Source organism: Ovis aries, chromosome 8, assembly GCF_016772045.2.
Source record: "Ovis aries strain OAR_USU_Benz2616 breed Rambouillet chromosome 8, ARS-UI_Ramb_v3.0, whole genome shotgun sequence".
Lineage (NCBI taxonomy): Eukaryota > Metazoa > Chordata > Mammalia > Artiodactyla > Bovidae > Ovis > Ovis aries.
Window position 1 is genome coordinate 59,278,453 of NC_056061.1, and position 288,358 is coordinate 59,566,810.

Sequence of the window (288,358 nt, forward strand, 5' to 3'; positions counted from 1 at the left end):
AGTTTTGCCAAGAAAATGAACTGGTCATAGCAAACACCCTCTTCCAACAACACAAGAGAAGATTCTACACATGGACATCACCAGATGGTCAACACCAAAATCAGATCGATTATATTCTCTGCAGCCAAAGATGGAGAAGCTCTATATAGTCAACAAAAACAAGGAGCTGACTGTGGCTCAGATCATGAACTCCTTATTGCCAAATTCAGACTGAAATTGAAGAAAGTCGGGAAAACCACTAGACCATTCAGGTATGACCTAAATCAAATCCTTTGATTATACAGTGGAAGTGAGAAATATATTTCAGGGCCTAGATCTGATAGAGTGCCTGATGAACTATGGAATGAGGTTCGTGACATTGTATAGGAGACAGGGATCAAGACCATCCCCATGGAAAAGAAATGCAAAAAAGCAAAATGGCTGTTGGGGGAAAACTTACAAATAGCTGTGAAAAGAGGAGAGGGGAAAGCCAAGGAGAAAAGGAAAGATATAAGCATCTGAATGCAGAGTTCCAAAGAATAGCAAGAAGTGATAAGAAAGCCTTCTTCAGCAATCAATGCAAAGAAATAGAGGAAAACAACAGAATGGGAAAGACTAGAGATCTCTTCAAGAAAATTAGAGTTACCAAGGGAACATTTCATGCAAAGATGGGCTTGATAAAGGACAGAAATGGTATGGACCTAACAGAAGCAGAAGATATTAAGAAGAGGTGGCAAGAATACACGGAAGAACTGTACAAAAAAGATCTTTACGACCCAGATAATCATGATGATGTGATCACTCATCTAGAGCCAGACATCCTGGAATGTGAAGTCAAGTGGGCCTTAGAAAGCATCACTACAAACAAAGCTAGTGGAGGTAATGGAATTCCAGTAGAGCTATTTCAAATCCTGAAAGATAATGCTGTGAAAGTGCTGCCCTCAATATACCAGCAAATTTGGAAAACTCAGCCACAGGACTGGAAAAGGTCAGTTTTCATTCTAATCCCAAAGAAAGGCAATGCCAAAGAATGCTCAAACTACCGCACAATTGCACTCATCTCACATGCTAGTAAAGTAATGCTCAAAATTCTCCAAGCCAGGCTTCAGCAATACATGAACCGTGAACTCCCTGATGTTCAAGCTGGTTTTAGAAAAGGCAGAGGAACCAGAGATCAAATTGCCAACATTTGCTGGATCATGGAAAAAGCAAGAGCGTTCCAGAAAAACATCTATTTCTGCTTTCTTGACTATGCCAAAGCCTTTGACTGTGGAAAATTCTGAAAGAGATGGGAATACAGACCACCTGACCTGCCTCTTGAGAAATCTGTATGCAGGTCAGGAAGCAACAGTTAGAACTGGACATGGAACAACAGACTGGTTCCAAATAGGAAAAGGAGTACATCAAGGCTGTATATTGTCACCCTGCTTATTTAACTTCTGTGCAGAGTACATCATGAGAAACGTTGGACTGGAAGAAGCACAAGCTGGAATCAAGATTGCCGGGAGAAATATCAATCACCTCAGATATGCAGATGACACCACCCTTATGGCAGAAAGTGAAGTGGAGCTAAAAAGCCTCTTGATGAAAGTGAAAGAGGAGAGTGAAAAAGTTGGCTTAAAGCTCAACATTCAGAAAACGAAGATTATGGCATCCAGTCCCATCACTTCATGGGAAACATGTGGGGAAACAGTGGAAACAGTGTCAGACTTTATTTTTCTGGGCTCCAAAATCCCTGCAGATGGTGACTGCAGCCATGAAATTAAAAGATGCTTACTCCTTGGAAGAAAAGTTATGACCAACCTAGATAGTATATTCAAAAGCAGAGACATTACTTTGCTGACTAAGGTCTGTCTAGTCAAGGCTATGGTTTTTCCAGTGGTCATGTATGGATGTGAGAGTTGAACTGTGAAGAAGGCTGAGCACTGAAGAATTGATGCTTTTGAACTGTGGTGTTGGAGAAGACTCTTGAGAGTCCCTTGGACTGCAAGGAGATCCAACCAGTCCATTCTGAAGGAGGTCAACCCTGGGATTTCTTTGGAAGGAATGATGCTAAACCTGAAATGCCAGTACTTTGGCCTCCTCATGGAAAGAGTTGGTTGACTCATTGGAAAAGACTCTGATGCTGGGAGGGATTGGGAGCAGGAGGAGAAGGGGACAACCGAGGATGAGATGGCTGAATGGCATTACTGACTCGATGGAGGTGAGTCTGAGTGAACTCAGGGAGTTGGTGATGGACAGGGAGGCCTGGCATGCTGCGATTCATGGGGTCGCAAAGAGTCAGACATGACTGAGCGACTGAACTGAACTGAACTGAACTGAAGACAGTAGGACAATAACTACATCTAATGGGCTTCCCTTGTGGCTCAGTTGGTAAGAATCCTCCTGCCATGTGGGAGACCTTAATTCCATCCCTCGGTTGGGAAGATCCCCTGGAGATGGGAAAGGCTACCCACTCCAGTTTTCTGGCCTGGAGAATTCCACGGAATGTATAGACCATGGGATCGCAGAGTCCGACATGACTGACCAACTTTCCCTTTCACTTTCTTTAAGAATAAAACCCATTTTTAAATTTCAGAAGTGACTTTAAATTTCTTGTGATTATTTTTTCACATAAGTTCATTGATTCCTACGAACTTGTTCAAAGCCTTCAAAATCTACTTGTTGCCCTAGTGTTTTAAAGTTAACTTTTATTTCTATAATTTGTACAAAGCAGGACTCTCTCCAGAGTTTAAGATGAACAGCAGATTCACCTTTTCTGGTCATCAAGTACCACTTGTCTCTATTTCTGATACTCGAAACATAAAAATTAGTAATTGCAATGTTATCAGCCAATGTCTTAAAAAATACCATTAATTCAGTGGATGACACTGAGAGGAATTATACTCTAAGATAATAAATTATAGAAGGAGGCATTAAGCCAAATACTGAACAAATAATCAGCCTTTCACTACCTAATGTATATGGGAGTTTCAACAAATGATTAGGTCATCTTTGATAGAAACCCATCTCAATTAAATAATATCCAGTAAACCCCTTCCTTCAATTTGGCTTTGTAAACTTTTATTTTGTAAAACTCTGAAGTAAGCCAAATAACAAGAATATACAATGGATTAAAAACCATTTCTTCAATAAATGGTATTGAGAAAACTGGACAGCTACATGCAAAAGAATGCAACTGGATCCTTTTCTTACTTGTATACAAAAATTAACTTAAAATGGGTTAAAGATTTAAATGCAAGACCTGAAACCATAAAACTCCTAGAAGATAACAGCAGATAAGTTCTTTGACACCAGCCTTAACAATAGTTTCTCAGATATATCTCCTCAGGTGAGGGAAACAAAGGCAAATATAAACAAATGGGACTTCAGTTCAGTTCAGTCACTCAGTCGTGTCCAACTCTTTGCGACCCCATGAACTGCAGCACGCCAGGCCTCCCTGTCCATCACCAACTCCCTGAGTTCACTCAGACTCACCTCCATCGAGTCAGTAATGCCATCCAGCCACCTCATTCTCGGTTGTCCCCTTCTCCTCCTGCCCTCAATCCCTCCCAGCATCAGAGTCTTTTCCAATGAGTCAACACTTCGCATGAGATGGCCAAAGTACTGGAGTTTCAGCTTTAGCATCATTCCTTCCAAAGAAATCCCAGGGTTGACCTCCTTCAGAATGGACTGGTTGGATCTCCTTGCAGTCCAAGGGACTCTCAAGAGTCTTCTCCAACACCACAGTTCAAAAGCATCGATTCTTCAGTGCTCAGCCTTCTTCACAGTCCAACTCTCACATCCATACATGACCACTGGAAAAATCACAGCCTTGACTAGACGGACCTTAGTCACCAAAGTAATGTCTCTGCTTTTGAATATACTATCTAGGTTGGTCATAACTTTTCTTCCAAGGAGTAGGCGTCTTTTAATTTCATGGCTGCTATCACCATCTGCAGGGATTTTGGAGCCCAAAAAAATAAAGTCTGACACTGTTTCCACTGTTTCCCCACATGTTTCCCATGAAGTGATGGGACTGGATGCCATAATCTTCGTTTTCTGAATGTTGAGCTTTAAGCCAACTTTTTCACTCTCCTCTTTCACTTTCATCAAGAGGCTTTTTAGCTCCACTTCACTTTCTGCCATAAGGGTGGTGTCATCTGCATATCTGAGGTGATTGATATTTCTCCCGGCAATCTTGATTCCAGCTTGTGCTTCTTCCAGTCCAACGTTTCTCATGATGTACTCTGCACAGAAGTTAAATAAGCAGGGTGACAATATACAGCCTTGATGTACTCCTTTTCCTATTTGGAACCAGTCTGTTGTTCCATGTCCAGTTCTAACTGTTGCTTCCTGACCTGCATACAGATTTCTCAAGAGGCAGGTCAGGTGGTCTGGTATTCCCATCTCTTTCAGAATTTTCCACAGTCAAAGGCTTTGGCATAGTCAAGAAAGCAGAAATAGATGTTTTTCTGGAACGCTCTTGCTTTTTCCATGATCCAGCAGATGTTGGCAATTTGATCTCTGGTTCCTCTGCCTTTTCTAAAACCAGCTTGAACATCAGGGAGTTCACGGTTCATGTATTGCTGAAGCCTGGCTTGGAGAATTTTGAGCATTACTTTACTAGCATGTGAGATGAGTGCAATTGTGCGGTAGTTTGAGCATTCTTTGGCATTGCCTTTCTTTGGGATTAGAATGAAAACTGACCTTTTCCAGTCTGGTGGCCACTGCTGAGTTTTCCAAATTTGCTGGCATGTTGAGTGCAGCACTTTCACAGCATCATCTTTCAGGATTTGAAACAGCTCTACTGGAATTCCATCACCTCCACTAGCTTTGTTTGTAGTGATGCTTTCTAAGGTCCACTTGACTTCATATTCCAGGATGTCTGGCTCTAGATGAGTGATCACATCATCATGATTATCTGGGTCGTGAAGATCTTTTTTGTACAGTTCTTCCGTGTATTCTTGCCACCTCTTCTTAACTTTTGCACAGGAAAAGAAACTATAAACAAAATGAAAATACAACTTAAAATGAAATGGAAAGGCAGCTAAAATTTCCATGGCTGGTCATTTCAATTATTCTCCTGAATATATCTTTTTTTTTTTAATTTTCCTTTTTTTTTAATTTTTATTTTTAATGTATTTTACTTTACAATACTGTATTGGTTTTGCCATACATCTCCTGAATATATTCTTAAACTTTCATCCTCCTTTGCTTTGTGAGATTTACTATGACAATTTCCAAACACAGTTACATATATCCCACTGCCAGCTGAACATAGATGGAGAAAAATACACAATTATGTCAAACTTTCAACAGCTCTTTGCCTATCCTCACAGTGGATGACCTTGGCTACTATTTTAAAGAGAAAAACAAAGTAACTTGAAGTTCAGTTGCTCAAGCTCTCACTCCAGCTATGTATTTCCATCTTTATCCACATACTTTTTTTCATCCTGTTTCTATAAAGGAACTGTATATGGTCCTATCAAAGATCAAAATCTCGTTTTGTGTACCATATCCCACCCCTTCTCACCTATTAAATGTCTCTCCAGCAATTCTCCCCTTCCTCTTCTGCCTCATCAATTGTTTCCCTTCTCTTTGGATTGTTTCCATCAGCATTTATGACCAACCTAGATAGCATATTCAAAAGCAGAGATATTACTCTGCCGACTAAGGTCCATCTAGTCAAGGCTATGGTTTTTCCAGCAGTCATGTATGGATGTGAGAGTTGGACTGTGAAGAAGGCTGAGCACTGAAGAATTGATGCTTTTGAACTGTGGTGTTGGAGAAGACTCTTGAGAGTCCCTTGGACTGCAAGGAGATCCAACCTGTCCATTCTGAAGGAGATCAGCCCTGGGATTTCTTTTGGAAGGAATGATGCTAAAGCTGAAGCTCCAGTACTTTGGCCACCTCATGGGAAGAGTTGACTCACTGGAAAAGACTCTGATGCTGGGAGGGATTGGGGGCAGGAGGAGAAGGGGACGATCCAGGATGAGATGGCTGGATGGCATCACTGACTCGATGGGCATGAGTCTGAGTGAACTCCGGGAATTGGTGATGGACAGGGAGGCCTGGCGTGCTGCAGTTCATGGGGTCACAAAGAGTTGGACACGACTGAGCGACTGAACTGAACTGAACCGAACCAATAATCTGTTATTTCACTCATCTTAACAAAAAAAGAAAACACACACACGCCAAAAAAGCAAACTGGTTTTTGACCCCCAATTCCTTTTTCAACTATTATTCCTTCTTATAGGAAAGCTCCCTAAAGGAATTTCCTACAATTGCTCACTTAATTTTCTCCCAGCATTCTCTCCTGAACCCATCTCATTTGAGTTTTCCTCCCCAGCAGAGCTGTGCCTGTCAGGATCATCAGTGACCTTATGATGCTGCTTCTCCAGGTCAATTCTCATTCCTCACCCTGCTTGATTTACAAGCGCTGTAGGACACAGATGATAATCCTTGAAGGACTTTTTTCACTTTGCTTCCAGGATCCCACACCTCCTGGCATTGCTGGTTGCTCCCTCGCAGTCCCCTACCATGGCACTCCCTCCTTTCCTTTCTTGCTTTATTTGTATATCAGTGTAATTTTTCATACATTTTTGTTTATTTTCTCTTTCATTCCATCAGAATATTCACTCCTTGACTGTATGAATTCTTGTCTATTTATTCATTACTGTAAGATGGTAGCATATAGAACAATGTCCAGATCAGTTAACACCCCAAAACACTTATTTATTTAATGAATAAATTAACGAGTGACACTAACCAAGAAAAGCTTTGAAGAATTCCAACTGGGGGACTGATGTAGTTTAAAGATGTAAATAAAAATATGGTAGACATTAATAAATATTGTTCAGTTACACACAATCAAGTGGTTTGCTGAGTTATCTGTCTTGAGTTAGAGAAGCTAAAAATAATATGAATGGGGAGATAAAATAAAGAAACACTAAAAGTGTTATTTCTAAAACTATTTTATTACCAATCAAGATGAAACAGTAAAGTTGCCTACTTGATTTACCATAATAATTTGGATTAATTACAAATAATTTTGGATTAATTAAATTCAATTTGAAAGTGTATATATTTTAATCCTTTATCTCTACCAAAGCAAAAAGGTAGTATACAATTTCATAAATAGCTGTACCACTCTTGGTAGAAATCAAAATTCACTTTACCTCTGACTCCAAATTAAAAGGAAAGTCTTTCAGCCAGACTAATTACCTGCTTTCCAGTCTAACACTGTCCTATATTAGAGTTTTTCAACCTTGGCACTATTCGCACTTGGGGATGAGTAATTCTTCGGTGTGGGAGGCTGAACTTTGCATTATAGGGTGTTGAGTAGTTGGCTTCAAGCCACCAGATGCCAGTAGCACCTCCCCAGTTGTGAAAACAAAAAATGACTCGAGACACTGCCAAATATCTCTAGGAGAAGAGGGGTGTGCATATCATTCCCAGTTGGGAATCATTGCCATAGAGCAGTGACAATGTCAATAACGTTAACATTCCTGTATAGCTTCAAGCTGTAACCCATGAAATGCATTGTGGGATTATTATGGAAAAATGCAACCAAAACAAGAAAGCTGATCACACATGTATGACTTAAGGGAATACTGAAAATATCTCCCTTGAAAAATAAAAAGCATCACTGATTTTTTTTTCCCATAACATTACTTTAGCATTTTAGAAAGATGTTACGTGGAAAGTAGAAGTTATCATTAAGTCGTTTGGGTTATAATGCTTTAATGATAGTCTGGGAACAGAGTTCAGGACCAAGAGAAAGACAAAAAGTTTTAACAGGGAGAAAAAAAGAAAAGTGCAGAACGTGAGAAGCCTCTGAATTAGGGAATTCTATTTATTTAAGGAACTACACAGGTTTTTGGTAATAATGAGAAATAGAGGATGTATCTCTGAAGGAAAATTCTATTTGTTGACTATTTAGAATGGTTCTGTATAGCAGCATCAACTGAGGAAAGAGTAAAACTGAAATAATCAATTTAAAATAATATGACAATTTTAAACAACATTAAATAATCCATTTTACTAATTTTATGATCTGTGCTAATAGTTTAAGTCTAAAATAGCTGAAAATGAAATTATTAAAAAGTAACTGGAACTTGGACATAAAAGCATCAGTCAAGTATTGAGAAATACTTTTTAAATCTATTTTTAAGTGAACTCCTCAGGTCTCAAAACTTTCTTTAAAAATTCCTTCTTAAGCCTTTTATGACGAAATTTTGTTTTCTTTTTTCTAGCAATTGTTAACTTCTCAGATTTAATTTTATTTTTTAAGTAGTAAGATAACTGATTATGCCAGAGAGAAACGCTTACCAAGGAAGCAGAACAACCAACAATGCTGGCTCACTTCTTTTGGAAACCAAAAACGAGAGTTTCTAGGCAGATATTTTACAGCATTTGGTGATTGTCAATACATAGAATTTTAACTACTTATAAACAATTATCAAATTGTTATGTTTTATATTTCTCTCCAAAAAAGTGTTCCAGCATTGAAGTACATGTGCTTTCTATGATAATCTGTTTTTAAATTATAAATAGTAATTACTGAAATTGGTATAAATCAATCTAAATGCACATTTCATTAGAAATTCTACTCCAGTTTGCAGAGTAATTTAAATCTTAACTTCATCTACTTTTCTAGGGAAGCTACATTCAAGGAGCAAAATTGATTCATTTGAGTTTCAGTTTCTATCTTTATCCTGAAACAAAAAGTACACAAATGACAACAGGATCCAAAGGCAGAAGTTAATGGAAATTTAAAAATATTCGTTAATCTCTCGGGTCCACAAATTGGATAACAATTCACAAAAATTATGTCCCAGTCACAATTATACATACTTTAAGATATGCTCAGGCTGACATTTAAATAGATATTGACAAACCAAAAGAAGATGCACCTTCATTTGTTTCAAAACTCTTGAAATATGCTTTTACTTAATATGTCAGTTTTACATCTTTACATTTTATACTATGGTTTTAAGAAATAATGTTTAATCAAAAAAAAAAGAAGAAGAAGAAGAAGCTCATCAGAAATCTGAATTGAGGCTTTGAGTTTAAGAAGCAAACTTGGGCTGTGAACACAGCCCAAGTGCTTCAAGTACCCGTTAATAGAGGATCTCCGTTCCTCTGCCAAAGCTAATGAGTAAAGAAACTGCGTTAAGAAATACAGCAAGAAGAAACATTCAAGAGCTTCTTGCCAAACTGCTTGCAATATGCATAGTCGTGAGTGAGTTTTAAAGTCTCAGCTTTTATTTAGCTATATTTCCAACTGTTTAGTTAATCTTTATTGACTTGTATATAATTCTCAGAAACAGGAATGTTTGTGACTTGAGAGAAGTTTCCTGGTGTGCTAAAATGGCCTGTTTACTTTCCTTTGCTAATTCTCATGCTTAGTTAGGGATCTGGACAGTTGCAAGGCCAAAAAGAGTCACCTGGAATACTGTCCCCAGGGGAGAGGGTTACATTTTCTCTATGTGTGTCCTGTTCAAATCATAGAAAGAGCTGTTTTTGTTTTGTTTGGGTTAGCACTGCTCAATTTTAATGCTTCTCACTAAAGTTAAAAACCAAAAGGTCTGAAGGCATGCTGTACCACAGGGGAAAAAGAGCCGGAGAAACCATGAGCTGCACAAAGCAAGTATAACTGTAAGTGAAGACACTGTGATGAGCTGAACACAGAGATAAACGGGTAAATGTGGTTTTGATTACACAGTGACCAAAATATTCAAACTAAAAATATCTCAATCTGAATTAGCAATCCATATATATATTCTTGCCAAACAAAAGCAAAACAAGCAGACCAAAGCAAAAACTTGTGCTGTATCACCATCTCAGTCCTGTCACAAACCCAAATCACATCATCTCCAATTTTAACCCCCCTAAACATATGAGCACCAGTCATCAAGTCTTGTTGATTATGCCTCATAATGTCCAATGAATCCTCTCCTCTTCGTTTTCATTGTTGCTGCCTTGCTTAAGGTTTTATCCCTTTTCCAGCCACATGTACCATGGCAGTCTCCACCCTCGAACTCACAGTCTTGCTTCAACAGGCTTTCCATGGCCTAGAAACACTACACATTCTTAGGCTGCTCCTTGAGTTGAAACTTCGTTACTTCTAATTCATTCTTCAAGGCCACCTGCATCCCATGCTTCCAGAAGAATTAGCATCTTTCCTAAGTAGTATACTAGTCTTGCTACCATAGTATTGCCACCTGCATTATACTTGAAAGTGAAAGTGAAAAAGTGAAGTCGCTCAGTCGTGTCTGACTCTTTGCGACCCCATGAACTGGAACTTATCAGGCTCATCTGTCCATGGGATTTTCCAGGCAATAGTACTAGAGTAGATTGCCATTTCCTTCTCCAGCGGATCTTCCCCACCCAGGGATCGAACCCAGGTCTCCCGCATTGTATATAGACACTTTACCGTCTGAGCCACCGGGGAAGTTGCTCTTACTAGACAACGCTTTCTTCTTGAGGATTTATTCAACTTTCTGAATCCAGTTGCTGTAACAGTGTTCAGCATCTGATTAGTGGCCATAATTTATTTTAGTTGAAATAACCACATGACCATAGAAAAACTGGTTCAACAACAAAGTATTAAAACTTAGCAACTTAAGATCAATGTATTCGTTGCCTGCAATGTGGGAGACCTGGGTTCAATCCCTGGGTTGGGAAGATCCCCTGGAGAAGGGAAAGGCTACCCACTTCAGCATTCTGACCTGGAGAATTCCATGGACTGTATAGTCTATGGGATCACAAAGAGTCGGACACGACTAAGCCACTTAAAAAAAAAAATTCATTGATAACTTATGTACCATTTAGTTTGGTTTCAGTGTTTTTCACAATCTTTGTCCAGGCTTTACAATGTCTATATTAGCTAGGGACCGATTCATGTTAGAAAAAACTCAAAGAAGAAAGAGATTTAGGGCTTCCCTGGTGGTCCAGTGGTTAAGAATCCACCTGTCAATGCAGGGGACACAGGTTTGATCCCGGATCCGGGAAGATCCCATATGCCAAGGAGCAACTAAGCCTGTGTGCCGCAACTACAGAGCCAGCGCTCTGGAGCCCAAGAGCCACGTCTACTGAAGCCACATCTCCTGAAGCGCATGTTCCACAACAAGAGAAGACACTGTAACCAGCAACCTGCGCACCACAACGAACAGCGGACCCACTCCTCCACTAGCTGCAACTAGAGAAAAGCCCACGTGTAGCAATGAAGACCCAAAGCAGCCAAAAGGTTAAATAAATAAATAAATCTTTTTTTAAAAAAGAAAGTGACTTAGAATGAAATCTTTACTCTCAGTAGATGTGCTTGATAAACGTCTGTTCCTCCATGCAGTTCTTGAGCATCGTGTTACCTTGTGCCTTATATTCTTGCAGCAGACAAATGAGAGCTATTCCAAGAAACAACTTTACTCAGCATTTCAGCAATGTCACAAAGAAAAGGTGATCATAGAAGACATTAATAGAATTCCTGAATGCTGAACCTGTTCTTATTTTACATTGACTTTTATTTCCTTAGATAAAAAAGCTTTCTGTATTCCATTTACATATTTCATCAGAACAAGAAATACCTGTTGGTTAGAACTATAATGATATTTTCTTTTCCTCAACATGATAAAAAATATTTGAGTACCTCTCTATGGGTTATTTTCTAAATACTGTACATGACAGGTTAAGAAAACACACAAAAAGTCTATTTACAGTGCCCATAAATAATACCAATATTTAACATTTAATACTATTGTAAATCTTATATATATTTACTCAAACATTACTAAAGCCCTTTGTATTAAGAATTATGTTTAGCTTCACTTTACAGTTGAGGAAAGGGAAACTTAAGAGTCAATAATTTGAAGGTACTAGGAAGTGTCATGGAGAAGGCAATGGCACCCCACTCCAGTACTCTTGCCTGGAAAATCCCATGGGTGGAGGAGCCTGGTAGGCTGCAGGCCATGGGATTGCTAAGAGTCGGACACGACTGAACGACTGCACTTTCAATTCTCACTTTTATGCATTGGAGAAGGAAATGGCAACCCACTCTACTGTTCTTGCCTGGAGAGTCCCAGGGACGGGGGTGCCTGGTGGGCTGCCGTCTATGGGGTCACACAGAGTTGGACACGACTGAAGTGACTTAGCAGCAGCAGTAGCAGCAGCAGGAAGTGTCAGACCCTGGAATCAAACACAGCCTGTGTGGTTCCAGAGCCCACGCACTTAATGGCTGCCTATGCTTTGGAGGGAGGGGAACAGGAAGAGGGGAAAAACGCTACCAAGTAATTCTGCCAAGTTACATTATTCAATAACCACATGAATACCTTTAAATGTCTTTGTACTTTCACTTTTAATCTATCTGGTGTATATTTGTGTGTGTGTGTGTATATGTTTTGTATATGCTTAATATATGTTTTACATATATTTTGGAAAAGGAAATGGCAACCCACTCCAGTATTCTTGCTTGGAAAATCCCATGGACAGAGGAACCTGGGGGGCTACAGTCCCTGGGGTCACCAAAGAGTATGACATGACTTAGCAACTAAACAAATATATGTTATACTTTGAATTATCTAGAATTTTTTTCTAGGATGGAAAAATATACAAATCGTATAAACACATTTTGAAGAGAAAGGGAGTAAAAAAAACTTTTAAACATTCTAGAAGTCTTAGATATGGTAAGTTTAGATATCATGAAATTAAAGAAAAATAACCACAGTGCTGAAAATTGTCCTAGGAACAAAAGAAGTGGAACTTCAATACACTAACATTTTAATTCTCATTCTGGGGGAAATTGCATTTTCATGAATGCTGTGAGACCTTTTCCATTAGCAATGAAGCTTGAACATCCTCAGCCTTCTCTTATGCCCTCAAGTGAGAACTGAGTTATGACTGGTCATCTTAAGAAGAAAAAGACTATTCCAGGACAGGAGATGGGGTATGGTAGGGGGGTGGCTAAGGAAAGGCCTGACATGTAGCTTGTAAATTGCAGCAGCTGTGGCCTGTTTTCACTAATATCTGACATGTTTCTTTGGCCACTCGCCAAATTGAGCTGTACCCAGCACTTCTCCCATCCTTCCTGTGCCTCCAAGATCCTTTGTAACTGCTACTTGAGACCTCAGTCCACTCAAAGCAATCCCCTCGGTTCCTTCCTCCCCTTAATGTGCAGGCATCCCACCCTAATTAATTAACCCAACACCAGCTTCATCCAGGACCTTCCCACACTCGGCCCCTTCGTGCAGCCCAGAAACATCAGCACATTCCTTACTTCATCACTTGTCAACTCCCTTTCTGTTAAAGACCAGTGTCCCCTTTCCCTGACCTGGCCTCTGATTTGATCTCACTTTAAAGTATCCCACTTTAAGAGACAGTAACAAATGCTGCCTTTTTCCTGTTTGGTTTGTTTATTCATGTTCACCCGACCTACTATAATTAAAGACCATGAGACTTAGAAGAGCTCAGGAAGACACTTTATGCATTTGATATGTGGATAAACTCCAATACTGGATTTGTAATGAAGCCTCACTTTGCCTAATACTAAACGTGTGACCTTGTGTGAGTGCCTTAAGCTCTTGTTGGTTGCTCAAATACTTATTGGGCACTCGTTACTACACTGGGTTCTGTTTTAAACGTTGGTGTTGCACTTCTTTAAAAAATACCAAAACTAAAAATATCTAAAGCTTATATTTTAGAGGGAGAGATGGCCATTACTAAGATGTTTATAATATAAATAGACAGTCAAGGAAAAAAATAAAGAATAAGGGAAGATGAATAGAGAGTGCCAATTGGGGGAAAAAGAAAAGGTGTTAAGTTGCCATGGCATAGTCAAGAATTACTGGACATGGCATTTAGTCAAATCTAAAGAAGTGAAAGAGTGAACCAAGTGGATATTTGGGAGAACTGCATTTCCAGCAGAGGAAGCAGCAAGTTCAAAGGCCCTGAGACAGGACGGCTTGCCTTGAGTGTTGAAGGACCAGTTGAGAGACAGCTGTTGCTAGTGGGGAACTGGCAAGCAGTAGGAGGTGAGGTCAGAATAACAGGGGACTGGAACACAAGGGGCTGTGGGTGTGACAGTAGGGACTCTGGCTGAAATGGGAAGTCACTGAAGGTATGTTTAGAAGAAGAATAATATAATTTGACTTACCTCTAAGAAAACCTCAACTAATTCCTAAAATGGGAAAAAAATAATGTGTGGTTAAAAGCAGATTGCCTGCTCAAATCTCAGTGCCACCACTTAACTAGCAATGCGACTTATAAACTAACCATTTGACCTTTCTAAGCTTCAACTTTCTCAGTTTAAGGTAGAAGTGATTGTAGTTCACATTTTCTAAGGTTGTTATGAAAAATAAATGTGATAGTATGGGTCATCAAGGCGCTGAGCACAGAGTCCAGCATACAGAAAGCGCCAGTACTTGCTATATTCTCAGGCTGGTGAGGATCAGATGATGTGGTGTGCATGGAGTACTCTGTATGCTGTCCAGCATAATGAGCACTTATCTGCCATCCTAGCATCATCAGTTACTAATCTATTGGCTGTTTTGAAATACTTTGTACATTTAAAAATTTTCTAATACCATCTTTATGAAGAGAGTCTTTATCTGTTAAGGAACCCAGCCCTGATTTTGGAGAACCAAAGGTGGAGCTCTAGAATCTCCCTTGCTGACTCTACTCTTAGTGGTGATCGACTGTTCTAAAAACCAGTTATACTCCATCGCTTTATTTTAATGGGAATGATCAAACCACCAAAGCAGCTAAACGCAGGGAGAAGTGACATCTAGATTTACAAAAGACAGAGATGCATGATTAGAATAATAAATTGCAAAACATGAAGAAATTGGGTGCTATTTTTTAAATGTTAACTTAGGGCACAATTTATGTCAACGTAAATAAATTATGTTAATTTCAGAAGTAGCTCACTCCTAGATATATTCTATTCTTTTTATGCAAAGGCTTGACCTGGTCTGCAGGGACAAGTGACTGGGGGGAGGGGGATGAAAACACGTAAGACAAGAGCCTCAGTTGCCTTGATCCTCACTTTAGAAGAAAATGTGGCCTCCTTAGATCCCTGATGACATCCATCCACTCCAATTTCCCTTATACACTTCCACTCTGGAAGTGAGGTGTGGGGTGGAGAGAGCCGGTATCGACTTTACCTTAACAGTTCACAGCTTCTCCACGCCTTCAAATTTAAGTCATCTCTTTTGCATTAATATTCATATGTGGTTTTTGCTTTGTCTCTTCCAGGTAACCTGGGTCTCTTCTAGTTCTACCCCTCCCTTCTTCTCCAGAGGGCACCATTTCGACGGGGACCTCACGGTAAGTTCCTGGATTTGGGGTTTGGGGTTTGTTATGGGTGGGGAAGGAGCTGTCTTGTATCTGTGTCAGCGCCTTTGCCCAGTCTCTGGTTCCCTGTTCCCTGGGAACCAGGGACACATCATCTGCTGAGTCAGGGCTAGATGATGGCACATGTGGTTCTCTCGCTCTCAGTGTGTTGAGATGCAGGGTGCTCCTCAAGGGTGCCTCTGCTGGGCTTAACCCACGACCAGCACTGCCCTCTGCACTCTCCTAAGGAGTCTAAGAGGCCTGGACCTGGAACTTCTACTCCAGGAGAGAAGCTGAGACATAGGTGCCCCATTCCCTTGCATCCTTTACCCTCTCCTCCTCCTATTACCCTCTGAGGGCAAAAGAGACTAACTTTCCTTCCCTCCCAGTAGCTTCAGTCAATCTCTTTTCTGGATCCACTAAGAAGGGCAAGGAGCTTGGAGGGGAAAACTGGCTAGCTAATAAGGAAACACTGATTGGGAAACAGGTCCAAAATATCACTTCTGTTGGCATGATACAGTAGTGATGGCCTCTATCATGAGGTCACTGCTTATAGGTCTTCCTCCAGCCCTGAGCTGGGAGCATCTTGAGAACAGAGCTGCTTCTATTCTATCTTTGAATCCCCAAAAGGTACTGCACACAACCTAGTATTTGGCACAGAGTGGAATGACTAATAATGATCTAGGCTGAGATTTCAGGTGAAAATGTTCATCTTTGTGTTCTGACTTTTGTTTGAATTCAACCCTAAAATTCAAAATGCAGAAGACAAACATTTACTATTTCATTGAATAGTTCTATTTCATAGCCCTATTAATATACCCCCAAAATATTAATTAAGACTATGCCAGCTAAAGCTTCTATTTCTTGTTATCAGTAACATGGTGCAGCATTTTTGCTTTCTAAAAACTTTAAAACATTCCAGAGAAAACTATCAAAGTAATTATTACAGCATCCTAAAATCCTTGTGTTGGGGGTGGGGTACTTAATACAGCAGAAATTCATTATCTTACAGTTCTGAAAGCTAGAAGTCTAAAATCAACATGTTGTCAGGGCCACGGTCTCTCAGAAGGGAGACCATAGGGAAGGATTCTTTCTTGTCATTAAAAGCTTCTGGTGATTGTCAGCAGTAGTCGACATTCCTCACCTTCTGGTCTCATAACTCCAACCTCTGCTTCCATCTTCACTTCCTCATCTTCCCTTTGTGTCTGTGTTCAAATTTCATTAGCCTTATAGGGACACCAGTCAATGGATAAGAGCCCATTCTAGTCCAGTATGCCCAATCTTAACTTGATTACACCTGTGAAGACCTTTAAATGAGGTCACATTCACAAATTCTGCATAGTCATGGATTTGAATAGCCAAGTATGGATGTGAGAGTTGGACCACAAAGAAGGCTGAGTGCTGTAGAATTGATGTTTTCTAACTGTGGTGCCAGAGAAGACTCTTGATCAAACCAGTCAATCCTAAAGAAAATCAACCCTGAATATTCATTGGAAGGACTGGGGCTGAAGCTGAAGCTCCAACACTTTGGCCACTTGATGTGAAGCCAGCTCATTGGAAAAGACCCTGATGCTGGTAAAGATTGAGGGCAGGAGGAGAAGGGGATGACAGAGGATGGGATGGTTGGATGGCATCACCGACTCAACGGACAGCATGTATGCTCTGTTGCTTCAGTTGTGTTCGACTCCTTGCAACCCCATGGACTATAGCCCATCAGGCCTCCCTCATCCGTGGGATTCTCCAAGCAAGAATACTGGAGTGGGTTGCCATGCCCTCCTCCGGGGGCTCTTCCTGACCCAGAGATCGAACATGGGTCTCCTGCAATGCAAATGGATTCTTTACCACTGAGCCACCGGGTAAGCCCAAAACACAGGATAAATAAACAGAGTTTACTAGAGAACCCCACAGATTGTAGCCTGCCAGGCCTCTGTGCTCATGGAATTCCCCAGGCAAGAATACTGGAATAGGTAGTTATTCCCTTCTCCAGGGGCTGTTCCTGACCTAGGGATCAAACCGGGTATCCTGCATTGCAGGCAGATTCTTTGCCCTCTGAGCCACCGAGGAAGTCCCAGAATGGACATGAATTTGAGCAAATCATGGCATGCTGCAATCCAAGGGGTCCCAAAGAGTCAGACCTGACTTAGGAACTGAGCAACAACAACCACCATTCAACCTAGTACACCAATTATGTCTGGGGATTTTAACATTCCAGCCTCGGTAATTGAGAGAATAAGTAAACAAAAACGTATGCATCAACCAACTTGCCCTAATTGACAATATCGGACCCCACAGCCAACAACGGCAGAACACTCAGTCTTCTCAAGTGCGCCTAAAACAGTCACCAAAATGAGTCATAAAAAAACAAAGTTACAGTCAATTCTAAAGGATTTTAATTATACACAGTGTTTTCTGATGAAAATGGAATTAAAATAGAAATCAATAACAAAATGCATATAAAATCCTCAAACGCCTGAAAATAATGAACATACTCTAAATAACACATTTCTAAGTAATTTTGGAATTACAAAACACACTTCTAAATTTTTTCTGTGTCCAAAGAAAGAATTATAAAGAATGTAAGAAATATTTTGAACTGAATGTTACTGAAGACACAAGGAAACTAACACTTTATTTTTACAGACTTATGTAGAAAAAGACCATCTTGCAATCAAAAACTTAAAGGGATGAGGGTAAGAAGATCTTTACCAGCTGCACTTAAGTAAATGACCTTTATACTACTTATTTTAGCATACTCTTTTAGCATTCTCTCTTATTTCATTAAAATATTGATTTTTATAAGTTAGCATCTCTACCTGAATCCTATGGGACTAAACATACCCTTAGACAGAAGTGACTAAGATTTCCAAATTTTTAGCTACCTGGAGAGTTAACTTTATAACTACTTAAAGGAAGTTTTTAAAAAAAAAAAAATTAGACATGTGTATAGCGTATACATACATAGTAAATCAGTTCACTTCAGTTCAGAATTGAAATTCAACTAAGAAAAGATAAAGAGGATAAAGAGAGGAATATTAGTTCAGTTCAGTTGCTTAGTCATGTCTGACTCTTTGTAAACCCATGGACTACAGCATGCCAAGCTTCACTGTCCATCACCAACTCCGGGAGCTTACTCAAACTCACGTCCATTGAGCTGGTAATGCCAGCCAACCATTTTATCCTCTGTGGTCACCTGCTCCTCCTGCCTTCAATCTCTCCCAGCATCAGGGTCTTTTCTATGAGTCAATTCTTTGCATCAGGTGGCCAAAGTATTGGAGCTTCAGCATTAGTCCTTCCAGTGAATATTCAGGACTGATTTCCTTTAGGATTAACTGGTTTGATCTCACTGTAGTCCAAGGAACTCTCAAGAGTCTTATCCAATATCACAGTTCAAAAGCATCAATTCTTTGGCACTCAGCTTTCTTAATGGCCCAATTCTCACATCCATATATGACTACTGGAAAAACCATAGCTTTGATTAGATGGACCTTTCTCAGCAAAGTAACGTCTCTGTTTTTTAACATGCTCTCTAGGTTTTTCATAGCTTTTTTCCTAAGGAGCAAGCGTCTTTTAATTTCATGGCTGCAGTCACCATCTGCAGTGACTTCTGTCACCATTTCCACTGTTCACCCATCCACTTGCCATGAAATGATGGGACTGGATACCATGATCTTAGCTTTTTTGAATGCTGAGCTTTAAGCCAGCTTTTTCACTCTCCTCTTTGATTTTCATCAAGAGGCTCTTTAGTTCTTCTTCACTCTCTGCCATAAGGGTGGTATCATCTGCATATCTGAGGTTATTGATATTTTTCCTGGCAATCTTGATTCCAGCTTTTGCTTCATCCAGCCTGGCATTTCACATGATGAGCTCTGCATATAAGTTAAATAAGCAAGGTGACAATATACAGCCTTGATGTACTCCTTTCCCAATTTGGAACTAGTCCATTGTTTCATGTCCAGTTCTAACTGTTGCTTCTTGACCTGCCTACAGGTTTTTCAGGAGGCAGGTCAGGTAGTCTGGTATTTGTTATTTTCATCTCTTTCAGAATTTTCCACAGTTTGTTGTAATCCACAGTCAAAGGCTTTAGTGTAGTCAATGAAGCAGAAGTAGATCTTTTCTGGAATTCTCTTGCTTTTTGCATGATCCAATAGGTGTTGGCAATTTGGTCTCTGCTTCCTCTGCTTTTTCTAAATTCAGCTTCAACATGTGGAAGTTCTCAGTTCAAGTACTGTTGAAGCCTAGCTTGGAGAATTTTGAGCTTTACTTTGATAGCATATGAGATGAGTTCAATTGTGCAGTATTTTGAGCATCCTTTGGAATTGCCTTGAGACTGGAATGAAAATTGACCTTTTCAAGTCCTATGGCCACTGCTGAGTTTTCCAAATTTGCTGTCATACTGAGTGCAGCACTTTCATAGCATCATCTTTTAGGATTTTAAATAGCTCAGCTGAAATTCCATCACTTCCACTAGCTTTGTTCATAGTGATGCTTCCTAAGGCCCACTTGACTTCGCATTCTATGATGTCTGGCTCTAGGCAAGTGATCACACCATCATAGTTATCTGGGTCATGAAGATCTTTTTTGTGTAGTTCCTCTGTGTATTCTTGCCACCTCTTCTTAATATCTTCTGCTTCTCTTAGGCCCATACCATTTCTTTCTTTTATTGTGCCCACCTTTGCATGAAATGCTCCCTTGGTATCCGTAATTTTCTTGAAGAGATCTCTAGTCTTTCCCATTCTATTGTTTTCCTCTATTTCTTTGCATTGATCACTTAAGAAGGCTTTCTTATGTCTCCTTACTATTCTTTGGAACTCTGCATTCAAATGGGTATATCTTTCATTTTCTCCTTTGCCTTTCACTTTTTTTACTTTTCTCAGGTATTTGTTAAGGGCTCCTTAGACAATCATTTTGCCTTTTTCTATTTCTTTTTCTTTGGGATGGTTTTGATCACGTCCTCCTGTACAGTGTTACAAACCTCCGTCCATAGTTCTTCAGGCACTCTGTCTATCAGATCTAATCCCTTGAATCTATTTGTCACTTTCACTGTATAATTGTAAGGGATTTGATTTAGGTCATACATGAATAGTCTAGCGGTTTTTCCTACTTTCTTCTATTTAAATCTGAATTTTGCAGTAAGGAGTTCATGATCTGAGCAAAAGTCAGCTACTTGTCTTGTTTTTGCTGACTGCACAGAGCTTCTCCATCTGCAGCTGCAAAGAATATAATCAGTCTGATTTCAGTATTGACCATCTGGCGATGCCCATGTGTAGAGTCATCTCTCGTGTTGTTGGAAGAGGGTATTTGCTATAACCAGTGTGTTTTCTTGGCAAAACTCTGTTAGTCTTTGTCCTGCTTCATTTTGTACTCCAAAGCCAAACTTGCCTGTTACTCCACATATCTCTTGACTTCCTACTTTTGCATTCCAGTCCCCTATGATGAAAATGACATCTTTTCGGAGTGTTAGTTCTAGAAGGTCTTGTAGGTCATCAGAGAACCATTCAGCTTCAGCTTCTTTGGCATTAGTAGTTGGGGCATAGACTTGAATTTCTGTTGGTTTGCTTTGTAAACGAACAGAGATCATTCTGTCATTTTGAGATTGCACTCAAGTACTGCATTTTGGACTCTTTTGTTAACTATGAGGGCTACTCCATCTCTTCTAAGGGATTCTTACCCACAGTAGCAGATATAATCATCATCTGAATTAAATTCACCCATTCCAGTCCATTTTAGTTCACTGATTCCTAAAATGTCGATGTTCACTCTTGCCGTCTCTTTGACCACTTCCAATTTACCTTGATTCATGGACCTAACAGTTTCCTGTGCAATATTGCTCTTTACAACATTGGACTTTACTTTCATTACCAGTCGCATACATAGTCTATATTGTATGTGAAAAATCACATATCAGTTTGTTGCATAGGCCTCCAACCTGTGGTCTACAAGTGCAAGTTCATGATGTGTCTCACTGAAAATTCATTTTGCAAATATATGTGTATTTTCTAGAGAGGGGTCTAGAGCTTTCATTAGATTTTTAGCAAAATCTATAAACCCAATTTTTTTTAAAGCAGTTTTTAGAGATTAAAGTGTATTTCAAAGCTATTCTTTACTCTCCATATTCTCTTCCCTCTAGTGACATACAGGGTCTTGGTCTGTTGTTGACATTTTGGATGTCCGAGTAGTGAACAATGCAAAACATTGAGAATAATCCTTTTAATGCAAAGAATGACCAGATGTGATAACATAACACAGCCTTGTTTGAGATTCTTGACTTGTTTAAAATTTAAGTAGCATTACATCTCTTTACAGAACTGGCTTAGAATAAGCATGGAAACAGCTCTTATGCGGTCTATGAGGCCAAAAAATAAATGCAATTCTGCACATTTTTTATTTAAAAGCATTCACAAGTGACATGTGAGGCATAAACGTTGGCCAAAAGCCACAGCTAAGCATTGTGTTAAAAAGGATACTATTGTTTTTAAGCCAGAAACTATTTAGCAATCAGTTCTCCATTTCCTAATTATTAAATTAGGAATAAAACCAGAAATATATATTTTATATATATATATATATATATATATAAAGGGCTGTGCTTTAAGTATTGTCTTTCAGTTTAATATCCATGACTACTCTTACAAATCCAAACAAAATTGATCAGTAGCCTACATAAGCAGTCATGTAGAATAGAAGAGGACTTTCCTATTTAGGCTAGGAGAAAGAATCATGCTAGACATGGCTTGGTGAGATTTTGGGAAGTAAAATTAATGAAATAGATATGTGCTAGGAGAAATGATTCTACACACATGTTCTGAATGCTTCTGCTTAGATTAATGTTTTCCTGCAAATAAAACTGGTTATTATCTATTTCAGGTCAAATAATGTAGCTATAAAGATGAATTTAGAGCTTCCCAGGTGGTGCAGTGGTAAAGAATCCACCTCCTAATGCAAGAGACTCAGGAGATGCAAGTTGAATCCCTGGGTCAGAAAGATCCCGTGGAGGAGGAAATGACAACCCACTCCATATTCTTGCCTGGGAAATTCCATAGAGAGAGAAGCCTGGCAGGCTATATTCCATGGGGTCGCAAAGAGTTGGATACGACTGAGCAACTGAGTACACATATACACAAAGACAAATCTACAGTAAGCAAGGTGTTTATTTGGTCATTCAAAGCCAAGAGATGAGAGTCATTCTAAGAAAAAAAATACTAAAATGAGCAAAACCACTTTGAAATCTCTAAATATAGCACATATAAAAGATTTAATCTATGTGATAACAGATAATGAAACCTCAAAACAAATCCAAATTTTCAACATCCTCAAGATATGTGTTAGTATTATAGACCTTGAAAGAAACATACCTTATTTGACATCACATTTAAATATATATGACTCTCCTCTACATCTGAGTGAAACGTTTTTGCTACTCACCCTTTATTATGCTGCTAACATATCAATCTCAGAATCCACTTCTGTCTTGGAAAGGTTTAGTAAGATGTACAAAAGTAAGCACTCTAACATTTTTTTTTTTTTTTTTGCCATGCCACACAGCTTGTGGGATTTTAATTCCTTGACCAGGGATTGAACCCAGGCCCTCCACAGTGAGAGCTCTGAGTCCTAGCCACTAGACTGCCAGGGAATTCCCACTAACAAATCTTAATAATTCACTTGCAAACGGAGATAGTCTGAAAATTATGTCACAAGGAAAACATCCTTTTTGAATCTAAAAGGCAAGACTTAGCAATGTGTTTTTCCCATTATGTACTTTGCTTCAGGGTTCCATCAGAGGTACACTTAAAATTAAGAACTGTATAAATGAACATGAGTGGAAAATTTATGAGTCTAGGGCAAAAGACACTTGGAAGGCAGCATCACCTTCTCCTCTGTGTAAAATTGGTCTCAGGAAAGTTCAATGGACAGCGTCATGGCCTCCTTTGTGTTCTCTTCCCCAACCATCCATGTGTCATAGAATTAACAAACCCACATTCTCAAGTCATGTTTCCTAACTTGGTCTGACTCTTAAGTACTTCAAGATGTGCATTAGGTCCATTTGCTTTTTTCATTTCCCATTTGGTGATTCCGAAAGGACATAGAAATACAAGGAGGTTGACTAAGGCATCCTGAGAACTGGTGTTTGGAAAACCTAATCATCAATAAGGAATAGCTTTCTCTCAATTTTATACTAGTTTTAACTTACATATCAAAGTTGCGAACTCAAAGGCCTGTAGGGCCAGGTGGTCCACTGGAAGTCAACAGAGAACAAAAGTTTGTGGCCTTCAGAAAATGGGCAGTTGCCAGTCCGACTCACCTGTTACCAAGGAAGGGAACTCTAAAGCTGGACACTCCAAGACAGCCCAGATATCTGAATTTTTATTTGAATACTCCAGATTACTAAATACAGTTACTAATTCCAAATTTCTTAACTACTGTTAAGAAAGAGTGAGGACCTAAAGACATGGCATGGCAACCCATGTTTCATGTGTCTGTGACCTCTGGAAGAAGTCTTCTCAAAACCAGTATTGGCCGTATGTCTGTGTGCGCTTGGAAAATGATCGCATCTGTAGGATGGATGCGAAGTCTGCCCTAGAAGCAGCCACCGAGGTCCATCTCAAGGTGAGACTCCATTGATTCTGAGTTATAATCATCTTCCCATGTCTAGTACTAGCTCTCAGACAAGGGCGTGGCTTCTGACCTAACTGTTGAACAAAGAATCATGTGTACCACAATCTGTCAAGACTCAATGAGACTGGCTTTTGGAATCAGTTCCACTATTCCAATTTTTTAAAATTTAACATAAAAGAAATTTGCAGTTCTAATTACAAAATCAAGTAAAATTCACCCAGAAAAATAACAAATACAGATAAACAAAGGGAAATCTCTTTAGAACATTCACATTCCCACTAAGTACCCACTAGATCCTTTTAGTCTCTTTCTAAGTGTTTATCTCTTTTAGAAAAATGACATCAAATCAAATGTATTTTGTAGTGCATATATATATAGTCAAGAAATACTGATTTTTAAAGGGGTATAAATGTAATTTTTATAAGATTAAATTTTATTCATTTCACTTAACATAAGCATAAATATGTCCATTTATCAAGAGTATGGTGTTGAAGATAAAAAATAAAGCCCAAAACAGGAAAAAAAAAAAAAAGCAAAGCAACTCTCCCCTTAAGAAAACAGTTTCCCTGTGTTAAATTGGGTTCCATTAGTGTTAAATCACCCACTAATTTAACAAAATTTTTCAAAATGTTAAGAAATCTAGGATTATTACTCTGTAATGATAAAGCCTAATAAATCTAAAGTGAAAATAGATCAAAATATATTCATTATATCACAAAGGATATTATTTAGATATAAGAACAAAGTATCAGAAAATATAAGTTGTTAATAGATTAAATAATGAATCTAGAGAGATTGGGAAGAAAAGATAAGGTCACTACAGGGAACTCTGAAAATTCTATAATGTATATGTAAATAGGACAAGAAAAAATAAATATTATTCATATATAGTAATATATAATAAATGTATTTATTATTAATATAATCAAATGTATCTTTAAAATATAATAAGTAAAATGCAAAAATATAAAATGTATATGTAAATATAGTAAGTCAAATACATATTTTGACCTCTACTAAAATCTCTTGCTAGTTAAAGCTAATATACCTTTTTTTTTAATTTATTTGGAATTCAGCAGTGGTGCAGATTTTTGTTCACCTTTTCCGTGAGAAGGCTAATTAGTGAAATAAATGACTAATTGATTATTAGTTATTAATAATGACTAATTAGTCAGATTATCAGATCAACTGATAACTGGGAAATTAAAAAATTAACATTTTGGAAGGTTATTTCTGTGTTGACTTTCTCTCCATTATTTGGCCTTCTCTTGATAAAAACCCTCTATGTTACAATAGTCAAGAATAGCCAAGAACAAATGAGTTAAAAGCAAATAAGAAAAACATTCTTATATAATACAACCAGACAGTGAAGTGCTTTTTTTAGAATAGAATTTTCTCCATTAGCAGTTCCAAATACTAATACAGTCTTGATTTCCAAACAAGTTTCTTTCTTAGATCTGTTTTAAATAAAGTCTGATCACTCTAAGAGCAAAACTTTGCATGAAAATATATATTAGTGGAATTGATATATCCAATCGTCTCACAGTTGCCTCTCAAAAGTCACATGCACCCCAATATTGGGTTCCATTGATCCAAAAACAAGACCTCCAAAATCTGTAAAAAATGCTGTATCACCTATCTTAAACTAATATTCAGAAATTATTAGGCCTATCCAGAACTGATGTAGCTTTCCATTTATTAATTTGCTTCACACATACAATCCAGTGATAAATCTCTTCCCTGCTAAGCATCCTGTTCTCCATTTCTGAGATTAAATAAATCAATTTTATGAAATCATCTTGCAATACAGATGCTCCCTTTTCCCAACCCACATATTCTCATAAAAATTTAACAGGAAAATTTTAAAACATCTCGTCAACATTGTTTTTGCAAAGCAACTGTTAGTTATAAACAGTCTTTTAGGTCTCAAGGAGATTTAAGATACTTCAAAGACTTGGTTTAAACCCTCTAAATCCAGGTTGCTCTTATGTATTTTCTAAGACATCATATGTTAAGTTTAATGCTTAAAATTTTTTTTAATGTTTTGTAACACACTGGAAAAATTTAAACTGATCTCATTCTAAGAAACAGACATTCCTGGAATTTCTATTTTTTGCTAGTTCTTTTCTTTTCAAAAGATAAAGAAACAAGTGCTTCTGCTCATTGTTTTTACATAAATGCCTTCGAACTTATTCAAAGAAATCATATATCTCATCTACCCAAAGTAATATATAGTAACATTTTAATTCATGTTTTACAAAAAAAAAAAAAGAGAGAAATTACCACTTAGTTCTTTCAGAATGGCCTTCTTGGTTACTCTTCTTATCAGAAAAGAGGCTGGTCTGTTTTCTTTTCGTATATCTTATGGGTCAGTGGCAAGAAAAAACAAATAAAGGCCATCTTGATAATTATTAGAAGTTTGTCCAAATATTAACCAAGGAGTCATGCTAATCTGAATTGCTCAGTTAATAGATACATGGTTCAATTTTTGAAATTCTGACTTAAATAAGTTATAAAAGCATACACAATGGTAAGTATTAATTTTAAACTGAAAATCATAGGGTATGTTTTCCCCTCTAAGCTTTAGGTAACCATTGTATTACCCTGGCAGGCTTGGGTTATTTGAATTTTTTTAAAAAAAAATCTCAATTTGAGAAAGCAGTTTTCTATTTCATAGCAAAGATTCAGTTGGGCCAATTAAATAATTCCTCAGCTTTCCACTGTTCTTTGCACTGGTAAGAAAGAACCATAAGCAACAATAATTTATTATGTCTTGTTTTAGTACATATTTTGAAATTTTTACAACTAAGAGGAACACAGTTTTTTAAAGGTCCATTTCCTCTAAAATAAAACAACATGTATCTCTTACCGCTGGCTGGACATATCCCCTTAGTTTCAAAATTAGAGAATAAAAGACTCAATTGTTTGTCTATTTGTTCTACATGTTGCAATGTCAGTTCTATCCTTGCAAAATAATAGATGCTTTAGGAGGAATTATTTACATGTCTATTTTGCCCAGTGTGATGTGTACTCTTTCTATCATATGTGGGGAATATACAGGAAGTGATAAGTCCTCAACCAGATGCTGAAAAGTCATCTGTAAAAAAGATAATCGTATTTTAAGATTAATTCACAATCAAATCATGGCTGTAATTACTATTTGCTTTGTGTTTTCTGCATTTTTAAATTTTTCCAAAGTGAGTGAAATGAGCCTACTAAAAAAAAGAAGAAAATCTGAATCCTGATTTCCCAAGGACTTGTGGCAGATTAAATACCATCAATTTCCTGGACTAGCTCTTGAACATATGGAGACATTAATAAAAACAAAAGTATGAGATCTCCCTCCCATCAAGGAAAAAAAAAAAATTAAGTGGTATTCAGGTGTAATGACTGCTGCTAAAAGAACACTGTATTTATAGTGAAAAGAGTTTATTCTCTCTCCCATTACAAAATTAATACCTTAACGCATTTCTTTGTTTAATTTTCTAACTCTAAAGAAGAAACTTTCTTTTGAGCACTTCTGTGTCTAGTATTGTTAATTACTAGAGAATAGCAAGTTTGGAATCTTTTATTTCTTCTTTTTCTCCTCCTTCTTTACTCCTCCTCTTCATCTTCCTCCCACCTCCTCCTCCTTCTCCTTCTTCTTTTCCCCCGACCATCACAAATGTGAACACACATACACACACACACACACACACACACACACACACACACACACACCCTAAGCACAGAGTTTGTGTCTGGCTATACAGTAATTATTTAAGCAATATTTGACACACTGTAATAATTTAAGCAATATTGGATAGTCATGATGTCAGTTAGGCAATGACAATCTACCCTAGAAACTTCAACTCATGAAGTCACAAAAATGATGCTTTTCATAGTTAATAAACACTCAGAACCCAGATTCCTACAGTGGAAAAAAAAATCAGTGTTAAATCCAGTTACCTTGCCATTTTTTCTATATTATCTTCAAGATCCACCCCCATCTATCAATAGAAAATCTTTAAAAGACTTACATAAACAGTTTGAAATTCTCAATGAGTATTCCCAATGAGATTCCCCATGAGTACATGCTTATTTTCCAATTTCTTATTCTTGATGACCTATATAGTAAAGTAGCCAAGCTTTTCAACTGTCCAGATGATAATAGTAATTAACATAGTATAAAGAGAGAGAGAGATGCCTTAGAATAAAATACAAATTACTTAATTATATTGCCAAGGATCATCCAAATTTCTCCTTCCCTCTTGTATAGACAACAGATACCTATATTTTATCCTGTGTTCATTACACCATTCATTCTCTTATTTATTCACTTTTGGGTCTTTTAAGTTTAATTGGAAGCCAGTGGACAGTCTATGGGGCTTTCCTGTTGACTCAGTCAGTAAAGAGTCTGCCTGCAATGCGGGAGCCCTGGGTTTGATCCCTGGGTTGGAATGATCCCCAGAGAAGGGAATGGCAACCCACTCCAGTATTCTTGCCCGGAAAATCAATGGACAGAGGAGAATGGTGGGCGACAGCCCATGGGGTTGTAAGAGTCGGACATGACTTAGCAACTAAACCACCACCAACACCAGACAGTCTATTCAGTGGTTTTAGACAGTGATTTGTATGGTACTCATGTCAATATTAAAAGACATTTACTCCTTGGAAGGAAAGTTATGACCAACCTAGATAGCATATTCAAAAGCAGAGACATTACTTTGCCAACAAAGGTCCATCTAGTCAAGGCTATGGTTTTTCCAGTAGTCCTGTATGGATGTGAGAGTTGGACCGTGAAGAAAGCTGAGCGCCGAAGAATTGATGCTTTTGAACTGTGGTGTTGGAAAAGACTCTTGAGAGTCCCTCGGACTGCAAGGAGATCCAACCAGTGCAAACTGCCTTATGACCCAGCAATCCCACTTCTGGGCATACACACTGAGGAAACCAGAATTGAAAGAGACATGTGTACCCCAATGTTCATCGAGGCACTGTTTATAATAGCCAGGACATGGAAGCAACCTAGATGTCCATCAGCAGATGAATGGATAAGAAAGCTGTGGTACATATACACAATGGAGTATTACTCAGCCATTAAAAAGAATACATTTGAATCAGTTCTAATGAGGTGGATGAAACTGGAGCCTGTTATACAGAGTGAAGTAAGCCAGAAAGAAAAACACCAATACAATATACTAACACATATATATGGAATTTAGAAAGATGCTAACAATAACCATGTAACAATGAGACAGCAGAAAAGACACAGATGTATAGAACAGTCTTTTAGACTCTGTGGGAGAGGGAGGAGGTGGGATGATTTAGGAGAATGGCATTGAAACATGTATAATATCATGTAGGAAACTAATTGCCAGTCCAAGTTTGATGCAGGATACAGGATGCTTGGGGCTGGTGCACTGGGATGACCCAGAGGGATGATACGGGGAGGCAGGAGGGAAGAGGGTTCAGGATGGGGAACACGTGTACACCCGTGGAAGATTCATGTTGATGTATGGCAAAACCAATACAATATTGTAAAGTAATTAGCCTTCAATTAAAATAAATAAATTTAAATTAAAAAATAATAATAATAAAGGAGATCAGTCCTGGGTGTCCATTGGAAGGATTGATGCTAAAGCTGAAACTCCAGTACTTTGGCTACCTCATGCGAAGAGTTGACTCATTGGAAAAGACCCTGATGCTGGGAGGGATTGGGGGCAGGAGGAGAAGGGGACGACAGAGAATGAGATGGCTGGATGGCATCACCGACACGATGGACATGAGTTTGAGTAAACTCCGGGGGTTGGTGATGGACAGGGAGGCTTGGCGTGTGGCAGTTCATGGAGTCGCAAAGAGTCAGACACGACAGAGTGACTGAACTGAACTGAACTGAACTGAATGTCAAAATCCTATAATAAGATTAATTACTGTATCCTATTCTGAAGACTTGTCAGGAGACCACCTATCCTGCAATAAGCAAATAACATGGAGTTATAAATCTCTGTATATTTAATAGATAAATATGTAAAACTACAAGAAAGACTAAGCTTGTGCATATCCATGAAAGGAAGTCAGGTCTCATTTCTTTTCTTGCAAAGAAAATTATCAGAGAATCATTCTGCAATGAAGACTCAATCCTATGCCTGGGATGTCCAGGCACATCAAATAGTAACATTTTTCACTGCACCTAAGCACCTTCCTACACTATTTAGCACTCAAAGATGTTTTGTCCTGGGCAGGAGTACCCTTGGAAACAAACTTTCCAAAAGCTCAGGGGGATGTTGGCTGTGCAAGATCTCTTTGAAGTGCTGGAGCAGGAAAAGAGAGTGAAAAGTTTTGACCAATTAGCAATCGACAGAATGGAGTGTCTGACTACAATACCCCAGGAGTTCATGATGCCATGTCTCAAACCCCATTCGCAGGCCACTCATCTCATCCAGTTCCAAAGCCACTTCTTTCCTATACATATTTTTAAAAAGATACTTTAAGCTAAAGGATACAACTTGTGTCTGTAATTTAAAACATAAATGTGTTTAATCAAAATGACACAGGAGAGAAAGGAGATTAGAAAGCCCTGAAGTCCTGTTGAATCTCACTGAATTAACACTAAACCTTATGTAGCTCAAGGAAATCCAGGTTTTCTTTCCAATAAAATATAATCCCAGATCAGGACTGCAGAGGTTATAAAAGAGTCAATGACATCTTTGGGGAGAATTATGATTTTAACCCTACTGCCACTACTGAGCTTCAATAACTAGAACCTATCTCTTTAAAATCCCTCTTGCAAATTGAATGAGATCTACTTTATCTCCCTTGAAACCACATGTATGTTGAGATTTTTACAAAAGTGACAAAAGTGTTGTACATGCTACTGAAAGAGATTTTCTTTTTCTGTATTCTCTACAATGATTAACTAATATTAACTATATAGTTACAACCACCAGCTCTATAACTGACTCTGCTGCTGCTGCTGCTAAGTTGCTTCAGTCGTGTCCGACTCTGTGCGATCCCATTGACGGCAGCCCATCAGGCTCCTCCGTCCCTGGGATTCTCCAGGCAAGAGTACTGGAGTAGGGTGCCATTGCCTTCTCCAATCCATGAAAGCGAAGAGTGAAAGTGAAGTCGCTCAGTCATGTCCGACTCTTCGCAACCCCATGAACTGCAGCCCACCAGTCTCTGCTGCCCATGGGATTTTCCAGGCAAGAGTACTGGAGTGGGGTGCCATTGCCTTCTACGATAACTGACTCTACGTGATGTAAACCTTAACTCAGTTGGAATTCGGTTAGTTACATGGTTTCTTAACAGAATCAAATGCGTTTCAAATCTAATAAACACTTGTGTGCTACAAACTCAAATCAGTTCAGTTCAGTTGTTCAGTCATGTCCAGCTCTTCGTGACCCCGTGAATCGCAGCACGCCAGGCCTCCCTGTCCATCACCAGCTCCCGGAGTTTACTCAGACTCATGTCCATCAAGTCAGTGATGCCATCCAGCCATCTCATCCTCGGTCGTCCCCTTCTCCTCCTGCCCCCAATCCCTCCCAGCATCAGGGTCTTTTCTAATGAGTCAACTCTTTGCATGAGGTCCAAAGTATTGGAGTTTCAGCTTCAGCATCAGCCTTTCCAATGAATACCCAGGACTGATCTCCTTTAGGATGGACTGGTTGGATCTCCTTGGAGTCCCAGGGACTCTCAAGAGTCTTCTCCAACACCACAGTTCAAAAGCATCAATTCTTTAGCGCTCAGCTTTCTTCACAGTCCAACACTCGCATCCATATATGACCACAGGAAAACCATAGCCTTGACTAGACGGACCTTTGTTGGCAAAATAATGTCTCTGCTTTTGAATACGCTATCTAGGTTGGTCATAACTTTCCTTCCAAGGAGTAAGCATCTTTTAATTTCATGGCTGCAATCACCATCTGCCGTGATTTTGGAGCCCAAAAGAATAAAGTCAGCCACGGTTTTGGCCACCTCATGCGAAGAGTTGACTCATTGGAAAAGACTCTGATGCTGGGAGGGATTCGGGGCAGGAGGAGAAGGGGACGACCGAGGATGAGATGGCTTGATGGCATCACGGACTCGATGGACGTGAGTCTGAGTGAACTCCAGGAGCTGGTGATGGACAGGGAGGCCTGGCGTGCTGTGGTTCATGGGGTCGCAAAGAGTCGGACATGACTGAGCGACTGAACTGAACTGAACTGAACTTTTCACTCTCCTCTTTCACGTCATCAAGAGGCTTTTTAGTTCTTCTTCACTTTCTGACATAAGGGTGGTGTCATCTGCATATCTGAGGTTATTGATATTTCTCCCCGCAATCTTGATTCCAGCTTGTGCTTCTTCCAGTCCAACATTTCTCATGATGTACTCTGCATAGAAGTTAAATAAGGAGGGTGACAATATACAGCTTTGACATACTCCTTTTCTTTTGGAACCAGTCTGTTGTTCCATGTCCAGTTCTAACTGTTGCTTCCTGACCTGCATCTAGGTTTCTCAAGAGGCTGGTCAGGTGGTCTGGTATTCCCATCTCTTTCAGAATTTTCCACAGTTTATTGTGATCCACACAGTAAAAGGCTTTGGCATAGTCAATAAAGCAGAATTAGATCCCATGAAATGTGTGAGTTCCAAAAAGTTCTCAGGTATTCCAGCAGGTGCTGGATTAACATATGTAATATATCCATGTAATAAATAATATCCTAAAACAAAAAGATTTTAATATCATGTTTGGAAGTTATAATTAAACATAGTCTCTTCCAACTGATGCCACAATCAAAAAGTGGCCCAGTCTTGGGCAGTACTTTATTTTAATGAGGAGAATGTAAATCCTTCAGTTCAGTTCAGTTCAGTTCAGTCGCTTAGTCGTGTCCGACTCTTTGTAACCCCATCAACCACAGCACACCAGGGCTCCCTGTCCATTACCAACTCCTGGAGTTTACCCAAACTCATGTCCATTGAGTCAGTGATGCCATCTACCCATCTCATCTACCCCTTCTCCTCCTGCCTTCAATCTTTCCCAACATCAGGGTCTTTTCAAATGAGTCAGCTCTTGGCATCAGGTGGCCAAAATAGAGCAAATAGAAGAAATTTGTTCATATCAACAATATCAGCACTGTGTTGACAGGCAATCAATAAGTATCTGTTGGATGACCCTTTTTTACAAAGAACATGTGTAAGTGCTAACCGCTCTCCATTCAATCTAATATCATAACGTCTGATAGAGTCCTTGGAGTTCTATCTTGCAAACCATGTTTTAAAACACATGTTGGAGCCAGATTCATCACAATTGCAAGGCAGAACATCATAAGGATTCTGCTCAACCCCTTAATATGCAAACAAGTCTGCAGTCATCAAACGCAAATGCTCACTGATGAAACCAAACCAAAAAAGGCTAAAGAGGCTCTCTTTACTCAGTGGGAGAGAAAACTATGTAAAATATAAAATGAATACTCTGTGAGAATATGGAAATTACCATAGCAAGTAAGCAAGCATATAGGAATTTAAGGTTAGCACAGTCAACAGCAACCAAATTATCTGCACCAGATGGAAAGCCCCCAGGAGATATAACTAGTTCCTGATCTTCCATATGGGGCTTCCCTGGTGGCTCAGATGGTAAAGCATCTGCCTGCAGTGCGGGAGACCCCGGTTCCATCCCTGGGTTGGGAAGATCCCCTGGAGAACGAAATGGCAACCCACTCCAATACTCTTGCCTGGAAAATTCCATGGACTGTTACAACTTCATGAATTTAACTACTTGCAAACAAAAACATTTTTTTCTGTTTTCCGGTTCCCTTTCTTCTACCTGGTTCAAATGAATAGACAAATTAAATAACTCTTTACTTCTACAGTGCTTCTTAGAGACAGATCGCATGAGTATCTCATGGAAAACAATTCACAATCTGGTAAATGGGCAGAAAGACTGGGATTAGATTTCTATTTCTTTCAAGGTGGAGAGCACATTTCCATGCTAGCACATGGACATACAGAGCATGCACTGTTTGACACTATATAAAATCAAAGAAGAGTGGGGCACAAAAACTTACACATGTGTCCATAGCAGTATTATTAACAACAGTCAAAAAATGAAACCAATCCTAATGCTCATTAGCTGATGAGTGGATAAGTAAAATGTGGTATATCCATTCGATGGCATATTATTCAACCATAAAAGGGGATGAAGTACTAAAACATGCTACAACATAAATTTCAAAAACATTATGCTAAGTGAAAGAATCTAGTCACCAAAAAAACCAAAAACATTTTTTAAGCTATGCCTTTGCCTTTAAAAAAAAATTTTTTTTAAACCATGATGCCTATGGGATCTTAGTTCTCTGACCAAGGATCAGACCTAAGTGCCCTTCATTGGAAGCTCAAAGTCTTAAACACTGAACCACCAAGGAAGTCCCAAGACCATATATATGATTCATTTGTATGAAATATCCAGAACAGGCAAATCTATAAAGTAAATTAGTCACTGCCTAGAGCTGGGTGGAAAGGAGGGAATGGAAGTGAGTACTAATTGGTGGAGGTTTCTCTGTAGTATAAGAGGTAACACTTTAGATTGTAGTAATGTTTGCACAATCCTGTGACTGTACTAGAAAACCTTGAATTGTATGCTTTGTTCAGTTCAGTCGCTCAGTCATGTCCGACTCTTTGCGAGCCCATGAATTGCAGCATGCCAGGCCTCCCTGTCCATCACCAGCTCCTGGACTTCACTCAGATTCACGTCCGTCCATCGAGTCAGTGATGCCATCCAGCCATCTCATCCTCTGTCGTCCCCTTCTCCTCCTGCCCCCAATCCCTCCCAGCATCAGGGTCTTTTCCAATGAGTCAACTCTTCGCATGAGGTGGACAAAGTACTGGAGTTTCAGCTTTAGCATCAGTCCTTCCAAAGAAATCCCAGGGTTGATCTCCTTCAGAATGGACTGGTTGGATCTCCTTGCAGTCCAAGGGACTCTCAAGAGTCTTCTCCAACACCGCAGTTCAAAAGCATCAATTCTTTGGCGCTCAGCCTTCTTCACAGTCCAAATCTCACATCCATACATGACCACTGGAAAAACCATAGCCTTGACTAGACGTACCTTTGTTGGCAAAGTAATGTCTCTGCTTTTCAATATGCTATCTAGGTTGGTCATAACTTTTCTTCCAAGGAGTAAGCGTCTTTTAATTTCATGGCTGCAGTCACCATCTGCAGTGATTTTGGAGCCTCCAAAAATAAAGTCTGATACTGCTTCCACTGTTTCCCCATCTATTTCCCGTGAAGTGATGGGACCAGATGCCATGATCTTCATTTTCTGAATGTTGAGCTTTAAGCCAACTTTTTCACTCTCCTCTTTCACTTTCATCAAGAGGCTTTTAGCTCCTCTTCACTTTCTGCCATAAGGATGGTGTCATCTGCATATCTGAGGTGATTGATATTTCTCCCGGCAATCTTGATTCCAGCTTGTGTTTCTTCCAGTCCAGCGTTTCTCATGATGTACTCTGCATAGAAGTTAAATAAGCAGGGTGACAATATACAGCCTTGATGTACTCCTTTTCCTGTTTGGAACCAGTCTGTTGTTCCATGTCCAGTTCTAACTGTTGCTTCCTGACCTGCATATAGATTTCTCAAGAGGTAGGTCAGGTGGTCTGGTATTCCCATCTCTTTCAGAATTTTCCACAGTTTGATTGTGATCCACACAGTCAAAGGCTTTGGCATAATCAATAAAGCAAAAATAGATGTTTTTTCTGGAACTCTCTTGTTTTTTCCATGATCCAGTGGATGTTGGCAATTTGATCTCTGGTTCCTCTGCCTTTTCTAAAACCAGCTTGAACATCAGGGAGTTCACGGTTCATGTATTGCTGAAGCCTGGCTTGGAGAATTTTGAGCATTACTTTACTAGCATGTGAGATGAGTGCAATTGTGCGGTAGTTTGAGCATTCTTTGGCATTGCCTTTCTTTGAGATTGGAATGAAAACTGACGTTTTCCAGTCTGGTGGCCACTGCTGAGTTTTGCAAATTTGCTGGCATATTGAGTGCAGCACTTTCACAGCATCATCTTTCAGGATTTGAAAGAGCTCAACTGGAATTCATCACCTCCACTAGCTTTGTTCATAGTGATGCTTTCTAAGGCCCACTTGACTTCACATTCCAGGATGTCTGGCTCTAGATGAGTGATCACACCATCTTGATTATCCGGGTCAGGAAGATCTTTTTTGTACAGTTCTTCTGTGTATTCTTGCCACCTCTTCTTAATATCTTCTGCTTCTGTTAGGTCCATACCATTTCTGTCCTTTATCAAACCCATCTTTGCATGAAATGTTCCCTTGGTATCTCTAATTTTCTTGAAGAGATCTCTAGTCTTTCCCATTCTGTTGTTTTCCTCTATTTCTTTGCATTGATCACTGAGGAAGGCTTTCTTATCTCTTCTTGCTATTCTTTGGAACTCTGCATTCAGATGCTTATATCTTTCCTTTTCTCCTTGGCTTTTCACCTCTCTTCTTTTCACAGCTATTTGTAAGGCCTCCCCAGACAGCCATTTTGCTTTTTGCATTTCTTTTCCATGGGGATGGTCTTGATCCCTGTCTCCTGTACAATGTCACGAACCTCATTCCATAGTTCATCAGGCACTCTATCTATCAGATCTAGGCCCTTAAATCTATTTCTCACTTCCACTGTATAATCATAAAGGATTTGATTTAGGTCATACCTGAATGGTCTAGTGGTTTTCCCTACTTTCTTCAACTTGAGTCTGAATTTGGTAATAAGTAGTTCATGATCTGAGCCACAGTCGGCTCCTGGTCTTGTTTTTGTTGACTGTATAGATCTTCTCCATCTTTGGCTGCAAAGAATATAATCAATCTGATTTTGGTGTTGACCATCTGGTGATGTTCATGTGTAGAGTCTTTTCTTGTGTTGTTGGAAGAGGGTGTTTGCTATGACCAGTGCATTTTCTTGGCAAAACTCTATTAGTCTTTGCCCTGCTTCATTTCACATTCCAAGGCCAAATTTGCCTGTTACTCCAGGTGTTTCCTGACTTCCTACTTTTGCATTCCAGTCCCCTATAATGAAAAAGACATCTCTTTTGGGTGTTAGTTCTAAAAGGTCTTGTAGGTCTTCATAGAACCATTCAACTTCAGCTTCTTCAGTGTTACTGGTTGGGGCATAGACTTGGATTACCGTGATATTGAATGGTTTGTCTTGGAGACGAATAGATCATTCTGTTGTTTTTGAGATTGCATCCAAGTACTGCATTTTGAACTCTTTTGTTGACCATGATGGCTACTCCATTTCTTCTAAGGGATTCCTGCCCGCAGTAGTAGATATAATGGTCATCTGAGTTAAATTCACCCATTCCAGTCCATTTTAGTTCACTGATTCTTAGAATGTTCACATTCACTCTTGCCATCTCTTGTTTGACCACTTTCAATTTGCCTTGATTCATGGACCTGACATTCCAGGTTCCTATGCAATATTGATCTTTACAGCATCGGACCTTGCTTCTATCACCAGTCACATCCACAGCTGGGTATTGTTTTTGCTTTGACTCCATCCCTTCATTCTTTCTAGAGTTATTTCTCCACTGATCTCCAGTAGCATATTGGGCACCTACTGACGTGGGGAGTTCCTCTTTCAATATCCTATCCTTTTGCCTTCTCATATATCAACTACATCTAAATAAAGTTGATTTTTTTTAAAAAACAGAGGGAAGATTTGAGTAATTATCTAGGCTTAGATTTGTCATTTGGAGGCACAATTGTCTACTTGCTTTTCTAAACAAATTCTATCAAATTCACCAGAAAATTACTGTCATCTCTATTTTCTTGATAATGTAATTCTTGTACTTTAAAACCATTTTTAAGGAGTTTTTTAAAATCTCCTTTTTATAAAAATCTAAGAAAGTTATAAAGTATGACAAACTTTTAAGGAAATTGTGTCAAAAGTGATACAATCACTATCATTATTTTTGTCCTTTTCCTTTATTTATTCCTTTGTTGTTGTTCTAATAGGACAATAATTTGCTTCAGCTTTACCCAAATGAGGCTTTGTTTTTATACGTGTCAGCATTAACCTAAAGCTAATCATTTACCCTGAGTGGTGTCAAAAAATGACTTATTTTCAGGATAAGTTAATAATATCTGAAATAACACTGTTATGCTCTGTCAGCCACCAACATACACTGGAGTGAGAAAAGAAAATGCAGTTGGTTAACTGACCTTGCACAGTCTAACTGTCAAATAAATTCCATAATGGACAGCTCAGAAATCTAATTTGGTAATCCTGAGAAACTCCCCTCCTCCTCTTTGTCCCTCCCTCATGCTCTCTCGATGGTTCAAGAAACAGCAGTTATAACATTGACATCTAGCTCTAATATGTGGAGTGTTTCATATAGCTGCCTTGATATTCATGACATCATCCTAACTTTCCTAGAACCTAGAAGATGCTGTCTTAAATTATAATTTTCATACGTTAATGTAGTCTTTCATTTCTTTTTGGCAGAGAAACTAGAAAACCTTATAAATGAGAAATACCTCAAGTAACAAAAATCATATGTCACATTTGGCTCCATGAAGAACTACAAATCTCTGAAAAATGGCAGATTTTTTTCCCACAGGAAGATCTTAATGAACTCCCAGTGTAGATCGGTACCTTATCTTTGACCACTGTTTAAACTCCATCTCTGACTAACAAATCAGGCAAGATCTCCAAAAGCGACTTATGGAACAGGAAAAATCTCTGCTCAACAGTGTTCCAGAAGTTATGATCATGGGAGTGATGCCACAGTAGAAAGTAAACTATGAAGAGTCACAGATCTTGACTGAAAATTGCACCCCACGACGGCTGAGCTAATCTCAGGCTGTTTTAGATGACAGGAAAATTAAAGTGAGGGCCTTTGCATTGGCTTTCTTCTTTAGCTACCAACCAAAACGAGTTCTGTGAACATTTATTCAAGACCTGGAGCCGTGTTCAGTGGCACAAAGGCAGAGCTAAGCAGAAAACAACCCTAGACCAAGACCTTTGAAAGCCAAGAATTTTCAAATGAATTTTCAAAAATATTACCTAAAAGTATCCGCTATCTCTTAAACAGACTGAAATGTTTAGCATTATAAACACAGAACATAGTTGTCTTCTTCAGTATTTTATAAAGCTCAAGAGCTCTACATAATAATCATAAGCATGCCAAATGATTCATAAAGGGTAAAATTTTGGGGAAAGGCGATATTAGAATTGAAAAATAGAATTTTATAACAGTCAAAACCATTTTATTATTGGACAGTTATGTTTTGCTTTTCTGAAAAGAAATATACAATAATGACTTTATTTGTTCAAATAAAACGCACCTGATGCTCTTGCACATGTTTGGGAAAAGGAAGTCTGTCTCCCCTTACATGTATAATTTCTTTCAATCTCCTGGTGGTAAACATTCACAAACAGGGAAATCATCAATGATTCACCTTACACATGAAATGTAAATAATATCTGGGAGTAAACCCACTGCAAAATTATGTTACTTAAATCTTTCTAGTAGTTTATCACCAAAATAAAAGGAGTGAAATTTTCTACTTTTCTCAGCAATTTTTTTTCCCAGTTACAGATTTGGAAGCAAACAGAATAGTTCACTTTTCCATTAGATATTTTTGAAGCTTTAAGTCTTGCTAGATCCCTTTATAAAAGCTACCTGTGGACCAATCCTAGGCCTCATGTTCATTTCACAGACGCCAAGATTCTAGGGCTGCACTGAACAGAGTCCTGAGTGAAACGTGTTAAATAGCAATCATCGAGTCTATTAAAGTGGTTCCAAATTGTCCAGCCCTGCACTCAGGATTCACAATAAGTCCCGGGGTTGGCCCTGGCTAAGCGACAAGTTGATGGGGCAGAAGGTGGGGAGGAAAATGACCCCGGAAGCAGAGTGTTGGTTTTACACCCGCTGAGTATCTGTTACAAGTGAATTTCCTCTGGCGCCAGCAGGTATTTTGAGCAGGCATCCAGAGGGATCCCAGAGGGGACGGAAGGGAGTGGGGGAGATGGAGCTGGACGTTTGGGGATCAAAGTTTTAAAGATCTCAGAGGAAAGCGGTAAGATCTGGATTGATTGGCTCAAAAGCTTCAAGTGAGATGTAGAAGGTATTTCAAATTTCTGCGGCTTAGAGCAGCGGAGGAAGCGGTAGAACGGTGGAGAGTAAAGAAGATCCCAGGGGATCTTCAGGGCCAAGGGAGTAAAATTCCAGACAAGTCCACAAGGACGAGGAGAGGCGCTACCGTCGCTTTCTACCCCGGGATCCCCAGAGGGAAGACCGTGCCAGCACGCTGGGGCTCGGCTGCCACCGCTCTCATGGGTCCCATGTCGCAAGAAGGGAAGCTGAGGCTCCCGGGGGGACCAGGGGCGCTGAGGTGCGGCCAGAGGCCGCGGCCAGTCTTCTCTGGAGGTCTGAAAGGCAGAGCCATTAAAGCCAGGCTGCCCGCTGAAGCGCTCAGGAAAAGTGACTGCGATTTATTTGGATTAGTCACTATACAGGTCTGGAGAGACAGCTATTTATCCGATGCAGGTCCTTGACAAATTGACCGGGCAGGGCTGCAGAGGACAATCCCTCTGACCCGGAGCGGTGCTGGGGCGGAAAGCAGGATCCTCCCACCTGCTCCGACCCACAGCGGCGCGCACAGCCTCGGAGACGCGCATCTCCACCTGCGGACGCGCGGCGGCCTGCTGGGGGCCCTCTCCGGGTTGGAGGGGCTCCGGCTCGGCAGCCGGTCCCTTTCAGGGGAGACTTCCATTCTCTCTCCGGCGGAACCTCCCTGGGTTCCGGGAAGGTCACCGAATCGCGATCCACCCTGCAGGTGATCCAGTTCTGAGCCCACATTGAGGGGATCCACCTTGGTAAAAATCATTTGGTCTGGCAGCATCCGGGTCATTTATCAGAGCTGTCGTTTGGGGGTTTTAGAGAACTATCACAGTGTGAACCCGAAATTTTGGCGACAGTAATGTTCTCACTGGTTCTTAAGTGAAGATAACTTAGCCCCTGGTATCACCGATTCTGCAGTTGGTCCATTCCAAAAGCCTACAACTTGTGCTTTTACAGTTCATACATCTAATGAGAAAAGAACAAATCCGTTCATTCTATATTTCTGATCTTTTCTGATCAATTTATTTCTTCGAATTTATTTCTATCGGTAATATATGAAGTGCTAGATTAAAATCTTTTCAAAACAAAGAAGTTTGTACTAAGTATCGACCGACAAGGATAAATGGGTAATTTTCCAACTTGAAATACAATCAAAAGGGTTTGTTTTTCCAACAGTATATGCTTTTCATGTAATTTCTTGTTACCTCAGCCTTAAGGCAAATGATGTATTATAGTAAGTAACGCGAAGATGTAAGACTAGACCTAAAATAACGGAATTTTGACCAGGAGCTCGAAATACTGAGGACAAGTGAACAGGATCTCTTTGCTTTCAGAATCTGAAACAGCATTTTTCGGACAATCTCTAAAAATCTCTGCATCAAGCCATGATGTTAATTCCTTTCATCTTTTGCCTTTATGTTAGTTAAAGACCTAAGCCTGTGAGAATCATTTGAATAAATTCTTTGTTATTCAATAAAAGAAATCGGATCCCTTCAGTTAAAAGGATGAAAGTTCAGTGCGGCCAGAAGATGAGGGTTTTCACCCTTTTGATGGAGACTATTTGAACTCGAAAATTTTGCGTGGCTATCTATCTTGCTAAAAGTCAGGGCGAGATAATGTGTAATCTGGCTCTGATTTCTTCTGGAAAGAAAACATTGAAATGACTGCTCATTTATCACTGTGCCCACCCTCCCCCTCTCCCACCTTGGTTTAATTGACTATGTAACTCGGAGCTGTTTGTGTCTTAGCTTGACTGTTGGAAATGAAACCAACTCCGTGAAGGGAGAGTTTTAAATTATCAGGTTTATTATGGAAAGAAATCATAAGAAAAACATACAGGAAACGGTTGAAAAACTCTACCATCAGCCAAAACTTTGAGGAACCACCCAAATTTTGCGACGACTCGTCAGGTTTTTCTTCTTGTATGACTGCTTGGTGAATCTGCAAATGTAGGTTCCCTGACTAATAGCAACTACTTAAGAGTTGAAATACTATTTGGGACATTATCCTTAAACAGATTGCAAGAATACCTACTCTAGTGATTATGGAAATTAAAATGATCAGATCATTTGTTTTTAGTCCAAGTAGCTATTTTAGCCAAACAGACACAACATTTATTTCCTCTAAGCAGATGCCTGAAATCACACACACACACAAACAAGTCATATAGACTAAAATTTAACCTCATTAGTAATCATTTATAGAACTTATATTTTTTATTATATATATATGTCAAGATTTTTTACAATGGTAATCCACAATTTTGACAAGAAATCAGTGAAACAACTACTCCCGAATACTGAGAATGCATAAATTAGAATAATCTAAAAATGTTCAAAAGTATTATTTAGAAGATTAAAATACATATGACGTTTAACCTAGCAATTCTATTTCAGGAAATTTACTTGACATAAAGAATTAATATCAAGGGATATTAATCATGGTATGTGACTAAAAATTATAATTTAAGGAATATTCACAATAACAAAACATTGGAAACTAATATAAAGAACAGGAAAAATGATTTTGCCATTTAAGTGTGTCATAGAACATTTGGTGACATCTAAACACATAACATATAAGATAAAATGAATTAAATGAATGTTTCATAAAAAATGAGTGTGTGTGAAAGTCTCTCAGTCATATCTGACTCTTTGTAACCCCAAGGACTGTAGCCTGCCAGGCTTCTCTGTCCATGGAATTCTCCAGGCAAGAATACTGGAGTGGGTAGCTCTTTCCTTCTCCAGGGATTTTCCCAACCCAGGGATAGAACCCAGGTCTCCCTCATTGCAGGCAGATTCTTTACCATCTGAGCCACCAGGGAAGCCCAAATTATATTCATAGAAAGTATTTGGGAAGACATATATATCACAGAGTAAGGATATTCTGTGTTTTTGTTCAAAAGTTTTATACTATATATATGAAATTTTAAAATACAGAAAAGCTATTGACAGCAAGCAAGTCTTCCCTTTCATGATTTTATCCATGTTGTTGTTGGAGTTGTTGGCTTTTTCCAACAAAGTTCTAATTGATTAAGGAAATAAATCTTCTATCATGTATTTCCAAATATTTTTCCTATCTGAAATCTGTTTTGATTTTCTTTATTTAAAATATGTATGTAAACACATTTATTGGTCTTTCCTGGCTTTCAGGTTTTGTGTTTGCTTGGAAAGCCACCTGCCCTATACACACACACTAAAATTACAGTGTTAAAAAGTGTATCACTTTTCTCCTACTAGTTTTATGGTTTTACTTTTTTACTTTTAAATCTTTAGTCCATTTAGAATTTATCTGAGTTCAAGCAGTGAAGTAGGGATACAGCCTCTTTGCACTAACATGATGAGGAATGCAATTTTCCATTGATCTGAAATATCACTATTTTCAAAAATTAAATTTTCATTTATATTTGGATGTCTAGACTCCTTATATTGTCCAAACAATGTGTCTTTTTACTCAGGTGCCAACACACAATTATTTAAATTAATGCAAGTTCATAATATATTTTAATATAGGACACCATTCCTCCCTTATTACTAAAAAAAAAAAAAAAAAGAATATATCTGGCAACATAAAATCCAATTTATCTAACAAAAATTTTCTTTGTATCTGTATTGATATTACATTAAATTTATTAACTAAATAGGGACACTTGATGTCTTCAAAATATTGAGTCTTCAGACCAAGAGCAATATAAATTTTCGTGATGAGCTTTCTTTTCCAATTTAAAAAAAAAAGTGTTCTTCAGTGAGTATTACACTGTCTGGGAGGAACTATATTCTATTAATTGAAACTACATGTTCTCAAGTTTATAAGATCTTGAGCAAGTTACATGAACACTTCATTCCTCCTTTTTTCTTGGGTTTTAATAATACAGAAATAATAATAGCACCTGCTTCAGAGAGTTGTAGTGAGAATTCAATGAAAACCTCTTCAAAGCACTTAAAACTGTGTGTGGCAACTGTAAGTGCTCAAAACATTTTTCCTTTCTTTGTTATTGTTATTACAAATGGAACCTTTTCCCCTTTTTTATTTTCTAGCAGATTGTTACTTGTATGAAGAAAACTGTTGATTTTATGAATCAATTTACAAACTACCATATTTATTAATTCTCTTATTATTTCTGTAGCTTTTCAATAGGTTCTCTTCAATTACCCAAGTATGTAATTTTATCATCTGAAAGCAATTGAAAACTGAATTTCCTCCTGAAAACAACCATAAATTTTCCTTCTCTTATGCAATTTTACTAACCCATTTCTTTCTCTTGTATAATTGCCTTGGCTAAGACTTCTAGAATGATAAAGAATAGTAGTAGAGATAATATAATTTTTTGTCCTTGACTTCAATGAGAATATGTCTAATTCTTCATCATATGTTTTTGTCACGTTACAGAAGTTTCTATTTAGTTATACCATAATATTTATTTTTTCAATGACTGCTTGTGTAGTTAATGCTGTTCCAGAGGAATGAGGTTCACATGCTCTGTGTCCATTGCTTGGGAACAGAGGTACCCATGGGAACAGGAGTATCTCAATTTCAAGACTCGTAAAAATATGAACATAATTATTAAGTCAATGTGCCTATCTATGCAGTTAATATAGGCATCTTCAGATATTAAAACTATCAAACCATGTCTCTGAAATAGTTCAAACAATTATAAAAAGAAGGATTCCCCAAGAATCCCCTTCTCAGAGAACACCATTTCATCTGATAAGGCATCTGGAAGTTACTCCACTGAAAAAGATTTCTATCAGAAAGGGGTAACTAAGCAGTAGAGAAATATCAGTCAGAAAAACCTGGATTCTATTAAATTCTCCCTGCTTCTGAATGAGTGAATTTGGGCAGATAATTGCTCTAAGTATTAGTTTCATGTCTGTAAAAGGAGATGATATCACATCCCTGGAAATGTTATGAGAATTAAACATGATGACACGTCAAGCACTCAGCCCTCCTGATATGAAGTAATTCTTTCCCTTCAAATCAAAGTCTTCCAAATTATTACTACATTTGCTTTTAATAAATGAGTAATTCCTAAGAGTGAATCAACTTGTCCTTCACACCTTAGTGCAAATTTACTGCCTTTTAAATACAAATATTACTTTTGGAGGCTAATGTTGCTGAAATGTTTGTAATCTTATAAAGTCTTAATAATGAATGCAGAAGGAATTGTTACAAAGAGGAAATAAACCTACATTTCTATCAAACTACCAAATGAATTGAAGGAATATAAAACATGATAGGGTCCCAGTGAAATTTAGTCTTTTAAAAGGCATAAGATATAGATTTTTCAAATGTAATTCTTTGCTTTGCACTTGTTTAAATGTCATATGGAAGAAAAGTGATTTATAATTATATATCATGGCTAATAGTTTCATCAAAATTATAACAATAATTCAGTTGTAATTATGTTAAAATTTTAAGAACTTAAGTATTTTAATTGTCCTGAAATTGGTGCTTATTAAAATGCATAAATTAAATGTATTTACATTTAATGCATTTACAGTCATTTTGTTTACAGAAATTTTCATGGTAAGTGGATCTGCCCAAACACATAGGATGGGGATTTCTAGCTTAAAATTGATAAAAGCTCACATTGCAGACTATAATGATTAATTTCTCTAGAAACTTTAGGTTAAGATATACATCTAAATTGTCAGAGAAGTAAAATATTTTACTTAGAGAAAGGGGAAGAAAAAGAACCATAACTTGGAGCATACAATAAACATAAGATAAAGTGCATGCATGCTATGCTAAGTCGCTTCAGTCATGTCTGACTCTGTGCGACCCCATAGACGGCAGCCCACCAGGGTCTTCCGTCCGCAGGATTCTCCAGGCAAGAATACTGGAGAGGGTTGCCATTTCATAAATAATAGCAAAAGGTCATGATCATAGAAAACTTAGGATGTACTAATCTGTGTGTGTGTGTGTGTTCTCACATCACCCTCATAACAATCCTATGAAGCTAAAAGAGGTTAATCATACAGTTAGAGAGAAGCAGAACTGGGAACCACCTAACCATCTAGATATGTGTATGCATGCTGAGTTGTGTCCAACTCTTTTGTGACCCCCATGGGCTGTAGCCCACTAGGCTCCTCTGTCCATGGAATACTGCAGGCAAGAATACTGGAGTGGGTTGCCATGCCCTCCCCCAGCAGATCTTCCCAACCCAGGGATCAAACCTGTATCCCCTATGTCTCCTGCATTGGTAGGCAAATTCTTTACCACTGAGCCACCTAGGAAGCCCCGTCCATTTGGATACAGACTAGCAAAGCCCATTGTATCCTTGGACTTTGCATGTGTAACAACCAATAAATTCTCTTTGCTTAAACCATGATGGGTCTTCTGTCACTTGACACAGAACCAGTACAAAGGCTCATTTTTATTTGGGAGTCTAAACAATGCAAGAAAGAGCATTCTAAAGTGAGCTTCACAAATAACAACAAAAAAATTAGCATGGCCATTAACTTCAACATCTTTCCTATAGCTCTTACCAGCACAGTTTGCTACCAACACTGAAATAACATTGAGTGGTTTGAATTTCACCTCCTCTACTCTCCTTTCCCTCCTGTCTAATGGAGCTGCTTAGTGAGCAGTGAAAAGTCCCAAAAGGTGAATGAGAAAGAGAATGGGATAATCAATTCCAAAGGAAGTAAATGTCTTTAGATCTAATGTCAAGTCCTATATAGATGGATGCAATAAATATCTCTGTGTGTCCTTTTGTTGTTATTTAGTCACTATCGTATCCAACTCCCTTGCTGCCTCAGGGACTGTAGCCCGCCAAGCTCCTCTGTCCTTGAGATTTCCCAACCAAGAATACTGGAGTGGTTTGCCATTTCCTTCTCCAGGAGAATCTTCCCAACCCAGGGATCAAACCCAAGACTCCTGCATTGGCAGGCAGATTCTTTACCACTGAACCACCTGGGAAGCCAAATATGTTTAGTAAAGGCAAATTTATAGTCATAGAAAACAAATCAATGTTTGCCTAGGGCTGAAGGCAGAAGTGAGGGAACTTCGCGGAGTGAGAGAAATGGCCTAAAGTTGGATTGGGATAATAGTGACGGCTGCATACCTCTACAAATTGACAACACCTTTTTTAATTTAAGGGTGAAGTTTCTGGTATATATATTATACTTCAAAAATCTGCTGAAAATTAAAATGCTGTCATAATAGCTCTGAAATACTAAATCTGATCATTGATTTCACTTAAGGCAATTAATAAATTATTTGGGCTTTTGAACATCCAGCTTCAGTACATTAAGTTTTGGCATTTACATAGATTGCTTAACTAGAGCATTTTAAAGTAAAGTGAAAATAGGAGAGGTCTGGCAGCTTGAAAAGACTTGCTATTGAAGATGGCAGCTGAGTAAGAACAAGCTGGATTATTTGCTAAGGGGCCTACAGTATAACACTGGAATGATAACTACCACTCCACATACTAGTAGAGAAATCTCAAAACAGCAGCCGATTTCCCAAGGGATCTTATGTCATGATGAGGAAGGATTACAGGAAACTTCTACTAACACTTTATTTTCCTTCCTGGAGCTCCGGGAGAGGTTTCAGTAACTCAGTAGACAGGTCAATGGCTACTTACCCTATAGAGTTACCCACAGCCTTCATGATAACTTATGCTTTGCCTACTCCTTTTAAAACCCTCTTTCCTTTTGTCAGAGGCATGTAAGTTTTGTGTTTCCACAAGTTTGTAACTCTCAGTTGAGTTTGGTTTGTGACCTGGTAGTTGTTAACTGAAATAGGACATCACACCAAACATGTCTTCAAAGGAAACCAACTACAAGAAAGCCAGGAATAAGACAGATTTGGCCAAATCAATCCCACTCTTCTGGATATAATTTAAGTGAAACAGAGCATTTTCTGTCACAAAATGGACAGACTTAAAGCTAAAATATGTGAAAAGAAAGCTAAAATATTCAATACTGTTTCAAATTACAATTATGTTTGTGGAGCAGATAAGGAAAGGAATTACTTAGATAATTTAGTCTCTTTCCTAAGATACCAGTTTTGTCTCAGTTATCTTGATATTTCAGGAAAAAAAAATTGTCATAGATTGTGCTAAAGCTGAAAATTCTTCTAATGGTTTTGCATATGCACAAACAGTGTAAGTGAAGTATGTTAGTGTAGAGTTTAACATACTAGAAACAAGCAGTTAAAAAAGGCACTATCACTCTTAACATTTTCCCTGTAGAGAAAATTATTAGATGACAGAGCTTGTGGCCACCTGACAGATAGCCATCAGCATAGTTTGTACTAGATTCTTTTTTATGTTATTTAAAAAGAACATTATTCCAGATATTTGGTATCTCAACAGGATTGAGTTTCTCTGGCACTGAATACTTTTTAAATAGATATCAGTCACTTCATTTAAAAATTCATGAGCATTTTAGGATGTGAGAAAGAATATTTTATTCCTGTGTCATTCTTTTCTATAGGTGAAAGATATAAGAATATCTACAGGGGCTTTATGACAACATTATTCTTTTAACTAGTTTCACGGTACGTGTCAATACCACAGCTAGTATAAAAAGTGGAAGTCTAATACAATGTGAGTTTTTTTATATGCCAATGTGGTTTATTGTCTTTATATGCCAATGTGTTTTATTATTTTTATATGCCATTATGTTTTATTTTAACACACATATACCTCTGAACTATCATTAAATAATTTAGTGCACTAAATTTAGCTACTAAAATAATAGCTCACCTAGAAAATCCCTCAGGGAGGTCACTCATTAGCATTACTCCCACTGATCCAGTGGATTTCTATGTTAGTATAAATTGCTATTTAAGATCTAATCAGTTCTCATATTTCACTGATGAACCCATAATAATATGGCCACCAGAAGCAGAAAGAAGCAATGAAGGACTCTTCTCTAAAATCTTTAGAGAAAGCACGACCCTGTGTACACCTTTATTTTGAACTTCTGGTCTTGATAACTGTGAGAGCGTACATTTCTGTTGCCTTAAGCCACCCAATTGTGTGGTAACTTCTTACAGCAGCCATAGCAAATTAATGCAAGTCTTGTCCTTTAAAATCCCTAAGTTCATTCTTTGGTCATTAAGTCAGTAGACAAGGGTTATTGGCCTTTCTTAATAAGAATGAAATTAGAGGGACTTCCTTGGTGGACCAGTGGTTGAGACTTCGCTTTCCAGAGAAGGGGGTATAGGTTCAATCCATGGTTGGGGAGCTAGGATCTCACATGCTTCGCAACCGAAAAGTCAAAACATAGAACAGAGGGGCTTCCCAGGTGGCGCTAGTGGCAAATAATTCACCTGCAATGCAGAAGCCGCAGGAGACACAGGTTTGATCCCTGGGTCAGGAAGATCCCCTGGAGGAGGAAATGGAAATCCACTCCACTATTCTTGCCTGGAAAATCTCATTCACAGAAGAGCCCAGCAGGGTACAGTCTATGGGGTTGTAGAGTCAGACACAACTAAGCAACTGAACATAAATACTGGACCAAATATAAAGACTTAAAAAGTGGTCCACATCAAAAAAAATCTTTAAAAGAATGAAGTTGGAGGCCACAATTATAAGATATGACCTTCTGGTTTTCAGTTGGAACAATTTTTTTTTAAACTGAAATCTAGTTTTCAAAGTTGGTAACAGCATTGCCAATGTATAGGCAGCAGATTGTCTTCATTATGAATAGTCTATTTTCTTTTCAAGAAATGCAAGCAATTAGCTAAAATTGGGTCCATATAGAGGCCAAAAAAGGTCATTTATTAATGGAATTCCATCACTTTTTAAAACCACAAAAAGTCAAAAGAGATGATAACCCAGCATCAAATTTAAAATAAATATCCCAAATAAATAGGACTATTATATATAAATATAAATGTGTCTGTTCAGTTCAGTTCAGTCACTCAGTCATGTCTGACTCTTTTCAACTCCATGGACTGCAGCACATCAGGATTCCCTGTCCATCACTAACTCTTGGAGCTTACTCAAACCAATGTCCATCAAGTGGGTGATGTCATCCAAGCATCTCATCCTTTATCTTCCCCTCCCCTCTCCCGCCTTCAATCTTTCCCAGCCTCAGGGTCTTTCCCAATGAGTTAGTTCTTCACATCAGGTGGCCAAATGCTTGTAGTTTCAGCTATTAATGTGTCTATAAATCTTTGGCAATAGCTTTTTAAATTAAAAATACAGCTACTTGAATGATAAAGAAATTTATGATTTTTACCTCTAGAGTCAAACTTAGTGATATCAGTAACTTACTATGAGGCCTTTACAAAACATGATATATCTTTATTCTACCACAGTCTAGACTTCAAAAATATAATTTTGGGGGAAAAGAAGAATGATTTCTAATAAAAAAAAAAAACACATTTAAATCACCAGAAAGTGAAGGGAAAAACTTATAGTAGTTATAGCTTAATACTGAATAGATTTTTAATTTTGTGACTGCCATCATAAGCTGTTTTTCAGGACAGAATTCTAGATATTGAAATTACTCCTGTCCTCCCCCATGTTTTCAGGGCTTAGTTGTTAGAAAGCAATTTCTGCCAAGGTCAATTGTTTTTCATATTTTTAAATTTATTTATTTTTATCATAATGCAGCACGCGGGATCTAGCTCCCTGACCAGGGATTGAACCCAGACCTCCTGCACTGGGAATTCAGAGTCTTAACCACTGGATCACCAGGAAAGTCTTGAAACTGATTTCTTTGTTGACATTGCTGTTGAAAGCCATATCCTTTATAATCTTCAGTTCAGTTCAGTCACTCAGTCATATCCAACTCTTTGCAACCCTATGAATCGCAGCATGCCAGGCCTCCCTGTACATCACCAACTCCTGGAGTTCACTCAGACTCACGTCCATCAAGTCCATGATGCCATCCAGCCATCTCATCCTCGGTCGTCCCCTTCTCCTCCTGCCCTCAATCCCTCCCAGCATCAGAGTCTTTTCCAGTGAGTCAACTCTTCCCATGAGGTGGCCAAAGTACTGGAGTTTCAGCTTTAGCATCATTCCCTCCAAAGAACACCCAGGGCTGATCTCCTTCAGAATGGACTGGTTGGTTCTCCTTGCAGTCCAAGGGACTCTCAAGAGTCTTCTCCAACACCACAGCTCAAAAGCATCAATTCTTCAGCACTCAGCTTTCTTCACAATCCAACTCTCACATCCGTACATGAGCACTGGAAAAAGCATAGCCTTGACTAGACGGACCTTAGTCAGCAAAGTAATGTCTCTGATTTTCAATATCCTACCTAGGTTGGTCATAACTTTTCTTCCAAGGAGTAAACATCTTTTAATTTCATGGCTGCAGTCACCATCTGCAGCGATTTTGGAGCCCAAATAAAGTCTGACACTGTTTCCACTGTTTCCCCACCTATTTGCCATGAAGTGATGGGACCAGATGCCATGATCTTCGTTTTCTGAATGTTGAGCTTTAAGCCAACTTTTTCACTCTCCTCTTTCATCAAGAGGCTTTTTAGCTCCTCTTCACTTTATAATCTTACCCCTAGCCTAAAGTGAGAATGTGTGGGAGGAAGTGAAATGCAATTACTGAAGAGGGCCATAAAGGTACCTGTCATAGCAACAACCTTCATCATCACAACAACCGCTGTCTGTGTTCGCCACATCCGAAGCACTGTGCTGTGCTGTGCTGTGCTGTGCTTAGTCACTCAGTTGTGTCCAGCTGTTTGCGACCCCATGGACTGTAGCCCACCAGGCTCCTCATCCATGGGAATTCTCCAGGCAAGGATACCGGAGAGGGTTGGCATTTCCTACTCCAGGGGATCTTCCCAACCCAGGGATCAAACCCAGGTCTCCCATGTTGCAGGCGGATTCTTTACCAGCTGAGCCAGCAGGGAAGCCCAAGAGTACTGGAGTGGGTAGTCTATCCCTTCTCTAGAGGATCTTCCCAACCCAAGAATCGAAGAGGGGTCTCCTGCATTGCAGGCAAATTCTTTACCAGCTGAGCTACCAAGGAAGCCATGTTAAACACTAAACTAAGTCATTTTACATGTATCATCTCTACAAACACACCCTAAACATTCTAGGACGTATGTCTGCTGTTATCAGATTAAATAGGAGGGCTCTGAGACCCAGCAAAGTTAAATGAAAGGACTTGTCCAAGATCACACAACACACTGGTTGTAAAAGCAGAACTTAGACCCAGTCCCTTAGTGTCCTACTTGCCACAATAATTTAAGAGAAAAACATAAGAACAAAAATCATAATTCTATTAAGAACATCCACATTTTATAATTTAATAGGATGTGAGCATTACATTATCCATCCAGCATTTAGTTCACCCTTCTGCCTAGATTCATTTGAGAAGTGTTATACTCTACCCTTCCTGGGTAGATTATCGCAGTGTGGTCAGTTCCTCAATTGAGGTAAAAGGGAAAGAACGTAATAGTTCATGTGAGGGGCAGTTTATCATTTGCCTAAAATTTTAGCTGAAAATAATACTGGTTTTATCTGAAATATGTCAGAGTGACCAGTTAAAAAGACCCCAGTACAGTCAATCAACTGTTTGTTTTGTCTATAGAGTAATCCCCAAAAAGACATTTATCAAATTTTATTACTGAATTGATCTAACCTATGTCTATTTCTGTGTGGGAACTGTGTGGAAAACTCAAATGCACGGGATGGAGAATTCCTAAATTCGTCTACTGATGGGCTCTTTAGAATTGATTTAACGCTTCTAACTAAAGAATGGTCCTCCTTTCTCTAGGCAGATTGCCCTCTTCAGATTTTAAGAATGAGTATCAGATGACCCTCCTCGTCATAGACCATGAATCTGGATTTAAAGCTCTTCATCCTAATGATCCCTCAGAAAAGGAAACCAAGACAAAGTCCGAGGTCTGTTGTTCTTATTGTTGTCATTGTGGTTGAAATAACAACATTGGAACACAGTAAACCCTCAGATGACAGTTCTAGGCATATCCTGACTGTATTGAAAGCTGGAAATAATAATAAATAAGGAAAACCTTTTTTTCCAGTTATAATTTCCAAAGACAAATGCCAGGGATTGATTTGTGTCCTTTCTGCCTCCAAATTCATGTCAAAACCCTAACCTCCAATGTAACTGTATTTAGAGATAGGGCTTTGGGGAGGCAGTTAAGGTTAAGTGAGGTCGTAAAGGTAGTGTCTGATAGCATTGCTGGCCTTATGAAGATGAGGAAGACACCATTCTATTTTTCTCTTTACTCAAAAGTACTCAGAAGGGAAATCATGTGAGGACAGAGCAAGAAGGTGACCATCTGCAAGCCAGGAGGCAAATTCCCACTAAAAAAAACCGTGCCGGTCCCTGATCTCCTATTTCTAGCATCCAGAACAGTAAGAAATAAATGCTTGTTGTTGAAGTCACCAGTCTATGGTATTTTCCTGACTAAGATAATAAACTATTAGAAAGCCTTAAAATATGTCAGAAAAGTGAATAAATTTTTTAAAGTTTTCTACTTGCTCTAAACCCATATAAATTTACCTGCTGCATGATCAGATTGATAGAAATTAAACAGGCAACAGAGAAGCTTTCAGTTAGGGCCAGTAGTCATAACAGCCTTAACAACCTACACATTTTTATTGATCATTTCTCAAATATGGTAACTCTAACAAGCCATTTCATAAGAGTAAGTTAATCACAGCATTAGCTGGAATGGCTCACTGGAAAGGCTGAATGAGTGTTCTCAGATGCATAATCAGAAGTAGGTTGTTAAATATTTTTCAACTAATTCTAAGCTCCAAATAAGTGAAGTCCACTGGTACTTAGAACAAATTATAAAATTCATAAAGAACTTATGATCTGCCTTTTCTATCAGAATCAAATAAAAAATTTTATCCTAGCTACAGTTAATTTGACCCTTTATGCTACAAATATACTGGCAGAAACTAAACTGACTCCCTTTCTTTCCACCAATGGGTCCCCTCAGCTCTGAGTTTAGCAGAACATATTCAGACACTATATTTCCAAACTTTCCTTGCAGCTAAAGAGGCTAATAGAATGGGAGCAGAAATGATATGCATAACTTCCAGCTCCGATTATTATAAGGAACCTGCTTGCCCCCCACCCTGGAACCTGCTTGCCCCCCACCCTCTTTTCCCTCCTTCCCGAGGGCTGGTGAGAGTAAGTTGACTTCACCTATGTATCTGAAGTCATCCTCCCAAAGGATGACAGAGTAATAAGACCGAAGAAACCTGGGTATCTTCACGAAGCAGAGTCAACCACTCACCCTGGACCTCCTGCCAAGGTCTGCACTATAAGAAAGAGAGAAGCAGAGTGTGATGTGTCTGAGACACTGTATACTGAACTTGTGTTTAGTCCTCTAAATAATGTGCATAACTTACAGTTCACGGTGTGCTTTCCACATGCTATGGCCTAACATCCACCCGTGTATTCAACAACTATCTTTTAAGTACAGATTTTGTGTTAGCCCTGCACTAGGCTCTGAGCACACAACTAAGCCACGCACACAAAGTCCCTGAACTCATGAAACTTTCATTACAGTAATGGAGGAGGACACTTTCATTACACTGATGAGAGAAAATAACCAACACAATAATTTCAAGACAGTAACAATAATTTAAAGTGAGGGTTCTAGACTCAGATTTGTCCTGTTTATATCCAGATTTTGCCATTTATGCCCTATAATGGCCAGCCTCCAAGAATGATCCCCACTCCCCTACACACACACACACTGAACCACCTCTCCTCATTTATAGACCTTTCCCTTGAATCTGGGCAGGCTCCATGACTTACTTTTGACCCACAGAAAGAGGCTGAAATGATGCTGTGTAACTTTTAAGTTGAGGTCATAAGAAGGCCTTCAGCTTCCACCTGAGTCTTACAGAAAGGAGACTCACTTTCTGCTCACCCAGAAAGGAGTTAACTACCATGTAAAAAGCTCAACTGCCTGAGACTGCCAGGCTGAGGAAGCCACGTGGAGAGGCTGCCTGGAGAGAGATGCCTGGCCAGACCCTGGCTGATGTAGCCATCCCAGTGTGTGAGTGAAGTCATCTTGAACATTCAGCCTAATGAAGCCTTCAGAGGACTCCAGAAACCTTCTGACTGAGAGATGCCAAGTGAGGACCAACCAGCTGAGCCCAGTCAACTCATGGAACCAAGAGAAATGACACAAACTTAAGTCACCAATAAGGATTATTACATAGCAGAAGCCAACTAGATCCCCAACTTCATGAATTAAACACATTTATTAATCTCCCTGTGCCTCTGATTTCTCATCTCTAAGGTTGCTATATCATAAGGTTGCTATTAGAACTGAGTTCATCTGGAAAGTACTTAAAACAATGCCTGGTTTATAATAAACATTTAGTCAATGTTGGCTACTATTAGTTATCATCAATAAATAAAATATTGATGATGGGACAGAAATATTCAGAGTAGATACTCAGGAAGATGACTTTGAGCTTAGACCTGAAAAGTAAGCATTCCACCATCCAGAGAGCCAGGGAGGAGCCTACAGACAGACAGGTGCAAGGATGAGGCACCTGGGGTGGCAACAACCCACTGTTTTTGAGAGACAGAGGAATGAGCAATGTGGTTGGAGGGTGGTGAGCAAAGTAGAGTCATGTAAGCCATGATGAGGAACTTGAATTTTATATTAAACACAATGTGAAGTTTTGAGGGATTTGGGAAAAGGAATGACTTGAATCAATCTGTTAGAAGATTTTAGAAAGGTGAGAATGGAGGCAAAAGGATCCCCTAGAAGACTTCTGCAGTCATCTTAGTAAAAGACTTTGGTGATCTGAACAAGTGTTTAGCAGGGGAGATAGGGAGAAGAGGGCAGATTTAAGGATGAGCTCCTTGAATAAGTGGCCCTTGGGCAGCCCATCAGGTTCCCATGGTAAACTGAGATTTATTTTAACAAGGTCACTTTGGAACTTACATTACTTTAACCCGTTAGACAGAAATCAAACCATTATACCCAAGGATGGCTCAAATCTATCTCATTTTGTATAGGACAGGCTTCAATTGCGATAGATTATTATTATGAAATACTGGATAACAAAATATAAGTTTTTCACTCATTTCCTATTATTCAAATAAGAAAAGTAATTCAAAGCAATATTTCTGAGTAGAGGAGCATTACAAGGTAAATCAGGTTGCAAGTGCAAGTGGCAAGGCTGTGGCTGGCCACTTATGTGAGCCTGCACAGAATTCATGACCATGGAGGGCCTCCTGGGTTCTTAGTCCCTTCCAGTTCTAAAAGGCTATTCGTTTGGGGCTCTGTTTTAAAATTCTACACTACCTGGAAATATTTTATGCTCATGAGGTCAAGAGTCAAACTCTGAGTACTTTTTTGATGGTCCAAGGAGCTAAACTATGTGACTCATGACTCTTGGCTCCTCAAGGTTAAAAGTACCTGCCACAGGATGTAATTACACACAGATAACCACCAGAAGGAAGGTTTGATTGTAATGCCCATATTCTCCTAATCTGACAGGCAGGGGGCTGACAGTGAGTTGGCCTCTTTGTTTTATCACCATCGATAAACCGTATTAATCCAAAAGAGAGGGCATACGTGCATACACATATGTATATTCACTTTGTTGTACAGCAGAAACTAGCATGATGTGGTGAAGCAACTACCCCCGCAAAGAAAAAACCATGTAATGCTTTATAGGTATCATTCATATAATACTTAAGATTTATTTCTTTTAGGAAAACTTGGGAGGTTTTGCTCAGGCTTTATATGAAGACATCGCTCAAGCAGGTTTTTCTAAAACTTCACTGTTATTTGTGGAAAGTCTCTGCCACACACTTCTATTAGGATTTCCATTTCACAGATTCACAGATATACTAGACAAACTTATGGTTACCAAAGGGGAAAGCAGGGGAGAGATAAATTGAGAACTGGGGATTAACAGATACACAGTACCACATATAAAGTAGATAAACAACAAGAACCCACTGTATAGCACAGGGTTCATATTTAATATCTGATAATAACCTTTAATGGACTTCCCTGGTGGCTCAGATAGTAAAGAATTCGCCTGCGATGCAGGAGATCTGGGTTTGATCCCCTGGGTCGGAAAGATCCCCTGGATAAGGGAATGGCTACTCACTTTAATATTCTTGCCTGGAGAATCCCATGGACAGAGGATCCTGGTGGGCTACAGTCCATGAGGTCACAAAGAGTCAGACATGACTGCGTGACTAACACACACACAAACAATAAACTTTAATGAAATAATCTGGAAAAGAATATATAACTGAATCACTTTATTGTATACCTGAAATACTGCAAATCAACTACACTTCAAATGTAACTTAAAAAAAGATTTTCATTTCAGAGAGCAGTTCTTCCTTTCATGATGACAACAGAAAGGAGAGATTCTGTTGATAAAATGGGAGAATGGAGGTTAAGAACCTCGTATGGCACCTGATAGGAGAGTTGCTCAGGTTTCCCTCTCTTCTTTCCTAATACTGAGCAGGTCTAATCAAATAAGTCAGCTTTAAATGGCAACCCACTCCAGTGTTCTTGCCTGGAGAATCCCAGGGACTGTGCCGTCTATGGGGTCGCACAGAGTCGGACACGACTGAAGCGATGCAGCAGCAGCAGCAGCAGAAGAAGACTTAGGAGGACAATAAACTTGATTTGTGAGAATTTTACCTCTCACTATTTACGTTTCCTTCAGCTCACTTGCTCCTTATGGTAGACTGTTCTTCACGTGCTCAGTCTTGGTTGCTCTCAGAGTTACATTATGGAGCACATGGAATATTAGATTAACTCTTGGGTCTAAAAGCCAGGATGAGTCTTTCTTTGGACTTTACTGTTGTTGTTTTCCAGCTTTAAATTTTAGTGGTATAGCACTGGATATACAATTCATCAAATTAAATGTGAAAAGGAGGGGGAGGGTAAGGTGAACACCAAGAGAACTTATGAATACTGATCATAAACATTGCTAGGTAGGAAAAAATATGAAAAAGAATGTATATACAGTATATGTATAACTGAACCACTTTGCTGTACAGTAGAAATTAACATAACACTATAAATTAACTATCCTTCAATAAACTAAAATTTTTTTTTGAACGATGCCAGGTAAAGATAATAGCATCACCATCACTGATGTCCTCCATAGCCACCAGTCTCACTCACTGCTGCAGGCACTTTGGCTGCCAAAATATAACAGGCCAGCATCAAATTATAAATTATAAATTCAGAACGAGTAAGGGGAGATAATGCTCACTTAACAAAATAAGTTAAAATTTAATAAAGTAGAGTCAAATTCCAATAGTCTTATAAGCTGAAGATGGAAAGTAATCAATCAATGGCACAAGATACAGTGGTAATGATGGTCAATGGAGAAAGAGGTGTCAATTTGCATGCAAAGTCAGCATATAGTTGAACTGGTGGTGGTTACCATCAAACAAAGAAAATAACACACCTGGAGGTGTTAATTATCAGTGAAGAAACAAAGAGAAAACTGGTACCTTTGCCAATTTGCCAGCCTGTATGTCTCTTGGACAAACAGTAGGGAGTATGAGAAAAGGATTAAAATTCAAATTTAAAGACATATTTTTCTACTCCCCTGGGAAAGACAATGTGATGGTAGATGAAGTCAGTTCAAAAGAAGCCTTGATGTTTTTCCTCTCATAAAAAAAAGGAAGCAAATTATCCCATCCAAGTGAGACTGAATCAAATTTGAACTTCCTGAAAATTTATCAGTTGATAAACCAGGATTTACGTTCAAGGATACATTCCATGTCTAATCTTCATTTTACTACTTTTAGAGATAAATTTTCCTTAGCATTGAAATCTTTCAAAGATAGCCTTTCTTGCAGAACAAATTGTTAGAAGTGTGCAACAAATTGGCCAGATGTCTTTGCGGACATAAATTCTCTCTTAAAAGTAAGGTAAGAACTTTTAGTTAACTACCTCATGTTCTCAAATCACTGGTTTTCTCTTTAGCTCTTCAAAACTTTATGTTGAAAAGACTTCTCTTGTTATTGAAAGAGTTAATACAGTTTCTCAAAAATGCTTCTCTTCTCACAGAATTATAGTTTATATTTTGGGAGAATCTGGCACAGTTTAAGTTACAGCTTAACTGATTTTCTTGGTAGAATCCAACAATAAGTCATTCCCCTAGCCCACCTGTCCCTAAGTGTTTATTAGCAGGGTAGACACAAAATGTCAAGGGGAAGAGGTATTATTCATATTAATCTATTGTCTTCAAGACGGCACCTCAAGGTACCTAAATAACAGCCTTCTTCATAGCTTGCTCCCAAACTGGTAGCTATCACTTAGAGAGTTTTTACAAATACCCCAAGTTCATTATCAATCCACTCATCCTTCCCAGTCTAAATGTGTCACTGTGGGATAATTGGACTTAATTCTTACTTATCTAAAAAAAAAATACTAATTACTAGGCGTGTGCATACATATGCACACATAAACACACACACATAAACTCAGTTTGTGGCATAAAGCTATTTTGATCCTTTCTAGAAATTGCTATTTTTAAGAAATTGATATTTATTGCACACTTTAAGACTTAGAAAATCAGACAGCGGAAATCTATTCAGTTGTATGTATCACTATGATTGTTATTATCCCACAGACAGTCTCAGTAGTTTACCAGCTGAAGTGAAGCAGAAAACCAGACCCTCTTCCTCCAGTAAGAAAAGGACTCCAAGTAAAATCTTCTGAGCTTGCTAGCCTTCTATGTGGTAAGTCCATAGTTCTGATTCCTAATTATCATCCCATTCCAGAGCCCAAATAAATAATCTGTGGTTATTTTGCATATATCTCAGTATCTACACACACATATACACATGTTTCACAAAGTATTGGTCAGTGCCCATGTAACATAGCTCTTTTAGTCTAAAAATAACTTTAACTTTCATGTCTTACCAAGACTGAGAAAAAGGAGGGTAAATCAAAGAAATCTAATTTGGGAATCAGAGGGGAAACATTTAACAGGCCCGTTGGGTGTTCTCTTAATGCTGTTTTGGATCTCAGATTAAATTATTATACTTTCTGTGTTGTAGGGCTGGGTCATTTGTGCATGAAGACAAAGGCAACTTCAACTTGATATTTCTATCATCTCTGCTGTGGGAAGAGTCCTTTTCCTAGTTTATAACATCAATCACTCTCGTAATAAATCTTGGTAGTGGATATGGTCATTTAAATCTCCACCTGCACAAACAACAGAAAATAAGAGAGCTCATAAATCTCTACACTGGTGATTAACAAATTTTGGATCCTGGGCAAAGATATTATGGGGGGGGGGGGTCTCCCTAATTCATTAATAAAGACTGATTTGCTGACAATCTGTTTAGTTTACAGCATAGGGGGAAAGCAAACAAGACCTTGCTAACAAAACAAAACGTTAGAGGTTAGTGAATTCCCAGCTGAGCCCAGGATTAGAGATAGGGTATCTCAGTTTAAGAGAGGGGTACAGATTCCCAGCCAAAAGCTCAGAATCCGCTCTTACATTCTGCTCCAGCCCCCTCAACCTCAGTGCCTAATTCCAGGGAAAGAAAACCTGGAGAAGAACTAGTAAGAGAGATCCATGCCTTCTGTATCTCTGGTTTCATTTCATCGATGTCGTTCAATCCCTTGATTTCTGGTCCCCTTGCTTTTCTACTTACTCCTTGAATTTTCTTCTTCTCCAGGAAAGATGGTTGGGGCTGGAGTTAGGGGTGGAAAAAAAAAAATCTTTCTGAACTGGATAATATTGCTCAATGTTTTGTAATGTCAGCCTTACAAGCAGAACCCCGGTAGCCAAAAGAAGGCAGCACAGGGAGGGAAGAAAGCAGAAGTCGGGGACCAGGTGGTACTTGAGGCAACTAACATTTTAAGACAATATTAAATGAATCTCTAGAAAGAAATTTAGGGGAAAGTTTTAATTTCATTAAAAAAAATTATCAACTAACAAAATACTTTCCACAAATCCATGTTACTCTATCTCATTTCCCCCCCACGCCAGCTTAAATGTGTGTGTTGTGTGTGGGTGTGCAATGATTATGTCTGGTGTGTACACACGGCCAATTCCTTGATATCTTTAAAGCGACCAGGGGCAAGTGGATTTTTTGGTACTTTCTGTCATCGCCCTAAAGATCCTATAAAGCACCTACTGTCTTAATTCATCGCAGTTAAGGTGAAAAGATATCTTGGAAAAGCCACAGTCTTATAGAGTTGGCAGGAGGTGGTGGATCCGTATCTAAATTTTCACTGGTGTTTTCTGTGAGGAAGTGGGGAGCCGGGGGATGAGATCTGTGGGCTTAAGGCCCAGAAAAAGCAGAGATGTGGTCGTTTTCCTAAAGTTCTCAGACAGAGTCAGCTATGACCTCTTAAGAAGGAAAGCCGGCCTTAAGAGATGGGCCCCGGGAAAGGAGCTTGGGTGGGCCCCGCTGCTCCCTGGTTCATCCCAAAGTGGGAGACGGTGACTGGTATTCGCGTCCTGCGGTGGAGTTGGTTTCCATTACAAGTTGGAAATCAGGGGCCGTGCGTGAGTTTCCCTCGGGTTGTGAAAGGGGTCTAAGCCTTTGCTGGGGCCTGGCAGGCCCCTCCCCTGGGCGGCAAGGATCCGCCTCTCTATTCCCCAGATAAATTCCTAGTGTCCACCGAATTCCTCCGCGCTCTCTCACAATCCTCTCCGGCCACGACTCCGGGGGTGGGGAAACAGCGCGTCGGTTTCCTGCCCGCAGAAGCCCTCGCGGCTTCTTCTCCCGACTCTGCGAAGGGGAGAGGGGTGTGAGACCCAACCAGACCCCCCACCTCCCGGCTCCCCAACCGAGGTGGCCGCCTCACACTCCACATTCGGGGGCTCATTGGTTTCGAGGTCTCTCTCTCCTCTTCCCTCTCTCCTCTCTCCCTTCCCTCTCTCTCTCATCCTCTCCCGCAAACATGTCCACCGGCTCCCTGAGCGATGTGGAGGATCTTCAAGAGGTGGAGATGCTGGACTGCGACGGGCTGAAAATGGACTCGAACAAGGAGTTTGTGACTTCCAACGAGAGCACCGAGGAGAGCTCCAACTGCGAGGCCGGGTCTCCCCAGAAGGGCCGCGGCGGCCTGGGCAAGAGGAGGAAGGCACCCACCAAGAAGAGCCCCTTGAGCGGTGTCAGCCAGGAGGGGAAACAGGTTCAACGCAATGCGGCCAACGCGCGCGAGCGAGCCCGGATGCGGGTGCTGAGCAAGGCCTTCTCCAGGCTCAAGACCACCCTGCCCTGGGTGCCCCCGGACACCAAACTCTCCAAGCTGGACACGCTCAGGCTGGCGTCCAGCTACATCGCCCACTTGAGGCAGATCCTGGCCAACGACAAGTACGAGAACGGTTATATTCACCCGGTCAACCTGGTAAGTTTTCGGGTGTGGCGGCGGCGTCTCGCCTCCCGCACTCCGGCCACAGCGCGCCCCCAGTGGGTCCCCCGTATGAGGGTGCGCGCCGGGCTGGGACCCGCGCATCTTGGTCACCGCCAGCCAGTGCCTCTAGGGGACCCTGCGGGCGATCCCCACAGGAGCCTCATTCTCTGCCTTCCAAGCTGCGGAACGCGGTGATTTATGCGAGTGTTTGACATGGCAGCCCAATTAAGAGTTTGCAAGCACGTTGAGCTGGCAAAGAGGAGGGATCCCCCGCACTCAGTGCCTTGAGGGCTGGTGCCGGACAGAGGACACCGAGGAGATGCTACGCGCTAAGGAGGCATTTTAGTAATCCTTTTATACTTCCTTTAGCCAAAGAGTAGAACTTGATCTTCCTCCTCCTCTACTTCTTGTAAATAAAAACATCCCACTCTGTTTCTTTCCCGAAGTTTTCCATACGTAGAACTTTACATATGAACACATCGTGCCCCCATAACTGTCACCTAAGTCCTCAACTATTTAAATATTCTGCACTCCTGTCGATGGATTAACACTTTTGAATCCCAGAAATTTTAGCAAATATCAGCATAATCAGTACATTCTCACGACTGGTAATGTAATAAATAATATTAAAATAGGTCACTCTCCTTCAAAATTTAAGAACATGTTATTTTTATCTTAATAAGTAATGCTCATTGAACCTAATATTTTTCTCAAAGGCATTTTACTGTTTAAGAAATATATTTTAATTCCCTCTTTGCATTTGATTTAATTTTAAGGGTTCCAGGCTCTAAAGAAAAACAAAAACTAACTAGCACCTTTGTTTATATATGATAAGAAGGAGACGTTTTCCTCTTAAAAGTCTTCTTATCAGTCAGCACTAGGGAGACAGGTTTGAAGGTTTGAGTGGTCTTCTCTCTGAACTGGTTTCAGGAATGGTGGAGGGGGTGGGTGGGAGGGGGTTGGAAAACCATATTTTGCTATAGAAAGTGTTTTTCCTTTCATTAAGAGTCAAATTTTCTTAAGTGAGTAAATAGCTTTTAAAAATCTGGACCTAAAATGAAAGCAGTGCCTTCATTTACAGCTGTTGCTGCCTTCATCCCTGATTAAGAAACCTTAAGTGAGCTTTATTATAAACATCAGGAAGAAGGGAAGAGAAAGCTGTGTTTGCTCAGCCCTGTAGGAACAGTCTGAAAATTCGCCGGTATATTCTTTTATTAACATTATTTGTTTTTAAGAGCTGGTGATTAATTTCGAAACGGTGATGAAAAGCCCGCCTTTGTGATGGAATGAAAGTTAGAAGTAGTGAAATCCCTGGGGGTGAAAGCGAGAGGGCTGGGAGCCTGACCAGGGCCTCAGAAGAGCCTGACCAGGGCCAGAAGGACGCTTCACCTTGAACCCGATGCCCAGCGGTTCGAGATCCTTCTCGGCTTCCCTGCTCAAGTCTCACCGCGGCATCTGCCGCCGGGCTGTGCTTTTTCTCTTGGGTTTTCACTTCGAACCTAGTGTGAGCCCCTCTTTGCTCTACCACCTCGAGCTGTGACTTGGCGCCAGGGCAGCTTTCTGCTTTATCCAGTCACAGGGCGCCTTAGGTCACAGAGTGAATTGCAGAGATAAACGGGCCTCTCCAACTTACCGCCCGCCGCCACCCGCGCCCTTTACTCTGGTCTCTGGCTCCGGCCTCCTCCCACCCCTCCTCCACGGCCGCTTACCTCCTCCACCCTCTTCTCTCCTGCAGACGTGGCCCTTTATGGTGGCCGGGAAACCCGAGAGTGACCTGAAAGAAGTGGTGACCGCCAGCCGCTTATGTGGAACCACGGCATCCTGACCTTGGAGGTGCGAGTCTGGGAAAGGCGCGCTCCCGGGGGGAGCGGGCCCCGGGGAAGGCGACCCTTGCCCTCCCCGCTCTCTGTCTCTGCTTCCCCCTCGCAGCTCTCCTCTCCCTGTCCCACCCTGCGAGAACACTTTACAGCGACGAGGAGATTCATTTCCAAACCAGAGAAACATCAACTGTACTTACAACGATTCCCATCTATTTAACTTTATTAACTTCTACCGTGAATGACTCTGCGAGCCTTGCTGGTCCAAGTGCAATATGTAATTATAAATATATAAATAGATAATAAGAGCCTATCAATGTGTATCTGTTGTACAATATGTTGTAAAATGTAGATCATAGAATAGCTGACTTTGACAGTCACATTTATAAAGTAATTCACTTAAAGATATATTTTTTTCAAACAAATTTTGCTACTTCCAAAAATAAATCTTTCTTTATATTGCTTAAAGCCCTGCCGTTTGGTGTGATTTCTGAAAAATATATTTGGAATAGAAAGGTGGGGAACCATGGGAGCAGGTCGATAATAAAATGGTCCTTTTGAATCTCAATCCAAACTTATTTGAGAGATAGAAAATGATTAAGTACGATTTCCACCATGAAGGTGCAAATCATATTTTGCACTGAAACCTCAAAAAGAAACGAGTCTCAAGTTTGCAGATTACTATTAAGACAAATAAAAGTATTGTAACTAAACAAAGAAAAGGAAGGATTAAAGTTAAGAACAGCCACACAATTCAAGAGAAAAGAAAAATCTGATTTTCAGGTATCCCACAGTGTAATTGCTAACACAAGCAGGAAGGTAAAACCCACATTCTATAACCTTCCAGGTGCATACATGAACCCAGGCAACCCCACGCAACTGCAAACGAGTGAAGCAATAAAGGGAGCGATGAAAAATGTAAATGCCATACCTCTGGAATGTGTTCTACGATTTTCGAGGGGCTGCAACGTGTATCATATAGTTTTCTTAATAATTAATGAATTACTTCTAACAACGCGCATGCCTGCCTTTCTGTTACGTTAGCCAGTGCATTCAGCGCCTTTCCACGACTTCCGGCGAACTGGGTTTTAATTTAAACATCTTCCAGGCTACGGAACAGCTCGTTGGGGAAGATTAAGTTGAGATAAACAGAGGCGAGTCCGAGGAGCCTGGGACCCGGTTCCCTCGCTGCCCCAGCGCAGCCCGCGGCGGCCGATGAGCCAGATGCCACCGGGGCTGTTTAATGTTCGGGGTTATGACCGCAGTGTTTACAAGACGTCTTCGGTTATTTATACTGTTATTCCTCGCAGAGGGCCTTGAAACTTCCGCTTCATTTGCTCTTTCTTTTCGATTTTTTTTCGCCCTTTTCTCAGCTCGATTTGGTACCTGGAGTAAGAGCTCCCTTGCTCCTGCACTTACCTCCAACCATCCCCCATGGCCGCTTAGGGGTGGAGCCCTCAACCCGGCCACAGAGGGGAAGGAGCCGGGGATGCTCTTGACCTGGGGAACCGCTCTACGGGAGGGACGTTCTCTCCCCAACAGAGTTAACAAGTTAGCATCTCCGTTCTCCGAGGACTGGGAACGCGGGTGGTTCCTCATCCGCGTGCCTGTCACTTGCGCTCTCAGGGTATCAGGCTTCCCTCCTCCTCGCTTCCCCTCTCCCTCTAGGAGACCTTCAAGAGATCATTTTAGGCTCTGACCATCTCCACCTTTCCCACATTTGCTTCTACCAGAGGCACAGTCGACTCTTGACCTGCGGATCCAGAGTTCAAGTCAGAGATGAGTCCCAAAGTGACTCAGTTGTTTGTGTTCCACTTCAGCAAATTTTCCGAGCTCCCACTGAAGATTTTACAAAGCGAATATTCAAAATTCTGAGCACTCCGATGTTATGTGGCAGCCTTGAGGGGAAGGGGCTTTGGGGGAGAATGGATACATGTACATGTATGGCTGAGTCCCCTTAGCTGTTCACCTGAAACCATCACAACACTGAACACTGGTATTAAGTTATATCGAAACACAAAGTTTAAAAAATTAAAAAAATACAGAACACTAAAAAAAAAAAAAATTCTCGACGCAGGTGGCCCCTGGAGAAATGTCAGCTTGCTCATTCTATAACAAGCCCAAACAGCAAATGAATTTGTGACAAAGTCCTCCTGCCTCCCACCAGCCTGTGCTTTCAACCGGAGGCCTGAAGCTGTGCACTGTGACACACTAATTAAACCCTAGTTTTACGTCCAGTTTTTCTCTGAAAGGGTGTAGATCTTTGGTTTTCTCCTCTAGAAAAGTGGCAATAAACGTGATTATAATGACAATGATAACGGTACTCATACTTTTCCTCTTTTGCCTCACAGAGCTTCAGTGGCGCTCAAATGAAATTATATTTTTTATTTTTTGCGATTGCTTTGTAAAGGAAAAACTCTGGGCAAATGCTGGTCAGTGGTACTAAGTGGTTGGGGGTGAGCTACCTATACTAGAGCCGTCCTGAAAGTACTGGAAAGGGTGTATTTATAAGGCACAAGCAAGGTCTTTTTGTTGCAGGAACCAAAACACCTCTTCAGTGCAATGTTGAAGGTTACATTCTCTCTCTCTCTCTCAAACACACACACACACACACACACACATCTTTACCCATACTCCTCAATGTTCTCCAATTTCATCCAGAAAAATTCAGAGAGCAAAGATAGGGACTGGGACAAACAAATAGAAGGACTACACTAGTGCCTGGCTACTGGGAAACGCTGAGCACAGAGGTCTCAGCCTTCGAGCCTGGGCACACTTGGGGACCCAAGGGTTGTTTCTTAAAATGAGCAAGAAATACACTGGAATGGCCAGGTTGTGGCTACCACTACCCCTGGCATGGGGCATCGTGACTGCTCCACCCCCTTCCACACACACACACACACATCCACAGTCTAAACATCTCTGCTTCCCAGGGGCCTTTCTCTTCTGCCTGGGTCATCAGCACTCCCACCCACCACGCCCTGCTTCCCAGGGTCTGGTGCTCTTCTGAAGCCTGTTGCTGCTGGCCTCGGGTTTAAAGGGGGCAAGCTGAAGAGTTTGAGAAGGCTAGGTGTTAACTCTTTTCTGTTTGATAGAATTTGCCTGTGAAGCCATCTGGTTCTGGACTTTTGTTTGTTGGAAGATTTTTAATCACAGTTTCAATTTCAGCACCTGTGATTGGTCTGTTCATATTTTCTATTTCTTCCTGGTTCAGTTTTGAAAGTACTTTTCTAAGAAAGTGTCCATTTCTTCCAGGTTGTCAATTTTATTGGCATATACTCTAGTAATTAATTATAGTAATCTCTTACCATCCTTCGTATTTCTGCAGTATCAGCTGTAAGTTTTCTTTCATTTTTAATTTTTTTGATTTGAGTCCTTTCCCTTTTTTTCTTAGTGAGTCTACCTAAAGATTTATCAACTTTATCTTTTCATTGATCTTTACTATTGTTTTCTTCATTTCTATTTCATTTATTTCTGCTCTGGTCTTTGTGATTTATTAGCACAGGGAACTTTACTCAAATAAGAGGGATATATGTATATGTACAGCTGGTTCACTTTGCTGTATAGTAGAAACAAATACAACATTGTAAAACAACTATACTCCAATAAAAATTAATTTTAAAAAATGAAGGAGGCAAACAGCGTCTGAAAGAATTGGGGGACCCTGTTTACCACAAGTCAGATAGTTAGGGGTGGGAGGGCAGGGAGTGTCCTGTCTGTGACCTCTTAGTTATAATAACTGTCTTAGAAGGTACTTTCAGAAAGAACCAGGAGAACAACCACAGCAGGTTGTAGAAGCCTGTAAGGAAAATGAAATGCTTCAAATAAGCGTGTCTGCTAGTTCTCAGCAAGAGACAGATACTGAAAGTGAACTGAAGATGGGGGAAGTCCCTTCTGCTCCTCTCTCTCCCTCTCTCTCTCTCTCTCTCTCTCTCTCTCTCTCTCTCTGGTTCTGATTGCTTCTGTGGATTCTTACAGGTAACTCCTTGTGCTTCCAACACCTTTGCACACTGTCACATCAGAGACTTCTCTCTAAACAGATAAGTGGTAAACAAAACAAGGTCAGTAGCTGACGTAGTGATCAGTGGGAAACACTGCCCAGACAGGCTTTTAAGCCAGCAGTTCCTGGTTCCTGGAATGTGTATGGGAATCACCTGAACAGCTCCTGTAACCAGATAGCTGGATTCCATCCACCCTAGTTCCAGATTCAAGAGGTCCGAAATGGGCCCCAGAATTCCTACTCCTAACAAGTTTCCAACGGAGAAGGCAATGGCACCCCACTCCAGTACTCCTGCCTGGAAAATCCCACGGAACAAGGAGCCTGGTAGGCTGCAGCCCATGGGGTCGCAAAGAGTCGGACATGATTGAGCGACTTCACTTTCATTTTTCACTTTCATTTTTCACTTTCACACACTGGAGAAGGAAATGGCAACCCACTCCAGTGTTCTTGCCTGGAGAGTCCCATTGACAGTGGAGCCTGGTGGGCTGCCGTCTATGAGGTCGCACAGAGTCGGACACGACTGAAGGGACGCAGCAGCAGCAGCAGCAGCAGCAGCAGCAGCAAGTTCCCCAAAGAGGCTGATGCTGCTAGTCCGGAAACCACACTCTGGGAAGCATTGTTTGGAGATCTATCTCATTAGAGAGACAAAGGACGTTAATGCACAGGGAAATAAAATATATAGGAATTACTTTTTCTTAAGAGTCTGCATGTTCTGAGCTCCAGTTTCACTTGCTTTTCTATTCGCTCCACGGTGGCATGCAGTGTATTCTTAAAGCTTAAACCCCGGCTGGGACATCGAACCACTCGTCCTCAGAAAATAACAGATTTGTGCGACCCTGGTGTACGGACGTGTGTGAGCGCTCGTTTTGGCTCTCAAATTTCAGGCATCAGGCATGGATTAAAGGTTTGGATGGATGAAGGACCGACTGCTGTTGGCTCCATTGCGACCCCTAAAGGAGAGAGAAATCTGGGCGGCCAGGACTCAGGCCCCCTACAACTTCTCGGTGGCCCAGAGGGTCCCTCGGTCAAAGCCAGGTCAGCAAAGATTCCCCCTTCACTCCAGCAGGAGTAGAGAAAAATTATTTATTGGTTTGCTCTGCACTGACGTCCAGTGCCCCCTGCAGGTGGGGAAGTCGGCCTGGGGCTGGGGTGCAGGGGACTCAGGGTGGTGGGGAGCGCAGGGCAAGTGCCCGGTGGAGCTCGCGGACTGGAAAGGGACCGGAGCCAAGACTTGGAGTAGAGAATGGATCCTCCGACGCTTTTCTACCGGGAAGAGAAGAATGGAGGCTCCGAGTTAGGAGCCCCAGCATACAAAGCCTCCTGGGTCTGCACGCCTCTCCGCCCGCCGTCGGAGACAGCCTGGTGCGCGTGTCCGTGCGGACCTGCGGAGCGCAGAGACACCGCCCGGGGGTAGGTTCTAGGGTAATGACCCCAGCTCAGCCAACGAGGAAAGGCGTGGACTCCAGCCAGCCGTCAGTCAAACCTCCTTTCTTAGCGTTGCATCCTGTTCTCCCAGTTCTGGCGTCGCCTTAGGAAACTCGAGAGGTGCCAGCGGCGTCATGAGAGCCTGGCTGGCTTCCTTCACGCATCTAGGTTCCAGGCGCCTTTGATCTTTCGATCTGGCAGACTCAGCTGGTCCACCTCCAGCCCCGTTCTTGGCAAGATTCACCACCCTGAAGACTAGGCTAGAGATCCCTTCCCAGGGCAGAGGGAGGAGACAGGGGAGGAAAGGGCCGGGAGAACAGTTTAGAATGTCCTCGAGTTAGGAGACCAGACTTTTCAAGGCAATGCCATGTCATACTTTGTGCCCAACTCCCAGCAAAGGGCATGACAGCTCAATAAATGTTGAACTGTGAGGGAATCATTAAGTATCTGAGGCTATGGTGAAGGAAGATAGGATGGAGAGCAGTTGGAGCAAAGAAATTGACAGTGGGGTTGTTGCCATGGTTAAACTGAAAGTCAACCTCTTAGTTGAAGTCTGGGTGTACATTTGAGAAAGGAATAACGCAAGCAGACATGTTTGGACCAGACGGCATCAACTGGGGCTGGGATATTTGAACTGCCCTCACCCCTGACATTCAGATGAAGTCTGCTCTTTCCTATCCCTGTAGAACATGGCATTACTAGTTTTGAATTTATAGGTGAGAATCATTAGTTTAAAAGATGGCTTGACGAGTGGCAATAATTTGAGAGACTTATAAGACTAAAATGTAAGCTATACGACTAAAAAGATCCATATTTTAAAATTAATCTGGGTGATAATAAGTAACTTGTTGCATTTTATGTAGGCTAGACCAACATCTAATGGAGGTATAGTGGGAAAAGCTTTTGACTGAATCCTTGGCAAGAAATATGACGTTTTGGGACCCTGACCCTTCCATCTGAAAAACCGGTATAATAATGACTGCTTTGCAAATGCCGCCCAAAAGGCAAAGATTTATAAAGCAACTTAAGTGTCCATTAACAGATGATTGGATAAAGCAGATGTGGTATGTATATATACAATGGAATACTGCTGCTGCTGCTAAGTCACTTCAGTCATGTCTGACTCTGTGTGACCCCACAGACAGCAGCCCACCAGGCTCCCCTGTCCCTGGGGTTCTCCAGGCAAGAACACTGAAGTGGGTTGCCATATCCTCCTCCAATGCATGAAAGTGAAAAGTGAAAGTGAAGTCACTCAGTTGTGTCCAACCCTCAGCGACCCCATGGGCTGCAGCCTTCCAGGCTCCTCTGTCCATGGGATTTTCCAGGCAGGAGTACTGGAGTGGGATGCCACTGCCTTCTCCAACAATGGAATACTACTCAGCCATAAAAAGAATAAAATTTGCAGCAAGATGGATGGGCTTAGAAGGCATTATGCTAAGTGAAATAAATCAGATGGAAAAGACAAATACTGGTTGACTTATCATTTATATGTGGAAACTAAAAAATACAACAAACTAGTGAACATAACCAAAAGGAAACAGACTCACAGATATAGAGAACCAACTAGTGATTACCAGTGGAGAGAGGGAGGAGGGAAGAAGCAATATAGGAGTAGGGGGTTAAGAGGTACAAACTGTTAGGTAGGAAGTAAGTTACAAGAATATATTGTACAATACAGGGAATAGAACCAACATTTTACAATAACTTTAAATGGAGTAATGTGTGTGCTTAGTTGCTCAGTCATGTCCAACTCTTTGCAACCCTTTGGACTGTAGCCTGCCAGGCTCCTCTGTCCATGGGATTCTCCAGGCAAGAATACTGGAGTGAGTTGCCATTTCCCCTTCCAAGGGATCTTCCGGACACAGGAACTGAACTTGTGTCTCCTGTGTCTCCTGCATTTGCAGGAGGATTCTTTACATCGAGGAAGCCTATTTTAAGTGGTGTACAAACTTTAAAATTGTGAATCACTATATTGTACACCTGAAACTCACATAATGTTTTACATCAGCTCTACTTCAATTTAAAAACTTTATTAAAAAGAAAAGATAATGACTGCTTTGGTAAGATAGGGTATGGGGACGATGTCTGCTACATGACGGGCACTAATTAATATTGGTTTTCTTCTTCTGGTCATTAAGTTATAAAAAGTGCCCAAAAGAATGACATGCAGCTTCCCTAAATAGTTATCTAGCCAATAGTAATTATGAGGAATTATTAAATTCTTATGATAATCCAACTGCTTCAGTTCATTCTGAATATTAAAACAGACCTCACCACCTTATCCATGGTGGATCTTGCTCCTAATTCTTTGCCTTTTCTTTTTGGCCACACCATGGGGCCCATGAGGTATGTGGTATCTTAGTTCTTCAGCCAGGGGACAAACCTGTGTCCCCTGCATTGGGAGCGCAGTCTTAACCACTGAACTGCCAGAGAAGTCCTCTGCCCGTAACTTTGTATTTCAGCACTCCTAACTATCAATAACAGGTCGTCACTATTTTCTTTCATTTCTCTTTCCTTACTTAGTTTCTGTTTGTCTTCACTAGCTCCATGAGGGCAGGGGCTGTGTCTGACTGGTTCACTTTGGTGTCCCAGCCCTTTGCACAGTGACAAGCCCATGGCATATGCTTGAAGGGGGTTGAATGTAGAAAGTTTAATAATAGGCTTCTTAGAAATACCTCTGTCTTGTAGATAAGTTCATATTGCCTTGCTATAACCAAGGGCTGGCTTAAATATATCATCTAATTTCAATTTTAGAATTTGGTAATGAATATTTATTCAAAAATAAAAATAAATCTCTAATGAAGAAAAAAAATCACCATCAATTCTTTTGAAGGGGAATTAACCTGAAACATTGGTCCTCACAACATGTGGATTCTCCTTTTAGCACTAAATCCCAAGAAAGGGTTGATAGTAAATACTGTATCTTTCAAAATAATGCATGTTTTCCTTCAGTATTCCTACTATCTCTGGGGATCAGTCACCTCTAAACTTTTCTGCTTGAGTTTTGAGATTATTCAGTAGTGAATCTTAGTAGAGTGTTTTTCTTCTTCTTTTGCACTTTATGTGAATACCACCATCTTCTGTTGCCCTCTAATCTCTTACTTTCAGGCATCTGTCACCCACTCAATAGCTCCTTCAATTATCTTCTTTTTTTTCTTCCCCCCCCCCCCCTTAACAAGCATTTTTTCTCTCTCCACCAAGGACTAAAAAGCAACCCAAGACATCTCTAAACCCAGGGGAAATTTTTAAGCCAATAGGGGTCATTTGGTTACAAGGAACAAAAATCCCTTCAAACTGGCCCAAATAAAAAGGGGAATGAGGCATTGTAAAGATAGTCCAAGGACTCTGGCTGACATCTCCAGGCAAAAAATAAACAGTAGGGAAATATCTATTGGGAAACTGAAAATCAAGAGTAAAACTCCCTTTCTGTCTCTCTCTGGAGCTCTCTGGGCTCTTATCTCTGCTTTCTCTGCCAGTCTTCTGCATTTTCTCCTCTGATTTTTCTGGCTCACTTACTTTCTACTTCTCCTGAATTTTTTATTTCAGATGGGATTGGTTTGTTAGATTGCTGATTATGGCTCCAGTTCTATAGGAACATTCAGTTGCTGGATCCAATATCTAAAACTTTAGTCTCAGCACCTCTTAACTTGAATTCTTAAGATAAGGAATATGCATATAAACTACTATAGACATGTTCTAAGAGGTTCTGATTAAATTCCCCATGTCACTTGTATGCCTCTTGTCCCCATCGACTGTGGTAGACTAGGGATGGGTGAATAGGCTGGCTGATGGCTGGGGTAGATTCTTTGAGATGTAGGCTCTGAGTGAGACAAGAATCCCAAATCTGTTTGCTACAAATGTAATCTAATGAAACCAGCATTGAGGTGTCTGTATATGGACTACCTTATTTTATTCTGAAACACCAATGGCCAGCAATGTGTGTTTGGGAAAAAGTCATGCCCACAGAATATACTGTATTTGTACTGGGTAGAAGGGTAGAGATACCAACATCAAGAAAACATGTAGTCATATAACCAAATGATCTACTTCACGGAATAGAAGAATTGTATTGAGAAAATCAGCGCCACTGGTATGCCAATACTATTGGACATACTGAGGAAAATGCTAATCACATCCACCTACATTTCACAGAGACCATGCATATGAACTATCATATTTCACCTTCAAAGCAACCCTAACCAGGAGTTATTCATCCTCACTTTACATATAAGGCAACTGAAACTTACAGAAGGGAAGTAAATCACCAGAAGTTATATGGCAGGTAAGTGGCAGAAAGCTGAGTATAGAATTTTTCTATTTAATTAAACTGAAATGGGCTCCAACCTTGAACAAAGGAGAGTCCCTAGGATAAAAGAAATTAAGGATGGCTATAACCCTAAGGAAAAAAAAAAAAAGAAATCCTTATGGTAAGCACAAGAAGACACGTTTTTTAAGATCAGAATTTTTGTTTTACACTCATTTAAAGATCTCTTTTAGACTTATTTATTAGTATATTTTTATTCTCTATCACCATTGAAGATTCAAAAAAGGGAACTGTAAGCAAAATAAATTAGTTAAAATAGTCTAAAAATCTTTTTTGTATTCACAATCCAATTTATTCTGAATTATTTATTCACTGTCATTAAAATCTAATGAATTTCCACCCATATATATCAGTTTTTGTCATATAATAAACCACCCCCAAACCCGATGGCTTAATACTGTAAGTATTTGTTATTGCTCATGCGTCTGCGAGTCAGTTGGGCAGTTCTGAGGATCTGGACAGAGCTCTGCTGTTCTCCCTCAACTTACTCATGTGTCTATGGTTGGGTGGCAGTTTGTCTGAGGGCTGACTGGTCAAGGATGGCCCCACTAACATGTCTGATGGCAGGCTGGCTACTGGCCAAGGCGGTGAAGGTGACAGAGCTGTGTGTCTCTCATCATCCAGTAGCCAGCTTGGACTTGCTTTCATGGTGACTGGGGAGGGAACAGAAGTTCACACACTTCTTGGACTTGGGTTCCTAACTTGCTAGTGTCACATTCAGTTCATTTCAGTCACTCAGTCGTGTCCAACTCTTTGCGACCCCATGGACTGTGCTCCACACCAGGCTTCCTTGTCCATCACCAACTCCCAGAGCTCACTCAAACTCATGTCCGTTGAGTCAGTGATGCCATCCTACCATCTCACCCTCTGTCATCCCCTTCTCCTCTCGCCTTCAATCTTTCCCAGCATCAAGGTCTTTTCAAATGAGTCAGTTCTTTGCATCAGGTGGACTAAGTATTAGAATTTCAGTTTCAGCATCTGTCCTTCCAAAGAATATTCAGGGCTGATTTCCATTAGGATGGACTAATTGGATCTCCTTGCTGTCCGTGTTCTATTGGCTAGTGGCAAGCACAGAGCACCTTATGTTCAAGGGATAGGGGAATAAAGGCTACCTCTTGATGGGAAAAGTTACAGACACATTGCATAGAGCAAGGGTACAGAGAAGGGTAAGATTTTGAACCACTTTTATAGTTAATCTGCCATATTAAAGTTTTCCTAAAAGCTTTATTCAGAGTCTATTCCTTCTAAAAACTATATTCAGAGTCTAGCCTTCTGAATTATTTCCCATTGTGAATTGCCAGTATCTAATGATGTACCACCCAATTGTGTCCTCTGGGTCTAAGAAGAATATTTCTTAGAAGATATTTCCTCTATCATTACTGTGATTTTCTTCCAAGCCATTGATACCCATTATGAAAATTTCAGTGCTTATACTTTCTTGATTTTGTCAGAAGGGAGAATAAAGAAAATACAGACAAAAGCTAATCAATCTTTCTTTTACCTGTTCCTAGAAATTTGGAGGTTTTTTTAATACTAGTTTTGTTGACATGTGTAAAGGGATGAATGGTGGACTTAAAGACATCTGAAAATTGTAAATGTTATTATAATTGGAAAAGTCTTTGCAGATGCAATTAAATTAAGATTGTTGAAATGGAAAGGTTATCCTTGATTATTTGTGCGGGCCCTAAATGCCATTACAAGTATCCTTATAAAAGAAAATGAGAGAGAGGTTCAACACACAGAGGAGGAAAAGGTGATGCAAAGACAGGGGTAGAGATGAGAGTGATGAAACCACCAGAGGTTGGAAGAGGTTAGTAAGAGATTTGCTCTTAGAACCTTCAGAGGAAGTGGGACCATACCTATACCTTGATTTTGACCTGGTAAATCTGATGTTGAACTTCTGGCTGTCAATCAAGAAAGGATAATTTCTATTGTGCTAAGACACCAAGTTTGTGTCAACAGCACCAAGTTTGTTGCAGCAGCCACAGGAAACTAATTTAGCATGCAATAGACAACTGGTTGCATGGATCTCAGTAACAAAATGTAACAGGTCATCTACTTGTGATTTATTTCCTTTCCTAAGTTTTATAAAGCATTTGGATGTAGTTTTGCAAAAAGGTACAGAATTACAGATATTCTGCCAATGAAAAATGCTTTTGTTCCTACACATTATTTCTCTATTTCCATGCCTTTATAGGGGCTTCCCAGGTGGTGCTACTGGTAAAGAACCTTCCTGCCAATGCAGGAGATATAAGAAATGCAGGTTCAATGCCTGGGTTGGGAAGATCTCCTGGAGAAGGAAATGGCAACCCATTCTAATATTCTTGCCTGGAGAACTCCATGGACAGAGGAACCTGGTAGGCTACAGACCATAGGGTCTTTATATGTATGTTAAGTTAGCTGCTCAGTTGTGTCCGACTCTTTGTGACCCCCATGGACTGTAGCCCACCAGCCTCTTCTGTCCATGGGATTCTCCAGGCAAGAATACTGGAGTGGGTTGCCATTTCCTTCTCCACTTTATATGTATAACAAAATTATATTTATTATTTATATATCAAAACAACATTTTTCTGATGCAGTAAAATCTTTCTAAAAGCATTTTCAAAGGCAGTTCAACCCAGCATGGATAATACTAACAGTATAGAAAATTCAGAAAATAGACAAATGTTAAGATGCATTTCAATTTTAGAAATGTGAAAAATAATGCATCTTAAAATTATGATATATAGTAGCTCATTTGATTCCTTGTATCTTCACTGAGTGACCACAGTATGTAGGACTCTGTGTTACACACTGAAAAATAGTTGACACCCTGCTTATCTCCAGCATAGGTCTTTCTCTCCATTTGTTGCAGAATCTCTTCTCTGCAAGAACCTGAAAGAGCAGGGCAGTCTTGTGTTCTAAAAAGCACCTACTGCGTCAGTTTCCAGAAAGACGGGCTACTGGGACATACAGGTTGCTTCTGCCACACTGTAAGTGCTGCAGACAGCTCAGCCTGTCAGTCAGGAAGCTAGTCCAACATGGCACATTCCCTCCAACCCAAACCAACAAATCTGCCAGAAGTGGACAAATATCTGGGGAAGTGATTTCAAAACGTTCCTTTCTGCATCCAAGGTGGTTGTCCTGGAGGCTTTTATTTTACCAAAACTAAATCTGGATCTCAGACCACTTGGAAATGGACTATATATAGCAAGCCATCTTTCTGCCACACTAATATAGGAAGTCATTTTGCAAATATGTACTCTTGGTCCAAAGCAAAATATTTTCCCGATATGACAGGTACATTAGCTGAAATTTATCTTCACTACTAGAAATTGAACACCAAAACTATGAATGCTAGATCATCAAAGTCAGCCATGCCTTGTGATAGCTGAACTTAACATTTCATGACTTAACCTGCCCAGCCTTCTATATCATCTCAGGGGCCTTCCCTATAAACAATTATGAGCTTCACAAAGCTTTTTGTTTCCAGAGCCTATCTTTGTTTTATTTCTCTTCTCAATCTTATAAATCAACTCATAGATTATATGATACTGAATTCCACTATCTTTCACAATTACATGATCAGATATACTCTAACATATTCAGTTCAGTTCAGTTCAGTTGTTCAGTCGTGTCCGACTCTTTGCGACCCCATGAATCACACCACGCCAGGCCTCCCTGTCCATCACCAACTCCTGGAGTTCACTCAGACTCATGTCCATCGAGTCAGTGATGCCATCCAGCCATCTCATCCTCTGTCGTCCCCTTCTCCTCCTGCCCCCAATCCCTCCCAGCATCAGAGTCTTTTCCAGTGAGTCAACTCTTCACATGAGGTGGCCAAAGTACTGGAGTTTCAGCTTTAGCATCATTCCTTCCAATGAAATCCCAGGGCTGATCTCCTTCAGAATGGACTGGTTGGATCTCCTTGCAGTCCCAGGGACTCTCAAGAGTCTTCTCCAACACCACAGTTCAAAAGCATCAATTCTTTGGCGCTCAGCCTTCTTCACAGTCCAACTCTCACATCCATACATGACTACTGGAAAAACCATAGCCTTGACTAGACGGACCTTAGTCAGCAAAGTAATGTCTCTGCTTTTGAATATATTATCTAGGTTTTTTAAAAGAGATACTTTCAAAACTCATAAACAAGCCTGAGTTTTAGGGGCTCTGCTACTAAGTTACTGTGACCCCAAGCTAATCATTTAATATTGCTGTGCCTTGATTTCTTCACCAGCAAGGTTTTTTAAAGTTCCCTTCAGCATTAAAATTTTTAAATGGGCTTCCCTGGTGGCTCAGAAGGTAAAGAATCTGCCTGCAATACAAGAGATTCAGGTTTGATCCCTGGGCCAGGGAGATCCCCTAGAGAAGGGAATGGTTACTTACTCTAGGATTTTTGCCTGGAGAATTCTATAGACAGAGGAGCCTGGCAGGCTACAGTCCACGGGTTTGCAAAGAGTTGGACATGACTGAGCGACTAAAACTTTCACTTTCAGCATTAAACTAAAAAGTCACAACTCTAGAAACCACTTCATGTGGTTTTTGAGCCAGACTTCTAGTATTTGGCCAGGAAAATGCCCAACCACTCTCAACAAACTAAAAAGACCCAGAAACTGTTGGTACCATAACTACTTTTAGACCCTCTCCTGGCCCTGACTACAGAACCAAGATGAACATGCAATGTCTTCTAAGGCTCTCTCTCTCATTAGAATGATTTTCTTTTCTACATGAATATAATATTTAGAGAAAATCCAAAAATAAATGATATGTGCAAATCTAGTTAGTTACCATTCTGACCCTAGTCTGGGCTTATCTCCAGTGGCTGAATAAGCAAAACAGTGCTGAAAAGATGATGGCCCAAAGGCATAGCACTCTGAAACTTATTGAGTCTTTGGAAGATTGAATGTCTTATCAAATTTTATTTATCCTATCCACAGTTTACCTAAAAGTTCTATTAGTTTCAGATATTTAGATTATATTTTACTTTAGGCCATGATACTCAGTTTTTTAACATCTATGTTCTTTTCTAGTTCTTTTTCCAGTAGAGGTTATTATAAGATATTGAGTATAGTTCCCTGTGCTATACAGTAGGTCCTTGTTGTTTACCTATTTTACATATAGCAGTGTGCATATGTTAACCCCAAACTCCTGACTTATCTTCCCACTCTGCCCCCACTACCCCCTTTGGTAACCCTAAGTTGTTCACAATATTTATTTTGCTTACATCTTCCAGAAGTAGAATTCTGGGCCAAAGAGTGTGACCAGTTTTAGGCTCTTCATACATTTTGTCAAAATGCTTCTTACTTTATAACCCAGCAGCAATTACCTAGATCACTACTTGGACTGAATTTGAAATTTAACTGTTTTTTCTCTTGCCCATATAAGGAAGTCTAACCACTGAGCAGGGAAAGAGAATGAGGGCTTAAGATGAACAAGTTTCTCTCATCTCTGCTAATTTATACCACAACCCCCTTTAGGATCAACTTACTGAGCGACAACTTCCCTTTCACTTTTCACTTTCACGCATTGGAGAAGGAAATGGCAACCCACTCCAGTGTTCTTGCCTGGAGAATCCCAGGGACGGGGGAGCCTAGTGGGCTGCCGTCTACGGGGTCGCACAGATTTGGACATGACTAAAGTGACTTAGCAGCAGCACAACTTAAAAAACTAATATTTATTTGGGGGTAAAGGTTGAAAGAGAACATAAAAAAATAAAATTATTATAACTGTGCAGCTGTTGGGGGAGGGAGCAACCTTGTTTCCAAGTTTTTGTCTTTCCATTCCATCCCTGAGAACCTTTAGAAACAAAATTTTACCTCATGTGCCTCATACAAAAGACTTTTACCCCCAAATAAGAAAGCCTCAAGACAGGTGTTTCCAAATTAAAACAAATTATCTTTAGTAAATTTTTTCTGATAATAATCTATGATCATTTTAAACCATTTGGAAAGAAAAGGTTTACTTCCAGAGAGATAGATTGATAAATATAACAAAATGAGATTAATATAGAATATACAGTTCATACTCTTGAGAGTCCCTCGGACAGCAAGGAGTTCAAACCGTCAATACTAAGAAATCAACCTGAGTATTCATTGGAAGGACTGATGCTGAAGCTGAAACTTCAATACTTTGGCCACCTGATACGAAGAACTGACTCATTGGAAGAGACCCAGATGCTGGGAAAGATTGAGGGCAGGAGGAGAAGGGGCCAACAGGGGATGAGATGGTTGGATGGTATCCCTGACACGATGGACATGAGTTTGAGCAAACTCTGGGAGATAGTGAAGGACAGGGAAGCCTGGTGTCCTGCAGTCCATGGGGGTTGCAAAGAGTCAGACACAACTTAGCAACTGAACAACAACTCTACTATTTGTTGCCTAATATTATGAAACAGGCTTTTTGCCACATCATACAATTTTCTTTCCTTTTTTTTTTTTTAAGAACATGATTTTTAAAGACTGGGCAATTTTCCATTTAATGGAGAAACTGTAATTCATTTTTGAACATATAAGTTTTTCTAACTTTCTTTATGATAAATAATTCTGCACTGAACATCCTTATACATCCTTATATCTTTGATTACATTTTAGATTATTACTTTGAATAGGTTCCAAGAATGAGCCTTTATAAATATTGTGAAATTGCTTTACAGAAAGTTCATACCTATTCAAACTATCACTAGCACTGGTCCCATCACTTCATGGGAAATAGATGGGGAAACAGTGGAAACAATGTCAGACTTTATTTTGGGGGGCTCCAAAATCACTGCAGATGGTGATTGCAGTCATGAAATTAAAAGACGCTTACTCCTTGGAAGAAAAGTTATGACCAACCTAGATGGCATATTCAAAAGCAGAGACATTACTTTGCCGACTAAGGTCCATCTAGTCAAGGCTATGGTTTTCCAGTAGTCATGTATGGATGTGAGAGTTGGACTGTGAAGAAAGCTGAGCACTGAAGAATTGATGCTTTTGAACTGTGGTGTTGGAGAAGACTCTTGAGAGTCCCTTGGACTGCGAGGAGATCCAACCAGTCCATTCTGAAGGAGATCAGCCCTGGGATTTCTTTGGAAGGAATGATGCTAAAGCTGAAACTCCAGTACTTTGGCCATCTCATGCGAAGAGTTGACTCATTGGAAAAGACTCTGATGCTGGGAGGGATTGGGGGCAGGAGGAGAAGGGGACGACCGAGGATGCGGTGGCTGGATGGCATCACGGACTCGATGGACATGAGTCTGAGTGAACTCCAGGAGTTGGTGATGGACAGGGAGGCCTGGCGTGCTGCGATTCATGGGATCGCAGAGTCGGACACGACTGAGCGACTGGACTGAACTGAACTGAACTGAGCACTGTATAGAAGAATATCTATTACAATGAACCTTCATGAATGTTTGGTATTATTCTTTTAAGTCTTTGTCAAAGATATCTCATCATTTTTTCTAAGTTGCTTTCAAACCATATCAGGATAACTTCATTTATTTATTTATACAGATTTTACTGAAAGAGACTGCAAGTATCTGCCTCTAAAATTGCTCAGATTTCTATGAAAGACAAGTTATTTCCCTTGACAGCATTTGGGTTGGGTAGCTGCTGAGTTTTGTGATCAATTAGAGTTAGTTATCATCATCCCCTAGAGTTTCCCTAAGTGTCTGGTCACATTTGCTTCATGATTAGCTTTATTGTTATAAAATATTAAGAAACATGTAGAACAGATACCCAGTCATACCTCTTGATTTGCATGGAGTTCAGAAGTCCTTTGAGAAATAAAATGAAACTCTTTACAGCTGGAGTTACGAGATGTATAGACCTAATAATCTGTGGGTACCCAAAGTAATTTGGAGTGGAGGAAAGGCAGAGAAAGCCGAGTGAGAAGGAGTGGAGTGGAGTGGGCCAAACTGTGTAGATAGATACCAGAGAGAGCATTTTCTCCTGCAAGAATAAAAACCTAGACGTGGCCAACCTCTGAGCTAGCCACTGAGGGCTGAAAGAACAGTAATCCAGGTAAGCAAATTATTGTGATATGTGAACCCCTTTTTTCAAGAGGGAGTCATCAGAAATAAGAGACTTCTAAAGTGCACAAATACTACCAGGAAACAGTCTTGAGATCAGCAGAGGAGGGGGCGGAAACCCATGGGAAGAGAGGGAATCTGTTGTCCTAAAGAAGGTGGTTCAAGGAGAAGAATGAAAGCTGTCAACCTCAACGGTGCAGGAAGTTAGAGGAATGAGCACTGCTCCGAGGGAGCCAGAAACCAGTGTTTCTGATTACTCTGAAAGGACAGCCCTGATGCTTCAACCTGCCTCCTGATCCCACCCAACCAGTCCTCCAGAGATTCCAACATTGAAAATGACTGTCTACAAAGTCAAACTCCTAGAAATTCATTATGAAAAAGATTACAGCTTGCTAGTCAAGAGAGTGGGGACTTCGCTCATTAAGATGTGTGGGGTACAAATCTGAAAGATGTATTCTCATCAACTGATGAATCCTTTTCAACTTTGTGAAATTTATGGACATCTTATCTGGCTGGAACATAGTGTGTACATCCACTATTGATTAAGAAAATCTTTTTACTTCTCAAATTAAAAAGCTATTAGGGGAACATCCCTGGTGGTCCAGTGGTTAAGACTCCATGCTTCCAATGCAGAGGGCAGGGGTTTGAACTAAGATCCCACATGCTGTGGGTGGCCAAGAAACACAAAACTTTTGGTTATGGGAAGTTCCCTAGGGGCCTAGCCCCTAGGATTTCAGGATTTTACTGCCATGGCCTGTGATCAGTTCCTGATCAGGGAACTAAGATCCTGTAAGCTGTGAGGCACAGCAAAAGAAAAAAAAAAAAGAAAAAAAGAAAACCGTTTGTTGTTATAAATTCCACCTTTATATTTGCCAGTTTGTAGTCATTATTAATCATGGCCCACACCAGCCAGATGTAATTCTAATGAGCAGCCATGTTGAAAAACAACTGGACTATATCATGATCTTTTATCTAATTTGTTTCACTTTTTCTATTTCACATTTAGTGCTCCCATATCATTTAGTTTATATTTTGAATTTCTCCATCTCTTTTTTTGTTGTTCTTTCTCGTGCCTTTATCAAGTATAGTAAAAAGACTTTCATGTACATTTATATAGTATGTATGATATATGTATTTTAGAAAATATGAATTTTTGCTTAGCTAAAAAGTTTATGACATTTTAGTTCCACTTATTTGACTAAGTATGAATAGAATGCTAGATTTCTAATTTATATTCACTCAAAACTTTGACATAGGTTCACTTATTCTGGCATCTAGTATTACTACTGAAAGTCTAGAAAGCTCATTATTTTAGTGATTTTTTAAAATTTTGAATGAGGCTTGAAAATTCTATTTCTGATTATAAAAAGATATACTATGTTAAAAACAGGAAATTAACATGTGATACAGTATTATTGACTACAGATTCTGTTCAAATTTCACAAAGTTTTATGCTAGTGTCCATTATTTATTTTCATACCTTATTAAAGATTCCACATTGTATTTAATTGCATTGATTATCTCTAGCTGCATGCAACAAATTCTCATAAATTCTCTTTTCATTTTATTGTTACAAATATTTTCTAATTTTCCTTGCTATGGCTTCTTAGACACGCTCATCATTTAAAAGTGGACATTCAATTTTCAAGTACATGGTGTTTTTAAAGTATCTTTGAGGGTTCCCTTTTCTCCACACCCTCTCCAGCATTTATTGCTTGTAGACTTTTGGATCACAGCCATTCTGACTGGTGTGAAATGGTACCTCATTGTGGTCTTGATTTGCATTTCTCTGATAATGAGTGATGTTGAGCATCTTTTCATGTGTTTGTTAGCCATCTGTATGTCTTCTGTGGAGAAATGTCTATTTAATTCTTTGGCCCATTTTTTGATTGGGTCATTTATTTTTCTGGAATTGAGCTGCATGAGTTGCTTGTATATTTTTGAGATTAGTTGTTTGTCAATTGCTTCATTTGCTATTATTTTCTCCCATTCTGAAGGCTGTCTTTTCACCTTACACTGTTGGTGGGAATGCAAACTAGTACAGCCACTATGGAGAACAGTGTGGAGATTCCTTAAAAAACTGGAAATAGAACTGCCTTATGACCCAGCAATCCCACTGCTGGGCATACACACCGAGGAAACCAGAACTGAAAGAGACATGTGTACCCCAATGTTCATCGCAGCACTGCTTATAATAGCCAGGACATGGAAGCAACCTAGATGTCCATCAGCAGATGAATGGATAAGAAAGCTGTGGTACATATACACAATGAAGTATTACTCAGCCATCAAAAAGAACACATTTGAATCAGTTCTAATGAGGTAGATGAAACTGGAGCTGATTATACAGAGTGAAGTAAGTCAGAAAGACAAACACCAATATAGTATACTAACACATATATATGGAATTTAGAAAGATGGTAACTATAACCCTGTATGCGAGACAGCAAAAGAGACACAGATGTACAGAACAGACTTTGACTCTGTGGGAGGGGAGAGGGCGGGATGATTTTGGAGAATGGCATTGAAACATGTATAATATCATATAAGAAATGAATCGCCAGCCTAGGTTCGATGCAGGATACAGGATGCTTGGGGCTGGTGCACTGGGATAACCCAGAGGGATGGTATGGGGAGGGAGGTGGGAGGGGGGTTCAGGAGTGGGAACTTATGTACACCCATGGCGGATTCATGTTGATGTATGGCAAAACCAATACAGTATTGTAAAGTAAAAAACAAATTAATTAATTAAGTATCTTTGTTATTAATTTCTTATTTTCTTCTCTGTAATCACCCTCTGTGTTTTTTCAGTCTTCTAACTTTATTGAGGTTTTCAATGGCTAAATCAAAGATCTCTCTTGGTAAATGTCACACTGCACTTGAAAATATGTGCCTTGTTTTCAAATATCTGTTGGTATTGATTTCTAATATAATTCCACAGTGATAAGACTACAGACTAGCTATGGTTTCAATACTTTTAGACCATGAAATCTTTGCACCTGGTTTTATGTCCCTGGATATGTTCCAGTGTCTCCTGGTTTATAGTCTATGGGAATTCGAATAGAAATTGTAACTTGCTATTGTGTAAAAATTATATAAATCTTAATCATGTTGGGAAAATATCCTGTGATTTACCACATGAAAAAGAAAATGAAAAAGAATGCATATATATATGTATAACTGAATTACTTTGCTCTACAGCAGAAATCAACGCAATGTTGTAAATCAACTATGCTTGAATAAACTAAAAAAAATTTTTTAATGAAAAACATGGACCACAGACTCCTCCAAATAGTTTTTTTTTTTTGCTTAGAAAAAATATGTACAAATAGACTAATGTATACACACATTTACATCCATGAGTACATACACAAACATGTAACATGTTATTAATAGTTTTAATTTCACAGTGATAAAAAGGAACCCAGTTTCATTTTCCTCCTGTTACTATGTTATGCAGACTCTCCTCTTCTGAGTGAGGAGCAGATCCCTAATGATATTTTGGGCAGACACCAAAGCATTTCCAATACTTCGTAATTAAAAGACATATTGTCTGGTTTAAAGTCAAATTTCATTTCATACATATTTTCATTAGCCATGGTCCATAGCTCCAGAGACCTGCAGTGAGTTTGGTCGTTACTTGGGTTGCAGTCAAGGGAAGTGGGTCTCACTTTTCACTTCCTCTATTTCTGAATTTATTCCTCTGGTGGTAGGGGTTGTGAGGGAGAATAAAAGAGAATGTTTCCTTATTGATTGCCTACGCTTGCGGTCCTCTGTTGGTTGTTGCCTCTCACTTGTTCTGGCTGCCTTCTATGTAACAAGGGCCCAAATATATCTTCTCACTTGGGCTCAAGAGTACAGGTCTTCTGCAGGCTTTCTTCTGGAAGGGCAATATTGGGAAGGAAGCGGATGCTATGAAGTCATACCTCTGTACAGTTTTACAAAGCGGAGTCTGTCTCTACATCACCATGTCTAGCTTTCCCAACTCCTTCAGCACCTTCTCTCTTGCCTCTGTCCTTTCACCCTGTAGTCAGCTCTCACCCATCCACCATCTGTCTCCACTTCTGTTTTCCCTTGTTCATGTGCATACATGGGCTGATTGATGAATTGACTGCTTTTACTGAAACCCCAAGATTCTCTTCAGGGGACAAGATCTAGTCTCATTTATTAGGCACCCCCAGGTGGCTCGGTGGTAAAGAATCTGCCTACCAAGCTGGAGATGTGAGTTCGATCCCTGGTTGGCAAGATCCGCTGGAGAAAGAAATGGCAACCTACTCCAGTATTCTTGCCTGGGAAATCCCATAGACAAGGGAACCTGGTGGGCTACAGTCCACAGGGTAGTGAAAGAGTTGAACATGACTTAGAGACAAAACAACAACCTCTGTAAGCAATTATCCTGACCTTCTCTTCCTTACTTGACTTCTGTGGATTTTGGATGGGGGTGGTAAGCATCACCCTTCCTCTTTCCATGGAAGTCTGTGAGGAATAAACAGAGATCCCACATATACCAACACTATCTGACTTCAAAGACTTTTCCCAACCCTGCCACTATTCCTGGTCTTCTATTTATAGGACTGTAAAGGAACACTTGAGATGATAGTTGAGGCTGGAGGACGGGGAGGGGGTGGGTATACTAGGGTAATGACTGGAGGCAACAGAATGAATTTCCTGGTTGTTTTTAGCCCTAATAGAGATGTCAGCCCACAAATGTTTGAGCTTCCTTGGAGGATGTCACTGTAGAATAGGTTACCTTACGATCCTGTGCCCATAGAGGAGCTAAATGGTGCTAGTCCCAAATCAAAGGCAGGAGAAGACCTATGTCTCAGTTCAACAGTCAGGCAGAGAAAGTGAATTCTCTCTTTATCTCCTATTTTGTTCTATTCAGGCCCTCAACAGATTGGTTGGATGGATGATGTCCATCTACATTAGGGAAGGTAATCTACTTTACTCACTTTATTGATTTAAATGTTAATCTAATCTGGAAGCACCTCACAGACACTCCCAGAAATAATGTTTAACCATATATCTGGGCATCCTGTGACCCGTTAAGGGTCATCAAGTTGATACATAAAATTAACCATCATATCCTATAATTAAATGATAGAAAGCTTTAAAAACCAAATTCAGCCCAGACATCACTAATAGCCAGACCCTTCTGGAATGACAATCTGAGTCACTTCACTAGGTAAAGAACCACAACTAACTGAGGTGCCTTGCTGAGGACAAAGGGAATATAAAATGGGTAGTGGAGGAAGATAGCTATAAATAACAGCTACAACCATGTAACCAGCTGCAGAAGTTAGGGCTATAATAGTTGTAAGTGTTTCTTCCTAGATTTGTTACATTTTGATTTATTTTATGCAATTATTTTTGCCTGTCTCATTATGTTTGTCTTATTTCTTTATCATCTAAGATACAATGACAGTTAACTTTATATCATAGTTTTAAGTATATTAAAAAGAAGACTGACCGTTACGCTAGGACTCTGCATCCTCTTTTGGAGAAGGGTTCGTGTGTTTTGGTTGTGATGTGTGATGTGTGATGTCAGGTGTGTGATGTCAGGATGTGTGATGTCAGGTGGAAGCATGACTTTGTGGTTGTCTTTATTCAGAGGTTAAGTATGGTTTACGGAGGTTTGTGTGTGTGTGTGCCAAATTGACAAACAGTGGACTTCAATGGTCTTTTTGGCCTGTCAACTTGGCAACGCTACAGTTTCAGTTACTAAACCAAAAAATCCATAATCAATTAAAGTTGATTTTAAGTAAGAGCAATTGTTCTGGATAATTTGGATGACACCATTAAATCAACTAAAGGATCTTAAGGTAGAGCTGAGGCTTCCTTGAAGAAAGAGAAGTTCCACCTGTGAACAGCAACTTCGGCCTATGCCTGATTTCCAGCCGCCCTTCCTGACAGCCTGCCCTGTGTATTTTAGACTTGCCTAGGCGGCCCCCACAATCGCATAAGCCAACTCCTTGCAATAAATCTCTTAATATATGTCTCCTACTGGTTCTGCTTCTCTGATACACATGCCAAAAGAGAATTAAGGCTGCAGATAGAATTAAGATTGCCAATCAGCTGCCGTTGACTTTAAGATAGGGGGCTTTAGCTTAGATCATCTAAGTGAACAAAACACAGCCATAAGTGTAGTTAAATGTTGAAGAGGGAGGCAGAAGGATCAATATGAGTGATACAGCGTGAGAGAGACCGGACTGCCAACGCTGGCTGTGAACGTAGAAAGGAGCCATGAGCCAACACGGTGGCAGCCTTTAGAAGCTGGCATCGATGAGGAAACTGCTTTTCCCCTAAGCTGCGAGAAGGAATGCGGCCCTGCTGACATCTTGAGTTTAGCCCCGTGAATCCAACTTCCAGCTTCTGACCTCCCAAACCGTTAAGATAAGAAATTTCTGTTGCCTTAAGCCACTAAGTTTGTTTGGCAATTTGTTACAGCAGCAATTAGAAACTAATATATCAAATGTAAGAAACTGTCAACATTTTCCTTAGACTAAGATACAGAGTTAGGAGTATTCCTCCTGGTTTTGTTGTAAACATGTTTGCATACATTTTAAGCACTTATTTTTGTTTTCTTCCCTCTTATTCCTATATCATTTAAGATATATTAATGACGATTAACTTTAGATCACATTTTTTAGAATATAAAAAAGAAGAGTTAACATTACCTACAGCAGAGGATAAACTAGAAAGGGAGAATCCTGGGGCTGATGGAGTATACCCACAAAGGAAACAAACTTGGAAGAGAGGCCCCCTTCCCAAGGCCAGGATTCAGCTTCTACTACTAAAGAAATCCACTGGACAGAGATTTGGGTGCTGTTCTGATCCACAGGTGACTGGAGCAGAGGCTGGCAAGCAAGGAATTTCAGTTGGAACCAGAGAGCCAGGAACACTCTTCTGGGGTACATGCAAACAGAGGCTGGCAAACTAGAAACCTTGGCTAAGACTCACCAGGAATTCAGCTTCTGGGGATTCTGCAAGGGAAGCCATCCACAAGAGGGGGAAGACATCCACAAGAGGTACTGCACCTCAGAAGTTGGTGTAAAGCCACCAAAGGAGATGCTGGGTAGAGACCCCTGCAGGAAGGTGCTGTGTTCTGTTGGGCACTGGACTCTGTAGGCTACTCACACGCATGCTGCAGGAGCCTGGCCTGAAGCTGGCCCAAGGAAGGCGGTGCTAGAAGCAGCACATGGGTGAACACAAAGGACACGCTTTCTCCTGCCATGTCCCTCCAGCGCCCTCTACTGACAAAGCTTAATAGCCCATCAGCTGCAAAGGAGAGATGCTTATAAAACCCAGCTCCAGAACAGCGGGTTTAGAGCTGAGCAAGCAAAAGGATGAATTTGGAGCTGACAGCAATATCTTGATAATTGGAACACTGTCAAAACCATTCTCTTTATGTGTTTGCATTTGTATGTTCATCATACAAAATGGATTTGTAAACCAACTTCCCAGGGATCTAAACCCTAAGGTTTCTCTAGACATCACCATCACTACGACCATGTTCAGAGAATTTCAAGGCAATGAAAAACATTTCCTGAGACTTGCTCTAGGACAGATGCTCGCACACATTATCTCCCTGATGCAGGATGACACAATCTTCATTGTTATATATATGTATGTGTGTGTGAAGTCACTCAGTCGTGTCCGACTCTTTGCGACCCTGTGGACTGTAGCCCACCAGGCTCTTCTGTCCATGGGATTCTCCAGGCAAGAATACTGGAGTGGGTTGCCATTTCCTTCTCCAAGGGATCTTCCCAACCCAGGGATCGAACCCAGGTCTCCTGCATTGCAGGCAGACGCTTTATCCTCTGAGCCACCAGGGAAGCCCTAAGTACTTATATAAGCATTACGTAAGTACTTGCTTTGTTGTTAGTTGCTAAGTCGTGTCCAATACTTTTGTGATCCCATGAACTGTAGCCCCCCAGGCTCCGGAATGGGTTGCCATTTCCTTCTCCAGGGCATCTTCCTGACCTAGGGATCAAACCACATCTCTTGCATTGGCAGATGGGGTCTTTACCATTGAGCCATCAGGTAACTAACTACATGCTATTCTTTTTATTTTAACAAGCATATGATGAAGTTCCAGAACACACAGCTATTAAGCGATGGATATAAAAACCTGAACATAGGACCAACTAACTAGAAAATTGCTGCTCTTCACTAACTCAGCCTGACTTTATCACCAAGAGACTAATTTTTGTGTAATGTGCTAAGAAATTCCATGTACTAGGCAAAAAATGTGGTTCCTCAACTACGGTCCTGCCTTTGTGAAATCCTGCTAGCAAGAATTTTTAGGATGACATCTTATCTGAGAAAGCATTTAAAAATTCAATAGATGTTATGGTTTTCTTTAAGAAATTTGATAGCTTCATCCTGATTACATTAAAAGTGCAGTTGTACTCATCTCTGCCTCTATGAGATTTTATCAGCTTAACATCTGCGGAGCACTAAGTAAATGTTAGGCATTAACTAAGTTAGGCATTCTGCTAAATTCTGTGCATGCCTCTTCCTGTGTAATCTTTGCCACAGTCCAGTGAGTAGGGATTACGAGCCCCATTTTCAGATGAAAACTGAGACTGGAGAAGTTGAATAATTTGACCAAGTCATCATACAAGTGGTGGCACTGGAATTTGAATCCAAAATAGATCTGCCTCCAGAGCTCAAGTTCATAATCATGAGGCCAGGGTTCATCTAGTCAAACCTGTGTTGTACAATTTATTTCAAATATTCTAGATTTTTAAGTTTGAAAAACATAAAATGGGCTTAATATATTAATAAAAGAAACTGGGCCTTTGAGATTATTAGACTTCTTTAAGAATGTTAGGGATCCCTGGTGGCTCAGAGGTTAAAGCGTCTGTCTACAGTGTGGGAGACCTGGGTTCTATCCCTCAGTCAGGAAGATCCCTTGGAGAAGGAAATGGCAACCCACTCCAGTATTCTTGCCTGGAGAATCCCACGGATGGAGGAGCCTGGTGGGCTATAGTCCACGGGGTCGCAAAGATAGGGGGAGCCCATTTCTAACCATTAGACTAGCAGGAAAAGAGTTTCTTATATAGTACCCCTTGAAAGTGAAAGTGAAAGTGAAGTCGCTCAGTCATGTCTGACTCTTTGCGATCCTATGGACTGCAGTCTACCAGGCTTCTCTGTCTATGGGATTTTCCAGGCAAGAGTACTGGAGTGGGTTGCCATTTCCCCTTACCCATCTTCATTAATTTCAAGTGAGGTAGGACAGACCCGTAGGTTTGGGCTTCTCTGGTGGCTCAATGGTAAAGAATCCACCTTCCAATGCAGGAGACACGGATTCGATCCCTGGGTCAGGAAGATTCCTTGGAGGAGGAAATGGCAACCCACTCACTCCAGTACTTTTGCCTGGGAAATCCCATGGACAGAGGAGCCTAGAGGGATTGATGCTGAAGCTAAAGCTCCAATACTTTGGCCACCTGATGTGAAGACCCAGCACATTGGGAAAAAACCCTGATGCTGGGAAAGATTGAGGGCAGGAGGAGAAGGGGGTGACAAAGGATGAGATGGTTGGGTGGCATCACCGACTCAATGCACACGAGTTCGAGCAAGCTCCTGAAGAGTGAATGACAGGGAAGCCTGGCGTGCTGCAGTCCATGGGATCGCAAAGAGTCGGTCACCACGGAGGGACTGAACACCAAACAATAACAAAGGATTTCTACAGGCCTTTCAATCTGTGGACATGGGTCAATTATAATATCTTCCTAGGACTTCAGGCAGCTCCATGGCTAGGTCTGCACGTGCTAGGTCACATCAATCGTTCAACCCTATGGACTATAGCCCTCCAGCCTTCTCTGTCCAAGGGATTCTCCAAGCAAGAATACTGGAGTGGTTGCCATGCCCTTCTCCAAGTTGCTAGGTCTAAAAGTTGTAATGACTAAGAGATGGTAATTACTGTTCTAATTAATGGAAATTTCACCTCCCAATTCCCAGACTTCTCTGAATAAACTCCTCCATTCTGTTCAAGTATCATACCACACGGTGGCAGCCTCGTTTCTTGTTTTCTCTTCTGTATTTTCAAGGCCGAAATCCTCAGTATTACTGAATGAGTAGTGGGGTTGAGAAAAAATCAACTGATTTAGGACCAAGTTTCAGAAGGAAACTAGTGGGAGGGGGCGGGGGGTGGGGAAGTGTGGGCCTTAGTTGCCTTATTTATGAAACTGAATTAATCTCTAAAGTCTCTTCAAAGCTCTGATTTATGATTCCGAAGCTGACTTGACACTGAACTTGAATCTACTAAGACTGAGAGAGGAGGATGATGAGACAAAGCCTTCAGGAGCAAGCTGACAAGCACAGGCAAAGAGTAAGATGAGAAAGGGCATGAAGTGAGGTGCTCCCAGCATCTTTCAGTTGGAACATAAGAAAACAAGTTCAGCAAACCTCTTTGAATGTTTGAGGGTCTCCTGGGCAAAACAAATTAAGGAGACTGCGATGGAGGTTATACATGAGCTGGAAAACACTGGTTGCGTTTAATTCCCAGATCCTAAAAAAGGTACTTAAAACCAATCATTATATATAAAACTACCACCTCAGAGGAAAACCAGAAAGAATTAATTCCCAATGAAAATAACTCTAACAGCTGCTCCTAGGACAAATACAAAAACATTCTAATTCAATCATGGCATGGTTTCGGGGGAAAACCAATACCTAATCAATAATGTTATAGCTCTTCTGAAGAAAAAATAAGTTAATAGGAAGATAGTAGTCTGCATGGTGTCTAAAAAAGGGGAAACAGAGAGGAAGTCATAATGTCTTCTGTAGCATTGTTTAGGAGAGAAGGTCTTGATCTCATTACATATATATTTGGATCCATTTGAGGTTAACGTCTTTTTTTCAGCTTTCTTGGGGTTTCTTCTGTATTTCTTTTCTAACTTGATACTTCCTTAATGACTTTTCAGGCTTTATTCCTTAGAGCAAGTAAATAGCTTGTTAATTGTGATAGCTAAAACTTCTGTAGCTCTATTAATTTTTATTTCTTTATCACTAATTCAGAGATTAGCATATCAGCTCTGATATAAATTTGTAAGTTTCTCATCATATATCTATTAAGTTTGTGCATATCTTCCCAATATTAATATGGCTACTAGTTTTTAATGGTTAATATATTTCTGGAACCATTTGAATTTTTTAGTTTGCCTTCTTTCTGTTCTTTAACTATAAAAAATATTTTGGAAACAATATAGTTTCTCTTTTCTTAAAAACTTTTTAATCCACCAGAAAAGTCTCTTTTTGTAAAACTGATGAGCTTAATATATTTATACACAGAATATAGTTGAACTATTCTTAATCTTTGGAGAATTTTGAGCATTACTTTACTAGCATGTGAGATGAGTGCAATTGCGCCGTAGTTTGAGCATTCTTTTGCATTGTCTTTCTTTGGAATTGGAATGAAAACTGACCTTTTCCAGTCCTGTGGCCACTGCTGGGTTTTCCAAATTTGCTGGAATATTGAGTGCAGCACTTTCACAGCATCATCTTTCAGGATTTGAAACAGCTCAACTGGAATTCCATCACCTCCACTAGCTTTGTTTGTAGTGATGCTTTCTTTTTTTTTTAATTTTATTATTATTTTATTTATTTTTTTTTAATTTAAAAATCTTTAATTCTTACATGCGTTCGCAAACATGCACCCCCCTCCCACCTCCCTCCCCACAACATCTCTCTGGGTCATCCCCATGCACCAGCCCTAAGCATTGTAGTGATGCTTTCTAAGGCCCACTTGACTTCACATTCCAAGATGTCTGGCTCTAGATTAGTGATAACACCATCATGATTATCTGGGTTGTGAAGATCCTTTTGTACAGTTCTTCTGTGTATTCTTGCCACCTCTTCTTAATATCTTCTGCTTCTGTTAGGTACATACCATTTCTGTTGTTTATCGAGCCCATCTTTGCATGAAATTTTCCCTCTGTATCTCTAATTTTCTTGAAGAGATCTCTAGTCTTTCCCATTCTGTTGTTTTCCTCTATTTCTTTGCATTGATCGCTGAAGAAGGCTTTCTTATCTCTTCTTGCTACTCTTTGGAACTCTGCATTCAGATGCTTATATCTTCCCTTTTCTCCTTTGCTTTTCACCTCTCTCCTTTTCACAGCTATTTGTAAGCACCCCCCCACCCCAGCCATTTTTCTTTTTTGCATTTTTTTTTTCATGGGGATGGTCTTGATCCCTGTCTCCTGTACAATGTCACAAACCTCATTCTATAGCTCATCAGGCACTCTATCTATCAGATCTAGGCCTTGAAATGTATTTCTCACTTCCACTGAATGATCATAAGGAATTTGATTTAGGTCATACCTGAATGGTTTAGTGGTTTTCCCTACTTTCTTCAATTTGAGTCTGAATTTGGTAATAAGGAGTTCATGATCTGAGCCACAGTCAGCTCCTGGTCTTGTTTTTGATGACTGTATAGAGCTTCTCCATCTTTGGCTGCAAAGAATATAATCAATCTGATTTCAGTGTTGACCATCTGGTGATGTCCATGTGTAGAGTCTTCTCTTGTGTTGTTGTGCTGTGGAAAATTCTGAAAGAGATGGGAATACCAGACCACCTAACGTGCCTCTTGAGAAATCTGTATGCAGGTCAGGAAGCAACAGTTAGAACTGGACATGGAACAACAGGCTGGTTCCAAATAGGAAAAGGAGTACGTCACGGCTGTATATTGTCACCCTGCTTATTTAACATCTATGCAGAGTACATCATGAGAAACGCTGGACTGGAAGAAACACAAGCTGGAATCAAGATTGCTGGGAGAAATACCAATCATCTCAGATATGCAGATGACACCACCCTTATGGCAGAAAGTGAAGAGGAGCTAAAAAGCCTCTTGACAAAAGTGAAAGAGGAGAGCGAAAATGTTGGCTTAAAGCTCAACATTCAGAAAACGAAGATCATGGCATCTGGTCACATCACTTCATGGGAAACAGATGGGGAAATGGTGGAAACAGTGTCAGACTTTATTTTGGGGCTCCAAAATCACTGCAGATGGTGACTGCAGCCATGAAATTAAAAGACGCTTACTCCTTGGAAGAAAAGTTATGACCAACCTAGATAGCATATTCAAAAGCAGAGACATTACTTTGCCGACTAAGGTCCATCTAGTCAAGGCTATGGTTTTTCCAGTGGTCATGTATGGATGTGAGATTTGGACTGTGAAGAAGGCTGAGCGCTGAAGAATTGATGCTTTTGAACTGTGGTGTTAGAGAAGACTCTTGAGAGTCCCTTGGACTGCGAGGAGATCCAACCAGTCCATTCTGAAGGAGATCAGCCCTGGGATTTCTTTTGGAAGGAATGATGCTAACGCTGAAACTCCCATACTTTGGCCACCTCATGCAAAGAGTTGACTCATTGGAAAAGACTCTGATGCTGGGAGGGACTGGGGGCAGGAGGGGAAGGGTTCGACCGAGGATGAGATGGCTGGATGGCATCACGGACTCGATGGAGGTGAGTCTGAGTGAACTCCCGGAGATGTTGATAGACAGGGAGGCCTGGCATGCTGCGACTCATGGGGTCACAAAGAGTCGGACACCACTGAGCAACTGAACTGAACTGAACTGATCTTTAATCTATTACTATATTTTCTGATTTTTTTGCATGTGAGGTTAAGCCATTTACGTGTATTATGCTTACTGGAAATTTAGAATGTGTTTCTTCTATGTTCTCTTTTGTTTTACTATATGTTTTTTCTCTCTTGACTTTCTTTATATCCATTTAATTATTTATTTGTTTTGTTGTTTAATTTTTGCCTTCTACTAGATGGGAATTTATAGTCTTTTCTACTGTTTATAATAGCAGTAGTCTTCTAGTAATCTTACTTAACAACTCATCAATACTTAATGTTACACATACCTTAACTCCTCTTTTAAACAATACAAGTCTAAGGATGCTCTTTTTCCATCAGCTTCCACTGTGCTCCCCCAACTTATGCTTGCATGCTAACTGGCTTTAGTCTGCCTCTGCAGTCCTATGGATTGTAGCCTGCAAGAATCCTGGAGTGGACTGCCATGCCCAACTCCAGGGAATCTTCCCAGCCAGGGACTGAAACTTCTACTCCTGCAGCTTCTGCATTGCAGGTGGATTCTTCACCAATGAGTGACTGGCAAAGCCCCCAACTTAACTATTCAGTTCAGTTCAGTTCAGTTCAGTCGCTCAGTCATGTCCGACTCTTTGCGACCCCACGAATTGTGACCCCACTAATTGCAGCACTCCAGGCCTTCCTGTCCATCACCAACGCCCTGAGTTCACTCAAACTCATGTCATCGAGTTGGTGATGCCATCCAGCCATCTCATCCTCTGTTGTCCCCTTTCCTCCTGCCCTCAATCCCTCCCAGCATCAGAGTCTTTTCCAATGAGTCAACTCTTCGCATGAGGTGGCCAAAGTATTGGAGTTTCAGCTTTAGCATCATTCCTTCCAAAGAAATCCCAGGGCTGATCTCCTTCAGAATGGACTGGCTGGATCTCCTTGCAGTCCAAGGGACTCTCAAGAGTCTTCTCCAACACCACAGTTCAAAAGCATCAATTCTTCAGTGCTCAGCCTTCTTCACAGTCCAACTTTTGCATCCATACATGACCACTGAAAAATCACAGCCTTGACTAGATGGACCTTTGTTGGCAAAGTAATGTCTCTGCTTTTGAATATGCTATCTAGGTTGGTCGTAACTTTTCTTCCAAGGAGTAAGCGTCTTTTAATTTCATGGCTGCAGTCACCATCTGCAGTGATTTGGGAGCCCCAAAAAATAAAGTCTGACACTGTTTCCACCATTTCCCCATCTGTTTCCCATGAAGTGATGGGACCAGATGCCATGATCTTCGTTTTCTGAATGTTGAGCTTTAAGCCAACATTTTCGCCCTCCTCCTTCACTTTCATCAAGAGGCTTTTTAGCTCCTCTTCACTTTCTGCCATAAGGGTGGTGTCATCTGCATATCTGAGGTGATTGATATTTCTCCCAGCAATCTTGATTCCAGCTTATGTTTCTTCCAGCCCAGCATTTCTCATGATGTACTCTGCATAGAAGTTAAACAAGCAGGGTGACAATATACAGCCTTGACATACTCCTTTTCCTATTTGGAACCAGTCTGTTGTTCCAAGTCCAGTTCTAACTGTTGCTTCCTGACCTGCATATAGGTTTCTCAAGAGGCAGGTCAGGTGGTCTGGTATTCCCATCCCTTTCAGAATTTTCCACAGTTGATTGTGATCCACACAGTCAAAGGCTTTGGCATAGTCAATAAAGCAGAAATAGATGTTTTTCTGGAACTCTCTTGGTTTTTCCATGATCCAGTGGATGTTGGCAATTTGATCTCTGGTTCCTCTGCCTTTTCTAAAACCAGCTTGAACATCTGGAAATTCACAGTTTATGTATTGCTGAAGCCTGGCTTGGAGAATTTTGAGCATTACTTTACTACCATGTGAGATGAGTGCAATTGTGAGGTAGTTTGAGCATTCCTTGGCATTGCCTTTCTTAGGAATTGGAATGAAAACTGACCTTTTCCAGTCCTGAGGCCACTGCTGAGTTTTGCAAATTTGCTGGCATATTGAGTGCAGCACTTTCACAGCATCATCTTTCAGGATTTGAAATAGCTCTACTGGAATTCCATCACCTCCACTAGCTTTGTTCGTAGTGATGCTTTCTAAGGCCCACTTGACTTCACATTCCAGGATGTCTGGCTCTAGGTGAGTGATCACACCATCGTGATTATCTAGGTCATGAAGATCTTTTTTGTATAGTTCTTCTGTGTATTCTTGCCACCTCTTCTTAACATCTTCTGCTTCTGTTAGACCCATACCATTTCTGTTGTTTATCGAGCCCATCTTTGCATGAAATGTTCCCTTGGTATCTCTAACTTTCTTGAAGAGATCTCTAGTCTTTCCCATTCTGTTGTTTTCCTCTACTTCTTTGCATTGATAGCTGAAGAAGGCTTTCTTATCTCTTCTTGCTACTCTTTGGAACTCTGCATTCAGATGCTTATATCTTTCCTTTTCTCCTTTGCTTTTCACTTCTCTTCCTTTCACAGCTATTTGTAAAGCCTCCCCAGACAGCCATTTTTCTTTTTTGCATTTCTTTTCCATGGGGATGGTCTTGATCCCTGTCTCCTGTACAATGTCACGATCCATTGTTCATCAGGCACTCTATCTATCAGATCTAGTCCCTTAAATCTACTTCTCACTTCCACTGTACAATCATAAGGGATTTGATGGCATAAAATTTCTAAAAGTACACAATTTTTCCACCACTAGAGGGCAACATACATTTTCAAGATTATTTTGTATATTTCAAAATAATGTTATTATTTATCTAAGCTGTGAATTGAATTATTTATCAAATGACCAAATAAAGTTTATTTCAAGGAGGTGATCTAAGGACATATTTACCTCCTTAGTCTTTCAAAATCCAAGTAAATTAACAGGAAAAAAATATAAAAATTAATTCAGAGCACTGAGAAGAAGTCTATGATGCCAGAAGACTAGAGCAGTGAGGAATTTCTGAACCACACAAAGGTGTCACCCTACAGTGTTAAGTCTGAATAGGAATAGGATGGCAGGAGGTGGCAGACTAAAGGATACTTCACTTCATGTGGGTTGTGTGAATGTCTACTGAGAAGTGTATTCATGTATTACCTGGTAGAATGAAAGATTACACAGTCATTTTAAAACAAACTATATGGATAGAGATTTAATAACCTAACAGAGCTGAGAATCCTTGAGACCCAGGCTAATACTTTGGTTTCAAAATAGAGAATAAGTTTCTGTTGTTTTAAACCACCAAGTTTGTGGTACTTCGTTATGGCAGGCCTAGAAAATGAATGCAACCTTGACAGCTTCAATATAAAATAAAAGTGGGGAGGAGAGAAAAGGAAATGATTAGTAAATACAAACAACCATATGGATATAAAAAGCTAATGGATAACATACAAAGATACTACAGTCCCTGGTTCTGTAGCTGTTCAGGAGACCATAATTCCTATCTATGGCTTTCATTTTCCACTACCTATTCTGTATTTCCCATGCCTTCAGTCAGAACCTCAACTGGTCGGGATTCTTTGCTTGGTGAAATGACCCAAATCTTCATTTCCAAAGATTCTGAGTCCTCAAGAAAAGTACTTTTTATTTTTTGTTGATTTAATTTTTCATTAGCCTTAATATTAGACATGAAAGTACTAAGCGGTTACCCGGAAAATCTTCTGGGTTCCAGACTCTGGTCCTTGCCCTCACTTTTAGAGTAAGAAAGCCAATTTCCCCTTGGTAACCAGGACCAATCACTCCAGTCTGAAGATTATGCCATTTTTGTTTTGGTGGTATAAGGAACCCCAAATGACCAGTTGGTAGCCTCGTCATTCAATGTAGTGGAATCATAGCATATCCTGAAGGTGCATTCTCTCCATGGGGACTAAGATCTCCATACCAGCAGCAGCAAAGTTTTTAGGTAAGGGAAGAAAAATCCTGAGAGCAGACTGTTAGGTGAAATTGTGAAAAGAGACACTCACTGCCACACCTTGATTCAAATGGATTCTGCCTATGAGAGGGAGAAAGCCATATAATGGTCTCTGATTCAAAACATAATTCGGTCAAACAGAATCCCATTTTTCCAGAGTACTGCTTCCCAAATGACCATAACAGTGTCATTAGTAAGTCATTTTAATGTTCATTTAAGCCAGTTGCTTCCAAGTGATGGCATATGTGGTAAGGTCAGTTAATTCCATAGACATGGACCCACAGCTACACTTCCTTTGCCCTGAACCAAGTACCCTGATTAGATGCAGTGTTGTGTGTAATACACCAGTGGTAGATAAATTACTTTGTGACTTCAGAGTGGTGTTGGCAGAAACATTAAGAGTAGTCAAGACCAAACCATTTCTAGAACATGTAATTATTCTAATGAGGACAAATCTTTGCTCTCTCAATGATGGAAGAGGTCCAATGTAATCAACCTGCCAGATGGCTGGTTCATCATCCTGGGGACCAGGACCATATCAGAGACTCAGTGTTGTTTCTCTGCTCTTGACAAGTTAGGCATTTGGCAGCAGTGTCAGCAAGATGACCCTCACCATGGGGAAATCCAGGTCGCTGAGCACATGCACAGCCTGCATCCCTGCCGCCACAGCCACTCTGTCCACAAGCCCACAGAGGAAGCTCCGAGGTGGCTGGGCAAATCAGAGTGTGCCATTTTGTCCACCTAATTATTGACAGTCTCCTCTACAGCAGGTACCCTTAGTATACATTCAAATGAGACACAAATATCTTCACAGTCCGCTCCCATTCAGAGAAATCCATCCATATCCAATACTTCTTTCCCATACTTCCTCATCTCCAATCTTCCAGTCCCATTCCATCTAGAAAAACCATTAGCAACTGCCCATTCTGGTCATTTCTTACATCAGATATGGCAGATAAACATACTATTCAAATTATGCCCACTTAAAAGATTTTCCTTCACCCTTGACTGTCCTGCAGACCCCTGAGAGGAGCTGGGGACGCCACTGTGCTGCCAGAGGTGGATTCTAGAAAAGTCTCCTATGCTTCAGGTGCCTGGCAGGGAAGCAAAATTTTTTCCTCCTTCAGTGTCACTCCAGCCCTTTTTCTACTGACAAAGCTTAACACTGTGATAGTTAACAAAAGAAGAATATTTACTGTGTCAAGACCCACCTTCATAGAACAGTCACACAGAGTGAATTTGGAACTGAGAGTCATAACTCAATCACAGTACAGTTATTATATAATCATCCTACCTCAGCTCAGAAACCCACCGCTCTGTCAACCACTGTGGCTACTGTACCTCCTATTTGGATTTGCATTAGATTGGAGGTAGGTAAAGAGTAAAAGTTGTTGCCCCAAATAGAAGGAAAGAGTACTCTTCCCAAAAGAAGACAGCAGTTCTGGGTTGACAAAACAATAAATGGTCCCTTCACATCACACTTGGCTGCATAATAAACACACACACACAGAGTTTTCTCCATATTTATAGTTTCTCTTGACATAAAGTGATGATCTCATAAGAAATTGAAAATGTACTCAATTCCTACCCAGTGGAAGGAGAAAACTCAAAGTTATATCCAGCACAAATTCAGAGTTTTTGGGTGTAGTCAGTCTTAACAGGTCCAGATGTAGCTAACTGATGAATAATAAATTTTCCCCAACATACAAATATACAATAAAGGAGGTGGAGGTGGGATAACAAAAACTAAAGAGAAAGGGTAAAAAGGAGACACAACATGTGATGGCTGTGAGATCACATCATATCCTGTTGGACAAGAGTAACAAGCAGAGAACTGAGTATCTCTGGTGAGCCAAAGTGCCCAGATTTCTTTTATCTATTATCCTCAAAGACCCTGCCCTAGAGGAGTGGTAAGAAGGAATCTCCTAGGACTGCCTCAGCAATTGAATTCATCTTCCTTTAGAGACGGAGAATGGGACATTGTCTTTGAGGCAGTACACAGGTTGGTAGATGCCTTTTGCCAGGGTGAGGACTTTCTGGCAACACCTTCAAACTTACCTGGCTGCCAGTCAATGTCATTTGGGGGAAATCCATTAGCTTGTTATCAGAAATCTCACTGAGACATAAGCTTTGAATATGGACTCTGCCCTTCCTGTTTCTAGCTCTTGCAAACTGACCTGGCAACTTCACCAACCTCCCTAGATCTCTATTCACTGTCTTTGCCATAGACACTATCTGATCACAGAGGAAGGGAACAGCTGGTATCATAAAATCAGGTTACAGTATCAGACTCTGTCCCATAAGTTGCACATTACTTAACTGGCAAACTGGAATTACTCTTTCAACTGGGTACAGAGTGTATAACAGGAGATATTCAAGAAGAATTCTGAGAAATGAGGATCCCTGACACCACTGCTCTGCTTGATCACTGCATTCATAGTTAGTGTGTTAACTTCATGTGGGGCAGAAAATTTTGTCATTTCAATTGGCAGAGTAGATATTATCTGATCTCTACTAGTGTAGGATAACTAAACAGCTGGCAGAAAAGACTCCTCTTAACAATGCTGTTTCAGTACCATTCCACTACTGCTTGTCTCTTCAGAAAGCTATACTGAACAGTTTTTCTATATCAAAGCACTAAAGGAGATAAGTCAACATATTTCAATAGCCTGATTTTCTTTTTATAGCCAAGTTCATAAAACTGGAGCCTTAATGGGCATAACTATGGTAAAGAATCAGATTTGTTACCAACCCAATACAAATATTTCTATAAATACAAAGTTGCATGTTTAGATGTAACAGTAATGTCAGATTACTGAAAGTTTCAAAATGTTCCTCTTGATTTCTATAACTATTTCATTGCTGATCAGTACAGTTTACAGATGGGCTTTTGCCTTTATATCACATTTTAAACAGCGTTTATCCAACTTATAAAGCTTACTATTTTACCAGCCTAAATATCAATTTCTGTATTAATCAAGAGTCTTGGTTTGGCACAATGAGGTACCGTCTTACACCGGTCAGAATGGCTGTTATCAAAAAGTCTACAAACAATAAATGCTGGAGAGGGTGCGGAGAAAAAGGAACCCTCTTACACTGTTGGTGGGAATGCAAACTAGTACAGCTACTATGGAGAATAGTGTGGAGATTCCTTAAAAAACTGGAAATAGAACTGCCTTATGACCCAGCATTCCCACTGCTGGGCATACACACCAAGAAAACCAGAACTGAAAGAGACACATGTACCCCCAATGTTCATTGCAGCACTGTTTCCAATAGCCAGGACATGGAAGCAACCTAGATGTCCACTGGCAAACGAATGGATAAGAAAGCTGTGATACATATATACAATGGAATATTACTCAGCTATTAAAAAGAATGCATTTGAGTCAGTTCTGATGAGGTGGATGAAACTGGAGAGTATTTTACAGAGTGAAGTAAGTCAGAAAGAAAAACACCAATACAATATATTAACACATATATATGGAATTTAGAAAGATGGTAACAATGACCCCATATGCGAGACAACAAAGAGACACAGATGTAAAGAACAGACTTTTGGACTCTGTGGGAGAAGGCCAGGGTGGGATGATTTGAGAGAATAGCATTGAAACATGTGTATCATCGTATGTGAAACAGATCACCAGCCCAGGTTTGATGCATGAGACAGGGTGCTCAGGGCTGGTGCACTGGGATGACCCTGAGGGATGGGATAGGAAGGGAAGTGGGAGGGAGGTTCAGGATGGGGAACACATGTACACCCATGGCTGATTCATGTGAATGTATGGCAAAAAACACCACAATAATGTAATTAGCCTCCAATTAAAATAAATAATATATATATATATTTTTAAAAAGAGTCTTGGTTTGGAACATATGCTGTATATTCTAACTTTTCCTGGCACCTGGATAATAAATAATATTATAGCCTTACCTGGATCTTGACCAATGGAGCACATTATAAGACTAGTGAAGCCCATGGGCTTTATCTCATTGTCTTCTTTCACCTTGAAATGAATTCCTTGGTCAGTAAAGTCGTGTTCTAAAGCTAAAGCATTCAACAAGTCTATGGGGAATGGTGGTTGTTGTTTAGTCGCTAAGCCAGGTCCAACTGTTTGCAACCCCTCCTCTGTCCATGGGTTTTTCCAGGCAAGAATACTGTAATGGGCTGCCATTTCCTTCTCTATAGAGAATGGTGCCTGCAGTAAAATCAAACCCAATTCCAGAATGAGGAAATAATATAATGAGGCAAATTCCTGACCTGTCTGTGACAAAAGGGGAGTCCAAAGCAGTTGACATGCTTGATACCAGCTATATTGCTGGTCTCTTGTAAAGAAGGTGACAGGTAAAGACCTTAGTCATGGTTACCGTAAAGCTGACTTATCCACAGTGGCAGTGATCATTGGAATAGAGCCTTTCTCCTGCCATTTCCTTGGTAAATCAGACCATGCCACTCTACCACTTAAAACCCTTCAGTTCCCCCAACATTTGAAAGAAAATTCAAACTCTCTTACACATGGTCTGGAAGTCACTGAAGGTACAAGCCTTAGTTTCTTGTCAGCTTTGTCTCATGTCCGATTCCCCTTGCACTCACTGATCATGATGCCCCATCCAGGCTACTCAGTTCAGTTCGATTCAGTCGCTCAGTCGTGCCCGACTCTTTGCGACCCTGTGAATCACACCACGCCAGGCCTCCCTGTCTATCACCAACTCCCAGAGTTCACTCAAACTCATGTCCATTGAGTTAGTGATGCCATCCAGCCATCTCATCCTCTGTCGTCCCCTTCTCCTCCTGCCCCAAATCCCTCCCAGCATCAGAGTCTTTTCCAATGAGTCAACTCTTCTCATGAGGTGGCCAAAGTATCGGAGTTTCAGCTTCAGCATCAGTCCTTCCAATGAACACCCAGGACTGAACTCCTTTAGGATGGACTGGTTGGACTTCCTTGCAGTCCACGGGACTCTCAAGAGTCTTCTCCAGCACCACAGTTCAAAAGCATCAATTCTTCTATGCTCAGTTTTCTTCACAGTCCAACTCTCACATCCATACATGACCACTGGAAAAACCATAGCCTTGACTAGACAGACTTTTGTTGGCAAAGTAATATCTCTGCTTTTGAATATGCTATCTAGGTTGGTCATAACTTTCCTTCCAAGGAGTAAGTATCTTTTAATTTCATGGCTGCAATCTCCCACACAGATAGCTCTAGCCTGTCTTGTTCCCTCCGCCTGGAACACTGTGCACCCCTTCCATTCCCCCTCAGATAACAACCTGAAAGTCATCTCCCCACTACTCCACAGTCATGACTCTCTAACCCAGCCTCTTGCTTGCTGTCTTCATTACACCTAATACAAGCTATAATTATTTAATACTGTTCAAAGAATAAATGACTATAGAAACTGAAACAGATCAAAGTTCCATAATTCTACAGTGTCTTTAAATGCTCACATATTTTACTGAATATTCAGAGTAGGAAGGAAAAGATCTATAGGCATCCTTGGAGACCCCATAAATAGGGAAATACTCAAATGGTTGCCTCCTCCCCAACCCCTCAGAAGTCAGCCCAAGTCATCTATTTCAAAAAGAACTGTGGTATTAGCATGATTCATGGCGGATGCACACCAACCAGAGGCCAGGTATTCATGAGGCCCTTAGGGCCTTTTATTAAAATTAGAGCTGCCCACTGGTCTCATCCAGGGAGAGGCTTTTAACTGCAGCCCAACTCTGAGCAGAGGCCTGTGCCGGCCCGCCTGGGAGTGGGACTCGGGGGCGCGGCGGGTATCCGCACCGCTGCTTCGCGCTCCCGGACCGTTAGTCCGGTCTCGCTCTCGCAGGCAGCACCCTTCAAGTGGCCCCCGAGGGGCCCCGAGGGCCCAAGCGCGGCCGTTCAAACTGGCGAAGTGTGCGCCTCTGGGAGTCCCCCGGGTCATTCCAGGGCCACTTGGGCGCGGAGCCGCGGAAGGGTCTCATTCCTCAGGCGCTCGGCTTCCGTGTGAGCAGAGCCGCCGCCGCCGCCGCCTCTGCTCAGCAGCCCGGACCCAGCGTGCAGCGGCCCTCTCCCTCCTCCCATCCTTCTTGGATCCGGCTACACGGCTTAAAAGCCTCTCAAGTGCTTCCCGACTTCCAAGGCAGAGTCCTGACCGCAAACCCAAGTTGAGTATGGAATATCAAAGGGGCAGGCGACAGAAATGTGACCTAACCCCTATTATCTATCACCTATCTATCTATCTATCTATCCATTCTTTTACCTGTCATATCCTATCACTGTATTTTAGGACTAGGATTAGCATTCCTTAACGAGAGTTTGATCACGTAAGTTAACGCGTTTAACCGAAAAAGCGGTCGGACTTTTTCAAAACAGAAAATGTATTCGTCAGAAGTAGAAAACAATTTTTAGTTGTTGAGGACCAGCTTCGCTAACTATATTGAATGGTGGACCTTTTCTATGAATTGAATGAGCTAACAGAAGTGGCACGGTTTTGCCCCACCCCCACCCCTCAAAATAAAAACCCTAAAGTCCGTTTATATTACACTGTATGCCAGAAATTACGTACTCATGTGTAACTACTAGCTAAAAATGTACAAGGGATGCACAGTTTTTTCGAAATCTTTCCAGGCGGTTCTCAAGCAAAAGAAATCTAGCTTATTACACACCTTTCCTCACTAACCCCACCTCGTCAAGCCCTTAGGCAGGCCGGGCCGACCCGGACACCAGGAAGGAGGAAGGGAAAGTGGAGGAAGAGGCGGGGGAAAGTGACGGGAGCAGTGAGAGCCGGATATGACTGGCTAGCGAGGAACCCAGGAGGGCTCTGTCCGGCGGCGCTCTAGCCGCCGAGCGTTGTCTCTATGCTCCCCCGCGTCTGGTCTATTTATTGTCGCGGGGAAGCAGCGGCCGCCCTGTACCCGGAACAACAAAGCACGAAAGACGGAGCCCGAGCCTTCGGGGCTCCTAGCAACCGGCCGGGGCAGGAGTTCCATGGAGACTGGGGAGCGTGCTCGCCTCATCATCATCCTTATCCTCCAGCTTATCCTTCGCGTCCGCCGCAACCGGCAGCAGCGCTGCCGCCGCGTCCTCTGCCGCCGCCCGCTCTTCCCACGGTAACCCGGTCGGCGACCCTGGGCGGGAGGGGTAGCGCGGGCTTCGGGGCTGCCCGAGTGCCGGTTGCGGGGCGTCTTGGCGCGGGGCGGGCTTGTGCGGAGCCGCGGGCATGCTGGTGATGGAGTGTGCGGGGGCGGATGCCTGGGCGAGGGGGAAGAGCAGCTCCGATGCGGGAAATTGGTCCAGCGGCCGAGGGAGGGTCCAGCTTTCAGGAGGACGGGGTGATATTTGGGGATCTCGTCTGGGATAACGGGGTGGGGGTGGGGCGTCACTGCCTGGGAACGTTATCCGGCGGGGTGTGGGATAAGAAGAGATATTTTTATTTCTTGGGTTAGCCACCACTGGGAAAGACTGGAGAAGGGAGATTCCCCATCTTTCTCTGTGGAGCCCTCACCCAGGGGACGAGAAATCGTGCAAAGATGCTAAAAGGGTCCGTTGCTTCCCAGAAAACTTCATGCGGCCTCGGCCGCGGCGGGAAGGCTCCCAAATAGCACCTTGGTCGTTCCTACTTTTGGCAATGCCTGCAGCACCTCCCCCCACCCTTTTTTTTTTTAATTTATTATTAGTAGTAGTATTAACCAGAATTAGGCTTGATGAAGGATCTGAAACTGAGGAGGATAAAATGGGTAGGACGTAGGACTAAGCAAGGTTGAGAACCGGGGTAAGAGCATAATAGCCAGTAAGAGGTCTAAAAGTAAATTCGATTGGAAACGACGGTTTTTAAACTCTCTCCTTCTGCTGAGATGTGCTTCTGCGGGCTCTGTCAGTGTGTTCATTGCAATAGGATTCAGACCGCAGCCAATCCACGTCTGTGAGCTCTCTGACTGCATCTGTCACCTGCAGTTCTAGAGAGACACTGGCAATTGACCAGCGTGGGCTTGGGTATTTAGGGTTAAGAAGAGTGACTTAAAATTGGCTCAAGGAAAGAAAAGGAAACAAGCTTGGTGTGATTTTTGTTTGCAGAGAGAATGACATTTTCCGTGGGGAAATTGAAAAAGAGAAATATGAGAAGGTTTAGCTAATTTAGCATAATCTGCAGCCTTTTGGAAAGTTTGAGAAAATGGCAGTTAAATCGAAAAAGGACTTTTATCATCGCTCTGTAGTTGAAAGAATTATTCACAGCTGATATCTTGCTTACCAGTTTGTGCCATCTCTTTAGGCCTTAGGCCTCTGTTTAATGGTTTTATGCTTCCCAAACCTTTCTAGGTCAGTAAATGAGGTTTTCCTGTGGCATACTGAAATGGCCATATATGCATGCTACAGTAATACTATTTTTGTGTCCAGCAGGAACAAAGCTCTTTAGTTGAAGATTAAAGATGAAAAGAAAATTGATAAATCACAGAAGCAATGATGTCAACCGTGGTTTCTCTTTGTCCCTTACTTTTTTTTTCCCTCTTACTTTTCCCCTAAGTCTGGCTTGTCTTAAGCAAAAACGTTTCATCCTGATCCCCCAAACCCCTGCTTTTGTATTCTGCCCTCAAAGTCAGTCTCTGAGACTATCATGATCTGCTGCTTTGTGCTCTTGATTGGTTGATGTCAGAATCGAGTTTTTGGCTGGGTATTTTCATGGAATTGAGGTACAGCATCTCTTATTAAACCAATTCCGTATATGTGCAAAGAGGTGGCAGATACCTTTAACAGAGATGCGAAATATAAATATTGTATGTGTGTTAAGTTGCTTCAGTCGTGTCTGACTCTGCACCTCTTTAGACTGCACCCTGCCAGGCTTCTCTGTCCATGGGATTCTCTAGGCAACGATACTGGAGTGGGTTGTGTGCCCTCCTTCAGAGGATCTTCCCAACCCAGGGATCGAACCTGCATCTTGCATTGTCAGGCAGATTCTTTACAACTGGCGCCACCTGGGAAGCCCGGGAGGTACAAACACTGGGAAACTTAAAATTGCATTTTAAACCTCTTGAGAAGAAAAACCTAATATTGTCATCTGTAGATTAGTGAGTCAAGGACTTTGGCTTACTGTCTTGTTTGAGGTTGTGCTGGGGGATGATGGCACTTGAGGTGCTGGAGGATATTCTTGGTTCATGTGAGATTCAGTGAGTTCCCTCTGCCTCAGGGCTGCTGTCACACTCACTTCATTTAGATCTTAATTGCGGCTGCCTCTTTCCTTTACCGCTTCTGTGTTTGAGGAAAAGGATTTAAGCCCCAGCTACCTCAGCTTCTTCCTTTATTAACAATCCCTGCTTTCCCTGCCGTCTGCTCCAATACTTGCAACATTTCATGTTGTCTTAGTTCCTCTCTTCACCTAATCATGTCCCAATCAAAAATGATTCCTTATGCTATTTGTATTATTTCCGTTTCGTAGGGAGTTTTCAACATATGTCCTTGGCCTGTGTATCCTTTTTGTTAACTTTGTCTGTTGCATTTTCCTTCTGTATCCCTCGGCTTATATTGAGAATGGAGTGTTCATGTCAGATGTTCCCTATTCATTCTGAACCAACAACTGTTGGTTGTATGGTATGACAGGTAAGAGCCTTATGCTGAGAATCAAGACTGTGCTGAAATAAGGCATGTAAAAATATTTGAACTTTTAGGAATAAAAGGTGTTACAGAAGTCCGAGTGGTAACACTGTAATTGAAGATGTAGTCACTTTTTTAAAAAAAAGATAAAGGATAAAGTACAGCTTGCTCTGTGTTGTTAATTGAACCTTAGATTTTCATAATTTGTACTCTAAAAACCTTGTCTTAACATCCAGCTTTTCAGATCATTTTGCATCTGAGTACTTGACTGAAATTATGCTTTGCCAAATTAGAGGGGAAAATTAAGTGAGTCCCATAATATTTTTTCATGTGTGGGAAATTGTCATATCAAAATTTTTGTAGATGTATATATAGAGAGAGACTGTATAGCATTTGCCATAAAGTAGAATGAATAAATAGAAAATTTACAGCTGAAAACTTCTGGAGAGTGTTCTTTCTTAGCATGGATGTGACACAGTATTTAAAAATCAGCAAATATTGTATAATTTAGTTAAGTGGGTATCAGGGCTGTTTTTTGGTGAAGGCCTATAATTACCTAGTGATTGATTTCTTTCTGTTGCATCATAGCCCATGTGATGAATAATTATTGCTGTGAAAAATAAAGTAAATGGATTTTAGAATTGATAATAGTAAAATGTTTCCACAGTGTTCTCAAAACCTGTAGTGCTTTGGCAATGTAGCTGTTTTGTGGCATTTGAATTAATAAATAAAGATTTCCTGAAATTTACACCCGTGTTTATTATGCCTTTAATATGTCTGATGCCATGTTGTGTAAAGCTGTATTAAAGGTGCCTCTCATCAGGTGCGTTTTGTGCACTTGTAGATAGCAGGGAAATGACATAGGTAGACACCAAAACATGACAAACACAAATCTGAATTTTAAAGCCTGTATTACATGCTTCCTGGTGCTAGACTTACTGGTGTATGGATTTCATCATGCCTGGTAAATTAGAAGTTTCTTGGGGATCAGGACTGTAAATTGCCATCCTGTTGTATGTTTGTGTGTGTGTGGGTTTTGAAGATTAATTAAAGGGTATACATATTTTATTTCTTTCCTTTCAGGGACTTATCTAGTAGATGAAGGGAACCGTTAGACATCTAATCTAATTAGTAATCTAATCCTGATGCCTAAAATTAAACTTTTATATTCGCTGTATATTCTAAGCAACAAAATTTCTCAAACATGATTAGGGCTTTTTTTAACCAATTCAAATAATAAAAAATAATGGTTTACTGCTTTGAGTTAATACTGTATTTGCTCTTGTCCCATGACTGTCACTTTGAGTAATTTCAAAAGGGTAAAAGAGTATATTTATCTGAGGTCTTCCCAGGCCATGTAGACAAATTTGATTCTTGTATTGTGACACAACCTTTGATTCAGAAGAAAAATGGAGTAAGTATGTTTGTATAGTTGTGAAAAAACAAGATTCCAGAACTGTGTCATTAGTAGAAAGGAATCAGGTCAGGTCGTATCAAAAATTGTAGCCATCTGGTCTTTTCATGTGGTTAACGGGTGATAAAATTCACAATTTGGTTTAAATGGCTTGTTTTGTAATGCGAAGCGTGCTGCTGGGGATCCCACTAAATACTAAAAACAAAAACCATAACATAGTGAATAGTGAAGTCGACTCTTTGCGATCCAATAGACTGTAGCCTACCAGGCTCCTCCCTCCATGGGATTCTCCAGGCAAGAGTACTGGAGCGGGTTGGCATTTCCTTCTCCAGGGGATCTTCCCGACCCAGGGATCGAACCTGGGTCTCCTGCATTGCAGGCAGACACTTTAACTTCTGAGCCACCAGGGAAGCCCCTCGTGAATTCTGGGACAGTTCAAATCAGCCTTCATGTGTGAGTCCATAATTAAGCTATTTAAAATTCCCCCCCCCCAAAAAAATGCACCATAAAACTTTTGACTGGCGACTTTGACCATGCAGTATTCATCTGTCAAGAAAGAATACTGAAAATCAGATTACATCTTTATGGACGGTTTTCTCAGGACCTATGTGGATGACTCTTGGTATTTTAATTGTCGTCATTACCATCATAGACTGCTGTCCATAGACACTAATACCTGATACACTTTTGTTTTGTAATTCAGTAAGTGAGAACTCAGAATATTTTAATTAAGAAGTCAGAGTTTGTTTTTTTAGTAATGAAATGGTTTCAAAGAATCAGGCATTAACTTTCTTCCTTCTGATAAATTACAGTTTTTATTGTAAAATCAGTTTTGATCAAAATCTGTTATACTTTCTTGAGACTAGGCTTTGTATAGCACTTGTGTGGACTCTGGATACAGGCTGCCTGTGTTCAGTGTGGTTGCGATGCTACTTATTAGCGGTATGGCCTTGAACAAGTTTTTTCACTGCCTTCATTCCCCAGTTTCTTATCTGTAAAATGGGTTAATATTAGTACCACCTCATAGGGTTGCTGTGATAAGGAAGTGTAAAGCACTTACCACAATGTTGTGCAAAGTTAGCTGAAAAGATACTGGCTGGTGCTTGTTGCGGTGGCACGGTTAAAGGGGAACCACGTTATTTCTTTCAGTTGGAGGCGATTAAAACATTGAAACTCTTTGTAATGCTGCCTGTTGGACTCATCTCTGCTGTTAGGTCTTGGGAGGGGGAAGGACTTTTTGTTTTAATTTTGAATCGTCACACAGACATCTGGTTATCACTTATGGCAGATGGACTCAGTAAAAAAGAGACATCTCTGTTTCTTGGAAAAGGAAGGCCAACAAAGGCTGGTCTGGCACCATGTTGCAGCTATTGAAATGCTATTTCCCTGTGGACTTGACTGCTTGTTTAGTTGTATGGTACTTCTGAATAAAAGGAATAGACCCAATGGTTTCATTTAGCAGAATTAGTCTTTCTTTAGAATACACTATTTTTTACTTTAACCGTAGGTGATGGTAAACTTGAAACTTGCTGATGTCATTGTCAGGCCATTTAACTTGAGGTTTTTGTGTCAGTATAAATGTGCTCTTCATAGTAGGTTTCTTGTCATTTTAGAGGTAGCTGAAACTGCTGCTCTGCTCTGATAATACAAGTAGCTCAGGAATGACTGCATATAATTACAAGATTATTTGTTTATGATAAGGTTGACACCAAATACTGAGACTGCCTAATCAGGGAATAACCTGATAAATATAGCTTTGTTTATTAGACTGCTGTTGAAATGGCTAATTTTTTTAATGTTAAGTCCAAATGGTTTAGTTGTATGGACCTTTGAAATTATTGACTAGAAAATAAATATTTCTGCTTAAGTATAATAAATCGCAAACTGTTCTTTCCTATTTTTGGCTAATGTATAGGTCTTAGTTTTTAGTTGAAATAATATTTTTTATAAGACATGGAAGTTTATATAAAACACATTATTAAAAGTATGTTTTGCTTTCAATATACAAGGGTAAAATTTTATAATTCTTCCATATTGTGCAATTTTTGTTTTAGTTGAGTTTTATAACCCTCCCTCCCTCAGATTGGTAAATATGTTTGTGTTTAGAGGCATGACTTTTGTTTTCCTTTTTGAAGAGAGTCACATCTAGTTGATACTGTTAATTTCATTGAGTACTAATAACTACATTGGCCACAATAGAGGAAGTATTGATGTAATATTGTTAACATAATTCCTAGATCTAGATTCTAGGAATTCTAGATCTTAAAAAATATTGAAATAAGCATAGAAATGATCCTGGCTGTTTCATATCTATTTTTTCATATATATATATATGTATGTGTATGTGTATGCACAAGTATATATCCTTTAATTTTAGATATTCTGAGGACTGTATTGGGAACTTTCATGACAACAGGCCTTCAAGGTGTCAGTACTATTGCCCAGAATAAAAGCTAGGTGTTTTATTCTGTCACATGGTTAATATTTCCCTGGTGTTGTCAACATCACTCTTTTTCAGGGACAGGTGTTGCCATCTTTCAGACATGAAGATAACACCAGTGTGTAACCACAAAGTGCAGATCTGAAGATGGGCATTTGGTTTGTGAAGATGGCCAACACTTAATAGATCCTGTCATTGTTTGAACCTCTCTTTAGGTTCATGAAGAACCTGCAGCTTTTCTGAAACAAGAACCTATTCTTTTTAATTTGCCAAATACTTTTGTTGAGCCCCAACCCTTTTTTCTTTCACCTGCTTATGGCTGTGGTGAACATCTTGTATATCTCCAGTTTCTTGTATGCATGTGCAGCCTAGTGAGGTTGTAATGAGCCTCCCTTAATTGCTTGTGGGTTGACCGCATCCCAGGATGTGGCAGGTTAGGGTGGTGGTGGGAGCCATAGCTATGTAGAAGACACAGTCACCAGTTCATTGGACCTTCCTGAAACAGACTTGGTGTGCTCATCTCAAAAGTCTGCTGGATTTCGTAATTCAGTTCTCGCCTCTGTTTTGTTGGTGGGGGAGAAGCTGAGATAAGGGATGTGACATGGTTGAACAATTCGCAACTGATTAAAAAAAATAATGATATTAATCTGTGAATAACGCTTGTTTTCATCATCGCAGCAGCATATTGCCAGTGTAAATCTTGTAATCTTGAAAATTCCACTTCAAAAAAAAAAAAAAAAAGAAAATTCCACTTCAATGCATAGTGTAAACCTACTTGGATAATTGTTCATTTGTCTATATATTAAGAATGCATGCCTTTAAAGTTACTCTTAGTAGGCTTTTTGTTTGGGGCCTGTTAAATTGGAAGAGTTTCAAATGTCTGAAACTATGTTCTTAATTTATCTGTATTGTATCCTCACTCTCATTTTGTAAAGAGAGGAATAATGGCTTTATTATCAAACCAAAGATTGCTGTGCTACAGGTAACTGACAGGGTAGCTAGTCTATAACCAGCTATCCTGGAATGAATTTAGGGTATGAATGAATTAAGACTCTTGGGACTGAAATGGACAGTGTAGTTTAGGAAAAGGGAAAGGGACTAGGTACCAAAGTGCTAAGAGTTGGTCTGTGTGTTTTAATCAAAATAGTTCCTTCCTTACATCAGATATGTATTATATTTCTGTATTTGTGAAAACTGAAACACAGTTACCCTTTAGGACTTGGGGATTTTAACTAAAAGTGGTAATGACTTGTTAGACACTAGAAGCACTAAGTGGAACGTACCGGAATGTGAGATAAGAAAGTAATAGAATTCTGTTGGATAACTTGAATAGCTGAGGCTACTAAGATTCTTATTGTTTTACTGGAGAATGTTTCCTCTCCCCATTTATTCCCCAACCCCACAATTCTTTTTTTTTTTTTTAATTGAAATATAGTTGATTTACAATATTGTGTTATTAGTAACTTCTGCTGTACAGCAAAGTGATTCGGTTATACAAATATATACATGCTTTCTTATATTCTTTTTCATTATAGTTTCTCCCAGGACATTGAGTATAGTTCCCTGCTATACAATAGGACCTTGTTGTCAATCCATTCCTCCCCCACCCCCTTCCCACTTAGCAGCCGCCCAACTCCACAATTCTTTCAGTTGTTCTTTTGCATTTAATTCAGCAACTACTGATTGAGTTTAGGACCAAGTACCAGTTACTAACCCACATTCCAAAGATACACATTTATATTAAATTGTGCTCTTTAAGGATCACAGTACCTGCAGTCTAGTAGACAGTTCAGTACAGTTGGTGCCTACAGTCTAGTGGACAGTTCAGTACAGTCAGTACCCTTGCATTTGCTGTGCCTTCTACTTGGAGTCCCTTCTCTCAGTGTTTCATGCAACTGGCTCCTCCTTAACCTTCAAGATCTCATTTTAAAAATAATTTTCATTTCTGAGGAAGTTAAGAAACCTTCCTGGATCACTCTGAAGTTTCTCTCATGTCATTTCCTTTATAACATAGATCACATTCTCTAATTACTGTCATTGCTTGTCTGTCGTCTGTTTCTCCCACTGGAGGACAACTGTCAGGAGGGCTCCTTACTTGACCATTTTATTCTAAGCAAGTATTTCTGAGGGGATTAATTATTTGTTTTGGATACATTGGTTTAGTGCAATGAATATGCCTAACAGATAGGAATCTGGATTCAATCTCTGATAGGTTAAGATTGAAGTAAAACCTCTAAATTTATGGATAGTGATTGAAGCCTGGAAAGCTTAAATTAAAAAGTATTTTAAGACAATGATTTATAACCTTCAAAGATCTTAAATCCTTTTGAAAATATGAAGAAAACAGTGGCCTCCTCAGATACATATCCAGGTTAGTGTGGATATGATTCCAAGGGAGTTTGCCCTGTAGAACCTGTTGTTGAGCTTTTAAGGGACTGTCACTGACTTCCCTGAAGAATTTATGATTTAAGAGGCAGACAAAGCACTATTTGAGATAGGAGGAGAACCTAGGAAAGGTGCCTCAGGAGCCAAGGATAGGGGATAGTGAGGAAGAATTTGGGGAATCAGGAGTTCCCAGTGCTTTATGCTCTGCTGCGGCTGCTAAGTCGCTTCAGTCGTGTCTGACTCTGTGTGACCCCGTAGACGGCAGCCCACCAGGCTCCCCCGTCCCTGGGATTCTCCAGGCAAGAACACTGGAGTGGGTTGCCATTTCCTTCTCTGATGCATGAAAGTGAAAGTTAAAGTGAAGTCGTGTCCAACTCTTCGCAACCCCATGGACTGCAGCCTACCAGGCTCCTCCGTCCATGGGATTTTCCAGGCAAGAGTACTGGAGTAGGGAGCCATAGCCTTCTCCGGCTTTATGCTCTGGAGTAGTCCAATAAAAGGAGGTGTCAGCTGTGACACTGGATTCAGCAAGGAGCAGTTCTTTTGTAACATTTCATCCCAGGCAGAGGCAGAAGGCAGATTGTGACAATTTAAGGCATGAATCCGAGTTAAGGAAACAACACATGGGAAACAGTGCAGAAATCTTGATGTTCTCTATGATAAACAGCCCTGATATGAGACTGTAGCCCATTTTAAGGACCTACTGAGAGGGAAATTCCATCATTTTGTTGACCTGTTGTGGTGTTTCAGCCCAGTGGTTCTCAACGGACTGCCCCATTAGAAACAACTTGGAAATGTTTTTAAAATCAGGGCCGTGCAAAGGTTAGTTAATCAGTATCTCTGGGGCTTGTACCTCTTTTATAGCTTTTATTTTGTTTTGGCTTTTTCTTAGAAGTTAAGAACCAGTCAGAAAACCTCCTTATCACTCTTGTATGTTCTGTGTTAGAACACTTTCTTGTACATTATCATCAGTTAACTTAGCTTACTGTCGTGCTAGTTTTAAATCAGTGCCCTGTAGTCCTTTTTACATTGAATTTGAATTCGTTTCTAATTCAAAACATTTTTTGTGGCTTTCTTCTGAACTTTAGCCGAGTTGTACACATTTGTCTTTTTTGAATGATACAGCCCTCAATCAGTGAAAGATATGCCCATTTCTGAGTAAAACAAGAAATTCTTAATGGTGCTAACATGCGGAAAGTATTCACTCTGTAGTCCTGTTTGCTTTTATTTAAATGTTGCTCTTTTTTTTTCCCCCACTAAATAGCAAAAACTGTTTTTTAACTAGAACAGTTTGAACTCTGTACACTGTTTTCCAAATAGCTAATTTCATAACCTTACCTTCCTGTTTTTAAAATGGCAGTCATACATGACCCAGACCTTAAACAGGTTGTCTCCATTAGAACATACATTTCATATGAAAGGTAAGCCTATAAAAGTGGTTGAAAGGAAACTGTCAAAATAGGAAATTCACCCTGTTGTGTTTTCACCTTGCAGTGCTTTCTCTGGATTAAATTCTTGATGAGCTGTCAGAAGTTGAAGCTTGAATCCTGCATTCACACCCTTGAAATAAAAATAAAATATGGAGAAAAATGATCTTTATGCATGCCAACCTTGACACCAGCCACAAGCTGAAAGAGGGTTTATTCAGTTTGTTAGCAACCTCGTGAATTAACATTTTTACTTGCAAAGAAAATGATAATCTTAAAAGAGTCTGCTGTGTTAATAGCATCAGTGTAATGACTAGATTAGTCACAAATTGTAGTTACTTATCATGGGTAACTTGAGACAGATATCAAGATTCTCTATAAAGAGATAAACTTCCTAATTTTTTAAATGAAGCTTCCTATTTTTTCAGGTACCTAGCTAGGTAAACATTAGCGAAATGTCTGTTTTGTAATTTGTTGTAGACTTGGTCAGACTCTTTCTTCTTGTCTATTCCTATCCCCATCTCCCCCATATTCCCACTGCCCCCCTCTGCCCCCCCCCAAAAAAAACCTGACATAGTCAACAACTACTTTTTGTTTTGGTTTGAAATGATTTTGTTATTGTTAGGTTTTTTTTAAAATTTATTCACTGTTAAATTTAGTTGTTTTCTAAATACTGATATCATTTACCAGATACATCGAAATTGTTTTATTTTTACCCTTGCTTTTAGACCTGAAACAACATGATCTGTTTTTGCGTTCCAAAGCTGGAGGACCACAATGAATAACTGGAAATCCTTTCCATTTTTGCATGTTTCTGTATCCATGGAAGATGAAGAAAGAAGATAATAATAGTAACAATAAGAAGAGCTAAATTTGAATGCTTACCATGTACAAGTACTATGCTAAATGCTCTGCATGAAATTTTAGTTTTCCCAACACTTGGCAGTAGGTGCTGTTATCTGCCTTATTTTACAGATGTGGAAGTTGAGGCACAAAGGCGTTAAATAACTTTCCCAAGTCATATGACTGATAAGTGGTAGAGTCTGGATTTAACCCAAGTAATCTGCTCCAGAGCCTGGCCTCTTAAAGCTTGTTTCTCTGTGCATGTTTGGAGATAGTGCTTTTTAATAATCTCAGGCTAACAGTTAACCTCTCACAGACACTTCATTGAATGCGTTTCATGCCTTGGGACCTATGCCAAGACTGGGGTACAGAAATAAGTAAGACTCGATCATTCTTCTGAGGAGCTTATTGTCTACCACGGAGATGCTGAAATATGAAATTTCACTGTAGTGTGAGAATGCTGTGTAGTGGGTCCCCTGGCAGCGTGGTCATGGGTCTCAGAGTGTTCATCATGGTCATGGATGCCCTGGCTCAGTCTTGGAGACCAGAGGTCTTAGTACCTTTGATTTCTTATTTTATCCAGCACGGCTTTAATTACCTTCTACATGTGGGTTTCTAAGATTTCACCTGCAATCTAGACCTAGGCCTGTCCTCAGCAGTGGACTCTTATCTGATTGTCTGTTTCTCCTTGTGGATGTCTCACAAGTTCCTTCAAATCAATGGGTCAAAAACAGAATCCTTACCCCCTGCTCCTTTTCCCATCTCCCCTTGCAAACCTGCTCTGCCTCCAGTGTCCCTGTCCCAGTAGATGGTATCGTAGGCCACAAACCTGGAGTCATACTCCATCTCCATTTTCCTCTTCATATCAGTCACAAAGCTCTGTTCCCTCTGTCTCCTAAAGAAGTCTCTCTCTGACCTACTGCTTTGCCTCTTCACCCTGCTCCCACTACTGTCCTTTCTCACCAGGACCTCAGTGGTGGACCTGAGTTTTCTGCCCTTTCTTGCCTTGCATCCCATTCTCTTGTTAAAGAAATGGCAATTATAGAGTCTCATGAAAAGCAAATACATTATGTCATTTCTTGCTTCTCTTTAGCCCACCGTTATCTTGGAATAAATGTGAAAATCCTTAACATGGTCTGGAAGGCAGGACTTAACCCCTCCCCACATCTCCAGCCTGATCTCGTGCCCCTTTCCCTCTTCCCGCTCTTCCTTCTTCACATCTGAACAGTTCACATTCCTCTCCTCAGAGCTGAGAATGCCTGCTGTCCCCTCTGCCAAGTCTTCCTCACTACTGGATCCCCATCCAGTAGGCTGGGGCCTGATGCTTAGATTACTGTTTATTGTTCTAGAACTGATTATGAATGAAGGTAACTTGTAGAACAAGTAGGAATGAGTGAAAATAGGCATTAATCATTTTTAGCTGAAGAAATAGCATAAGCAGGCAAAAGACTGACACTTCTTTACATACAAGCATTTATAAAATCAGTAGGATATCTCAGAAGGAGAGTGAGCAAAGAATATGAGGCAGTTAGCCTAGAGTAAATTAACTATTAATATTTGAAAAGTTCACCTTCATTAGTGTTCAAGGAAAATTAATGAATTCAATATTGCTATTTTTCTTAGCAAAAGTTGCAGATAAGATTTTTACAAAATCTTTTGTTGACTAGATGCAACAGCTTATGCATATGATCTCAACCCTGTTTAGTATATACAAATAAATATGTGGACTTAGCAGCCTAAAAACATGTGCCCATGTGAGCATAGAAAAACAGTAGTAATTATCACAGTGGTGGGACTATAGATAACTTTTTTTCTTTAAATATTTCTTACATAATCAGAAAATGACATACAACCTTTAAAAATCACATGTTAAGACCGCTTATTTGAAATACTAAGAAATCTAGCCAAAATAAATTTTTCTTTTACATAGTAAGGAATCTCCATGCCAGATTTCTTCATCTTTGAGTTTGAATCCCCAGATTTCAAGTTGTATTCATCAAAATATACTTTTTCCTCTTATAATAGTACATTAGTTAAAGTTAATGTTACCATTGACTAGTGTAATGTTACTTTAATAGAGCGTATTATGATTTGTGCTGGAGAAGGAAATGGCAACCCACTCCAGTATTCTTGTCTAAAAAGTCTCATGGATAGAGGAGCCTGGTGGGCTACAGTCCATGAGGTATCAAGGGCTTGGACACAATTTAGCGACTAAACCCCACACTATTATAATTTGTGAGGTACTCACTAACCCCTCAAATCAGTCATATGGTGAGTAAATAGTGTTGTTTGTATTTTGCATATAAAGGTAAGAACAGTTTAGAGTCAGTCCTTGTCACATAGCATCCATTGTACAGTCCACACCCTAACACCCAAGTCTTCTTACTGCACAGATACATTTTAGTACATATTAAACTAGTGAAATCCTTAAACAGGCTACTGTTTAAACATTGTTAAAATAGGATAAGTATTAGATTATGTATTTTCAAATTGCAGAATGCTTAGTTGCTCAGTCGTGTCCAACTCTTTGCAACCCCTTGGACTGTAGCCCGCCAAGCTCCTCTATCCATGTGGATTCTCCAGGCAAGAATACTGGAATGTGTTGCCATGCTCTCCTCCAGGGGATCTTCCCAACCCAGGGATCAAACTCAGATCTCCAGCATTGCAGGTGGATTTGTTTTTGTACTGGAACTTTTTTATGATAGTGTAAACTGGTGCCATCTTGGAGGCTGGCTACCATATGTACCATCTTTAACACATGGAAAAATTAAGTGAATGAAGGACAGGCATAGTAGATAAAGTATAAATATGGGATTGACATGAAGCAAGTAAGCTGATAATCTTTGTGTATAATGTTGTGATCTGCTGCAAAAAAGATGTAGCATCTTAGTTTTATGAAAAATAAGCCTATAGATAGACCATAGTAATATTCTAGGATATTGTTTTCAGGGTTTTTTGAATTTTACACATTGACTTTATTATTAGTAGTAACTTAATTAGGGGATCAGTAAACAAAGGTACGCATGAATGGAAAGGTACAAAGTTTGAGCCAATGCATATCTGAGGGGTGTGTGAATAAATGATTTGGTTAAACCCTGTAACTCTGAGGTCAGAGACCTAGTTAATGCCTGTGCAACAGAAGTTAATGCTCAGGAGTTTGTTCTCAGGCTATTAATATTCATAGGTCTGGATGGTATTACTATAAGTGAATTAATGAATGAGTAAGTATATCTATATAGAAGACAAGGAAAGCCATATGTGGTCCAATTATGAGTGTTTAATGTATTTTTGCTATTAATGCATTTCTAAAGTGCTCGATTCCAATGTAAATCTATTTGGATAAATAGCATACAGAGATAAATACCTGGAAATCAGTGTTCTGCATTATTTGAGAAGTGCTGACTGCTTATTGAAAATAAGAAGATATGATCTAATTGGTTATGTCTGGGAGTAATGACGGAGAAGGCAATGGCATCCCACTCCAGTACTCTTGCCTTGAAAATCCCATGGATGGAGGAGCCTGGTAGGCTGCAGTCCAGGGGGGTCTCGAAGAGTCGGACACGACTGAGCTACTTCACTTTCACTTTTCAGTTTCACGCATTGGAGAAGGAAGTGGCAACCCACTCCGGTGTTCTTGCCTGGAGAATCCCAGGGACGGGGGAGCCTGGTGGGCTGCCATCTATGGAATCGCACCGAGTCAGATACTACTGAAGCGACTTAGCAGCAGCAGTGACTTAAGCACTCATTCAGAAAATCACCATTGTTTAAATCTTCCTCCACCACCTTTTAGGCATCATTACAGATATTTTCATTGACTGAAACATAAAATATACTTCTCCTTACCTATTTTTTAAATAGATGGTTGCTGGCAAGCATCAGAGTTATTTAAAAACTAGTACCTTTCTCTGTAATAACCTACAAGGGAAAAGAATCTGAAAAAGAATAGATGTATGTATATGTGTAACTAGATCAGTTTGCTGTACACTTGAAAGTAACACAACATTGTAAATCAGCTGTACTCCAATGTAAAATAAAAACTAGAGAAAAAGAGTATTTGTAATTTTCTTGATGTAGATTTTTAAAAATTGTAATAACTGTTCTGATACCAGTCTTCAGAATTGGTATTTAGAAAAAGTCAGAGGTAAAAGGTAGATACATATGTAGTGAAGATAGAGGATGATGTCACCAACTCAGTGGATGTGAGTTTGAGCAAACTCTGGGAGAGAGTGAAGCACAGGCAAGCCTGGTGTGCTGCAGTCCATGGGGTCAGAAAGAGTTGGTCAAGACTTAGCAATTGAACAACAACAAATTATGGTTTTGTACATACTTTTTCTTTTACTTAAGCATTTGTTAACTGTTTTTTTGTAATATGAGTAGTATACTATATAATCCTTCCCTTCAGAATCCTTTCCTTTAGAATATACAAGGATTTTTGTGGTCAGGCATATTGTTAATGAAATTTTCTGCATGTGGCTAGAACACAAAAATGCCGACACCAAGAACTCTTGGTATAAAGTATAAGCTGTTGGGCCACACACAGAAGTGTCTTCATGATGTGATGTCACCAAGTCAAACAGACTTTGCATTTTGGTTGTCTGCCTGTGCCGTTGCCCCTCAGTGCTTCTAACTCTCTCTCTGCATTGCCCATTTGAATACAAGTGCTTGTTGTAGGAAAAGTGGGAAGTTCAGAATGGGTTGTCAATTTAACTAAACTACATAATAGTTCTAGACTGAAAATTGAAATGTAGTATGTAATTCCTAAATGTGTCTAGAGTATGTCTTCATCTCAGATGTTGGAATCTTGGGATTTGAGAGTTAGATGGGCATCTTAGAAGCCATCTAGTCACATCTTTTACCTAATAAAAGACTCATTCTGTAACAGTCCAGCCTATCTTGCCCTCCCTCCGTTTTTTCGGCCACTTATCTTCCATGGGGCCTGCTGCTTTGCAGGTATTTGGTTTCTGGTGTGACTTCATAAGGTCTCTTCCTCTGGGCCTTCATTTGGATTTTTTGGTTTCCTTTTTATTTAGACATCTGAAAGCAACTGCTGTCTTTCCTGTCTTGTGCTAAATGTCCTGAGACTTTGCTCACACAACTATTTTTATATCTCATGCCATCCTGCTTTCATCTGGATATCAGTGCCCTCTTTAAATGATAAGGTCAGGATATTCTAGATGTTTTAGTAGCAAAGAGGCTAGTAATTCCTTTGCTCTGAATACTCTATCTGATCTGGTTTTTCTTTAAAAAAAAATATATATATATATATATATATATAATTAACTCCCACATTGTCTTAGTGTGGCCTATTGTGAGGAAATTTGTTTTTCTTTTTAAACAGCTTTTAAAAATTATTATGGACATTGTTTAGACCAAAATGTAGGGAGAGCATTATATCCTTATATTCTTTCGCCTAGATTTAATCATTGTTAAGAGTTGAGCCAGTAATATGGCATTTCTTTGTCTTAAAATTATACCTACAATCCAGATCTATTCTGTACTCAAATTTTCCTAATTTGTTTGGTTCCTGTGGCAAGATTGCAGATATTGAGGGGATCATCTGAAACTTTACCAAATCTGTTTGTTACTGAGTTCAGATAGTGATTCCAGACATGGCATTTTTCCCTTGACTATTTCAATATGCATGTTAAAAAATAAGCGTAATCGTCTGTATGACCACTGTATTATTTGACCTAGCAAAATTAATAGCAGTTCCCTAATACTATCTAATATATTCAAATTATCTATTGTATTCAGATCTTAACACCTGTTTTGTTCAAACCAGGAGCCAATCAAGGACCATGGTATACAGAGGTTTTATTCCTCTTAATAAAAATGTAAACTTTATTTACATTAGATGTCATTTTATTGATACTGCCCCATTGCACTAGCCTGGGGATCTGCAAACTTTTTCTTAGAGGACCATATAGTAACTACTTCAGGCTTGTGGGTCTTTTGGTCTTTGTCACAACTGCTAGGGCTTCCCTTGTGGCTCAGCTGGTAAAGAATCCGCCTGCAATGCGGGACACCTGGGTTTGATCCCTGGGTTGGGAAGATCTGCTGGAGAAGGGAAAGGCTACCCACTTCAGTATTCTGGCCTGGAGAATTCCATGGACTGTATAGTCCCTGGGGTAGCAAAGATTCAGACACTGCTGAGTGCCTTTCACTTTCACAGTTGCTCAGCTCTGCCACATAGTCATTAAGCAAACACATGAGCATGACTGTTTCAGTAAGATTAAAAAAAAAAAAATCAGGGCCTGGCCCATTGGTTGTTATTTCGCTGACCCCTGCCTAACCTGTTATGGTCTGTTTTTGTTTTGTTTTGTTTTGTTTTTCTATCAGTATGATTGTTCTCAAGTTTTGTGTCAGTTCATTAATACCATCTGGTTACAATATTCTACCTGTGAATCCATTAAATGGTAATAGTTACCATTTAGTGAATACATACAGTATGCTATGTACTTGACACAGATAAATAGTCCGTCCTTCTTAAAAACACCCTGGGAGATAAGATGATATTATCACCAATTTTTCAGAAGAGAAAATTAGGACTTAAGAGAGAGGTTAGGTAACTTACCCAGTGTCATATACCTGAATGTGAACACTAGGTCGGCACCCTGTTTTATAAGGTTTCTGGTGTACTATTAATGTTAAACCTGTGTGAAAGAAGACCCTCTTTGTAAAAGGCAGACTATTAGCCTTTCTCCATCTCGGTCGCAGGTGTGTATTGAGAGATGGTTGAGTAATCTGTTGGAATCAGGAGCACAAAATGTCTCTTTCCTAAACTGCTATTTGGGGAACTTTATAAAGAGTGTGCGGTTAGTTTGGATGGCATGTCTTGTTTGTAGAAAAGAAGGATCCCTAGGACACCACCTGGGCTCACATTGTGTTTGCAACTGGGCTGTATCCAGTCTGTCTCTGCCATTTCTCAAATCATGGAGAGTAGTTCTGTGGTTAAATCTTAGAGGACCCACCCACTGTATCCTCAGATCCAACTTGCTGCTGCTGCTCCTGCTAAGTCGCTTCAGTCATGTCCGACTCTGTGCGACCCCATAGATGGCAGCCCACCAGGCTCCCCATCCCTGGGATTCTCCAGGCAAGAATATTGCACTGGGTTGCCATTTTCTTCTCCAGTGCATTAAAGTGAAAAGTGAAAGTGAAGTTGCTCAGTGGTGCCCGTCTCAGGGACCCAATGGACTGCAGCCTACCAGGCTCCTTCGTCCATGGGATTTTCCAGGCAAGAGTACTGGAGTGGGTTGCCATTGCCTTCTCCCAGATCCAACTTAAGTACCCTTAAAAGTAGCCAGAATTTACTTTCTGTATTCTCAGTTTTATTTTACTTTATTCTTTTGGCTTTTAGTTAGATTTTAGGGTTATTTTTGCTTTGTTTTCGTAACAATGTATGTTGTGCCATTTTAGTTTAAAATATCTTTCCTGGTGTGCTCAGTTGCTAAGTCATGTCCGACTCTTTTGTGACCCCATGGACTCTAGCAGCCCACCAGGCTCCCTCATGTCTATGGCATTTCCCAGACAAGAACACTGACTGGAGTGGGTTGCCATTTCCTTCTTTTCCTCCTGGAGAATTTTAAATGTAGTAGTGTTGGCTGTAATTTGTCTTAAAAACCAGGAGGTGGCGATGTTTTCCAGTTGATGCTTTAAGGTTGTAGTTGGAATACCACCAGGAGGACCTAACTTGTCCATAAAAATCTGCTTCAACTCAATAATGCATCTTAATACAATGCTAGAAATACGTTATTTCCTGAAGTAGGACAGCTTCAACTTTCAACTTTGCTTTTTATTAGAAGGAAATACTTGACAAACTCATAGTTGGCATTTCCTTGAGAAACAGGACAAAACACCTTGTCAAATCATGTCTTAATATTAGGCCTTGGGCAGTGGGGAAATTACCAAAGTCACCCTGTTGCCAGTTCTCTGAATAGAATGATTGTGAACATTTTGGCACTTTTAGTACATACGTAGATATATAAACCAAAATGAACTCTTATCAAATGTATGTTTGTTTTCATATTATGAACCTCTGTCTATATCCATGTAGTTATAATTTATAAAGTCAGTTTAGTAGTCTGTTGTATTAGACTATGCTATACTTTATTTAACCAGCCCCTTCTGCATTGGCACGTAGGTTTCTGCTATTAACAGAATTGCAGTATATCATCTTTATTTATACTTTGCTCAGTTGAATAATTTCTCAAGATGCATTCATCAGCAATGTTTGATGTTTACCAGTATGAGTAGTGGTATCTCATTCTTTTAAGTTAGCACCGTCCTCATTGCTAGTGATTTTAAGAGCTATATATGTCTAAAGATAATTTATAAATAAGTGGTCTTAAAAAAAATAATGCAAATGCAACTATTGTTAGAATCAAGGGATAGTGAAAACATTATATATCCAACTTCAGATATACTGAATGCACTTGGTTATCACTGCTCTAATGCTCATACAAGAAGAGAGGAAAAGTTCAAAACTGACATATTAAGCATCCAGCTTACTTTCCAATATAAGAAATCAAGAAAAGAGTAGATCTGTAGAAGGAAGAACATAAGGCAAAAAAAAAAAATTAATAAAGAGGATCAAACTACCTATCAATAGTTTGTCCTTTGAGCAAACAAAAAATAGAAAAACTTTTCAGCAAGATTGATGATAGAAAAAAAAACAGGGATAAATGATACTATGATGAAGAGATAAGTATACTGAAGTTGAGTTTTTAAAATTTGTATGAAAACCATGAAAAATTAAAAGCCATAAAATGTTAAATTTTGGAAGAACTGGAAAATTTCCCAAGAAAATTTAATTTGGGAAAACTGATCAAGGAAGAAATAGAAGACATCAAATGTCTTAAAACCCTTAAATTAAATTAAGCTTTTAAAATCCACAAAGGAAACAAAAAACAGGTCAAGACAGTTTTCAGATGAGGTCTTCTAAAACTGTCTTCCAGAGGTGGTTTGTTTTTTTTTTAAGAAGAAAGCAACCTAACTTGTCTAGTAAGTCTGATATCACCCATGATACTCAAACCAGATAAAGTCCAAGAAAGGATTATAGACAAATTCTGCTTACAAAAATAGATGAATTAATCCAAAATGAAGTATTACCAAGCCAAATCCATTAATGTATTTTTTTAATGATTTATTGGGTTCAAGGATATAATGTGTATGTCATAACTTTAAGAGGAATATATGAGAATAATAAAACAACAAATTGGCGAGAATGGAGTTTTCTCCAGAGGAAAGGAATTGAGGACCTTATCTAGGAGAAGAGCAGGAGGGGAGACATCCATTGTATTGTAAATTATACTTTTTAAGCTGGATGCTAGGAACATAGATGTTTATTTTTGTCATTTATGTTGTCTTAAGTATTTTGTACTGTAGTGTTAGCAGGCTTAACAGCTTTGTAAATTTAAATGCCACTTTAAAATGGTGTTCTTTTTTGTGGATTTGCTGAAACCTATTTCCCTTGGATGCATGCAAACAAGTTTAAAAGTTTTAAATGTGTAAGCCATCCTGAAATATAGTAAAGAACACTACATATGCATTTTCATGGCTACTAAGGGGCATGTAGGGCTGCAGTCCATGGGGTTGTGAAGAGTCAGACACCACTGAACGACTTCATTTTCACTTTTTACTTTCATGCATTGGAGAAGGAAATGGCAACCCACTCCAGTGTTCTTGCCTGGAGAATCCCAGGGACGGGGAAGCCTGGTAGGCTGCGGTCCATGGGGTTGCACATTGTCGGACACGACTGAAGCGACTTAGCAGCAGCAGCAGCAGGGAAGAAAAAGATTCTTAGCTCTTCTTCATTTAAATGAGAGTGAGTGGCTTTGGAACTGAAGTTTCAGGCTTGCTTTTAGTTTCTTTTTTTCTTTCTGTTACGTGTTTGTTTTTTTTTTTTTAATAATAATGTATTATCATCAAGTAAACACTACTATGCTTAGTTTACCTCAGTTTTGAGATGTAGTAAACTAGTGGCACTCACTCTGTTTTGGATTCATTTTGCTTCTAACTTCATGGTTCCATTTTGACTTTAAAGCAGTTTGAACTTGACCTGAAGCACTTTCTTCAGGAGCTTTTAGTTTTGCTTTTTGTTTTTTTTTAATTTTTCCATACCCAATATTAAAAAAATTGTAGTTTGGGATTCTAGCTAGTGATAATTCTAATTTAAACTGAAGATTGAACTGTTGGATTTTCTAGCATTTATTCAGGAAATAGTAATAGAACATTTTCTATGTATGAGATATGATGCCAAGTCGTGGATGTGACTTTAAGATGTAGTCTTGAACCTTCAGAATATCATAAGTGAAATAGATGTTTAACTATAGGTACCATGAAAAGTGAAGTTGCTCAGTCATGTCTGACTCTTTGTAACCCCATGGACTGTAGCCCACCATGCTCCTCTGTCCATGGGATTTTCCAGGCAAGAGTACTGGTGTGGGTTGCCATCTCCTTCTCCAGAGGATCTTCCTGACCCAGGGATCGAACCCAGGTCTCCCACATTGTAGGCAGACGCTTTACTGTCTGAGCTATCAGGGAACTTCAAGGTACCATAGGGAACTATAGGTACCATAGTTACAAGCAATTTGGAATATTTCTTCCCTACTGAGAATTAATTCTCCCCATCTTTTTTATAGCTGTAGCTGTGTATGTGTGTGTTTAAACTGTGTTTTAAAAGTTATGGGTATGTTTTAAAGTAAACAAGTGGGATCTGATTAAACTTAAAAGCTTTTGCACAGCAAAGGAAACGATAAGCAAGGTGAAAAGACAACCTTCAGAATGGGAGAAAATAATAGCAAATGAAACAACTGACAAAGGATTAATTTCCAAAATATATAAGCAGCTCGTACAACTCAATACCAGAAAAACAAACAACCCAATCAAAAAGTGGGAAAAAGACCTAACAGACATTTCTCCAAAGAAGACATACAGATGGCTGACAAACACATGAACAGATGCTCAACATTGCTCATTATTAGAGAAATGCAAATCACAACAAAATGAGATATCCCCTCACACCAGTCAGAATGGCCATGATCAAAAAGCATGCAAACAATAAATGCTGAAGAGGGTGTGGAGAAAAGGGAACCCTCTTGCACTTGTTGGTGGGAATGTAAATTGATACAGCCACTATGCAAGACAGTACAGAGATTCCTTAAAAAACCAGGAATAAAACCACCATCAGTTCAGTTCAGTCACTCAGATGTGTCTGACTCTTTGCGACCCCAGGGACTGCAGCACGCCAGGCTTCCCTGTCCATCACCAACTCCGAGAGCTTACTCAAACCCATGTCCATCAAGTCGGTGATGCCATCCAATTATCTCATCCTCTCTCGTTCCCTTTTCATCCCGCCTTCAATCTTTCCCAGAATCAGGATCTTTTAGAATGAGTTAGTTCTTTGCATCAGGTGGCCAAAGAATTGGAGTTTCAGCTTCAAAATCAGTCCTTCCAATGAATATTCAGGACTGCTTTCCTTTAGGATTGACTGGTTGGATCTCCTTGCAGTCCAAGGGACTCTCCAGAGTCTTCTCCAACACCACAGTTCAAAAGCATCAGTTCTTCTACGCTCAGCTTTCTTTATAGTCCAACTCTCACATCCATACATGACCACTGGAAAAACCATAGCCTTGGCTTGTCGGACCTTTGTTGGCAAAATAATGTCTCTGCTTTTTAATATGCTGTCTAGGTTTGTCATAGCTTTTCTTCTGAGGAGCAAGCATCTGAATTTCATGGCTACAGTCATTATCTGCAGTGATTTTGGAGCCCATGAGAAGAAAGTCTGTCACTGTTTCCATTGTTTCCCCATCTATTTGCCATGAAGTGATGGGACTGGATGCCATGATCTTTATTTTCTGAATGTTGAGTTTTAAGCCAGCTTTTTCACTCTCCTCTTTCACTTTCATCAAGAGGCTCTTTAATTATTCTTCGCTTACTGCCATAAGGCAGAAACCACCATCAGTTCAGTTCAGTTCAGTCACTCAGTCATGTCTGACTCTTTGTGACCCCATGGACTGCAGCACCCAGGATTCCCTGTCCATCACCAACTCCCAGAGCTTACTCAAACTCATGTCCATCAAGTCCATGATGCCATCCAACCATCTCCTCCTCTGTCATCCCCTTCTCCTCCTACCTTCAGTCTTGCCCAGCATCAGGGTCTTTTCCAGTGAGTCAGCTCTTCGCATCAGGTGGCCAAAGTAGTGGAGCTTCAGTTTCAGCATCAGTCCTTCCAATGAATATTCAGGACTGATTTTCTTTAGGATTGACTGGTTTGATCTCCTTGTGGTCCAAGGGACTCTCCAGAATCTTCTCCAACACCACAGTTCATTTCTTTATAGTCCAGCTGTCATATGCATACGTGACTACTGGAAAAACCAGAGCTTTGACTAGACGGACCTTTGTTGGCAAAGTAATGTCTCTGCTTTTTAACATGCTGTCTAGGTTTGTCATAGCTTTTCTTCCAAGGAGCAAGCGTCTTTGAATTTCATGGCTATATCATCTGCAGTGATTTTGGAGCCCCCCAAAATAAAGTCACTCACTGTTTCTTTCCACTGTTTCCCCATCTAATTGCCATGAAGTAATGGGACAAAATGCCATGATCTTAGTTTGCTGAATGTTGAGTTTTAAGCTGACTTTTTCACTCTCCTCTTTCACTTTCGTCAAAAGGCTCTTTGGTTCTTTGCTTTCTGCCATGGGTGGTGTCATCTGCATATCTGAAGTTACTGATATTTCTCCCGGCAATCTTGATTCCAGCTTGTGCTTCATCCAGCCTGGCATTTCACATGATGTACTCTGCATATAAGTTAAATATGAAGGGTGGCAATATACAGCCTTGATGTACTCCTTTCCCAATTTGGAACCAGTCTGTTGTTCCATGTCCAGTTCTAACTGTTGCTTCTTGACCTGCATACAGATTTTTTAGGAGGCAGGTAAAGTGATCTGGTATCCCAATCTCTTTAAGAATTTTCCACAGTTTATTGTGATCCACACAGTCAAAGGCTTTGGTGTAGCCAATAAAGCAGAAGTAGATATTTTTCTGGGACTCTTTACATGTAGTCCAGCTGATGTTGGCAATTTGATCTCTGGTTCCTCTGCCTCTTCTAAATCTGGCCTGAACATCAGGAAGTTCACAGTTCACGTACTGTTGAAGCCTGGCTTGGAGGATTTTGAGCATTACTTTGCTAGCGTGTAAGATGAGTGCAATTGTGCAGTAGTTTGAGCATTCTTTGGCATTGCCTTTCTTTGGGATTGGAATAAAAACTGACATTTTCCAGTCCTGTGGCCACTGCTGAGTTTTCCAAATTTGCTGGCATATTGACTGCAGCACTTTCACAGCATCATCTTTTAGGATTTGAAATAGCTCAGCTGAAATTCCATGACCTCCACTAGCTTTGTTCGTAGTGATGCTTCCTTAGGCCCACTTGACTTTGCATTCCAGGATGTCTGGCTCTAGATGAGTGATCACACCATTGTGGTTATCTGGGTCATGAAAATCTTTTTTGTACAGTTCTTCTGTTTATTCTTGCCACCTCTTCTTAACATCTTCTGCTTCTGTTAGACCCATACCATTTCTGTCCTTTATTGAGCCCATCTTTGCATGAAATGTTCCCTTGGTATCTCTAATTTTCTTGAAGAGATCTCTAGTCTTTCCCATTCTATTGTTTTCCTCTATTTCTTTACATTGATCACTGAGGAAGGCTTTCTTATCTCTCTTTGCTATTCTTTGAAACTCTGCATTCAAATGACTATATCTTTCATTTTCTCCTTTGCCTTTAGCTTCTCGTCTTTTCTCAGCTATTTATAAGGCCTCTTTAAATAGCCATTTTGCCTTCTTGCATTTCTTTTTCTTGGGGATGGTCTTGATCACTGCCTCCTGTACAGTATCACCAATCTCCATCCATAGTTCTTCAGGCACTCTGTCTAGCAGATCTAATTGCTTGAATCTATTTGTCACTTCCACTGTATAATCGTAAGGGTTTTGATTTAGGTCATACCTGAATGGTCCTGTGGTTTCCCTACTTTCTTCAATTTAAGTTGGAATTTGGCAATAAAGTATTCATGAACTAAGCCACAGTCAGCTCCCGGTCTTATTTTTGCTGACTGTATCATCTTTGGCTGCAAAGAATATAGTCAATATGATTTTGGTATTGATCATCTGGTGATATCCATGTGTAGAGGCTTTTCTTGTGTTATTGGAAGTGGGTGTTTGCTATGGCCAGTGGGTTCTCTTGGGAAAACTCTGTTAGCCTTTGCCCTGCTTCATTCTGTACTCCAAGGCCAAATTTGCCTGTTACTCCAGGTGTTTCTTGACTTCCTACTTTTGCATTCCAGTCCCCTATGATGAAGAAGACATCCCTTTTTGGTGTTAGTTCTAGAAGGTCTTGTAGGTCTTCATAGACCCATTGTTCTTCAGCACCTAGACTTAGATTACTGTGATATTGAATGGTTTGCCTTGGAAACGAACAGAGATCATCCCGTCATTTTTGAGACTGCACCCAAGTACTGCATTTTGGACTCTTTTGTTAACTATGATAGCTACTCCATCTCTTCTAAGGGATTCCTGCCCACAGTAGTAGATATAATGGTCATCTGAGTTACATTCACCCATTCCAGTCCATTTTAGTTCACTGATTGCTAAAATGTCGATGTCCACTCTTGCCATCTCCTGTTTGTCCACTTCCAATTTGTCTTGATTCATGGACCTAACATTCCAGGTTCCTATGCAGTTTTATTCTTTGCAGAATTGGACTTTACTTCCATCACCAGTCACATCCACAACTGGGTGGTGTTTTTGCTTTAGCTCTGTCTCTTCATTCTTTCTGGAGTTATTTCTCCACTGATCTCCAGTAGCATATTGAGCACCTACCGACCTGGGGAGTTCCTCTTTCAGTGTCCTATCTTTTTGCCTTTTCATACTGTTCATGGGGTTCTCAAGGCAAGAATACTGAAGCGGTTTGCCATTCCCTTCTCTAGTGGACCACATTTTGTCAGAACTCTCCAGCATGACCCCTCCATCTTGGGTGGCCCCACATGGCATGGCTCATGGTTTCACTGAATTAGATAAGCCTGTGGCCCTTGTGATCAGTTTGATTAGTTTTCCGTGATTGTGATTTTCATTCTGTCTGCCGTCTGATGGATAATGAGGCTTATGGAAGCTTCCTGATGGGAGAGACTGACAGGGGAAACTGGGTCTTGTTCTGATGGGCAGGGCCATGCTCAGTAAATCTTTAATCCGGTTTTCTGTTGATGAGGGAGGCAGTGTCCCCTGCTGTTGTTTGACCTGAGGGCAAACTATGGTGGAGGTAATGAAGATAATACCAATCTCCTTCAAAGGTCCCGTGCATCCTCTGCTGCACTCAGTGCCCCCCCCCGCCCCGCCACCATATGACCCAGCAGTCCCACTCCTAAGCATACACCCTGAGGAAACCAAAATTGAAAAAGACACATGACCTCAATGTTCCTTGCAGCACTGTTTACAATAGTTAGAACATGGAAGCAACCTAGAGGTCAATCAAAAGATGAATGGATAAAAAAGTTGTGGTACATATACACAATGGAATATTAGCGTTTAGTGTTAGTTGCTCAGTTGTGCCCGACTCTTTGCGACCCCATGGAATGCAGCTTATCAGACTCCTCTGTCGATGAGATTTTTCAGGCAAGAATACTGGAGTGGGTTGCCATTTCCTTCTCCAGGGGATCTTTCCAACTCAGGGATTGAACCCAGGTCTCCTGCACTGCAGGCAGATTCTTTACCGACTGAGCTACAAGGGAAGCCCCAATGGAATATTACTCAGCCATAAAAAAGAACACCGTTGAGTCAGTTCCAATGAGGTGGACGAACCTAGAGCCTATTATACAGAATCAGAAAGAGAAAGATATATATTGTATACTAACACATATATATGGAATCTAGAAAGATGGTACCAAAGAATTTATTTGCAGGGCAGCAGTGGGAAAACAGACATAGAGAACTGACTTATGGACATGGGGAGAGGGGAGGAGAGGGTGAGATGTATGTAAATAGTAACATGGAAACTTACATTATAATATGTAAAATAGATAGCCAATGGGAATTTGCTATATGTCTCAGGGAACTCAAACAGGGGCTCTGTATCAACCTAGAGAGGTGGGATGGGGAGGGAGATGGGAGGGAGGCTTATGAGGAAGGGGACATATGTATACCTATGGCTGATTCATGTTGAGGTTTAACAGAAAACAACAAAATTCTGTAAAGCAGTTATCCTTCAATTAAAAAGTGAGTTCAGTTCAGTTGCTCAGTCATGTCCAACTCTTTGCAACCCTATGGACTACAGCACACCAGGCTTCCCTGTCCATCACCAATTCCTGGAGCTTGCTCAAACTCATGTCCATTGAGTCAGTGATGCTATCCAACCATCTCATCTTCTGTCATCCCCTTCTCCTCCTGCCTTCAGTCTTTCCCACCATCAGGGTCTTTTCCAATGCGTCAGTTCTTTGCTCCAGGTGGCCAAAGTATTGGAGTTTCAGCTTCAACATCAGTCCTTCCAGTGAACACCCAGGATTGATCTCCTTTAGGATGGACTGGTTGGATCTCCTTGCAGTCCAAGGGACTCTCAAGAGTCTTCTCCAACACCACAGTTCAAAAGCATCTGTTCTTCAGTGCTCAGCTTTCTTTATAGTCCAACTCTCACATCCATACATAACTACTGGAAAAACTATAGCTTTGACTATATAGAGCTTTGTAGGCAAAGTGATGTCTCTGCTTTTTAATATGCTGTCCAGGTTTGTCATAGCTTTTCTACCAAGGAGCAAGCGTCTTTTAATTTCATGGCTGCCGTCACCATCTGCAGTGATTTAAATTAATTAATGAAAAAAAGTGTATGTTTTAGGAATAATGTAAGCCTTTTGAACTAATTTTAGAGGTAATCAATGTATTCCTCTTTAATGCTGAGAGAAGTTTACTCAGGTAGAATTTTTCACGCATTGATAAATGGTTTAGCTTCACTCAGAATTGGAAGGACTATGATAGGCTGTCAGATGCTCTGTAGAAATTGAGATTTGTCTCTTACTGGCTTGCCATTTGAATTATCCACTTAAAAGTGATATGAAGTGCTTAGCTGTAAGAAGTGAAAGGGGACGACTGAGGATGAGATGGCTGGATGGCATCACTGACTCGATGGAGGCGACTCTGAATGAACTCTGGGAGTTGGTGATGGACAGGGAGGCCTGGCGTGCTGTAATTCATGGGGTCTCAAAGAGTTGGACACGACTGAGCGACTGAACTGAACTGAACTCTTGTTTTACAAGATAGATGTTAACTGTTTGCAAATGCATCTCTTTTTTAGTACTGCTTTAAAAATCTGGGGTTTTCATGTAGTATGCCTGCCTCTTTGTTTTCCTTAGTAATGACTTTCTCATATTTTACTCTTGATACATCTTCTGTGACTGTTTGCTGGGATGCTCATCTAAAATGTGAATACTTCCCAACTTATCTATGCCCATGACTTTATTTTTAGATTTTAAGTTGCTGATGTATGGAAACAATCATCAAATTTTAATTAATTTCAAGGCTTCTTTGCATTCTCAAAGTTTGCATTCCCCCTTTTTTTTTTGACTTATTTTTACCTTGTATGTTACCCTTGTAGTCTTTCCAGACAGTTCAGCAGTTAATACTCAGAGTAGGAGATCTGAATCATTTGTTTTAGCCTGTTTGATGTAAAAAGCCTGTGTGAGGTGGTAAATTCAACATAGTTCCTTCATATGTAATTTCGCTTTTAAGGCAGGCTTTTTGTGGCCTCTTATCATGGGATGTGTATCAGTCAGTATTAGATTTGGCTGCATATAGTTAAAGTCCACCAGGAGGGCTTAAAATAGAAATTGATTTTTCCCTCACGTTCGTAAAGTCTAGAATTAGAAAATGATGGGGGTGATAAGGAGTTTCACAATATCAGGGTCACAGGCTTCTGTCTTACTGTTCTTCCATACCCGTCTCATGATCCTGAATGGCTTCTTGAACTCCAGCTCTCACATCCAGACTCCATCCAGCAAGAATGAAGAAGAGCAGAAAGGCAAAAGGGTCCTCTGGTTAATTCGGTCCCTCTGAGCAGGCTTCTCAAAAGTCATGAAGCCATATTGTTTTACATTTCTTTGACAGTACAGCGCTTGTGTCCTCTTGGGGAATGTCTGTTGCCAGGGAGGCTAAAATGTATAGAATTTTTTTTTCCTGCCACAATGTATCCAGCTAGACGTCTGGGTTATGTTCATTGTGAAGGAGGGGTGAAATGGGTGTTGGGGTGAGCAGTCAGAAGCCTCTGCCTCACAGTTATTTCTGAGTTCTAATAGGAAAGTAGCAAGTGGAGCAATATCTGGGTTATGATATAATCATGGAAAGTGATGGCTAAGAAACCTCTGCTCTACCTGTGGACTTGGACTTAAACTTTTACCCCTAATCATTATTATTTTTTGTGTTACTATTTTCCAAGTATATGTGTTAAGTACTTTTCATACATTTTATGTAGTTCCCATGGTAGTATCTGTTAGGCACTGTCCATTTCATGTCATAGGTGAGAAAACCAAGACACAGATAGATTGTATAATTGGCCTACATCCTCAGAATAGTCAGTGGGGAATCGAATGTTGAGTGTGCACTTAAAGATCACCACTGATAACTGCTCCTGTCCTCTGTTTATTAATCTGTCCACCTATGTATCTATCCCTCAGACACCACTGCCACCCCTGTCCCCGCCTCTTGTACCCAAGAATCATTTGAGGTTGCTCAAGCACAAAGAACAGAAAAACAAACAGATAGGTAGATTGAACTAAATATAAGAAAGAAAATAGAATGAAGTTGAGGTTCAAATGATACACAGAGTTCAGTGCTGTATGATCCTACAGAGATGCTGAAAGTCACCACCTGAGTTCTCATTGTGTCCTACCAGAAACTAAAAGGCAGAAAAACAAGGTAGAATTTTTTTTTTTTAAATGTGGACTCTTGGCTTTATTTTTCAGTCATATAATAATTTGAATCCTTATAAAGAATACTAGTTCTTTTTTCATATAGTGCTTCAAGGAATTATAAAGATAATTATAATAGCGTTGTTACCATTTTCTGATTTTTCTCTTTGTGGGATAGGTCAACTGAATTACCATTGCTTTTTTTTTTTAAGATATGCATACTCAAAGAGAAAATATTTTAGCTGGACGTAGATTGTGTACTTAGTAAAACTAGGGCTCATTTTTGTTTGTTTTTAGAAATATTCCTGTCATTGTTTTGAAAAGATACACATTCTATAAGATTGGGATCTTGGTAAAAATGGTATGGTGCTAAATAGTTGTTTGTTAGAGCTTCCCCGTACATACACAGGCTGGTGAGCTGCTTCAGGACATCTTTTGTCTTATTTCTGTTTTTCTCCAGTCTCCTCAGTGTGTAGAGGTTTTCAGTAAGTGGTTAATGAATGAATGACTAGTAAATGAAGAAAGTCTGTTAATGAATGTTATTATTAATATCGCTGTATCTTAAAACTTAAGAAAGTCAGTGGCCCTACCGGAATAGAGAAAAAGTAGGTCATTCTTTATATAGCCCTTTCTAGTTGTATGAGGTGGGTTTTAGTACCGTTAATGGTTGGACTTTGGGACCGCATAGAGTCCAGCCCTTGAACATGTTGTGTTTGGAGAATCACCATAGCTGTGACACACCTGGAAAGTGGTGGCTGTAAAGGCGAGTTGCAAGAGTTAAGTCTGGCAAGTTCCTGGCCTGTAAAAGTTACTGATCGGTTTTAAGGAATGAAAGTTAGATTCAGATTTTCAAAGACTTTCTATGACACGTTATCTTTTTAAAAGTGACGTTTTTCATGGGGCAAAGAAAGGACATGATTTGAATAACATTTGAAAAATAAAAAATAGAGATCTACTTCTTGCATTTTAGTTTTCAAGATTCCTTATGACCAAAATATTAACAGAACATTTGAGTTTAATTATTTAATTGTTTGTTTTTACTTCTCAGGATGTGATCTTCGTGGTGGGAAGCCAAGTTTTTAAACTACCCCAATGGATGCAGACAGTGATGTTGCATTGGACATTCTAATTACAAATGTAGTCTGTGTTTTTAGAACAAGATGCCATTTGAACTTAAGGAAGATTGCTTTAGAGGGAGCAAACGTAATTTATAAGCGTGATGTTGGAGTAAGTATCTGATTTTTGTTATATGTGCTACATAGCCTAATTTTATAGTGCTGTGAATGACATAATAAATTAAGAATGAGGACAATACCTTATACATTTATTATAAAAATTAAGAATGGGTATGAAGGCCCTGCTGAAGCTCTAAAAATTAAATGCCAGTATATCTTGGTAAATTTGCATTAGTTCTTCAGGCTAGAAATGAAGTACAGATGAATTCAATTAAAAATTTCAGTGAGTCACAAAGATCTTCATGTTCATCAATAATGCCATCTTCACTTTTAAAAAGAAGTAAATAATCTGCTAAAAAGAGAGGGACAGGCTTAATGCTGCATTGAAACTTGAGCATGCCATATGGCAGACAAGTCATTATTCCTGGGAAGGTTAACATCTTGAGTTGATGGACAAGCTGGTAGCAAAAGACAACTAAAGGAAGAAAAAACTCTGTTTCTTACTTAGGTAAGAAATTTTATAATGTATTTTAACTCGAATTTTGTTTTGAGCCTGTGATAAATTGGGTCTCCCCAGGTTTACTAGCTTTCTAGTTTAATAATATATGACAGAGAAAGAGAGGAACTCAAAATGTAACAAGAGTTTTAAGAAGAAATGTCCAATTCCTTTTTTTGTTACATATGCAGTAAAACATTTAGCTCTTTTATATATTATGGCCATTTATTAAATATTGCCATAAATGAAAAGTTGCAATGAAAATTTAAATTCACATGTTATCTTGGACCTTAGTCCCTGACCTGTTTACACTCACACTGTAGAAAATTTAATCCAAATCCATAGCTTTAAGTGCCTTTCATTTCTAAGAAGTCTAAAATTACATCTCCAGCTCCAAACTTCCTCCTGCATTCAAGATTTGCACATCAGTCATGAATATGTAATAGGCATATCAGCTGTAAGACACAGAAGAAAGTAATGAGCACCGTGAAGCAGAGACTAGCAGGGTTAGAAGTCACAGAGGGGTGAAGGGATGGGTGTGTTGGTGAACTGGTCAGGGAGTGTCTCTCTGTAGCGATGACATCTGGTGAGAGACCTGAATGAAGTGAGAACACTGAAGGAAGAAACAGCCAGATGAAAGTAACAGCGATGCCAAGTTCCTAAGGCATGCACAGTTTGGCATGTTCGAGGATCCATGCACGTTGCAAATTCCAGTTATGTGAACAGAGTGAGAAGTTGGAATGTGTACTTGTAGTACATTGATTTCAAGTATATAGTGAGAGATATAGACAGGCCTTGAATTTTTTATTAATTAAATGTCCTTTTGAATTAATATGTTCTTTACGTTCAGTGTGGTTCTTGATTTCAGAGTGGGTGGTTTGGAGAACAGTTATTTCAGTCTTAGGTAAGCTTGAAGTAGTATTTCAACATAAAATGGCCACACAGAGGAGAACCATGTGTGGAAATTAACCAAGCTGTTGGGTTTTTGGTTTTCTTTTCTTTTTGCAGAAAGTATTAATGAAGCTTAGAAAGCCTAGAATTACAGCTACAATTTGGTCCTCAGGAAAGATTATTTGCACTGGAGCAACAAGGTAAATGTTACTTGGGTTTTTATTTTTTAATTTTCCCCTCATGGGAAAGACATTTTTCCAGACTTGAACACAAAATCACATGTACAGTTTGTTGTGTTCCTCAGTATAAAATTTATTTCTTGTGTAACTGATAATCTTTTTCTTTCTTTCAAACCATAGTGAAGAAGAAGCTAAATTTGGTGCCAGACGTTTAGCCCGTAGTCTCCAGAAACTAGGATTTCAGGTAACGTTTTCAAAAGCTATCCAAGCTGCAGATATCCAAAAATTTATTTCTATAAGTTTTATATATATATAGGACTGAAGAAGTCTCCTCAAGATCCTCTTATGATTGACCTTTTTTTAAGTTGTATAATTCTGTCCCTTCAGCTCAAAACGTAGTGCCAGACTTTGCCCACAAGGATGTTTGTATGGGATCCTGGCTTTTTCACAAATTGCTTTCCCATAGAGAGAGACTTGTTTCCTTATAGATTAACTGCTTTTCAACTCCTGACATTTTTCACTTCTCTCTCTGTCATTCACACTCTCTCACACACATGCACACACACAATCTGTGTTTGATCATCATAAGAATGCTGTGTCAGGATGATGAGTGAGAGCCACAGGACCCTATTGACACGTACACACTGCTTAGCAGGCTCTCAGCCTTAAGGTGACCATCTCTAGCAGGTCAGCCTTATAAAATAGAGTTTCTGGAGGCATAACTTTGAATAAAATGAATATGTATCCTGGACTCACTGGGTCACTTAGAAATGATGAGTAAGTAAAAGAAAAAGAGATGGGCCTAGGCAGTTTGGGATTTGGGTGGCAGGGGATGGGGGGTCAAGTTTCTCTCTGATGACTGCAGTCTCCCCTGAGGTGGAAGGTGGCCAAGCAGGCACCGAGGTGCTGGGGGGTGTGGGGATGTTGGTGCTGGCCAGGAGTTCGGTAGAGAGCCGAGACTGATGGCAGGGCCACTGGATATATCTCGTGACTTTCTCTCATTGCCTTGTGACTGTGCTGAGTTGGAGGATAGTTAGTTCATCCAGATTTGCGGTTTTACTAGGAACAGTTGAAAGGATTACAGGGTAAAATCATTAAAATATTGGCAGAAGTGGCTAAAGTTATTAATATTGAGAGGATATTATTTTCAGCCTCGGAGCCTCTTTTCTTAGCCTTACGTTAGAGATGTTGCGAGAAATCCCAGTGAGTTAAAGACACAATTTTGTCACTCTGTTCCTCATTCCGTCCCCCCAAGTGAGCCGACATCTAACTAAATTCACAGAAACCTGATTCTACCTTACTGCATATAACAAGAAGTCTGGCCTTTGGAGCTCAGAGTCCACTGCTTGTTGAGTTTGAAATGACAGCTTTTCCATTTTGACTCTTTTTGGAGGAATCTGCTTTAATGTTTCCTCACTGTTCTCCCTCTTACACTAATAGATTAAATATCCCGTTTAAAGTACAGTCTTAAAATAAGATTCAGAAGACCCAGATGTACTATTTTATTCATGCAATTATCTCAGGCTTTGTTTATTTTTTAATAAAGTTTTTGAGCTCCCCGCTTCTCCGCTTTAATTACAGCAATAAGCAGTCTCTGGTAACTTCAAATATTAAATCATGCTTTAAATGTTTCTGTTTATCTTGTTTGCTCTTATTTTTAAGGATTAAAATTTAAGATTTAAAATTAAGATTGCCACAATGAGTAAGTTTTTTGTTTGTTTGTTTCAAAATAATTCATTGGTTTTACTTCTCTCCTAAAGGTAATATTTACAGATTTTAAGGTTGTTAACGTTTTGGCAGTGTGTAACATGCCATTTGAAATCCGTTTGCCAGAATTCACAAAGAACAATAGACCTCATGCCAGGTAGGTCTTCAAAGAATCAATATAACTTATCAAATTTGAAATTACTTGTCAGTCTATAAATATTTATATTAATTGTGGCTTTTTTGGTATAGTTATGAACCTGAACTTCATCCTGCTGTGTGCTATCGGATAAAATCGCTAAGAGCTACATTACAGATTTTCTCAACAGGAAGTATCACAGTAACAGGTATTTTATGATATTGAAACCAAGCTTGTCAATTATGGATTGAATAAGATGAGGTGTTCATACCAAAATAGAGATAAAGTATGCTTTTCCCCTTCTGCCCTCCTCAGAGAGCCAGTCTCCTCATTTTTAACACAGTTGTCGTTCAGCTACTAAGTCATGTCTGACTCTTTGCAACCCCATGGACTATAGCACGCCAGGCTTCCCTGTTCTTCACTATTTCCCAGAGTTTGTGCAAACTCATGTCCATTGAGTCAGTGATGCCGTCCAACCATCTCATCCTCTGTTGCCCCCTTCTTCTCCTGCCTTCAATCTTCCCCAGCATCAGAGTCTTTTCCAGTGAGTCGGTTCTTCACATCAGGTGACCAAAGTATTGGAGCTTCAGCTTCAGCATCAGTCCTTCCAATGAATATTCAGGATTAATTTCATTTAGGATTGACTGATTTGATCTCCTTGCTGTCCAGGCGACTCTGAAGAGTCTTCTCCAGCACCACAGTTCAAAAGCATCAATTCTTCAGCACTCAGCCTTCCATATGATCCAACTATCACATCCGAACAGGACTACTGGAAAAACCATAGCTTTGACTCTACATATCTTTGTTGGCAAACACAGTAGATGAGTTTAACCTGCTTTTAAACATTATTGTGAAATCTTACGTATACAGTTTTGTGTCTGTCTTCTTTATCTTCATCATTACCTTAGTAGATTCATCTGTATTGTTCCACATAGTTGTGGATCAGTCGTTCTTATTGCTCCTTAGTACCCAGCGTGTGACTATATTGTTCCATGGGCATTTGAGTTTTCAGTTTGAAATTAAGAATATTCTAGTATATGTTTTCATATATTGTTTTTAAGTTTATGATGTCTTGCATTTAAAATACTCAAGCCTGTTGTATGAACTTCATAGAGGTTTTACATGAGCAGAATATTCAAATATAATTGGTATCTATTTGTAATGTGTATTTTGTTATATCTTCTGAGTCTTCTTAATTATTTGGAAGAGGTGATTTCAAAAGAGTAGGCATAGATGTCAAAGGGTAGCATTAGGTGTGCAGGGTGATTTTTTTTTTTAATGGTATTGTGGTTATAAATTGTTCATAGACATACTAGGGAGTCAGGTCCAGTCTTTGGCAAAATTAAGGAAAACTACTTTAGGTCCTTGAATTTTCTTTTTATTCCATTAATCCTTAAAGGAAAATACACCTATAAACGTTCAATAGAAAAGCTTTAGTTTTGATTCATCCATGGGTTTTCACATCTTCCTTGGAGACTTTTAAAGGCTTTTGCCAGGATCATGCCTGAATCTTAAAAATGGAGTGATGGGGAACAAGTCTCTTTCTTTCCTTCTCTGGGTTTCTACACTTTGGAGCTCAGACTTCACAGGGTTCTAAAATATATAAAGTCCTTGCTAAGTATGGAATTGGGCTTCCCTGGTGGCTTAGTGGTAAAGAATCTGCCTGTCAAGCAGGAGACTCGGTTTGATCCCTGGGTTGGGAAGATTCCCTGGAGAAGGACATAGCAACCCACTCCAGTGTTCTTACCTGGGAAATCCCATGCACTGAAGAGCCTGGTGGGCTACAGTCCATGGGGTTGCAAAAAAGTCAGACACGACTTAGTGACTAAACAACAAGAAGTATGGAATAAAATAATGCTTATGTAAAATATATATATTAAGTTAATAGATAATTAACACAATGGCAAACTGAAGACCATTGACCTGGTTACCTAGTATGCATTATATATTAACATCTGGAATACCCTCTGAACTGTTAGGTCAGTGGACACATTCTGAGTGGTCCTGACAGGCAGAGCTCTGTTCTCTGGAGGGACTGAGGTGAGTCAGGAAAGGGTTCTCAGTGGATGCATATGTACATTTTTAGGATCTTTCAAAAAGTAAGTGTAAATGTTAGTGGGGGAAAATACATGTATTTATGTATTTATTCAAAATAGATTTTATGAAAATACTTTTCACTGTTCTATATATATTTTTACCTATTTCGATGAAAGCTTACTTATTTTAAAGTTATTCTTAGCATTGTATGGATTAATAAATATATTACATCACCTCATCCCTGGTGCTTTTTTGTTTTTAATTGGCAGTTATTGTTTAGTCACTAAGTCATGTCTGACTCTCTGGGACCCCATGAACTGTATCCTGCCAAGTTCCTCTGTCCATGGGGTTTCCCAGGCAAGAATACTGAAGTGGGTTGCCATTTCCTTCTCAGGGGATCTTCCCAATTCAGGAATCAAACTGGTGTCTCCTGCATTGGCAGGCAGATTCTTTCCGCTGAGCCACCAGGGAAGTAAGCTGTAAGGGTGAATGACCCAATGAGTAGTAAAGATGTGAATACCAGATAGTGGTAAATCTGTGGGGATGTTCAGACCGTGCAGTTTAGAACAGCCCTCTGGTTTCCCAACTCTGGTAGCAGCTTTGTTTACTTCTGCTGGATTCCTTGATACTCCTGTGATGAGCTTCACAGGAGTGAAGCCAGGTTACAGTGACCAAAAGGATAATATTATTAATAGTTGTCTAGTTCTGTCCTGTTTTCCCTTCCTTTAATGAGCGTATTTTAGCACTTCGTATTTTCCTCTGTGATTGTGTGTGTGTGTTTAATATACTTTCTTTTCACAGTAGTGCCCAAACCAAGATGAATAACATCATTTTATGTTTGATTCCCTTTAACTGTTTGTAAAAAATTGTATTTCTTGGTTGTTACTATGACTGTGTGTACAGTTATATAAGTGTAGATTTTTAAAAGAACAACCTGATATTCTAAGGTACTCAGTTCTTTGTAATTCTGGGAAATCAGCTTTTCCTAGTTTTCTTCTGCCTCTTCTCACCTCTTCCTCCATTGTGTTGTTGCAGGACCCAATGTAAAGGCTGTTGCTTCTGCTGTGGAACAGATTTACCCATTTGTGTTTGAAAGCAGGAAAGAGATTTTATAATTCACCACTTAATTGGTTAGAATCCTTAACTGAGCACCTTTTAAAACCTGCTGCACATTGGACTCAAAAGGAAAACCGGACCAACAGTAACTGAGGAAATAGACTCTTTTATTCTTTCACGGCTACAGTGTAAGCTCCAGGCCCTTTGGATTTTATTTCAAACCTTGCTGTAATATAAAAAGGAAGTTTACAAGACGTGACATTGCTGCTTTTACAAAAGGACACTTCTATTTATTTTCGCAGTGATTTTCATGTCCCCGTGAGCAGAGCTGTCGCCGTGTGCACTACCGCAGATTGCTTTGTTGTTGTCATTATTTTTTTTCCAGTTTGAGCTAATGTGTTTTATTTGTGAATAGTCTTTTACATTTTTGTATGCTGAATATGGGCACCAAAGAACCTGTCAAAGTTATCTTTTTCAATTGAATGTGCACAAATAAAAGTTTGGAAAAGATCTCTCTTCATATCCATTCTATAACTTTTATTCCCCATTTTTCTATTTTAACAAAACTTGTATTCATAATTCTTTTTTTTAATCTATGCAAGCTTAGACTTTTTGCTAAAGTGTGTCAGCTTCGTTTTGAAGTGTATTTTGTAAATATACATATGCCACGTGTGTATAGTATCTTTTAATGCTCTGTTACCAAATATCAAATAGGAATTTTTTTTTCTTGAAGATTAGAAATGAAAACCTGTATATAAATTGTAGGGAACCAGAATAGAACTTTATAGATTAAGCATAATGTTTTATGTTGCTAATTTAACATGGTAGAAAATGTTAACCATCTTTTAAAAGTTGCAGAGTTGTAGTTTTAAAAAAAGAAACCTCTTATTACCTACAAGATAAATACAAGAAAAGCTGTGATGGGTTGTACCTCATATGTACCTTTGTTATTCTGGAAAGACTCAACTCTGGTTATAGGAAAAGAATAATCTGAGGTTGATACTCAAGGCTGTATATTAGGAGTCTTGTCAGAAGTTGAAACATTGTGCTGTTTTAACAAGAAGTGCCCCAGGGTGACTATATTAATACTGCAGTTCAACTTGAACTTGAAAGCCATTTTGCAAGATAAGTCTTTCTCCTTGCTGTGTCTTATTGAATGAAGCTAAAGAGTGACTATTCAATACATGGGATTGCGCCTTTAAGTTAACAGTAAATACACATTTGTGAACAGTAAATACACATTTGGCTCACCCATGAGCCCAGAATGGTAATAAGAGTATCAAGCTGTAGTGATGCTCGACCAATTGAGTATTAACTAACAATGATTTTACCTAGAAATAAAACTAAGTGGAGAGTCATACTAGCTTCTCAGTAAACATTAATAGAGATAATACAACACAGTCTTCCACTAAAACCTTGAATTCCAAAATGTTTTGGAACCTTTGTGAAAAATTGGAACACTTTAACCTCTATATTCTAGTACATTTTCCCTACCATGTTCTAAAATCTTGAAAACTGTACTGAACAAGACATATTATTTTATGTTTATCTTTGTCTTCTCGATACCTTCCCCTGCCCTTCCTCTCACTCTTCCTAAGTTGGAGGCAAGAGCTAACTTTTATATTTTCTCTCTTGAGAGAGACTTAATTGTGATTTTCAGACTTCTTTCTTTCTTTTTACGTTTGTGTTTAGGTAGCCTCATAAAATATATACAGAATAAAATTCAATGAAAATTATAGGTTCTGGGCAGACTGAAAAATTTGAGTTTTCACTAAAACTTAATTAACAGTAATTAAGTGATCTTCTGTTCTGCAGTGTTCACAGAAAAAGAAATCGAGAAGGAGGGCTGGAGGGGAACATGGGCTGGATATAGCCAAGATGCAGATCCAAATGTTGTAAGACTTTTCAGTATTGGAGTGACTTGAAAACTAGGTAGATCAGTAGCTCATCAAAACGCTTTCTCAGAAAAGAGGAAGAAAGACAATCTGACTGGGTCTGGTTTCAGGGCTGCTGCTCGTGTGTCGCCTGGCAAAGTGTCACGGGTGTGACCCACTATCCTTAAAGCTGGTAAGAAATGAGTGTGTCTGATGTCTTCTGGCTTTTCACAAGTGCTGTACATTTTTTTTATAAATAAAAACTGTAAATATATACATAAAAATTACAAGTGTTCCCCCTTTTTATTTTTAAAAGTGAAAATGCTGTACTTGGGGTTGTATTGGGTAAAAATTAGTTTGAAAATAGAATTGTTTCATATAGATTCTGAATAATAAAAGAAAAATAGAGTGCTTAAGATAGTGAAGTTGAAATCACTTAATGATAAACCTGCTAAGTTTATAAACAGTTTCCTGCCCATTTATAATACATGGCTAAGCCATGAAATAGCTAAAGGACACACAGTGTTTGAACTTGCACAGTTTAACAGTTTTGTTAGTATGTTACAATCTGTGATGCTTGGCAAAGAAAAAAAATCATACCGATTAATTACCTGTTGTGGCCTTTTTTAATGTCAGCATATAATTCCACTGAAGGTTCTTAATAAATTTCTTCAATCGATTACCTCTACAGAACATACTTTCCCTTCTTCCAAAACAAATGAACAATGCATGCTCAAATTTGAGTGAGAAATGTACTGTGCAGAATGGAGAATGCAGATCTTTCTTCATAAGTTCCCCTGCCAATTTTAATGTAGATAGTGTTTTTCAGCACCAGAACTTTTAGTCATTCTCCTGAGTTTCTGGTAATACAGTTTTACTGTTGCTTACAGAGGCTGAAGTCTGACCACTTCATTATAAAGGGCTGCAGTAGATCTTACTTCCTTATATCAAACTGGGACAGTTTGTTACAGGCTGATACAAAAATTTCAGGCTAAATGAAAAGGGCTTTTGACTCAGGATTCTCTTTTCTTCAGGGTAATCATATTTTTGTATTCTTTTTCAACTTCGGTTCAGTATATTTTGTGTGTGTTTCCCATAGCTTAAGTCATTTAATGGATTACTGCATAAATGGTTTGAGATTTTTTATTGTAGATTTTCTACCAGTGTACCAAATTTTATTGGTAAAATGCCTCCCCACATCTTAAAATTCAACTGGTGCAGTACAGAAAAGAGCAGACCATTACTGTGTGGGTGAAAACCCAAGTTTCTGGTACAGTCAGTGATCTCTGTTTCATCATAGAACATAGTGAGGGAATCGTCCCAATGTCTAGATGTCATTTATTATATCTGCAAGTATCTGAAAGTCAGCATCAGTTATAGCCCGTAGGCTGTAACTTGAGGTAGTGATATTCCTGAGGCGTGTGAAGAACTGCAGGAAACTATGGATCTAAGTTATCATGAAAGCCTTACAAAGAGAGACGTGTGCAAGCTTAACTTAGTAACTGAGACCTAATTAGTTACAGATTTGGATAAATAACCTAATGACCTGACTCCTTTTCTCATGTTATACTAACAACTACTAAATAAATATGATCCCATGATTTTGAAAGTATCTTTTCTATTCATATATTTTTTAATGGATAGAAAAATGCTTATCTTTCTCAACTATTGCAGAGTTGTTTCTTTTTTAATACATTGTAATAACATCAAATTCATAAAAGAATATTTTGAATTACATTGTAGTTCATGATTCATAAGATGGATAATCTTTATAGTTGTTGAACTATAATTAGAAATGATCACTAAAGTCCTAACCAGGACCCTATCCTAAGCTAGAACATGTGTGCAATTGTCTATATTGTGTCTTGGTTCTTTTTTACACAAGACCTAGTGTGAGGAGTGTCTTGGTAGGCAAAGAACTGTAAGCTTATGTTCGGACAACTGATGTGTCTGAATAATAAAGCCACAACAGGCCTCTGTGCATAACAAACCTTAAGATAAAAGTTGTTCTCATCACTGGTTCATCGTCTTTCAAAGGCTACTCTGTGAAGAAGTTGGAAAATACTGAACCAGCTGGTATTATTTTTATCCTGGTATCCTGCTCAGAGTAAGAAAGAGACCACTTGGGACCTTGTTCCTCAAATACCTTTCATGGCTCCTTTAGGGGGTGGGGTAATGAGTAAAGACTGTGTAATTTCAGGATATCCTTTTTAAACTAGCTCCATGACACTGAAAAGAAAACGCAGGAGTGGCTAACACATATTGATAGACACCAGAAGTATTCTCTTTCTGTAGCAACACTTGAAGGGTTTTGAGGCCATTAGATCTCTGAAGAAAGCTGCCCTGGCTGTCCCTTACCCCGCAGATTTTTAGACTCCAAGAACTGCTCTTGGGGTTTTCCTTTTTGAAGCTGTTTTGGCACTAATTCCTCCCGGTGATGACTCATAAAACAAATGTTGTTTTTCACATAGTTCCTGAAAGAGAAAGAGGCACTAATGAAAATGTCATTCTTAATTTACAGTATTTGGGGGGAAAAAATGTGCAGGCTATCGTTTTTTTTACCCTGGGGCTTTAATGTTTTAGCTGTGCAAAAAAGACCAATGTTTATTGCAAAGTTTCCATGTGTCACGAAATTCTGGGCACCACAGACCTTTGATCAATCTCATGCAAAGGGTAAGATGGGGTGGCTTCTCAGAACAACCATGGCATTCCTGTCTGCAAGGAAGGATTCCAGGGGTAGTCTTACATGGAATGAGTGGAGATCACAACCCAGATCCTCTCGTTTTTCCCCCCTTTTCTCAGACTGGTTACCAATATGCCTGTATTTGTGTCTACACATTCTGCTTTCTGCATTATTCTCTTGCTCCTGCTTTAACAAATTCATTTCTACAAGATTATTTCCATCAGCATAGAAACATGGTCTAGTATTTTATATTTACTTTTAAAAAGACCACTTTCGAACCTTTCTCTCCCCTTAAATATACTGTCCTATGGTTTATCCAGTTCGTTGAGTGGCTACAACATTCCTGGTGTTCTGTGTTTGGAGTAAAGACCTTGCTTTCAAGGATCTTACATCTTAACAAAGGAGACAAGCACATAAGCACATGATTTCAACTAGTAAGAGTGCTAATGAGAAAAGTAAACCAACAAAGGGGGAAAGAATGACTTAGTGGGGATGTGGAGGCCTTTATCACACTGCTGGCATCTCCAAAGATGAGGTGACATTTGATCAGAAACTGGAGTGAAGTTAGGGAAGAAACCATGTGAAGGTCGGCAACTAAGGACCATGTTACGGAAAGTCCAGCACAGCTAGAACATGGGAACACGTGAATGACAGAGGTGCCGCTGGAGGGGTAGGTAGCAGCCATAGTTCATGTTGAAGTATGGCAAAACCAATACAATATTGTAAAGTAAAAAAAGAATTTAAAAAAAAATGTAGTAGGATTTTGAGCTGAAGAACGACATTTTAAAAGATCCATCTAGCTGCTGTATGGAGGATGGACTGCAGAAGGTGGAAGCTGAAAGAGGACTAGTTTGGAGGTTAGTCCAGATAAAAGATGGCTTGGGTTTAGAATAGTACTGATAGAAAGTGTATGTTCGTATGTTCACAGCTAACAAGACTGACAGTGTAAGGAACAGAATGGATGAATCCCACGCCTCTGGCCTCAGAAGCACCCTTGGCCTCAGAGGTTCCCCCAAGCAAAAGACTTGTGGAGGAAATATGAGAAGGGCGGTCAATGGTACTGGGAATCCAGAGTTCTGTGCAGGTCATATTAAATTAGAGATGCCTATGGACGCTCTAACCAAAGATGTCAAGTAGACGGATTTGGGAATTGAAAATCAGGTAAAAGGTCAGAGACCAGAGAAAATCATTTGGGTATCATCAATTTATGGATGGCTTATAAAGCCAGGGGAATACACCCAAGAAGTGAGTGTAGATGGAGATCAAGGATTAAGCCCTAGGCATTATGGTATTTGGAGGGAGGGAGGGAGGAAGGAAGGACGGAAGGGGAAACAAAGGAGACCAGGGAGTCACTGATGAGGGAGGAAAACCAAGAAAGTACAATATTCTAGAAAATAAGTAGAAGAAAAACGGCTTAAAGATGGGAGCATGGAGAACTGGGCACATACAGCTAGAGTCACATAACACGGGAACATAAGGGGTTTGGTAACAGCAGAGGTCATGGGGAATAAGAAAGCAGCAAAGAAAACCTGAGGGGTAAATAAGTACAACACAGAATGAGAGGTAAGGATGTGGAGAAAACAAACAGAAGATACCCTGTAACTGAATAGTGGCAGCAAGGAGTGGGTGGTACCTGAGGGGAATTTGAGATCTGAGGTCTAGGGAGGTATTTTGTTTAGGATGGGAAGTACTGGAGCTGTGTGTGTGTGTGTGTGTGTAGTGATAATCCTATGCTGCTAAGTCCCTTCAGTCGTGTCCGACTCTGTGCGACCCCATAGACAGCAGCCCCCCAGGCTCCCCCGTCCCTGGGATTCTCCAGGCAAGAACACTGGAGTGGGCTGCCGTTTCCTTCTCCAATGCATGAAAGTGAAAAGTGAAAGTGAAGCGCTCAGTCGTGTCTGACTCTTCGCGACCGCATGTTCTGCAGCCCACCACGCTCCTCCGTCCATGGGATTCGCCAGGCAAGAGTACTGGAGTGGGGTGCCATCACCTTCTCCAGATAATCCCATAGAAGGGGGAAATTGATGACATACTCAAGACTAATGGACGAATTGGCCGTTATACCAAGAAGTAGAAAACGGGCACAGATGTAGGTAGTTTGGTAGATGGCATAGAGCATGAGGTGGTATCTTTCTCTCTCTCTCTCTCTCTCTCTCTCTCGCGAACTAAAAAGCCAAGACCATCAGCAGGGGGTGAGGAAGTGGGACGGAATGCTGGAGGTTTGAGAGGTGACAGAGTGTGAGGTCGCCATCTAGGACTGTCGGAAAACCAACTGCAGAAGGACATTCCTGGAAACCTATTTGAGATTTACATTCAGCAATTTAAAACTGAACTTACCTAGCACAGTTGGCTATTTTCTCCAGCCATGTGTAGTTCCTCGGATGCAGGGAAAAAACAGGCTAAGAATAGACTTAATCAGATTTGCCTGATTAAGAATAGACTTAACTAAGATTTGCCTGAACAATGAAGGGAGAGGGGACAAGGTAAAGGAAGACGTGGTGCATGGAATCCAACGTAAGAAAGGAAGTGGATGATGACTCTTCAGTGGATTCCCAGTCCTGGTAGGTGTTAGAGAGTGAGCTGAAATGCAGAGTGGTCCAAGGGTGCGTGGGAGGCTTGTGAAAGGAGCAGTGATGAGTTAAGACAGTCAGGACCATGATCATCCTGTTTGTTCCCATTCCCAGCAAAACTGGACTGTAGCTGATGTCTTCACAAACTTCCACTCTCAAGCCTCCTCGGTCGCCTCTGTCCTCCCAACCCCACTGAGACTGTACCCAACAACCCGTAGTCACCACCCCCCTTTGTACTTGGCCACTCCGCAGCATTTAACATCATTTGGTGCCACCTTCCCACAACACTCCTCCTGGCTTCAGTGATTCCATATTTTCCGGGCTCCTCTCCAACCCCGCTGTTGGCTCCTTTTCAGTGCTTTCCACGCTCACTCTCCCCTGCTTGTTCTCTAAATGTTGGCATAAACTAGGGCTTGGTCCTGGACCTCATTCTCTTTGCTCTGCTCTCCGACTAGATGATCTCATCTGGTTCCATAACCTACATACCATTTACTCCCAAATCTGACCCAGACTCTGAATGTCCCCAGAATCTCATATATCCAGCTGCCAGTGAATACACATCCATCTGATGTCAAATGGACATCTCTGTAATCTTTCCAGCTCTGAAACCAAGTTCTCTTTCAGACTCCCCCATTTTACCATCCATGCAGCTTCTCAAGCTAAAAATTTTAGTTATTATCCTGACTATTTCATTTCTGTGGTTTAGTTGCTCAGACATGTCCAACTCTTTTGTAACTTCATGGACTGTAGCTGCCAGGGTCCTCCGTCCATGGGATTTCCCAGGTAAGAATAGTCGAGTGCGTTGCCATTTCCTTCTCCAGGGGTCTAGCCATCCCAGGGATTGAACCCACATCTCCTGCATTGCAGGTGGATTCTTTTACTGCTGAGCTACTGGGGAAGCCCCACTACTTCATTGCTGCTGCTGCTAAGTCGCTTCAGTCATGTCCGACTCTGTGCGACCCCATAGACGGCAGCCTATCAGACTCCTCCGTCTCTGGGATTCTCCAGGCAAGAACACTGGAGTGGGTTGCCATTTCCTTCTCCAATGCATGAAAATGAAAAGCAAAAGTGAAGTCGCTTAGTTGTGCCTGACTCTTAGCGACCCCATGGACTGCAGCCTACCAGGCTCCTCCATCCATGGGATTTTCCAGGCAAGAGTACTAGAGTGGGGTGCCACCTTACTCCTATATCGAATTCATTCATTCACCCATTCATTTTCAATAATGTGCTTCAATTATATGCAAAGAAATTATTCCAGGTGCTGGGAAACTACAGTGAACTAAGTATACAAAAACTAGGGCAGAGACCCTGCGTCTTGAGCATTTCCTGGTGTGTCTGGGATACAGCAGAATGACCTATACAGCTGGTGAGAGTGAAAGCAGGGAAGAGTGGTAGGATATACAGACCTGTATGGGCCTGAATACACATTGGAAGGACTGATGTTGAAGCTGAAGCTCCAATACTTTGGCGACCTGATGCAAAGAGCCGACTCATTGGAAAAGACCCTGAGGCTGGGAAAGATTGAAGGCAGGAGGAGAAGGGGATGATAGAGAACGAGATGGTTGGATGGCATCACCGATTCAATGGACGTGAATTTGAGCAAACTCCGGGAGATGATAAGGCACAGGGAGGCTGAGTGTGCTGCAGTCCGTGGGGTTGCAAAGAGTCGGACATGACTTGGCAACTGAACAACATGGGCCATCAAAGCTGCTGGAAGAGTTGAGCAAAGGAATGGCTTGATCACATGTAAAGGGGTCACTAGTTGCTGTGCTGAAAACACTGGAGGGGATGGAGTCTGAAAACAGGACCAGTTGGGTGGGTCTCAGGTGGCTCAGTGGGTAAAGAATCCACCTGCAATGCAGGAGAGGCAGATGTGGGTTCGATCCCCAGGTCGGGAAGATCCCCTGGAGGAGGGCATGGCAATCCACTCCAGCATTCTTGCCTGGAGAATCCCAATGGACAGAGGAGCCTGGTGGACTATAGTCCATAGGGTTTCAGAGAGTTGGACACGACTAAAGAGAATGAGCATGCACAGATGGTTAATACAGTAATACAGGAGAAAGCATAGTGACTCAGATCAGAGAAAGAACAGTGAAGATGGCCAGGTTCTAGATGTATTTGAAATAAGAACCAACACTATATTCCAAAAGATTGAACATGGAGTGGGAGGGAAGGAGAGGGAAGACTCGGAGGTCTGTGGCCAGAGCAAGTAGAAAGATAAGGTTGACCTCAAGTGATGTCTGTGAGTTGAGTAGGTTTGGGGGGCATCAGGGTTGAATTTAGATTATGCTCAGTTTGAAAGATTTATTAGACATTTGAAAAAAGGTGTAGAGCAAAGAGTTGAATAAACAAGACTTGAATTCAGGAAAGATATTGAAGCTAGAGGTATAAATGTTGAAATCAGTGGCATATAGATAGTATAAAGGCCACGGCTTTAAGATCAATGAGCCAGTGAGGGATAGAGAGGTGATCAAAGGATGAAGCCCCTGGGCATGCCAACTTTAAGACAGTGAAACATGAGATGGATCCAGCAAAGGAGGAGTGAGTGGCAGAAGACAACCAGGAGGTTGGTCCCGGAAGGCAGTGAAGCAAGGGTCACGGAAAGGAAGGCACGCTCACCCCAGTCCATGCTGGCGATGGTCACTATGCCAGCCATTAAGATGCTGACTGAGAACTGACCGCTGGGTTTAGCAACGTGGAGTAACCTGGATATTAAAAGGAACAATGTCACTGGAGTAGTGCCCACAAAAGTCTGCTCACTGGAGCAGGTTCATGAGAGAATAGGAAGAGAGGAGTTGCTGACAGGGAATAGAGACAGCTCTGGAAGAATTTTGCTATAAATTATGGCAAAGAAAACATGAAAATAAATGATAGCAGAGCAAAACCTAGGGAGGAAAATGGGACCAAAGACTTTTTTGTTTTAAGATGGGGGGGGGGGCGGGGAAATCACATAAGATCTTTCTGCTGATGAGGAGTAAAGATCCAGGAGAGAAGGAAAATATGCATAAAGGTGGACCAGGAGTACTGCTGGGGAATGATCTGGAAAAGGGAAGGGAAGAGGGTGCGAAGTGGTCACCTTCATGTAGCAATGAGTTAAAGGTAGAACCTGGAGGGATGGTACTATATTTCAATACAGACACTGAGATGTGGGTGAAGTGGAAGGTTAGGGAAGTTTCCTTTCTGATTGTGTTCATTTCTTCTGTGAAGTCAGAAGTAGAGACTTCCCAGGTGGCTCAGTGGTAGAGAATCTGCCTGCTAATGCAGGAGACACAAGAGACTTGAGTTCAATCCCTGGGTCAGGAAGATCCCTGGAAAAGGAAATGACAACCCACTCCAGTTTTCTTGCCTGGAGAATTCCATGGAGAGAGGAGCCTTGTGGGCTACAGCCCATGGGGTCACAAAATAGTCATACACAACTGAGTGAATGGGCATTCATGCTTCCATGAAGTCAGAAGTAAGGCTGTCAGCAGGAATGAGGAAGGCTAAGGAGGTGGGCTTCCCTCATAGCTCAGTCGGTAAAGAAACTTCCTGCAATGCAGGAGACCCAGGTTCAATTCCTGGGTCAGGAATATCCCCTGGAGAAGGAAATGGCAACCCACTCCAGTATTCTTGTCCAGAATCCCATGGATAGAGGAGCCTGAAGGGCTACAGTCCATGGGGTCACAAGAGTTGGACATGACTTAGGGACTAAACCACCACCACCAAGGAGGTGGGAAAGTTCCAGAGAGAGGAGCTGGTGTTGAGCAGTTGTCTAGGAGAGGCAGTTCATGGACAATGGATATGGGCAATTGCCAGGCAGCATGGGAGGGGCCCTGGAGGTCATGAGGGGGATTGAACCTGGGGCCCAGCCCTGTGCTCATATGCTTTCTCTACCATGTGCAGCTGTGTGCCTGCAGACACTAGCTTGGCACACCTTAAAGTAAATCAGGTCACATCACTTCCCTGCTTAAAGTACTTTTGTAGCTTCCCATTGCACTTAGAATGAAATCCACACTCAGTCTGTGAAGCTCTACACATCCATTTCCACTGACTTTCTCACTGAATCTCAAAGATTGCAGCCTCCTCCTGGGCATCTTTCAGTTCTTAGAACAGGTCAAGTATGTTACTGTAGCCTTTGCACTAGCTGTTCTCTCTGCATGAATTCTCTTTCCCTCCCTTTGCAGGACTGACTCTTTATTAGCACTCTGTTTTTACCTGAAATGTTACCTTTCAGGATACCTTCTCAGATCACCAATTCAAAGTACCCACCCAACACACACACACACACACACACACACACACACACACACACACATTTACTATCTTAATTCTTACGGCACTTTGCTCACTGATTAATGTGATAGCACTTAGAGTAGCATGCAACAGATGCTCGGTAAATATTCAGTGAATAAATGAATTTGTGTGAATGAATGAAGGAATGGCCACATAAAATTAGCTGCTAAAAGTGAAAAATAATCTAAGCCTCAGAGCTAAAATATTTACAAGATATTAACTTGTGTTTCTCTAATTGCTTCCACTTAAACTGGGGAAAAGAATGAAAGTCACAGCTGAAATAGCACATATGGCAAATATCCCATTTTGTGTTTGTAGCTGGCAGGGCACGAGTTCAAAATAAAATCCTTTCAAATTACATTATTAGTGAGATCTTTTCTGACCTCTCCGCTGAGTCATTGTTTATCTTACAAAAAATTTAACAACTTTGGAAGAAGATGTGTTTTCTCAGCCTTGTAGAAACAGAAGGAAAAGAAGCCAGCTCTAAATATGAGAAATGAAAATATTAAGTGGAATGGAGTATCAAATTTGAAGTTAATTCGATCTTATAAGTAGTTTCCTTTCTTGCTTAGAAAATCATTGGACATAACATCTGAACTCGGTGTTTCCCTGGTGACAAAAGTTGATTCTTTGTTTCACCAACTCCTAAGTTCAGAAAGACTTTCTTAGCTCAGCTGTGGCCTTCCTCCATCTTCAAGTTTTCTTCAACTTTCATGTCCTCTCAAGTTCCCTGGGGCTTTCTGCCACCCCATGTTCACTTAGCTAGTTCAATAAATTTTCAATAAAATTATGTATTTTACTTCTGGTCTTGTCTCCACCATTTCCCTCCAGGGAACCTTGTTTAACACCCATACTTCATACATAAATTTGGTCAATTTACACCATTCAGGCTGCTTACTTCCTAATTTTTAAAGCATTGGCCAATCTGCTGCTTCAAGCTAAGACTTGTCCCAGGCTCTTTGGTGTTGTAGAAATCAGTTAACCAAGATTTCTGAAAGCAACTGTTTCCTTTCTGCCCTCAGGTACTGGGCTTCCCTGCAAGAATGCAACCCAGGTAGATACTGCTGCTTGCTGCTGCTAGAAATAAATTCAAAATGCAGAACTGTTTTGCCAACTCATCTTTCATAATTCACACCTGTGCCATTATCTGTATCTGTTCTACATCAACCTCCTAGCACAAGAAGAGTCTGCCTTTGGCTTTTGGATCTCTTCTAATTTGCGATTTAAAACTTTCTTGGAGAGGGTTTGGATTTAAGTTTGAGTAATTGTGTGACTCAAAAGGAACAGAAATGTGATTCTTTCAAAAACATTTCATAATGCAGTTTTGCTAACTTAGACAAATTTCTTCCCTACCCTGAATTCTAATGCATACTTTTTGTTGAATTTTAGCCACCCAAATCACTATGTTCTTATGAATACCGTATTCTGGAGGTCTGCTGGATAGAAAGATTGGCTTTTCTTAAGTTTTGTCTTCAAATTTTCATTTGGTTTGAAATTTGATACATTCTGACAGTCCCATATGAAAAAGAAAGATCTAAAAGTTTCTTAACTTTAATTCATTGAGAACATTCTGCTTTCAGACTTTTTAAAAAAGAGTGCGATAAGGAGTGATGCATAGTCTTGTTCAGTTCATTCATTACAGCTTTCTCCCTACTTCAATTTTTTTAATTAGTACTGCTCACCAGGGAGAAGGCAATGGCACCCCACTCCAGTACTCTTGCCTGGAAAATCCCATGGATGGAGGAGCCTGGAAGGCTGCAGTCCATGGGGTCGCTAAGAGTCAGACACAACTGAGTGACTTCACTTTCACTTCTCACTTTCATGCATTGGAGAAGGCAATGGCAACCCACTCCAGTGTTCTTGCCTGGAGAATCCCAGGGACGGGGGAGTCTGGTGGGCTGCCGTCTATGGGGTCGCACAGAGTCGAACACGACTGAAGCGACTTAGCAGCAGCAGCTCACCAGAATGGTACTGAACCCTTACCTTTAAAGGAATTCTCTTCCCCAATACACGTGACCTTCCTTTGCACTTGCCAACACGGTGTATTGCAATGGTCTGTTTTCTTGTCTGCCTCTTCAAATAAGGAAGTTATGGACTCTGGATATCTTCCGTTCTGTCCTAATACAGTGTCTAGACCATAGTAGATCATCAACAAAGAGCTGAATGAATCATCTCTGCAGTTGTGGGGAGGGAGCAGTATGGTGAAGCCCATTCATCTCCCTTTTCTGAACACATACCTCTTTCTCCTCTCATTGCACAGACTGTTAGGTCATAGATTAAATCTCATCCTATGATCCACAGATCAAAACCTGTAATGATTTATATTGTTGTCTGCAATTTAATACCCACATACAGTGAATTCAGCATTGGATCAACAGACCACGTGGTGGATGTTTTTCAGTCATCCACGAGGAATCAATTTTAATCTAGGCACTGTAGAAGTTACATAAGAAAGATAATGGGTCGAGACCATCCCTGGAAACCAAAATTTTATAACATACTTAAGGAAGTGAAACCACAAGAATTTTAGCTAAGGCAACATAAAAAGAAAATAGGACTAGAAAATCTTGAAGATCCAGGAGAAAGGAATACTATCCAGGGCTAGGGTTACTCAAGGCTTTGAAGATGAAGATTTGGCCTTAAGGCAAAAGGGTGCATGGCTAAGATATCAAAGATAACTATCATATAGGAGTAGAAGGAGAAAGAAGGAATTAAGAGTTGATGAGGTAGGAGAAGAAGACCCAGGGGGAAAAATTGTTTCTTAGGAGGTAAAAGGGTTTCCCAGGTGGCGTTAGTGGTAAAGAATCCACTTGCAATGCAGGAGAAGTAAGAGATGCAGGTTCGATCTCTGGGGTGGGAAGATCCCTTGGAGAAGGAAATGGCACCCCACTCCAGTATTCTTGCTTAGAGAATCCCTTGGACAGAGGAGCCTGGCAGGCTACAGTCCATAGCGTTGCAAAGTGTTGGACATGATTGAAGTGACTTAGCATGCACGCAGGAGGTAAAAGACTTTCAAGAAACAGTATGGGTGGAACTTCCCTCACAGTCCAAAGTAGCAAAGACTCTGAGCTCCCAACACAGGAGGCCTGGGTCATTCCCTGCTCAGGGAACTAACAGAGAAAGAAATGGCAACCCACTCCAGTACTCTTGCCTGGAAAATCCCATGGACAGAGGAGCCTGGTAGGCTGCAGTCCATGGCGTTGCTAAGAGTTGGACATGACTGAGCGACTTCACTTTCACTTTTCACTTTCATGCATTGGAGAAGGAAATGGCAACCCTCTTCAGTATTCTTGCCTGGAGAATCCCAGGGACATGGGAGCTTGGTGGGCTGCCGTCTATGGGGTCACACAGAGTCGGATATGACTTCACACCAAGAAGCGACTTAGCAGCAGCAGCAGAGAACTAGATCCCACATGCTGCAATTAAGACCTGGTGCAGCCAAATAAATAAATGACTTAAAAAAAAAAAGAAAGAAAGAATAGATGTGATAGGTTAAATGTAACAAACAAAAGACCTTTGCCCTTCATTTCATCAAGACATAAGTCAATCGCTATGTGAATCTGGGCTGGCCTTAGGACTTGTACTGACAATAGAAAGTGATGGAAGTGATGTATCGGGACTTCCAGAATGGAAACTTCACGGAACCTTGCAGCTTCTGCCTCCACTACCTGGGAATGCTGCCCAGAGTCTGACAGGTGAGGAAGCCACATTAGCCTCATGGAGGATGAGGCCATCCGAAGAGAACTGAAACTCCTATCAGCATCTTCCACCAGCTGCCCTTCCTGCTGATGCTGGAGTCACATGACTGAGCCCAGGTGAAATAAGCAGGGGCCCCACCCAGCCAAACCAAAGAATCATGGGAAATAGCAACTAGTGTATTTCAAGCCACTACATCTGGGGAGGTTTTATATCTAAACAAACCAATGATGTGAAACAAGCTCTTAGGGAAGGATGAGAAGTAAAGGGTGACCAGTAGAGGTGGATGTCAACAGGGTCCTGGCATCTCAGTTCTGGAAAAGGCCTGCATCTGTCAGATGTATTTCCAGTCTACAGATGAATGCACTGCGTTATTAAGGTCTGAAGATATTCCTTATGTAACTCATGTATGTGTAATTAATTGTCTTGTTCAGATTCTGCGCTCACCAAGAAATCCAATTGTTTGACTTTAACTTGTATAGAGCCAAACAATGCTCTGACCAGGCCAAGGGGATATCTGGCTTTCATGACAACTATATATATATATATTTTTTTTTTTGTAAGTGAATAATTTTCATTTTCATTGAATACTTATAAAATAAGGCCTATCTGCATCAAAAATTAGCCTTACAGTTGATATTTATGTTGAATTAAGAGAAAAGCTTTTCTGCTTACTAAAAGGAAATGTCTTTAAAATGTAAGCCTTTTTATGTTTGTTTCTTTTTGGCTGCCCCACTCAGCTTGTGGGATCTTAGTTCCCCAACCAGGGACTGAGCCCAGGCCTTGGCAGTGAGAGCACCGAGTCCTTATTACTGAATGGCCGGAGAATTACTTGTAAAACATTTTAAAGTATATAAAGTACAAAGTAAAAATCATCCGTACTCCTACTTCCCTTATACCCTAATAACAATAATAACAAATAATTGTTATATAATACTTTTAAACCAGGGTTAAAAACTCGGCCTATATATTTGCACATATATAGCTCTCAGTGTATGTCAGTTCACCTCTCAGGTTTATTTTTCCTTCAGGTAAAAGCTGAAGAATCACTGTGCTTACAAATTTCTTTAGCCATCATAACATTTCTCTCTAGTGTATTGGAAGTATTTTTAGAGGAAAATCAAGCTGTAAATATGTCTTTTCCTCCTGTTATGTTAAACCCTAAGCACAAGTATTCCTGTATTACGAGTGGAATGATTACATGCTAGGAAGAGGTGCAAGTTCCCTTTCATGCCTGACCCCTGCGCACTGATCGCCTCCTCCCGCAGGCCAGTTTCATCACTCAGAGTTGTGAGTTCTGTTCCTAAAGAAAACAGGAGTTTTCTTTACACAGCCCACTGCTGTGTTGAATTGTTTAAGCAATCTCTCCATGTGAGTTTTTTTTTTTAACCAGTGTTCTAATTGCCTATTCATGTAGGAAACTCTCCATCTTGCATAACATACTTTGTGCCATATTTGGAATAATTCTAGACATTTAAGCCAGAGAGTTTTCCTGGTAATCTTAGCCTTAATGGGTGTTTAGGGCTTCAAGAAACCTACCAGTGTGATACAGAAGGCTGAAGCCCAGTTTTAGCACAGGGTGAGCATGTCATTCTGGGACCAATCTGAAACCCCAAACAAAAAAGACACTCCTGTGAGGGGGAGGTGCAGAGATGGGAGAGGTTCTTCAATCATTACTGAAAAGAGCTTTGGAAGACTAGAAAACCGTGCTTATTCTAAATTCTTAGGTGAATTATGCCAATTAAACATATAGCAGAGAAACTGGAATTATTTTTGAGATATGGTTCCCCACCAAAGCATATATCCTAAAATAATTTCAGATATTATCATTTCATTGTATATAAAAGCTGAATTTCTGAGCTAAGAGTGCTGTTCAGAGAGCAACGCATGCAATACTCACTCTTTTGCCAGCTCCATTGATATTTGTTCCAAAGAGCATCCCTTTGTTTCAGGTATAAACACAATAACAAAAACCAGGGATGCTAGACTCATAACTGTATATATAAAGCACACCCACGGCAAGCCAATGAGATCTGGGGGAGACGAAAGAAACTAGTTAGAGATGCATTTTGTGTTGCTTCCATCCCATTTGTGGATAGACGCTTCTTAGGGCACACATAAAAACATATGTATTTTCAAACATGCCAGTAGTAGCCAGGGAAATAGCAATCACAAATTAAAAATATAGCCAGCATCTGAAAGGTTCATTTTCACAAACAACCCCAGCTCTCTCTGGTGAAGTGAATAACAGTCTTGTAAGGATCACAATTTAAACCCAATGCCATTTTCTTGGTGAACATACTTTTTGTTTTCAAAATGGTAATAGACATGTTCATTGCAAAACAAACAAACAAACAAAAAGAACCTCGACTAACACAGAAACACATAAAGCTGAAAGTAAGCTATCCTCAAACAACACAGAAACACATAAAGCAGAAAGTAGACACTCTCCTCTCTCCTCACCCCCTTCAGTTCCTCTCTTGGGAATCACTGCAATAGCAGTTTAGTTTCTATTTGGTCGACATTTGTAAAGACATATATACAAATGGACTCTTCTTGGAATGAGCTCCCCCCTTCTTTACTCTGACTTGAATAAATCACTTCATGTTGGCAGTATTTCATCATTTTAGTAACTGGTACTGTATTTGCAATGCTGCTTCCTGGATTCAGAGGGGGAAAAAAAGTGATAATGGTTTGAATGAAGGATATTAACTTGCTAAGAAGCATCAGCAAGAAGCAGGATCCTCCAGGTTTTGATGGATCTCATCTGCTAACATAGTGTTTCCTGTGACGGCTTCTTGCCAGAGGTACTGTCCCTTTGTAGTACTGACCAAAGTCAAGGTAAGGTAACTAGTGAGAGGTGGCCCCCAATGCACTCGAGTCTGCCCTTGTATTGTGGCATCCTGTGCACAGCAGAAAGTCCAGTGTAGCCAGGAGCAGAGAGGAGGAGCCTGGCTCAGACCAGCCACAGACTGAAACACAGCAAATAGCCCTTAGTGGCCACAAATCATAGCTAGTCAGTAGGGAACACTGACCGAGCAATTATGCAAGAAGGCAGTTTGGTAAATGCAGAGTGGAAGGATCTACATATATTAAGCACTTGCAGGCCAGCTGTGCTGAGGTGGGTTCAAGAGGGAAAAAAGACCAGCGCTACAGTCCTCCTGGCAATTTTACTTAAAGTCTGCTCTCTCTTGCCTTTCTTGCTGCTGGTGCATGGTCTCCCCCAAGCGAATACTTAATAAAGAGTTTAAAGATTTGGTCCTCCTTCCCTCTCTGGGGGCATAAAATCAGAAGAGTAGAAGGTGGGGCGGGGGAGCTCATCTCATCAAACTTGTCCCCTTTCCTGTCTGAGTACTTACAGGGTCAGGGAGCTCACCACTTACAAGGATGTATACTTCATTGTGAATCAGCCCTGTCTGTTTCACACATACTCCTCATTCACTTCTAAAGCCAAGTCTCCCTTCTGGGAATTTGGGTTCAGAGGCTCTGTTTTGTTCTCTGCATCAGCCCTCTCATTCCTTCTTCAAGACATGCCGCAAATATTTGAATGCACCTCCACCCCTTCCTGAGCATCCCTTTGTCCAAGTCAAACACCCCGAGCTCCTGCAACTGTTCTTCACAGACCACAGGCCATGTGCCCATGTCACCTGGTGCCCTCCTTGGGGACACAATGAAACTCTCTAAAAATATTCTACTCAGAGCTGAAAGCAATACCCAGCTGTATTATGACCACAGGAGGGTATGTCTGTGTCTCCGTAACACTCTTCTTTTATTGGTACAGCTGACATTGCACCAAAAGTCAGTGCCCAAGGGCTTGCTGTCAAGCAGAACCCTTATATCTTTTACTTGGAAAATTGACTTTTTGAAAAGAAGTATAGAATTTCAAATTTAGTCCAATGAGATGTCATCTACAGGTCTGAGATCATACCAGGATTTTTTTTTTAATAAATGAATATGCTCTCCAATCATTTGTTCTGAAAGTCCACTCAGAACTTGAGTCTTCATCAGCTCATCCTGTATATTAGCTATCCTTTCCAGAGATTTGTGTCATCTTTACTTGTCCTCCATCATTTCCATTCTTTCTTTTATATTTCTCTTTCTCTATATAAATGTCAGGTAAGGGTGTGTGTGTGTGTGTGTGTGTGTGTGAGAGAGAGAGAGAGAGAGAGAGAGAGACAGAAGGTGAAGGGCATGGATCTATGTGTGTGATCTCAGCAGAAGACATATGGTTGGTGCAAATGACCAGTTCCTTTGTTTCGTCTTAGGCTATTTCCAAAAATGTGGGACATAAATATTTTAAAATTTTATTAAAAACACAAGCTAAATTTAATTAATAACTCCAAAAGTTCACTTCCAAAAGTAGATGTACTAAAAAAGAAAAAAGAAAAGTGGTCAACAAGATTCAGAAGTACATGAGTTCAAAGACTCTTGTTTTTCCCTCTAGATATATATTTTTTTGAGTATACATCCCCTGGAGAAGGAAATGGCAACCCATTTCAATATTCTCGCCCAGAAAATCCCATGGACAAAGGAGCCTGGTGGGCTACAGTCCATGGGGTCGCAAAGAGTCAGACGTGACTGAGAGATTAAGTATGCATGCATGAACCACTTCTGAAAATGTATATATTATCTCCATATTATATATATATGCACTATTTAAAATTTATGCATTATATATATACATATACATATAAAACAAAGAAAACTCAACTTATTAGTCAGTTTTTGAGGATGCTGGGGAGCCACCTTATTATTTTGAAAACTAGAAAATAAAGAGAAAGTTTCAAACACTAATCTTGCTAGTATATGAATCTAGTGTATGATCCATACTCAGGGCAGGCAAACAACTAATGAGAAGAATTTTCTCCTTAGAGAAATACTGCTGATAAAAATTCAGTTGTTGTTAAGTCGCTCAGTTGTATCTGACTCTTTGTGACCCCATGGACTGCAGCACACCAGGCTTCCCTGTCCTTCATCATCTCCTAGAGTTTGCTCAAACTCATATCCATTGAGTCGATGATACTATCCAATGATCTCATCCTCTGTCGCCCCTTTCTCCTCCTGTCCTCAATCTTTCCCAGCATCAGGGTCTTTCAGGGATAATGGAAGGAAAATAATGGATCTTGGCAATGATCCTCAAAGGATGCAGGCACGACAAGGTGGGAGACAAACAGACAGGACATGCCTCTAATAGCAGGACACACGCCATCACCTGGGAAGGGGTTTGCAAATAAACAAGAAAAGCTAAATCTTTCCCAGCCTCTACAGATAAATAGGCTTCTCAGATGGCTCTAGGGGTAAAGAGTCACCTGCCAATGCAGGAGACGCAAAAGACTCGGATTCTCTCCCTGGGTTGGGAAGATCCCCTGGAAAAGGAAATGGCAACCCACTCCAGCACTCTTGCCTGTAAAATCCCATGAATAGAGATGCCTGGCAGGCTCCAGTCCATGGGATCACAAAGAGTCGGACATGACTGAGTGACTGACCACTCACAGATAAATAGCAGTTTACAGGAAACACACAAAGGACAGAGGGTCATGTGATATGACTACAATCAGCAAATCCAGCCTGGGAAAAAGTCTATGAAACAAATGACCCAGCTTCTTTATTAAAAATATAAAGTGTGGGGAGGGAGGAAACATGGAGTTGAAACCTGTAAATTCTGAGACATACCAATCAACTGTAAATCAGGTATTTGAACTGTGATTCAAATAAAGTGAGAAAATAATTATAAAACAGTTGGAAGGATGTGAACCCAGACTGGATACTTGATACCAAGGGATTATTATTAGTATTTTTTTTAGGGGTGAAAATGCTATTTTAGTCACAGTATGTAGATGTCTTATCTTTTAGAGGTCCCTGTTGAAACTTTAGAGACGTGTTTGGAACATGACTTAAGCTAATTTGGGGGCAGAACAAGTGGGGTCATGACTGAATTAAGGATTGATAACTTTAAATTGGGTGGTTGGTACATCAAGTTCACTGCCATCCTCTTTACTTTTGAGCGTTTGAAAATGTTGACAAGAAAGTGTTTTTCAGGTGATGTACTTCCCTAACACCTGTCCTAAGAGCATAAAAGGCCTTAGGGAAAAGCAAGTTCTTACCTGTCACCGTCAAAAATGTCAGAGAGATGAGGAGATTGATGCCCCAGTTCATGCTGGAAGTTAGAGCCATGGCACGTCCTCGAATTCCACCAGGAAAAATCTCGCTCAGCACCAACCAGGGCACTGGAAGAAAGGGAAGAGTGGACGGGGAGCAGCAAAATGATGGAAAATCCACTGAAGCTGAGAGCCAGCTCACTGCCCTCTGCCCCACTGACCTCTGCGAGATTTGTGGTTGCAGGGCTGTGTCCTTCTACATGAGGAAGGAGGAGGGATGTGCTTTCTTCCCTCTCCAGTCAAATATGAAACTGAGGGAGCTTGACAAGGGTCCCTGGAAGTAGGGGGAGCAACATAAAGGGCTGGGGCAGGTGACACTGTCCTGAGAACTGCAAACGGGAAGCGCAGTGGCTGGGGCTACCTGCCCACGACAGGAGGCAGCTTGGAGGCTCTGCCAAGCACAGAGCCTCAGTGCCAGATGCTGGCTCTACCCACTTTCCTCTGGGCCCTATCCTGTAATCTCCTCTGCCCCTAACCTTGGAGAAGTCCACCATCCCAGCTACCGAGTGGGTAGGAACCAGGAGAGTGAAAGAGGAGACAGACCCCGCTCCTTTCCCCGACTTCTCGGCCTGTGGCAAGCTGGGTGGAGAGAAGCTCTCAATTAAACGGAGCTCTAGGATTTGATTTTGTATCAAATATTTGACTTTCTGAAAGGAGACTCTTCTTGGCACAAGAACTGATCCGAGGACTTTTTGTGATCTGAGAGTGACACAGAATCATAGGACCTGCCTGATGGGATTACTTGACTTCTGCTCACAGCCCATCAAATCCAGTTTGCCTAATAGCTACAAGTTCTTTCAATGGACTCCGCCCTTTACAAACCTTGTTATCATTGGATCCTCGCTGAATCCCTCCTCATTAGAGACTAACATTACTCTTCCCCTCTTTTAAAGTAGAGGAAACTGAGGTTGAAAGGAGTTCATAATTTGCCAGGATCCCAACACTGGCTTCCCAGGTGGTGCTAGTAGTAAAGAATTTGCCTGTCAATGCAGGAGACATAAGAGACGCAGGTTCGATCCCTGGATCGGAAAGATCCCCTGGAGGAGGGCATGCAACCCACTGCAGTGTTATTGCCTGGAAAATTCCATGGGCAGAGGAGCCTGGTGGGCTACAGTCCATGGGGTCACAATAAGTTGGACATGATTGAGCAACTAAACACTAACAGAGTTCAGAGGTGGCATGGAGCCCGGATCGTCTCTGGATCTCATGCTTTTTCATCTCGGTGTGCTCTTGGGAGTGGCTCAATAAATATTTGTTAATGAACATGTAGATAAGGAGTATAAGCACTTCTGATGCTGAAGAAAGAAGGGCTTAGGAGTTGCCCCAGCCCTGGCTCAGTGCTGCCTAAGTCACCTTGTGTTGCAAACCCAGTGTTTATACACAGACCAGCTGCATCGTCCTACCCCAGAGGAGAAAGAAACAAGAGGCTGAGGAGGGCCCCCCTTGACCAGCAACCACTCGGGCTGCCTGTGCCAGAATCATGGGGCTGTCACCTGTGTCTCTGACTGAAAATTTATCTCTCGTAGCAGGATCACACTCTGTACAGAGAACATCTGCTCAAAGTAAATTTGCTGTTTCAAAGAAAAATATTTAAATTACAGAAGAGGGCTGCAAACACATATTTTCCCCTTGATTATTTGCTCCAAGTGGTTACCTTGAGGGTATGGAAGAGAATCACAAGCAAAGGAACATGATTATTGTTGTTCTAATTACGAAGGAATTCCAAAATAACACTCCAAAGCCCTCCCCTCCACTCTGTGCCCCAAAGTCCTTCACCAGGTTCCTGCAGATTATATCCTCGGAGACCAGTGCAAAGATCAGGTAACCTTGCCCTGAGCTTTGCAAGAGAGAGGATCTGGCTCTAAGAAGAATGATGGCTGCGTAATTTTGGTGAAGCCTTTGTAACAAGGCTATCCTTGAGCAAGTACAAGATAAAAGTAAGTTAGTTCACTTTGTCAAAGACAAATCATCTATGCCACAGGCCAGTCCCCCAGGCTCCTTCCTGCCATGGGTATTTGATGCAGGTAGAGGTCCTGCTTTCAAACTGTGGTGTTGGAGAAGACTCTTGAGAATCCCTTGTCCTGCAAGGAGATCAAACCAGTTAATCCTAAAGGAAATCAACCCTGAATATTCATTAGAAGGACTGATGCTGAAGCTGAAGCTCTAAAACTTTCGCCACCTGTTGCAAAGGGCCCACTCATTGGAAAAGACCCTGATGCTGGGAAACATTGAAGGCAGAAAGAAAAGGGGATGACAGGATGAGATGGTTAAATGGCATCACCGACTCAATGGACATGCGTTTGAGTGAACTCCAGGAGATAGTGAAGGACAGGGAAGCCTGGCGTGCTGCAGTCCATGGGGTCTCAAAGGCGACTGAACAACAATGACAATGTTAAAATAGCTTTAACAGATCTCAGAATCATAAAGAGTACAGGTTTTCAGATCCATAGAGAGTGAAATAAAAATCTGAAAGTGCTATTTGCAGCAAGGTAGAACTTACTGAAAGGATAAAGTCCGTCCATGGCAGTCTTAGGTGCAAGATGGTGCCAGAATTTTGTCTCCACTGAACAGTGGAAAAGGGCTATGAGTACCCAGAGCAGAGGGAATGGAGAAGCTGTTTCAATTCGTAAGTAAACAGCAAAGAGGTATAAACTATCACAGGAATTTAATATACTGATATTTAATAATAGGTGGAAGTTTGTTTTTTTTTAAAATCCCAAGTGTTTTTCCAATGAGAGAGCCTAATTCCTCACCACCAAAAATCAAGTTATTGCCACATGCCGCAGTAAAGTGATGGCTCTCTCTGGAGTAGTCAGAGATATAATAATTCTCTCACAATGAGTGCAGCCATTCACTGCAGGTGAGCAGGCCCTGCAACAATTCTCCTTGACATCTATTATTCCACCTTTTATCCTTCTCTTCCAGGACCACCTCTGCAATAGGTGCCTCTATAAATGTCTGCGTGAGTCTTTAAACTCTTCTCCAGGTTACAAGGATTGAGGAAATTTTGGACTTGCTGGGAGATGATTGTCCACAAATATTGAGACTCGTATTTCACACGGTATTCAATCACCAAGGTTGCCTGTCAGAACAGGCCTGATCCAGATGAAATCTGTGGTGTTTACGGCTGCACAGAGGGCCATAAAATGACCATGAGGGACAAACTCGTCGAAGTGGCTCTGTGTGCAGCAGAGGACACAAACTTGGATAAATAGGGCCAATCAGTGGTAACGGCTGAGCTCTGCCATGTCAGCAGCCATGCTTATCTCCCCCTCCTCCTATATTTCTGCCACTGCTGAACATTTTTTTCCCACTGAGGCTGTCCTTTCTCTCCCTGTGCCTTCAGATGTAAACGCTGCAGCATTTCAGGCATGCTTCCCATTTGGCTTGAGCATTTCCTGAACCACGTGGCATGGCAGCCTCAGGTCTGAAAGACTCATGGAAGGCTTGAAACTCTTACCTTACCTTGAAACTCTTAGGGAACTCCTAGCAACTTGGAGGAAGTTCTACACGTAGGCTGTAGAGTTCTGAACAACCTGATGGAGCCAGTGTCCTATACTTTGTAGGAGTGAAGCCAAATCCTATGGCTTTTACTGACTTTGTAGGCAATGTGCAGCAGACCCAGCTCTGCTCTCACTGTACAGAGGTACTTAAAATGTGAATTTGTAAGGGAGTATGCCCATTTCCTTCCAACTAGATGTTTACATTATGATCTTATAAGCGGCTGGAGTGGGAAAATCTTGTCCTTTAAAAATATACTCCTTCATAAGCCATCATCATGATTCCCAGGTAGCTCAGCTGGTAAAGAAATCGCCTGCAATGCAGGAGACCCTGGTTCGATTCCTGGGTCAGGAAGTTCCCCTAGTGAAGAGACAGGCTACCTACTCCAGTATTCTTGGACTTCCCTGGTGGTTCAGATGGTAAAGAATCCACTTGTAATGCAGGAGACCTGGGTTCTATCCCTGGGTTAGGAAGATCCCCTGGAGAAGGACAAGACAACCCGCTCCAGTATTCTTGCCTGGAGAATCTCCATGGACAGAAGAGCCTGGCTGGCTACAGTTCATGGGGTCACAAAGGGTCGGACATGACTGAGCGACTAAGCACAGCACAGCAAACCACCATCCACAACATCTTTACTTTTTGTATTTTTCCTTCTCTCAGTCTCTCTGGATTTTGCTCACTTCTGGCCACTTTTAAAATAGATACCTTATTCAAGAATATTAACAAACCAAGAAAAGCAATGAAATAAAGCCTCAAGCTTCCCCAATCTTTCTATTTTAATGATTTCTAGTCAGAATCAATCAGAAATGATTTTCTAAAATATTTTAGGAGAAATTGGATTACATGGATTAATTGGATTAAACTTTAAATCCTTAAAAACATTCCAGAGTTAAAAATGGAACCCTATTGTGAACAGGTGCCAATTGGGAATAAGAACTGTGGCGGGGTCTCCAGGCTTTCATGCTTGTGTAGCCTTTAAAATAATTAGAAAAGCTAAGTACTTTCTTTCATTTATAAATCAACATCTCACTTTTTTTTTTACCACAAATTTAAATGACAGCAAAATATGCAATTTCAATGATTTTATTTATTTACTTTTGATGCCATTTAAACTCTATGTTTATAATAGAGAATATTTATATCACTCAAATAGTTCCAGTGGAATTTAAATACCATCTCTATTTGATATTCATCTTCATCCATTTAAAAATATAGCAACATGGCATTTAACATAAAGTTTACATTTTTAAATAGATGAAATGTTCTCAAGAATAATAAAAATTGATGGGGAGTCAAAAATTTTTTATAATAGCAGTCTCACTACATTCTTTAAGTTAACAAAAAAAATGATTGTAATGATGTATCAGTTGATAACTTGATTAGCTCAGCCCATAGGTTTGTTAAAAGCAGATTATTGGAAATATCTAAGCTTAAGAAGTATTATTATATAGTCATTAGAGTCATTTTTCTAGTCCACATCTACACCAATATCTCCAACTGCCTTTTTGATTAGTGTTCCTCAGGTTTTTATAGTTGGGGACACATTGTCATAATAAGATTTCTGGCAGGTAATGGATGTGCTTTCTTTTAAATGGAAGAATAGTTATTAGTGGGAAGATAAGGAAGAAGAAACTTTAGGAAACAGATTTTTCCTAAAGGTCAAGAAATTGATTTCCTTTAATGAATCACTGAAGGAAGATTCCAGAAAGTAGCCCCCAGGAGTATGCTTATCCGAATTTGCAGATATTTTGAACTAGAATTCAAAATGAAAAAAAGAGAAGGGAAGGAGTTACAAAAAAGTAATCCACTCTGGTTTACAGTATGATGTGAATAGCGTGCTTCACACATGACATTTTATGTTGCACTTTTCTTATGAATGATGCTTCAGTATTCATAATAAGAAGTATAATAAAAAGTATTATAGTTTCTAATGTTGCAAGTGTTCTTTGGAAAAATGCTTAATGTGTTCTGAAGAACAATAAAGTAACACGTGAATACTGTGCTTAATAAGATAGCGTTAAAACTTTTACTCTATTTCTTTAATGTTTTCACTGTCTGATATTCATAATTTTAAAGGGCATGAGGCAACAATCATAGTGCAGGTCAGAGAGGAAAGCTAAACCCCAATGTGTTATATTATGTGAACAGTCATTTTTGATGGCAATGTAATAAATGGTGCAATTTCTCTGTGTTTAGCTGTGTTTGTGCTACAAAAATACAGTTTCAGACTGTTTGGTTCTTTTGGGAACCACTGTGCATTATCTAACTCCAAAGAGGAAAGTGAAATTTAATTAGCAACGGGCACATATTTCTCTTCTTTAAGTTTTTCCTCTTTTGCTTGGATGCAAATTTAGTATAAAACCATTCAGATACTATTGTTGGTTTACTTTGCGTTATTGTAATGACTAACACCAGAGGACCAAATAAATCACCACTTTAATCAAGCTAAATATCTTTTAACTTAATTAACTGGGGAGGAGGAGGAACAGTATTGGTATGAATTTTGGTGATAACTGAAACATAAAACTTGAAAGAAAAAAAATATTTAGAAGATCTTAAAGGTAGACACACTTACCACAAACCCATTGGGTGAATATGATTGTATAATGGCTCCATTTGATAATAAAATTCTTCTGTTTAAAGAATAATAATTTAATCAATATGCTTTTTCCCTAAAAGTATGTATTATTCCATAAGAATGGTAGGAAAAAGAAAAGATTGAACACTAAAAAAGTCTCTGACTGTAATGGTTTTGAGTATTAGAGGCCTGGAGCCTAGAAGGAAATATGAAGACTATCAAAATCTCTTTGGGAACATCTGATGTAATTCTGGTCTGCAAGCCTTTGTTCTAAACCCTGTATATCTTGAAGTCTAGTAGCTAAGTAAACTTCCAAATTAGAACCTGCTATTCCACATCCCTGGAATTGTCATCATCTTTAACTATGAAAACATCACATGAACAATTTCTTTTAGAAGAGCTCATTATTTAGTTATAAATTTTAGATTAAATGTTATGGCAAACAAGTCATATGCTTACTACTGATAGCTATCCTCCAAAAGGCTGCTTAAACACTGCAAAACCAAACAAACAAAGCTAGGCTCTACAGTCTTTGTGCCTTAAAAAGTTTCAAAGTTTTGTTTTAAACAGAACATTGTTTAATATGTTTTAGAATATTTGAGTTGAAAAACAATTTTTCATGGGTCTTGCATTTCAGTATGTTTCCTGACAAAAGCACTGAGTTTGTTCCAGACTGTCTTTCTAAGGATGTTCATATAACAAGCAGCCTTGGAAGATGGAGTATCTCCTCTGGGCAAAAGTTTGCTTGCTATTGCTTAAATTAATGTTTCCCTTCAAGGGAAAAATCAGGTTGGTTTACTGTCTATTATAAAAGACTTGGGTTCCCCAAGGTTGGGACTCTTCTTCTCTAAAATAACCCATTCTATGTGTAGGTGTCATCTGGCCTGGTTCATGATGTCAAGGCATTAGGGCTTGGGGAACCATGCAAATGCTGTTAACTCTGGCTATTGCTATTGCTAAGAGTAATAAACTGTCTTTTGTCTCTGACCAAAGAGTCTAGGGTCTTTTGCCAAAATCCATGAAACTGAGACAGGCTAATTTGTAAACTTGCTAGTAGGCTCAAATATCAGCCAGTTTATAGTTCTTGAGAGCTGATTATTTGTAGCTATGGTACGAATTTTTTTTTAAGATCTTTTATTACCATTATTAACTTTAGACTTCCCGCTTACATCTGAGAAATTTTACATGATTCTTAAGCCTCAGATAATCCACTGAAATATTTCTATAAGCTCTAACACTAATTAAGTAAGGAAAAACAACCCCCAAATACCAGACTTAGACTTTTGAATATTTCTGCTAGGCAAACCGGGAAGAAATTATCTCAACACTTTTTTGGAAAGTGTCAAGTTTTAAAACATTCAATTACTAAACCAAGATAGGAATTATTATCCCATGATATAGCTAATCTCAGTCTTTTTTTCCACTTCAGGAGAAGGGTTGAATCTTATATTTGAAGAACATAATAGAAATAAATATTTTCTAATACCATACATTTTTTATGGCCTTAATTTTTGTAACTTTAAGACATGAAACTTCTTAAGTCGCCAAATGAATTAGAGATGGCTCCACATCCTCAATTGAGTAGCTTTACTCAGACATAACTTTTGGTCAAATGTGTATGAGGTTCCACTCAAACCACTTTTATTTCTGATACCCTCTATATTGATACAAACTCATACTAGAGAAGATCAGGATATGTCAACAGCTGACTAGAGAGACAGCACCCCTACATCACAGAAGCTGAAAGAGTTCCAGAAACTTTTTTGGGCTCATCTAACAAATATTTCTTAAGCCTTTACTGTGGGCCAGGCACAAGGTTAGGCTCAAGGAAACAACAATGAACAAGACACCCAAGACACAGAGTCCAAATTAGTTGCACCAACTCAGAATAATAGAGAATTGGTTCTTTCTCAGCCTAAATCACACCTTTCACCAAAGCCTCCAAATTTTTTGTAACATCTGTCTGATATACTAGAAGGCTCTCTCGACAGTAGGTAATGCAGGACTGAACCATACTTCAAGCAATACATGTGTTTTCTTTAGTCTTGACCTAATTGGAATGATGCTTGGAAGGGAGGTGAGAAGGACCATGGCATCATAATTCAATATGGGGCTATGGAACATTTGCTATGTCTCCTGAAATGGCTTAAGCAAAATGCCAGCTGAGGTCAGTGCTTGGCATTACTGGAAACATCCATCTCATGTCTAGACTGTACCCAGATATTTGATAGCACTAATAACTAAGTGTATTGAGTCCATGCCACCCACCAGGCAATGCACTAGGTATACTCCATGCAAATATCTTTGTTCAACCCCAGTTAAACTGTGAGGTAGGTCAGGAAGCTGAAGCCTGGGGAGATGGATTGACTTATCTGGAGTCCTACACCATGGAACTGCCAGTTCAGTGTCAGGAAGCTTGACGCCAATGTCTGGTCTGAATTCATGCACTTTGTTTACAACCTCTGCAGGCTTTCTTGCTCTCCTCCCAAAACTCCTCCTAAACCTTGAGTGACCCCCTTAAGGCCATTGATCTTATCCCTGATCCTTCTTTATTTGTCTCCATCACTCTTACTTCCACTTAAATGTTGACACTTCTCGCTTCTCGAAGCTGTATTATACATGTGTTTATTTTCTGTCTTATTGCCTGTCCCCACCACTAGCTCCATGCAGGGGAGGTGTGGCTTTCACTCATCCATTCCTGAGTCACCATCAATGGGCACCATGCCCAGTGGGTCATGAGTGAGCCATTCACATGTGCTGGACAAGTGAGTGACCAGATGGATCCCCACCACCTTCTGCCCCTCTCCTCTCTTCCAGGTCCCTCCAAGATGCTTTCTTGCTGGAGCTCCTGCCTATTTGGAAAAAGAGATAGGGGGAGGTGATTTGGTGTCACCTGTCATTCAATCCTTAGGGTAAAGTTCTGCTTGAACTTGAGAATACAAAGGCAGTTAAAGGATAACAGTCATAGCCTCATTATGGAGCCTAATATGTGACCTTGGACAAATTACTTCAATCTTCTCTAATGAAAAGATATTAGTCATAAGATAAGAAGAAGAGGTTAATTAATTAATTTATGGACATAGAGTTCTTGGATTTTGAAAAAAGACCCTAATAATTGTTTTGAAAAGAACAGTCACACACATTTTTCTGAGTTACAGAGGCTATTTTAAGGAAGGCGGCTACACAAGTATTACCTCAAATGAACTCATGAGATAATAACTTTATGCTTTGGGTTTGGACTCATTTCTGCTTTACTTTTGAAGCCTAAGAAGAAGACAAATCTCTATGTGGCTCTATATCCTCACACTGTCAGGGATCTTTGGTTCTACCCTGAAGCTTGAACTGTAATAGAAAAGTATTCATTACTAGAAGGAGCTAAAATGATCAGAATCACCCCAGAAAGAGTGGAGAGTCAAGTTAAGATTTTGAACATATTTTAAAGGGAGAAATGAGTCGTGTAAAACAGAATGTTTCATAAAAGTCTCTAATAAAAGCAGTGGGGTATATATTGTGATTTCATTTGATGGAAGAGTTTCAGTATGAGTTACAGGAGGGCAGAAGTCCTTAACCTCTATGAACCCCTTCAGCAGGCTCATGAAACCTATGGATTCCTCTGTAGAATAATATTTTAAATGTACAAAATAAAATATGTAAGATTACTCGGTAGCAAATTTAAGCCCCCTTCTGAATTCTAGATTTCAGAGTACCCCAGTTATTCTAGACTCAGGCAAACAGAGGACCAGAAAGCGAAATAATGTAGGGCATACACTTTAGCCTAAAAATAGAAATACTTTTGACAAGAGAAACTATGTTGTGATCTAATACAATGAAGGAATGTTGTTCTAAGCCAACCCATATTTTAAAAGATTTAATAAAGATGATTTAATCTTGCTTTTGAGTTTTCTTTGGAACAGCAAGTACTTTTCTCTTTATACCCCTGTTGACACAAAGGATTTGCTTCTATTACAAGTAATAAGCTCTCTAAATGAAATACCTGAGCAATAAATGCATCAGGTTAATAAGTTTTATGATGCATTCATGATCCGGCATGAAAATTTGCTCTTAATAAAAATATTCTTTAAATTTCAAATCATTTGTGCCAATACTCTAGAATACAATTTGGGTTACTGAATTGGAATTCTTATGCCATGGTTTCTTTGGAAAAGAAAAAATTAACTACAATATGAACATGGACATAAATGCCTAACTCTTAGCAAGACAAAAAGGAGAATTATTCAGATCTCTTCTAAAAACTCTAGCAGAATTGATCGTCTCAAGCCATCAATGTGAATTAACTGCTTGTTTTCCTTAAAGGGAATGGTGGCTCAGCAGTAAAGTTCAGTTCAGTTCAGTCGCTCAGTCGTGTCCAACTCTTTGCGATCCCATGAATCGCAGCATTCCAGGCCTCCCTCTCCATCACCAACTGCCAGAGTCCACCCAAACTCATGTGCATCGAGTTGGTGATGCCATCTAGCCATCTCATCCTCTGTCATCCCCTTCTCCTCCTGCCTCCAATTCCTTCCAGCATCAGGGCCTTTTCCAATGAGTCAACTCTTCGCATGAGGTGGCCAAAGTATTGGAGTTCCAGCCTCAGCATCAGTCCTTCCAATGAACACCCAGGACTGGTCTCCTTTAGTATGGACTGGTTGGGTTGCCATTTCTTTCTCCAGGGAATCTTCCCAGATCCTGGAGAAAGAAATGGCAACCCACTCCAGTATTCTTGCCTGGGGAATCCCAAGGACAGAGGAGCCTGGCGGGCTACAATCGATGGGATCACAAGAGTTTGACAAGACTGAGTAACTAAACCACCGCCACATTCTGTCTCCTACTGCTTGCCTTCTAGCCTCAGGTGTGAATATCTGAATCAGTGCTTGAAACAGCAATCACAAGTGGAAGAAATCAGGAGATGATGGGTTATTTCCCTTTCCCAAATGCAAACCTCCTTCAAACCTGAGAGTCTCATCCCATTAGCTTGCTTTTGTTCTAAGAAATGCTCTGAAAGACTCTTCTCCATGTGAGAGCAAAAAGCAGAAGTGTCAAAAAAAAAAAAAAATCTAGTACTACTTTTAGATACTCTGTGTCTGAAATTCCCAAATAACTCTTTATGACTTGACAAATGCCCTAAGTGCTTCCAACTACTTGTTTCTGAGCAGTGCTAATTCTCTTGCATCTTTTCTTAGAGGCCACAACAGAAAAGGATTTTTAGAACTCATGCCCAAATTGAGACAGGAGGGAAGGGGGCAGGGCACAACCTTTAAAAGAATGACAAGGCCATTGAGGGTATGATAAAGGCTGGTTAGAACAGATTAGGCCCAAAATGGCAGAAGATTGACTTTCAGTGAACCTTAGGCTCATTATATGCTCATTATAATATATTAGCATGTACAAAATGACACACCCACAGGCACTATGACAGTTCTGAGGCTAACCATAAAAGGTCAGAGTGGGCAGTGGCTCAGTTCCTGGAAATCTCAGTCCCCTTCTTCAAAATAGTTGGAATAATTCTCCCACTTATTAGCCTATGAAATTATCCAGCTCATACAAACTAACCACCCCATATTTTGGGGCCTCTCGCCCTCTGAGATGGCCTGAACTCTTTCTGTGGAGTATGTTTCTCCCTAAATAAACCTGCTTTCCTATTTACTTTTCAGGACAGATTCCTTTTGCCTGACCTCTTGTATCCTTCACAAGTGTCCTATATTAATAAACCTACTTCTTGCCCGTCACTTTGTCTCTTGCTGAATTTTTTTCTGCAGCAAGATATAAATAACCTGAGGTCCATTAAGTCTTGTGACCAGGTGTGTGGTTTCATCTGGGAGACTGTGGGTTCAAGGCCCCTCTTAAGCCAGAAATTGTGGGTTCAAGTACCAACTGAAGTGCAGCTGAATTGGAGTCCCACCCAAAGGACTGAGGTTAGAAGACTGTGGGTTTGAGTCCCAAATTGGGGTGTGTGATTGCAAAGTGATGGATTGTTCTGCAAAAACTTGATGGTTTCAGGACATACAGGCTTTTCTGTGGCAACCTAGTGACGGTAGCTTCGTTAGTACTTAGCCTACCAACTAGATATAGCTTGACACAGATAAAGAAACACAGGCCGAGACTTTTCCTGTATATTCATCTTTGTTTTAAAGTTCTTTCGCTCTCCTCCTTAGAAACATGAATGTACCCCTGCATCATTTTCAAACAAGTGGTGCTAATTAAAGAACCTGCCTGCCAATCAAGAGACAAAAGAGATGCAGGTTTGAATCTGGCTTGGGAAAATCCCCCAGAGGAGGGCATGGCAACCCAGTTCAGTATTCTTGTCTGGAGAATGCCATGGACAGGGAGGCTGGTGGACTACTCTGGGCACAAAGAGTCAGACAAGACTGAGCAACTTAGCACTCAGCATGACTTTAAAGGACAGAAGGAAAAAATATGAGATGTCATGTCTCCCCTCCAAGAGTTTACAATCCAGTAACCACGTTCTGGTTAATAAACCAGTAAACACTCAAAAGCAATACACTGTTTCATTAAGGACTAAGTTGTTATCACATGCTAACTTTCATTTACAACATACACTACAGGATCCAAAACACATGCCTATGCGTTGGCTCCCTTGATACTCACCTATACTCTGTGATGTAGGACAGGTGTTATTATGCCTAGTTCATGGATTTAGAGGAGAAGGCAATGGCACCCCACTCCAGTACTCTTGCCTGGAAAATCCCATGGACGGAGGAGCCTGGCAGGCTGTAGTCCATGGGGTCGCTAAGAGTCAGACACGACTAAGCGACTTCACTTTCACTTTTCACTTTCATGCATTGGAGAAGGCAATGGCAACCCACTCCAGTATTCTTGCCTGGAGAATCCTAGGGACGGAGGAGCCTGGTGGGCTGCTGTCTATGGGGTCGCATGGAGTCGGACATGACTGAAGTGGCACAGCAGCAGCATGGATTTAGAAACAGCTTCAGAGAAAATAAATGACTCAAAATCACATAACCAGTAGGCAGAAGAACTGAGATTAGAACTCAAGTTTTCTGGTTTCAAATTCAGGCTCTTTGTAGCCCAGAACTGAACTACTCTACACTAGAAATAACTGGTGGTTCATATGAATAAAGACCTTGAAGAAAGGAGTAAATTCATAGAGGAAATAAGACTTTCACTGAGCTTTCAAGCTAGGAGGGATTCGGGGAGACTAGATGCAGAATGAAAAGAGGTCACAAGTGCTTTCTGTCTCCTGACCTGGGTATGGAGCAGTGGAAAATAAAAATGCACAGAGAGCAAAGTATTGCCTCATGTCACAACTCTTTGTATCCTCAGGAATCTAAATGTATTTCTATGTGAATGGTAGCCCTGGAAGAAAAGTCTATAGACTATGATGTAAATGGTTGTCTTGGAGTCATGCAGATACCCTGAAGGAGTTGGGTGGATGATGGAAGTTCTTGAAAATCACACTTCCTTTCCTTCCAGGATGTGTGATATCATAGTAGAAAGAGAATGGAATTAGGCTTCAGATAGATACCCAGAGATCTAGTCCTAAATCTCTGTGATCTCAATCTCTCAGAATTTCTTGTTTCTTTTTTATAAAAAGAAAATGTAGAGTACAGCATTTCTAGTCTTCTCTCCATCTTGAAAGTGATTTGACTTTTCTGATATGGAAGAAAGTGGGAAGTCATGGTAGAGTCATGAGCTGCGGTGACATGAGGAACATGGTTGTTTAGGGAATACTGGTATGGTGGATGATGTATGTGGAAAGGCCAGAAGGGGAAAGAACCACAGGAAGGGCTTCCCAGTAATCTCAGGATGAGACCATAAAGAATAGATGAGGATGGCAGAAAAGAGAAGGACAATATGAACAGAGGAGTCCATTTCGAGGGAAAATACAAGAACGTTTGATCATTGACTCCATCAGGAAATGGTCCCAGAGCATTAGAACTGAGGACTGGCAGAGTGACTACCCCATGGAAAACAAAGACAAGTCTTCTTGGCATAAGGGGAATAAGAATTCAGGAACAGCTTCTTTGTGTTCAGCTGACAGTGAAGCATCAAAATGGAAAAGTCCAGCACTCATTGGGAAAAAAGGAACAAGAAGTCATGTGAGGTGATGGAACTGGAGATACGTGACGATCATCAGCCCGAGGGAGATGATTAACATTCCTGAGAAAATAAATATGAAAGCTTTTATCATGCATTAGCAAAAGAGTGTCTTTGGTTTTATAGCTAAAGAAACAAAAGCCAAGAGACAGTAATGAAATGACCTAACCGCTTTTTTAGAACTAGATGGAATGGAAGCTAGTCATATATTTTAACAAGTAATGTTTAATTAAAAGAAATGAATGTCTACACAGAAGACAGAATACAGTCTTTGACCCTCTGAAATATTTCTTTCCAGATTCATATTTATCCTCTTAGTCGAGTTTATCACTTGACTATTTTGTCCTATGCCAATTTAGCTAAGCTGGAACTACATTTCCCAGAATTCCCTTCCCCATGTAGTTCTGGGTGAGGGTTGGCCAAAAGAGAAATTTGCCTGAGACTTGGAAGGCCAAAGTGACACTGAGCCCTGTGCTTGGGGGTTGGCACACTGGATATCAGTGCAGGATGTATAAGTTGTTATATGCTGGTTGTCCTTGTTGGCATGGAGGAGCAGCCAGTACACCCAGATCTCCTCCTCCAACTTCTCCAAGTACCAGGCCAGGCACATGGGAGGGGGTCTGTGGAAAAGGACGTGGGTTTTCTGCAGGTGGCCTGCATCATCTGAATTGACATGGTGAGAGACAGATGTGGGTTACCATTTCTCCTTAGGGATTCTTGCTTGTCCTAGCAGGGTCCCTGGTCTTTGCTGTCCCTGCTCCAAGTCCAGCTTTTCCTCCCACCTGCCCTGCTGCCCTGCAGAAACTTCAGGCAGCATCCAGATGCAGAGGGTGCAGGCTTCCCAGACTCCACCAGCTTTCCTCTGAGGCCCTGATGAGTGACCTTCTCTCTTTCCTCTAACTGTCCCTTCCAGATCTGTGCTTTCTCAGCAGCTCCCACAATTATGTGATGTCTAATCCCTAAAGAAAATTCCTTATCTCATATCACTCATAGTGGTTCTACTTTTCTTATAGAATTTCTCAGTGTCTTCTCACCAGGCCTTTGTCTAGCAAGCCTCCCTTTAATTGACTGTACTTGTGCATTTCACTTATTCTCAAGGGATCATCAGCTATCAGAAAAGGATGATGAAATTTTAAATGCATTTTAATATTTCTAAATAGACATCATGATAGACTGGGAACCAATATCAAAGTTTGGGCTACCATGAGGTTTAGGGACACTATCTATTGGCTACTGGTGACTGAGCTGGAAACCTCCATAGTGCCCAGAACTACCCGGGTGCAGCTGTTAACAGAGAGAAAGAAACACCTATCTTGTTTAAACTACTTTCATTTTGGTCTTTGTTGGAGCTGAGCTTGAATTTCAACCAATATACATGCTAAAATATTTTAATTGTTTAGTTATTCAAATAAATGCATGTCAAAACCTTCTGCATTTCATTATTTTCCTTCTCTTTTAGCCCATAGTTCAACCTTGTAAAAAATGTACATGCTCACTTACCTAGCAGAGCTTCAGAAAAAGAGACTACCTCTATCTTGCATAAAATGCAGTGGCTCATTTAATGACTTCATGCAATGGACAATAATACACAATTTTCATTTATTCCTATTTCTAATACATCTTCTGGCGTCTGGTCCCACCACTTCATGGGAAATAGATGGGGAAACAGTGGAAACAGTGTCAGACTTTATTTCTTGGGCTCCAAAATCACTGCAGATGGTAATTGCAGCCATGAAATTAAAAGACGCTTACTCCTTGGAAGGAAAGTTATGACCAACCTAGACAGCATATTGAAAAGCAGAGACATTACTTTGCCAACAAAGGTCTGTCTAGTCAAGGCTATGGTTTTTCAAGTGGTCATGTATGGATGTGAGAGTTGGACTGTGAAGAAAGCTGAGGGCCAAAGAATTGATGCTTTTGAACTGTGGTGTTGGAGAAGACTCTTGAGAGTCCCTTGGACTGCAAGGAGATCCAACCAGTCCATCCTAAAGGAGACCAGGCCTGGGTGTTCATTGGAAGGACTGATGCTGAGGCTGAAACTCCAATACTTTGGCCACCTCATGCGAAGAGTTGACTCATTGGAGAAGACCCTGATGCTGGGAGGGATTGGGGGCAGGAGGAGAAGGGGACGACAGAGAATGAGATGGCTGGATGGCATCACCGACTTGATGCACATGAGTTTGGGTGAACTCCGGGAGTTGGTGATGGACAGGGAGGCCTGGTGTGCTGCGACTCGTGGGGATGTAAAGAGTCGGACACGACTGAGTGACTGAACTGAACTGAACTGAACTGAACTGAATACATCTTCAAGGAGAGGACTGAACTAGCAAGTAATGGTTACCATCAGGACCAATACAGTTCTGCCTGTTTTGTTCATTTTATAAACAAGACATGTTTTCATGTGAGCAAGTCACTTAACTTCTCTGAGATTCAGTGTCTTCATTTATAAAAGCTGGTGAATGTTTTTCTTTCCAGGCTTGTTGTGAAACCTCCAAAACATGTAAAAGATTCCTAGAGCAGTGTTTGATATAATATTAGTTGACTCTAAAGTTTAAATTATATATATATATATATATTTTTTTTTAATTAGTGTAGAATAATATTTGAGGAATTCTAGAAGGTAAATAATAAACAGCCTCCAATAATTTTCTCCCAAATCAGACTGAACTTCCTAAAAGGGGAACTCTTGCTCTAATATAGCAATGTATCAAATGATATATGGTGTAACTGAAGAATTACTGCACTTTACAAAGTTATCCAAAAACTAAAGAGAAGAGTACCATGTGCTCAGGAGGATTCTTATAATGAACAGGCTGGCTCTGGAAGTTTAAAATCAATGTTTCTCATATTATAATATGTAGCATGTATTAATCTCTGCCAGTCTGAGAGGTACCCTGAATGAAAACAAACCAAGAAAAGGCATTCTTTTCTTAGATTCTTAGTTGATCTGTGATATTTCGAAAGACTAGATCAAGAAAACTGATGTAAAAAGGAAATATTTTTACTTTTATGATAAATATAATAGGTGAAAAAGGGCTTCCTTGGTGGCTCAGACAGTAAAAATCTGCTTGCAATGCGGGAGACCTGAGTTAGATCCCTGGGTTGGGAAGATCCCCTGGAGGAGGGCATGGCAACTTACTCCAATATTCTTGCCTAGAGAATCACCACGGACAGAAGAAGCTGGTAGGTTACAGTCTGTGGGGTCGCAAAGAGTCAGACTCGACTGAGCGACTAAGCACAGAGGGGAAAAAAGATGCCAGCAAAGGAAATCAATGGAGCAATAAATACTACCTCAAGTTTATCAAGTGAGCAAAGATTATCGTACTTATTGATATAGAAAGGTCCATAGACAAGGCTAAGCTGTTCCTTGGTAAAAGCTAGCACTCATATCTTGCTCTTAAAGTAGACTTTAATGAGTTTCTGAATAATTTTAAAAAGGTGCTTACTCATTTATTTCATTAGCTGTATGTATCAGAGTTGACACATAAGCATTGTTATTACTGCATGTTATGGCTCCCCAAAATTCATATTGAAACCCTAAACCCCATTGGATGATATTTGAAATGGGGTCTTTGGGAAGTAATTAGGTCATAAGGGTGAAATTTCCATGATGGAATTATTACTGTTATAATAAGAGACACAAAAGATATAGCTACTTCTCTCCTCTCTCAGTCTCTCTCCAACACACCAAGAAGTCTGCCTCCACAATACAGGAAGAGGGAGCTGCCAAGAACTGAATCTCCTAACTCCTAATCCTGAACTTCCCAGCCTCCAGACTGTGAGAAATTAATGTTTGTTCTCTAAGCCATGGCGACCCAAGCTGATTAAAACAAGCGTCTCACATGTACACACCCAAGTAATCGAATCCTGAAATAATGGTATAAACTTGTTTCCAGGAAACTGTTCATTAATGGTATTTATCATTTTCAGCCTTAAGAAGCAGTATCAGGGTCCAGGAATCTGTCAGAGAAATCAGGGGTTGATGGTACTGTAGTGTTTCCTCTAGCTTCCCAAGCACAGTCCTTTATGGGGAAATCTGCCTACCCATACTGCAAAAGAAAGGGCCAGCTTCAGGACATCAATGCTTTAGAACATGTGATCCAATCTAGCCATCACTGCTTATACCAGAACAACCAGTTATGACTCGGCATAGCAAAGAGCAGTGTAGATCAGATTCCTTCTCTGGAATCTGAATGAATCAATATCTAGAGATTGATCTCACAAAGAAGTAGGAGTAGAAGCTAAAAGATGAGGAAGCAGAGAATTGAAGGGAAGGCCACATTGGCTATGCGCAAGTCCAGCCATTAATGAATTCAGATTAAGCAGGCCAAACCTGCTGATGGTCGAACAGAATGAAGCAGACACAGGGAGCATAGCTCAATCCATTCAACCAAAACCTCCTTGAAGACAGGACAATACCTGTCTTGCTCATTACTGTTTCCCTATCATTGAGCATAGTTCCTGGCTATTAAAACAATTAGTCACTCAATCTGCATTATTTCAGTGAAAAGCTAACAGTGGATCTCTAGGCCAAGCCCTTTTCCAGAAACACTATCCAGTGTCTGGCAGCTGCATGTGTTCATGAAATTCCTTCTCCTTCAACACAGCCTACATCTTCTTATTATTCCTGAGCTTCCAACGCTTTTCTTTTTTGGAGCAAATATATCTGCTCCTTGATCATTGTAAACAAACATTTCAATATCAACTCTGTGTAAATGAGGAAAGAAAGGAGGAAGAAAGAAAGAGGGATGGAGAAGAATGAGGAGGGAGAGAGAGAGATGCAGACCGAAGCTAAGGGTGGTAGTGAAAGACTGCCCTTGATTTTTAAGCCCATCATTTTCCAATGAGGTGCAAAAAAAAAAAAGAGTTTTCACAACTTCTCTACAGAGAGGTTTAGAGTTTGGATGAGAAGCTAAAAGATTAAAGAACTGCAACAACCAACTTATGCTAGTAAACTCTAGATAAAGTTTGCTGAAGAGAAGCAATTAAACTTTGTCATTGCAATAGACCGACTATATCAAATAAAACAGTCTTGTAGCCACCTCCCTCTAGACTGTTTGCACTGTTTTCAATGGGAATACGTGGATTCCCATTCACCCATTTAACAGAGTAAAGTCCTGGGAGGTTATTCTAGTGATCAAATATCGTCCTTTCCCAAATAACGCCTTCTTAATTCCCTTCTTCATTATTACTGGAATGCATCCATTATTGTGTCTTTGAAAAAATCTAAACACAATTTTTTTTCTTCCAGCTTCAAAGAAACTAGAGAATTACACAGAAGAAAATGTCCCAGTAAACTTAGACTTCATAAAACAATGTATTCTCTTGAACAACATATCTTTCAAGGTCTGATTCCTTCCCAATTAATTAATAGTAAAGCATCTTCATCTGACAGATAGGAAGCTCCTCATTGGTTGGATACTAGCCCTGCACATTTCACAAAGCAGATATAATACAGGTGTATTTTCCTCATTACCAGAGACATGAGGTGGCCAATACTACTCCTGGCTTGCTTCTAGTATTTCCATGTATGAAGTATTATAGCAGTAGAATGAATGCTCTGACTGGTCAAAAGTAATTGGTAACATTCATAAGGCAAGAGAGGGAAGGAATAAAAACTAAAATACTTACTTGGTCCTAGACCAATTGAGAAGGCAGCAACGTAAACAAGCAAGCTGGCTAAAGAAAGCCATTTCAAAAAAGTGGGGACATCTGCAGAGTCTGTGACGATCTGGTATTCAGTTTGGCTTAGTCCAGCATTTGGTAAGGATGCCAGGGTCGTTTCTCCTCTCCCATCTATGTCATTTCTCGTGGGCCTCAGTGAGCTTCTGCTGTGGAAAGTCATCCCTTTAAAGGATTCTCTAAGAGTGTCATTGCTGGCTGATGAGTTACCTGGTCCATAAAACACAGACTCATCCAAGGACTGGTTGATAGGACTATGGTTTCTGCAGATACTGGTGAAGTTCATGTGGATGTTGAGATTCACGATGCCCATGGTCATCAACGAAGCTGCCATCACAGAGGAACCGATACACAGGAAGGTTTTGCTCCCAACCTGGTCTACGAGAAGTGTGGCTGGGACGGTGCTGATGACCTTGACGACCCCAACTCCCGTGGAGGCGAGGCTAGCTGCCTCATTGCTTTGGAAGCCAACGGACTTCAAAACAGTAGATGCATAGAATAATATGTTTGGCTGGCCAGTGATCTGTACAAAAAATACCAGTGTTAAGCCTATCATGATTCGGGTCCTCATGTTGTCTTTTGAACGAAACAGATCCCAAAAACTGTACTGATATTCATCTTTCAGGGAAGACTTTATCACAGTGAGTTCATCCGTTGTATCCGAGATAGCTCTCAGCTTTCCAAGAACCTTACTAGCAGCTTCCTCCTGTCCCTTCATCACCAGAAATCGAGGACTTGGAGGAAGAAAGTACATCGCAATGGCTTGCAAAACTCCCAAGGGAATAACAAGGCCGAACATGTATTTCCAGCCATGGGAAATGTTGGCAAATGCATAATTTGAAATGTAGGCAAAAAGAATGCCGATGACAATCATCAGCTCGTTCAGCGACACGAGAAGGCCTCTTCTGTGTTGGGGAGCAATTTCTGCGATGTAGACACAAGTGGCGGTGGAGGAGAGTGAAATGAAAACTCCAATAGCAATGCGCCCCCCTATAAGAGTGGTGTAAGATAAACTGATAATCAAGACCAGGCTTCCAAGTCCAAGAAGGCAGGAGGACAAAATGATGGTGGCCCTTCTCCCGTACCTGTCAATCAGGACCCCTCCAATTAGAGAGGCCAGGAGAGCCCCGATAAGCAGGGAGCTCACCACCATCTCCTGCTCATGGCAGGTCAGGACTAACAAGGTTCTTATTTGCAGAAGAGCCCCAGAGATGATCCCAAGTTCATACCCCACCAGGAAGCCGCTGACAGCAGCTGTGACAGACGACAGGAGAGTATACATGCCACAACCTACGAGCAGAGAGAAGAAACAGGTCAGTTCTGAATTGCATCCGATGGAGACTCAGCCTTGTCTAAGTACATTTTCCATAGCACTGATAAACACATATATGCGAAAGTCACTCAGTCATGTCTGATTCTTTGCAACCCCATGTACTATACAGTCCCTGGAACTGTCCAGGCCAGAATACTGGAGTGGGTAGCTGTTCCCTTCTCCAGGGAATCTTCCCAACCCAGGGATCATACCCAGGTCTCCTGCATTGCAGGCGGATTCCTTACCAGCTGAGCAACTAGGGAGAACCATAAACACATATAATTATAGTCAAATAATACACTAACCAAAACATGATTAGATAAAGAAGGAAAAGTCCTTTTTCTTTCATTTTTGGGGAGGAGGGAGTGGAGGCATTTACATGGTGTGTGTGTGTGTGTGTGTGTGTGTGTGTGTGTGTGTGTGTGTGTGAGATGTGACATTGGTTTTCGTTTTGCACAGACCCATATGTGAGATAAACAGAAGACCGATGATGGGGCCTGAACAAGCAAGAACACAGTTTTGTTCCTGCTCTGGTGTTGGATTGGAAATTCACAAAGCCTGGTTCCTCAGGTCCTGCTATCTAAGGCAAACCCTTGAGGGCAGGATACAGAGGGAAGCAGTCTCTGGAAGGGCCTCAGTCTGCCCAGTGTGGAATCTGGGGGAAAATGAAGCACAGCGTCCAGGAAACCTGCCCTCCTGTCTCCTTGGCCAAAATTCAGCCACCCCTGGCTTTGCTGAAACACAGGAGGGTGTTGGGGAAGACCAGGGTGTGAGTGCCTTCGCAAAGTCGGGGCTGGGTCAGAAAGAAGGGGTGGGGAAGAAGAACAAAAGGGGCTTTGTATTGTTCCATTCATTTGAGGTTAACATCTGAGGGAAAATGGCAAAATGTTATTGTTGTTGTGTGACTAAGTCAGGTCTGACTCTTTGTGACCCCATGGACTGTAGCACACCAGGCTTGTCTATCCTCCACTATCTCCCAGAGTTTGCTCAAATTCATTTTAACAGGCAAAATGTTAAGTCATTAATTTTCAGTGGTAGGTACACCGGTGTTTGTTACCTGTTTGTAATTTACTCTGGGCACCTGATGCGAAGAGCCAATTCATTGGAAAAGACCCTGATGCTGGGAAAGATTAAAGGCAAAAGGAGAAGGGGGCGGCAGAAGATAAGATGGTTAGATAGCATCACTGACTCAATGGACATGAATTTGAGCAACCTTTGAGATACAGCAGAGCACAGGGAATCCTGGAGTGCTGCAGCTCATGGGGTTACAAAGAGTTGAACATGATTTAGTGACTGAACGATGACTTGTCACAACAGAAAGGAAACAAACAAACAAAAAAGACAAAAAGCCAGGGAAAAGCATTGCAGGCAGAGGAAGCAGTAGCTTCCAAGGTCTGAGCACAAGGAAGCTTAGGTCATGTTTCAGGAACTATCAGATGCCAGGATGCATGGGGCACAGCCTGAGCTTGGATAGGGAAGCAGAGGTGGTGTGTGTCAGTGAGCATGGGTAGGTACAGAGGCCAGGTAGACTTCATGCTGGACCTGGCAGATCACAGTGACAATTTTTATTGTATTCCCAGTACAGAGGGTGCATGCCTACTGACCAGTGAAAGGGAAGGCATTCTGAGCTTCTTGCTTTTGTGTGGAGACTAGTTCTTCAAGGGGCAAGACTTGTAGCAGGGGAGGGTAGTTTGTAACCTTAGTGTTGATAGGAAACAGTGCCAGCTTGCATTTGCTTGCATTTGGGTGTGGGGAATGGAATTGATAAGTGGACACAACTGAAGCGGCATAGCAGCAGCAGCAGACAAATTCAAGAGTTAATTTGAAGGTAAAAATGATGACATTTGCTCATGAATTGGTGTTGGAGGGTAAGGAAGTGGATCAGAATCAAGATGGCTCCCTGGTTTGAGCAGTCGTTTGGGTTACTTTATAATAGTACCCTGTACACGGGCTTACCTATTATACTATACAGGCAATAGACTGACCTAGGGAAGAAGGTCAGGGGACCTGGCTGTGGGTGGGAGTGAAAGGAGAAGCGGAAATCAGAAGTTCCATATTAGACTTGCTAAAATGTTTGTTTTCCCTGTAGAATGTTCAGATTAAAATATCAGGTAGCGGATTGAGCATACAGATTTGGAACTTAAGAGACAAGTCAAGCCTGGAGAGATGTATTGGGGATTCAGCAATGTGTATGTGATATTTAAAGCCATGGGAAGGGGTGAGATCACTTTGGGAGACAGAACAGAGAAGCAGGAGAGACAGGACAAAAGACGAGGATATAAGGAACACCAGCATTCAGAAGAGGAGACAGCAGCAAAGGCAACAGAGAAGAAGCAGAACTGAGATATGTGTGAAATGGACTAGAAACGTGTACTTGGACACACGGTTATCACAGGCTGAGCTAGGGCTGAGATTGTGCCATTCTGGAGTAGCAGATATGGTTTTAAAATGCTATTTAGCTTTGGTGAAAGGAGCAGGTCAAATAAAGGTGATCTGAAACCACTTTCCCCTGCTACAAGTATCTAAGGTATTTCACGTCTCTGGGATCCTGATGGCATAAGGAAAATGAAAGACTCCAGAAATAAAATTTAAAAAGCATCAATTATTTAGATGGAGGAGCAAATAAAAATGCAATAATCCACAATAAAATAAAGTTGATGTATGAGCATTGTGAACACAAGCCATTAAAATGAAACTACATCAGCAACTTATTCAGCTAATCGGAAAACAGGTATGTAAAATCCCTACACAGCAGGTGTTATCTCTTTATATGTAACACAATGAAGCAAAACAAATGTGGTTCTTACCCCCCAAGAAACTTAACATTCTAATGATATCTCTATTATTTTTCATGTCTCTTTTAATTTTCATGTGCAAAATCACTTTACAGTACTCTTGGGCCCTCAGTTTCCACATAAATTATTTTCCCACATAATCTTAAAATTCTCAGCAACAGATTCTTCTACCAAAAGATTTGAGTACGATTTTCATATTCAGATAAGAATATTGTATTGCTTTGTATCTCGTCTTGTCATTGTTCGTTTTATCTAAGTCTGATGTGTTGATTAGGGTGTGTGCTTTGGCGATTCATCTCCAATATTCAGATTGGAGAAATAAGTGATTCTGGAGACTGATGCACCTGGGGAACAGGTTGCATGAGGCCCCTCAGAGGGGATTTAGAGGGACAGAGGGCTGCATGAAAGTACTGAGTCAAGGACCTGGGGGAAGAGATGCCAGAGCTCTGTGAGCAGCAGATGTCTTTGCCACATTGTCCTTCTCCTTCCCCTTCCTTAGTTTCTCCCTCTTGTTGGATGGGAAATAGTGCTTCCCTACAGAAAGAAAGACCCTTTGAGTTACATCCAGATACTCCCTGATGCTCTATCTTTCTACTTTAGAGAGAGTTGAGGTGGTGGCTTAAGTGGGCAAGCAGGTGGAGGAGGGTATAAGCCCCAGGCCCAGCTTCTTGTGGTCTGGGGGAAAAAGCTCCTGACAGAACAGAGACATAGCCTTTTCTTCAGCTTTCTGGACTTAACTCCATATGCCTAGTTCTTTTATTCAGAGTTCATAGGACACTGACAGACTAGGGTGTGTGCAAAGGGTCTAGAAACCATCCCAGTTTTTCAACGGTCCTCTTGATATCCAGCAGCTAGTGCTGAGTACAATTCTTCAGAGATATAATAAAATGTCTCTATATGAATTGATAAAAAATTATCTGTACAAAATTGCAAGTTTTTAAAAATTATATGTCACAATATTATCTATCTATTGATCTATCTTTTCATACTGTCCATGGGGTTCTTAGGGCAAGAATACTGAGGTGCTCTGCCATTTCTTTCTCCAGTGGACCACGTTTCGTCAGGCCCTCACTAACAGAGACATACCCTTCAACCACTTAGCATAGCCAGATGACATGCCCTGGGCCCTGGCTGTCCCACCAAAGAAGTGGTGTTGGAGAAGATACTTGAGAGTCTCTTGGACTGCAAGGAGATCCAACCAGTCCATCCTAAAGGAAATCAGTCCTGAATATTCACTGGAAGGACTGATGCTGAAGCAGAAACTCCAATACTTTGGCCACCTGATGCGAAGAGCTGACTCATTGGGAAAGACCCTGATGCTGGGAAAGATTGAAGGCAGGAGGAGATGGGGACGACAGAGGATGAGATGGTTGGATGGCATCACCAACTCAATGGACATGAGTTTGAGCAAGCTCTGGGAATTGGTGATGGACAGGGAAGCCTGGTGTGCTGCAGTCCATGGGGTTGAAAAGTTGGAGACACTTAGTGACTGAACAATCACCTATTTATCTAGGTAATTTGCCTTCAACAGCTGCATCCCAGGCTTCCCTGTTGGCTCATTGGTAAAGAATCTGCCTGCCAATGCAGGAGACACAGGTTAAATCCTTGATCCGGGAAGATCCCACACGCCGTGGAGTAACTAAGCTTGTGAACCACACATATTGATCCTGTGTTCTAGAACCTGGGAGCTGCAACTATTGAAGCCCGCACACCCTAGAGCCCAAGCTCTGCCACCAGAAGCCATTGCAACAAGAAGCCGAGCACTGCAACGAGACAGGAGCCCCTGCTCACCACGACTAGAGAAAAGCCCCTGAGCAATGAAGACCCAGCATGGCCATAAATAAATAAATTAAATTAATTATTAAAAAATGTTTTTGCACTCCATGACCTTATTCTCACATGGGCGAGGTGATACCAACATAGGTTATATGCTACAGAATTAAGCTAAAGTCTTCATTGTCTGAATTTTAGTGGAAGAGTATATCTTCCCTGTTATATGCTTTAAGGGCTACTGCTCCAAACTAGTTTGCCCATTCGTCTCACTGCTGCTTATTACTGCTGAGGTCCATTATGGTCCTCAAGCTGCCCATTCAAGATTTGGAATTTTAATTTAGGGTGGAAGGCTAGTCCCCAAGTCTTCCAAGATCTCAACCCTGTGACACCTTAGGACTTTCCGCACAGGAAATTTTCCTGGTGCTACTTTACCATATAAATAAAATGAAGAAAGACATAGAGTAGGGTTTCTTCTTCTTCTTTTTTTTTTTTTTTTCTGTATCTACCTTTTGGTTGCTGATGATAGAAGCAGGATGCTACCCTATGGATGCCAGAAAGCAGAGATGACTTTCCCCAAAAATCTGACAGAGACCAGGAGGAAAGAGAAAGAATGGCTGCTTAATCATGAATGGCAGAGTCTGGGGCAGGACAGAGTCCGGGGTGGACAGAAGAGAAGCAGCCAGCGCTGAAGGAGAGAGGAGGGTGAGGAATCATAATTAGAGCCTTTTCAACAAACATTCAGCCCTGAAGTCAGTCCGCACTTTCAGTTCATGGTGAAGTTTAGCATTCCTGGCCATTCTGCCCATGGATTTGCTTCACGAGAGCCCATCTCTACATCCCTGTGTCCCCCTAAAGGTGCCATAGGGGATTCTCAGCCTTTTGTGGACATCACAGAAGTAGAAACTATCTAGAAACCTCTAACTGGTACCCACAGGCTGCTGGGTCATGCCTACACTCTGAGTCTGGCTGCTTTGTTATTAATAGACCAGTCGTGTTCCTTTGGAGCAAGGATAATTCCTTAATAAGATAATAAAGTAAAACTGTTCCTATTGAAGATGTGATCACAACCCAGAGGCTTTATGCAAATGAGCACTGAGACCCACATCCCTGGCACAAAGGATGGCCAACTCCCACAGGCTAGGCAGCTGCAGCCACTTCCACAACAATAGCCGCATTGTCTGCCGCTCGCGGTGACTCAGACGAAACCACAACTTTAACTGGCTTGCACCCGAAACACTCCATCTTTCATGATATTTGACTTTGTGCCCACTTTCTCCTTTCCTTTTCTTCTCCATATGCCTATTATATCGTAAGTACATAATGGAACACACAACAGACACTTGCCGGAAGACTGACTTCTACAACAAACTGGAAAGCGTGCACACACAGGTTCCTTTTTTGGCAGGCAGCCAGGTCATTATGCAGCTTGACCAACTGTGAAGGTTTCACACACTGAAAAGGGCTCCTCCTTCATGATTTGCTTGAGAAAAACTCGCAGTGGCCCCCAAATGGCCTTGCCTCTGTGCTCTCCCTGCTCTCGGCTCCTCCTTCCCGAACACCTGTAATCCCAACCCATCACTCAAGAGTCGTTGCAAGTGCCACCATGCCCAGGGTGACTGGCCTGTTCTGTCACCTTCTGCTACCCCACCCTCGACCCCTCTGGGCTCCCACTGTGCACAAAATACGGGGTTCCGGACATATGAAGGCATACTAGTAAGTCACTTATTTATTGACCTGTTTGTCTTCCCCTGTCACACAGGAAGACTTTGAGGCAAGAACTCTCCTTTCCTTAACATCTGTAGTCTCACCTCTAGTCTTTGGCACAGGAGTAGTCTTCAATAAATATCTGTTGAGTGAATAAATAAATTCACGCTGGACCTCTTTTCTCCAAAAGTCTTACTGTGACTGGTGTGGACAGAAAGCCTCACAGCCATTCCTTTACAGGGCCTCTTACTTGCAAATGTGAGCAGTGGTTGATTTCATGTGTCCTTTTAGTTATATCTAAGTGTCCCACCCTCTGCGGGGGAGAGACCTGAGCTCCCTCAGGCAATACTCCAGTTAGGAGGCCCTGAGCAGTTTCTTATCTTGACTGTAACACAGACCAGCTAGAGGAGTAAGTCTTCATCCCAGTCATATTCTACAAGCAGTGGCTCCTTCAATATGGGACAAAGGAAACCTTGGAAGGGCCATAAACCCTCGATCCATAAGAATTAGTCTTGGACCAGAAGCTGCCTATCCTAACAAGAGACAATACTTCATAAAGTTGGAAGTGAAGAAAGGTTTACAACCCCTCGTGGAAAAAGTCTTAAGATATCTTGCTGCCCTGACAGTTTCCATGCAATATTCCTATTCTGCCAGTTGTTAAGCCAAATGGGGAATAAATGATGGTACAAGACCTTAGAGCAGTAAATGCGTCACCACTGTGTAATGGTCCCTGTACATCCCTTCATGGCCATCCTTATAACATATTAGCCCAGATCTCTGAGGATGCTAAATGACTTAACTGCTGGATCTCTAGAATGCTTTTTTTTTTGCATCCCAGTTCATCCATCATCATAATATCTGTTTGCCTTTGAGTGAACTAACCTCAACTCAGGCCAAAGGCAACAATATACCTGGACAATATTGCCTCAGGGGTTTCAGGACAGCAAAGGCCCATCTAGTCAAAGCTATGGTTTTTCTAGTAGTCATGTATGGATGTAAGAGTTGGACTATAAAGAAAGCTGAGCACCAAAGAATTGATGCTTTTGAACTGTGGTGTTGGAGAAGACTCTTGAGAGTCCCTTGGACTGCAAGGAGATCCAACCAGGCCATCCTAAAGGAGATCAGTCCTGAGTATTCATTGGAAGAACTGATGTTGAAGCTGAAACTCCAATACTTTGGCCACCTGATGCGAAGAGCTGACTCATTTGAAAAGACCCTGATGCTGGGAAAGATTGAGGGCAGGAGAAGAAGGGGACAACAGAGGATGAGATGGTTGGATGGCATCACTGACTCAATGGATGTGAGTTTGGGTAAACTCGAGGAATTGGTGATGGACAGGAAGCCTGGCATGCTGCAATCCATGGGGTCGCAAAGAGTCGGACACAACTGAGCAACTGAACTGAACTAAACTGAACACTTGTTTGCCCAGACCCTTGGAAAGGAAATAAGGGAAATACACCCAAAAGAGGGTGCTAAGCTACAGTACATGGATGACCTATTGGTATGAAGTCCCTCCATGGAAGCTCAGATCAAAATATCATTGAAGTCCTTCATTTCCTTGGGATCCAGAGTTAAAGTCTCTCAGACAAAGGCATCAGTCTCCAAACAACAAGTTAACTATCTGGGATATATTATAAACCTTGGAAGTAGACAGTCATCTCCAGATAGAAAACAAGCTATATTAGGCCTAAGTGTTCCAAAGACAAAGAAACATCTCTATCTTTTGGGACATGGTAGGATTTTGTAAAATTCGGATTCCAGGATTCAGGCTTATGGCTAAGACCCTGTATAAAGCCGTTTAAGGACCAGATACAGAACTGTTACTTTGGAACAGGGAACAGGAAAAGACTTTTAATGATATCAAGTAGGGCCTCACTAGAGGCCCTGCTCTCAGTCTTCCCAATTTGAAGAAGCCATTCTTCTTCTATGTGGCTGAAAAGCAGGAGACAGCTCTGGGGGGTCCTTGTACAGAAGCTAGGGGAAGTTCTTCAGCCTATAGGAGACTTTTCCAGCCAATGATACTCTATGGTTGAGACTGGCCTGGGGGCCTCTGGGCAGTAGCTGCCACGGTTTTATTAGTGGAAGAAGTTAACAAGCTTACCTTTGGACAGCAACGGAAGTCCAGACCCCTCATCAAGTGCAAGGGATCCTAGAGATTAAAGGCCACTATTGGCTAACTGAAGGCTGCCTTATTAAGTACCAGGCTTTGCTCTTTGACTTCCCAGAGCTCACCTTCAAAACTTGCCATCCTCTTAACCTCGCTCCTTAATGCCTGCCAAAAGCTCAGCGCTAACACATTGTCTCAAAACCCTTGACTGAATCTATGCTTGCAGGTCTGACCTAGCAGATGAAGCTGTGGAAAAAAAAAGAAGAGTGGTTTACTGATGGCAGCAGTTTCGTTAAAGATGAAGTCAAGAGGGAGGGTATGCCATCGTCAGCACCCACAGCGTCACAGAAGCAAAACACTGACAGCTCTGACCTGAGACTTAACCCTAGGGGAAGGAAAGATTGTAAATCTATATACAGATTTAAAGTATGCCTTCCCTGTTTTACATGCCCATGCAGCTACCTGGAAAGAGAGAAGACTTCTAAATGCAAGAAATTCCCCTATAAAATATGGGGCTAAGGTTTTACATCTCATAGAGATGGTTCAGAAAGCAAAACAGGCAGCAGTCATCCACAGCTGCAGGGATCAAAAGGGACCTTCTCAAATTTCCCAAGGAAATGACGGGGCAGATCAGAAAGCAAAGGGAGAAGCCCAGATACCCATAACCAAAAAGGCATTAATCCCATCCCTTACCCCTTTTAATGTTATACCCAGGCACTGGACTTTAAGAGAGATCTGGGCACGAGACAGAGGGGGTACCTAAGGGAACAGATGGCTGGTGGCATATAGGTCAGAAGTTTCTCATATATCTCTCTGATCAATGAAAAAATTATTGAAGGGTTCCATGATTCTCTTCATCTGAGGAGAGATGAAATGTCTGTGATTGTTTTCTTTCTTTTTTTTTTTTTTTTTTTTTACAGGGAAAAGGCTCCCAGAGATGATTAAAAAAGTTACTTGAGCCTCTGCCCTCTGTGCCACCCATAATCCAGGAGATAACCTCAAACCTCCCCCTCTTAAACCCAGTCCAGTGTGGTGGGACTTACCCAGGAGACAGGACTAGCTAAGTTAATAGATTTCACTCAGATGCCCTCTTTTCAGGACTTCAAATATTTGTTAGTCTTTATAGATACTTTTACTGGATGGACAGAGGCTTTCCCCTACTAGAACAGAGGAGGCAACTTAAACGGCCAAGGCTCTCCTAGAGGAAATTAATCCTAGATTTGGATTGCCCCATCACCTCCAGAGTGACAACTGGCCTTCAGTTGCAAAGGTCACTTAACAGTTTCACAGGCTTTAGGAAATAAATACCACCTCCATTTATCCTGGAGACCTCAGTCTTCAGGAGAAGTGGAACAGGCTAAAGAAAATCTTGGGCAAACTCCATCAGGAAATGTCAGAGTCATGGCATCACCTGTGGCCGATAGCCCTCTTAAGGGTCAGGGCAGCTCCTAAAGCAACCATCAAGTTAAGCCATTTTGAAACAATATTCAGAAGGCCATTCCTTACTCTGGACGTGTTAACTGACCCAGAAACCCAGGCTCAACTTAAATACATTATAAACCTAGGCCAGGTCCAGAAGGCAATACAAGATTATGGCAACTGAGTGCAGCCCGCTCTAGATGACAGTCCTAGGTACCCTGTTGTAAACCCTAAAAGACCTCAAAAAATGAGTCCCTGGTGACCAGCTTCTCTCAATATGGAAGGGTTCTTACCAGTCTTTCTGAACACCCCTACAGCAGTTAAACTCCAGGATGTCACCAGCTGAGTTCATCTGTCTAGGATTAAACCTGTCTCCACTGATATGTTACAGGAACCTGAAGACCCACATTCCAGCCATCCCTGTGAATCCACCCCTTTCTCCAAATCTCCAAAGGATCAGGGGCACCCAGAACAGACTGAAAATTCCAGGTGGATGAGTGAGCCACTCCAAGACTTGAAGCTCTTATTCAGAAGGGACAAAAAGTCTTCTTAGCCTCTGGCTAAGTACCTCTAGCCACTACCTTCCTTTTGCCTTCTGGTCCTCCAATATACTTACAGATTAATTGAGATGCTCTGGTAGATTTAGATAAATATTGTCTTTTTTGCTCTCACCTTCACTCTTGGAATTTATTAAACTTCTCTGCCCATGCTGGATGATTTAATTATGATCCTGACTGGTGCAACTTGTTGTTTAGTCACTAAGTCATCCAACTATGAAACTACCAATTGCCTTAGCTTTTCTATGCCTCTGCAACTAAGACCTTTTTAGTCCAGGAAGGACTTCGGCCACTGATGGGAAGAACTGACTCATTGGAAAAGTCCCCGATGCTTGGAAAGCAGGAGGAGACGGGGGAGACAGAGGATGAGGCGGTAAGATTACATCACCGAATCAACAGACACGAGTTGAGCAAACTCTGGGAGATAGTGAAGGACATGGAAGCCTGGTGTGCTGCAGTCCACGGGGTCACAAAGAGTTGGACATGACTTAGTGACTGAACAGTTCAAGAAGGCTTGGGACCAACAGGTTCAGTCCTTCCATTTTAGAAATAAAGAAATATGTGGTCTCTTATTTCTTATCTGGACAGGGCCAAAGTTCCTCTCTCAGTTGTCTTCCTATTGATATTTTGGAGTTTGTGTTCACAAGGACCCAACTCGAATTGCTTACCGTGGGTGGGGGTAGGGTGGATCTGTCTCCTGCTTCATATTCTTTTCTCTTTCATCTCTATTTTCTTGTCCTTTTTTTTTTTTTTAATGTTTATTCCTAGTAGCTTCTCTTATATATCCTCCACATCACAGGTTTCAGATAATAATTCTGCTTTTGCAGTTTTAGACCCGACACTTCACACATTTCATATTAGGTCTATCTGCATCTCTGATCTCAACTAGCTCCAGTTCAGTTCACTTCAGTTCAGTCACACAGTCATGTCCGACTCTTTGTGACCCCATGAACTGCAGCACACCAGGCCTCCCTGTCCATCACCAACTTCTGGAGTTCACTCAAACTCATGTCCATAGAGTCAGTGATGCCATCCAGCCATCTCATCCTCTGTCGTCCCTTCTCCTCCCGCCTTCAATCTTTCCCAGCATCAGAGTCTTTTCCAATGAGTCAACTCTTCGCATGAGGTGGCCAAAGTATTGGAGTTTCAGCTTTAGCATCATTCCTTCCAAAGAACAACCAGGACTGATCTCCTTTAGGATGGACTGGTTGGATCTCCTTGCAGTCCAAGGGACTCTCATGAGTCTTCTCCAACACCACAGTTCAAAAAAATCAATCCTTTGTGCTCAGCTTTCTTCACTGTCTAACTCTCACATCCATACATGGCCACTGGAAAAACCATAGCCTTGACTAAACAGACCTTTGTTGGCAAAGTAATATCTCTGCTTTTCAATATGCTATCTAGGTTGGTCATAACTTTCCTTCCAAGGAGTAAGTGTCTTTTAATTTCATGGCTGCAATCACCATCTGCAGTGATTTTGGAGCCCCCAAAAATAAACTCTGACACTGTTTCCACTGTTTCCCCATCTATTTCCCATGAAGTGATGGGACCAGATGCCATGATCTTTGTTTTCTGAATGTTGAGCTTTAAGCCAACTTTTTCACTCTCCACTTTCACTTTCATCAAGAGGCTTTTAGTTCCTCTTCACTTTCTGCCATAAGGGTGGTGTCATCTGCATATCTGAGGTTATTGATATTTCTCCCAGCAATCTTGATTCCAGCTTGTGTTTCTTCCAGTCCAGCGTTTTTCATGATGTACTCTGCATAGAAGTGGTGACAATATACAGCCTTGACGTACTCCTTTTCCTATTTGGAACCAGTCTGTTGTTCCATGTCCAGTTCTAACTGTTGCTTCCTGACCTGCATACAGATTTCTCAAGAGCTCCATCTTCACCTCAATTTACTCCTATCACCAGCTGTTATCCTGCGTCTCATTTTTTCCCCCACAGAGTCCATTTTAAAAAAATTACAGACAACAGAAATCAGATACTGCCCAAAATATATGTGTTTCCTGTGAAGAAAAATCTTAGAATGCATGTTTTCCCTTTGTATTTAAAATGTACTTGACAGTAACTGGCTTGCCACGCTCTGTTTACCCAGCCCCTAAATCAGTTATGATATTTTTGACTGTAGGAAACCAAAAACCTGAAAAACAAGGGCATTTATTGTTTAGTTTGTGAGAAGGCCAAGTTGAATTTGGTGTCTCCAAGGATTCACGCTCTACCCATCCATCTGTTCCTGCCTGCACAGAGGGCTGGCTTTTGTCCCCAATCTGTCACCATATGTGCAAGGTGGCTGTCACAGCTCGGGGCTTGAGATGCTCTCACAACCAGATTCACAGTGGAGAAGGTTTAGGACAAGTAGTTATCCCCATGTGCCTCTTTCCTCTTATCATGGAGGGAACTTTCCAGAAGAACATTGAAAGATGATGCATTCACAACATGCTAACCCAAAATACAACACCTTGGCATGTTGAATATTTCATGTGAGAGGTACTTTCTGTTATACTCAGAGGAAAAGAACATCCTTATCTCAGAAAGCAAAGGGGCACCAGGAAGAATTTGAATGGATAGACTTGCTAAGTTTCCCCTGGTTTACTACACTTACCTCATACTCCACCATATTTTCATGACAAATCAAGCATAAAAATATTCAGGCTTAATCATTTCTTTGAGCTTTTATTTCCTTATGAAGGTTTCCATGTCACATAAAACCTACATTAATTAAATATGGATGCTTTTGTGTTAATCTGTCTTTGTTGGTTTAATTTTTGGACTCAGTCACAGGCCCTAAAAAGGTTGAGGATAACTTTTTACCTCCCCACAAAGACTTATCCTCATGTCTCATTGACCAGAACCAGTGTGTTCCATATAGTCAAACTTGGCTGCAAGAGAGAATAAGTATCTGAATCTTCTAGTTCCCCAGTTGGAAAAGACAAAGAAATAAAAAGGAAGTTGGGATAGCAATTAAGTTTTCGGTGTCTGACACACCTTACTGTAACCACCCAGTTGCAGTTGGAAATGTTCTTAGTTAGACTTGAAGGAGCAGTTAAGGTGCACAGATGCTAGCCACACTTCTGATGTCTGTAAGTTATCTTTCTGGTGTGACCCCAATGAACTGAGAAAGGAATTTTTTTCCTTCTACTTTTTGGTCCCCTGACTGTGAACAGGGGATAACATCTCTGCATTGTATAAAGCAAACTTTCTTTTGCTTGTCAAAAACAGTACGTGCAAAACTGCAACTTCTAGAATATACCATTCCACTGGCTCATCTGAGCATTGTCTCTTCTTAACACTGATTTTCACATTCTAGAATACCACTGTCCTTCATTTGTCTAGCCAGAGTTGCTGAAATCTTGGAAATTGTAGCCCCTAAGAGATATAGAATGGGAAGTGATGGTGATAGGACAGGGTGGGAAGAATTATACTATGGAGCAAAACCTTCTGACCCTCTCAAAAAAGCAGCTCCAAGAGGTCTGTGGAGATATCATCCTTTGATCGATGAAAATTCTCTCAGTAGGGATGCTCAGTGACAGATTGTGCAAAGCCAAAATATTACTCCCTTTTTTATACATTGGGCTTCTCCAGTGGCTCAGGAGTAAAGAATTCGCCTGCATTGCAGGAGCCACAGCAGACGTGGGTTCAGTCCCGGGATGGGGAAGACCCCCTGGAGGAAGGCAAGGCAACCCACTCCAGTATCCTTGCCTGGAAAACCCCATGGACAGACGAGGCTGGCAGGCTATAGTCTATGGGGTGGCAAAGAGTCAGACGCAACTGAGCAACTAAGCACAGCACAAGTTCTAACCCACTGGTAAGTATATCTGGCTTTAGCGTTATTGCAATTTTGCATCTCTTCCCATCTTTTCAAGAGGATTTTCAATAGACAGTTAAGAGGGGGTGAATCTGGAAAACAAACCAGCAGCCATTCACCCAGAGACCTCTGATATCTCCAGGAAGGAGATTCTCAATCAGTGTGAATTGTGGTGAGTGAGGCACATTTGAAAACTGATAAAGTCTTCAAAAAGGATCTTCATCCCATCAACGCTTACTAAACATCAGGAAAAATAGCAACATACACATTTGTCTTTCAAGATTCCATATATATGTGTAGATGTGCTGAAATAAAAAGTTTTAATTCAAAGTGTGAGTGAATGCAGAGTAGCTGCCTGCCATTCTATATTTTCTAATCATTAAATGCAACACTGTTAAAACTATTATGTGAGAATTTGAAATTATTTTTCTGTTTAAAAAGGAGTCCAAGGACTCAAAAATGGTTGAAAGTCATCCTCAGTGCTTTAAAAATTCTTTAATTAAGGAAATGAATAGGGAGAAAAAAAACATTGTAAAGCTTGTGGATGTAAAGTTCTTAGGAAGAGCACTTTATTTACTAAAAACGAATACCTGTATGACCACCTCAGGGTTAAGGGAAAAGGCCATGGGTCATGTTGATAACACAGAGGTGAGCCATGGGAGGGAGAGAGAGAAAGGGAGCAAATGCTAAGAAGCACGAATTTGTGTGTGTTTGTGTGTGTGAGACAGAGAGAGAGAGCTCGAGAAAGAAAGAACAGAACACAGAAATAAGACAAATGAAAAAAAGGTCAGGAGAATTTGTCAACTTGTAGAGGATGGGTAAGGATGAGGAATGAGGTTAAGAGAAAAATAGTACAAGAAGTTTGTACCTTCTAGCAAAAATTGGTTGACAAGAAAGTCCCTAAGGTGGATTTGACAGGAGAATTGTATGAATGGGTCCCACCTAATATTTAATTGCACTATAGCCCTCTTCAGATTGTCAGTAAGAATCTACCAAGAACTTGAGTGAATGGGATTTGAGTATATGAAGGAAAAGATTGTAATCCATGCATGGACTAGAAGAGGGATAAGAGAAAAGACCAGCTTTGGGAAGCAAAGGGCAAGAAACCAGGGTAAATAGGAAGTTGGTGCAAAAAGTGATCAGAAACCACTTTCTGATCCTAAGACTCCTAAGGTACACCAGTATACTGTATGTGTTTGAGGATGGGCAGAGAGCTGGGGAATAAAGAGGCATGTGACTTTAACTTTATGGGAGCTGGAGCTATTTTTGTTTAACTGTTGATTTGGAAGAATGGGAATTCTAACATGTATACTATCATGTAAGAATTGAATCGCCAGTCTATGTCTGATGCAGGGTGCAGCATGCTTGGGGCTGGTGCATGGGGATGACCCAGAGAGATGTTGTGGGGAGGGAGGTGGGAGGGGGGTTCATGTTTTGGAACGCATGTAAGAATCAAAGATTTTAAAATTTAAAAAATAAAAACTGAAAAAAAAAAAAAAAAGAAAGAATAGTGGGACTTTCCTGGTGGTCTAGTGGTTAGGACTATTTTCATTGCCAACGGCCTCATGTTCAATCCTGGTTGTACCACAAACTGAGGTGCAACCAAAAAATGAAAACTAAAAGAATGGTAAGGGTTTAGAGGCATGCAGGAAGAGTTTTCCAAGACCCCCTAATTCTGTCACCACTATCATCACGTTCAGAAACTTTTCTTGATTTCTGTAATCCAATAAGATCTTTTCTCAATAATTCCTTCTATCATGTTACTTATCACACAAAGGTTTCATGACATGTCCCTACTTAACATCTTCAGATTTGTTCATAACCTTCTTTCTCCTTCTTTGAACTCTGCATTTTCATCAGACAAATATATTTGTAGTTCCCTGAATGTGCCATTCTTTCTTCTCCAAACTCATATATAAGCTATTTTCTCTGCTTAGAATGTTCTCTGTAAACTTATTGGCCTCAGTGATACTTTCTTGACTCAGCTTAGCCATACTGTCTTATAGGATCCCCTGTGCACTACCAAGGCATATGTGTCTGGTCACCTCCTCCTGTCTACATTTCTGGATTTCTTCTCTCTCATCACCCATTGGTAATTGCATATGCATTGCACAGATGTCTCTGGTTTACCATTGGACCCAGGTTCTAGCATCATGTCTGATTCCAGGAGATGCTCAATATTTGCCAAATGATTGTCATTACTTAGATTCTTATCTGTCTGATGAGTTGGTAAAACTTATGGACCCAGACAATATTTTAGATATTTTTATTTTTTACACTGAAGTATCTTGCACTGTTCCTCTTACACAGTAGATAGTCAATAAATATTGCAGAATTAGAACGGGCTTTAGTTTAACTCAACAAACACTTCACTCATTCACTGATTTAACAATTAAGCATGTACTCCATGGCAATACCATCTTGGACACAGAGGGCAGACAGGTTCATCTGGATGGACAGTGCAGTCAGCAGGGTGGGCATATTGAGCACCATGCAGACACATTTCCTAGGCTACAAGGTAGCGTTACTTGTGCCATGTACACATGATCCCTGATGGCAATACAGAGGAAAAGGCACAGTTCCTACCTCATATGAGCTATACAGTACTTTCTAAACAGCTAGCTCAGAGATCTGATAGGTTCAAGATTACATATTTTAATCCAGAAATTTATAATCTTATAGAAAAAGACATATCATATGGAAAATTAGGGAACTAGTTAAAATGAGACGCAATGAAGTTATGAAACAAGGGTAATGGGGACCCAAATTCACAGATTAGAACACGGATCAGAGCAGAAAGTAGAGACATCAGTGTTGGATGGTATTGCAGCTCAAGCGCAAAACCCTGGCATGGATTTAGAATGTGCAAAGTGAAAGTGTTAGTTGCTCAGCCATGTCTGACTCTGCGACCCCATGGACTGTAGCCTGCCAGGTTCCTCTGTCTGTGGAATTCTCCAGGCAAGAATACTGGAGTGGGTAGCCATTCCCTTCTCCAAGGATCTTTCTGACCCAAGGATCAAAACCAGGTCTCCTGCACTGCAGGCTGATTCTTTACCATCTGAGCCACCGGAGATTTATAACACTGAGGTTTAGATCTCTGGGCTATTATCCATGCTACACGGAGCAATCATTTTGCTGTTCTCCCAGAGGTACCTCAGCTTAACACTGAAGGTACAGTTTGGAATCAGAGTACCTGGTTAGTTAGCAGTTAGACTCTGACGTGTCTAGTTTAATCTTTTTGTTCCTCTGTGTCCTAAAGTAAAGATAATAATATCACATACCTCATAAAGTTATGAGAATAAATGAAATAGAAAAGTAGCTGGTGCACACTACCAAGTGCTTAGTAACTGTTAGCTTTTGGTCTCTTAGCTTCAGTTTCCTTATCTGTCAACTGGGGGTAATGTTACTTCATGGAATTACCCACAATAATCATTCAATAACGATTTGTTTAGTCTGAATGGAGTTTTGCCAAGAGAACGCACTGGTCATAGCAAACACCCTCTTCCAACAACACAAGAGAAGACTCTACACATGTACATCACAGATGGTCAACACCGAAATCAGATTAATTATAATCTTTGCAGCCAAAGATGGAGAAGCTCTATACAGTCAGCAAAAACAAGACCAGGAGCTGACTGTGGCTCAGATCATGAACTCCTTATTGCCAAATTTAGACTTAAATTGAAGAAAGTAGGGAAAACCACTAGACCATTCAGGTATGACCTAAATCAAATCCCTTATGATTATACAGTGGAAGTGGGAAATAGATTTAAGGGACTAGATCTGATAGATAGAGTGCCTGATGAACTATGGACTCAGGTTCGTGACATTGTACAGGAGACAGGCATCAAGACCATCCCCATGGAAAAGAAATGCAAAAAAGCAAAATGGCTGTCTGGGGAGGCCCTACAAATAGCTGTGAAAAGAAGAGAAGCGAAAAGCAAAGGAGAAAAGGAAAGATATAAGCATCTGAATGCAGAGTTCCAAAGAATAGCAAGGAGAGATAAGAAAGCCTTTCTCAGCGATCAATGCAAAGAAATAGAGGAAAAGAACAGAATGGGAAAGACTAGAGATCTCTTCAAGAAAATTAGAGATACCAAGGGAAACACTTCATGCAAGGATGGGCTCGATAAAGGACAGAAATGGTATGGACCTAACAGAAGCAGAAGATGTTAAGAAGAAGTGGCAAGAATACACAGAAGAACTGTACAAAACAGAGCTTCACGACCCAGATAATCATGATGGTGTGATGACTCACGTAAAACCAGACATCCTGGAATGTGAAGTCAAGTGGGCCTTAGGAAGCATCACTATGAACAAAGCTAGTGGAGGTAATGGAATTCCAGTTGAGCTATTTCAAATCCTGAAAGATGATGCTGTGAAAGTGCTGCACTCAATATGCCAGCAAATTTGGAAAACTCAGCAGTGGCCACAGGACTGGAAAAGGTCAGTTTTCATTCCAATCCCAAAGAAAGGCAATGCCAAAGAATGCTCAAACTACCACACAATTGCACCCATCTCACATGCTAGTAAAGTAATGCTCAAAATTCTCCAAGCCAGGCTTCAGCAATATGTGAACCGTGAACTTCCAGATGTTCAAGGTGGTTTTAGAAAAGGCAGAGGAACCAGAGATCAAATTGCCAACATCCACTGGATCATGGAAAAAGCAAGAGAGTTCCAGAAAAACATCTATTTCTGCTCTATTGACTATGCCAAAGCCTTTGACTGTGTGGATCACAATCAACTGTGGAAAATTCTGAAAGAGATGGGAATACCAGACCACCTGACCTGCCTCTTGAGAAACCTATATGCAGGTCAGGAAGCAACAGTTAGAACTGGACATGGAACAACAGACTGGTTCCAAATAGGAAAAGGAGTACATCAAAACTGTATATTGTCACTCTGCTTATTTAACTTCTATGCAGAGTACATCATGAGAAATGTTGAGCTGGAAGAAGCACAAGCTGGAATCAAGATTGCCAGAAGAAATATCAGTAACCTCAGATATGAAGATGATACCACCCAGAAAGTGAAGACGAACTAAAGAGCCTCTTGATGAAAGTGAAAGAGAAGAGTGAAAAAGTTGGCTTAAAGCTCCACATTCAGAAAACGAAGATCATGGCATCTGGTCCCATCACTTCATGGGAAATAGATGGGGAAACAGTGGAAACAGTGTCAGAGTTTATTTTGGGGGCTCCAAAATCACTGTAGATGGTGATTGCAGCCATGAAATTGAAAGACACTTACTCCTTGGAAGGAAAGTTATGACCAACCTAGATAGCATATTGAAAAGCAGAGATATTACTTTGCCAACAAAGGTTCACCTAGTCAAGGCTGTGATTTTTCCAGTGGTCATGTATGGATGTGAGAGTTAGATTGTGCAGAAAGCTGAGTGCTGAAGAATTGATGCTTTTGAACTGTGGTGTTGGAGAAGACTCTTGAGAGTCCCTCGGACTGCAAGGAAATTCAGCCAGTCCATCATAAAGGAGATCAGTCCTGGGTGTTCATGGGAAGGACTGATGCTGAAGCTGAAACTCCAATACTTTGGCCACCTCATGCGAAGAGTTGACTCATTGGAAAAGACCCTGATGCTGGGAAAGATTGAAGGCGGGAGGAGAAGGGACGACAGAGGATGAGATGGCTGGATGGCATTACCGACTCGATGGATATGAGTTTCAGTGAACTCCGGGAGTTGGTGATGAACAGGGAGGCCTGGTGTGCAGCGATTCATGGGGTCCCAAAGAGTCAGACAGGACTGAGCAACTGAACTGACCTGAACTGATGGGGTAAAATCTCTCTAACAAGTAAAACTTTGAAACAGTCTCTTATTGATAGCAAAGGAAGTAAAATGATACCTTGTTTCCAGCATAACAATTCTGCCTTTTCATACTTTCCTGAATTCCTTTTTTTTTTTTTTTGGCAATACCTACACAGTTCAGTTCAGTTCAGTTCAGTTGCTCAGTCATGTCCGACTCTTTGCGACCCCCTGAATCACACCACGCCAGGCCTCCCTGTCCATCACCAACTCCTGGAGTTCACTCAGACTCATGCACATCCACCGAGTCAGTGATGCCATCCAGCCATCTCATCCTCTGTCGTCCCCTTCTCCTCCTGCCCACAATCCCTCCCAGCATTAGAGTCTTTTCCAATGAGTCAACTCTTTGCATGGGGTGGCCAAAGTACTGGAGTTTCAGCTTCCGCATCATTCCCTCCAAAGAAATCCCAAGGCTGATCTCCTTCAGAATGGACTGGTTGGATCTCCTTGCACAATGGGACTTACATCATGAAAAATTCTTCCTGTGATTTTGCCTTGAGTTTTCCACAGTTTTGTTTCCCAATAGAAATGAAACATTCATTAGCTACGGATGTTCTTTCACAACACTAACTGATTAAAATTACAACTTTTCCCCCTATTCTTTATTTATTGTCTCTATTTCATTTCATGCCCTGTGGCATGTGAGATCTTTAGTTCCCCAGCCAGAGACTGAACCTGTGGCCCCTGCAGTGCAAGGGCAGTGTCTTAATCATTGGACCACCAGGAAAGTCCCTCTCTTATTCTTAAAAAGCCTTGCACTTCTGAGGCTGAGATGCCATATATAAATTAGCATTGCACATGGCTCATAACTTGCATGAAGTGTGTGGAAACAAATGCATACAGGGCAACGCATTATAAAATAACAATAATATAAATAAAATAAAATGGATGCAGCTAATAGCCACAGAGCCTAATAATGGCAGGCAGACCTTCGTCATGATTGTTTTTGAGAAACAATTACTTCCAGTTTAGTTCGGTTTAGTTACTCAGTCATGTCTGGCTCTTTGTTACCCCATGGACTGCAGCATGCCAGGCCTCCCTGTCATCACCAACTTCCGGAGTTTACTCAAACTCATGTCCATTGAGTCAGTGATGCCATCCAACCATCTTATCCTCTGTCGTCCCCTCTCCTCCCGCCTTCAATCTTTCCCAGCATCAGGGTCTTTTCCAATGAGTCTGTTCTTCACAGTAGGTGGCCAAAGTATTGGAGTTTCAGCTTTAGCATCAGTCCTTCCAATGAATATTCAGGACTGATTTCCCTTAGGATGAACTGGTTGGAGATTACTTCCAAGGGATGCACAATTCTACAATTTAAATAATGCTTGATTTTCTCAAGGGGAAAGAAAATATTCCTATAAGTCAAAAGTTTGCATTTTTCTCCCTGATACTTCAGCACAACAGTATAAAGTGAGTCATGGTCAAAAAGAATGAAAGTTCCTAAAGTGAGAATAAGGTGGTAAATTATTTTAGTCTCATCACTTCTACCTAAATTGTATAGAAAAATTAGCATATCACTGAATCATAACCTTTTAGCAAATACATAAATGAGCATGCTGTGATACAGGAAGAACAGCTTTACCAAGGAGCCAAGACAGAAAAAAAAAAAAAAGAAAAAAAAACTCATATGACTTTATGTTTACTATAAAGGTAGTATATTTGGCTCAACATTTCAGCTGGGAAATACTTGCAGGGATTTCAGGTTCTGTGTCTTTTTTTTTGCCATGCTGCTTGTGGAATCCTATTTCCCTGACTGGTGATTGAACTCAGGCCCTCAGCAGTGGAAGTACAGGGGCCTAACCACTGGACTGCTCTGGAATTTCCAGAGGTTGGATACTTTCTGAGGGAAGACAGGATAGGGAATTATTCTCTTTTGGTATTTGGTCAAATAGCTGCTTGGAAAGCAGCCTGTTTCAACTTTTCTCCTTTCTCACACCATGACTTGGTATACTTCTAGGTGGCTTTCTTTCATTGCCTTATTTTATTCGCTAACTCATCCACTTGGGGAAGGCTCTTCATGAGAAAAAGCTGAATTTGGGAGCCCCAATTCCATTCAATTTAAATGCTTGTGCTCCGCAACAAGCCACCACAGTGAGAAGCTGGAGTACCACAAGGCAGAGTAGCCCCGACTTAACACAACTAGAGAAAGCCTGCACACAGCAATGAAGACCCAGCACAGCCAAAAATTAATCAGTTTTTTTAAAAGAACTAACTATTCTTCAATGACAAAATATCATCCCACATGTCTACAGCAATTAAAAACTGCATTTTAAAATGGCTGATTCACCTTTAATACATACATGTAAATTATTTTCCATAGTCACCTCCAGAGAGGACTCATTGTATTTTGAGTTCTGTTTTTCTCAGCTACTACAGGTCTAGACCACTAAAAATACTCTCTAGAGAATACATAAAAAATATACCTGAGGGCTCCCTGTAGGGTTCCTTCCAGCTATTCACCAGGGTAGTTCCTAAGAACTCAGTCATTCAGGTCCTGCCGGCAATCTTACTAGACAGAAGGGTGATGTTGAAAATATCTAACAACCGCACCAAGGTACTGTCCTATCAAAATAGACATCGGCTTTAAACCTGCTCGGGCATGCTGGTATCCACAGGCTAATTTCAGGCCCTCCAGGTCAGGGGCACTGTTGGTGGCTCCTTGTCTGCCAAGCTCTGCCACCACGGGCACTCATCAGTGCATGTCTGCTGCTGTGGGGGCAGCCTAGAGGAGGTTTGCGACAAGTGGCAATCTTCCCTGACCTCTCGGGGTGACATGATACTAAAGGGGAAAAGATCCCTGCTGTGTGAGTCAACACCACCCACCCAGAGTTGGCAGTGGAACAGCTCCCGCCATATTTGTTTAGAGGTTTCTCCCTTACCTGGGAAATCCTATGGACAGAGGAGCTACATAGAGTCCATGGAGTCACAAAGAGTCGGACACAACTTAAACCACTACCACCGCAGGTCCCAGAGAAGCCATTTACCCAGGTCTCACTGTCACAAAACCCCTCAAATTTATATTTTTGATGTGATTTCCAAATGAGGTGAAATCTACAGACCCAGAGAGAAGCTGATTGAAGAGAAAGAGGAGATGGCTATCTTTAAATTTGGTCTTATTTTCAGCAAAAACATCTATACAGTTCAGTTTAGTCGCTCAGTCGTGTCCCTCATAAATTCAAACGTCTATAAATTCTGCCATTTCCTTGGGAATATCAAGCCATACACCACTTTTTTGTTTTTGCTGTTGTAACTGCCATTTATTTGTTAGATATACATGCTTTTAAAAGCACAAGTTTTGTCACAGGTTTTGTCACTTTTTCTTCTGATACATATATACTGTATATGGTTTATTTAAAAATTTTTCCCTGCTTTTTTAAAGGTATAGTTGATTTATAATATTATATTAGTTTCATATATCACTTTTTAATATGTGGAAAGCCTGGGAAAATGGGAATGGCCAAGGTCTGGGTCTTCCCAAAGTAACTTCCCAAAGTTGGTCTCACAGTCAAAGCTCTGTGATCAGGTCAAGGTGGTCAGTCTGACCTTCTCTTCTCTGATAACAAGTCTATTCCCCAAAGTCTTCTCAGTCTATCTTACAAGTAAACTTCTCCTTGAGCTGTCTGAGGAAGCCTGAGAAGGCCAAGCTTGACTCAATTCAAGAGGGACCAGTTTAGGCTGACTCTGAGAGCCCAAGGCTCACAGTAGGAGCACAGTAAGTATGTCCCAACCTCGAAAACATGACCGGCATAACCTGAGCAGTGATGGACCTGAGGTTTGCTAATGTGATCCTGAGCCAGGAGCCGGCTCAGGGCCACAAGGGATGCGAGGGGAGCAGAGAAACAGCCAAGCCACAGGGCTTTCTTTCTACACTCCCACTTTCCACTAAAGAAGTGCCATGTTTACCTGTCTCACGTACTGACCACCTACACAGACTCCATTTGCAGAAAGGAGTTTGCAGCTTTGAACATGTTTGAGGACAACTGCCATAGTGCAGCCGCCTCGCCAGCAGAGGTGTGCATTTCGTGACTCCCAGACTGCGGGGCTGCAGCTAGGCTTAGAAGGGTCTGGGAGGGGGTGAAGTGCCGTCAGTGTCGCTGATTCAGTGAGCCTAGTTCCAGCGATCTGGGTTCCAGTGCATCGGGCAGCTGGATCTGCGGTGTGGAAAACATGTACTCACACAAGTATTGTGCTGTTTCTGACCTTTCAGGCAGACCTGAGAAGGAAAAGCAGAGCGAGTGGGGTAATGGAGGACTTAAGGAAACCCCCTTCCTAACCAGTTGCTGAATCATGAATTAGAGGAGCCTGGGAGACCCAGCTTCTGAGGTGAAGGAGCAGGCCCCGCTGGGCCACAGGCTGCCAGGGTCTGCTTTGATCAGCCACCCCCTGAACTTGGGCCACCCACACATCTTCTGGACTCCTGTTCTCCTTGTGTGAGGTGCTCTAGCCATCTATGTTTCACACCTCATCTATATCTGTTGCTGGCTTTAAGTACCAAGATTTCAAATTGAACTCAACCTTGCCCTACAAGGTCAATTATAACATGTCTATGAAAGCTGAAATGTTAACTAAAAATGTACCCACTTAAGCCATAACTTCTTGAAAATGAATTTAAATTCATTAGCTTCTAGCCACTGGAACAAACCATTCCTTCCATTTTAGAGGGTTTGGCCAAGGAAAACCTGCCAACCGTTCTCACTATGCACAATAGCATTAAGGGGTGCAATCACAGGGTTTCTGTTCTGTTTCATTTTTCAGTATCTCAAATGCTTTAATTACCTTATTCTGGATTTATAACTCATTCCTCTTTGCACATTGTTTTTCATCTAGGAATACAGAACAACTTGCTACTTTCAAATGCAGGAAAAGAAGGATAATTATTAAGCGTATTTTAAACACTTGAAGTTTCCTGCAGGAAGCTATGGAAGTTTAAAATATAAAGAGGTTGAAAGAAGTTTTTGTCAAATATTTCATTTGACATCTTTGTAAATCAGACAAAAATACAACCTTGATAGAAGAGGCGAACTAACTTGTCAAAACAGCTGAGCAAGTCCATACTATGTGTTAATTATATATGTAGATCTGTATAATTGCCTTTGGGTACCAAGAATGCCTAAGACAATTTAGGAAAATTTATGAAAGTAATAATAAGGTTTGTATTTGTCTAAATACAAGCTACATATAGCACCCATCAAAGCTGTATTCATTAAGGAGTTAACAAAAGCATTTAGGTTTCTTCTTCTACATGATCAAGATTCATTTAAAGTTAAATGTAAAAGACAATTGATGGTATTTATTCACTTAGTGTTTCTTTTCAACAGTTTAAAGTTGTACTTTAAACTGAAAGTTGCGTGTGTTCAATCTTTAGAAGCACACATATTTGCTTTCCATTGTGAACTTGGACAATCTGACCTATTAAAAGAACATTATGCTTTCAAAGACATATCATAACTAAATAGTCCATTTTTGATTGTTACTGTGGAGGCCGCTCTAGCATAAAATTTGTTTTCAACTTCTTTGCGACATTTATCACTGAATCTATATAGTTAATGGTTTTGTCGCTATTACCACCTCAACTCACCCTCTAGCTCAATCTTGCGAGAATTCAGAGAGAACTTCGCCACTCTTTCTCTACTCCCCAATACAAGTTTCTTTTGTTTGTTCTTAGACTTAAAGAAAGTGGTAGTTCTGCTGAAGAGAGGACTGGGCCATAGTGTAAGGGACCCCAGATATTAATTCTTGACTAGAAGGAGGGAAGTTAGAGAGGGCTGAGCTGGAAGAGGGCAAGGGAGAAGGAGAGCTTCTCCATTTACAAGGAGGGGTTGCTTGGTGCCTCAGTTCCAATGTGGATTCAATTCCAAGATCAGACAATCCCACCATGAAAACCTAAGCATATAGGGGACTTCACCTGGTGGTCCAGTGGTTAAGACTCCGCCAGGGAACTGGGGAACTAATACTCTTCATGCAATAAATAAATCAAATTAAAACAAAATTCTTTTAAAAGAACAATTGTTAAAAAAAATAACTAGTATATAGATCCATCCCAAGGTGAAAGATAAATGCTTTTTGTATTTATTTGGTGGTTTGGATTATTCATGAAATTCTAATATATGGCCTGGGAATGTATTATATGATTAGAGGGAGCAGAGCTGAGAGAAGCAGGGGAAGGGGGTATTATTTGTGTTTGATTTCATTTCATATTACAATGAGTTCCTATTCCTTTGAAGACTAATTGATCAGGAGAGGCAACTAAATGTAGGCAGTGTGTTTGTGAAAACTGTAAATATGGAAGTGAGGAAAGGCATTTGGTTTAGCAAAGTTAACTGAAATGAATGAAAACTTTTCCGAATTTCACCTCCAGAAGGAGGAGTATTAAACAAACCTCAGTCTAAGATGCCAGTTTTAAAGAAAGCAGGAGCAAGTAAGCAGAGGTTTTAGACTCCAAACAATGCTCAAATTTATTACAAAAAGATGCTGGGCACTTAAAAAGAAAGTTGAATTTATTGATTATGTAACTAATAATTTTAGGAAGCCTCCTTAAAATGCTGGTTTTTAAAATGGTGGTTAGAATGTCCAATTGTTACAGATTATCCATGTGTGACAAGAAATGAAAAAAAAAATTGTGTACGTGGGGGTGTGTGTGGGTATCTTCATCGGCGCGATTATCTTGCCAGTCAATGTCTCCAAATGAAAGAGATTTATCCCTGATACAGCCCACACAGAGGAGGGGACCCGGCTTAGGAGTAGTGAGACTTCAGCCTTCACATTAGAGCTCCTTGTCGCTTCTCCCACGAGATCCTGTCCCCTTGTCTCCAGGCACCTTGCACGCTCACGTGGACACACACAAGCACACGCACACACACGAGTGCGACACGCGTCCAGCGCGCTCCTCTCGCGGTCCCCCAGCCAGGCTGCCTCGCTTTACCTCGCGCCCAGGGAGGATGCGGGCCGCCGCTGGCTCTGTCGCTGCCATCAGTCTCCGCCGCTCGCCCCTTCGGTTTCAGCAGACTGGGGCCCTCTGCGTTTTCAACAGGTACCATGGTCACGTAGAAGTTACAGCCGTTCCCTGGGCACCAAACCACCCCGACTTCCCCAACTGACACGAGCGGTCACTTTCCCCATAGTTGCATGCTAAAGAAAGGTGGGGAAGAAAAAAAAAAACAAAAAAAACTTCGAGCAAAGCCAATGTGATTTGTGACCAACTTTGTTTCTATTTCCGAAAGCTTTGCCCTTTTCGGTGACACAGGCTGTTGCTATTCCAAGCAGCCTATCACAGGCAGTGGGAGGGCCGAATCTCCGGAGGATTGTTTTTGCCTGCAGATGCAGAGTTGGAAGCAAAGGATTTCAAGGCTTGGGAACCTGAGCTCTGACAGTGTTTGGCCCTTAGGTGGTGGGGAGCTCTCCTCTTCCTGCACCTTTGAAAACAGGCAGAGAAAAGAAACAGGCAGATCCAAGCGCAAACTGAGGGAGGGCCTGGAATACTCACAGATGGTATTAGTTAATCTTGCAGAGGGAGGAACAATGTACGCAGAGACACACCAGAAAGGAAAGTGTGTCAATTTTTCTGCAAGGCTGTTATTGAGTCATGACACTTAGGGAAGTCTACAAAGCATGAAGCATAGTCACTGTTTCAACCTGATGTTACCCTAGGTAAACACTATACATACTCGCTCTCTCCAAGGCTTGTCAGACAAATCAAGGCAAAGTCATAATGCACAGATTCTTTGGACTTTTTGCACCCTGGGGTTACAGCAAGATAATCCAGTTTATTTATGCATAGCTGTCTAAAGGAGGAACCGACCCTAAATTTCTTGTTGCGTTGCCCGATAGCCTGATGGCAGAAGGAGGGCCATTTCCAATTCTGAGAGGCTAGGCTTTATGTTCCATGGTGCGGCTGTGGTATCATCCAATCTGGAGCAAAATCAGGGCCTGAGAAGGACTTTCTCCCCCCTGATCTGTGACTATATTTCTATAAAAGACCTTATAGAGTCATGACATTTTTCCTTCAGTTATATACTTAGCAAACCATATTTCCTGAGAAAGCTTAGAGAAGAAATTAGGATCATTTTTGAAAATCATTAAGAGGAAAAACTAAAATTTATGGGAGCACTAATGCACCAGAAATTATGCTGAGGGCATTAACGCAAATGATTCTTTTGGGGGGAGGGGAGAAAACTGTGAGGCAGGTACCCATACTACAGAGAAGAAAATGGAGGCAAAGTGACCTACCTCAAAAATAGCCGCTAGCCTGTGGTGTGGCTGAGACCAGGAAGCCAGGTGATCTAATGCCATAACTCTTATATCCTAACTGTCAAGCCTTGTGCTTCTCTGATTTTCTTGGTTTCTGTCACTTTCAGCACTTCTTCACCTGAAGAAGATGAACTGCAGCTTTTGGTCCTTGTCATTCCTGTGGACAGAGAAACAAGTTCATGCTTGCAGAGGCAGAAGCTGAACTGTGCAGAACTCACTTTCATCATTTTGGCTGGATCCTAACACACCTCTCAATTATGATTTATACGTTTCCTTTGCTCACCTTTAGATGTTTCCATGTATTTCTTTTCCTTCAGAGAATCAGGCAGCAAATGGAAACAAACCTGTGTTGATTCAACTAGCGTTTATCATGCACCTATTATATGTCAGCTGCTAGTGCTGGAAAATGACAGTCATTTGAGTGTAGCCCAGCCCCCTTCCAATTCAGAGGTGAGTGGTTCAGACTCCAGCAGATTAGCCTGTCCCCACTATAGAATGTGTGGTGTGGTGATGCTGTGGCTTGTATTTGTTCCCAGGATGTGTTATCATTGTAGGAGCAACAGTTTTTTGGTTTTTTTTTTTTTAATCTTCAAGACACACGTATTCTAATCAGCTCTCGATATTCTCTTGGTTTCTGTCTTCTCTCTGCTGGGAATCAATGACCTCAGCTGGGGACATGTTCTTGTGATGGATCAGCTGTATAATTGCTTTTGTTTAATGATCTCAGGCCCTGTGTCTCCAGCAGCTTCCTGGCACCATGGATGTGTTTGGGTGTTTTCTGTAGTCTTTGACCAAGTAGAAGATAAACCTAATTCCAGCATCCCTTTCTATGGTGAAGAGCAATTCAGCAATTCTCAGTTTGCTTTCTGTAGCCGAACCGCATAGGACCTCCTAAGGCAGAAACCAAGGAGACATGCAAAGGAATAGCATGCATTGTGACTGACCACACTGCTCCTGGTACTTCTAATCCTGTTCTTTATTTCATTGTTGACCCAGTGGGGGCCACTGGTTCTCCCCAGCTCTGTTCTGTGCTCACTTCTCTCTTTTAAACAGAGTAAAGTTTAGGAGAAAAAGTCTTTTCTCCCAGACTAGTGGGAAATATTCTTCTGACGAAATTTCCTGAAGAACACTGTACTTCTCCTTCATAGTATTTTGTACACTTACCGTGATACAGTTTCATTATAGTTACATACAGCAGTTTGATTCAACCTTCCTTTTTTTCTGCTGGATCACAGGCTCTGTGACAATGGACTGTGTCTGTTTGATTCATTATGGATATTTCAAGTTCCTGGCACAGAGTGAATGCTCAGTAAATATTTGCTGGATGACAGACTGATTCCTGTAAATCCAACTAACTTTAGCATGACAAGAATGTAAACTCCATGAGGGCAGGCCCCTATGTCCATCCTGAGCATTCATTCATCTCTGTGTCCCTAGCTCTAAGCATAGTGCCAGACATGCAGCAAGCAGCAAACCCTCAATAAATACATGTTAAATAAGTGACTGCTCACATATGGGCTCTTAGTGACCTGATTAACTGTGTAGTTTTTAAAAACCCCTTTGACTACCTTCTGAAACACTTTGTCCTTTTTTTCTTTTTCGGTACTCTCTTTAAAGCAAGTATTGCCACAGGCTGTCCCTCTTTAATGGAATTTGAGCCACTACTATCCTTAAAAACTGTTCCTCCACTTTAGGAAGATATAATCAACAGATGGACAGTTCATCTCCCATAATTTCAATAATTTCGCTACATACCATTTCAGACTGGGCTTCCTTGATGACTCACTGGTAAAGAATTCACCTGTCAATGCAGGAGATGGGGGTTTTGTTCCTGGGCTGGGAAGATGCCCTGGAAAAGAAGGAAGTGGCACCCTACTCCAATATTCTTGCTAGGAAATCCCATGGACAAAGGAGTCTGGCAGGCTATAGTCCGTGGGGTTGCAAAAGAGTCAGACATGACTTAGTGATTAAACAACAGCAACCACCATTTCAGACCACCTGCTCCTAGTTAATGCTACCAAATCCCAAACTATACATTACAGCTTATAAACTGACAAGGCAAATAAGAGGAGATGAAGCAGAAGGTAAGCAGCATCATCTCTGCTGTGTATCCTCCATGTCTATTTTTATGATGATTTTTCTTAAACCTTGCAACAACTTTGTGAAGTAAAGACTACTGCCTTCATTTGGCAGAAATTGAAACTGAGAGGTTTATGAAACATGTCACAGGTCAAGGGGAAAAAAAATCACTTTCCAATATTTCATCCCGAAAATTTTCTATCTAGGAAAACCTAGATTCTATAATCAACATTTTACTATGCTTGCTCTTTCACCTGTGTATCTGGGTTTTAATCCCTCTATCCATCCATTGATTCATTTTAGATTTTATGCGTTTCAAAGTAGGTTGAAATACTTTGGTATGTATGTCATTAACTAGAGTCCAATAATTGTTTAGGTTCTTTTTTTTTCTTTGAGAAATTTTACATACAATAATATGCACAAATCCCATGTGTAACATTATATAAATTCAGAGATGCACATACATATGTCCACTCCAAACCTCTACTAAGTTACAGAACATTACTATCATCCAATTAGTCCCTTTATGTCTTTTCTGAGTAACTTTCCATCAAAACCCCTAGCAGCAACCAATGTTCTGATTTTCTTCACATGGGATACCATTCCCTGTTCTAGCTCCTCATAGAATGGAATCAAAGAGTATGTACGCCTGTGTAAGGCTTCTTTCACTGACCATAATTTTGACATTCATCCATATGTTTGTGTGTATTAGCAGATTATTCTGCTTATTGCTGACTAGTATTCCATAGGTAAATATATCACAGTTTATCCATTTTCCTATCGATGGGCAACTGGGCTGTTTTGTTTGGGCTATTATAAATAAAGCTCTTATGAGCTTTCTACAAGTCTTTTTGCAGAACATACCATTTCAAAACACAGCAGTCCAAATCTATTTGATTCCAAAACTCACATGCTTTCCACTACACCCTGTTGCTTCTCTGTGTTACATCCCATCGCCCTATGTTTTTGTGAAATGTACCTCCTGAGTTTTTATCCTGAAATAGTTCATTACAGTATAAACACAAATGGCAAATATGATCTCTGGACAAAAAATACCCAGATACCAATGCAGGTCTTTTTAGCCATAGTCCAACAAAATATTCATCTTGGTAGGAGTCTTTTGGAAGAATATTTATTATTTTACATGTTCATACTATCCAAATAACTTTTTCTAAGGGTATCCGATATTTTTTAATGGGTAGAATATTAGTAGTTATAACATATTGATTAAATTTCCTCAGATTATAAAAGAAGTCTGATTAAATTAATTCTATGTCCATTTGATATAAAATTATAAAATGAATTGTTAAAAGAAGGATAATATAGCAAGGTAATAAAATATTTTTTCTATTATTTGAAATGAAAACATCAGAGGAGAAAATTGCATGTTGATTACCACCATAATAATTTTTTTTAAGTATGCATATTGGCAGAGACTAGAAGGGAATTTGGAAAAATTGAAAATAACAAGTACACTGATTCCTAAGAGGAATCTTAGGTCACATAGGAATTTAGACTAGTCCTAATCATGGGTAAATCATGTGTAAAAAGTATTTTCTGAAAAATATTTTCTTAATGTTGTTATAATACTATCTATCTAATAAGTATAAATCTGAAGAAAAGTGCTTCAAATTAGGATTGCCATATAGTGTTGTGCAATATGTATGTCACACAATTATAGGTGGGTCATTCGCATTCCCTTAGACAGAAATTTGTTTGTTTATAAAACAGATTTTCCATAATCCAAGTTAAGATGTAATTTGCACAAAGATCCATTTGGGCAATTAATGGGGCTGTTCAAATTATAATCTTCCTCTGCTTTGCAATGTCTTATCTGTTAGCTCAACCTATATCTGCTTTTGTATTGCTTAGCTATATGAGCACCCTTCTCCATTCTATTACCTATGTTTCCAATTAAATTATTCTTAATTTTTAAATTTTCTTCGGTACTATTACATGCTCTTTGGATGGTGGCATCCACAAAGAGTTATTCAATGACCAAGCCTTTCCTTTAGGTTATCTTTCTTTTTATGCCATAATGGCAGAAAAAAAATTACTCTTTATTCCCCATACTTGGTAAATATTTGGTTTGAGTGTCTTGTGCATGTTTGCTAACTAACTTCAGTTGTGTCCAACTCTTTGCAACCCTACAGACTCTAACCCACCAGGCTCCTCTGTCCATGGAATTCTTCAGGCAAGAATAGTGGGATGGGTTGCCGTCTCTTCCACCTGGGGATCTTTCCAATCCAAGGATCGAACCTGGGTCTCCTGCATTGCAGGCAGATCCTCTGCCATCGGAGCCACCAGGGAACCCACCCCCATCTCTACTGTCACTCTCTAAATCCAGACCACTTTCCACCTCCCACGTGGACAGCTGTAGTGATCTCCAACTGGTCTACCTCACTGCATTCTTTGATCCCCAAAGCCCACTTTCCATGCCTCAGCCAAGACTTTTGTCTAAAATCTAAACCCTTAAATGGTTCCAGTTGTTTTAAACCTTTGACCAACTGCCAACTGTTCTTGGGCCTGGTCTACATTTCTTAATGAGTCCTAAAATGCCCAGCATGATCTGGCTTCAGCTGATTTCTCTGGCTGCATCTCCTGCTGTTTCCTCACTGGAAACTGCAATCTAGTCCCAGCTTGGACTTTATGATGGGCCAGTGCCTCCTTGACCTCATACGCTTTTAGACATTCTTGTCTCATTCCTCACTGTAGTTGCCTCAGTTCCACCCCCAGCACAACTGACCCAACTAGGAATAGAGTTCCCATGTTCAGGGAGCCAAAGGGATGAGCCAGGATCCTCTCTTTGGGGGTCTTCACTCTCTAAACTAAATTAGAGATTGGTTATATGTCAGTCAGATTTCTCTTTGGGAATTTCAAACAGGAAGGAATTTGACACAGGGAGCTGGGGGCTTATAAAATCATTGGAAAGCCTGAAAGATTCAATTCCAATCATTGAGAAATGACTCCCAGAATAATACAGAGCCGACTCATCAGCTGAGCTCCTATATCTAAGGCTACCTAATGGAGCAATGAGTTCAAGATGCATTGTTTAAATCTAGGCATCAGTTTTAAACACAACTACCCCACAACTGTGGGCTTCACAAGTGGTACAGTGGTAAAGAATCCACCTGCCAATGAAGGAGATATAGGAGACGTGGGTTCAATCCCTGGATCAGGAAGATCCCCTGGAGAAGGAAATGGCAATCCACTCCAGTATTCCTGCCTGCGAAATCCCATGGACAGAGAAACCTGGCAGACCACAGTACATGGGGTCACAAAGAGTTGGACATGACTGAGCGTGCACAACGCACCCCACATCAGCATTCTCCAAGAAGTTATGGATGTCAAATACCGCCTCAGGAAAATCTCACATTCACTTAGTCTTATAGGCTAGTGGAAACTCCCAAGGAGGCAAAGAAAATAGCCTCCCATCATATCTACCTTCTTTTTTTTTTCCCCTACCATTTTGCAGATACTTCCAAATGATATCTAGAGCCTGATTGCAAAGAACTCTGGGAAATGTAGTTTTCTACTCTATCCAAGCTGAAGGAAGATGGAATGGAAATTGAAAGGGCCATTCCACTGAATCCACCAATGGTGGGTGAATGTTTGGATTAATATGAAGTGAAGTCTGGGGTCAGAGCTACGGCAGGCCATGGCAGGCCAAAATCTGTACAAGCCAGAGTTATGGTAGAGGCAGCAGAGGAGATGTGCAAAATAAGAGAAAGCTGGGTGGAGAAGAAGCAAGAGAATGAAAAATCACAGAGTGAAACCGGGAAGTGGAACTCTCAGGTCAGGCCCCAGGAGAGTTGGCTTTTGACTTTCTATGATGTCTGGCTGGACTCTATACTTGCCCTTCAATACTTGAGGAATTGGGAGGTATGATCTTTTCCTTCCTTTCCCACTTCCTCCCCATCTCCCTCTGTCAGATGCCTCAGTCTACTCTGTCCTCCCTTTCCCCAAGTTGGGCCAAGGACCCCACTCCCCGCTCCCATGGCATAGAGTGCAGTGCTGACATAAGGTGATGATTTCCTAAACTGTTCTCCCTACTAGATTGCAACCACTGTGCCCACCCGGCAAGTTGTGATCACATGTTCCCTGCCACTCCTCCAGAGTCTAGAGTGGTGGCTGAAACCTTGAGTCACTCACTAAATATCTGCATAAGGAAACACAGGAGAAAAAGATAGAGATGAACAATAAAACTTCAAATTGATTTTGTATTGGTTCATTATAAAATCACTTTGAAAGTAGGTTCTAGGACTAGCTTTGGTTTTAATTCTGGCTGCATCACTTACTAACTTGGGAACCTCTTTATGTCTCAGTTTTCTCATCTCTAAAATGGGATAATAATAGCACCCATCTCTTAGAGTTCTGATGAAGATTAAATGTATTAATATAAAGAAAGTATTTAGAACAGTATCCTACCATTGTTGTTGTTGTTGTTGTTCAGTTGCTCGGTCACGTCTGATTCTTTGTTACCCCATGGACTGCAGCATGCCGGGCTTCCCTGTCCTTTACCATCTCCCAAAGCTTGCTCAAACTCATGTCCATTGAGTCGGTGATGCCATCCAACAATCTCGTCCTCTGTCGTCCCCTTCTCCTCCTGCCTTCTACCTTTCCCAGCATCAGAGTCTTTTTCAGTAAGTCAGCTCTTCGTATCAGGTAGCCAAATTATTGGAGCTTCAGCTTCAACATCAGTCCTTTCAATGCTTCAGCATCAGTCCTTGCAATCCAACCATAGTGACCCTCAATAAATAATACCTGTCGAATCCACGGGGCTCCATGGAAGTACAGGTAAGTCTAGAAAAAAAAAAAATTCAAGAGTAAGATCATATAAATGCTATTGTATTTTTTGTTTATTATTCACTTGACTTTAAGCCATTCAAATGATTATTCTAGGCTATTTCCTTATCTCTAAGATAGCAAAACATACAGTTGCTTTGCCAAAAGCTGATAAATTTTTTTGCCATGCAGCTAAGCACCCTTCTTTTGGCAAAACCTTGTAATTTTCTGTTGGGAAATGACATGCCATTTTGACCCGCCAACTAATGTGCACCATCCCTTAGCCAAGGGGTAGGCTTTTAATGCTTGCCACAACAAGTAGGTGTTCTGTCCCTGGAATGTGAGTCTTGAGAGGTGACGCAAGGTCAATACCTGAGTGGAATAGTCACTCATTCCTGATAACAGAACAGAAAACACCACCCACTATTACCTACTTCTCCAGAAGTTTCCTGGTTTCTCCCAAGACTTCATTCTTCCTGTTTTTTCCTGCAGTCCTATATGAACCAGTCAAAGCCCAGCAACACATTTGTTTTTGGCTACTGTTGACCAGCGTCCAAAAATTCCTTAGCAAAAATTATCTCAAAGGACTGTGGTTAAGATAAAATCAGAGAAAGTATTTGAAAGCACTTTGAAAAGTGTTCAGGTGCTATATAAATATAATTTATCCACTAATGCAATAGCAGTGGCAACCATAGAAGAGAATCAAGTTAATGCTCAGTTTATTTGTTTAGCCAGACAACATCAGGCGCTCTTTCTAAATAAGGACAGATACAGCATATGACGGTGGACTGGCAACTGACACAGTGGTGATAAACTAGAAAAGTCCACGCGTCTCCAGCCTCTACAATAGCATGACCTGACTCAACATTTCACAGAGCCACACACCCAGCTGGAGGCCCCAGTGAGATCTTTAACTTTCAGACGAATCTGGGGCCTGGTCTCACTACCAGAGGATTTCCCAGGTGGCTGGGTGGTAAAGAATCTTCCTCCCAATGCAGGTGCTGCAGGAGATGCAGCTTTGATCCCTGGGTTGGGAAGATTGATTCCCTGGAGGAGGAATCCCATTCCAGTATTTCTGCCAAATAATCCGACAGACAGGGGAGCTTCGGCTGAGTGCCGAAGAATTGATGCTTTTGAACTGTGGTGTTGGAGAAAACTCTTGAGAGTCCCTTGGGCTACAAGGAGATCCAACCAGTCCATCGTAAAGGAAATCAGTTCTGAATATTCATGGGAAGGACTGATGCTGAAGCTGAAACTCCAATACCTTGGCCACCTGATGCAAAGAACTAACTCATTTGAAAAAACCCAGATGCTGGGAAAGATTGAAGGTAGGAGGAGAAGGGGCCCACAGAGGATGAGATGGTTGGATGACTTCACCGACTCAATGGACATGAGCTTGAGTAAACTCCAGGAGTTGGTGATGGACAGGGAAGCCTGGCATGCTGCGATTCATGAGATCACAAAGAGTCAGACACAACTAAGTGACTGAACTGAACTGAACTGGGGGGACCCTGGTGGGTTACAGTCCATGGGGTTGCAAAGAGTTGGACAAGACTTAGTGAATGAGCACACATGAGAGAAGGGGAGAAGAGACAGTGCCAAGGAACAATCAGGCCCCATCTTTCAAGCCCCATTTTTAGAGCTTACTTAATGAAATGGCAGGGGTCAACGTCTCAGTCCTTCTTTCCCTGTTGGTAAAGAGAGTCAATACCTTAAAGTGGAGAGAATCAACTCTGGTGTTAAGATAAGAATGGATTGGCTAGGACTGAACCCACATCTCCTACAGCTCCTGCATTGCAGGCAGATTCTTTTCCTCTCCTAGCCACCTGGGAAACTCTCTTGGGTAGGGTGGTACTTCCTATTTCCTCTTCTACAGAGGTTTGAGATATTAACAGACATTCTGAGGAACTGAAAAATGAGGGGGCTCTTTTATTGTCCAAAATGTTTGAGAAATTCCCTATATGATATACTGTACTTAGAAAGAAAGTGAAAAGCACTCAGGGAAGCCCATACTGTACTTAGGACACCAAGAAACATTTTATATTTAAGAAAATTTTCAGTATAGACACAAAATAATTTAAAGGTAGATTCTCAGCCTCTCAGAATCGTGTTCGGAGAAATCTAATTTTAAGGTAGATTTCCCCTAACTTCTTTAATTTTAATCCTTCTTTTCTACACAAAAAAAATACATTTTTTAAAAAGCATTAATTTTTAGGAGGACACAGTTTGGGCAATCTGTATTCAGATGCTGGTGGGATTGGGGTGGTTTTGCTCACAACCCCCCACACCCCTGAATTTACTCTTCTCTGCTGCCCCCTTTTGACAGACAGAAGGAAAAGCAGGTTTTCAGCTACAAGGGGCTAAAGGACTCTGGAGACTGCAACAGTAGCTGCCAATGTCTGCTGGGAAAAGAGAGCACCACATTGATGGGGGTGTTGCCTTTGTCAGCTGCTGTGTGCAGTTTTGTGGGTCTCGTTAGCTGCTTGCTCCTGCTGCCTGCCTGCCTGCCTGCCTGGAGTAAAGGGAACGTAGTTGTTCTTTCAAACACTCATTCACCCGTTTTCACAAATGTCATGTACTATGCACCCAGCCCAATGCATGGTGATGAGGTGGAACGATGAATGCAACCAGAAGAACTCAAGACCTTTCCAGTTGATCTGACTGCGTTCTTTGTACCTGTGCCCTGACCTTCACTTTGACTGTAATACTCTTCCTTTCTAGACATGGTTCTCTGAGACTGGGACCTTTGATCCAGGCTTCTTATAGGCATTAGTGTTAAATAGGCATTAGTGTTAAATCAAACGGTTGAATCAGTTCAGTTCACTTCAATCGCTCAGTCATGTCCGACTCTTTGCAACCCCATGGACTGCAGCACTCCAGGCTTCCCTGAACATCACCAAGTCCCAGAGCTTGCTCAAACTTAGGTCCATCGAGTCAGTGAAGTCATCCAACCATCTCATCCTCTGTCGTCCCCTTCTTCTCCTGCCCTCAATCTTTCCCAGCATCAGGGTCTTTTTCAATGAGTCAGTTCTTCGCATCAGGTAGCCAAAGTATTAGAGCTTCAGTTGGTTGAATAACAACTTATTTTTTCACCATGAAATATTTAAACTCATTTTTAAGTTCAAATAACCACATTAATGTGTATCTTTTATGGCACTCATCTCCTTTTTTAATTCTTGTTCTAAAATAGATAAGAGTTGGAGAGAAGAAGGGAGGTTTGCATAAGCTAGAACTTGAGACCTGAAGTTGGCATGAGGAGCAGGCAGGCCCAACACACATCTCATGTTGAAAAAGCTACAAGAAAGAAACTGGAACTCTCAAATCATGAAAAGATATAAAGGAGCCCTGAATTTCTTTTAAAAAATCTTTTTAATCTTATCTTTTCTAGGAGTACAAGAGCAACCCCTGTATCTTCCAGCCTGACCAGAGAGCCCGAGTTATAGGCTAAGCTTTTGGAATTTGTTTGAGGGTGAGGGGAGCCCCTGATGGAAATTAATCAGGGAATAAGTGACTGTAGGTCCCAGGCTGAGAAAAGTGGGAGGATTCAGTAGATGGTGCCACATTGACAGATTTCCAAGGCCAGAAATGATGTCAAATGATGAGATATCCCAGGTGTATTAGTTAGCAAACTAACAAAGCTACTGTAACAAAGTACCACAGACTGGGTGGCTTAGACACAGAAACTTAATTGTCTCATAGCTCTGGAGGCTACAAGTCTGAGATCAAGGTGTTTGCAGAGCCATGCGTAACCTCAGCCTTCAGATGGCATTCTCCCTATGTGTGCATGTATCTAGGTGTTCTCTTTTTATAAGGACACCAACCATATTGGATTAATAATGACACAAGTCTCTTTATAAGGACACCATCCTAGTCCCGTATGACCTCCTTAACTAACTGCATCTGTAAAGTCTCTATTTCCAATAAGGTCACTTGCTGAGGTCCCGGGGGTTAGGCCTCCAATATATGAATTAAGGGAGTGGGGTACAATTGGGACCCCACTTGGAGAAACCTTTCTTCAGACATTGTGCCTGAATGTCTGAGAACTTCAGAAAAGGATTCAGAGTTGACTAAAAATCAGAGGATGCTGCAGGTCAGTTCCCTAAGTCCACTCTTGAAGGCCGTTGAAAAGGTTGAGATCTGTATTTAAACTGGAATTAGAGTCTTTGATACAGAAGTGACTGGTCTGGGAGATACACACCTGTAGCTCAGAACTTGCTCATTTAAACTGGGCTTGCACGCATGCACAGCTGAGTGCCCCGCACTGCTGCACGTCCACCCTCACTGAACCTGTGTTCCCTCCCCCTCCCCAAATGCTCTCCTATCCATTGAACTAGGTGAAGGAAAAGGAGAGAAGAGAGACGAGGAGCCAATTGCTCACTTCCATGCAAACTGGAGCGAGACATGGATGAGTTGACTTCAGCAGCCCATATCTTGCCTGCTGTGGCAGATGGGAATTGAGCAAAGCAATAAAGAGCCCTGACTGCTCTTGTGCACGCTTTGGGGATCTTATTGTGGACATCCTTCGCCTGGGTCCCCTGGGATGGGGTGGTGCTGAGGCACAGAGAGTACCCTCTGGCCTGGTTCATCCCTCCCCATCTAAGAACCTGGTCCTTGAAGGAGTGGCCTGGAACCCAAGTGAAGAGACCACAGCATGGAGCAAGCCCCTAGTGGCCCCAGTGGAGACTAAGGGCCCTGCTTAGCCCAATGTGGGAAGATATAGAGAAAGCCACTGAGGGATTAGGGAAGCCCAATGGCTCTGTATTTCCTTCTCTTATGGTAGATGGTGCACAAGAATGACTTTGCAGCTTGACAAAGGCAACTCGGGGGCATTTGCAGTGATCTCAGCAAATTAGGGAGGAAAACAAGGAGTGGGGGAGCTCCACACCCCAAGAAATTAGGCTCAGCTGGCTCTTTCTGTGTTCTCTTTTACTCCACACTACAGGGACCCCCCAAAATGAAGGGAAGAACAGTGAGGAAGAAGAGGGCCCAGTCCCCAGTTAGGGAACAAGATCTGGGTTTGTCAAAAATGGGCTCTTCCTCTCTGGCTGTCTTTAAGCCAAACATTGCTCCCTCAAATTTCAGGTTTGTTCATTGCCCTCAAACTGGGCAAAGAAAATTCTAAACCTGAGATTCATGATGAGCTGGGAAGTTGCCTCGCCGTCCACTGGCTGCAGACTCAGGCTCCTAGTCTAGGAGTTCTGAACCCTGCTTCCAGTGGAGAAGCTAACATGCTGGGAAACAGACCTGGGCCCCTGGGAGGTATGACAAAGCCGAGAATACTGTTTGCTTTTCAGAGACTCCAGGATTGTGCAAGAAGGTAGGAGAGAGAGGAGAATGATAAGATTGTCTGAAAATAGCAGTTTGCGTCTTGCTGCTCCTGTGTGTTTTACCTCCCCCATTCCAGAAGACAGCCAGGCCCCAATGTTCCGGCAGCCGCTTTGTGTGGCGAGGCTGGAAGGAGCGGTTGCCAGGCACCCAGAAAGACACCCCTCCTCCTGGCTTTTGTGTTGCCTAGGCCTGGGCTGATCCCGGGGAATTGTGCTGCCTGAGAGCGAGAGCCAGTGGAGTGAGTTGCTCGGGGTAAGAAAGACCTAAGTGCCTGAAGGGACACGCTCCCCTCCAGAACTGGGGAGTGGAGGGGGCTTTGTGATTCCACACCCATTGAAGCAGCACTCCTCACCCGGACATATTCACAATCTTGAGCATTTAGGGGCAGAATCTGAGAGGAACTGATTCTAGGTTCACCCAGAGGGACCGTTCCTTCCCTCCTCACTTAGTTCTTCCTGGAAATCAGAGCTGCCTCAAGCTGTCCCTCTCACACTGGGGGCTGGGGAGCACAGTCAGTCAGTTGCTCAGTCATGTCCAACTCCAACCGCATGGCCTGCTGCACGCCAGGCTTCCCAGTGCATCACCAACTCCCTAAGCTTACTCAAAGAGAGCAGAGAACAGAATGCATTCATTTCAATCCGCAATGGCTCTTTCACATACACAAAAATCCTCAGGCCTCCTCTTACCACCCAGTTCATTAGAGTTATTTTTAGTTCTCCTATTGGATTTTTCCTCTGGCCTCCAATTCTCACTAGAGCGCCTCTCAGCTGTTATAACCAAATGAATTTTTACATTCTCAATATTTATAGGGTTTATGCTTTTAGCGTCTTCAGCTCTAATTAATGTATTCATAATTTGTCTATGTGTTACCATATTGGTCGACTGGACCCATGCTGGGGTCCGAACCCCTGCTGAGACCCTTTGTCTTGGCCAGGAAGGCCGTTTCTCTTAAGTGGATTTGTGCAGCCAATAATGAAACCAACGATGAGACTGGAATGGCACAAGCTTTATCAGTGGCCAAAGAATGGAGAAGCAGGAACCTAGTTCAAAATTTGGGTGGAGACATCAAATGTATATGATGATTGAAGTAATAAAGGAGGGAGTTGGCAAGAGTGGGAGGAATATTCATGACATATCCAAGAACAGAGGTGTGGTTTGGTCCCTTATCTGATGCAACCCTCCTTTTCATTCCTCATGTGGGCTTTTCCCGTTGTTGTCATGGCAGTTTTCATGGCACTGGCTGGTGTGTTATTTAGCATGCTGGAGTGTTATAATGAGGGTATAATGAGGTTCAAGGTCTGCTGGAAGTCAAATCTTCCACCATCTTGGGGCTAGCTGGTACTAACCAGTTCTTTTCCTCTTTGCAGCTTCCTCCTAAAACTTCAATAAGAGTAATTGGTTTCCATTTAAGGGAGAGGCAGAGGTGTGATTCTGGGGCAACTGCCTTGGTAATATATAGAGTGACTTTTAAAACTGGTATTCACCATACAGCAGTTATAAGATGATGATTCAATTCAGTTCAGTCGCTCAGTCGTGTCCTACTCTTTGTGACTCCATGAATCGCAGCACACCAGGCCTCCCTGTCCAACACCAACTCCCGGAGTTCACTCAAACTCATGTCCATTGAGTCAGTGATGCCATCGAGCCATCTCATCCTCTGTCGTCCCCTTCTTCTCCTGCCCCCAATCCCTCCCAGCGTCAGAGTCTTTTCCAATGAGTCAACTCTTCGCATGAGGTGGCCAAGGTACTGGAGTTTCAGCTTTAGCATCATTCCTTCCAAAGAACATCCAGGACTGATCTCCTTTAGGATGGACTGGTTGAATCTGCTTGCAGTCCAAGGGACTCTCAAGAGTCTTCTCCAACACCACAGTTCAAAAGCATCAATTCTTCGGTGCTCAGCCTTCTTCACAGTCCAACTCTCACATCCATACATGACCACTTGAAAGACCATAGCCTTGACTAGACGGCCCTTAGTCGGCAAAGTAATGTCTCTGCTTTTGAATATACTATCTAGGTTGGTCATAACTTTTCTTCCAAGAAGTAAGCGTCTTTTAATTTCATGGCTGCAGTCACCATCTGCAGTGATTTTGGAGCCCAGAAAAATAAAGTCTGACACTGTTTCCTCATCTATTTCCCTTGAAGTGATGGGACCAGATGCCATGATCTTCGTTTTCTGAATGTTGAGCTTTAAGCCAACTTTTTCACTCTCCTCTTTCACCTTCATCAAGAGGCTTTTAGTTCCTTTTCACTTTCTGCCATAAGGGTGGTGTCGTGTGCATATCTGAGGTTATTGATGATTATGAATATGCTATTCATTAAAGAACTAAGTGAAGTAATAAGACAGGATACATAAAGAAATGTCTTCAATGTCACTGAAAGCTGTGACACAAGAAGAAAAAAACGTGTCCAAATGTTAAAATCAAATAATTTATTGTCTTATTCTTTATTAAGTGCTCAAAATCATACCATGTTTTAGATTGCTTTTTATTTGAACCTATAATTTCTTATAGATTTTTTTTGTTTGTTTTTAATTTTGCCTACTTTGTAGTCTCACTAAAAGAAGCATATCCCTTTACCTTCTCACTAAAGTCATCTAGCTTCTTAATATTTGTCGAGGTGAATCCACTCACCTTCTTTGACTTGTTTTAGTTTGAACAGGTTGTTTTCCAGGTCCACTGCATATTCTTCATCATAGTTTACTTTCCTCTTTCTTGACCTCATGCCTTCTTCATTTGATTCATTTTAAGTTTTCTTGAAGTATAGTCACAGTATTTTTTTCAAAAAGGTAAATAGTAGAAAACTATTTGAACTCTGCAGTCTAAGAATACCTTTATTTTGTCTGCATGTTGAATTAATGGTGTGAGTAAATACATAGCTAGATTAAAATAAGAACTTTGAAGGCATCCAGCAAGAGGATGTCTACCTAATTTTCCTTCCTTTTAGAGAAACATGCATTTTCCTTTCCCTTTCTTAAAATCTTTTAAGCTGTTTTACTTATCCCTGGTATCCTAAGTTTTTATATTTTGGTATGAATTTTTTCCAGTAGTCATGTATGGATGTGACAGTTGGACATAAAAAAAGCTGAGCACCGAAGAACTGATACTTTTAATTTTTTTATTTACTAGGACATATCTTTAATACAATTAATATTTATTATAATGTTATGATTAATATTATGACTTTTTCCATTAGACAATAAGTGTATTGTTCTAATTTACATATTTGATGACAATTTTTGACAGAAGTACCTAGAAGTACTTTTCTCTAATTCTCAAAAAGGCCTCATCTGGGCTAGTGGTGACCCTAACAACCCATGGTAAGGGAGGTTTTATAAATCAGAGTTCTTCCCAAATTTTATAAAGTATCCTGGGTTTTTGAATGCTGATCAAATTTCAGTAGTACATCTTGTCACTTTAGGCAAGTCATTTAACTTTGTGAGACATATTTTCTCTTCTGTAAAGTCAGAGCTGGCCTGATGATAATTTTGGTCTCTTTTTCTCTATAACTACTTTACGACTCTCCTTATGGAGCAGATACATCTATGACCTGCCTGAGAGGCATGGATCCTTGAGGAGTCTTCCAAATGTATCCAAAACATTGAAAAATATCTCAGAGCTAAAATATCATTATCTTTAACATAAATTTCAAGCAAATTGTTATTGAAAAAAGTATTGCAAAAAAAAGAAAAACTAGTATTTTTGAACATCTACTAGACATCCAGCTCTTACATTCTCTCAGACCCTTTATAACCATGCTGTGGGTTATTGTTTTCCTCAGTTTGTGGAAAAGGAAAGAGCTAGTATGTGGTAGAAACAATCACACTGCTTCTCAGAGGAACTTCTAGTGTTTCATGAGCCTAGGACAAGGAAAACGGGAAATATAAATACCAGTTTTGTCTGGAGGAGGCCCAAAACGATAGAAAAATCTGGAAGATGTGAGCATTAAGCCTATCAAAAGATTTAGACCAGGGATTCACAAATGTAGCTCAAGGGCTAAATGCTCATGATTGTAATCTATCCATCCCTACCCAGATCCTACCACCACCACCTTTACTACTGAAATCCTTGCTGGACAGCTTTAATTGGAGGATAACTGCTTTACAATGTTGTGTTGGTTTCTGCTGTACAACACGGATCAGTCATAACTATGTGTATATATATATATATGTATATCCCCTCCCTCTTGAACCTCCCCTCATCCCACCTCTAAGTCATCACAGACCACTGAGCTGAGCTTCTTGTGCTATACAGCAACTTCCCACTAGCTAGCTATTTTACACACACACATATATATGTCAATATTACTCTCTCAATTTGTCCCATCCTCTCCTTCCCCCGCTGTGTCCCCACAACTGTTCTCTACATTTGCGTCTCTATTCCTGTCTTGCAAATAGGTTCATCAGCACCATTTTTCTAGATTCCACCGGTAGGCTTTAGTATATGGCTTGTTATTGAGAGCCAGTGCAGTGTTTCTGTCTACCTGTACTCAAGCTTACTGACATTTCCTTTTCTAGCACTAGATCCTCCTCTTCAATCCTACCCCTTTAGCACTAAAAGCCCAAACCAGTTGCTATACTATCTTAGTGGGTTCCCCCTCCCACCCTAGTTCCCTAGTTCCCGTGTCATCTGAGTGCTCTTCCAGACTGCAAGTGGAATCAATGCAACACAACGTTGTTGATGTTCAGTTGTTCAGTCGTATCCAACTCTCTGTGACCCCATGGACTGCAGCATGCCAAGCTTCCCTGTCCTTCACCATCTGCCAGAGCTCCCTCAAACTCATTGAGCTGGTGTTGCCATTCAATCATCTCGTCCTTTGCTGTCTCCTTCTCTTCCTGTCTTCTCTCTTTCCCAGCATCACAGTCTTTTCCAATGAGTCAGCTCTTCACATCAGGTGGCCAAAGTATTGAAGCTTCAGCTTCAGCATCAGTCCTTCCAATGAATATTCAACACAAGCGTTATCTCCTAACTGATTATATTAAAACCAATGGTGAAATTAAAAAACAAAAAACTGCCATAACAGATATGTCTTTACTTACTTATAGATTATTGATCTCTCCATAATTATTTTTGACAAGTGGGACCAGGCCTTAATCAACTTTGATCCTTTTCAAATAGCGTAGATACTTTCTCAACTGCCATATGTCCCAAGTATCATACCTGCTTATTTTGACATCAAAATTAGTATCATATGCCAGAATATGAGCACAGTCCCGCAGAAGGTTTAATTTATATCCCTCAACATAAGCACTTTTCCTTGAAGGAGAAAAATAAAGGTTTATTTGTACAACTTGATAAATAATTCTCACCCCATACTATTCACACAAAGTGCACAAGTCAGTAGTGTTTAGTATAGTCACAGAGTAGTGCCTCCATTACCACAAAATCAATTCTATAAGATTTTCATCTCCCTCTCCAAAACCCCAAATTCATTAGCAGTCACTCCCACTTCTCCCCAGCATCCCCCAGCCCTAGGCAACCACTAATCTACTTTCTGCATATAGAGATTTAACAATTCTGGACATTTCGTACAAATCAGATCACACAATATGTGGCTTTTCCTGCCTGGCTTCTTTCACTTGAAGTTTGTCCATGTCGTGGCATGTATCAGTACCCAGTTTCTTTTTAATTGCTGAATAAGATTCCATTGTCTGGATATGCCACATTTTGTTTATTATTTGGTGGGTATTTGACTTGTTTTTATTTCTGGCTGTTATGAATAATGCCACTATAAACATCTGTTTACAAATTGTGTGGATGCATTTTCATTTTTTTCTATAGTTAAGAGTGGAATTACTGGATAATATGGTGAAAGTGAAGTCGCTCAGATGTGTCCAACTCTTTGCAACCCCATGGACTGTAGCATACCAGGCTCCTCCGTCCATGGGATTTTCCAGGCAAAGGTACTGGAGTGGGTTGCCATTTCCTTCTCCCTGTTGCTTTTAAATTGTGGTGTTGGAGAAGACTCTTGAGAGTCCCTTGGGCTGCAAGAAGATCCATCCATTCCATTCTAAAGGAAACCAGTCCTGAATATTCATTGGAAGGACTGATGCTGAAGGTGAAACTCCAATACTTTGGCCACCTGATGCAAAGAACTAACTCATTTGAAAAGACCCTGATGCTGGGAAAGATTGAAGGCAGGAGGAGAAGGGGACGACAGAGGATGAGATGGTTGGATGGCATCACAAACTCGATGGACCTGAATTTGGGTAAGCTCCGGGAGTTGGTAGTGGACAGAGAGGCCTGACATGCTGCAGTCCGTGGGGTCGCAAAGAGTCAGACACAACTGAGCAACTGAACTGAACTGAACTGAATTGGTGAATCTTTTCTCTCCCCACCTATTATTCCACATGAGCTTCTCTGGTGGCTCAGACAGTAAAGAATCTCCCTACAATGTAGGAGACCTGGGTTCAATCCCTGGGTTGGGAAGTTTCCCTGGAGGAGGGCATGGCAATCCATTCCAGTATTCTTGCCTGGAGAATCCCATGGACAGAGGAGCCTGACAGGCTACAGTTAACGGGGTTGTAAGAGTTGGACATGACTGAGTGACTGAGCACACACACACATTAATCCACACAACAGTTTTCAATCTAAGTAGTGAGATTTTTCTTTATATTTCAGAATTTTTTCTCTGTATTGGGTTGACAAAAAAGTTCATGGAAAAACCCAAATGAACTTTTGGGCCAAGCCAATATCTCTATTTCTGGAACTCTTATGGACCAGATTTTGGTTTGATCTATCATGTATTAGCTAGCTATTGCTGCACGACAAATTATCACAGCTTAAACAGCAGCTTAAAACATATACTATCCCATTGTCTAGCACAGCTTATCTGGGTTCTCTGCTCAAGACCTCAAAAGGCTGTGGTGGTGTCAATTGGTTTACAGTCTGATCTGGAAGCTTGCCTGGGGAAGGATCTGTTTCCAAGTTTGGCAGAATTCATTTACCTTCAGCTGTTAGTCTGAGAGCCTCTCAGTTTTGGGGGAGTTTAAATCCTGGAAGCCCCTCTCAGATACTTGCCACATGGACCTCCCAATATGGCTCTTTTTCAAAGCCAGCTGGGGAGAGAGAACCCTGAGCACTAATCTTCTAGCAAAAAGGTCTTGAATAAGGTAATGTAGTTCCTTATTACATGTGACATGCCATCACGTTCATTGTAGCCGATTCACTGGGAGAAAGTTAAAAGTCCAGCCCACACTCAATGGGAGTGGTTTATACCAGAGTTGTGAACGCTAGGTAGGGGGCGTCATGAAGGGGGCCACCTTAGAGTCTGTCTGCTGAACCCCAAGTATCTCAGTCAAACCCCCTGAAGCCATCACACACAGTTTTTAATTTCTAAATGTTTTTTCCCTTTAATCTATGCTCTGGAAGATTTCCTCTTCTTTGTTCTTCCTGAAAATAAGAGACTTGTGATGGAGGAGATGTGACCTAGGTATGTCTGACCTTGACTGGACCTTCTTGTAAACATATTAATGATATTTACTGTCAGATGGGGAGGGGAGCCAATTAAGGTGGTCAGTTAAGACAGCCTTATTGTTGTTCATTGACCACGTTGTATCCAATTCTTTGTGACCCCCTGGACTGCAGCGCACCAGTCTCGCCTGTCCTCCCCTATCTCCCAGAGCTTTGTCAGATTCACGTCCTTTGAGTCAGTGATGCTATCTAACCATCTCACCTTCTGCTGCCTCCTTCTCCTTTTCCCTTCAATACTCCCCAGCATCAGAGTCTTTTTCGGTGAGTTGGCTCTTCACATGAGGTGGCCAGATTACTTACTCTCACCACCAAACACATCCACAATTGAGCATCATTTCCACACTGGCACAGCTGCTGCATTCTTTCTGGAGCTATTAGTAATTGCCCTCTGCTGTTCCCCCATGGCATATTGGACACCTTCCGACCTGGGGATGGGGGTGGTGCTCATCTTCTGGTGTCATATTTTTTGCCTTTTCATATTGTTCATGGGGTTCTCTCAGCAAGAATACTGGAGTGATTTGCCATTCCTGACTCCAGTGGACCACGTTTGTTAGAACTCTTCACTATGACCTATTCATCTTGGGTGGCCTTGAATGGCATGGTTCACAGCTTCACTGAATTACACAAGCCCCTTCTCCATGCCAAGGCTGTGATCCATAAAAGGGAAGAAACCTAGAGCTGTATGATGATCTATATCACTACTCCAACATGAAGGCAAAATAAAGGCATTCTCAGACAATGTTCTACCATTTACTCTTTGAAAAAAGTATTGATGATTTATCTCAGTAAAACTTAAAATTAATCCCAGGGAGGAAAAGTTTCAAGTCAAGATTGTAAAAAAGCATGAGCTTTATGGAGTTATGCGGCATGACTGGTTGGGGACTGAACAAGACACAACTATGCCACATACCTTGCTTAGAAATCTGAAAAAAATGCATTCTTTGGAGGGAGAAAGAGACATTTTAAAAAGCTGTGTCTGACAGATAGGGACTTCTCCTGAAAGAAGTGCCACGTCTGTCCCTGCTTCTTGCCAGTAATCTTTGACTTATTAGTGAAAGTTGGTGCTAGATGAGATCTGTGATTCGAGTGTGTCGGCTTTGACAATTCAACTCTTCTGCTCTGAAGGCAGGTAGGTGGGTAATGGTCTTGTGGGAGGGTGGGCACAATAAAGCTTTTTTTTTTTTTCTCAATTCTCTGGTTCCCTAGGTAAACTTCAATTTCTCTAGAATTAGTCATTGTTTATTTTTCTTGGTCCTTCTTTCTTGATAACTAATTTTGGGAAGCTGTTCTTGGTTACCTGGCAACAAGCTAGCTGAGCCTGATGCTTCAGTCTTTTTAGGGGCAGAGCCTGAAATTTCCTCTGTAGTCAAGTACTCTGCCTGCCTCCACTGGGGTGGGGGACTGGTACCCAAACTCAACTTCTCACTTGCAAGTGCATGCTCAGTCGCTCAGTCATGTCCAGCTCTTTGCACCACCATGGACTATAGCCCACCAGGACCCTCTATCCATGGGATTTTCCAGGTAAGATTATTGGTGTGGGTTGCCATTTCCTACTCTGGGGGATCCTCCTGACCCAGAGATCAAACCTGCATGTCTTTCATTTGCAGGGAGATGCTTTACCACTAGCACCACCTGGCAAGCCCAACTTCCCACTTAGTAGGCCCTAAAATTCTCCAGATGTGGACAGCTAGCATTGTTCAGAAGGCTCTTAAATAGTCAGCTTCTAAGTTCAGACTTCTCAGTACTCCAGGCCAATATTTTTTTCTTTTTCTTCACATTCAAGACCATCATCGTGCTCAATTTATACAAAGGATGAGAAAAAGGAATCAGGGCATCTGTGTTGGGATGCCCTACCACGTGTTCAGCTGCTCCCCAGGTCAAGCAGGCCTCTCTACTAGATGAGAGACTGGGGTCCTTCCTGCCTCCAGCACAGACAGCCTCTGAGGGCTGCCCAGATCCCCCTGGCTGTGTTCTGCTTGTCCTAGGGTGTTTTTTCCTATTTCTTTATGAAGGATAAGACTGATGAACAGAGGTGACTGACACAGTTTCCAAAGGCACTGAGTGCCTCTGTTCTCCCATCAAGGCTCTTCCTGAAACCAGCATGCTGTAGAGGAGGAGTGTGTGTATATGTGCACACACACACACGCATGGAATGACAGGGTTTACCTTTGAGTGGAAACTCTGCAGAGAACACTTAAGCTAATTTTGTTGGCAAAAAGGCTAGGGCTTCACTCATGTGCTAGTGTCCACCCTTGTTAACCCTAAGCCCAGTGTGATAAGTCATCCCTTTCTTTAGATACCACATCTGTGTGGGGGTTTTTTTTCTCCTAGCATTAACAAGAGTATTGGCCAGTGGCTTGTTAAGTGTGAGGTTAGGGAAGACAGATGGAAAGGCAGCCACTAGCCCACGTTCTGCTGAAAGCCTTCCAGGGAATGCCGCCTCCTGCCTCCCACTCCTGCCTTGGACCTGCTGATGCTGAGCTTAGCCTCCCTGAAGCTTGAAAGAACATCTGCCCCCTCGCCCATCACCTTCTCCTGAGGTTGCTCAGACGGGCATGTCGTTCAATCCCCAGTCTTCTTTCTGTAGTCCAGAAATCAGCTAAAATCTCATTGCCTCTTGTTTTCCTTCCTCTATTTCTTTATTTGTAACTCACATACTCACTTAACATTTTGAACCAGAAACCTAATCCTTTTATTTTAAAAAGAGTCTGGGTTTGAAACAACAGGTGGCTGTTGAAGCCTGTCATTTGTGTTTGGATAGAATTTAAAATGGACTTCCCTGATAGCTCAGCTGGTAAGGAATCCACCTGCAATGCAGGAGATCCCAGTTTGATTCCTGGGTTTGGAAAATCTCCTGGGTAAGGGATAGGCTACCCACTCCAGTATTCTTGTACTTCCCTGGTGGCTCAGATGGTAAAGAATCCACCTGCAATGGGGGAGACCTGAGTTCGATCCCTGGGTTGGGAAGATCCCCTGGAAGAGGGCATGGCAACCCACTCCAGTATTCTTGCCTGGAGAATCCCCGCAGATAGAGGAGCCTGGTGGGCTACAGTCCATGAGGTAGCAAAGAGTTGGACACAACTGAGTGACTAATTAAAACAGGCACTTTTGCTCTCAATTTTGACTACAGCTTCAAAAGGTTGATTCAAATATTATAGGTAACAAATATTCCCACATTCCTCAGTGAGGTGCTGCACCTCCTATATGGGACTAACAAGGAAGATGATCAGGAGAAGGAGAGGGTGGGATAATTTGAGAGAATACCATTGAAATATAAACATTGCCATCTATAAAATAGATAGCCTGTGAGAGTTTGATGTATGATGCAGGGAAACCAAAGCTGGTGATCTGTGACAACCTGGAGGGATGGGGTGGGGAGAGAGGTGGGAAGGGTCACATCAGCCTGTGGCCAACTCATGTGGATGTGTGACAGAGACCATCACAATTTGTTGTTGTTCTATTGCTAAGTCATTTCTGACTCTTTGCGACTCCACGGACTGTGGCATACCAGGCCTCCCTGACCATCACAATATTATAAGTATCCTCCAATTAAAATAAATAAATGTATTTTTTAAGAACTATTTCTGTACCCTCCACCAAAGGGTGTAAAAAGGTAAAGTGGAAAAGAGAGTTCCTTTGAAAAACATGCTGTCAAGCCAAGTCTCTTTTCTTCACCTAACACCACACATATGGAAAGGAGAGGACTACTTCCTCTTTACTCAGGCCTAGTGAGAAAGGCTTCAGAGACACAAATGCAAAGCTTGATGAGTGTTTCTTAGTGTGTGGGAGTATTTTGGGGCTAAACATAAGAAGACAAAGCTAAAAGGCTAAGCTGAAGCCATGTGTGAAGACAGAGAAAGGGAAGAGGGCTGCGATGGGGACAGGTGGTATACTCAAGGATGCTTGAGTATACTCTGGACCAAGTGGACAGTGAGGTTTGTAACTAAATCCATCTGGAGTCTACACAAGAGGTCAACCCAATGATGTAATCCCATCAGTATCAGGGCAAGGGAAGCCCTCTGGGTCTGGTGCTGAGGGTAGTGGCTGTCACAACTGTTTATTTAGAATATACATCATCCACATCAGAGGGCTGGATGTGAGGTCTCACCAGGGGCCTCTGAGAACCCTTAGGGTGCTCAGAGAAAACTGTCTGCTTGGAACCTCCATTGTTGGTTGTTCAGTTGTGTCTGACTCTTAGTGACCCCATGAACTGTAGCCCGCAAGGCTCCTCGGTCCATGGGACTTCCCAGATAAGAATACTGGAGTGGGTTACCTTCTCCAGGAACCTCCATTACCCATCCCCAATTACAGCCTCAGATCAGCTGGTAGAGAGGAGACAGAAGTTCAAGGAAATAGAAAGGAAACTCTATGACCATGCCCCTCCTCCCCATTGCAAGTTTCCAGCCTGAGGGCAGCTTGAGCTGCATAAAGAAGAAGCCTTCACTTAATAGTTTTGGAGTTCTTACTATACATGAAACCAAAAATATTGGTATTAAAGTTGTTGTTATACTTAGAAGTAACTAGAGGTCTTCTTTTTGAAAAAATTTTCTGAGAGTTGTTATAAGATTCTTAGGACTGCCTTAGGTTTTATTCAACAGACAGAGAAGGAATACCTTCTCAGGGCAGGTTTGAAAGGCAATGAAGAGGAAGAATGAAGTCGCTTTCTGCTTATACTCTGTGGAAGTTACATTTCCATTTTGCTTACTCAGATCCAACTTTCAAATGTACTTTTTGAGGAAAGATGAAAATAGAATTAGAGATAGCAGTTGAGATGAATAAAGACAGAACATATATTGTCAACGTGTCCAAATATGAAAACATTCATTCATTATTAATTCATCAAAAATAAATTGATTACCGACTGTGTCCAATGGGAGAGTCAGAAGCACAAACAAATATAGCACAGGGTGACCTCATAATACAGACTTAGATCAGAATTATATAGAAGAAATCTTCTCCTAACTCAGGCTGCTCATTTGCATTTCTTATTTGCATATATTCAGAATAAAAATTTACTTGGAAGATCCACTAACCCTAAATCAGGAATTTCCTAGTAGGGAAATACAGAGACCACGGTGGAAGAAGGGCAGAGAAGGGCCCAGGCCATAAAAAGGTTGGGCCAGAAGACTATTTGCTCATTTCACGACTTTGCTGAGTCAGAGTTACTTGCTAAGGGACAAGTTTTGCAACAGCTATCATGCAAATTAAACCCAACATTCTGTGATTAGAGCATGGTAGGAACTGGCATTGTCATATGCCCTTTTTTTCCCCCACATGTTAAAACAAAAAAAAAACTAAACTAAAAGTATTTCTCACTCCCTTTTTAGGTTTGGCAAGCATTATGGTAAATGAGAAGAAAATGGAAAAGTTTTAAATGCTTTTGGCATTTGGCCCTAGTCAAACATAAGAATTAGAAGCGACAATTAGAATAATTTTTGATTTTAGGATCTTCAAGTCTTTTTTCTTGGAGTTCTTAAGTAAGGAATAGGGACTGTAGTGTATTTTTCAAAAGTCTTGAGGAAGATAATTATTTTGTTTTTATCCTGTCATATTAAGTAATATTCACTCTTCAGAAATATGGTGTTTTGCTCATCCAGCTATTCAGATGTTACACTAAATCTGACCACCCTTAAATGAACGTTTTTGGATTTCCTTCTCTGTACAATGGGCTTCCCAGGTGGCGCTAGTGGTAAAGAACCTGCCTGCCGGTGCAGGAAGTCTAAGAGATGCAGGTTCAGTCCCTGGGTTGGGAAGTTCCCCTGGTGGAGGGCATGGCAACCCACTCCAGTTTTCTTGCCTGGAGAATCCTATAGACAGAGAAGCCTGGCGGATTGCGGTTCATGGGGTCACAGAGTTGGACACAACTGAAGTGACTTAGCGCACACACATTCTGTATAATAATTTTAACAATTTTTGTATGGAGAGAAGAGAAGGCTAAATTTAGCTTTTTATTTTGTTTTTAACATTTTGTGTAGTTTTTTTGGTTTGTTTTCAAAAAAATTATTTAAGAATCTGGGCTTTTGTTAGAAAAGCCTGATTTTTGTTTGCTTCATTTCTATTTTTTCTCATTATTTAATATTTTAAACTTCTCTTTGAGCCTCATTTACTCCAGTTTAGGATATTTTTTTTTTTTTGCCCAAATAAGAGAATAGTTTTGTGAAAAAAAAAAAAAAAGATCAACTTTTACACTGTCCATGTAACTAGATTGAAGGAAGGCCTTAGTTTTCTGCTTCCTAACCTACCCTTCAAATCTCTCGATAACAGCTACCCTTTCAAAACAAACAAACTAGTAACAGTTATGAATATGAGCTATAGTATTTACATGTGGGAAAGACTGAATTATTCTAAATTAAATACGTCAGCTATGTTTTGCGGGGCAGGAGGGTGGTTGTCTGAAGGAGCTGAAGACTCGTATGGTGCATCAACAAGAACAGTTTCTGGTTTTCACCACATCACTGTTGTGGTTGAGACACCCACCTGTTACATTCCTACTATTGAGAACTGTGCCTAGCACATGATGGGTAGTCAATGTTTGTTGAATTAGTGAATGAATGATTACTCAAAGTGGACAGGAAGGTCTGTTCCTTAGGTGTCCAGGGACATGACTCTTAGTTGTTGCTGTCTGAAGGGGTTAATACATAACCTTCTCTTTTGCCTCCTGCTTAAAGCTCAGGACCAACTGAGAAATAAACGCAGAAATAGTGCAGATGGAGATCAAAGTACCATTTATGATAGTGATAAAGCTGTTGGGGGAAAAGGACAAATGGTTTGCTAACACTAAACTCCAGAGCTAGGCTGGGCTCACCCATCCAGTTAGACTGGTTCACCCACCCAGCCAAGGCTGATCTGGTAAAATTGTAATTTACCTCTATTACAGCAAATCCTGGAAAACTGACAGCAGAACAGAGCAAAGGAAAATGGAGAAGACCCGGGATGTGCAGGCCTAATTCCTTCTTCTAACTCATTCATCCGAAAGGTTGTTTCTCTTCCCACTGAGCACGGAGAGTTATGGATGGAGAGAGGTTAGTTGTCTGACTCTTGTGGTGGCCTCTCCATGAGAAGAGTCATCAAGAAAAGGAATAAGTGGAGCCCCCATACACCAGCATTTAGTTCCTCTATCAGTTTTGAGCCACTTCATAAGGGACGTCTTATACTCTTGGGGTTCATGCACCTACCCATCCTGAACCTCAAACCACCTGTTCTTTCTCAGGCTCTGGACCTAATACTCCCAGCATCCCTGCCTGGCCAGTCCTGGCTCCTCCACTCTCAGTGGGCTATCCTTCCAGAACTGAAGGGCAGGTGGGGGCAGGAAAGGGCTTATTCTGAGTGGCTTCCACCTTGTGTTCTGCAATTAAAATATCCCAGAAGCCAAGAAGCACTTGGAATTTAGTTTCTTAGGATGTGAGAGGAGGAAAAACAACTCTAATTCCTCAGTTTTCCTACAGAGTTAAAAATAAAATGCAAATAAATACTCCAAAATTTATTCCTCTCATCTTGTTAAAATAGCATTTCAGTTTAAGGGAAGGGCATTTCAGTGGATTGATTTAAAGTTCATCATTGATAAAAGAGAAGAAAGACTACACAGGGATTTCCCTGGCGGTCCAGTCGTTGAGACTCTGTGATTCTACTTCAGAGGCATGAGTTCCATCCCTGGTCTGGGACCTAAGATCTCACATGCCACTTGGCTGGCCAAACAAACAAGTTTAAAAAAAAAAAAAAACTAAAGGAAAAAAAGAAAGAAAAATAAGGTAAAATTTAACTCTTCCTGAGTGTGTCACTGAAAGTTGAGCACGGGAACACAGGCTTCATAACTTGTTAGAAAGAAGTCATTTTTAAAAAGATGGGACTCTGCCAGTTACAGAATAGTCAATTCTTAACATTATTCTTTAAAATGGGCCTTCTGCTGGTACCCGCAGTTGCTTGATGAAAAGATATGTCTGACTCAATATGACTTTCAAAACAGTTTTGCTGCTAGGAAGGCCAGCATCAAAATGTGATGATGCTGTCTGATGTAATGATGCTTGTCTCCTGGTGGTAAGCATTCACGTGTGCTCATTCACTAAGTCTTGTCCAACTCTTTGCAACTCACCAGGGTCCCCCCAGTTCAGTTCAGTTCAGTTACTCAGTCATGTCCAGCTCTTTGGGACCCCATGGACTGCAGCATGTCAGGCCTCCCTGTCCATCACCAACTCCAAGAGTTCACTCAAACTCATGTCCATTGAGTCAGTGATGCCATCCAACCATTTCATTCTGTGTCGTCCCCTTTTCCTCCTGCCTTCAATCTTTCCCAGCATCAGGGTTTTTTCAAATGAGTCAGTTCTTTGCATCAGGTGGCCAAAGTATTGGAGTTTCAGCTTCAGCATGCCATGAATATTCAGGACTAATTTCCTTAAGGATGGATTGTTGGATCTCCTTGCAGCCCGAGGGACTCTCAAGACTTTCCTGGAGGCCCAGTGGTCAAGACTCTATGCTTCCATTGTAGGGGCATTGGTTTGGTCCCTGGTTGGGGAACTGAGATCCCACATGCTGTGCCATGTGGCCAAATAAATAAATAAATACAAGTGTGAATGTGCTTTCTCCCTGGGTGTGGTTGAAGAAACAAATCATGCAGACAGCATTTGCCACAATCTTGTGAACATGAAGGGGAGCCAGATTTATGCAGCTAGAATAATAAAAGGTGGGATGCCAATTCTTAATGACATCTTTGAACTTACAAGCCAAACCAACCCTACTGCATCTTTCTTGTTTGTCTTATTTAATAAGACATCTTTCTTATTTATGTCATTAGTAAGTAGAAAAAAATTAAAAAGTGTAGTAGCATCTTTAGCTATTTTTTATCATAAATTTGACTTTTTAAATTAATTCCTGTCACTAGACAGGCTTTCAGGAAGCAAAGCACAAGATAGTAACATTTTGATAAGGAGGGAGAGAAAGAAAAAAGATGAAAGAGAAAACAGAAAGAAAAACAGAAGGGAATTTTAAAAGCCAGCCTTTGCACCCACATTTTTACCAGACTGAAACAAAATGAGAGAAATAGAAACCATCCCCAGAGTTTTTCATGAAGGAAAATCACTCAATTTAAAAGATTTTCCTTTGTTTGGAGATTATGCCTTTCTAACTATTTTTGGTGTTAAAATATCCTTTAAAAAACACAAATGGTGGTGGCAATAGTAGTTGCTTTCAACTCCATTTATTTCTCCATTTGAAATAAAAACAGGGCAACTTAATTATGGTCCCTTAATTATTAAAAAAAAACAAAACAAAACAAAACGGTGTGTTGGTCCATTGTATCCAAGGCTTAAGAATCACTCCATCAGGGGATGGGGTCTTCCCAGGTGGCACTAGCAGTAAAGAACCTGCCTGCCAATGCAGGAGACGTAAGAGATGCGGGTGTGATCCTTGGATCTGGAAGATCCCCTGGAGAAAGAAATTGCCACCTACTCCAGTACTCTAGCCTGAAAAAATCCCATGGACAGAGGAACCTGGCAGGCTACAGTCTATAGGGTCACAACGAGTCGAACATGACTGAAGTGACTTACCACGCCACCAGAGGATGGGCTGATGGCCAAGAGGGCATGGATTCCATAGGAATCTGGTTGAGACAGAATAGGAGGAGGCTCAGCCTGAAAAAGGAGGGAATGAGAACATAGGGAAGTTAAGGCAAAAACATGATGGGAGAGCAGAATTCAGAGGCCCTTCCATCCCCTTCCTTTAGGTTCAGCCTAGTCTGAAGCAAGGACATGTTCTTCCAGCTACATCACATCGCTCAGCATTACACTTACTGTTAGACCTTTGACTACGTAAATGAACTATGTGTAGTTCCTGTACAATGCGCACTATTTAAGTGTTTTCTTTTAGAGGATTCATATAGCTAGTCCAGACCTAGGTAAAGAAGGAAGACAAAAAAAGCAGAAAACTAAAAAGTAATATTTGATGTTTGGCATCCACTCTCTCATTGGATAGTCTCACTAACTATCTTTTGATCACCACTCTACAGATGAAGAAATTGAATATCTGAAAAATTATCTGAGGCCATGTATGTGTGTGCATGCGTGCTCAGTCATGTTTGACTCTGCAACCCCGTGGACAGTAGCCCTCCAGGCTCCTCTATCCATGGAATTTTCCAAGCATGAATACTGGAATGAGTTGCCATTTCTTTCTCCAGGGGATCTTCCCACCCAGGGATCGAACCTGCATTCCTTGCATCTTCTGCATTCGCAGGTAGGTTCTTTACCAGCTGAACTACCAAGGAAGCCCATCTAAGGCCATAGAGACACTGCAAAGCATGGAAGCCTAGTCTGAACCAAGGACATGTTCTTCCAGCTACATCACATCGCTCAGCATTACCCTTATTGTTAGATGCTCAGTTGTGTCTGACTCTGTGCGACCCCATAGATTGTAGCCCGCCAGGCTCCCCTGTCCATGTGATTCTCCAGGCAAGAATACTGTAGTGGGTAGCCATTATCCTTAACAGAGTTCAAAACTGCTTGTTGTTTTATTTTTTAAGTTCTTATAGTTTCTCTTTAAAAAAAAAAAAGTTAGTTTGTTTTAATTGAAGGCTAATTACTTTACAATAATGTGGCGGTTTTGCTATACGTTGACATACATGAATCAGCCATGGGTGTGTATGTGTGTCCCCCATCCTGAACGCCCCCTCACCTCCCTCCCCATCCCATCCTTCAGGTTGTCCCAGTCCATGGGCTTTGAGTGTCCTGTTTCATGCATCAAACTTGGACTGGTGATCTATTTCACACACATGTCTCAATGCTATTCTCAAATCATCCCACCCTCGCCTTCTCCCACAGAGTCCAAAAGTCTGTTCTTTACATATGTGTCTCTTTTGCAGTCTCACATATAGGGTCGTTATCATCTTTTTAAATTCCATATATATGTGTTATATACTCCATTGGTATTTTTCATTCTGACTTACTTCACTCTGTGTAATACGCTCCAGTTTCATTCACCTCATTAGAACTGATTCAAATGCGTTCTTTTTAATAGCTGATTAATATTCCACTGTGTATATGTACCACAGCTTTCTTATCCATTGACTTGCCGATGGACATCTAGGTGGCTTCCATGTCCTGCTGCTGCTGCTGCTGCTGCTGCTAAGTCGCTTCAGTTGTGTTCGACTCTGTGCGAGCCCATAGACGGCAGCCCACCGGGCTCCCCCGTCCCTGGGATTCTCTAGGCAAGAACACTGGAGTGCATTGCCATTTCTTTCTCCAATGCATGAGAGTGAAGAGTGAAAACTGAAAGTGAAGCTGTGCAGTTGTGTCCGACTTTTAGTGACCCCATGGACTGTAGCCTACCAGGCCCCTCTGTCCATGGGATTTTCCAGGCAAGAGTACTGGAGTGGGGTGCCATTGCCATGTCCTAGCTATTGTAAACAAAACTGTTTGCTTTAAGGTGTAAAGTATATTATGATTAAAAATTTTTACTGAAGAATATTAACCATAGATATTGTATTTAATTTAGATTAATTGTAAAATGAAGCTACCAATTTGGGGATTATAAACCAACTGCTGATAAAAAGTTTTTCAACCCAGAAGAGAAGGGGGGTGATGAAGGGCAGAATTTACAGAATTTCCTTTGTTTCTTTGGAATTTAAATTCATTAGCCACAGAAGTATATAATAGTAGTTTGGATTTTGAAACTCCTTTACAGAACTTCCTTAGCATGTTGGAATTAAACAGACAAGCCATCATTTTACATCTTTACTAAGTGGTACCAGGTCCTTAATCAGCAATAATGTGAAAGGAATACAACAGAAGGGAAGAAGTCTGGGAACTGATTTTCAGAGTTTAATGAAGTTCACTTTAGCTACATATTTTAAGGGAATACTATACAACAGAACAAAACAATGAAATTTACTCCAGAATGTCTTGATTGTGAATGTCCTTTAATCCTTGGAGAAGGAAATGGCAACCCACTCCAATATTCTTGCCTGGAAAATCCGATGGACGGAGGAGCCTGGTAGGCTACAGTCCATGGGGTCGTAAGGAGTCGGACATGACTGACTTCACTTCCTACTTTCTTTCTTTAATCCTAAACTTTGCCATTGTTCATAAAATGTTCCGTATTGATAAATGTCATGATAGAATCAGAAATGTCTGTCTAAAACTATAAATTTCAGACATATGATCCAATATGATTCAGCTATGTGATTCAATCTATAGCTGAAAAATGATGATTCAGCAGATTCATCACTTAGTAATAAAATAAAACCCATTCTCCAAATCTTGATTTCTAATAGATTTATATATCCTTTTTGGCTACTTATAAATATGGAGCTTTGCATGGTTTTGACTTCAAAGTTTCTTAGCAATGACCACACCTGTCATCAACTTCATTCACCCTTGCTGAAACACTGGAAACAATTCTTACTATCACAGTAATTCAGAACTTTCTTAATGCAACAAAAATATATGGAGCTTTTGAAAGCTCTGTATATCCAAGAGACTTAGAAATATAGCTCTCTGCCCTTGACTTTCCATGGAATGGAATCAGCTTTTCTCATATATAAGACACAGGGATTGACTACTTCATATGTTTTGAAAGTACATTTTTTAGTTTGCCTTTCTACTGCCAGTTTCTAAACTAGGGTAAAATTGGCATTTTTGGGGAGGACTGAAAAAGAACTCCACACAAAGGAGAGTTATATAAGAACTAAGTTTGAAGGCTTAAATAGTTCAAAGACAGAAATAGAGACTCTGTTCTCTGGAAAACCCCCCTGATCAGCAACATTTCAGCTATGGTGATGACCTGGAAATCGTGGGTTAAGATCCCGTGACCTGATTTCATCTGCCCTTCACCAAAACTGTAGACAGAGAGTAAGCAAAGCAGACCTTGGTAGCAGGAAGATGCTCGGTATTATCATTTAGGTCTTGGTTTTGCTAGCACTCAGAGCTAAGTTTTGTCTTTTTCTGTTAAACAAAGACATCAGTTCAGTTCAGTTCAGCTCAGTTCAGTCGCTCAGTCGTGTCCGACTGTTTGAGACTCCATGAATCGCAGCACGCCAGGCCTCCCTGTCCATCACCAACTCCCGGAGTTCACTCAAACTCATGTCCATTGAGTCAGTGATGCCATCCTGCCATCTCATCCTCTGTCATCCCCTTCTCCTCCTGCCCCCAATCCTCCCAGCATCAAGGTCTTTTTCAATGAGTCATCTCTTCGCATGAGGTAGCCAAAGTATTGGAGTTTCAGCCTCAGCATCAGTCCTTCCAGTGAACACCCAGGACTTATCTCCTTTAGGATGGACTGGTTGGATCTCCTTGCAGTCCAAGGGACTCTCAAGAGTCTTCTCCAACACTACAGTTCAAAAGCATCAATTCTTCAGCCCTCAGCTTTCTTCACAGTCCAACTCTCACATCCATACATGAGTGAGTGAAGTCGCTCAGTCGTGTCCAACTCTTTGCAACCCCATGGACTATAGCCTACCAGGTTCCTCTGTCCATGGGATTTTCCAGGCAATAGTACTGGAGTGGGTTGTCATTTCCTTCTCCAGGGGATCTTCCCAACCCAGGGACTGAACCCAGGTCTCCCACATTGTAAACAGACACTTTACAATCTGAGCCATACATGACCACTGGAAAAACCATAGCCTTGACTAGATGGACCTTTATTGGCAAAGTAATATCTCTGCTTTTCAATATACTCTCTAGGTTGGTCATAACTTTCCTTCCAAGGAGTAAGCGTCTTTTAATTTCATGGCTGCAATCACCATCTGCAGTGATTTTGGAGCCCAGAAAAATAAAATCTGACACTGTTTCCACTGTTTCCCCATCTATTTGCCATGAAGTGGTGGGACCAGATGCCATGATCTTAGTTTTCTGAAATAAAGACATCAGAATAATGTTAAACACAGAACATCAGCACCAGTCAAGACCATCTGTGACCATGATGGACCAGGACAAAAACGAATTCACGAAGTAATCATGCCTGAGCACAGACAAAAAGGTAAATGTTCTTTGAGCCAAAAAAACAAAATGACCAAACTCCCCCCCACCCCCTCAGCCTGGCATGTAGAAACGATGGCTGCTTCCTTACTAATTATAGCATTCTCTCTTTCTAGATAAGATGCACTAAGATACCCGCTTTTGAAGTCCTAGCCCTCAGTGCCCTAGAATGTGACCTTGTTTAGAAAAGTGGTCCTGGTACACAGAGACAGTTGAGACGTGATCCTGATGAAGTGGCATGAGCCCCTAATCCAGTGTGACTGGATTCCTTTTAGGCACAGGAAATTCGGACACAGACACGCATCCAGGCTGAACTTCAAGTAAAGATTGGTATTATGCTACCACAAACCAAGGGACTACCTAGAAGCCAGGAGAGAGGTCTGAACAGAGACTCCCCCAGTGCCCTCTGAGGCAACTTGGCCCTGCCAGCACCTTGATCTCGAACTTCCAACCTCCAGAACTCTCAGATCACAAATTTCTCTCATTTAAAGCAACTGTCTTGTGGTTCTTTGCTATGGCAGCCCTAGGAAGTGAATGTATACTCAAACACAGAATGATTCTTTTTTCCTGGCAACATTGTATCCAAAGGGTACCTGACTTCCTTGAACTCTGCTGAAAATCACCTAAAGTGAAAAGTGAAAGTTGCTCAGTCATGTCTGACTCTTTGTGACCACATGGACTATGCAGTCCTTGGAATTCTCCAGGCCAGAATACTGGAGTGGGTAGCCTTTCCCTTCTCCAGGGTATCTTCCCAACCCAGGGATGGAACTCAGGTCTCCCACGCTGCCATCGGATTTTTTAAAGCTGAGCCACCAGGGAAGCCCAAGAATACTGGAGTGAGTAGCCTATCCCTTCTCCAGAGGATCTTCCCGACCGAGGAATCAAATCGAGGTCTCCTGCATTGAAGGCGGATTCTTTACCAACCAAGCTATTAGGGAAGCCCCAAATCACCTAACACACGCCCACATCCTAAAGTCTTTACTCACGCCCTCTTAACACAGTTCTCCATGCTGTCTGTGCTTTCCCTCATTACAATAAGTTGATAAAACCAACCTGTTTAACTACAACTGTGTTTCTGGTGACCTTTGGCTGAAAGGCATTGACACAACTCAGGAAATTTTCTTTTCCCCCAGTAATGTGTATAATTATTGCTTGTTTCAATTACTTTAGTCACTTCCCCTGCTCCTGCCCCACTCTAGGAAAACTTAATTTCATAGCAAGGATGTCTATTTTCTACTATCTTTTCAACCTTGGCAAAAAGGTTTCTACACATCACTGGTTGAATTTTATCCCATAACAAATCAACTTCTAAAGTGGATTTTTTTTTATTGTTTCTACCTCTCTAAGTTCATTTGAACTGCTTTACTATCTTTCTGCTTTCATTGTCTCAGTGCCCTTTTTTCATTTCAATTTTAGCTTTTTCTCTCCTTATAACTTTCATATAGGCCATATCATTTTTGAATTTTATTGAAAAATTCACACAGTTTTTTCTTCTGGCTTCTATGATCAATCATTTTTTATAGGTTTCCTCTTTAAAATTTTTTAACATCATGAGTCTTTTTTTTTTTTTTTTGAGTCTCTTGTTCTGTAAATCATTTTCAAAATCTCTATACTGTTTGTTGTGTATATGGTCAGTTCAGTTCAGTTCAGTCACTCAGTTGTGTCTGACTCTTTATGACCCCATGAATCACAGCATGCCAGGCCTCCCTGCCCATCACCAACTCCCGGAGTTCACTCAGACTCACGCACGTCCATCGAGTCAGTGATGTCATCCAGCCATCTCATCCTCTGTCGTCCCCTTCTCCTCCTGCCCCCAATCCCTCCCAGCATCAGAGTCTTTTCCAGTGAGTAAACTCTTCCCATGAGGTGGCCAGAGTACTGGAGTTTCAGCTTTAGCATCATTCCTTCCAAAGGAATCCCAGGGCTGATCTCCTTCAGAATGGACTGGTTGGATCTCCTTGCAGTCCAAGGGACTCTCAAGAGTCTTCTCCAGCACCACAGTTCAAAAGCATCAATTCTTCTATGCTCAGTTTTCTTCACAGTCCAACTCTCACATCCATACATGACCACAGGAAAAACCATAGCCTTGGCTAGATGGACCTTTGTTAGCAAAGTAATGTCTCTGCTTTTGAATATACTATCTAGGTTGGTCATAACTTTCCTTCTAAGGAGTAAGCGTCTTTTAATTTCATGGCTGCAGTCATCATCTGCAGTGATCTTCGAGCCCCCCAAAATAAAGTCTGACACTGCTTCCACTGTTTCCCCATCTATTTCCCATGAAGTGATGGGACCAGATGCCATGATCTTTGTTTTCTGAATGTTGAGCTCTAAGCCAACTTTTTCACTCTCCACTTTCACTTTCATCAAGAGGCTTTTAGTTCCTCTTCACTTTCTGCCGTAAGGGTGGTGTCATCTGCATATCTCAGGTTATTGATATTTCTCCCGGCAATCTTGATTCCAGCTTGAGCTTCATGTAGCCCAGCGTTTCTCATGAGGTACTCTGCATAGAATTTAAATATACAGGGTAACAGTATACAGCCTTGACGTACTTCTTTTCTTATTTGAACCAGTCTGTTGTTCCATGTCCAGTTCTAACTGTTGCTTCCTGACCTGCATATAGGTTTCTCAAGAGGCAGGTCAGGTGGTCTGGTATTCCCATCTCTCTCAGAATTTTCCACAGTTTATTGTGATCCACACAGTCGAAGGCTTTGGCATAGTCAATAAAGCAGAGATAAATGTTTTTTTGGAACTCTCTTGCTTTTTCGATGATCCAGCAGATGTTGGCAATTTGATCTCTGGTTCCTCTATCTTTTCTAAAACCAGCTTGCTGCTGCTGCTAAGTCACTTCAGTCGTGTCCGACTCTGTGAGACCCCAGAGACAGCAGCCCACCACGCTCCACCGTCCCTGGGATTCTCCAGGCAAGAATACTGGAGTGGGTTCCCATTTCCTTCTCCAGATTAGATTATCGCTAAAAAAAATTCACCTCTGTGAAGGGATACATCCACTGAGTCCCATTTAGATCAGCAATCCCTAGCTGATTCTCAGATCCATGGGAATAAGTATTAACTGTTGCATGTCACCCATATTTTGTGGTTGTTTGTTATGCAATATTAGCTAATGGTATGCTATGCTTTCTCCTTTGTTTGCTTGCAAATTTATTGTTCCCTGATAGAGATGAGTATACGTATCTAGAATCTACCAAATTGGGTGAATGTATACCCTTAATTTTATTTTCTGACAGTTGGCTGGTAGCTGAATTTCTTTTTCAATTTGTAGCTTTTAATATTAATATTAATAGGTTAGTATATCCAGCTCCTAGCCCAAATTCTAGCAGCTAACAAATTACATTGCTTTGTTCTGGGGCACCAATGGGATTTTATCCTGCCCTCTCTACCAGTTTTCTGACACTGAACACAAAGAGACAGTGAAAGATGATTCCCTCCAGCCCTGGCAATTCTCTAACTGTCCCACTTTAGTTTTGGAAATGACATATCCCCAGATTGGATGCCTTTCCTGCTTCTTGTCCAATTGTCTTCCTCAAGTTGCATCCCTAAGTGGGTGTAAGAAGAAAGGTAATAAAAGGAGCACGGAAATGGTGGGTAGACAGGGGAATGGCAATGTTGCATCTACAAAGCGACAGTCACGGCGGAGGGTGTGGGGGCAGGGGGAGTGCGGGGGAGAAATGACCGGTTTTCTTTTTAGTCTAGTCCTTGTATTTCCAGGCCAGGAGCTGACGGTTTGCAAGGTATTAGGGTTGCGCAGTTTCTCATGCCACACTACTGGCTAGATGTTTCCATCCATGTTGTACATTAGAGTTAAGAAAATTTCTCTTAGAGACTTAATTTTCAGTGTTGTGAGATTTCCTAAATTTCTTTTTTTCCTCATATATTTCTTTTTTCCTAGGAATTTTATTAAGAAGTAGAGACAGGTAAGAGGCTCCTCGGCAGATGTTGTTTTAAATTACGGATTAAAAATGAATAGAGTGACATAACCAAAGTATCTGTTCCTTATGGGCAGAGACTAAATTCAAATTTCTTAACTAATTTATAGCATAGTATCAGCATACAGTAGTTGTTCAATGGATTTTCTTTGATAGACAGAATCAGTTTGCTCTAAATCATAGATAATCCCTGATTATCCAGTTGGCATTTCTTGGCAACTGAGGAAGAAATTTCATACCCACGGCCAAGGTCAATACATTCTGCTCTTCAGATATCAAGCGAGTTCACTATTCACTTGATGTAAATTAGTACCAAGTTCATAAGTTAATTGTGAAGATCTGACTATCACTTAAAGCAGCCATTAAGTGGTGTTTTAAGCACCCAAGTATCACTTAAAGCACCACTTAAAACAGTGGTTGCCCTTTCCTTCTCCAGATGATCTTCCTGACCTAGGGATCGAATCCCTGTCTCCGGCGTTGGCAGGTGGATTCTTTACCTGCTGAGCCACCATAAATTCCTTACTATTAGAGCTCTGGTTCCTATTATTTGTATTAGAAACTGACATGTTGACGTACAGTCACTGAAGCACCAACACAATTAAAATTCCAGAATGATTAACCTCAAAATAGGTACAATCAACAAAAAAATAATTACTTCTGCGTCAAAGGGGAACTCCCAGGTGGCTCAGTGGCCAAGAATCCACCTGGCAATGCAACAGAAACAGATTCAATCCTGGGGTCAGGAAGATCCCCTGGAGCAGGAAGTGGGAACCCACTCCAGTATTGTTACCTGGGAAACTCTATGGACAGAGGATCCTGGTGGGCTACAGTCCATGGGGTCACAAAAGATTAGGACGTGATTTAGAGGCTAAACAACAACAAACAAAATGTCAAAGGAGGTATTTCTTGTTTAAACTTGTTCATGATTTAAAAAATCGTTGACAGGCATTAACAGCAAGTAATTCCATATAAATTAGTATCTGAGCCCTAAGAGCAGAACAGAGAAGTTTCCTTTAATTTTGGTGTAGCCGCTCCCTGAAATATTCAGCCTTTGTAACAATGTTGACATTTATTCAACACAAAGTGATTTTAGCCACTATTAGAAAGCATAGGTTGAATAAAATCAAGTACCATTGGAAAATCAGGCAAGTAAATATTTACAAACCATATTTACATAAGACAAAAGATTTAAGGGATTTTCTATTAAAGGCTTTTATTTATATTGTGATGCTTCACCTCAGTAAATCTGCAATAATGGAGGGATTTAAAATTTAACTACCCTATAGCTTTAAAAACCTTTGACTTTGTAGTTCATCAGTTCTGGGGAAGATGTGTTTTGCTTCTCTTTTCCAGTAAATAAGACAAAAATAAATATTTAAGCTTTTGAAGTGACATATGAACAGAGCTACAGTCTAGAAGCTACAGTCCATGGGACATGGACATGATAGAGCAGCTAACACAAGGTACATGTATGTGTGTGTGTTAGTTACACAGTCGTGTCCGACTCTCTGTGACCCCATGGATTGCAGTTCACCAGGCTCCTCTGTCCATGGAATTCTCCAGGCAAGAATACTGGAGTGGGTTGCCATTTCTTTCTCCAACAAAGCATATAAGCATGCTTAAATTCTATTTTCATGCATGCACTGTTTCTCTTTGATAAAGTGAGTCCAACAAAAGTCCTTCAGAACTGTTGTGAATTTAAGGTTTCTAGAATTTTCTTTTGCTCCAACCGTTAATTTAATACTTGAAAGTTGGAGAAAAATCATAAAATAATAAAGCAACAGTGTTACTATAATAAAGCAACTGCTAAACTCCTCTTCTAAAAAGCCATAAAGAGCTGCTTGTTGTACAGTGCCAGAATTTTCTGTAAGGATCCCAGGTCGTCTGCTGGGCAGACTTTCTCCAGCCAACACTGCCATCTATTGGTAAAATTATGACAGTATCTAGCAGAATGAAATTTTGGTTGGTGATTGAAGGCTTTGTTTTTGATTTGACTTTGGTTTGAGTTTTGAATTTTATTCGAATGGGCCCGGAAAGAGAGGGTTTCGTTTTCTTCCTGAAAGAAGTTCACAATTTAATGTAGTGATTAAGCCAGTGACTGGCTGGCTGAGCTCTTTCCTACCTGTGTGACCCTGGCAAGTGACTTAAGCTCTCTGGGTTGTTGCTTTCTCATCTATAAAATGGATGTGCCTGCCACAGTGCCAGGAATGCAATATGTGTTCAATGAATATTAGCTCTTATTTCCTTCTTAAGGCAAATCTGAATGAAAGCTTCCTAGTTATTTTCTAGGAACATTCCTGAGTTTTAAGATATGTCCCATTCATTTGTTTTTATGTTTCAGTAACTCCCAATGGCAGAATATGGCAACCCATTCCAGTACTCTTGCCTGGAAAATCGCATGGACGGAGGAGCCTGGTAGGCTGCAGTCCATGGGGTTGCTAGGAGTCGGACATGACTGAGCAACTTCATTTTGACTTTTCACTTTCATGCATTGGAGAAGAAAATGACAACCCACTCCAATGTTCTTGCCTGGAGAATCCCAGGGACGGGGGAGGCCTGGTGGGCTGCCATCTCTGAGGTCGCACAGAGTCGGACACGACTGAAGCGACTTAGCAGTAGCAGCAACTCCCAATGGCAGAATATAGTAGAAAGTCTTCCCTGAAGTTTTAATTTCCATCTCTTGAAATTTTTCAGTCTTGAAATATATTTGATTGAGAATCATCCAGAAAAGAGCCTCTTTTTTTTTATGAGGAGTAGTTTTGTCTTGAACTTTTTTACACTTTTCTGTAAACCCAATTTATTATGGTGACAAAACTTTAAAACGATAACTATAAACAAATAAAAATATGTAATACTTTGGGAAATGCAGCCTCTACTTAACTAAGAGCAGCTTTTAAAATATAGACTTAAAAAAATTATTTAGTTTGGCTGTGCTCAGTTTTCATTGTTGCAGAGAGCTTTCTGTGGAGCATGGGCCCTAGGGTGCACTGGACTAGTTGCCCCGAAGCATGTGGAATCTTCCCAGACCAGGGATAGAACCCATGTCCCCTGCACTGGCAGGCAGATTCTTAACCACTGGACCACCAGGGAAGTCCTAGAATATGGATATCATTACAGAAGGCAAACAGGGGGCATTCCATGCAGTCTCAGACTGGAAATTCACTGAGCACCACTGTGACATTTTCACATGGCTTCCTTCCTCCCGTTAGCCGTCTTGTCCACTTTCTTCCCTTTAAGATTTATTTTGTAAGCTCTTGCCCTTGCCATGGGGCTTCCCAGGTGGTGCTAGTGGTAAAGAACCCGCCTGCCAAGACAGAGACATAAAATTGCCTCTCTTTTTTCAGCTCCTGCCAAATCTTCTCTTCTTTGATTACCCTCATCAATATCAAAGAAAGTGAAAGTGAAGTCGCTCAGTCATGTCCGACTCTTTGCGACCCCATGGACTGTAGCCTATCAGGCTCCTCCGTCCATGGGATTTTCCAGGCAAGAGTGCTGGAGTGGATTGCCCGTTTCCTTCTCCAGGGGATCTTCCTGACCCAGGAATAGAACCCAGGTCTCCCACATTGCAGGCAGATGCTTTGCCATCTGAGCCACCAGGGAAGCATAGGGCCCTTCAGAATCCTCTTCAGAAGGTCATGGGGAGGCTAGTGGAGGATGCTTCCATGTTATGTACATATTTCATAAATTCCAGTGAACCCAGTGCAGTTTACATAACTGTGAGAGAGTTGGAGGTTAACTTGGACTTTTGCTACGTCTCTTGATCTCCACTTGAGAGCTCTCTGAGGCAGGCACCCACTTCTCTTAGAGAGCTATTTTTGGGTTGTGGAAATAAATGAAGACCAACCAATGAGGAAAGCAAAGGCTATTTACTCAGAGCTGCAAGAAAGTCTGTTATCATCATGTGTGTCTTGGCTGAGACTTAAGGCCAGCAGAGGAGTGGGAGAGCTTTGTAATGGAACAAAGAGAAGGCTGCAGATCTGCCCTGACTAGGCGCTATAAGCAGGCTAACAAGAAGTGGGGCATCCTATGTGATTGGTTGAGGGTGCACATTTGGCTTTCTTTAGCTAGTCCTAAGTTGAAAGTAAAGACAAAAATTAGGGAAGAGGTCAATTTTTTAAGTCATGGCCATTTGGGGCCAATTTGTTCAGAAGTTATTGTTTAGCTTCTTGGATTGTGACTAGAGATAGTAGTCCGACTTCCTCCAAATTTGCCATCTAGCAGACTGACTTTCTGGGCTGGTCACTGCAGATAAAGGGGTTATGTTTCCAGGCAGGTTGTTGCAGGTTGTGAGCCAGAGTTCTATTTTTAAATATGATCTTCTCATTGCCATCTAAATATTGTCTCCTGGGGTAGTGGAGGAGTAGGTTGAGGTGGCTGTCCAGTGCTGGCTTCTTTCATGCCCTTTGCTGTACCTAACTCTGTCCATAGGGGCTGGGAGCTGTAGCTTCCCCCAGGGTACTCTTTGGAAAAACAGCTCCAGTCTCCGTGGATGCTCTTTCTCATAACTACATCTACTTTGCTTCGTGGCTTCTCTTCACTACGTGCTTCATCAATGTAGTAAGCTCAACTGATTTCTATCTTTTAGAAATTCCTTGAAATTTCTGTTCCATTGATGATACCCTTTTTCTATTGTGTTCTTATTTTTTTTCTGTTGTTTTGATGGCATTTTTGTAGTGAGTGAAGCTAAGTATCTTGATTCCATGATAACCAGCAGTGCTCTTTGTACCAGAATGAAAAGAAGAAACAGTAGTTTTCCACCCTTATTGTTACCTCTTGGAAAAAAGTCAAGGCTCTGGTTCCTAAGAGATATGTTCTTCTGCACCGCCTCCCAGTGCAGTGGGGCAAAACTACTTTCGAACTTCTCAACAAACACAAAACTACTCCTGAACACAAAACTACTCTTGAATTTCCTTATTTTCTAGGAATTTTGCTGAAGAAAACCCTACCCTGTTTAGTTTGAAAGATTAGGTGCATCAAAGAATTAAGTTGAGCTGCCATGGTTGTGAGCACAGAAGGTGAGGACCAGAGGCTGGAGGAAGAGATGATATTAATCACAAAAACCCACAAAGTCATTCTGTATATCTTATGCAAATAAAGTCAGTTAATAGAAAATCTAAATTTTATTTGCAATAAGGAGGGACTCAAAGTCCCACCAGAATATGGTGATTTGCTATAAAATTATTACATATATTCCTTTCACAGAAAGGACATTGTTTTTGATAGGGTCAATGTTTATTTGCTCCAAGATTCTTCTTATACAGAAATGGTTACTAGATTGGACATTCATGTGACACTGTAGACATTATGTCCCTTTTTAATTAATTTTAATTTTGAGGAGCTACATTCTTCACTGCTGACCAATTTTGGCAAAGTTACATTCTATAAAATTAAAAGAAGGTTTTCAGAAATGCATCCAGAAAATTATTCCTTAAAATTTTGCTATATTAGGTGATATAAATGCATCAAACCAAAAGATTGTATATCTTAAGCTTGTATAATGTTTTATGTCAAATATAACTCAATTAAATTGTTTGGGCTTTATTACTAGACTTAAAATAGATCTTAGGGAAAAAAAGCTATACATGGCCCCCTATCAATAGCACTTTCCTTACTATGATCAGCATTCCATTTAAGTTGGAAGCATTTACATAGGTATAGCAGTTCTGCAAATTACTCTGGTCATTGGGCATCACTAAAGTCATGACATTCTTTTGACTCAGTAACCTTTTCTTTCAAACATAGTATTGTTATATTCAGTATAAGAAAAGAATTAATTTTAAAATTTAATTTTGGCTCATAGATAGAACAGACAGCTCTTGTAAGTTACAGTTGAGATAAATTTTCCTAGTATTTCTAGTGTTTCCTTTGTAAAGTTGGCATTAATATCAATGTACCCTGTCATTTATTTAGTATTAATCATCCATTTTTCAGAAACATGATTTATTTTTCTTCAAAGACTTTCTTGTACCCTTGATGATTTCAAAGTCTTTAGTATATTGAATCTTGTTGCCTGTTTTCTTTTACTTATGACACTAATTTCACTTAAGACAGCATGTAAAATTAAAACAGATAAAATAAATTAAATAACATTTTCTCAAATGTTATTTTCTGCTTGTATTCTAAAACCTATTAATACATCAATAATTTCTAAAAGATCATTGCATAGTGCCCCTATTTGAGTTTCAGTGTTGATTTGCCAATTGTGTTTTACATAAAGTGTTCAAATGTATGTCTTTTAAGTGTTTTTACATACAATCTAGCATTTCATTGTAGTCTAAAATCAATAATTTTAAAGAGATATCCTGCTGGAATTTTTTATTTCCAGCTTATCATACACACACACACACACACACACACACACGTATGACTACAATATGAGGAACAAGTTATCGCAGATCTTATTGCTTCCAAGCAAACCTGGAAGAGTGGCTGACCCTTGGCCAACCCCTGGGAATGCGGCCCTTGGGGTGGGGGGTTTCTTTGCCTGGTGATTGATGATTTTGTTGTTTCCATCTGGATTAATGGATCATTCTGTACCAGCTTGTCAGGCTGCCTTGCGCAAACATCAAGCTTGATAAAGCATGCCTATTTTCGCTGTTGGGGCTCCGAGTTTCAGTTTCCATGGCTGGTTGAGTAGCAGGATATGCCTGTGTGATCAGCATCCCATGAAAGCCTCAGGTTCTGAGACTTTAACAAACTTTCCTGAACATGGGCACTGCACATGTCTCATTGCGGTTCTCCACCAGAGGAAAGGCACAACCTGTGTGGTCTCAGATGAGGAAAGACTCAAGAAGCCCCTCTTAGCTTAGCTGTATTCCACCAGGGCAGCACTTTTTCCCTGCTGTTTAGGCTGCGTTCATTGCTGTAAGAAACCTTATTCATGAGCATAATCTGCTATTGAGTCTGGTGAGTCTTTCTAGACCATGGCTGAACTTGAGACAATTATGAGAATATCAAAACATCGTATTATTAATTCTATTATCTACTGGACAAAATTCCCCAAATGTTCAAATACAGACATTTTTACACTTTCAGTTCAGTTCAGTTCAGTCACTGAGTTGTGTCCAACTCTCTGCGACCACATGAATTGCAGCACGCCAGGCCTCCCTGTCCATCACGAACTCCCAGAGTTCACCCAAACTCACGTCCATCAAGTCGGTGATGCCATCCAGCCATCTCATCCTCTGTCGTCCCCTTCTCCTCCTGCCCCCAATCCCTCCCAGCATCAGAGTCTTTTCCAATGAGTCAACTCTTCACATGAGGTGGCCAAAGTATTGCAATTTCAGCCTCAGCATCAGTCCTTCCAATGAACACCCAGGACTAGCCTCCTTTAGGATGGACTGGTTGGATCTCCTTGCAGTCCAAGGGACTCTCAAGAGTCTTCTCCAACACCACAGTTCAAAAGCATCAATTCTTTGACTTTCAGCTTTCTTCACAGTCCAATTCTCACATCCATACATGACCACTGGAAAAACCATAGCCTTGACTAGACAGACCTTTGTTGGCAAAGTAATGTCTCTGCTTTTGAATATGCTACCTAGGTTGGTCATAATTTTCTTTCCAAGAAGTAAACGTCTTTTCATTTCATGGCTGCAATCACTATCTGCAGTTTAGTAATTCACAAATCCAAACATAATCGTCTGGATTATAAGACGTTCTTATATCAAGAATTGTTTATCTAAAACAATTTAACAATACTTAACATGTATATACAGGCTTCCCAGGTGGCACTAGTGGTACAAATCTGCTTGCCAATTCAGGAGACACAGGCTCAATCCCTGGGTTTGGAAGATCCTGTGGAGTAAGAAATGGAACCCCATTCTGGTATTTTTCACCTGGAAAATTCCACAGCAGAAGAACCAGGCAGGTTGCATTCCATGGGGCCACAAAGGGTCGGACATGACTGAAGGACTGAACACACAGCATGTATATACTATGTTATTTTTACTATGCTGTTTTGAATAAAATATCAAAAGTGTTTTATTCATCACATCACTATAACTTTAATTGCTTGATTTTGTATTTCATTCCCTAAGTGATATATAATAATACATGGCATGAATGTTTATTTTTTATATAAATGTTTTGCTATAATGTTAGCGCACTTTGGTTTGATTTCTACCAAAGGAGTAAAATTCCCAATATCAAACTCAAAAAAGTTTCTTGGATGATCATCTTGTCCCAAACATTGCTTTTCTGAAATCTGATCTATACGTTCATACATTCATCAATAACCAATACTGTTCCTCACAGTCCATACAGTATTCTTGTTTTTTCAAATCAGATTTTAATTTTGAACACATACCACTATGATTAAGGTCATATGACTAGGCTTGCAAGATAATAACAGGTCTCTTGGCCAATCAGCTATGGAGTTGGAGGGATCCAGGTAACATTACCATCCAGGTAACCTACCTTATAATTTACTGGGAAAATAAGGTTCCATTTCTTAAGCACTACCAGAGCAGAAACCTTATCGATTTTGTTCAATACTATATTCTCGACCTGGAAAATTGTTTGATTCCTATCAGATATTCAAAAATTATTTGATGAATAAGCAAAACATTTTCCCAACTAGCACTGTAATCCTATATAATCACTTTCCTTTTTAATTCATTGTAAAAGAAACTATCAATTTTTCAAACGCCAGATGGTAATGGTGAGCCCAAAACTGCCACAGGGTATATCTGTGAAGCTCCAATCCTGCATGGTTTACAGGACCTTTGTCCCCTAAGGCAGTGATGCCCACTGATTTCAAATCTCAGTCTCACAGGTCCCAGAGGTGCCCCAACTTTGGCTTCTGTATTAGTTTCCTGAGACTACCACAAAATTAAGTGACTTAGAAATGTTTCATAGTTATGAAGGTCGGAAGTCCAGAATCAAGGGGTTTACAGGGCCATCCTCCCTCTATAAGCCATAAGGAAGACTCTGCTCTGGGCCTGGTATTTTTCTGGCTTGTGACTGCTTGACTCCAGTCTTCATGTGCGTAAAGCCTCCCTGTGTTTGCATCTATTTCTAAACTTCTTTTTATAAGGATGCCAGTCATATTGAATTAGGGGATACCCTACTCCAGTATAACTTCACCTTAACAAATTACATTTGCAATGACCCTATTTCCAAATAAGTTCACTTTCTGAAAAGTACTGGGTATTAAAATTTTATAGAATTTGACAGAAGATGCAATTCAATCCATTGCAGACTCTAGGGTACAGGATATTATTACAGCTTTTAGTGTAGTCTCTAGGGTACAACTATTAGTTTACACCCACTGGCGCAGCCATTGTCTCCAAAGCATCCTGAAGTTCAGAGGACCTTCTAAAGCTTAGCCACCAAGCTCCACGTCCTACTGCTGAGCCCAAGCCCCATGGTTTGTCCCCTGGTTGGGCCCCTAGGGGGCCCCTGAACACCATTCTGTACAAAGGCCATATGCCCACCTTGAGAGAGAAACTTAAAGGAGATTTTTCAGTTAATGTTATCTCTCAGGATGGCTTCATGGCCTTTCTATATTTTGTACATTGCCCCCCTTTTATATATATTGCAAGCCAACATGAGAGGCCAAGAGAAGTGACTGCTTAAGCCATCAAAATTTCTGGCTGCAGCAGTTTGCTCATTGGTATGCTGGCAATATGGACCAATTGGAACCAGACTTTTGTTTGCATTTGAGAGAATAAAAGTTCTTTCCTTTCTCTGCACTTGGAGCTCAAAGCAATTAACCCTGAATCTCCATCACACTCGAAGAGATGTTGCTTAAAATAAACCTCCCACAGCCAGAAGCAGGGCTCAATGTTAGAGAGATTTGGTCTTAAGACATTCTTTATGCTTCTGGTTCAAGCCCTATCTGATGAGGCTTTTTTCAGTTACATGAAATTCTCTTTCTGTGCCCCACCCTCAAACACACTAGTTAAGCCAGTTTGATTTAGGTTTCTAAAGATATATTAAAAAATGATAACCAGTGAATACTTGTCAACTGGGGAGCTTACATTTCACTTTAAACCTTCCCCATCTCCTACCTTAGCATCTCCTAAAGGGATGATAAAATGTAGTGTTAAGATGACCTTTCCGTCGTAAAACTAGCTTCCTCAAATTACCTCTCAACTAGGCCTGGTAGCATTGCAACCACAGGCAAAATGACCAGGACTTGGAAAACATCCAGAAGTTTCAAAGATTCTCACAGTCTTATGGACACTAAGAGCGGCTGGCTCAGAGTTGAAGGTGGTTGTGCACGTGCCACCAGAAGAATTCAAACAGAATTTTTCCGAGAAGTGTTCTCCCAGGTGTCCTATAGACCTAAGAGGATGTAGTTTAAGATATCGAGGTAAAGGAGGAGATAAAATAGATAATGAATATTTTTGTACTAAAGTTTAAATCGAGAAATTTAGATTGAAACACCAAAAATGTATTAGCTATTATTCGACTGAATCAAGATCTCAGAAGTATGATTATAGCACTGCCTATATTCTGATACAATAATTTAAAAAATCTCAGATGAAATGAGAGAGAAAAGGGAAGATAAATACTATGAGTAAAGAAGAATTTGCATGAGCTTGGGAATCAAAGTTGAGTTGAAATTGTAATTCTATGTCTGTAAACAAGTTAGATAATCTCTTTAAGACTTTCCTCATAGGCAAAAGAGGTTTATCATATCTTCCTTGTATTGAGGTTGTGACAATTAAATGAAAAAAGAATGTACGTAAAATGTGTGGTAGAGTAGGAACTCAATTACAATTGTCATTGTACTGTTTTATAAGGAAAGAGTGTTCATATTCAAAGGTGACCTGTTTGATCATTTTAGGTGTTATGAATTATGTGGCAAATATAAAATTGTTAAGACTGGTGGCTCAGTGGTAAAGAATCCACTTACAATGCAGAAGACATGGGTTTGATCCCTGGATAGGAAAGATCCCCTAGAGGGGGTCATGGAAACCCACTGCAGGATTCTTGCCTGGAGAATCCCATGGACTGAGGAGCCTGGTGGGCTACTGTCCATAGGGTTGAAAACAATTGAATACAACCGAAGAGACTGAGCATGCACACAAAACCGTGAAAGCCTTAGAAGTGCAGAATAACTGAGACAGAATTAACTTGACTCATGCAGGAAAAATAATTAATACAACATGAAACACTTTGAGTTCTACCAAAAAGGACCACACTTAGGGCAAAGAGCTGAAGATTTTCTAACACATCAATGATTGGTTTTATATGATCCCTACATCAGGAATCAGTATTTGGCATTAAGCAGCTGTCTATTGGAGAAGGGGGTGACAGAGGATGAGATGATTGAATGGTATCATCAGTTCAATGGACATGAGTTTGAGCAAACTCTGGGAGACAGTGAAGGACAAGGAAGCCTGGTATGCTGCAGTCCATGGGGTCTCAGAGTTGGACACAACTGAGCAACTGAACAACAACAACATTATCTACTCATCACCACTAAACCAGTTGGCACCAGAGCTCTGCCCAGGCAGGAAGGTTCTGCAATAGATGGCAACAACCTCAGCCAATCAGAGCTCCTCCTTTGAAGTGCCTGAATGGGAGACATTCAGACATGGATACAGTAAATGACATAGAAGAGACGCACACAAAGAAACAGCTGTTAAATAGAAGCCAAGAGGGGTAGAAATCACAAATAAAAAAGGGTCAGTCATTAACCATAGGAGCAGGAGAAGCACCCAAGAGAGGAACTGCTGAAGCAAAATGTTGGTACAGGAAGCTACTAGCACCTGCCTCTGAAGGGAGATGGCCAGGAGTTACTCCAGGCTCCAGGGGAGCAGGTAGAGCGCAGAATCTCTGTCATGGGCTCAGTGAGGGGGTCCATCCATGGGAGACCTGGCTGTGCCCCTGCTCCTAGGGTTTCCTGTCCCTCTCACTTCTCAGTGCATCCTCACAGCAAGCCCCCTGGGAACTGAGATGCCCTGAGTATGCCTCCATGTCTTAGGAACTAGAGCAGAACTGAAATCGCCTCCTAATTGCACAGCCAGGATCTTTCACTTAAGTGATGCCAGGAAGCTCTCCCTACCGTCAGCCGACAGACTGGCTGAGCCTGCCTCACCCGAATAGTAGATCAACAATGTCTGCTCCCATGGGCACTGTTTCTTCTACTTTCCTTTAGCAGTGGCTCTGTTTGGGTAACATTTTATAATTTTCATACATTCTCACACTGATTGTCTCATTTGACACTCTTTTTTTTTAATTTTTTATTTTTGAGGCAGCAGAGTAATGAATGGGCTGCCCTACTACTGCTGAGGTAAATCTGGAGACATGCAAAAAAACTGACTTGAAATTCAACATTGAAAAAACTAAGATCAAGGCATCCAGTCCCATCACTTCATGGCAAATAAAAGGAGAAAAAGTGGAAACAGTGACAGATTTTATTTTCTTGGACTCCAAAACCATTGCAGATGGTGACTACAGCCATGAAATTGAAAGACTCCTTGGAAGAAAAGTTATGACCAACCTAGACAGCGTATTAAAAAGCAGAGACATCACTTTGCCAACAAAGGTCCATGTAGTCAAAGCTATGCATTTTCCAGTCACGTACAGATGTGAATCTTGGACCATAAAAAGGACTGAGCGTTGAAGAATCGACACTTTCAGACTGTGGTGCTGGAGAAGGCTCTTGAGAATACCTTGGACTGCAAGGAGATCAAACCAGTCCATCCTAAAGGAAATCAACCCTGAATATTCACTGGAAGAACTGATGCTGAAACTGAAGTTCCAATACCTTGGCCGCCTGATCCAAAGAGCTGACTCATTGGAAAAGACCCTGATGATGGGAAAGATTGAAGGCAAAAGGTGAAAGGGGCAGCAGAGGATGAGATGGTTAGTTAGCATCACTGACTCAACAGACAAGAATTAAGCAAATTCTGGAAGATAGTGAAGAACAGAGAAGCCTGGGGTGCTGCAGTCCATGGGGTTGCAAAGATTAGGACATAACTGAGCAACTGAACAACAATGAACAACAACAAGGCCAATGGCCAGTTTGAAATTTTGCAAGTTCAGGAAGCTGTTTATTATAGCAAACCTTGGACGACAGAGGAAAGCAGTAAGAATGCTGGGACACACTGGATCAAAGAAGAGACAAACCAAGAGAAGATGGGATGCATATATAGTGCTTGAGGGTGGATGTAATCAAAGAGGTCCCAGGTGAGTTCCACTCGCAATCATGACCAGGGTACTTCATGATGGTCCGCAGGTCTGAGAACTGCCGCAATCCAGCCTGTCTAGTATTTGTCCCATCTCCTTTCACGTTCAAAATTATTCCCATCTGAACAACAAATTGCATGGCTGACTCATAATATGAACCTGAAGTATTGTGAGTTCATAAATTGAGGAATATTAAAATATACTTTTTCTGTATAAGTAGGATAGAAAAGCATATTTAGAAAAAATAACTTGCAGAAAATTGTCAGTGACATAAGTTTCAAGGGTCTTCCCTGGTGGCTCAGATAGTTAAGAATCTGCCTGTAATGCTGGAGACCTGTGTTCAGTCACTGGGTTGGGAAGATTCAATCCACTGGAGAAGGGAATGGCAAACTACTCCAATATTATTGCTGGGATAATTCCATGGACAGAGGAACGTGTTGAGCTACAGTCCATGGAGTTGCAAAGAGCTGGACACGATTGAGCGACTAACACTTTTACTTTCTAAGTTTCAAAATCAAAAGATCTGGATCTTTTTAAAGCAGATCAATCAGTCAGAGCAACTCTTTGAATATTTCAGTTCACGTTTCTGCCGACTGCGTTCATTACATTTGTGGGTTGAGGGTCAAAAATCCTGTTCTGATCGGTCTTTGTATGAGATTGGAACTATACATATCTGCTTCTTGTTATTTGTAAAATGTTTAATTGCAATGTTTTGAACTCATTTGAAAGTCCCCTGGAGAAGGGAACGGCAATCCACTCCAGCACTCTTGCCTGGAAAATCCCATGGACGGAGGAGCCTGATAGGATACAGTCCATGGGGTCGCAAAGAGTCGGACACGACTGAGCGACTTCATTTCACTTCACTTCACTTTATATTCAGAAGGGCAATTTTTCAGTAGGTAGACATAAAAGTTCTTGAAAGTGTGGTTTCATAACAGCTGAGTTATACTTAAAGGAGTGACTGAGTTTGCCTGATTATTGGAGCAAAGGTTGGTTATAGGCACCCATATTCACTTGGCCATTTTTACAAAAACACTTATTTTCTTCATGTGTGTGTCTCAAAATCAAAGTCTGATACAGTCACATTTGCCAAAGTGATTACTGATTCTCCTACTTTGGGTCAAGATTTTTATCATCCTGGTTGTTAATATTTACATCTCAATAATTCTTTCTGCTCCAGTCTAACCCTCAAGCCAATACATTTTATACAATGTTGAAAGATTAATTTTCCTAGAATACTAGTTCCTTTTAATGGAATGATTTCTTTATTCTATTTTTTAAATGTATTTTTTAATTGAAGGATAATTGCTTTACAATGTTGCGTTGGTTTCTGCTGTATGGCAACACGAATCAGCCATAACTATATCTCTCCTCCCTCTTGAGCCTTCCTCCCACCTCCACTCTCCTCCCATCCCACTCATCTAGGTCATCACAGAGCATCAGCGTGAGTTCCTTGTGTTATACAGCAACTTCCCATCAGCCATCTATTTTACACATGGTAATGTATATATATACACCAGTGCTACTTTGTCAATTCATGCCACCCTCTCTTTCCCCCCACTGTGTCCACAAATCCACTCTCTATGTGTTCATCTCCATTCTTTATCTGCAAGTAGGTTCATCAGTACCATTTTCCTAGATGCCATATATATGCATTAATATATGATATTTTTCTCTTTCTGACCTACTTCACTCAGTATAGCAGGCTTTAGGTTCATCCCCCTCAGTTCAACTGATTCACGATAGTTCTTTTGATGGCTGAGTGATATTCCATTGTATATACGCAGCACAACTTCTTTATCCATTCACCTGTCGGTAGACATCTAGGTTGCTTCTATGTCCTGGCTATTGGAAATAGTGCTGCAGCAAACACTGGGGTACATTCTGAATTGTGGTTTTCTCGGGGTATGTGCCCAGTTGTGGGATGGCTGGGTCATATGGTAGTTTTATTCCTAGGGGTTTTTGTTGTTGTTGTTTGTTTGTTTAAACTTAGTTGTTCTTAGATTTTTATTTATTTACTTAAAAATGTTGGCTGTGCTGGATCTTTGTTGCTTTGCATGGGCTTTCTCTAGTTGTAGAGAGTGGGGGCTACTCTTCGTTGCTGTGCACATGGGCTTCTCATTGTGGCGGCTTCTCTTGTTGTGGAGCACAGGATCAGTTGTTGTGGCCCCTGGGCTTAGTTGCTCCACGGTATGCGGAATTTTTCCAGACCATGGACTGAACCCCTGTCTCCTGCATAGCTTGGTGGATTCTAATCCACTGCACCGCCAGGGAAGTCCTACTACTGGTTTTTTTAATGAACCTCAACATTCTGTTCTCCACAGTACCTGAATCAATTTACATTCCCACCAATAGTGCAAGAGGATTCCCTTTTCCCCACAACGTCTCCAGCATCCATTGTTGGTAGATTTTTTGATCATGACCCTTCTGAGCAGTGTGAGGTGATACCACAAGGAAGTTTTGATTTGCGTTTCTTTAATGATGAATGACGTGAGCATCTTTTCATGTGATTATTGGCCATCTGTATGTCTTCTTTAGAGTCATGTCAGTTTAGGTCTTCTGCCCATTTTTTGATTGTGTTGTTAATTTTTCTGATATTGAGCTGCATGAGCTGCTTATATATTTTGGAGATCTTTTCTCAGCTGTTTTGTTTGAAGTTATTTTCTCCCACTTTTATTATCATTTCTTTGCTCAAAAACATTCAGAGCCTCTCTGCCCTCTGTCTTTAAAAGAAATTACAGACTCACTCCTTTGAATAAGTGTCCAAGTGTTCCGTTAGTTGATTTCATCCCTCCCAACACTCCTATGGCTCTACTATTGAGAGTTTTAATTCTTGAATTCGACCACACACCAGCTTTATATGGCCATTTAATTTTTTCTTAGTGCTAGGCTTCATTTTCTGAACAAAACTGAAAGGTCTGTGGTGACAGTGTCCTGATTTTTTTCCCTTCTCAGGTACAGGTAATTTACAACTGATCTGCTAGACTCTAAGCTTCTTGAGCATGAGAATGAATCATCTTATCCAGAGACTCTAGCAAAGCATCCGATGTCAAATTTATGTTCAATAAAATTGCCTAATTGGATGTGTTAGGACGGGTACACTACACAAGCTGAACAATTCACCTTTATGCCAGCAGATGTCGCTACATTCAAGGTGTTTTAGCCTTGGTACTGTTGCCTGGACAATCCCATGGATGGAGGAGCCTGGCAGGCTGCAGTCCATGGGGTCGCTAGGAGTCGGACACGACTGAGCGACTTCATTTTCACTTTTCACTTTCGTGCACTGGAGAAGGAAATGGCAACCCACTCCAGTGTTCTTGCCTGAAGAATCCCAGGGACGGCGGAGCCTGGTGGGCTGCCGTCTATGGGATCTCACAGAGTCAGACACGACTGAAGCGACTTAGCAGCAGCAGCCTTGGTTTTAGTTAGGATGTTAAACTAGTTTAGGTATTAAACTGTCACGGTAAAGGTCTACCTCATGTCATTATAAATTTCTAGAATTTCTTTTTCATTGCTGTTAGGAGTTGTTCCTTGACTAGTCTCAAATAGAGCATTTCCTTTCCATTTTCTTCCATGCATCGTTTTTTGTTTGCTGGACTCACAAATGATGATGATGGTCATAACAATGACTGAAATTTGTAGGGCTTATTATGTGTCAGGTACAGGGCTGAGCACTTCACATATTAAAGACTCATGGCACCCCCCCACCCCTCAAAGTAGGAACTCATGTTGCCTTCATTTTACTAAAGAGGCTGCAGGAGATTACACAATGTAATAAAAAAAATTTTTCTGATAGATGCAAAGTGACCGAACCAGAATGCAAACCCAGACATTTAGACAATTTTAGCGTGATATCATTAAGCCTTTCTTCTGTCATTACAGGGTTTTTGTAAACATAATTTTTCTAAAATTTTAACCTGAGTGCCTTTATGTTTGTTTACCACAAACAATATATGTTTTAAACTGGATGGACTCATGCCCCTTAAGTTTTCTGATAAGCATCTCTTGTACTTATTAGATTGCTACATTTTTCAATACCATGTATAACTCCTATATACAAGGGGATACCCAGGGAAACTAGAGAAAAATGATGCTTGAGCTTTTAAGCTTCAAAACCCAAGCTTCTCTCTCTGCTCCAAGTGATGTCTGGTGACAGACATCACTATAGTATTTATCTTTGGTGGATTAAATGGGAGAAGCTCACAAAGGTCTCAGAGACACTGAAATCACTGTATGATCATGGTTGTGGTTTCATATGTGTGCGTGCATGTGTGCATTCACTAATTTGTACACTTATGACTTGTGCACTTAACTGAATAAAAGGACAATAAGAAGTTCCCAATAGCGTCGGGCCTTAATGAACCTGGTCTTAAAGAGTAAACTATGATTGTTCATTTCCCAAATTGGTGGCAAAGGAAACTGAATCACAGACGCATTTAACACCTAGATACTCTTTGAACTATTTGAGGAGGCAAACCCTGAGAAAAGACTACATTTATAGTTAATCAAGCAGACAGGGGCTTCGAGTATCAAGATCTGCTCCAAGTTTTAATGTTAAGTGACCTCATTTATAACAACTGGCTAAAAAGAAACTCTTGGAATCAGCTAGAATTAAAGCCATGTTTGACCATAACTAGCTCAGCCCTAAAGCCAGCTCAGCACATTTCTGGTTTCTAAAAAAGCATTACTAAGATGATTCATCAGCCAAATGCTTTCACAAGAATGAGCAATAATGAAGAGAAATAGCTTTGTTGGTTTGTGTGTCTTCATTTACAGGTTTCTAAAAATTGCCTTTTCTGTCAAATACCTCATTTCTCTCCTTGACTTTTCTCTTTTGTATGTATTTCATGTCAATGTTTGTCTGACAACAATTAAAGATCAAATTTAAAGCCAGAAAACCAGTGAAAAAGATATTACAAAGGCGTAGATGGTTAATCTCTGATATAAGGATTTCACATCTTCTAATAACTTATGTTTGTGTTTAGAGCTACCAGAAAATTTTTTTTAAATGTGTGGAGTGATGAAGCAACTGGTCTACCCCAAGTCCCTCAGTGTAGTCAGTTAAATAGTAATAGTGATGATGATAATAATAACAGCAGCAGCAGTAGCAGCAAATTCTATAATAGTTATCATTTTAGGAGGCTAAAGTTGCTTTGGCATACAGTTGCCCCTCTGTTTTAGTGCGTTCTGCATTTGAACATCAAAAGTGTTGTTTTTTTTTTAATCCCAGAAATTTTCCAAAAACAAAATTTGAATTTGCCACATGCTGGCAACTATTTACATAGCATTTATATTGCATTAGTTATTTATAAGTAGTCTTATTGTTTAGTCACTAAGCTGTGCCTGACTCTTTTGCGACTCCATGGACTGTAGCCCGCCAGGCTCCTCTGTCCAGAGGATTTCTCAAGCAATAATACTGGAGTGGGATATTCCTTCTCGAGGGGATCTTCCCAGTCCAAGGATTGAGCCCATGTCTCCTGCATTGACAGGAAGATTCTTTACTTCTGAGCTACCAGGGAAGCCCATAAGTAGTCTAGAGTTGATTTAAAGTATATGAGAGGATGCATACACGTTATATGCAAATACTATGCCATTTTATATAAGGAACTTGAGCATCCATGGATTTTGGTATTTGTGGGGTGGGAGTGGTCCTGGAACCAATTCCTCAAAGCTATTAAGGGGTGATGGTACCTTGTTTCTGCTTAAGAGGACAGTTTCTCAACCTAAATACTTCTGGTTGCTATGCACTTATTAGTTATATGACCTTGGGCAAGTTAGTTAGCTTCCCTGAGCCTAAACTTTTTTTCATTTAAAAAAATGGAGAAAACCTTATCCCTCAAAGTTTTAGTGAATTGGAAATGCTTTACCACTGTAGGTGTATCTGATATATAGAGGGCAACACACACCTGTGTTTTCTTTCCCTTGTTCCATCTGGAAGACTGCCATGATACCTTTTTCTGTAAAGGCAATATTCTCCTCTTCTCAATTGTCACATGGGAGTGCTGCTTGTAGACGGTTGTACACTCAGCTGAGAAAAAAACATGTTGAGCTCTGCATGGGGTTACTGCCTTTCAGCCAATAGGTCAGTGTGGTCTCCTTGCAATGCGTGTGTGCAGTGAGTGACAGTTGCTCAGTCATGTCTGGCCCTTTGCGACCCCATGGACTCTACAGTCCAAGGAATTCCCCAGGCCAGAATGCTGGAGTGGGTAGCCTTTCCCTTCTCCAGGGGATCTTCCCAACCCAGGGATCGAACCCAAGTCTCCCGCATTGCAAGTGGATTCTTTACCAGCTGAGCCACCAGGGAAACCCTGGTGTGCGTGCAGAGGGGTGGATAAATTTCTAAAATATTTGACTGCACCAGAACTTATTGTTTTACAAATGAATTGGAAAATGAAAATATAAAAGTCCAGAAATCAGTTTATAAACAAAAAAGGATAGGTCTTATAATGTATTTGGGGGGAAAAAAAAAAGTAAATCCTTAGTCATGTCAGAAGCTGTGCGTCTCTAATTTTGAGAAGATATTCATTGACCTGTGGTAATTCATTTATAAATGAAAAGGAAATTAAAAGATATTTATATGCTGGAGCTGCATCACTGTGTCTAAGTAATATTTCTATAGAATATTTAAGTTTGGGGGAACAGCGTTGTATGAAATGAAAAAGCTGGTGATAATGGCTTCATTCGCCATATATTTAATTATGGAGCCAAAGATTCTTCGGTTTCACCTTAGGTCCATTGTAAAGATGGAAAGTGAAAGTGTTAGTCACTCAGTCATGTCCAACTCCTTGTGACCCCAAAGACTGTAGCCTGCTCAGCTCCTCTGTTCATGGAATATTCCAAGCAAGAATACTGGAGTGGGTCACCATTCTCTTCAGTCCCTCAATAAATAAGTTAAAAATCCCTACTGAGAACTAAATATGTATAAAGTACCCAGCAGTATTTCACAGAAGGTGCAAACACCAAAAGCCATCTTGGTAGCAGAATGTTTGGCTGTTCCTCTCCTGCAGACAAAGGCTGCATCTGTTTCTGGCTGGTAGAACAACAGTAATGGTCTAAAAGGAACTCTAAGAAGGTTTGCAGAATTATGTAGATTTCTCTTAAGTACAAGCAGCCTAAATCCCCTTAACACAGTTATCACATCACGGGAAATGATAACCCACTCCAGTATTCTTGCCTGGAGAATCCCAAGGACGTAGACGCCTAGTAGGCTACAGTCCATGGGGTCGCAATGAGTCGGACACGACTGAGCGACTTCACTTCGTTCTATAGTAACACTGAAAACTTGTCCAAAGAAAAGGAAGAAAAGTTCTCAGAAGTGGTGAGTGGAGGGAGGGTGGTTGAAAAGCACTGGTCTGTTATATAAAGAAGGCTCTGGGAACATTAGACAGTCTCTTGAGGAATCCCAAGGGGAGAAGGTACTCAGACAGCCCTGGAAGAACTGAATTTAATTGAGCGCCTTCTGAGGTGAAGAGGCCAATTTAAAGTAAGAGCAGTAATTTTAGCTCAAAGTCCTTGTGACTCTTCTCACATGGGGCACAAAACTATCAGCGTCCCTGGAGGATGTGGAGCTATTTCCTCCATCCTGCCGTGGCCCCACTAGATCTTTCTTCTTTTCATTCTCCCTGCTCTAAACACAGAAATACACACCCTTCCCTGCTCCCTTATAGAGAAAGTGACTACTGATCTAAATAACTGTTTCCTAGGTATCTTCAGGCTTCCCTGGTGGCTTGGATGGTAAAGAATCTGCCTGCAATGCAGGAGATGCAGGTTCGATTCTGAGTCAGAAAGATCCCCTGGAGAAGGAAATAGCAACCCACTCCAGTATTCTTGCCTGGAGAATTCCATGGACAGAGGAGCCTGACGGGCTACAGTCCGCAGGGTCACAAAAAGTCAGACACAACTGAGTGACTAACACTTTCACTTTCACAGTATCTTCTATGAAAGTTCTACTCCTTCTCAGAGCTGTTCATTTTTCCCAAATGACCTCAGTTACTCTCTTCAGGCTTATCTCCTGGCCTCTTGGAGCAAATTCATCAAAGAACTGCATACCTTCCCTGCATTCAGATGCAATGAGGTCACAGATTTTACATGTTTCAGTTATTTTCATTCGAATCCTTCTCCCTCTAAGCCATGTGGCATTTAAAGAAAATGCATCAGCAAGTTATTTGAAAATATTTGTGATTCTGTTTCATGTAGTGTTCCCATGAAAAGAAAAGAAAATTCATCATAAGAAAATCATTCTTTTGCATCAGAAACCAGCCAGCAGAGTTATCAACCCACGAGCTCACTCTTAAGAAATCATCGGCATAACTCAGATTCATGCCAAATTCTTCCAAATGCAACATTCAGTTATTGGAGACTGGTGGCGATGATTCCACTCTAATTTCTGTTCATAGTTACGGCACAGAATCAAATCATTTCATATTCTTGACTGGGTTTTTGTGTGGAGGGCATTGAAAACCATGGGGACTTTATATTGGGGGTGGGGAGCTGTGGGCCACAGCTGTCCTCGGAGATGCACATGCCAAGCTGGAGAGGCCAGATGTCCTAGCACTGGGGGAGCTTGGGCATATCCCGATTGGAGCAAATAAAAGGGCCTCTCTGTGAGGTGGAAAGGGCAACCAAAATGCAAACGACTCTCTCTCATAAGCAGTGAGTTACTGGCCTTTCCCAGTGAATCATGGAACAGGGTGTCCTACATTTCTCAAGCACTCCATAAATCAGTGCAACTGTGCTTTCTGAAATACATGGCTTCACAAGAACATTTATGTAGGGGGACACAAAAGCCAAATTCTGGAAAACAGGCTGGGGTGGTTCTTAGAAATGCCTTGAGAGGAATAGAGCTTGGGAAATGCTGGGAACAGAGCAGTGTGGAAGGAGCTAAAGTTACCTCCATGGGAAAATGAAAATATTTATAATAAAGACATCAGGAAGCAAGATTCTGAAAAACACACAGAGATACAAATAGAGTGAACTGTGGATTGCTTGGATTGCCTGGGGCTATTCTTGTTACCATTTCAGAAGGTCCATGAGTCCAAAAAAAGAGTCAATAATTAATTAATATAATTAAGGTAATTCAAAATCCCAGAGATCATTTGTAGCTAAACTTAAATCCAGCTTTTCTCACACAACCAAAAATATACACATACATACATAAATGTATAAATAGGTAGCCAAAAATTGCAACACGCAAACCCACAATGGCACACAACTCTTATTCTTCCTTTCTGCTATTTGGGCAATTTTGTTCAAATCAATGAGATGAAGTGGAGCGAGGCAGGTGTTCACACAGGTCAGGGTGACTGTGTGTGAAATGCGTTCACGTGAAGAAGCAGCATCTTGGTGTGAAGTGTTGGGGCCAGGATAGGACCAGTTGGAGGCAGGGTAGACACATGTCACTCTAGGAAGGTAGCTCAGCTCAGATCATCAGAAAAAGGTGATGAGGACACGCATGCAGGGAAGGGGGTGGCAGAACAACAGGAAAGAGGCCCTTTCCTCCTCACAGGCCATTTATTTGCTCCAGTCGGCATATACCCAAGTTCCCCCGGTGCTAGGATAACGATAAAGAAAGCAGGTTTCTCTTGTTGGAACGAGGAGTTACAATCATGAGAGAAGACGAGAATTAACTGAATTGGAATTAGAAAAACTGGTGTAAGTTTCCTCTTTAATCTAGACAGATAAGAGAGATACAGAGCTAGGACAGAGAAGGAGAGGGAGAGAGAGGGAGGGAGACAGTGGGGCAGAGAGAGAGAGGGTCCCAGAGAAGTCCTGGGGGCAGTGACACCCCAAGACTAACTAGATGAGCGCGCCTAACACCCTTGGTCTTTAAATACCATTTTCCACTAAAAGGAACAAGAGCATTTTGGATAAATGGCTGGTTTCAGGGCTAGATTAACATCTCTTTTGCCAGAAAGTAACGTTCAAATAATATGGGGAATGGTTTATCCCTGGCTGTAATTATACTTATTATGTTCTTACCAAGTGTCATCAAACATTTAAGTAAACAACATCACTTCAGCATTAAAAAAATATAATATGGTGACATGATTAAAGTACATAGAAATCCAACTAGAGAGGTCCCCACATACCAAATTTGGGACAATTCGAGTACCAGAATAATGATAATGGCATTAGGACTTATTAAATAAAGCAAGAAATGAGTATATATTGAAAAAAATGAAAGAACGAGTCAATTGAAAGTTGGATGAAGAATGGTTTATTTACACTGTCTCGTTCCTTCCTGTCACAAGACACTCATAGGGGCTTCCCAGGTGGCGCCAATGGTAAAGAACCCACCTGCCAATGCAGGAGACACAGGAGACATGTTCAGTCCCTGGTTAGGGAAGATCTCCTGCAGAAGGGAACAGCGACCCACTCCAGGATTCTTTCCTGGAGAATCCCCTTAGTGGCTACAGTCTGTAGGGTTGCAAAGAGTTGGACACAACTGAAGTGACTTAGCACATGTGCACAGGACACTCATACCAAATATTTATCAAGTATAGGGAATAAAGAGTAATTTTATAGTCTATCACACCCATTTTAACAAGTAGTCCAAGGTAATATTATGGGGATTAGGACAATTTGAAATTCTGTGTCATTGAACAGAATGTAAGGCAAAACCCATTGTTTCTGTGATAATCCTGCCAAAGATGTGTGATTTGAATAGATCATGAAGAAATATCAACAAACTGGCATTGAAGGATATTCTACTAAACACCTGGGCTGAAATCTAAGACGTCAAGGTCATGAAGTCAAGGGAAAGATGGGGAATTGTTTCAGACTGAAGGATACGAAAGACGTGACAATTAAATGCAAGACATGACTCTGAACTTTTGCTAGAAAGGACACTGGACGAATGGAAAGGCTAAATTGAAGTCCAAGGATATGTTAGATGATAGTAATGTTATCAATATTAACTTACTGATTTTGATGGTTGATTGTGGTTATGTGAGAGAATAGCTTTATTTGTGGAAATAGACACTAAAAAAGCTGGGGGTGAAGAGGCAACACGTTAGTCACTCTGAAATAATTCAGGAAAAAAATTTGGCACTGAAATTTGTCTTAGTTTGAGATTGTTTCAAAAATATTAAAGTAGAATGGCCCAGTCTTACCGATTAACTGGTGGTGGGGGTTCAGTTGCTTAGCTGTGTCTGACTCTTGCAACCCCATGAACTGCAGCCCACCAGGCTCCTCTGTCCATGGAATTCTCCAGGCAAGAACACTGAAGAGGATTGCCGTTTTCTACTCCAGGGGATCTTCCCTGGCCAGGGATAGAACCCAGCTCTCTTATGTCTCCTGCATTGGCAGTCAGATTTTTTTTTTTTTTTTTTTAACCACTAGTGCCACCTGGGCCTGGTTTTAAAGACTGAAGAGTCAGGCTCTCTAGTGAGGACTGGTTTGCTCATGATCTGATTTGCCTTGGGTTCCCTTCTCTGCAAAGCTTCAAACCTGATGTATTTTCAGGTTCTATATTTCAGGTTCTCCTTACTTCATTCTATATCTCACAGGTGACAGTGAAATAGTTTCTCTTTTCTTTATTTTGCTAAGTTATAACTGCTTTGCCTAAGGCTAGACCATGATCAGCTAATACTGTGAAGATAGCTTTCCAATCTGAAATAAACCTCCGCACACAATTTAATGAGATCTGTTATTCCCCAAGTAAGTAGATTTCCACTTTTTAAGTGGCAAATGGAAATAAGTTAGAAAAGAATAAAACCAGGCTGTAAGTAAGAGAGTGTCTTGGATAAGAAAGAGCCCGGAGTGTAGAAGGAGATCCCCAGAGACCAAATCCTGGCTCTGTCACTAGTTATGTGACCTAGCGTCACTTACTCTTCCCATGTCTTAGAATTCTAATCTGCAAAAAGGTTTAAGATGAATACAAACATCATGACATATTCTACCACAATTTTATACCTTGCAATTTAAAAGAACAATGCCTTCATGACCTATTGTGGAGTGAAAAAACAGGTTGGTATTATGATATGATATTTAGGTTGAAAGTACACTAAATAATGCTGTGTTTTTGTGTGGGTCTGTCTACATAAATTCACATAAAACCTAAAACAAAACTGATTACACAAGAAACTGTTACCTTTTTAAATTTTTTTTACCTTCAGAGGAAAGGAACTTGATTAAAACTCTGATCAAAGAGAATTTAGCTTATGGGTAATGTTAGTTTTCTACAAAGAGAATGATTGTATATCATTTACATAATTAAAGGTTGGTAATAAAAACCATGTTACAACATTTCTGTATTATTTTCAGCACATGGTCAATTTTTGATTAGTGTCATAAAAGGAAGTGAACAATGTGCTTGGATCCAAAATATTGAGCTGGAGAGGAAATTCAATGTATTTTCCTCTGGGAAGATAAGAAATATTATTTGTTGACTTTGTCTCCAGCTGATTTCCAGCTTAGTGTTCTATAGAGACTAAGAATAAAAGCTGTCTTCATTTCCCAGGTGATGTCTGGCCTGGTGGGAAAGGACACCAGTCTGGAGTGACCAAAAAAGGGGTGTGTGTGTGTAAAAGGGGCTATGAAGCTCTGTAGGCTTTAGATGAAAGGTGACAATTTCTTTCTTTGCTCTTCTTGGTTGTTACTGCTGTTACAGCTTGGAGATCTGGGCTAGTTAAGGTTTCATTCCGCTGAGGGTGGTTGGGTTGAATGACCTTTGGAAGTAACCAGGTTTGGATTTCTCAGAGAGACCTTTCCACCCTAGGGTGCTTTGCCTCTCTGAGTACATGCTTCAGAATGGCGAGTAAACGTGTGGTGGTGAAGAATCAAAGCGAGGACCTAGTCATGCTTTCAGGGAGCTTCCACCAGCTGTCTTTCTGCGTTTCTGCACCAGCACCAGAAGTTCATCTGTAGCCAGGAAGGGGGGTGGTGACCTTGCTGGTGAAATGGAAATGGGGAGCCAACATCTCCCCTTACAGTAACAAGGCCGCACATCCGGGCTGGAGAGATCCCTTGTGCCTTAGCTCTAGAATATTTAACCTCTCACTTTTCCCACTTGTAAAGTGGGAATGATAATAGCACCAACACATGTAACCCAATGCCCCATTTACGAAGCACTTCTAACTCTTAGATCAAAAAAAAAAAAAAAAACCTAGAAAATGCATCTGCATTACTCAGTGGGATAATGGACCAGAAATAGCCTCCTTTTGAAAAAGTTAAACTAATAACATTTTTACTGGTTATTTGATCTCAGTATTTGTGCCAAATGCAATGGATATAATACGATTTCTTATGTTGCTTACATTTTTACAATGAAGCCACAGAAAGTTCAAAATCAAACCACTGCCATTTTTGAAGGTGGAGAAAAGAATATAAAACAATTTTTCCCGATTTGATAAAACTAAAACTTTGGCTAAAGAGAAAATACAGTGCTTATATCCATTTAGTCAAATGCCTTAACATAAGACTGATTTAAAAGGACTTGAAGTTCAGGAGTTGGCAAAAATTGGAGACAACCAGGATGCCAGATTTTTCTGATGGGCTCTAAGGAGAAAACAGGATAGAAGCCAGGAGCCAAAGGCTTCCATGAGAAGCAGAAATAATCCATACACAGTAGGTCTCAGAAAAGAGGAGCTTGAGGGACAACAGCCAGTCTCTTCAGTGTGTCTAGCTCTGTCCCTCCCTGACCCTCAGGAATGATGCTAGACTCCTGGGAGTTTCTTCCTGGAAATTAGCTCCAGGTTTGGATTTGGAAGCTGCTTCTCATCGGTTAAGGGTTACTCACAATTCATTTTAATTTTTCTATCTAGAAATTGGATGTGACTCAGTGCACTTGGTCTGTAATTTTAGGCAAGCACAAGAGCTGGCACGAACCGCCTCCAGAAAGAATGTTATGAAGTTGCCACATACTCAGATGCTGGCAAATGGAGCAGGCTTGATCTCCATCTGAGCCTAGTGACTGCCTTGGATCCTTGTCAGCACAGATCTGCAGCTGAAGTGACTTATTTTGTCCTCACCCTGTGATCCTAGGTTTGTGTCACTTTTTCCTGAGCATCCATGATGTAGGTGCTAGAAGCAGGCGTGTTTTGGAGGATCTGGATTGCACAAAGTGATCTTTCTCAGTGACTGCCTTAAAGTGCCCCCCAACAAGTGAGGATCTAGTGTATTTTTTAACTATCACTTCTAAGGAAGGGTTTTGTGTTCAGCCTCCTGCACACTAACTCACAACCCACACTGATGGGGAAATCTGTGATAAGAGCCGTGTACTCTCTCGTGAGAGTTTGGTTGGAGATTGGGGAATGAAGTGGGGAGCCTGGGGGATGTCTGTTTCCAGGCTGTGTCCCAGGCTGTTCTGGCAGTTGCTGTGATACTGGTTTAAAATAAATGTTATGAGGCTTTTCCCAGATAATTCCTTAACTCTAATTTCCCTGTGGATTCTTTTGTGAAACATCAGTGGCTGAAATAAACGTAACTCTAGTCAAGCCTCTAAGAGAATGGGATGTGGTCCCCTTGTTTTGGCAGGAAGTCGTCTGTCCCAGCAAGTAAACTACAGACATGGCATCTCTATATCATGATCACTTAAAATAGTCAACTGAATGGCTTTTTTATTTTCTGGTCATAATCTGATTCTAGGACTCTTTCTTAGTTATTTCAACAAATTACATGAAAACTTGGGTTTAAGTAACAAAATGTCAGCAGAAATTTTTAATAGAAGCTAAAAATAATAGATTTATGTCTGTAGAGCACTTTGCTGTACTTCTAAATGGCTTTATTTGATTCTTAACATTTCTGAGAGATTATCTGAAGTGTGAAATATTTAGAACTAGAAGGGAATGTGGGAGTTACCTGTCCAGGCCTCTACCTGAGGAAGGAATTTCCAGTACAAATTGCCCACTACTTCCTGCTCCCACCCCCCCAAAACAGTTGCAGAATGTGATGGTTAATTTTATGTGTCAGCTTGTCTGAATTCAAAGATGCCGAGATAGCTGGCAAAACGTGATACTGGAGTGTGTTTGTGAAGGTGTTTTGGAAGAGATCTGCATTTGAATTGGTAGACTGAATAAAGAATATTGTCTTCACCAATGTGAGTCCTCATTAACGATTGTCATCATCTGATCTGCGGAGGGCCTGAGAGAACAGAAAGATACAGGAGGAGTGTATCCTTAAGCTCCATTCACTTAAGCTGGGACATCCATCATCTCCTGTCTTCTGATTTTGGTGCTCAGGGACTTTAGACTCGGACTGAATTATGTCACAGGTTTTCCTGGTTGTCCAGCTTGCAAATGGCAGATGGTGGAACTTCTCAGCCTCCATAATCATGTGAGCCAAATCCTGTACTAAATCTCTTGTGTCTGTGTATGTGTGTATAACATACATATGTAAATAAGCATGCATGTATGGTAAGTCATTTTAGTTGTATCTGACTTTTTGTGACCCGTCAGACTGTAGTCTGCCAGACTCCTTTGTCCATGGGGATTCTCCAGGCGAGAATGCTGGAGTGAGTTGCCATGAGCTCCTCCAGGGGATCTTCTCAACCCAGGGATCGAACCTGTGTCTCCCGTGGCTCCTGCATTGCAGATGGATTCTTTACTGCTGAACCGCTAGGGAAGCCTGCTTATATGTATATGTCCTATTGATTCTGTTTCTCTGGGGAACTCTAATAACTCTGGGATCACTACCAAGATTTCGCTGTCTCCTCAGATTGCATCAGCCTCCCTTTGGTTTCCACCCATTTCTAGTTCTGTCCTGCCACACAGCATGGCAAGACATGACTAATTGCGCTCTGCACAAAATTTTTGTAGGCAGCTATCAAGCTGTCCATCTGCATACCCCCTTCACTCCCCTCTCAAACCAAGTATCTCCCCAAACTCATCCTTTCCCAGCTAGATAGTTGCTATATTTGCTTATGGAACCTGCTTTGCCATCTTGCTCCTTTCCATCTGAATGGTTTTCTTGGAATACCTTGCTGTTGATAGAAACAAAATTTTCTTCTCTTGGTATTATTTATTGTTAAAAAAGGTAGAGGGGAGAACTGGCTTTTTTTTGGACACAATATTTCTGTTAAGAGCAATTTGATTTTTGGAAGCTTCATTTGCACTTAACTCATACTGGAAAATGTGAAAATGCAGTCAATTAAGTTGGCTAATGTTCACATGTACAATTTTTTTAAATTAATTAATTATTATTTTTTTTTTTGGCTATGCTGGGTCTTCATTGCTTTGTGGTCTTTCTCTAGCTGTGGCGAGCTGGGGCTACTCTTCCTTATGGTGCCACTCCCGGCCTGAGTTGCTGCACGGAATGTGGGATCTTCCCAGACCAGGGATCAAATGCATTTCCCCTACATAGGCACGTGGATTTTTATCCACTGCACCATCAGGGAAGTCTTTCCATGTGTATTAAATCCAACATTTTTGTTTGAATAGCTGTGAAGTTGATTCTTTAAAATTTTATCTGAAACTCTCTCTATATTTTATAACCATTTTTCATCTCATGTGATTCAATAATTGTTTTGAATTCTAACTCATATATCATGTTATAGGTCCTTTTCTGTCTCAAGTTTAAATTTCAAGCTATTGACTTGACTTGTTCATTTATTTGTTTTGTTGTTTATTTCTTTGTTTTGACTAATTGACCAGTTGTCACTGATGTAAGTACTATCCTCCTTGCTTTTCTAACACAGAGATGTTTTTTAAATGTATGGGAACTATTGCACAAATGAATGATTCATTCCTTCACTCAACAAACACTTAATGAACACTTACCGTGTGCCAGGCCCAGGCACTAGGGATTTCAAAGAGATCTGTTTGATAAAGTCTCTGCCCTCAGGGAGCTTGCATTCTACAAAGAGACGTAAATAAACAATTGCAGAGCATGGTATGACAAAGGAAGTAAACATGGTGGGGAGACAGAATAATTTCTAAGATAGCTGCTTTAGACAGAACGGAGAGAACACATTTTCACTGAAATGTAGAGCAGGTCAGGCTGCCTTCCAGGAAGAAAGTGAAAAGTGAAAGTGAAACTTGCTCAGTCGTGTCTGACTCTTTGCAACCCCATAAACTATACAGTCCACGGAATTCTCTAGGCCAGAATACTGAAGTGGGTAGCCTATCCCTTCTCTAGCAGATCTTCCCAACCCAGGGACTGAACCCAGGTCTCCTGCATTGCAGGCAGATTCTTGACCAGCTGAGCCACAAAGAAAGCCCAAGAATACTTGAGTCATTTCCTAGGCAGGTTGAAAAGAAGTCTAGGAGTCCCCAAGGAGAGAGGGCTCTGGAATTCTCAAGGAGGAAGAAAGGACAAACTCTTTTTCCTTCTCTACATTCTTTAGGATTATATAACAACAATGTATTCTGCCTGAGGACAGTCTCTGGATTAAACCTTCTGGCTAATTCTGTTATTTTAAAATGTAAATTAGGGGAGTAGGTCTGGTGAGGTCTTTACAACCTCCAGACATTCTTTGGGTTCATTGGAGAGTATATAACTTCATTGCTAATACTGACAAGCAGGGACTCTTTCTGCCCCCTTCTGATGCCTATGTCAGAAGTTTTCTCTATCTCCTTTATACTTTAATAAAACTTTATTACACATCAAGCCTCGTCTCTGGCCCCGGATTGAATTCTTCTCCTCCAGGGGCCAAGAATCCCGGCGTCGTGATTCAACGACAACCTTTCATACTGAAGTAGGAAGCCCAAGAATATTGAAGTGGGAAGCCTATCCCTTCTCCAGCGGATCTTCCTGACCTAGGAATCCATCCAGGGTCTCCCGCATTGCAGGTGGATTCTTTGCAATTAAGCTATCAAGGAAGCCTTACAGCAAGAGAGAAGAGCAAACGGGAAGCCCTGAGGGCTTCCAGGGCTGAGATGCATGATCTAGTTTGGTCTCTGTCTGTCCTGTTCTGACTCTGACCTTGGCGTCCAGCACAGAATTTCTTGGATTTGCTCATGACTTCACGTGTCAGAGCTCAGGGAGGAGCCATTCCCTGGAGCGCAGCCCTGAGTGGAGAACACCAGCTGCTCACCAGCCCACATCCGGCGAGTTTGGGATGCCTCTCTAATGGACCATTTTAAGGGACATTTCTATTTGAAAGAGCACGTGAAATCTGAAGTCACAGGCTGAGCAGGCCCAGACACAATGCATAGGTTTTGGAAAGTCTCTGGACTGTCGGAGCTCTGTGTGTGTGTGCCTGCTGGCGCACTGCTCTCACAGCACAGGGCACGGGGGATCTTGCAGACACAGTCCTTCCATTAACCTTATGGCTGCTGCCAAGTCGCTTTAGTCGTGTCCGACTCTTTGTGACCCCGTGGACTGTGCCCGCCAAGCTCCTCTGTCCCTGGGATTCTCCAGGCAATCCTAGAGTGGGCTGCCATTTCCTCCTCCAGGGGATCCTCTCAACCCAGGGATAGAACTTCAGTCTCCTGAGGCTCCTGCATTGCAGACAGATTCCTTATTACCTGGGTCCCCTGAGGCTCCTTCCCTGGTGGCTCAGATGGTAAAGCGTCTGCCTACAATGCGGGAGACCTGGGTTCAATCCCTGGATCAGGAAGATCTCCCCAAGAAGGAAATGGCAACCCACTCCAGCATTCTTGCCTGGAAAATCCCATGGATGGTGGAGCCCGGTAGGCTACAGTCCATGGGGTTGCAAAGAGTCAGACACGACTGGGTGACTTCACTTTCACTTTCCTGAGGCTCCTGTATTGCAAGCAGATTCCTAACCGTCTTACCTGCTTTCAGTCTTCTCATGTCACAGAGGTATTATGCCAACTCAGCAGCAAAGTCATCTGGAAAATTAATATCAAGGTCTTGTGATATCAGGCTCTTGCCCAGGTTAGCTCTGTCTTCCAGTTTCCCTTCTTCCCCACATCATATTCAACAATGAGGACATGGGCTGAAGAGGACCCACCCTGTGGGCCTTTCTCAAAAGTCCATGATGCAGAGGGGAAAACAGCAAAAATATGGTCAGAGCTCCAGAAGAAGAGAAATATTAATAAAAACTGAGTCTACATGGATTTCCTCCAAGCAGCCAGTAGAAAATCATGTGTACTTATTTTTAACAGCACTGCTTTGATTCTAGTAATGTTCTAAGAGGGGTTTTAACCTCCCTAACTTCCTCTGTAAAAAATGAAGAAACTGACATTAGCAGCCTGCAATTTCTTGATGCCACGTAGAGTAAAGTCCATGACGGCTGGATGACTGGACATCATAAAGAGGGAAATATACTCAGGTCAGTGTGAAACATGCTCTGTTTTCACCTGTCACTCTGCTGACTGGGAAGCAGTGGAAATATCAGAATCTCTGGGGTCTGCAGGACTGACCTGAGGCCTGTCTTTGCTGTTTACTCTCTACGGAAACGTTATTTGCCCTTGCTAGTCCCAGGTTTTCTCCATAACTCAGGAATGACAAGTACTTACCTGATGAAAGAAGATAATGTACCTACAGTGCTTAAAACACAGGTAGGTTTCACCTGCTGTTAGCTCTTTCGTCTTTCCCTCCCTTCTGAGCTGTTTTGAGTTATGTCCAGGACTGTGTATACTTTCAGTAGGACAGAAAACTCTCTTATAACTGGAACAGCATTTGACACGTTTTGTCTGCTCATACGTAAGGGGGAATGACCTGAAAATCTGTCTGCAAGGCAAGCCTGCCGACAATGTTGAGGAGACTTCTCTGTTCACCTTGCTTGGATATCCAGATGGTGTTTAAAGAGGCAACCCAAGAAGTAAGAGCCATGTGTTTTAGTTCCATTTCTGCTTTTAACTAGTTATGAGACCTAAGATGACCAATTAAGTTTTGCTTCCTCCTTCATTAGACCAATTGAATTTGAACATCTGTCTAAGCCCAACTCTTAGGCTATTAAATAAGAATTTCAGTATAGTCACTAGATGTCTTGGAATTGTGAGTAACTTGTATTTGCATTCAAAGACAACAATGTTATATATCATGCTCTTAAAAACACTAATTTCTGCCTGCTTTTACACATTTACATTTTTTCCTATTATTTTAAACTTTTTGTACCATTTTAGAGGCCAGTGAAATATGAGTGATGCATTAATAATCATGGGACCTTTGATTAGATGATATTTGAGGCAAAGTATTAATCACATATTATGTATCATGCACTATAATAGTCATGGCTTTCCCTCATCAAGGTAGGTATCATCATTATTTCCAATTTATAGAAAAGAGAATGTATCAGGGAGATAAAATCATTTGATTAAGATCACAAGGCTAGCAAGAGAACACAAGCTTTATTTGGTGCTTCTGACTTGACATTTCACTGCTTCACACAATTATACTGTAACATGGAGAGCACACTCTTTCCTGCTGATTGTCCGAATTAATTTAAACAGAAGAGCTTCAATGTCTTCCACTGCAAACCCACTGCCTCCCAAACACCCAGATATATAAGAGGAAAAGTTAGACTCTTGATATTAAAAACAACAACAGCAGCAGCAGCCTTAAAAACCACAGCGAAACAAATATTCTCACTTCCTGAGCTAAGTAAGGCCATTGCTTTTGTACCGTGAATAAAAACGTTGCCTGCCTCTCTGGCAGCAGAGTGTGTTGCAGCCAGCAAGTCACTACTTGCCATCCCCCGCCTCACGCCCCACCTTGGTGAGCCCTGAGGGAACTGAGGATGAAGACAGTGGGCACCCACCCTGCAGACGCACCCAGAGGGCACAGCACTCGCGATGCAAAAGCACAGGATACTGACCCTAGGTGGCTAAGGTGCAGTCAAAGGAATGATTTCAACATCCCAGCCGCTTACATCTTCCCAAACAGGGAAGTGCTAACTCATTAACTCAAGATATCTGGTGTTCTTTATTTAACAGTAATCACCTGAAGCTCTGACTGTCTAGACTTTGTTGCAAAAACTCCTATATATCCTGGCTCCTCCCTTACCTCTTCAGATCAGAGTTAACTGAGAGGCTGCATCTCGGGCTTAAGTCTTCAGTTTTGTGCGCTGAACAAAATATAATTCTCAACTTCTAGGTTGTGCTTTTTATATTTTTCAGTTGACACTGTGATTATTTTAATTATTGTGTAGGTCTTTGACTAGATTGAAAACTCCCTGAAGGCAGGGACCTTGTTCCTTTTTGCTTGTCATTCTGTCACTAGCTCTAAGCTCAGTGCCTAACACTGAAACATACTCAATAATTTTTGTTTTTAATTAAAGCAGTGCTTTGCATATGAATGAGCTTAACAAGAAAAGCTGCAGGTATGATCTCAGCAATTTTAAGCACAACTTATGGGCAAGTCAAGAAGGAATAGGATGGTTCCAACAACACTCCCAGCTTATCTCTTCATGTTAAATCACAGACTGTTTATCAAACACCTGGGTTGCAGTTCTCATGAGGACAACTACGAAACGTGAAGCATTCTGAGTGAAATATGAATTTGTGACCTAAAATTTGGCTTTTTTTTCTTTCTGTCTTGACTTATCAAAATAAAATTCACTGGCAATACTTCATATTAACAATATTTATAAATAAAAAATCAGAGAGAAATAACAAAATGCCTCAGTAACAGACATGGAATAAAGGTAATATTTACCCAAGACAAGGGGAAGAGACATAAGAGTCAGGCATCATTGCGTCCACTGGGTGGCGCTGCAGACTGATGCTGACCACTTAAAGAGTGTCAGAAAATTTCTAAAGTTAATGCCTGTATACAAAAGTTTCTTCTTTCCTTTGATTCTTACAACAGCTCTATGAGGAATGTAGCCTGTGTATTCCTGTCCCTTAAACACCGACTTTAGACGCCATTAATCATTAGAAACGGCCTTTCTGGAGATCTGTAATACATATTAATGGAGATTTTCTCTTTAAAATGGCCCATTCACTTTTGAGCGGCGTATTCCAAAGTTATTTATTGGTAACCTTTGGTTCCTTTCTCCACTTTCAAGTGTCTGTCTCAAAAAGACAGTCTCTGTGGAAGGGAGACTGAAATAGCTGGGCTACACATTCCTGGGCCTGAGGTTGGGGTCACTGTTCAGTAAAGATACCAGGCGGAGAAGGCAATGGCACCCCACTCCAGCACTCTTGCCTGGAAAATCCCATGGACGGAGGAGCCTGGTGGGCTGCAGTCCATGGGGTCGCTAAGAGTCGGACACGACTGAAGCGACTTGGCAGCAGCAGTAGCAACAAAGATACCAGTGTACTCACAAGGCGCCCCAAGGTCTGGTGCCAGAGCCATGAGCATTTATTAAACTTTTTAGAGGTTCTACTTTAGCATTTGCAAGAAGGAAATGGAAAAATTTTACCATTTGCCTCACTAGTCTAATAACATAAAATGAGTGTTCTGTAGATGTAGGTTTTCATTTCTCTGGAAACTTACTCCATTTTCATTAAAATTCTTCCCATTCTTTAATGATGTTCAAACGATGAGCCCCATATTGAAGACTCTCTTAGCCTCTCAAACCCGAAGGTGGCTACTTGCTGTGTCTGATCATTAGTTAACTAATCAATAGCAGTATATTTTTTTGGTATTTTCTTTTATTGGACTTCCCTGGTGGCTCAAAAGGTAAAAACGTCTGCCTATAATGTGGAGACCTGGGTTCAATCCCTGGGTCAGGAAGATATCCTGGAGAAGGAAATGGCAACCCATTCCGGTATTCTTGCCTGGAAAAATCCCGTGGGCGGAGGAGCCTGATAGGCTACAGTCCATGGGGTCGCAAAGAATCGGACACAACTGAGCGACTTCCCTTTATTACCTTATAGTTTCACCTTTCCTATTTAGGTCTTTTTCCATCTAAATGATGTTTATTTTTAAATGTCATGTGAAATAAAGATCTAATTTATTTTTCTTCAAATAATGAGCTAAATTTCCTAACATCATTTAGTAAATATTCTGTTTTCTCCAAAAAGAATCCTTTTAGATTTACACTGGAAATTTACTGAACATAAATTTTGGGAGGATCAATATTTTTGCAAAATTATGATATCCGGTCTGCTAACATAACATACATAACATAATAGAGCTATTTTTTTTCTCTATAAACAGAAAAAATTTTTATTTGTCCTGTACTAAAAGTTAGAACTTTTATTGCTGGTAGAGAAACACTGATTTGTATAGGTAGATACTGGATGAGGCATTCTTGATGAGCTTCCAAA

The 288,358-nt window shown here is 40.8% G+C and overlaps 3 protein-coding genes across 5 annotated transcripts; 2 read left to right on the forward strand and 1 right to left on the reverse strand.

Moving 5' to 3' along the window:
* The first annotated feature begins 61,543 nt into the window (after window positions 1-61,543).
* Window positions 61,544-64,555, forward strand: TCF21 (transcription factor 21). Its single transcript, XM_027972487.3, has 2 exons — window positions 61,544-62,264; window positions 64,006-64,555. Exons 1-2 carry the CDS (start codon window positions 61,815-61,817, stop codon window positions 64,093-64,095), a joined length of 540 nt encoding a protein of 179 aa, XP_027828288.1. The 5' UTR covers window positions 61,544-61,814; the 3' UTR covers window positions 64,096-64,555.
* Window positions 64,556-105,205: 40,650 nt separating this feature from the next.
* On the forward strand, window positions 105,206-146,131 carry TBPL1 (TATA-box binding protein like 1). 2 transcript variants are annotated; one of them, XM_060419691.1, is made up of 7 exons: window positions 105,206-105,432; window positions 137,345-137,523; window positions 138,976-139,058; window positions 139,218-139,281; window positions 140,798-140,901; window positions 140,994-141,088; window positions 143,953-146,131. In XM_060419691.1, exons 2-7 carry the CDS (start codon window positions 137,389-137,391, stop codon window positions 144,030-144,032), a joined length of 561 nt encoding a protein of 186 aa, XP_060275674.1. In that variant the 5' UTR covers window positions 105,206-105,432; window positions 137,345-137,388; the 3' UTR covers window positions 144,033-146,131. The 2 variants fall into 2 exon arrangements, with proteins under 2 accessions (XP_060275674.1, XP_004011396.1); XM_004011347.6 differs by lacking the exon at window positions 105,206-105,432 and adding an exon at window positions 106,180-106,378.
* Window positions 146,132-146,976: 845 nt separating this feature from the next.
* On the reverse strand, window positions 146,977-213,572 carry SLC2A12 (solute carrier family 2 member 12). 2 transcript variants are annotated; one of them, XM_004011348.6, is made up of 5 exons: window positions 213,271-213,572; window positions 185,010-186,350; window positions 165,173-165,295; window positions 160,969-161,101; window positions 146,977-148,321 (listed from the first exon to the last, which is right to left on the reverse strand). In XM_004011348.6, exons 1-5 carry the CDS (start codon window positions 213,383-213,385, stop codon window positions 148,168-148,170), a joined length of 1,866 nt encoding a protein of 621 aa, XP_004011397.1. In that variant the 5' UTR covers window positions 213,386-213,572; the 3' UTR covers window positions 146,977-148,167. The 2 variants fall into 2 exon arrangements, with proteins under 2 accessions (XP_004011397.1, XP_060275673.1); XM_060419690.1 differs by having other exon boundaries at window positions 196,464-213,572.
* Window positions 213,573-288,358: the final 74,786 nt, after the last annotated feature.

Excerpts from the sequence above, each read along its gene's own strand:
- TCF21 (XM_027972487.3), top strand. The coding sequence starts at position 61,815 with ATGTCCACCGGCTCCCTGAGCGATGTGGAGGATCTTCAAGAGGTGGAG. Across the intron at positions 62,265-64,005 it reads ATATTCACCCGGTCAACCTG|ACGTGGCCCTTTATGGTGGC; the intron begins GTAAGTTTTCGG and ends TCTCTCCTGCAG.
- TBPL1 (XM_060419691.1), top strand. The coding sequence starts at position 137,389 with ATGGATGCAGACAGTGATGTTGCATTGGACATTCTAATTACAAATGTA. Across the intron at positions 140,902-140,993 it reads AACAATAGACCTCATGCCAG|TTATGAACCTGAACTTCATC; the intron begins GTAGGTCTTCAA and ends TTTTTGGTATAG. Across the intron at positions 141,089-143,952 it reads AGGAAGTATCACAGTAACAG|GACCCAATGTAAAGGCTGTT; the intron begins GTATTTTATGAT and ends GTGTTGTTGCAG.
- SLC2A12 (XM_004011348.6), bottom strand. The coding sequence starts at position 213,385 with ATGGTACCTGTTGAAAACGCAGAGGGCCCCAGTCTGCTGAAACCGAAG. Across the intron at positions 161,102-165,172 it reads GACATTTTTGACGGTGACAG|ATCTCATTGGCTTGCCGTGG; the intron begins GTAAGAACTTGC and ends CGTCTCCCCCAG. Across the intron at positions 148,322-160,968 it reads TCAATGGAGCTGGCAAAAGA|GAACTATGTGAAAAACAACA; the intron begins GTGAGTATTGCA and ends TTTCTCTTTCAG.